The sequence below is a fragment of the Pelobates fuscus genome, chromosome 5 (genome assembly GCF_036172605.1).
Source record: "Pelobates fuscus isolate aPelFus1 chromosome 5, aPelFus1.pri, whole genome shotgun sequence".
NCBI classification, from domain to species: domain Eukaryota; kingdom Metazoa; phylum Chordata; class Amphibia; order Anura; family Pelobatidae; genus Pelobates; species Pelobates fuscus.
Window position 1 is genome coordinate 107,019,160 of NC_086321.1, and position 243,957 is coordinate 107,263,116.

General features: G+C 40.5%; 2 protein-coding genes across 4 annotated transcripts; one reads left to right on the top strand and one right to left on the bottom strand.

Moving 5' to 3' along the window:
* Nucleotides 1–26,216: 26,216 nt before the first annotated feature.
* SRFBP1 (serum response factor binding protein 1) lies at nt 26,217–100,172 on the top strand. Of its 2 annotated transcripts, none has more exons than XM_063456938.1 (8): nt 26,217–26,332; nt 53,838–53,926; nt 55,145–55,217; nt 84,359–84,430; nt 93,320–93,401; nt 95,583–96,489; nt 97,700–97,737; nt 99,263–100,172. In XM_063456938.1, exons 1-8 carry the CDS (start codon nt 26,303–26,305, stop codon nt 99,448–99,450), a joined length of 1,479 nt encoding a protein of 492 aa, XP_063313008.1. In that variant the 5' UTR covers nt 26,217–26,302; the 3' UTR covers nt 99,451–100,172. The 2 variants fall into 2 exon arrangements, with proteins under 2 accessions (XP_063313008.1, XP_063313009.1); XM_063456939.1 differs by lacking the exon at nt 26,217–26,332 and adding an exon at nt 40,866–40,942.
* A 10,030-nt stretch (nt 100,173–110,202) lies between these two features.
* On the bottom strand, nt 110,203–161,870 carry LOX (lysyl oxidase). 2 transcript variants are annotated; one of them, XM_063454120.1, is made up of 7 exons: nt 160,907–161,868; nt 144,795–144,903; nt 126,413–126,550; nt 118,933–119,089; nt 117,974–118,069; nt 117,781–117,896; nt 110,203–113,435 (listed from the first exon to the last, which is right to left on the bottom strand). In XM_063454120.1, the coding sequence occupies exons 1-7, from the start codon at nt 161,562–161,564 to the stop codon at nt 113,429–113,431; spliced, it is 1,281 nt and encodes a 426-aa protein (XP_063310190.1). In that variant the 5' UTR covers nt 161,565–161,868; the 3' UTR covers nt 110,203–113,428. The 2 variants fall into 2 exon arrangements, with proteins under 2 accessions (XP_063310190.1, XP_063310191.1); XM_063454121.1 differs by lacking the exon at nt 110,203–113,435 and having other exon boundaries at nt 117,777–117,896; nt 160,907–161,870.
* Between the last annotated feature and the right edge of the window lie 82,087 nt (nt 161,871–243,957).

Consider the following 243,957-nt stretch of genomic DNA (forward strand, 5'->3'; position numbering starts at 1 on the left):
GTTAAAACCTCAAAACTTCTAAATTAACAATATTGTATTGAAGTACAATGGTATATTGTAAGCACATGTATTTTGTCATAAAACAATCTCAAGATCACAAGTATTTGACCCTGGAATGAGAATTTTGTGTTACTGATAAATTACATGAGTGTACAATATTTCATCAACTGAAATAATCCAAAAGAAAAATGCTACTGTAAAATATAAAAGCATCATGCAGTCATGAACAATCAGTCATGCTGAAGAAAATGTTCTACTTTCTACTTATTTTTTACTTGTGTAAGACTGGAACATGTGCAGATAAGGAGATAATGTATGTTTTAGTCTTCATGCTTGTCATATGGATTTAGTATTTTCTATGCTTTTTCATAGCCTTTTCTCTTTTCTGTGTTTGGCTTCCGATTATTTTTTAATACTATTTTTTACCTCAGTTTGCTATATTCCAACCCGATTTACAAAAAAAAAATAGAAATGGAAGAAGTTAATCTACCAAGTTTTAGAATGGCCTAATCGAAATCCTGGTATTGGAGATGGAAAATATCCCCAAGGTTATTTTACTATCGTCAATTGGTGGACCATCTCGGTTATGACCATTCTTGCATTTTTCATTTAAATATATACTGTTAATAAATTGGTCTACACTATTGAAAATGGGGAAAATAGGTTTAAAAATACACCTTACGCAAGTAATAGACTTAATGTCTGTACACACAAACAAAAAGTAAATAAAAACATAGGAATATATTAATGTTTTAAAAGGAATCAAAAATGCATATGTTCAACTGCATTTTTCATGAGTTGATCAATCAGAATTTATATTCTTTGCCGAGGTTACGCTGAGAAGCTGTTAATTATTTTTAATTACTATAGGTCAACATTCCCCTATCTTCCATGTTACAGACTCAGACATGCCTTTCTTTAAAGATGTCAGATAGGTTGCTAAGTAGTTAGCTATAAAGTAAATTTTGGTATAATTAAATACAAGATTTCTTAAATACTTGCAAATGGAGGTGGTACAGAGGCACATAGTGACAAGAAATACATTGTCATTATTCCGTTACGTGTATGGTTTCAACATTGTTTATGGAAGTAAAGAGGGTGTGAGGAAAATATTAGTAGCCTATAAGGCCAACATTATCGAACAGTTAAATAATACATAACATCTGAACAAACGTAATGTATGTTTTTCATAAACACATTTTTTTTCAGTAATGGGAAAAAACAACAAATGTGGAAAAAGTGGCGCTCCTAAATATAATATTAAGTATAGCAAAGCATCTGAATACACTCTGTGGGCATGTTTTACAATATCACACTATTCTGTGTTTTTATTTCATTTTTTATTTACAATATCACACTATTCTGTGCTTTTATTTATCTTTTAACAATATCAAAATATTGTTATGTATGTTTTTCATAAACACATTTTTACAATATCACACTATTCTGTGCTTTTATTTATCTTTTAACAATATCAAAATATTGTAATGTATGTTTTTCATAAACACATTTTTTTTCAGTAATGGGAAAAAACAACAAATGTGGAAAAAGTGGCGCTCCTAAATATAATATTAAGTATAGCAAAGCATCTGAATACACTCTGTGGGCATGTTTTACAATATCACACTATTCTGTGTTTTTATTTCATTTTTTATTTACAATATCACACTATTCTGTGCTTTTATTTATCTTTTAACAATATCAAAATATTCTGTGCTTAAATTTTATGTATTTTTCAATATCACACTATTCACTATATTTATGCAATATCACACTATTCAGAATTTTTATGTCATTTTTTTGTCAATTAAGTTTTATTTAATCAACGAAGAGAAACATGACATATATGAAGGAGTTACAACAAGCTGTCACATGTATGTAATAGCTTAGCTTGGATCAGGATATGAGTATGTCAGAGGTTTTGTATTGCAGGGTATGGGCTCCTTACTAATTCTGCCTCATTTTTATGGTATAAAGTCAGGCTAGGTAGCAAAAAGAAATAACTTGCTGATTTCGAAGAGCATTAGATACAACATGAGTTACACTGTGCTAGGCTTGCAAAACAGTAAGTGTAGAAGGGTAAAGCCAATGCACAGATAATGGATTACGTAGCTCTAACTTACACATGAGAATCAGATAGCTTAGTACCACTGGGTGGTTTAATTTATTTTTTATGTACCAACCCTAATCAATATTGAGGGGTAAGTGCTTTTAGACATATTTTGCTGAGTTCTGCACAATTGGTGAATTGACATGTTCAGTAACACTGTTTTACACCCTTTCAAAAGTGCATAAAAACCTTGATTTTGTATTCATACCTCTATCTTTACAGACCCACTTCTCACATGATTACTATCAGTATATCAGTATATCTTTAAGACATCAAAGTGTTTTTTTTAACATGAAATCAAAGATTAAGCACTGGGTTTGTATGACTATATTGGTAATTGACATTTGCAACCTTCACACCTACATTGTAGGCCTAGATGGACTTGTGGTCTGAGTTCTATCTAATGAATCACTCAATAACCCTGATCCATTGTACAGCCATACGGAATTTGCTGGCAGTATATAAATAATAAAATAATAATCTGACTCGACTACAGGTTGTATTGCAAAAATAGACATCAATCTATATTCTATAAGCATATTCAGATGTCTGCTATGGGGACTGCTATTTGGAAAGACCTTGAGTACAGTTTTGTGCTAATATCTGAAATTATTTTTAACCTGCAGAGTGGGCAAATGGTATTACTATATACAGTGGTGTAGTTTAGATTTGTGCTGCCCTAGGCATAACGGAACTCGGGCATCCCTAATTTGGATTTGCCCCACCCCTTCCTGTCAAGGCCACACCTCTTCCTGTTTTAGAATTACATTCACAGACACACAATTACTTAGATACACACACATTCACTGACACACTAACTGACACACACACACTCAAACACATTCAGTGACAGACAGACACACATTCACTGACACACACTGACAGATATACACACACACTCACAGACACACACTGACAAGACTAACAACACACTGACTGACAGACACACACTTACAGATATACTGACTTACATGCACACACCAATTTGACAGACACACACAATCACTCAGACACACACTGACAGACACACACACACACTCACTCACTGACACAGTGAGTGTGTGTCTGTGAGTGAGTGAGTGACAGACACGCACTCACAGACACACACTGACAGACTAGTAGTGTATTTAGGATTTGGGCTGCCCTAGGCAGGATGGTGCTCGGGCACCCCCCATTTAAATTTTCCCCACCCCCTCCTGTCAAGGCCGCACTTTGGCAGACGATCACTCACTGACAGACGGTCACTCACTGACAGACGCACACTCACTGACAGACGCACACTCTCATATACACCGACAAACAATGACATACACACACACTATTACTTGGACATACACTGATAGACGCACACACTCACTGACCGACACATACACACTGACAGCCATACACACTGACATACACACACAATCACTCATACATACAGTGACAGACATACAAACTCTGATATACACACACTGACAGCCAGACACACACAATCACTCAGACATACACACACTGACAGACCCCCTTCTCCTCCCCTCCCCTCTCCAAACATTTACTGATTACTTTTTTTAGTTTAAATCCACCCAGCCTCCCTATCTTTGGGAGTGCTGGGTGGATTTTTTTTTTATCTGGGGTCCTTGGGTCCCTTCTGACAGGAAGGGAGGCAGGCAGGCGGCTAACTAAGAATCCATGCAGGCGGGCAGCGCTGGCGAGGGAGTACTGATTAGTGAGCTGTCTCTGCTTAGCTCCCCAGCACGCCTCAGTGTGATGCCAGGAGCCGGAATATGACATCATATTCTGGCTCCCGGCATCACTCTGTGGCGTGCGAGGGAGCTGAGCAGAGAGCTCACAAATCAGTGCTCCCTCGCCAGCGCCGCAAGCATGGATTTTTAGTTAGCCACTCGCCTGTCTGGACTGTTAGTTAGCCGCCAGGCTAACAAGGTATTTGCCTAGGCATTTGGGGGTGGCATTTTTTGCCGCCCCCTGAAAATTGCCACTCAAGGCAAATACCTTGTTTGCCTCGCAGCAAATACGTCCCTGTGACAGACATACACACACACACACACTCACAGACACACGCTGACAGACATTCACACATTCACTGACAGACACACACACTCACTTACAGACACACACAATCACTCAGATACGCACACATTCACTGACAGACACACACTGACAGATATACACACACACATACACATCATTCACTGACTGACAGACGCACACACACAATTTCCCCCAACACTCACAAATTATTTTTTAAATGTAATATAAATCCACCCAGCCTCCCTACCTTGGGGAGAGCTGGATGGATTTTTTTTACCTGGGGTCCAGTGGGGCTGCTGGGCTGGCTGTTGGCTAGGGTGTTGGGGCTGCTGGTCAGAAGGTAGGTGGTCGTGCAGGAAGGCAGGCGGGCGTGCTAAGCTAGTAGCAAATGGAGGCGTGATCTCCCTGCTCAGCTCCCTCGCGTGCCTCAGAGGGATGCTGGGAGCTGGAGTGACATCATATTCTGTCTCCTGGCATCACTGCGGGGCATGCAAGGGAGCAGAGCAGGGAGAGCTTACAGTTTAACGCTCCCTCGCCACTAGCATATGACCAAAGTGGCTGCCTTCCCCAGTGAGGCCCAAAGATAGCTAGCCGGCCAGCGCTTGGGCCCCACATAAAATAAGGCTGACAAGATATTTGCCTGGGCATTTGGGGGCAGTGTTTTTTTCCACCCCTAGGAATGTGCCGCCCAAGGCAAATGCCTTGTCAGCCTTGCGGTAAATACATCACTGGCTATATATCTCCTTCATGATCAATAACATGCATTGTATTGTGGTTAATTTTCTTTCCTCTACACACAGTCAGGAGAAAACAAAGAGGTCAATTTAAGTGGTTGATTGCAGAAAATACACTTGTGACAGGAGAGTCAATACAGATTCTGAATAAGGCTATTTCGTTCTCAGAATTTATACAACTTCTTGGTTATGTAATTTAACATATATCATGAACTGTATTAGATGAACTGAAAAAGGCAACATAACTATGGCAGAACAGATATTTCATGCACATTTATAGATTTGTTCCAGGTCATAGCATCAAACCAGCAGTACAAGTTTAAGTAATGCAAACAGGCAAAATTAAGAAATAAAGTCCACTTGAGTGCAAGACAGCTATGTTTAGAACGTTGGTATTTCAGATACCCGTTCGTTTTCGGTTCCTCACGAACTGCTAAAGGCTAAGTGATTATAGCTCGTAGTTTGGGTGTTGATTCAAACGTTCTCCAGTAGAAAATGCAGTATCCAAGTAAATTGCCCAAGCAATCAGACTTATACCCACACATCAGCCTAGACTAGATTAAGGGTACAACAAGAATGAATTTATTCAGGCCAACTTCCCAGTTTATATGCAAGTGCCCATGCAAGGGATTTTACCGTGACTTATTCCAGTGGCATTCCCCACTGGACCTGAAAGGGGACTATGGCAAAGTACACACTGTAATTACATTGGCTCTCCGGTCCAGAACACTCCCACACAAAACAGGATAATCCCTCTCCAGGCACAGGAAACAAACATTTTAACAACAGTGTCTCCAAAACACATGGTAACCCCACAAAAGTCATATCTCCTGATAGCCCCGATCTGGGGGACCAACATATCCAAAAATCACCCAGATCGGTTCAGGGGTTCGGGATTTCCATGGAAGTCATAACTTGACTGACCGCACACGAGGCTCCTGTCCAAAACAGTTCCAGAGAAACCAGGCTTGTGGTCGGTTGGTCTAGTTCGGTAATTTAAAAACTGAACAAATTACCGAACATAGTTAGTAGTCTTGCCCTGGAGCTTGTTCCCCTCATCCAGAAGAATGAGTCCACCGAACAGTGCCCTTCTAAGTTGTGTACAACTGAACGCAGGCAATGATGGAAGTCTAGTGGTGTTTGGGAGTTTCTGTGTCTGATTTTAGTTCCAGGAACTCGACGACCAAACACTGCTGCCTGTGTTCATGCGAACAAGATGGCTGCCACCTCATGGACGTTCAGACGAACAGCGCCGCACAAACAATTAGAACACTGTGGTTAGAATCGTTACCAAGTGTTTATAGGAGTTAACAAGCTCCCGGGTGGTCTCTGGTTCGTGCAGCTGTTCAGTTCCCAAACCACATAATTCCAATTGCACGAACAGAGCCTTTGTAAAGTATATTAGCCAGGGGCCATAGTCCTGAGGCAAGAGGCTGGCCAGCAGGCCCCTCCAAGAACCCGTGGCGAGGTTCAGTTCATTACAAGCTGGTATGGTCGAATGTTGAATTTTTATTTAATGTGTAATTAAAAATATCCATAAATGAATCACTAAAGTAAACTGGAATTGCATTTGATATGGACTGGTAGGACTTAAATAAGAATGTGAAATAGCAGGGTTGTGTATTTATCCTGCTAGTTGGTCCAAACATTACAAGGACTAATGAAAGTATTTGGAAAATTGGGCAGACAAGATTGGTCGAATGGTTCTTATCTGCCATCCCATTCTATGTTTCTATGTGTATGGTCAATAAAGTTAATTGCCTGTGACTTTGTAGGGACGGGAATTTGAATTTTCTGGTGCAGGTCTTTAGAGAAATGTGTTGGAACAGGAACAATTGTTATATAGTTGTTGTGGTAAATCTTGTATTTGCACTAAGGTTGTTTGAATGGATTCAGAGAAAATAAAAAGGAGGCTGTGGTGGACTTCCAGTGGACCCTAGGTAAATTCTTAAGACGTTCTTGAACAGATTGACTACTTACAATGGATGTGCAACAGGGCACATCTTAACCACTACAGCAAGCTGTATTGGTGTCACAAACCTAGAGGGGAACTTCAGCAAGATATAGGTCAACAACCCTAACAAAGGCAAAGCAGGAAGGATAGATGGGCGTATTACAGGACTTAAAGTGGCTGGGCTTAATGCTTAGGCAGAAACAGGAAACAGTACCCCAAAACTACCTTAGCTTCAGATCAGTAACAAGCTTGAGGTCTATAATGTAACCATGTCAGGGAAATTAGAATTCAGAGGGGAAAAATGACTAGTTAGGTAAAAAAATAAATAGATAAAAGCAAACAATGATTATCTGTTGAAGTACGAGGAATGTGTCCTTTTTCACTTTCCAAAAAGTCCAAATTTCAATAGTTATTATATATTATAAATTACTGTATATACTCGAGTATAAGACGAGTTTTTAAGCACATTTTTTGTGCTGAAAAACCCCAACTCTTCTTATACTCGAGTCACTGTCTGTATTATGGCAATTTACATTGTCATAATACAGACAGAGGGCTGGCAGCGAGCGCTTACCTCTCCTGCAGCTCCGGTCAGCTCCCTTCTCCTCTGCGCCGGTCCGTTCAGCACCTCTGTCAGCTCCCAGGGTAAGTCTCGCGAGAGCCGCGGGGTCATAGTGCGGCTCTCGCAAGACTTACACTGTGAGCTGACAGGGGAGAAGGGAGCTGACAGGAGCTGCAGGAGAGGTAAGTGCTCCCTGCCAGCCCCCCACTTCCCCCCACTGAACTACCAATGCCACTGGACCACCAGGGAGTGAGCGCCCCCCTCCCTGGCCAGCTAGGAAGCAGGGAGGGGGGACGAAAAACATAATATATATAAATAATAATAAAATAATTAAAAAAACAAAAAAACAAAATAATAATAAAAAAAATATTAATGAAACAAAAAAACAATATTAAAATAATAATTAAAAAATAACCCCCCACCAAGGCTCTGCATCACAATCTGCATCACACACACACACACACACTGCATTCATACACACACACACACTGCATTCTCATACACACACACACACTGCATTCTCATACACACACACTGCATTCATTATATACACACACTGTAAATAAATATTCAATTAATATAATTTTTTTAGGATCGAAGTTTAGTTAGAAATTTACCAGTAGCTGCTGCATTTCCCACCCTAGTCTTATACTCGAGTCAATAAGTTTTCCCAGTTTTTTTGGGTAAAATTAGGGGCCTCGGCTTATATTCGAGTCGGCTTATACTCGAGTATATATGGTAACCTCATCCCACATTGTCAATCAGACAACAGGTCATGTTACTTCCTGGCTTGTTTAGGTAAGTGGAGCTAAACCCATTTCCTTAGAACACCTGCCTTGCAAAGACTTCTCATTGAGCTGCATCGAGAAGTCTGTCATTGGACAGTCAAATAAAGTCTAGCAAAGACTGCAGACAAGAGATCTACAGCTTGTGTGAGCTGTCTTTAGATATATCCCCAATGAAAAAAAATTAAGTAGATGCATGCTCAAAAAGAGTAAGAGGCTAATGTGATATATGGTGAAACAACAAGGAAAGTGAGGGGTTTAACCCCCATGACTTATTTGAAAAACAAAAGAAGAACAAAGCCTAGATAATATGAAAACATTATAGGTAATATAAAATTAAGAGTCAAACATAGGACTATTAACAAACTCAGAAATAACTACGGTAATTTATTTAAACTGGTGGTATATTAGATATTTAGCATCAGGTAGGGAGCAATATAATGCAACAGTGTAGCATGTGTACCAAAGTGATAATTGTATTGTTCTTTATTAAGGTTGGGCGGCGTTAAAACAAACTGATACACCATCGCCAGTACCGTATCCACCCCTTTGGTGGAGCTAATGTCATCTCTTTGCTGCACTCTTCCCTCTTGTGATCCTCGGTCGATTTATTGGATAACCCATCTATCAACCATTCATTCAAGCCACTGATAGGTGTGTGATCAGTCCAATTTTTTTGACCAATATTTAGCATATATTTAAATGCAAATATAAATGGATTATAAATCATTTGTATAATGCATAGCTATGTGAAATAAATTAGTATTTATTTATTTTTATTTTGATGTTCTATTTTGGCTTTGTGCGTTAAGTGGCCTTATTATATTTATCACGTCAAACAGTAACGAAGGTAAATTGACCATAATCAAAAACTACAACAATAAAATAAGTACAATAGTTTTTAAAGTAGCAAATATTAATTTAATCAACATCTGGTTTGTACTTCAGCACTGTATAGGCAGATTTTTTTTTAAACACTAATAACAAATGTAATCGTTTGTTAATTACAGCAAGAAGGTTCATAATTATCAGAAATTGAAAGAATGATGCATTATGTGTGTAAAACACTCTGGACCTTTTATGTGCTATACCGTTTTTGTTTTTTTTAAGGAAGAACAGACCACATAAATTGGGGAATCATTAAATGCAGAATCCATTGTATATTTCAAATTAAATGAGGGTGAATTTACACATATTCAGGGTTATAATTCACGAAAGCATAAAACCTTATCAAACACATATTCACTTACCATGTAGTGTTCATTTGAAGTTTATGATCTGTGTTACAAAATTAAATTTAAAATGTTTTCTTTTTTAATTCTTTAAAAGTTTTATGGAAGATCACCCCTGGATGCAATGGTTCACCCAAGACAATTTAAGAACCATTCTAAAAATGTGAATGTTCTCTGTTACGGGACATTAACCTGGTGCTAAAAGAATTTATGCATTGTCTGTATTTTGTTTTTTGTAATTTTTGTTTGTGTGCGTTTTTTTTTTTTTCTTTCTGGCAGAGGACCGATTAATGAGAATCTATAGTGGTGGTGCTGTTTCATTATGTTTCTGCTCCCTAGAGGAAAGAGCCTTTGCTTTGCAGTAGAAAATATAGAAAGGCATATTAACAAAACTTACAGTGGCTGGGATTAACACTTTAAGAATAAATAGGAGGTATCAGAAACTAAAATTAACACTACAGGTCAGAACAACTACATATGTTACAACCAGACAATGGGAAGATAGACTAGTGGAATAGCGGGCTCAAAGTCAGGAACAAGCCAGGTCTGTTACATGGGAAATTAGGATAAGGACAACTAGAAGTCAGGAATGTAGCCGTGTTTGGTACACAAAGTCAGAAAAGCCTGGTTGGTAACAGGGAAATCTAGAACCACAACTTACATGCTATCAGAAATCACGAAAGGGCACTGTGCAAAGATTACAGTTCTGTTACAAGCCAGGTCTGTTACATGGGAAATTAGGATAAGGACAACTAGAAGTCAGGAATGTAGCCGTGTTTGGTACACAAAGTCAGAAAAGCCTGGTTGGTAACAGGGAAATCTAGAACCACAACTTACATGCTATCAGAAATCACGAAAGGGCACTGTGCAAAGATTACAGTTCAGGCTCTTGCATCAGGTTTGCTTAATTGCATAATTTTAGGTTAGTTCAGAACCAGAATGACATGACCGTCAAAATTGTTTATTGGTAAACCCTTTAGAAGGAGGCAGGTCAACAAAGGTGTTCTGAAACTCGTAGAGGGAAGAGTAAGCCCCATGGAAAGGTATGGAGCACTTTTATCTGAGCACAAGTGGAACAGGCTGCTACAAAAACCTTAATGTCTCTGGTAATCTCAGGTGACTAGAACAAGGAAATAGTCTTACAAAACAAGACAGGCAAGGCGGGTTGATAACAGGAACTAGGAATATGATGGTTATCAGAAATGACAAAAGGGCACTGAAACAAAGATGACAGGAGTTTATATAGGCCCAGGCTCTTGTTTCAAGTTTGCATACTTTCTATGTGAAGGCATGAAGGTTGTGGTATGTATCATTTTAGGTTAGTTTAGAGCCAAAATGGTCGTGATTGCAGCCTAGTAAAAATGACAGTGTCAAAATTGCATACATCTCGGCTGAATTGATGCAGTTGCAAGAAAGACCAACTAGCAGGAAATGTTCCTGGACTCATAAGGCTGCATTAAATTTGGTGAGTATCCTTACAACTGGCTGTTCTCACACAGGATGTCAATTGATAATAGGGGGAAATTTAAACATATGGGGAAAGAGGTTGGATAGATAAACATTTTAGGGAAGATGGAGAAAGAAATACAAATGTTAGATAGGGAGAGAGTTACACAACTGGCTGTAGAAATAGAGAGACAATAGTAGATGAATACATATGGAAAGATACAGGAGGGTATGGGATGAAGACAGAGACACAAGTGGGGAATGCCATGGGAAAAATAATGCATTTGGGAATGAGATACAAATAGAGAGATATATAATACTAAGGAAAAGCCGGGGTAGACATGGGAATGTCAAGACCAGCAAGTTGTAAATAATTTTTTTAATAAATGGAACAAAAAAGGCAACACACAAATACACACCTGAATTCACAAAAACCGCACCCAAATTTGTTTGCGCACTAGTCCTCTACACAAAAACTGACACTTACACATGCACAGGTACTCTGCACAAATGTACCTCTGCTTTCATATACACACTGTAACAACACTCAAATACAGGTATTGTTACATGCACATATACCTTTCGTACACCTGTACATAAACCCTGATTTCATACACACCATGCTTCTACAGAAAAATGTAACTTTATCTTCCCCGAGGCCAAACACATACATGTCACACCCACAAACTTGTGTCACTGACAAATAGCACTCTGCAATAAGCACATTGGCAGTGAGGTGATATCATTATTGAGATCATTATTGGCAGCAAGGGGAGTACAGGTGAGATCATCTATATAATTTACTATTTGGTTTATTCAGACATTTGCATTTAAGGGATTGTGTTTTTAGTGAATTTAGATCTGAATTCCTTACAATATGCCAGCAAGAGACACCATATTTTACCATGCTGCCAATATAACATATGTTCTTCTCTGTGCCTGTGCGTGAGTCTGGGTATTAAGTATCTAGCTGGATGTCCCCATGTATGTTTTATTGGTCAACTTATTTGATTGATTAATATGTTGACAGAAGATTGGTTTGTTTTACTGTGTCTAATGGAGGATTTGTGGATTTTATTATGGGACTTTATCTGTTTGTTGTAAGAGAATACCGACCAATTTTTCCTGTCTACCATCTGGGATGGTCCTAGTGTCCGGTCACTTCATGCATTTTAATATCTGTTGGCAGATTGCAAAATAAATACAGCATATTAAAGAGGTTTAATGCGTTAAAGTTATATTGGTGCCCATAGTGTTACTTTAAGCAATACAGACTTACCAATGAATAACAGAGAAAGAATATGTTATGTAGCTGCTGTTATTTTCAATTGCGAAGAAAAAATGATTGTAGGTCTGCATCTAATAAATTTGTCAGACTAGTTTGGGATAATATGCATGTTTCAGACATATTTTAAAGGTGCTGTGATACCGTTCATTTGTGTTTAATTAATAGCCTGATTTTGGTGATTTTTCCCAATTTACTTATTGATTCCCTTTCATGAATTTACACACAATGAGATAGATTTCTAAAGGTGGACCTAACAACATTGGAACGTGGTTCTAAAAGTAGAACAGTCAACAGAGAAATCATTGGGATATTCTTCCTGATTAACTGATTTCCACGCATTTAGAGGTTGTTTTTTTCCACATTGTTGACAAGTTTATAAATCTCCCCCACTAATTTAAATTTGCAATCTAACAATCAAAAATGTATGGCAAAAAACAAAACAAAGAAAAGATGGGATCTGTGGGTGGCAGCTGGTATAAGGAGTTAACGACTCGTTAAGACAAAAAGAAAAACAGCAGTTGCCTCTGATTAATTCAGAACATTTTTTGTTTTTCTTATTCTGAAATAAACATTATTACGTATCTATTGTAATCAGCTTTCTTATTGCTGCTATTATATTTTGCTCCGCTGTGATTCCTTTGATTACAATAATGAAATGTTATTACAGTTATGCGCTGGGTTTCTTTGTACTTCTTAATCAAAAGCATTATTAATTATAGATATTTGTTCTTTTGGAAAATGGTGGCTTTGACTTTTTTTGTCCATGTGGAACTTTATTGCTGTTTTACATGTTCTCTTCTTTAATATTTTAACTGTAAACTGAAACTTTGTACGTACCTTTACATATGTGTGTTTTGCTAAGTTCTCCCAGGCCTGGCAAAAAAAATCTCAGCACTGTTGAGTGTTGTTATCAATAAGCGGACAAAGACACAGACACGATACTTTTGAAATTTAGTTATTTGTGAATTTGTTTTATTTCCCACATGCATTTACAGATAACCAAATATTCTGTAATTCCAACTCCCAAGTCAGTTTCTTAAATCAATGAAATTGTGTTGGTTTAGGTGACTGGTATACCAGATTTTTTGTAGTTAATTTTCAGTTTATAAGTGGGTTTTTTCTTGCCTTGAATTATGTAACTTTATTCTGGTTTCTGTGACACTCTCTGTCGATGCCCATTAATTATTATTGGTAGACAAGGAGCCTTCTGAATGATCCCCTCTTTCCAGTAATAGGTTTGACTTCATAGTGCTGCTGTCAGTATGGCAGCAGACACACCATAGATAATTAAAGCAGAATGTGACATTGTTTCTCCAGTCTCACCCAGGTACAATACAAGCAATACTACATAGCATAACACGTTTAATCTGGTTCCCAATGATGACTGATGTTACCACAACAAGGTATATGCCTTGCTAAGGGAAGGGGTGGGGACAATCTCTATGACTGAGGCAAATGTGAGTTATTATAAACGGTAGATGTTTAAATATACCCGGGTAGGATTATGAGCAGTAGCCGGCATAGTTACATAGGCTGAAAAGTGACTTGTGTCTATGAAGTTCAGCCTTCCTCACATATGTTTTTGCTGTTGATCCAAAAGAAGGCAAAAAAAACACTATGTTTGTGTAGTGGATGTAGTGCTTGTGTGTATTAGATGTAGTGTGTATAGTGCATGCAGAGTGTGTGTTTGTGTAGTGGACATAGTGTGGGTGTAAAGTGAATGCAGAATGTGTGTGTTTGTGTAGTGGATGTAGTGTGTGTTTTTGTAGTGAATGCAGAGTGTGTCTGTGTAGTGAAGGCAGAGTGTGTATAATGAAGACAGAGTGTGTGTTTGTGTAGTGGATGTAGTGTGTGTATAGTGCATGCAGAGTGTGTATAGTGAAGGCTGTGTATTAGATGCAGTGTGTATAGTGAACGTGGAGTGTGTGTTTGTGTAGTGGATATAGTGTGTATATAATTAATGCAGAGTGTGTGTTTGTGTAGTGTGTCTAATGTGTGTAACATAGTGGGGGGCATTTAATTTTTTTTTTAAATATTTTTTAAAAATATAGATTGTTTTAAAATCTTATTCGCCCCTCCCTGTCTCTTACCAGGCCAGGGAGGGGGAGATCACATTCCCTGGTGGTCCGGTGGCTCAGTGCTCTGAGCCAGCCGCTGGACTCTGCAGAGGGGGCCCGCAGCACACTCTCACTTCCCTTCCCAGCAACTAGGCAACCTGGGTGCCACTCGGAGCGTTGCCATGGTAGTCCGTGGCAACGCTCTTATGGCCATGGGGCCTGCGAGATTTAGTCAGGGGAACTGCTGGGATGGAATGGAGTGTGCTGCAGGCCCCCGGCTACCTGTTTGTTGGAAAGGGGGGCCCGCAGCACACACTCACATCCAGGGCTGGTGCAAGGAATTCTGCCGTCCTAGGCAAGGATCCATTTTATCACCCTCTCATGAGATCTTTCCACAAGTTCTTTCACTAAACTCCAAATTGAAACATTTCCCTGATTTCTTTTAACCCCTTCCCGACCGCGGAAGTACCAGGTACGTCTGACAAAAAATGGTTGTTAATGACCTCGGACGTACCTGGTATGTCCGAGGCAAATAGGAGCCCTGGACTTACCTGGACAGGTGATCCACGGCGATCCCGGTCGGGGGGGGCGACTGACCAAGACCCCAGCAGTCCCCCTGCAGCAGCTCCAGGGCCATCTAGTCACCATGATCACATGGCTGCAATAGGAGTCTATGGAGCTGCCAGCAGGGGGGACTGTCTGTGCTGACACCTAAAAAGTAAAAAAATTAAATTAAAAAAATTATACATACAGTATATATGTATATTATAAAATAATTAAAGCATTTTAAAATATATTATACATATATAATGCATATATATGATTTTAGTATTAGTGTACTTTGAGATATATACACATTTGGGGTCAGAAACCATAGCCAATCATGAATAAGTATCAATATACTATAAGTCGGTGTGCCAGAAATGACGAGTGGTTAGGTCTGTAATAAAGAGGGCCAACCTGATTAGAGTGATGATATTTAAATATTAACCAAAAGAGTGAGGAGGGAGGGCAACGCTGGTACTCAAGTGCAGGTAAGGAGAGGAGGTATGGGTTTAAATAGGCCAGACAACTCCTCCCACAACTACAGGCTAACAACTTTACATTTGTGGTCAGAAACCATAGCCGATCTTAAATAAGTATCATAATACTATAAGTTGGTAGTGGTGTGCTGGAACCAACGAGTGGTTAGGCCTGATATTCTCTTGAACAAATGGCTTTATCTATAACAGCTAGGAAAGCATTATGGTTCTGCTTCTGGGATGATGACTCATCCTCCAAGTCTGCCCTCTACACCATTCTATTTGCTGTGTAGGAAAGCTTTGGATGAATCCATTAAAAAGGCAGCTGAGAGCTGCAAGGTATTTGTACCTCAGGACTGAAGATCCAAGAATCCTGGCTCCTGAGGTTCAGACAGGAGAACTCCAGAGGTAACTCGTGGCAGTTGGTAATCTGCCTTTCAAGGTTCTAACAGAGCTATGAAGCAGAACATTTTGCTCTTCAACAATGAACTTGTGTCTGTCCTCCAGTCCGAGGAGCCTTATTTTTTCTGATCAAATATACCTGGGCTCGTCACATTCTGGCGACTTGGGTGGTATCTATAGTCCAGATCAATATAGATTGGAGTTTTTTCACGGTAGTCTCTATTCCAACAAGAGAATTCAGACAGATGAATCAAAGGTTTAGCTCTGAAGGAATATGTATCAAACCTTCTGGACGAAGATGTGATTTCTTAGGTATCTTAACAAAAGTGGTTCCTGGGACAATGTTCCCCTCTCTTCTGGTGCTAAAATTAAAAGGCACATGGAAGCCTATACTGGACCTAAGAAGGGCCAACAATAGGCTGAATGACAGAGCCTTCGGGGTGGAGTCAATCAGATCCATATCCCCAGCAATTTGGAAGGACAATTTCCTTATCCCTGTATATCTCTAGGGTGCATACTATATTTCCAATAGCCCTAGATCTTCAGCATTATCTCAGAAGAGAACTTCTAATTTAGTGACCTTTCATTTGTCGTCACTGCAGCCCAAGAACCGTATGTGTGCTTATAGTGATATTGAGAGTCCAGAAGACCACCTGGTTCTCTTAATTGGATGATCTACTTCTGGTAGCCTCAGACCCACATCTCAGGATTCCTCAAAGGTCCTTCATATCTCAGTTCAACAAGAGAAATGTGAATTGGAGCCAGCCACTGACGATGTCACCATCAGTGGAGTTACACCTTACCTGGTAGCTGAAAAGAGAATATATCTCTGGTTTTCCAATGAACAGAACTTCGTTGGGCAATTATAAGCTTGGAATCCAGTTTTCAAGGATTGGATACACATTGTCTGGACCATGTTACACAAGGTCTGTGGATAAGGGAAGGAACAATATTTCCATCCAATTTTATGGAATTACGAGTCATTTCCAGGGCTCTTCTTCACTTCAGAAGGTTGCTGTAGAAACAGTGGTCTGAATTTGCTCAAATATCAAATATTGCGAAAATGTATCCTATATCAATCGTCAAGGTGGGTCTCACAGCCACTTATTGATGAGGGAATTACAGCCCATGATGATCAGGGCACAGGAGAACAACCAGGGGCTGAGAATACAATGGCTGACTACCAGAGCCGAGTAACAGTGGACAAGGTGGAATAGCAACTTTGTCCCGATGTATCCTCAGAGTTGACTTAGATTTGGCTTATACTTTATGAAGATCTGAGGGCCTTGTCTACCAGGTTCAGCAACATTTTTTCTAGTTTTTAGGACCAGAATGCTCAAGATCAGGATACTCTGACTCAAATCTGGAATCTCAGTCTGATGTACATATATTCTATGTTAAAGGAAATTCAAAAGGAGACAATGGAAGGCCACAAAGACTCTAAATTCCTTTGAGTTATAACACTCTAGAGGAGCACAGATCTGCACTTTCCACATTGATGGATACCCACTGAGCATTGGAACTCCTTGTACTTTGCTTCATGTAAGCAGCAATAAATTCAAGCCTCCACTGAGGGTGTTGAAGCCAATATGTGACCTACCTCTGGTCTTACAGGCTCTGACTAAACCACCATTATAACCTCTAGGGGGTGCTTCCATGGTGTATGCACAGAAAGTGCTGTTGCTGGTGGCTGGTACCTCAGCAAGGTGAATGTGTGAACTCCAGGCTTGATCCTGTGTACCCCCATTCACTGAATTTCAACAGGATATGGTTGTCTTGCATTTAGCACCAGAGATCCTGCCTAAGGTGAAAGCTTATCAATGTCATTCTCTACCTGTACCAATGGATTTCGGGGCACTCTCCACTCGTGAAGTTGCAGCATTGTGGGCTTCCATGTCAATGGTCAATGCTGAAACTTTGTAAGTTGGCATTTGGACTCCTTCGAACTCGTTTGTACAGCATTACATACTGAACGATAAAGCAATCAATGAGGCGCAATGTGGACGTCACGTCCTTAACTCAGTTCAATCTTCTAATCTATGTTGAATTGTTTTGATTATTTGATTGGCAGTTATGCATGTTTCTGTCTCTCCCTGGTAAGCTTGGGTATTCCCATATGTATATGCTGCCATGATTAGCCAGGAAAATGTATTCATATTTACTGTAATATTCTTTTCCTGGCTATTATTCATGGCAGCATATACTACCCACCCAGTGTTGGTTTTACTTGTTACTGACTGAGGGACCTATGCAGGGATACTCCTTTTAAAGGCATTTGTTTTATTCCTGTCCTATCGGCTGTAAGAGGAGGAGCTAACCATATGTATATGTTGCCATGAATAATAGCCAAGAAAATAAATTTACGGTAAGTATGAATCAATTTTCCTCTATAATGTAATCATATATATGCCTTATATATGTATAGTATATTATAAAATGCTTTAATTATAATATATTATACATATATAGGAAATAAAAGTGTGTGTGTGTGTATATACACACACACACACTTATTAGATACACATGTATTATGTATGTGTATATAATACGTGTGTGTGTATATAAAACACACGTATATAAAACCAAATGGTGACAAAAAAAACAAACACTCAAATATATCACACCTTTTGCGGCAATCACAGCTCCAAGTCACTTCGGATAAGTCTCTATGAGCTTGCCACATCTAACCACTGGGACTTTTGCCCATTCCTCCTTGCAAAACTGCTCCAGCTCCTTCAAGTTGGATGGTTTGCGCTTGTGAATAGCAATCTTTAAGTCTGACCACAGATTTACTATTGGATTGAGGTCTGGGCTTTGACTAGGCCATTCCAACACATTTACATGTTTCCCCTTAAACCACTCAAGTGTTGCTTTAGCAATGTATTTGGGGTCATTGTCCTGCTAGAAGGTGAACCTCCATCCTAGCCTCAAATCACTCACAGAGTGGTACAGGTTTTGCTCAAGAATATCCCTGTATTTAGCACCATCCATCTTTCCCTAGACTCTGACCAGTTTCCCAGTCCTGGCTGCTTAAAAACATCCCCACAGCATGATGCTGTGGGGATGCACATCACCCAAAGAGCACATCACCCAAAGAGCACCACCATGTTTCACTGTGGGGATGGTACTCTTTGGGTGATGTGATGTGTTGGGTTTGCGCCAGACATAGCATTTTCTTTGATGGCCGAAAAGTTCAATTCTAGTCTCATCCGACCAGAGCACCTTCCTCCATACATTTTGGGAGTCTCCCACATGCCTTTTCGCAAACTCAAAATGTGCCATTTTGTTTTTGCTGAACGTAATGGCTTTATTCCTGCCACTTTGCCATAAAGCCCAACTCTGTGGAGTGTACGGCTTATTGTCGTCCTATCTACAGTTACTACAGTCTCTGCTGTGGAACTCTGCAGCTCCTCCAGGGTAACCGTAGGTGCAGCCTCTCTGATTAATGCCCTCCTTGCCCAGTCTGTGAGTTTTGGAGGGCGGCCGTCTCTTGGCAGGTTTGCTGTTGTGCCATGTTCTTTCCATTTGGTTATGATAGATTTGATGGTGCTCCTGGGGATCATCAAAGATTTGGATATTTTTTTATAACCTAACCCTGACTTGTACTTCTCAACAACATTGTCCCTTACTTGTTTGGAGAGTTCCTTGGTATTCATGGCAGTGTTTGTTAGTGGTGCCTCTTGCTTAGGTGTTGCAGCCTCTGGGGCCTTTCGAAAAAGGTGTGTATAAGTAATGACAGATCATGTAACAATTAGATTGCACACAGGTGGACATCATTTCACTAATTATGTGACTTCTGAAGGTAATTGGTTGCACCAGAGATTTTCATGGACTTCATAACAAAGGGGGTGAATACATACGCACATGCCAATTTTCTGTTTTCTATTTCTAAAAAATAGTATATATTGTTGTCATTTCACTTCACCAACTTAGAATATTGTGTTCTGATCCATCATTTAAAATTCAGATTAATAAAACATTGAACTTAAGGCTGTAATGTAAAAAAATAGGTAAAACGTCAAGGGGGTTGAATACTTTTGCAAGGCACTGTAAAAGTCCAGGATTTAGGGATTACTCGGGTGTGTCTAAGGTGTTTAGAAAAAAAAGACCTTAGAGTCTAAGGTGTTTTTAGTTTTTTCTTTTTAAAACACTTCAGAAATACCCGGGTAATCCCTAAATCCTGGACTGTTAGGTGTGCCTTGAGGAGAGGGTTGAGGAGCACTGCTCTAATGAACACAATTTGAAAAAACGAAGATAAAGCCACTGTAGATGAAAATTCTTTACTGTTTGGTGGTTAAAATCTTCATTCTTTATTAATGAAAAATTAAAAGTTAAACATTCTAAATTGTCACATATAGCTGTGTAGCCAACAATCCCACAGTTTGGCTGCCAATTAAACCCATAGCAGCGCAGAGTCACATGCACAATATAATAACAGAAAATCAGTGTATAACCCAATGTCTACATACATATAACATTAATCAGCAACATGTCTATAAATAATTGACGTAACTGCTACCACAAATAAAAATACTGAAAATATAAACAAAATTAAAAAAAACTAAAACCACAATCCCAAATGATAGAACCTACACAGAAAAGAGCATATCAATCACACAAATCCCCAACTGACCGTCGGAGGTCTTTGCAAAGTTACCAGACCGTGACAGTGTCACTTAAAGTATGTGTTAATGGGATAGGTTTTATTGTTGCTGGTAGAGACTCTTAAATATATACCGACATGCCTGTCCGTCAACTGTAAATCGCAAGGTCAGATTGTTATTGTTGACATAATCAGAAAAGGACAAAAGAGCTCTCTCATCTCCTTTCCAAAAATAAAAAAAAAAACTAATCATCAAAAAACGTCCTTCAAAAACCAATATCGGTACGAAATGGGTTAGTATCTCCTAAGACTCTTCTCACCAACCCATATATAGGTTGGCGTACAATGGGGCAAATTTTGCACCCCTCGAAGTCCTACATTTTTGGAGAGAGCACCATTAAAGGATAAGAAATTAAGTTCCAAAAAAACTCTATTAAGCCAATCAGTGACTTACCATTCATAAAACTGGCTTGAAAAAAGCAAGTATCATTTTAGGAATGGTGAGTCACTAACGGTCTGAGACCCTCAGTATCCCGCTCTCAGACAATCAGCGGCGCTGCTGCCCAATTCTGCAAGAGCGTTTAAAGCCGTTTAAATATTTTGAGAAAACAAAAGGACAGAGAGGCAGGGAGATTTGGTGCTGGAACACATACTTTGGGGTTAAACCATTCGAGAACTGTTTAACCCCATAAGGTGAGCCAGTGCCAAAGACCTCTAGGTACCATAACAACTTAACCTAGATTAAGTGGTGCCCAAACTGTCCTTTAATTTGCTTATCATCAGTGTCTCTATAACTTAGGACAAGACTTGTTTATTAGTTGGTTTTGTGTATTTTTGTATATTTTCTTGCAATGACATATCTCTGCCCAGTTCAAGGTGAAATATAATTTTCCCTTTGTTGTTAATAGACTATACCATATTAATGATGCTGTTAAATGCCTATATACTGCAGACAATAAAATCCAGCACACAAAGTGGAAGTTTTCTAAGCACCATGTTTAAGAACCAATTATTTTTTGTGACATCCTTTTGCATAATTAGGGAATACTCTGTTGCAAAGGCTCAGATGCCTGAATTCTAGAATGTCTAGATAGATAGACAAAACACCAGAATAGGAAGTAAAGTTATGTTTTCTATGAAAAATAATGGGTTAACAAGCTGCCATGGTCTGTCAGATAATATAATTACATAGTAATTTTCCTTTATTCCATCACATCATGAAAATATTTGTTGGTTGCATAACAAATCTATACATTTTTACTCTTAACAAATTACAGACAATCAATGAGAAGGAAGCTTTTCATAATTATGTGAATCAAATTTTAATAACAAGAGTAGGAATCTATTGGAAATTAATGAAACAGTATGAAAGGATATTTATTGGACGCAGAACATTGATAACATTTGTTGACATGTCAATATAATGTCAATATTAGATTGATCCACAATCGCTCATTATACAAGCAATGGATTGCATTTGTTTTTCTATTTAAGAGCTCCACCTAATGTTCATTATGTAAACTGCATATACAGATTACTTGAACTTTCTTTATATTGTCAGAAATTGTTTGAAATGGTAATCTTCAATGTTAGAAATGTAATTGTATCATCACAGTGATAATAGACATCACATGTATACGGATTACATTCTCTGGAATCTGGATTATATTGTAGATTGCAAAATTATGAATATATGTATATGCAATATTTAATTCCTGGTATGATAATGAAAGAATGCACAAAATATAATCAATCAGTATCAATCAGGAACAGTTAAAAAAAATAAAAATGTTAAAATGGATAATTCTTTTATTTTTCTAAGTAATCTAAGTGTACTTTCCACTACACTGAATTTTTATAACTGTGTCGACATTATTGTGATATCTGCTTAATTTATTAAAATATCATATTTGCATGTCAGGTTACCAGTTATCAGAGAAGAATGGTCTGCCTGTAAAATTATTTACAATCAGAATTATCATGGCTCTCTGACTGATTTCCAGTGTAATTCAGTACTTTTGGTGTATATTTTTTCCCATATTAGTGCAAAGTTGCACAATATCGAAAGGAAACATGGCATTGCAACAAGTTAGCTAATACAGCTGCAAATAGAAAAACATTGAGCTTAGCTACACTGACCAAAACAACCAGGACATAATATGACTGGTTATCTGGTTGAAAGCTGGGAGGGGAGGGGTGTAATACAATGAATTTATAAATGTGCAATTTGTATAGAATTGCAGCCTCTGTAGGTCAGTTGCATTGAGGTAACAAAACCAGAAAGTAGCATTACCTGTTGTCTGCTCGAAAGCCAAGGGGGTATTACCAAGACCGGACTGGGAAAAAATTCAGCCACCTAGGCAGACAGTCCCACTCTCACATACCGTTACAGTTAGTCAAGCACACACTGTTACAGGCAGACAGTCACACATGAGGTTACAAACAGTCACACACACGTACAGGCAGACAGTCACATACACACAGTTACAGGCATACAGTCACACACAATTACACAGTCAAACACATACAGTTACAGGAAGACAGCCACATACACTTACAGAAAATCACACACATTTACAGGCACACACATACGCACAGTCACACACACAGTTACAGGCAGACAGACAAACACACATACGCACAGTTACAGACAGTTTCACACGACGTCAAAGACAGTCACACACATACACACTGTTATAGGCAGACAGTCACACATAGTTAAAGACAGTCACACATACACACAATTACAGGCAGACAGTCTCATGCTCTTGAACAGTTACAGTCAGTCAAGCACACACTGTTACAGGCAGACAGTCACACACACACACACACACACACACACACAGACTTACAGGCAGATGGTCACTCAAACAGAGAAACACAGTAAGTCAGCCAAACAAACACAGTTCAGGCAGACAATCATACACACACACACACAATTGCCGCTAAAATATTCATTGTAGGCCACATGTGGGCCGCATGGGCCACTAGTTTGACATGCTTGGAGTAGAGTATGTCAGATATAGACAAATGCACTAGATAAATTGGATATAAAAGAGTAAGTTAATTGACAATTGAGAGAAGTACATGTTAGCAGGTAGATGTAGGAGATGACATTGCCTTTTTATTTAAAAGTACAAAGTAAACATAGAACAAAACAAAACCAACCATAACCATATCTACCAGAGTCTGTTCCCCTCCCCACACCCCAGCCACCCAACTGACAGAGTTGAGATCTCTGAGTAAAGCAAGTATAGTCAGGGAATACCATAGACGTTACAGTGGGGGAAACAGTCAAAGTTGTACAATGGTGTGCACATCAGCACAGTGTTACCCTATTGAGGAATAAGAAGGTAAATTGAAAAATGTCAGTTTGCAGGGTACCCCTAAGTCAGGTGAGTCAGTACAGAGTTGGATGGTAAATAAACCATGGAATGTCAATTTAGGTGGTAAAGGAATATTGCATGGGATTACAGTCCGCCACCATCTCGGATGAGAATCAAGTCATGTACTGTTAGTAGGAAAAGAGTTTGGATAACAGTTTCCAAAAATATTAAAGGGACACTAGAACAACTACAGCTTAATGTTGTTGTTCTGGTGAGTATAATAGTTCCCTTCAGGCTTTTTTCATTCAAACACAGGCAGTGTTTACATTGCCTCTAGGAACACCTCCAAGTGGCTACTCCTTAGATGTTCGGCATCCCCACGCTCTGCATGGAGACACTGAATTTTCCTCATGGAGATGCATTGATTCAACCAAAGTGCTGCACTCAGAACATTTCAATTTACTGCAAATAGAGCTGTGAATAAATTGGTAGGATCCATGTTACGGCTACAATCATCATATTAAAGGGACACTATAGTCACCAACACAACTTTAGTTTGATGAAGCAGTTATAGTGTATAGGTCATGCCCCTGCAGTCTCACTGCTCAATTTGCTGCCATTTAAGGGTTAAATCGCTTTGTTAATAAAGCCTTAGTCACACCTCCTTGACTTGCACAGCCTTTCTAAACACTTCCTGTAAAGAGTCATCTAATGTTCACACTTCCTTTATCACAAATTCTGTTTAATTTACAATTTGTTATATCCTATTCTCTTGATGGTTTGCTAGACCTTGTTGGAGCCTACTATGTATGATTTAGGTTCAATTTACAGAGCAGGAGTTAAAACAATTATTTAAAGAAAGTTACATCTGATTGAAAATTAAATTATTTTGCTTTCATGAAGGCTGTATCAGTCACAGTTGGGATGTGGCTGGGGCGGCTTAAACCAAAATAAAAGTGATTTAACTCCTTAATGGCAGAGAATTGAGTAGTCAAACTTCAGAGGCATGTTCTTTACACCCAAACTGCTTGGTTGTATAGGGAGAGGTATTAGCAGTAGAAAGAGGGAAGTGCTCATGCCATTGTACAGAACACTGGTGAGACCTCACTTGGAGTACTGTACACAGTACTGGAGACCATATCTTCAGAAGGATATTGATACCTTAGAGAGAGTTCAAAGAAGGGCTACTAAACTGGTTCATGGATTGCAGGATAAAAAACTTACCAGGAAAGGTTAAAGGATCTTAACATGTATAGCTTGGTGGAAAGACGAGACAGGGGGGATATGATAGAAACATTTAAATACATAAAGGGAATCAACACAGTAAAAGAGGAGACTATATTTAAAAGAAGAAAAACTACCACAACCAGAGGACATAGTCTAAAATTAGAAGGACAAAAGGTTTAAAAATAATATCAGGAAGTATTACTTTACTGAGAGGGTAGTGGATGCATGGAATAGCCTTCCAGCTGAAGTGGTAGAGGTTAACACAGTAAAGGAGTTTAAGCATGCGTGGGATAGGCATAAGGCTATCCTAACTATAAGATAAGGCCAGGGACTAATGAAAGTATTTAGAAAACTGGGCAGACTAGATGGGCTGAATGGTTCTTATCTGCCGTCACATTCTATGTTTCTATGCTTCATTAAGCTACATTTGTTCTGGTAACTATAGTGCCACTTTAAGCAGTTTCACTCATTAGAACAGATAAGCAGGAATGCAATTGAGAGCAAAAAGGTGTCCCATAAACCCTCTGTGTGACACTAGCTTTGAAGCCTGGAGTGCATGATATGTTAAGACTGTGTCCTCTTTTTTTCATTTTACAAAAATAGAATATTTCAGTAGAAATTAGCACTTTTATAAATGAACCTTGTTACACCCCCTGGATGTCAGTCAGACAACCTTGTTACTTCCTGGTTTGCTTAACTCAGTGGAGCTAAACACAAGAGCCAGCAACTTCCCAGAGCACCTGCCTTGCAATAGTTGCATTGTGAAGTCTGTGATTGGACTGCCACAGAAAGTCAGGGCGGGGTTAGAAGATGAGGACTTGCAAATGATGCAGAAAACTGCAGCTTTTTGCAAACTGGTTTTAGATATATCCCCAGTGAAAAGTACCTTTAAACATATATATTTATTTATATTTATAAAATGTTTTACCAGGAAAGATACATTGAGATTTCTCTCGGTTTCAAGTATGTCCTGCGTCCACAAAACATTGCATTTTGAGTATATATATATATATATATATATATATATATATATATATATATATATTTTTTTTTTTTTTTTTCCTATAATTGAATGTTCTATTTGTAAAATGGATTAAAATGAATATTACGTCTTGATGGTACCACCACTGACAAAGTTTTAAGCTAATAACATTTTTCGTCCAGCTTTAAAATATGTGAAGATGTCTGGATTTTATTATTTTTAATTTGCTCAGAATCTGAAGAAAAAAAAAAGTTATTGTGCTTCCATTAATATATCATTATTTGCCCATATAAAATAGTATAGATAGTACTGTTCACACTGACCTCAAGGGGATTTCAATTGCTCATCATATGAACACATGCTGAATGCAAGCAGCAGACCAGCGACATTCCATGCAGTCTGAGCTTCGCGGCCGCCGTAGCAACGCATGCGCACTAGGTTTGCTTTCCTTTCAACCAGGAAGACACGTGGGTCCAAGTGTGCAGGCAAAGTTAGTGGTGCTGTATTACCGGTGTTTCAGCGCAGACAGCGAGCCCGAGCCATGGAACCGGTGCTGAACCTGAATAATGAGGTGAGAGCAGGGGTAATGAACACCTTTATAGGAAACACAACACATGTTTGGGCCATAGACGTTTCAGTGAATGTAGTGGCTGGTGAACAGTTTCCAGAGCACGCTTACACTGTGTGTGTGTTAGGCTACCCACTCATGGACAGGGTTATTGGATACAAAGTGTTCCCTGTCCTCATATAGGTCATGCATACTGACTTGCAGCACATACAAAGTACTGACTGTATAATGCAGAATTGAATTGCTGCAAGTCGGAAATTAAGTCATTAAGTCCATGGAAAAATTCTGCAACATATAAATTCTATTTTCTGTAAGGCAACGCTTTTCATGCAATTCCTGCCAACATGAAGTGTTGTGTCCATGAAATCTTTGGGAATGTGATAACCCTAGGCATACGAAGCTGGCACAAAAACCAATGAAAGCATGGTTTGGACATGATGTAATTCTAAAATATTGTTTGACTGGTTTTTAGCCCTCCTGTTGCTGTGCAAAACGTACCCCATGACTCTCAGCCATCCCTCCAGTAATGGGAATTTGGTGCAAAATAGTTTGGGTGCTAAAGATCTTTAGGAAAAGCACATATTATGAGGCTCTCATCTTGCCGCTGTGTATAAACTTTAAACATATTGTGTTACTGTATCCATAGTGTATTATTGTAGGCGTTTTATAGTGCCAACATATTCCATAGTTCATTACAATTTTAGTATGTATATATAGTAGTGCATGAGGCAAACTATTACATATGTTAACAGGAACAAAAGGTTAATGAGGAACCTGCTTGAATGAGCTTACAATCTATGCTGGTTACCGGTCTGTCTTGTAAAATGTCTCTGTATTTTGTATTTGTGTAAAGGGACACTCCAGGCACCCAGACCACTTCTGCCCATTGGAGTGGTCTGGGTGCCAACTCCCACTACTCTTAACCCTGCAAGTGTAATTATTGCAGTTTTATATAAACTACAATAATTACCTTGCAGGGTTAACTCCACCTCTAGTGGCTGTCTACTAGACAGCCACTAGAGGGCACTTCCTGGTTTCTAGCACAGGTAGCGTTGCTGGACGATCTCACGCTGTGTGAGGACCTCCAGCGTCGCTCATTTCCCCATAGGAAAGCATTGAAATGCATTTTCGATGCTTTCCTATGGGGAGCGCTAATGCTCATGCGTGGCATTGCCGCGCATGCGCATTAGGTCTCCCCGGCCAGTGGGCGGGATCAGTCTCGCCCACCGGCCGACGCAATCAGAGGCAGGAGCGGCGGCAGAGGAAGAAGCAGCGACGTGGGACATCGTCGCTGCCTCTGGTAAGTAACTGAAGGGGTTTTTACCCCTTCAGCAACTGGGGATTGGAGGGTGGGAGGGAGAGGGGAGCTGCAGTGCCAGGAAAACGGATTGTTTTCCTGGCATTGGAGTTTCCCTTTAAGTAGATCACCCGTGCTACTTCGGACAGGGATTCAGAAGCTCCTGCAGAGGAGTTTCTCTTAGCTTTTCTGAGTTAAAGAATACCACAGCAACTCCTGTGACATCATGTAGGAGGCATGGCCTCCTCTGCCGATGTTCAATACAATGCTCTGCAGAGTAGAATTAGGGGCCTCGTGTATGGGCCCCGAGTTCCTTGAGCATTTACTCTTCCCCATAGTACAGCATTGTATTAATGCTTTACTATGGGAGCTTTCTTGTCAATTTTACTTGGCTAGTGCAGTGGAAGCTTCTCTAAGGGCTATCAGTTTGACAGACACAAAAGGTGAACTTAAGAATGCAATGTAAACACTGCAGATTCTAAAATAAACTGCAATGTTTTACACTTCAGGGTTAACCGGTCAGGGACATGGCATTTCATTTAGATGAAGTAACCTGGGTGACTCTTGTGTCTCTTTAACCCCTTAAGGACACGTGACATGTCATGATTCCCTTTTATTCCATAAGTTTGGTCCTTAAGGGGTTAAAGGGATTCTATAGTGACAGGAAAACAAACTTGTGCTCCTGGCACTATAGGCTCCTGCAATGCCCCCCTTCCAAAGTGCTGAAGGGCTTGAAACCCTTTCCGTCACTTACATGAATCCAGTGCAGATGTCCCTCGGCGCTTGGTCAGGCTCCGCCCACGCCGATGGCCTAATGCGCATGTGCGCCAATGGCCGCGCTCGCATTTGGATTTCCCCATAGGAAAGCATTATTCAATGCTTTACTATGGGGAAAAAGCTGATGCTAGAGGTCCTCATGCAGAGCGTGAGCACGTCCATTGTCAGATAACGGACCGAAGGTCCGTTTCAATTCCGGAAGCCCCTTTAGTGGCTGTCTGGTAGGCAGCCACTAGAGGAGGAGTTACGCCTTTAGAGGTAATTATTGCAGTTTCTCAGAAACTGCAATAATTACCACTGTAGGGTTAAGGGACATGGGATATTGCACCCAGACCACTTCATTGAGCTGAAGTGATCTGGGTGCCTATAGTTTCGCTCTAAGTTATGCACTAACAGAAATTCCAGCTCTGTCGTAAGTAGTGGAGACGAAGGGGCTAGCACAAATGCATAGAGAACCTTCCTACAATTTTTTGTCTCTTATGACTGTCTTAGATATTGGAGTATCACAAAGATCTTCTTTTATATCTCTAACTAAATGTATTTTGATTGCTTTTTCCGTTGTTCTCAGGTGATTACTGTTATCATAGCGGTTAGATTATTACATATTTGAAATGGTATAAAGACCCAAAAAACAGCCTTGCTTTTTTTTTTTTACTTTAAAGGGTTATTCCAAGCACCATAACCACCGTGATTTGAAGTGCCCATGGTATCCGAAGTCTGTATGTGCAGCATTCTGCTTTGAAAGCTTGCACATGCCAATCAGCCAAGGAACATAAGACTGAGGAAAGAATTTGGGCTCTGCGTGGAAGCTCATTTTAGCTTTTATTTCTTACTTTTGGGAGAGGGGGAGGGGGTACCTGAGAAATATTATTCTAACCAAAACCAGTGTTGTATGAAAACTCTGTTTTCTGGTTTAAGTAACTGTGAAGCCTTTGCTGACAGAGATGTAACTCCACCCTTCGCTGCATCTTTGGGGTTCATTAATCTGTCTAGTACAAGAATTCTGGTCTGAAAATCTGGAAGAGAAGGGAGCTGACAGGAGCTGCAGGAAAGGTAAGTTACAGCTCTCTGCCAGCCCCCCTCCTACACAGTGCACATCACTGGACCACCAGGGAGTGAGAGCCCCCCTCCCTGGCCAGCTAACAAGCAGGGATGGGGGACGAAAAAAAAAAATATTAATAATAATAAAAAAAAAATAATCTAATATTAAAATAATAATAATTAAATAATAATAAAAAATGCCCACCCCCCACCAATGCTCTGCATCACACACACTGCACTCGTGCACACACACACTGCACTCGTGCACACACACACTGCACTCGTGCACACACACACTGCACTCGTGCACACACACACTGCACTCGTGCACACACACACTGCACTCGTGCACACACACACTGCACTCGTGCACACACACACTGCACTCGTGCACACACACACTGCACTCGTGCACACACACACTGCACTCGTGCACACACACACTGCACTCGTGCACACACACACTGCACTCGTGCACACACACACTGCACTCGTGCACACACACACTGCACTCGTGCACACACACACTGCACTCGTGCACACACACACTGCACTCGTGCACACACACACTGCACTCGTGCACACACACACTGCACTCGTGCACACACACACTGCACTCGTGCACACACACACTGCACTCGTGCACACACACACTGCACTCGTGCACACACACACTGCACTCGTGCGCACACACTGCACTCGTGCGCACACACTGCACTCGTGCGCACACACTGCACTCGTGCACACACTGCACTCGTGCACACACACTGCACTCGTGCACACACACTGCACTCGTGCACACACACTGCACTCGTGCACACACACTGCACTCGTGCACACACACTGCACTCGTGCACACACACTGCACTCGTGCACACACTGCACTCGTGCACACACTGCACTCGTGCACACACACACTGCACTCGTGCGCACACTGCACTCGTGCGCACACTGCACTCGTGCGCACACTGCACTCGTGCGCACACTGCACTCGTGCGCACACTGCACTCGTGCGCACACTGCACTCGTGCGCACACTGCACTCGTGCGCACACACACACTGCACTCGTGCGCGCACACACACACTGCACTCGTGCGCACACACACACTGCACTCGTGCGCACACACACACTGCACTCGTGCGCACACACACACTGCACTCGTGCGCACACACACACTGCACTCGTGCGCACACACACACTGCACTCGTGCGCACACACACACACTGCACTCGTGCGCACACACACACACTGCACTCGTGCGCACACACACACTGCACTCGTGCGCACACACACACTGCACTCGTGCGCACACACACACTGCACTCGTGCGCACACACACACTGCACTCGTGCGCACACACACACTGCACTCGTGCGCACACACACACTGCACTCGTGCGCACACACACACTGCACTCGTGCGCACACACACACTGCACTCGTGCGCACACACACACTGCACTCGTGCGCACACACACACTGCACTCGTGCGCACACACACACTGCACTCGTGCGCACACACACACTGCACTCGTGCGCACACACACACTGCACTCGTGCGCACACACACACTGCACTCGTGCGCACACACACACTGCACTCGTGCGCACACACACTGCACTCGTGCGCACACACACTGCACTCGTGCGCACACACACTGCACTCGTGCGCACACACACTGCACTCGTGCGCACACACACTGCACTCGTGCGCACACACACTGCACTCGTGCGCACACACACTGCACTCGTGCGCACACACACACTGCACTCGTGCGCACACACACACTGCACTCGTGCGCACACACACACTGCACTCGTGCGCACACACACACTGCACTCGTGCGCACACACACACTGCACTCGTGCGCACACACACACTGCACTCGTGCGCACACACACACTGCACTCGTGCGCACACACACACTGCACTCGTGCGCACACACACACTGCACTCGTGCGCACACACACACTGCACTCGTGCGCACACACACACTGCACTCGTGCGCACACACACACTGCACTCGTGCACACACACTGCACTCGTGCACACACACTGCACTCGTGCACACACACTGCACTCGTGCACACACACTGCACTCGTGCACACACACTGCACTCGTGCACACACACACACACTGCACTCGTGCACACACACACACACTGCACTCGTGCACACACACACACTGCACTCGTGCACACACACACACACACACTGCATTCATACACACTGCATTCATTATATATACACACTGTAAATAATTATTCAATTAATATAATTTTTTTCGGATCTAATTTTATTTAGAAATTTACCAGTAGCTGCTGCATTTCCCACCCTAGTCTTATACTTGAGTTAATAAGTTTTCCCAGTTTTTTGGGGTAAAATTAGGGGCCTCGGCTTATATTCGGGTCGGCTTATACTCGAGTATATACGGTATACACTGGTAGAATCTGCAAATCACAGAGACAAAAAGAAACACAGAAAGCATTCCTAGTGCAAAAAAGTTACAAAAAATAAAACAAATATGTATAAAACCTCTGTAGGTATTGAACTCACAAGTTGAGTGGTAATAGCCCCACTCAAAGCTATAACGCCCAGGAAGGATCAGTCCCTAGAGTACGTGGGATCCAACAGATGCTCTGGTGACCCGGTTACAGGTAAAAACAAAAAATCTCCTTTATTTCAAGCCTTAAAAACACATAGCAGCAAAATAAGTCTACCGTCTGCTCACCAGCCCTCTGGTAGTGATGGACCGTTAGGATGTAGCCACTGATCGTGACTGGTCCCACCGGTGTGCAAGCTTCAAAGACTTCATGTTCCTGGTCCCGAGATGCGATTCGCCCCTCCTCCTGGGGCTTTGCTCGTTTGAGAGTAAATTAAGTACATTAGCAAGTTCCATTACTGCTTGATTTATGACATCAATATGCTGTTGCTTGCCACACCCTTCGAGATTATTCTCAAAACATTTTAGGCATTTTTGCCATATACCTTGCATACACTTTTCTGTTACTCCTTCAAAGTAGATTCAATGTTGTTGCATTGTAAAATGTTGTACTAATTCCAATAATCACAACGAGTTACTTCATCACTTTCTGTTGCTGCTACAGCTCTGGAAAAAGTTGTGCGCAAATAGTATGTTCTGAACATAGCTAAAGCCCCCTGGTTTATTAGCTGTATGGTTGTAGTTGTCTTTTTAGACAGGTACACTACTTTTGCATCTGGGTGTAGATCATCAAGATGCTGGGGGTGGCCTGGGTCATTATCGAGCAGGAGGATTATTTTTAAGAGAATGCCCTTTTCCAGACAATAATGTTTGACCAAGGGTATGAAGCAGTTGAGTAACCAATCCTCAAATTATGCTTGTGTCACCCATGCCTTGTTATTGCACGATAGTAAACAGGCAGCGTGTGCTTATTAACCTGCTTGAATGTACATGGGTTCTCTGAGCAATCGATCAGGAAAGGCTTTAACTTGAACTCAGCATCATTTCCTCTCAATAATGTCATCCAGTCCTTAAAAGCTTTGAAACTGGACATTGTTTTAGCTTCTTTGTGTATGTGTGATCTTTCATATATTTTTTTTTTTTCCAAAATAGCCCAGTTTCGTCCAGGTGACGTCATGCTCTTCCTTTTTGCCGACATCTTGTACAGTCTCGGAATCGCAGGCATTCCTGCTCTAAAGAGGAATTCCCCTCCAAATTTGAGTCTCGCGAATTCCACTCCGAATTATTTGCGTCTTTTGCCCTTTGTATCTCTGATTTAGTTGTTGTCCGAGTAGGTTGCAATGTGAGGAGTATCTGTATTTACAAACACAAAACACTATCTACTGCAGTGAAGGTTATCTTTTATTGCTTTATTAAAATTAGGGTTCCAATTAGATCCCTTTTTCAGTGTTAAGCCATTTTTGAATGATTTAATACTGAATGAAGATCTCCAAGTGCTTGCAGCATGGCCCACACTGAAGGAATTCAGATAGAAAGGTAACAATCTGCCCTCACACTATTACAGTTCTCACTGTTGTATGGGTATGATATGTACATTGGTCCCTGCAGTCCAGTTTCAATAATAATTACAAAACTAAAGGTCAAGCACACAGTTGTAAGGAAAATGCTTAACAATGTCTCTGCTGTTAGATCGAAACATAGCTTGATGTAGGACTGAAATTTTGAGTTGTATTGTACAGTGTGCTTTACCCAGTTTGGAAATCTGCGTTAATATCCAACTGAGTGGATCAGAGTCCATGTGTCTTCAATAAAATATTATGAATTCTGACTGCTTAGTCTCATCTCCGAATGTCTGTCATCTGACACGCTCAGCCAATCACTGGTGCTCATCAATGCTTGGACTAATGTGGAAGCATTGGCCCAAACAGCACAGAGGAGTTGGGTTGCTGTTGCTTGAGGACTCTCATTTCAATGTTAAATCATTAAAAAATGTTAACCACTGAAGAAGGTGTGGTGCCAGGGGACTGTAGTCTTTTCAGAGTGGCTATAGTGCCTGTGACGGTAGTAAACCATCACTGGGAGCATAAGATGGACACTTCATGTAGGTCCTGGGTGACTCTTATGTTGTTCACCCTGTGCCCATTATAGGTGTAGAGTGTGCATTATTATTTGCTAAATGTTTGTGTGCTCTCCTGTCCTGATGCTTTCTACCAAATAGGTGGGTTTGGCTGTGGAACCTGTGCAGCACCATCTGTTGGTTGTGAAGGTCTTGCAATGGTTGTGTGCAACACCATCTGTTTATTGCAGCCACTGTGTGCACTACCTGAATGGAGGTACTCTGTGGTTTGTTTGTTCAGGTACATTAGCATATTTTAGTTTCTGCAGACAGGGGACACTTTTCTTGGTCATTTTCTTTCCCTCCCCTTTGTGGATACTTTATTATGTTGTTCTGAGTGCCTGTATAATTCCCCTTGTGATTTGATTATGTGTATTGGGTTGAATGTATAACCATAGGCTTGATGTTATGCTGATGGAGGCTGGACCTTAATGAAACTGAAGTACCGTATATACTCGAGTATAAGACGAGTTTTTCAGCACATTTTTTGTGCTGAAAAACACTCACTCGTCTTATACTCGAGTCAGTTGTCTGTATTATGGCAATTTTCATTGCCATAATACAGACATGGACCGGGGGCTGTCAGGAAGCTGTAACTTACCTTCACAGCAGCTCCTGTCAGCTCCCTTCTCTCTTCTCCGGTGCGTGCAGCTCCCAGGTCAGCTTCCTCTGCAACTCTCGCGAGAGCCGCGGGGTCAGAGCGTTGCCACGGGTTACCGTGGCAACGCTCCGCGAGAGTTGCAGAGGGAGCTGACCTGGGAGCTGCACGCACCGGAGAAGAGAGAAGGGAGCTGACAGGAGCTGCGGTGAAGGTAAGTTACAGCTTCCTGACAGCCCCCTCCTACAGCCCATCCACTGGACCACCAGGGAGTGAGAGCCCCCTTCCCTGGCCAGCTAACAAGCAGGGATGGGGGACGGAAAAATAAAAATATTAATAATAAAACAAATAATAATAATAAAAAAATATTAAAATAATAACATAAAAAAATACAATTAATAATAAAAGAAGAAAAAATAGTTACCTAAAAAAATAATAACATTAAAAAATATATTAAAATAATAATTAATTAATAAAATGCCCACCCCCCACCAATGCTCTGCACTCACACATACACACACTGCACTCACACATACACACACTGCACTCACACATACACACACTGCACTCACACATACACACACTGCACTCACACATACACACACTGCACTCACACATACACACACTGCACTCACACATACACACACTGCACTCACACACACACACACTGCACTCACACACACACACTGCACTCACACACACACACTGCACTCACACACACACACTGCACTCACACACACACACTGCACTCCATTCATTATACACACACTGCACTCATACGCACACACTGCACTCATACGCACACACTGCACTCCATTCATTATACACACACTGCATTCATATACACACTGCATTCATTATATACACACACTGTAAATAAATATTCAGTTAATATAATTTTTTTAGGATCTAATTTTATTTAGAAATGTACCAGTAGCTGCTGCATTTCCCACCCTAGTCTTATACTCGAGTCAATAAGTTTTCCCAGTTTTTTGGGCTAAAATTAGGGGCCTCGGCTTATATTCGGGTCGGCTTATACTCGAGTATATACGGTATTGTGTATGTAGTTCCAGTGGGTACAGTGTCTCCTGTTCTGGGAATAACCAGTTACAGAGTGTTCAGACTGGTCCCTGATTCCCAGGATGAGAGCCATAGGTGTCTTTGTAAAGGCAGTAGTTGGAGACCATGTAGGCAGAGGTGTCTACCTACTTGGGAGAGAAAAGAAGGGGCCTGGAAGGGGGGGCCTGGAAGTCAAGCTTCGGTGACTGGGTCTGAAGCGCTACAAAGTCCTTTGTATCAGAGAGTTGACCAGGCGGAGGTAGTCAGTGCCTAGGTTTCTAGAACCTTTGCCCTCGTTTCTAGAACGGTCTCTTTTACTCCTCAATTTGCATTTCACTCTTAAATGTGCATTACATTACAAATCTGCAAAAAGTTGCAGTTCTGGATCACCCACGTATCTAAAGTTTAATTTTGAGAAGTCCTTCTTGGGCATAGGCATAGAAACCTGTGTAATCATGTTTCCAGCATGGACAGGCATCATGTTTCAGACTTCATACTGCATTTATGTGAATACCCTTATCAATGGACACTGTTTTAAAAGCAGCCTTTTCTAAACCAAAGTATGGGCCATAATCCAGAAGGTTCAGTGTAATGAAAACGGCCATGGACGGCAGTTTTGAAATTTAGTAATCATTAGCATGGTGCCGGTTCTGATCTGGAAGTTGAATTCTCTCTGAGAGCATTTAGCTAGGTACCAAAAAGATTGTGGTGAGACCAAGCACAATAAAACTACCCACGGTGCAGGTGCAAATACAAAAATTAGTATGCATCACTTGCATTTTACTTTATGCTCACAAGATGGCAGTAGAAAGTAGAAAGAAAAAAAAAACCTCTATTGAAATACAGTATAGATATTGCACCCAATTTATATATTTGTATAAGTATACAGTGTATGTTGAGCAAATTCTCTACACTGTAGTTTTGTTTTAACCCCTTATAGACAGAGGAAATTGTACAAGTTCTGACCAGAATAAAACCTAGAATCGAAGATACATTTTTGTTCAACCATAATTTTTCTTTCATATTAAGTGCACCGACACTTGTATATCATTTTGTTCAGATCAAATATTTATATATGGTACACTATTTAATAAGAATATAATCTAATCAATAATGAGAAATTAAGAAATGTTATTTCCCGAGCTCTGCATTGCATTTTAATTGTGGATGTCATATTACTGTTTGCTTTTACTGCAATAAAACACACATTTTCTATGCTGTGATGTCCTGTGAGTACAACGATGCCCCCTATGTACCGTGGGACACCACAGCATACAAATATGTAGGTTTCATGGCGTTTTGGAAAGTTACAGGGTCAAATAAAGAGCTTGCCCATTAATGTTTTTTACACATTGGAATTTGCCAGATTGGTTTGCTGGGCCTATTTTGCATTTGAGACCGTATGGCAGCCCAGGAATAAAAATTAACCCCATCATGGCATACCATTTGCAAAAGTACACAAAATGGGGTATGTCCAGTCTTGTTTAAGTATTCACTTAGTCACAATCCCTGGCCAAAATTAGCATTCATATTTGTTTTTTACATTCTTCACACATAAACGGCACATTAACTGATTATGTCATTGTCGTATGTTTTACTGCTCTATAACACTACTTGTGTTCAGCGATCTCTCACGAGTACAACAGGAACCCCCATTTGCTGCAGGTAACTGCATTGGTTGTCAGGCAGTCTGTCCCCCCCATCCCCTCCCCCAAGATCACCGTGGTGGGTAAGTATCCACGCTCCCGGGAGGGCCTGATTGTTGGGGTGTGCTATGCTGCCCTAACAGACCTTGTTTTGTATTATGGCATTGCAGACCCTAATATTAAGGGGTACATGAGTAAATGTATTTTAATGTTATTGTGTTCAGTTGTGCAATGTCAACACCGACACGCAGCAGGCTTATACAGTTTCCAGAAACTAAAATCCGCTATCAGGGGAAATTAGTTTTTTCATGTGAACATATATATATTGCCACATAAATAACGTTATAATTACTGGCAGGTTCATTCAGAAGTTAGTTCTGTAAGATCTCATGGCCAAGTTTTGGTTACATGGTGTTAAATAGAAGGTCTCCTTTACTCTTGGTATTCCTTTAACATTTTTAAGGAGCTCCGCTTTTAAGTTATTACATATTATGACATTCATGGTCAAAACCTCCTTTTGTTTTGATTTTGGTAATCATTGTAAATAAATATAAAGTTACTTCAACCAATGCTGGACTAACTTATGCTGGCATGGCACATTAAGTAGGGAGTAAAAATATACAAAAATAATACACCTAACGAATATATCTATCTATATCCGAGGCAATTGGCAATGTTGCCTGATTCTCCTTCAGTGGCATCACCCCCTCTAGCCACAGAGAAAGGAATGTCAGGGAGGATACAATGGGTGCTTTTTATGCTCAAAACTGACATTCAGAAGCTTTAATCAGCTTGCTAATGACTCTGCCACAGGTGCAGTGTTCTGTAACGCTCTATGTGCAGCCTTTCTTACTGAAATGTTGCACATACAGACTGTACGTACCATGACCACTTCAAATCACTGACAGAATCATGGTGCTTGGCTTATCCCTTTCATTTTATTTATCTTTATTCTTCAAATGTTTATTCAAGCTTTATCCCGGAAAAAAAAAACAATACGACAAAACAATTACTTGGACGAGTCAGGCACAGTAACCGGGGGGGGAGTGGCATTATGTCAACTCGAAAAATTGGGAAAATGAGAAGCATGGGAGGTTTGAGGGGGGGGAGGGAAAGAAAACATACTGGAAGTTTGAGCATGATCAAAAGAGCTGTACTGTGGGATGATCACCCCATGTCCAGATGCATCATTAAATTCCTCTGTGTGCCGATCCATTTACTGTGATAAGATTGGTTCCTCGAAATCAGAGTAACCATGAAATGGTGTACTTGTGACTTAGTATAAAACATATAGTTGTTGACAAGAAAATTTGTTGGTTTTTTTTATTAGTTTTTTTTGTTAAGGAACATAAATTGACCTTGCTAAAGCTGCAGTCTTCTTTTTAAATGTGTGGCTGTATTTTGCACGCATGAAATTCCTTATCTGTATTATTTAATAGCTCTGCTTTTATCTGGGTTGCTGGTAATTGCTGATTTTTATTCATTAAGTATGAAATATCCTTGTCTTTCTTATCAGAAACATCTGTATAGCCTGCAACTAATTTACTTACCACATGCCATGTGCAGTCACATGGTACACGTACTGCTTGGTCTAGTATTGTATTCCTTCTCTTTAATGAACAGTCCTCAAGTGTTTTAGGTAAAGTTAAACGGGGAAATTACTGAAGTATGTACAGAGACAACTGCAGTAGCATCTCTACGGGTTGCTTCTGAACATGCAACCGCTCATCATTTACTTAGCACAATTGGAAAGAGAACTAGGAATAACCTTGATCCACGATCAATGGCAAAATATGTTTTTCTTGATTCATAAGAAAGCATCCAAATTTCTGAAAAATACTTTTCTGTGGTCTCAAATATCTGTTGGAAATGCTGCCGGGAAGAAGAGACGTACATCCATTTATGAAAGTCTTGTCTCTCACTGAAGTCTTTTTGAGAGAGAGTCTAGAGGGCGCTAACCTATTTTTTAGAATGGTAGCTTGTTAAATCCTTTAATTATTTTAATAGTTTACCCATGTGGCAAAAGTAACCTTGCCACTGGGTTTTGGAGAGGCCTGCTTGCCAGCCTCTTGCCCTGTGACTATGGCCCCTGGGGTGTATTGCCTTTTAAAAACACTATTTGTGCATATTGGGACTTGGCACAATGCCCCTTGGAGTTTTAACTGGAACAGATTCAAACGTGGCGGCGGTGGCCATCTTAAATTGTCCATTGTCGTCGAGTGTATGGAACTGTTTTGGGCATGGGACCATGTGCACAGTGGGGCAAAAATAAGACTTTCAGGAAATTCCTGAACTGATCTGGGTGATTTTTGGATACACCCAGATCGGGACTATCAGGGAATGTGACTTTTGTGGGAATATGTTGTATTTTGTTTTTTCTGCTTAGAGTTAATTCAGTTAGTCCATTGTCTTTGTTAATTGTATCACAGGCAGAGGGGAGGGTTTGTGTACATTATCTGGGAGTGTCTAACTGTACAAGAGTGTTTTGAATGGTTTTGTGACTTTGTGTCCTGTGCTCCACAAGGTCCACATGTGTGCTAACCTTGTGTGGAAAACTGTTTAAAAGACAATAAACCCTCAGATCTGCTAAGTTCCTGTTTTACCCTCAACATATAGAGCCTTGTCTCATGTGTGGGGGGGAAAAGACTGCATCTACACTGGGGGATTGCTATACTCTGTATATTCCCATGGCTATAATCACTAAGCTCTTTTAAGAGCTTGTTCCTGCTACTCTCTCTTGGAGGAGAGGTTCACCCATTGGAACCTGGAGCCTTGTCATAGGTCCAGGGTGGGTAGTGGATGGCGAGTTCCCAGCCAAGCTGCGGCGGTTTGTGGGATCTGTAGTGCTTATGGTGTCTGGTGTGGTGCTGATGGTCCTTGGTAAGCACTAGGAGCATCGATTGACGGAGGGTCCATCACAAACCATATGCCTATTAAAAGGTATACAAAAATAAATAGGATTTAAACATTTGATCAGTGTGTCAAAATCCTTATTACCTAAAGGTTATGACAGATAAGGTAAAGCTGCTATTTTGTGCCCCTGGGGTAGTTAGATTGCATCAGACAGTTTCTGTTCTTTTGAGAATAAATACTACTTAATTATCCTGGTATTTCCTAATGTACTAAGAATTACTTCTAAAGCCTTATGAAAGGATTGCCGGTGGTGTGATCTGCATTATGACTATATACAAGTCGTTCTTCATTTTTAGGCACATATACTAGCTCCATTCCTAAAGAGGCCCAAGCTTACATAAGAGGGCACTCTTAAACCCTCCTTTAAAACTTTTTTGCAGATATGTGATGCATGTTGAATCCTGTCCATACTGATTGCAAAATAGACAGCTTTCGTATTGCTATGAGTATTGCACTTTTTGTAAAACTATCTGCACGTTAACCTTAAAGGGACACTATAGTCACCAGGGCTACTACAGATTAATGTAGTTGTTCTGGTGTCGATAGCCTTTCAATGTAAACGCTGCATTTTCAGAGAAAAGTCAGTGTTTACATTACTGCCTAGTAACTCCTCTAGTGGCAGTCACTCAGGTGATCTATTCTCTATTCTGGACACCTGTTATGATGATCTCAGCCAAGGGAGCGGAGCCAGAACTGGCAGACGCACACAGCGCTTGATTAAAGGTAAGCTTTTAATATAAGGTAAGGTAAGGTAAGTTTATACATTTGTATTCCTGACCCTGTAGTGTTCATTTAATCTAAAGCCTGTATGAAAAATCTTCCAATTTCAGCATGGAGTGCACTTTTAATTGATAACATTCCGGAGTTAATTTTTAACAATACATTGCAGGTGATTTGATGTATTGTATTATACCATTCTATGTAATCTGTTTTCAAATAAACACTACAATTAACATAACCACTCCAGCCCACTGTAGTGGTTAAGGTGCCAGGTTCCATCTTGCCTGGATACCCAGGCCACCTGTACTGCATGTAGGTGCCTCTAGCCAACTAACCATGGCCAGTACACAGCTGTGTTTGTTGGCTGTCACTTTCAGCCAAAGATTGCTGTCCTGCATGGCCCAGCTTAGCTCAGTAGAGCTATTTACTTTCCTAAAGAAGAATTTAAACAGACTATGCGGCCGCTGGTGCTTGGAGAAACCCACGCAACTTGTCAAGTTGTACTAAAGCAGTTTGACTACTTACCGTGGGATGGTGCCAAGTCACTTATTGCACCATAACCACTATACTGTGCTGTAGTGGTCATGGTGCTTGGAGTGTTCCTTTTAAGATCTTGAGCTAGGCACTGTCTATAATTTGTCACTGTACTGAATATGATCAAATATAGAAAAGGTAATAGAATGAGAATAGGCTATGTTCTCTACAGAGGGATTTGAACAAATAAGGGAACTAGGCAGGAAAGTTGCAGAAATGCATTTTGGGATAAAGCACCAACAAGAAACATACTTTAAAGCGTTGTGTTCAAATTAACATTAAACAAGTTTTGGTTTTCGAAGAAATTTTAGTTATGAAGAAATGGTATAAAAATAAATTGTTTACTTAAAGGACACTATAGTCACCAGGCCAACTACAGCTTATTGTGGTTGTGCAGCACTGACGTTTAGCGTCTCCACGCTCTACATGGAGGCGCTGAATGCTTCCTATAGAGATGCATTGATTCAATGCATGTCTAAGGAGATGCTGATTTACACTGTGCAGCATTTTGACATGCGTGTGCGATGGCCTCCCAATGCTTTCCTATGCAAAAGCATTGGATGGGCTTAGATTATCAAGTTTGATGTCAGCCAAGGAGGCGGATCCAGCCACTGGGAGAACTGTGCAGTGCTGGAAACAGGGTTATTCACTAACGTGAGAATTCAAATTTAAGGTCAAAGTAGCGAAACTGGAAAAATTCAGCTATTCTGTCACTTTGACCTTAAACTTGAAATTTTTGTGGAATTCTCACTTTAGTAAATAACCCTGATAAACCAAAACTCCAGATAAATATGTAAGAAGCATGTGGGTTCTATCGAAAAAGAAGCTACACACCTATAATAAAGGTAACTACTATACCCTACTAACAGTCCAACGTTCTGATCCCCAGTGCAAAATGCAATAAACTTATGGCAAATAACAACATTAGATGTATTAAGTGCCAATACAATTAATTGCAAGCCTTGGAACCCGAAGAATGCCTTCAGAATGCATATACAACAAAGGGAGGGGGATCCAATTGATAGATATATCAACTAATCGTGTATCATTTATCATGCCTAAGTAGCCTAACTCATTGATAGAGCGTACATGAGACCATTTTCATACATATGTAACATTATGGGAGGAGAACTGTCACAACTCACCATTCAGAATGGGGTAGTGTTCCAAGTTGAAACAATCCAGTTAATACAACATTCCCATAAGGCAAAGAAGACAAAGATTAATAGAATATATTTGTTGGTTAAATCAAGATAAATGGCCACGTTCAAAACGCTGTTGATTTAATTCTAAAGTCAAAGGAGTTGATTGAGAATAGTCACACCGATATACTCTCTGACTGACACAGACACACACACACACACCCACACACACACTCTCTCTCTCTGACTGAAACACACACACACACTCTCTCTCTGACTGACTCACTCACACACACACACACACACACACTCTCTCTATCTCTCTCACTCACTCACTCACTCACACTCTCTCTCTCTCTCTCTCTCTCTCTCTGACTCACACACTCTCTCTCTCTGACTCAAGCACACTCTCTCTCTCTCTCTCTCTCTCTCTGACTCACACACACACACACTCTCTCTCTGACTCACACACACACACTCTCTCTCTCTCTCTCTGACTCACACACACACACACACACACACTCTCTCTCTGACTCACACACACACACACACACACACTCTCTCCGACTGACACACACGTTGACAGGGGCGCACAGACGGACTGACACACACTCTCTGACAAACACGCGCACTTTAACAGACACACACGTGCCCACACTGACAGAAACACGCACTCACAAATTTACATTTTTTTTTTTTTTTTATCCGCCGAGTCTGTCTACCTTTGGGAGAGCTGAGTGGATCTTTCCCAGGGGTCCAGTGGAGCTGCTTGCTCATCCTGTGTGCGAAGTAGCAGATCTACCTGCAGATCCTCTCTGCTCCCTGTAGTGATGCCTGGACCAGAGTGACGTCATATTTCGACTTCCTTCATCATTAAACGGCGCGAAGGAGCAGAGAAGAGCTGCAGGAAGATCATTGCTCCTTCGAGCATTGCATCAGCCGACAACCTTGATGCTCCTCAGTGTGGTCAGCAAGCTGTAATGCTCCCTGAGCTGACCGCCTCAATGCTCCTGGCTTATTGTTTGCCCAGTCGGCCTCTTTAAGTAAAAGGCTGACAAATCCCAGACTCCAGGGCCAAATTTCTAGTCACCATGGTGACCTGGCGCTTGGGATTTGTCGAGCAATGATGTAGTGGACTACTCCTAACTGCTTAAATATACTTTTTATTTTTTTTTGGATTCTGAAAATTACTAATTTAAAAATAAAATAAAACATTTGGTCTGTAATTTACTATTTGTCTGTTAGTGTGGTACATGCTTTTACATTTTTTATTGTAGTGTGGTACTGTCCTTCCATAAATTATAACAATATGGGTGTATATGTGTGTATGTGTATATATGATATTTTATATATATATATATATATATATATATATATATATATATATATATATATATATATATATATATACACATACATACACACACACAGAAATATTACAGGAAATTACTTTTTCGAAATATGCAAGGATGCTATAACCATAACCCGCAGATTAAAGGAAGGAAGAAAGAAAGATTGCCGTGCTGTTTGTATATATAGGATTGAATCCAGCAGCTGTTTTTCGGCTGCCACATCATCATTTGTGCTGTCATACTGCAGACATGAGCTTCAGAACACTGCAAATTCTCATTGTTAGGCATAGAAATCTTATTGGGAACATCAAGTGCTGCAACAGGACTCATTTGTATATCTAGCCAGGTGTTGTGGTGTAGATGCAGATATTTTGGTGAAGATATGATACATAACAAGATCAAATGCATAACAAAAGCATAAATCAAACTTAAATAGTTAAAGGACCACTATAGTGCCAGGAAAACATACTCGTTTTCCTGGCACTATAGTGCCCTGAGGGTGCCCCCACTCTCAGGGACCCCCTCCCACTGGGCTCTGGGGAGAGGAAAGGGGTTAAAACTTACCTTTCTCCAGCGCCGGGCGGGGAGCTCTTCTCCTCCGATCCTCCTCCTCTCCTCCCATTCGGCTGAATGCGCACGCGCGGCAAGAGCTGCGCGCGCATTCAGCCGGTCTCATAGGAAAGCATTATCAATGCTTTCCTATGGACGCTTGCGTGCTCTCACTGTGATTTTCACAGTGAGAATCACGCAAGCGGCTGTCAATGAGACAGCCACTAGAGGCTTTGAGGGCTGGATTAACCCATTTATAAACATAGCAGTTTCTCTGAAACTGCTATGTTTATAAAAAAAAATGGGTTAACCCTAGCTGGACCTGGCACCCAGACCACTTACTTAAGAACAGCGTTAAGTAATCTTTGGCAAAGAGAACCCACAACAGATGTAGTGCCAAGAAATAATCTGATCACGAGTGTAGCAGAATCTTACATATTACTTATTGTCTAAAAATATCTTGTGTGTGTGTGTGTGTGTGTGTATGTATGTGTGTATATATGTATGTATGTATGTGTGTGTGTGTATGTATATATATATATATATATATATATATATATACACACACACGAGATATTTTTAGACAATAAGTAATATGTAAGATTCTGCTACACTCGTGATCAGATTATTTCTTGGCACTACATCTGTTGTGGGTTCTCTTTGCCAAAGATTACTTAACGCTGTTATATACATATGGTGTCTTGTTCTTATAACATTTCTCAGACCTTACATTATGTGTTGTATTCTTGTACAACAGGAAATTACATTTTTCTTGTCCCCTTTTCTACTAGTGCTACCATGGGTGGTTAGTGGTCAGATCATGGTCTCTTTGATCTACAAGTTTATTTTATATCTTATCAACAATATCTTGGTGCAAAGTATATACACATCAATTATATCCTATTTATTGTATGTGTGTTTTGATATGCAGACACGCTTACACTGATGCGTGCAGATGCAAAGTGACCTTGTTGGGCACAGGTGACTGGTCCCTAGGCTGGCAGGTCTGTTGCTAGACAGGCTGGTGACTGGCCCTGGCCCCTAGCTGGAATGGAGGGTAAGGAGCAATTGCTCTTACTTGCATTGCCTTCTTTTTAGTCCCCTCTCGCTCCCTTACATGCATGGAGAAAGTTGTGTAGTAGTTATGAGAGTGATGTCATAGCCTCACCTGCTCTCCTCTGATATGTGCAGCGGTTCAGCAGCTACAGCAGTGGGCTCCCTAGGCATGAGAATGGGCTGGCCGCTGAGGAAGATTTTTGATCTTCCCATGGGCCGAGCCGCACTTTTCATGCCAGCCGCTCCGAGGCCATGGCCTTATGGGAAATGTGGCCCTGCTGTAAGTTATGGTAATCGTTTTAAGTTCACTCTACAAGGGAAGCAAGCCAAAACTAGTTCGGATCTGCTGAGTGGTCATACCCATAGGGCAATCTGTTCAGCTTTTGTATATTCTTGGTGAGGGAATATACAAAAGCTTTAAGGAACACTATAGTGTCCAAAACAACTTTAGCTTTATTAATCAGTTTTTGTGTATAGATCATGTTTTTGAAGTCTCACTATTCAATTCACTGCCATTTAGGAATTTAAATCACTTTCTTTCTGTTTATGCAGCCCTAGCCACACCTCCTAGCCTGCATGAAAACATAATGGTTTCACTTTCAATCAGATGTTACTTTAAAAGGTTGTATCTCCTTCTCTGTAACTTGAACATTAATTACATACTGGAGGATCCTGCAGGGTCTAGCAAGCTATTAACAGAGCAGGAGATAAGAAATTCTAAATTAAACAGAATTTACAATAAAGGAAGTGTAAACATTAGATGAGTCTTTACAGGAAGTGTTTAGGAAAGCTGTCAGTCACATGCAGGGAGGTGTGCCAGGGCTGCCAAAAAAGGGATTTAACTCATAAAGGGCAGATAATTGAGCAGTGAGACTAAAGAGGCATGAACTATACACCAAAACTGCTTCATTAAGCTAAAGTTATTTTGGTGACTATAGTGTCCCTTTAATAGCTTGCCCTATGGGTAAGCGATTTAGTTTTTTTTGGCACACACTGTTATTTTGGATAACTTAGGGCTGTAGTAACAACATTTTGGATTCTATATCAGTTTGGCAGCCACTTCAAACTCTGAAAATTTCATCCAGATCAGTTGACTGGTTTCCAAGTATCAAATAGGCTAAATGAAATGTGAGTGGCTTTCATTAGCCCTGCATCAAAATATACAGAATGCTCAATAAGAAAGTCTCTAAAATCGGTGAAACCCAGTAATGCAAAAATGTCTTAACATAACAGTGAAAGTATTTTAACCCCTTAAGGACACATGACATGTGTGACATGTCATGATTCCCTTTTATTCCAGAAGTTTGGTCCTTAAGGGGTTAACAAGAAGGAAACACACACGTTATGTATCACCTGCATATCTCATATTAGGCACAGGAATTCTGAGAAATCACGTTTCCACAATTCTCTCAGAATTCCAAGCTTGACGTGCTGAGCACTGAGCGGCACCGTGCTTCAAACTTAATACTGTATTTCTGCAGGTATCCTTGGCAATAGAATTAATTTAAACCCAGCTTTTTAAATCGAAGCATGGGTTTTGATTTATGGTCATTGGTCCTGTTTGACCAAATCCACTTGATGCTGGATGATTTTTGTGAGTGAAACTTTTATTTTCCCTTAAATGTGGGTTATCTACTGGGTAACACAGCAGTGGTAGCGGTTCAGCTTGTGTAAGGCCCTGTGTCTGTCCTTACAACTGAATCTGTTTGATCTTGATTGTGTAACAGTCTTTAAAAGAAGTAATTTTGAGCCTTTGATACAGCTGTGGAGAATCACACACGTGCAATTTTGGACACTGTAAACAAATTATCACAGTCCTGAATGAAAACAGAATTTCCACTCTCAATAGATATGATCTATAGATTTTAGTTTTCCCACTAATGGCTTTAATATATTTTTAGTACATCTACACTTAACAAAGTAATCTTACTTGGTGCACATGCTTGTTAATTGTCTCAAGTAAAGGAGCTTTCTAGTGACGTCGCGTCTGTGGCTCACAGTTGAGGTGGTTTTATGTGGCTGTCCCGTTGAATTGTTACACGGGACTGTTTGTTCTTTGTCTCAGATTACACAGTGCATTCAGCAGTCTGCCAGCGATTTTACATTGGGCAGATGGAATAATAATTCCGAAGGTTGTTCTCTAGCACATGAATACTGTGAGGATTGAAAAACCTTTTTTTATCAGTCTTTTGGGAAACCTGTAATTTGGGAAGGGGGATTTAATTTTTCCTCGTAGTTTTTTTTTTTTTTTAATGCATACCGTATATACTCGAGTATAAGCCGAGTTTATCAGCACATTTTTTGTGCGGATAAACCCCAACTCTGCTTATACTCGAGTCACTGTCTGTATTATGGCAATTTACATTGCCATAATACAGACTGGGGGCTGTGGGGGCTGCAGAGCGTTTACTTACCTTTCCTGCAGCTCCTGTCAGCTCCCTTCTCCTCCGCGCCGGTCCATTCAGCACCTCTGTCAGCTCCCAGTGTAAGTCTTGCGAGAGCCGCGGGGTCATAGTGCGGCCGCAAGACTTACACTGGGAGCTGCACGGACCGGCGCGGAGGAGGAGGGAGCTGACAGGAGCTGCAGGAGAGGTAAGTAAGAGCTCTGCCAGCCTCCTCCTACACAGTGCCCATCCACTGGACCACCAGGGAATGAGAGCCCCCCCCCTCCACTCATATAAGGAGTGTCCTTTTAAGATGAATATATGTATATTATGCACTGCACAGTTAATACATTTTGAGGTCCGAAGCTCACATCGAAATGAATTGATACTAAGTAGTGGCAGTATATGTATTAAGACTAGAATTTCTAGACTGCCTTAACAATTCTTTTACATCGAAAGTATTGATTTTAGCTGCAATATAGCAATTATTTACATTCAAATGAGCATAGTAGAAGATCTAAGGAAAGAACCTTCTTCTATAATAATCTTCTTTTATAATAAACTTCTTTTTTATCCTATTTTTTCCTCTGTCTAACTAGTTGAAAACGACCGTTACATTTAAAAGCGCTCAGGCGGGTGTTACCATGGTAACGGCAGTAAATACGTAATAGCAATATATTGTGCCGATTGAAATAATAAGTAGTAATTTTATCGAGTTTCTGAGTTTGATACAATATGATTGTTTAGTGACATAGAGAATAGTTTAATTTTGCAACACACAATGCTGATTCTGAATTTGCCGCGATCAAAAGAAAGCCAGCAGATACTATATAAGTGAACACTAAGAGACAGACCGCATCCATTGAGAAAGCCGCCGAAGCTGAGAAACGCGTCTGGAGGGGTCTGACTCCCATCGATACCAGCCATCATTATCACTTCAAAGATGACTATTATTTGATATTTTTCAGCATCATACATTTTTGCTGACTCGGGACGCCGAGCATTTCGAATAAGGTCTGGACATTTGTATGGCTTTTATTAGTGATTTTACTAATTTTTATTAATACATATTATTTGTAACAGATGAAATTTTCCTTTTTATATATGTCTTGATATTAATTAATAAATGGATTTTTAATTAATCTTGAGTGTGTTAGTAAGGTAGTTAAATTATGATTTATCAGAAGAGAAAACTTTACAATATAGTAGTTAATATTATATTTATGGTCCCCACCAACTCTCCATGGGGGAAGGCAGGGTGGTGGATAGTGATCTGTCCACACCCTATTTATTTAAATGTCCCGCACCCAGGTGACTCTGTTTCCGTCCCCCCTCCCCTTCGTTACTTCACGGGTACCATCACCATGGAATACGGCCTTTGCTAGTTTCTGGGCAGTTGCTAGTTGCTACACAGTTGCTAGCTTTAAAAGTTTAGCAGATATGTGGCAATGTGGAAGGTGGGAGCATTGGCAAGTAAAATACTTTATATAAATATGGTGGCTTATTGACCCCTGTAGGATTGAATGTTTATGTTGCTGCTGGTTGCTGTCAGGCTATTTATATCGGCAGACATTTTGTGCTATGATAGAAATTAAAGTGTATATTGCCTGAATCATTCTGAACAGAGCAGACTCCATTTTGTTATCTTCAAGCTAACACAAGATTTCTATCCCTTCTGTAAAACTAACCACTTTGCCAGAGCTAAAGGAATGCTTAGTATATACAAACCTGTTGATAAGAGATGAGAACGGGGGATGGACAGACTGTCTAAATGCTAATGGAATATAATCAATTCTAAACCCAGACATTTGTGACAGAAAATTTTAATAATTTAATTTTACTTTCGATATTGTATAAGATTCCCATTGTAAGAGAAAGGTGAAACTTGGTTTACGAACTGTCATATTAGAAATTAAAGCAGGAATTGGAGACACATAGTCTGAAGAAAGCCTAAAAAAAACTCTTTGAACTGACAGTAAACATAAGTTATAGACAACCATAAAGATAAGGTAAATTACCTCAAAATAGCCACCATGAAAAGTTAACTCTTTCCTGAATAGGTATGTTTAGTGGGACGAGACTGCCCTCTATAGACCAAATACTTAAATTGCTATCTGGAAGGAAACCACACCTCCAGTTTTCGATTGGTCTATCACCTAGTGGATTTTTCCCTTTAAAAGTTAAGACAAAGGGAAGAGAGGAATGCAAATTAAGCAAAGAAGCAAGAGGTGAGCAGTCGGGGGCAATGCAGACAGATATCCACTCCAGGGCACTCAGAATTTCTTACACACCAATCACACATCCATTCAGTTCCTGAGACTACCTACTCATCAAATGAGAATGTCTACTCAACTGGTAATTATACTGGTTTCATTTAATTAATCTAAATTAATTAAAATTTTCTATAGCATGATATATGACTGGATAAATCACGATCAGATTTCGATATTTAGAAATCTTAGTTACTAAAGAATATATAATTAAGCATTCTATTCTGCAGATGGAAAGTAATAATTCTATATATATTAATGTGACATATCACATGTTGGCATATCGTGATATTTATCCAGGTGTATTGATTTGCTCTAAAATAAGATATCTGTTTAGGCAAGTTAAAATTCTGGTTATATAACATGGTAGATTACTCTTATTGGATGGTTCCAGGAAATGACTAATGAGCTGGTTTAAATGTTATTTTATTTAAAATTACTTGAGAATAGATCTTAATTACCTAGGAGGTCTAACCAGCATTGAATGGGTTATTCTAACTGTCAGCTAAAGTTTTATGGCCTTAAGCTGCAAGCTCTGTGTCTGTGTGTAAGTTCCACTTTCGTTTCTCTGTAAAGTACTATCATAAATCATTGTCATTGTCAATTAAGACTGTGTTAGCCATTGGGAGATGTTTTTACATTACCATATTGTATTGCATACTATGTTATACTGAATATTCATTGATTATTATCACGCATGTTACATATTATTATTATTTAAATTGCCACAATAAATTGTATCTATTTTTATAACAAATTGTGATTATTATTTATATGGAATACATTTAACTTACACGATAACGATCTTTGGGATCTGAGAATTAAAATAGTGGGCAATTCTCAACTGTTTACTATTATTATCCCATAAATATCCCCACACTGCCAAGGTGCCACATAATTAGCTCTTGCATTGCTGGTGGTTATCTAACTGTTTGCTTGCAGGCTGCTGTGAAAGCAAGTGAACGATAATTTGAGAGTGTGCTTTGTAAATCTTATAAATCTTATACCTTGCATGGGATTTCGATACAAAAGCATGGATTTTAAGCTGGAAAAAGAATGCATCTGGGTGATTGCTGCAGGTTCACCCGGGCCAACCGAAATCCATATTTGGCTTTAAAGGAACACTATAGCACCGGGAACACAAACCTGTATTTCTGACCCTATAGTGTTAAAATCTGTATCTGTCCCCTCCCCCATTCCCCCCTTAATATAGTAAAATCATAATTTGTATTCCAGTCTGCTGCTGCTGGCTCTGCCCCTGATCATCCTCCTTGGCTGACATCATCAGAAGTGATGATCTGAGACAATCACAATTCTTTCTCATAGGAATGCATTGGAAGCACCTCTAGTAGCTTTCTGAGTAATGGCCACTGGAGGTGACCCTAGGCTGTAATGTCTACTGCAAAAAGCCTGCAGTGACTGACTATACTTACCAGAACAAATAAATTAAGCTGTAGTTGTAGTGACTATAGTGTCCCTTTAATAAATATGGGAATTGCCATTGTGGTCAATTCAATCACATTCCGTTTTTGGTCAGTTTATGGTTATTCACTAAGCCCCAGCAAACAGCGATGTCCGTTATGGCAACTTGCAAACATGGTAAACGTGCAAGTTTAGCAACTCCCTTTATTTTATTTTTTTTATTTTTTTATTGGATACGACAATACTTGTTGAGTATTTGCCACATCAGGTCAGTCAGCTTAGGGTCATTAAATCTGGTCTCTCCTTGCTGAATAAGGGGAGCTCCAGCTATCCAGACTCGGTACCTTGATCCTCTCTGGTGTGAGCAATGATTTAGCCTTGTTCATACATCAATTAAAGGATGTCCTATGCCATCTCCTAAGAAACTTTAAGGTGTTAAAGAAAAGAACTGTATGGAAAGATAGCTTTTGCATTTTGGTACTTTCTAATACTGATCGAAAGACACATTACAAATGTTCTCATACCAGTAAAAACTGTTTTCATTTACAATGGTTACAAAATCCTGATACCTTAAATTAATAATTATTTTGAAGTATACTTGTCTCCTTTTTTAATCAATATTTATGTTTTAGGAAATGCCATGTTCCGCATAATTATATGATAAATAGCAAAGAGGATTCTACATGCCGTGATAAGTGTTCAGCAGATTTTTATGACTTCCTAACCGTTTAGACTTAAGAACACACCCAGGGCCAGATTCAGTTATCAGCAGTGAAGGACCTGATAAAATGTTGCTTACTTTACTCCTCTTTTCTTTCCTTTTTTTTCCTCATAGAAATTTAAAAAGTGTCCAACATATTTGTAGTTCCAAAATAAGAACAACTTTATCTTCGTCAGGCAGCCACATGTTAAATGTTTAGCTGTCAGCCACTATGGAATGTTGCACGTTCATAGATTATATAAGTAGCTGTTTACAAATATATAAACAATTTAAGCCATCCAGTTTGGTCACTAAACTGGGAGACTGATGTATTTTTCTTGAACAAAATTTAAATAATTCAAAACTTAGAAAACCTTTAAAGGGTCACTATAATCTTCCAGACTACTTGATCTCAGTGAATTGGTCTGGTTGCAGTGGCCTGTCCTTTTAACCCTGCATTGTAAAACATAGCATTTTTTTTTTTTTAAATTTAAATAAATTTATAGTTACTTGTCTATTAGTTCACCTATTGTGCAACACTGCAGAATATGTTGGCGCGTTATAAATGATTATCTCTAGTGGCTCTCATATTGATTGCACTAGAGGAGCTTCTGCTGCACTAACCGAGTAAAACTTGGTCATGTGATGTGAAAGCCCCCATAGGAAAGCTTAAAGGACCACTATAGGCACCCAGACCACTTCAGCTCAATGAAAGTGGTCTGGGTGCCAGGTCCCTCTAGGGTTAACCCTGCCTGCTGTAAACATAGCAGTTTCAGAGAACAACGGGGCAATTGTTGGCATGATTTTCACAGTGAGAAGCGCGGAACCGCCTCTAGGGTTGACACTAGAGGGACCTGGCTTTCAGACCACTTCATTGAGCTGAAGTGGTCTGGGTGCCTATAGTGGTCCTTTAAGAAACCATGTTATTTATTTATTTTTTAAAGAATTGTGTTGTAGCTAGTAATTTTTTTTTTGTTCTTTAGTGTTTGGTGTCATTTGAGCTTTAACATATCAGCAGCTTAGCAAAGATTTTCAATGATTGTATGGGTTTTAAACTTGTCCTGAAACTGTTATTTATCTCTTTGCTCTTTTCTTAGTTTTAAAATTAAATTCCATTTTGCAGTCTTCTTCCATATGCAACTTTTTTTTTTTTTTCCCCTCCTCTTTCTTCTTTAGGTGACTAAGTCTCTGTGCTTGACGTATATGGAAAACAAACAGTGCAAGACATATTTGTGCTTCTCTGTTAAAATCTATTAAAACCTACACTTAGCCACAGATATTGCAATAGTATGAACTCTTCACCTCGTCTTGATTCATAAACCTCATTCCGAAACAATCTTCGCTCTCCCTCTACCTCCATCCTTACAGTAATTGCTTAATATAATAACTATGGACCCTGCACGAGATGTCACAATTATTTATACAAATGTCTTTTTCATTGTTATTCTCCAAATTCTTAAATGATATGCATATACTTTGTTTCCAACAGGTTGTGAAAATGAGAAAAGATGTCAAAAAGATCAAAGTTCTAACAATCCGGAAACTTACGCGGAACATTGCGAAACTGAAATCCAAGAAGTAAGTGCATCTCTATTGTTCTGGTGTAATTCATTTCTCAGAAATAGAATTTGAAAAGGGCTTTCTGTGTATGTCGCAGAAATGAGCTCCAGATCCCAAATATGTTGAATAACTTTGAGTACTTTGAAGCAAAGAAGTTCAGTCGGTCAGTGACTCATTTCTGTTTCAGTAAAGATAATGGTGTGTTAAAGTATTCCTATATAGGTCTGGTTGGATGCTTAGCAATTATTTTAAATCATATTGTAATTTTCTATCTAGTCTTTTAATAAAAACTTAACATTTTGCATTTAAAGCTAGCATTTATATGTGGGACAAGCAGCAATTTTGTGTGTAGACAGCTGTTCATGGATACCTAAAAATGTCATTATGTACCTGACTTTAAAGTTTGTTAATGCACACGTTGCAGTAGTAGTAGTATAAAGGATTATAAATAATCTTTTTCCATAAATAAAAAATAAAAGTGCAAAAACAGTTATTACAGAAGTGACAAAAATATAAATTAAAATAGTCAAAAAACCGCTGCATTGGCATTTTTAAATAATTTGTTGTCAGTCTTAAAGAAACAGCTGAGTGCACATATTTTGCCAGGTTGTGGGCATGTCTACTTATGAAAAGCACATAGGTCTCATTTAACCCCTTAAGGACCAAACTTCTGGAATAAAAGGGAATCATGACATGTCACACATGTCATGTGTCCTTAAGGGGTTTAAACTGGGTGTATGGAATATCAAAGAACATTAATAGCTCAAGCACTTCCTGGTTGCTATTAAACAGCACTCGACACCATCACACAACAAAAATAACACACAGTTTCAAGATAATTACTGTCCAATGTTACCTCCAAGTAATTTTGTCTTTTTGTCTTCCTCCAGATAATTGCCATTATATCCTATGTGGGTTTTTTATTTTTTGGAAAGGCAAAAAATACATACAGCGTAGTTATAGTACTAATAACCTCCATTCCATGCTCCGAACTGGAGTTAAGTATGTATGTTTACTTGTTTAGCCAATATCCTGCTGATGCTTTCCATGCAAGATCGTACATATCCTTTCTGCTCCATTACTCTTCCTGGTTGAAACTGCTGAAGGAGGAGCTGCCTGCTCCTTGTTTTCCAATGATTAGTTTAAATCTTTTATTGTTGCTTTATTAATATTTGTGTTTTGATTTTTTCCTACTTGGGTACATGACACACAAATAATTCAGGATTATAATTTTAGGGGGACAGAAGAGCTGCTACTTAAGAATCAAAGGAGGGCACAGAGGCTACTTGAAGAAATCCATGCTATAAAGGTAACAGTTAATAGTTTTTATTATTATTACTGGTATTCACATAGAGCCAACTTATTCTGCAGCGCTTTACAATATTATAAAGGGGTAAATTATTGAGACAGTTACAAGATGTTACAGGAGAAATAGGTTGATGAGAACTCTGCTCAAACAAGCTCACAGTTTAGAGCAGTGTTTCCCAAACCAGTCCTCAAGACTCACCAACAGTCCAGGTTACGTCAATATCCCCATTGGAAGGAAACTGGGAAATGCATAAATCCTGGACCGTTGGTGGGCCATGAGGTCTGGCTTGGGAACCACTAAGCGAGAGAAATTAGATCTGTGCACCACTGTGCGCTTATTGCTCACCTGCAGGTTTATGGTCAGTTTTCAGTCACACTTCAAATATACTATAGAAAAGTAAATGCAGAATTCAGAAATATGTGAATGGGTCTGCTTGCTGCTTCATCAAGTTTAGAGGAAAGATATTGAAGGTTTCCATACCACTCAACATGCCAAATTGGTGTGTGGTGACAGTAAAAGTGGAATTAAGTTACATGTGCAAACAGAGTGTAAGGCATACATATGTGTACTATAGCTTATCAGGCCAGGAGAAAACGGTGTGTGGTGGAGATTTTGCCTGTGGTGACAAAAGACTGCAAAGTTAGAATATTATCTTTATTCAGCTCAAAGTATCAACACAGTTAAAACTAATAAAAAATAAATAAAAACAGGTGTGAAGATTCAGTGAGTCTGTTAGGTATTTGGTAAAGCACAGTGTAGTGTGATGGGTTACTTATTGTACTATTACATACAGCCCTTCCCAGATTCAGACTTGTTTTAAAATGTCAAACATTGATAAAAGTATACTTCACAAAACTTTCTTTCTCTCATCCAAAATTTCCCGTGCAAATAGTTATTTAAACAATTACATGGCAGCGAGCACTTCACTGTCTGTCTCTCGTGGTTTCTAAAATAAACACTTTAGGTTTTATGATGTGTTCATTTTTGTAATATTTAACCCCTTCAGGACGGGTGACGGACGAGGTCCGTCATCCAGGGAATCCCCTTAACGACGGGTGACGGACCTCGTCCGTCACGCGGTAAAATTAACCCCAGATCGCGGCGATCATGGGGTTAATGGTGCTCCCGGTCTGCCTCTGTATTAGAGGCAGACCGGGAGCACCGGATCGGGCTGCCCCAGCACATGTACCCGCTCTGACAGCATGTCAGAGCGAGTACATGTGCTGTGTATACTTCCCTTCCGCCTCCCTGCACTTCCGGGTTCACTGTGAAGTGCAGGGAGACGGATCAGTGCTGATCCTGCCCCCTAGTGTAAAAAAAAAAAGTACATTTAAAATCCCACCCCCCTTTACCCATTTTAATAAAAAATTAACCCCTTCCCTGCCAATTGATCACTGACTACAGTGATCAATTGTCAGGGATTAAATTTTAATATGATCTGATTTTTTTTTTTTTTAACCCCTGAGGGTTAATTCTTTTTTTTTTTTTTTTAACCCTCAGGGGTTAAATTTATTTTATTAATTAATTTAAATATTTTAAAATTATGAATTTAGCTAGCTGGGGAGGGTGGAAGTTATTGGGGAATTGGGGGATTTAGTGTTAGGCTAACTAGGGGTTAACGTTAAAAAAAAGTTTTAAAATAAGCTTTAAAAAGTTAAAAAAAGTTTTAATAACGTTTAAGTAAAAAATTAAAAAAAAATAAACCCTTTACCCAGTCCAAATAAAAATTAACCCCTTCCCTGCCAGTCGATCACTGCCTACAGTGATCAAAATACAGATCACAGTATTATACTGTGATCTAATTTTTTTTAACCCCTGACGATTAACTTTTATTTATTTTTTAACCCTCAGGGGTTAAATTTATTTAACTAATTTAAATATTATATAATTAAATATTTTGCTAGCTGGGGTGGGTGGGAGTTATGGGAAAATGGGGAATTTACTGTTAGTGCTGCTTACTGCTAGTTAGGGGTTAACGGTAAAAAATAAAGCTTAGAAAAATGTTAAATCTGTAAAAAAAATATTTTTACGAAAGTTTAAGAAACTTAAAAAAAATTAATAAGCATAACAAAAGTTTAAAAAATAGTTTTAAAAAGTAAAAAAAGTTTTAAAAAGTTAAAAAATACATTTAATAACGCTCATTACCACTACACCTGGTACAAGCTAGCGGAAAAATGATCCCACGCTAAGGTTCAAAATATGCCTTTTGAAATACCATGGGATGTCTTCTTTAAGAAATGGTATGGCTCTATGGGGTATTTGGATTATATAGCCTGGTAAAATACTCTAAAATGGGACATGGGCACAGCGTAAAAATGTAAAGTTTGAAAAAAAAATGGAATGGCTGTGTCCCAAATGTGCCTCTCCGATGTCCACATATACCTGGCAAAGGTACATACGGGGGTATTTTTGTACTTAGCCGACATAGCTGAGCAACATATAAAGTATTATACAGTCGTAGTACACATAAGGTTTGCAAAATATACTGTGCAAACTCACTTTGTGTGTCAAAAAGGCAGAAAAAACGCTTATTACCACTACACCTGGTACAAGCTAGCGGAAAAATTAACCCCCGCTAAGGTTCAAAATATGCCTTTTGAAATACTCTGGGATGTCTTCTTTAAGAAATGGTATGCCTTTGTGGGGTAGTTTGAATTATATAGCCTGGTAAAATACTCTAAAATGGGACATGGGCACAGCTTAAAAATGTAAAGTTTGAAAAAAACTGGAATGTCTATGTCCCAAATGTGCCCCTCCGATGTCCACATATACCTGGCAGAGGTACATACGGGGGTATTTTTGTACTCAGCTGACATAGCTGAGCAACATATGAAGTATTATACAGTCGTAGCACACATAAGGTTTGCAAAATATACTGTGCAAACTCACTTTGTGTGTCAAAAAGGCAGAAAAAACGCTTATTACCACTACACCTGGTACAAGCTAGCGGAAAAATTATCCCACGCTAAGGTTCAAAATATGCCTTTTGAAATACCCTGGGGTGTCTACTTTAAGAAATGGTAGGCCTTTGTGGGGTAGTTTGAATTTAAAACCTGCAAAGATGCTTGGAAATTGCACATAGGCCCGGCGTCAAAATCCAAAGTTCTGTAAAAACTTATATGGCTTGGTCTCCAATATGGCACTGTAGCTTCACAAAATAGTGCCAAAGACATTCATTTGGGATGTCTTTTTACTCAGAAGACTTAGCTGAGCATAATTTGGAGGTTTTGAACTTAGTGGCACATATGAAATATACAAAATGCCCAGCAAAAATGCAATCCGTATGTAAAAAAAAAAAATGCCCCAAATTATTATTTACCACATACTTTGGCATATATTGGTGAAAAAATGGGGGCATGCTAAGGCACAATATGCACCTTATGATATACCCTGGAGTGTCTACTTTTACAAATGGTAGGCCTTTGTGTTTTTTTTTTTTGAACAGTCAAACTGTTATAATACCCCAAATGGAAGCATAGGCTCATTAAATCTGTCTCTCGAAATTCTACTGTGAATACTGAAAAGGACAGGTCTCCTGTATGGCACTGTAGCTTCACGAAATAGTGCCATAGACATACAATGGGGGTGTCCTTTTACTCAGAAGACTTAGCTGAGCATAATTTGGGGGGGGGTTGAACTTAGTGGCACATATGAAATATACAAAATGCCCAGCAAAAATGCAATCCGTATGTAAAAAAAATGCACAAAATTATTTTTTACCATATACTTTGGCATGTAATGGTAAAAAAATGGGGGCATGTTAAGGCACAATATGCACCTTATGATATACCCTGGAGTGTCTACTTTTACAAATGGTAGGCCTTTGTGGGGGTTTTTTGAACAGTCAAACTGTTATAATACCCCAAATGGAAGCATAGGCTCATTAAAACCGTCTTTCAAAATTCTACTGTGAATACTGACAAGGACAGGTCTCCTATATGGCACTGTAGCTTCACAAAATAGTGCCAAAGACATACAATGGGGGTACCGTTGTACTCAGCAGAAGTAACTGAACACAAAATAAAACTTTGTACAGGAATAGCACACACCAACTTTACAAAATACACATGAGAAGTTCTTTGTTATAAGTTTGTGTGCGAAAACCCCCAAAAAACACAATTTTACTCCAATATTTAGCAGAGGTTTGCGGTAAAATGGCTACGTAGAAAGTGTCAAAACAACCTTAGGTAAATAGCCTGTGGTGTCTACTTTATATAAATATATACTTTTGTGTGGCAATTTTGTTTTCTTTTATGGCTATTAAGCTTACAAGACAAACATACCAAATTCTAAAATCGCTCCACATTAAAAGTTTATTTTACTCCTTGTGCTTTGTGACCTGTAACTACCAAAAAGAACTTTAAATCCCAGACACATTATATATTCTGTAAATCAGAACAACTAAATGAATTTATTTTTAATTACTTTCCTTAACCTGCACTAATTGTGCACACATTATTATTGCAAAAACTGTTTAAAAAAATCAAGATTTTTCATTTTTTTTTTTGCATTTTTCTGTATTTTTTAATAATAAATAAGCATTTATGTAAATATATGTTACATCAAATTAAAGCCCTTTCTGTCCTTTAAAAAACGGTATATAATATGCGTTGGTGCAATAAATTAGTAAAATGCAAATTGCAGTTGAACGCAAACAGCCAAAAAATGCTTGTGTCATTAAGTGAAAGACAAGCTTCTGAAGCTCTGTCCTTAAGGGGTTAATATTCATTTTTAAGGGTTCTTCTAACATACACTACCAGGTTTTCTACCTCCATTCTCTCAATCAATTTGAATGTCAGGCTAGCTAAAATTGTAAATCATATGGAACATTTGAGCTCTTCTGATCGCTCGGTTTTCCATGTTTGTATTATATTTCGTTGGGGATCTGGATTTATTTAACGTGTGTTCTTGCCAAGCTAAATGCACATTTGTTTGAGAATGCATACAGTTCTTTAGGTCTGCCGTGTTTGCTGTAACTGCTCAGGAAAAGAAGGAAAGTTCCTGTGTTAGTACAATTGTGGATGGCAGAATTCTGTGCTGACATCATGCTCAGTCTATGGCCAGCTTTTTATGCATTTTTTAGAAGATGCTGTCACCATCCTGTTTTGTGCCCAGTTCTCGGGAAACTTTTGTAGGGATTGGAATCAAAATGCCCTGAGTTCATTGAAATCAACGTAACAAACTTGTCTGCAGATAAGGAGCACTTGTACTATTTAGTCTGACTTTTTTTTTATTCTGCTCACTGTCGTACTGTAATGCATGCATGGTGTCTGGTTTAAAGTCTCGTTCTCTTTCTTTTTTGTATATATGTTCAAGCCAGTTTATTACGTTTTGGCCAAGCAGCTTTAATATCCTAAATGAACGTTTTGTTTCTATTTACGCAAACTTGTTTCAGCCTTGCACTGTTCATGGCTGGTCTAGAGAAAGTTAATGAAAAATAATAGTAATCCATAAAACATTGCAGACACTTTAAGTAATGTTAAACAGACTGTCAGCTCTTATGAATTAAACTCTCATTTGAGTTCACATTGCCAATTATCTGTCTGTCAAACAGTCTGTCTGACTGCCCATTTTACTGTGTGGTAGAACATGTTGGGACTTTGTCAGAATATTAATTTTAGTGGTTGACATTCACAAGTTCTGTTTGTATTTTTTTATTTATATAATGCTAAAAGTTGTGCTTTGCTTTTTATGGATTTTGCTCAAGGGCAGATGTGGTTATTAAACACATATTATTAAAATAGAGTGTTATACATTAAGATAAACAGTCCCTGCTTGCTCTTTTATAGAGAGGGGCCCAGGTCGTTGTGCGATTCAGAGATAAGTGCTATGTTGAAGAAGTTGGTGCACCAATGGCTGTCACTAATGATCTTTGCCCTAATATTACAGTGTATCAAACTTGAAAAACAATATCTTATCTTATTGCATTAAAATAGAACCTGTCCTAAACTATATGTATTTTATTCTATTCCCTTTAAAATGAATAACCAAACAACACTGACTAAAAATAATTTGTAGATACCCTAAGTGAGTCCTAATAGATCTATTGAGATAATGATGCCTAGAAAGTTGTGTGTATATATCCTGGTAAACATCTGGGCTACACACAGACAAAGAAACATGGAATGTGATGGCAGATCAGAACCATCTGACCCATCTAGTTTGCCCAATTTTCTAAATACTTTCATTAATCCCTGGCCTTATCTGACTCACTGAGTTCTAGAACTCAGGAGAAAGGAGCAATTACAGAAGATGTAGTCTGTGCTTGTGTATAGCAGTGGTTTCCAACCTTTTTTTCACTTGTGTACCCCTTCCTCAGCCAATTTACAAAAATGATACCCCTCATATTAGCAAAATGTTTGTAATTGTTATTTCAAATGTTTACAACTCTCTGCCCTAGGCTTCCCTGACTTCTCGACTGCCCCAGGCATGTGTGTGTGTGTGTGTGTATGTATGTATATTTATATATTCCTTATATGCGATGCAGATACACACACTGAAAAACATGCAGTTGCACACACACTGACACACATGCAGATACATACACACCAATAGAAACACTGTCACACATGCAGTTGCACTGACACATGCAGAAACACAGATACAATGAGACTCACTGATACAGACATACAGCACCACACACTGAAACACATGCAGATGCAGAAACACATATATATGGACACAGATACACACACACTGACACACAGTCAGAAACACAGATACACACTGACATATGCAGATACCCAGGCCCACATACAAACACTGACACACATGCATATGCATTGACACACAGATACAGTTATGGTCAAAGTGATAGTTTGAAAGTGGAACGCTAAAAAAGTGTATATGTCATTTTTCTTACCCTTAGTAAAATTATCTATCCTAGATATACACCAAATACATAGAGGGGAGAAAGCAGAAACAGTATAGTGCAGATAAGTACATAAAACTTGGAGTAGATGGTAATAAAGTCCACTTACAAGGGTCAGAGCCTGTAACTACTGGCTCTGTAAACAGCGCTTCTATGCTTTTAAGGTAGGATACCACCTCCCATCGAATGGATTTTCAGTTGTGGACATTGGAAAAAGAAGAAAAGGCTCCTATTGTGCAATATATACTAGACCTCTATACATATTTGCTCAGATTGCTTAAGCCCACCTTGCTCGGAGCCCACAAATCTTGGCTCTGGGGTTTAATACCTGTTGCCAAGTTGGAGGCTGGCAAAACCTTAAAAAGATCACCTCTGGAAACTACATTGGACCATAAACCGTGCTGGGCAAGTGGTAAAAGGTGTATTAACCAAAATAAAGGTTACAAACTGCTTTTAAGGCAATTGATATAAAAGCAATTAAAAATCCGAGTTCATGTAGTGGGTGCCAAAACACGTTTTACTCAATTGAGCTTGCTCCGTTTCTCAGTCCCTCCCCCTGTCATTCCCCTTCAATAATAAGAAAATGTACCTTCTGGCGCTGGACCTGCCCACAATCTGCCTTGCTGGCTGACCTTTATCAAAATTGATTATCTCAGTCGAGGAGACAGGTTGGGGGAAGAGCCAAATGCTGCCCACACCAATCAGCAGCTCCTCATAGATAGATCTCTGTGGGGAGCATTCAGCGTCTCCATGCAGTGTGGAGAGACATTGAATGGCAGTGCTGCACACTGTACAGCACTGACCCAGGAAGGACCTCAAGTGTTTACATTAAAAAGCCTGCATTGGCATGCCATATTCAACAGAACTACAATATGCTGTCGCTGTTCTGGTGACTGTAGTGTCCCTTTAAGCAATTCCATTGAGAAGGTTTCCACAAGGTAAGAGCGCACGCAATGTTGGGGATCCTCAAATTAAAATAAAATATAACTAATGGAGTGAGGCAGAAGGGAAAGTGATATTCTCCTCACAGGCACCCTGCCTCAAGGGAGAAGGTTATGAGTGTAACTAGCACCCGACACACAAGTGTAAATATCTTTGAATATGCAGTGTTTCAAGCAGAAACACTGCACATCCAGACTCCAACCACCATGACCACTGAAGTGGTCATGGTGGTTGGAGTTACTGTAACGGATCACCTGGCACCCCGACTGGGTACCTCTGTTGAAGGATACTCCTAGCGCTTCCTGAGGGCTCCAAGCACTCTAGCAGACACCACAACCACCGAACCGGAGAAGCATACGAATGCTCTCAAACATATGAATGCTGTAAACCGCTGAACAGGAAAAGCATACAATCAGCTTACACTCCTGGCAATCAGCATACAATCCAATTCCCCCAATAACGAGACGACACTTTGTTTTGAGGGTCAAGCACTAACTGACTGTACTGGCACAGACTCTTTTATTCACAATCCACATACATAGTACTGCCCACAGGGTTTTGAAATACAACCAATCAATCCGTACAATACACACAGACACTCCCACACAAAATCCTCCCCTCTGCCTGTGATATGATTACTGAACACAATGGGTAATATAAAAAAGGGGGTAGTACTAGCGCTAATTATATAGATGTGATGAAAATGAGTCAGCAGCTATAACACCAAATTCTTATCTTTAAACAATAGTGAAATAGTGAAATGAAGGTGAAGCGCTGTATATCTTAGACCATGTGAATATAAGGAAAACAAATGGATAATACCTTGATATTATACACAAAAGTCCATACGTGGCATGTAATACCTTAAAAACAAAAACAAATAAAACCAAACATAGTGTATCCTGTGATATAAATATATTGATATAGAGTGAAATAAATTTCCCACTCACACTTTTCAGAGCTAAAATAATATAGCTCAATAAAATGGCTTGTAGGATCCGTAGAGGCGATCCTATCCCTTCTTTTGGTGGGTGTTCTTTCTCTTTCTTGATCTAAACCCAGAGCCATCCACATCGACTCTGATCAAGAGTGTATGTGGTTAAGGACCACAATCCTTCTTTATCAAAATAGCAGGAACAATGCCAGAAGTGTTAAAAATATATATACTTTATTTTACATAAGAATATATAACATTATAAAAACACTAACTAGGCATTTAAAAAGTCCAATTTCGTGAAGACAGATATTCTCCAAGTTCCCAGGACGCGTTTCGCTCTATCAGCTTCCTCAACTGGATGTGTAAAATGGAAAAGTCTTCATGTTCTTCCTAGGACATACAAAAAATACCAAAACGGCAATCTACAATACAACAATAAAAATAGACATAGGGCAATATTGTTTGCAAAAGTTATGGGTTAATGGATAAGAATGATTTGCACTCACAAACCCAATTTGATTGTAGGCATATCACTCGAATCAATGTAGCGACTTCAGGACTTTGGAACCTCAGTAGCATGCATAGGAAGAATAGAAAATAATAATAGTGCAGAGTATCTCAGTAAAAAATATACATTTTATTTAATATCACACTTACAAAATGTGCATGCATAAGGACAGCATCTGGATATTTGCCCTTGAGGAAGTTCAACCCTGAACGAAACACGTAGGGCTTTTTTAGTGTACAGAGTATCTAGCTATTTATATATTTTTTTTTTATATTGTGTATTTATTTGTTTTATTTGGCTGTTTTGCTCTTGTGGATTTCGGATCAAAGTGTTTCCACCTGATGTGCCTATTTGACACTTCGTTTTTGTAAGTGTGATATTAAATAAAATGTATATTTTTTACTGAGATACTCTGCACTATTATTATTTTCTATTCTTCCTATGCATGCTACTGAGGTTCCAAAGTCCTGAAGTCGCTACATTGATTCGAGTGATATGCCTACAATCAAATTGGGTTTGTGAGTGCAAATCATTCTTATCCATTAACCCATAACTTTTGCAAACAATATTGCCCTATGTCTATTTTTATTGTTGTATTGTAGATTGCCGTTTTGGTATTTTTTGTATTTGCTATGAGGACATGAGAGGAGTCCTTTCATCTACAATACTTTCTAATTAAGGGTAATTTTTGTGTGTTCTCCCTCACTTATTACCCACTGTGTGTGTTTTGATCTGCACACAGGTGTATTTGCATTTATCTGTTGTATATTCTTTATGTTCTTCCTAGGACCAGTTCCTGCTTTTATGTCCCTTCACAAATCAATAATGTGTATCCGGCTTGTGAATTCGCGGGCGTTCACCATGGAAACGGTGACGCCCTGCGTTTCAAGCCTCATTTTCAATGTCTTTTCTTGATTTCGCCGTCACTTCCGGTCACATGGGAATATGCCGATACGTCATGCGTTCAGACTTGCGGTTCATTCGGACCGTATCTCCGGTTGGACAAGATGTTTGAAATAGTAAAGAAGAATCAAAATATAAATAATACATATAAAAATATAAAGCCACCTTTGTTTAGGCTAAATATTAAACCTCAAACAGTAGATAAATAAACAGTATTATTCAATGTTGTCTCACTATCAAAGGGAGCATGAATATAGATAAGACATATGTACCATATATATCTTATATTTAGAGAGAACAAATCTAATCTAAATGTGTCTTTCTATTCTAATTCTATTCAGCTTCGGTGCAACAATATATTATGCTTGTAAACCTGCCTAGCCATTAACTGACCACTTAAAAACAAAATTAGCTTTGGCAAGTAATACAGATTTTATTGATTAGAAGAGAGAGCTTACTTTAAAAGTTGTGTAATTGCCTGTTTATATAATATAACTTTATATGTTCTGTTACTCGCTCAATTAACCTTTGCACCTTGTGTGCAAATTCTTTGGCGAATGGAATGTGCATAAAGTAATGAAGTACATTCTTTGCTGTTATTGCTACAGAATACTTTGCCTTTAGCTATCTCAATTTCGTGCCTTTAGCTATCTCAATTTCTGTTAAATTCTTGAGTTACAGAGGATTTGAAGAGTACAATGTTATACTCTTATACTCCTTTTTTTCACTCTGTTTCTTTGTTTTTAAAAATGAATACATCTGAAGTTGACCAATGTTTACAGAGATAACAGATATTTTGTTTTAGAAAATAGAGAAGTGATTATGGAGAGTTCTATGAAACGTAAATGATAAGTGTCATTGTTGGTGTTTTCTATAATTGCCAACACCTGTATTAATAGGCTATTATGTTTACATCACTTGTTTAGAATACATTTTATATTTCAGTGTGTATGTGATGTCTTGTAATTTCATTGTATTTTTCAAGTCACTGTTAAATTTCTTGATTGGTAATAAGGGCTGTTTTGCACAGACACTTGGAATAAGATGGTTCGGTGGCTAAAGTTCCCGTTTTAGACTTACATGTGTGACCTTCAGGTCAAAGGTTTCAGATATGGTCAGTTTCTCAGCCCGAGTACTCAAATGTTTGGTTAGTAATATTATTTGGCCTTCTTTGATACCCACCACCCAAGGGAGAAATGCCATCGATATGCAAAGCAATGGTATCTTGTGAATCTGCTGGGTCAACCTCAAACAGTGCCAAGTGCCTTTCTGTGCCCTACATCCTGTGTCCAGCCTCACTTCTAAATTCTGAATCACCTGGCTTTTTTTTATTTATTTTTTATTTATTCTTTCTTTTTACCCCAGAAACAATAACAGTTCGGACATTTTACACAGTACAGGCATCTTGGTATGCATGTTGCTATGCTGTCTGTCTTAGTGAGCAGTACTTGGGAGTAGTTTTTTTTTTGTTAAAAGCGATATGGTCTGTCGGGTGGTCGTGGTTAGAGCGAAACCTGTGAGTTACTGTCAGCTTTTAGGCGGATATATGGAATAATTTTCAGGTGGATTGTTCTGGTGAGTTCCTCTCGGTCTGAGTCATGCGTGTAACTCGCTGAGGTATGAGCCCTATGCCAGTGTTAAGGCCGCATAGGTAGCCCTGTTAAACTAGGCTCTCGGTCTGACTGTATATTTCCTGTGTCTTGTTTCGTCAGGGGATAAGCTAGGCTAGGAGGTGGGGGGGTCCCCTGCGTGTCAGTTTGTTGGGGTGTGGGTGGAGTCTCGTCCGTGGATTCGCAGTTCATGGGGCCTAAAGTACAATGGTTTGTCAACAGAAAGTGCTAATCAAGGGACAGACATTGCTCCTCCAGGCATAGGTGGAAAAGATTGGTGCGGTAAGCACAGGCTGCTGGCCAGGGACGGGAGTGCCCGAAAGCTTGCAAGGTGGGAGCTGAACAGCAGAGGCTTTCATTCTGTTGCATTACGGAATGCAACTAGAAGCCAGTTTATGTGGCCAGATACTGGAAGGTTGGCCTCTCACTAGGCAGGACAGATGCATGCACACAACAGTGGAACGCATGCCCAGGGAGACGTTGCGTTCCACTGAACTTCCGATCGAAATTTGTAAATTTGGCGCAAAATTCCAATTCTTTTGGCTTAACCCCTTAAGGACCAAACTTCTGGAATAAAAGGGAATCATGACATGTCACACATGTCATGTGTCCTTAAGGGGTTAAAAGCTGTGCAAGACCGGTCTGACCCAGGGGCAGTTGCTAGAACAGGTACTCCGTATCACCAGCCCTCCTATACAGTGTTGAGGTTTTTGAGGTGGGAATTTACTTTAAATCTCCCTTGAAAACTTAACCTTTATTGCATGCCTCCTAATTTTGGAAAATGTGTGTTTTTCTTCTCATTTGTCTACAGAATATGTCCAGTCTTGCTTCACCGGATAAAGCTGAGAAAGATAAGATGTCAGCTCCTATTCCTAAAAAGGTCACGTGCAAAACGAAACACTTGTGGTGTTCAGAATGTGAGGTCCCTCTACTTGACAGGTGTAGGTGTAATCAATGCTTGATGGAATTGCTGGGGAAAATCCAAGCAAAACTAAATTACCTCATTCCTGTGCCGGTTTTAGCAGAATTTATCCCAGACCTTAGTCTTTTAAAGATATGAATTTAAAAAGACAACATGTCTGTCAATATTCAAGACACAGGTAAAGAAACGAAGGAGAAAAAAATCCCCATCCCTGTCTAAACTCTCATCAGGTGAATGTTCATCTTCTTCCCTTTCGGAAGATTCCAGTCTGGCCTCAAGTGTGGATGAAGGATTTCCACCACAGGAATTGAAGAAATTTATCAGGGAAGTATCGGCGGTTGTTCAGGAAAATGAACCTACCAGGAGTAAGGTAAAAGGTTTTCCTATGCACCCAAGGATTGTGGAACTACTGCAGAGAGAGCGGAAAAACCCAGAAAGACGTGCTTTAATTTCTAAGCACTTTAAACTACAGACTGAGGAAAATTAGAAGAACTTAGTCGATAGTCGATATCCAGGTGGCGCAATTATCAAAAAAAAAAACACGATCCCAATTGGTGAGGTTTCTGGTTTAACCCCTGAGGACACATGACGTGTGACATGTCATGATTCCCTTTTATTCCAGAAGTTTGGTACTTAAGGGGTTAAAAAATCACATGGACAAGCAGGCGGGAACATCAAGCAGAAGAATATTTCAGGCCTCAGGTTATCAATGCAAAGCCAGAATCTCTGGTTCAGCAGTTCTAAAAGCCCATGGCACGGTTACAAGCCTTAGAAGAATCCCTTATGGGAAAATCAGAGAGAGACCCAGCTCAGCTGTTTTCTTCTGAAACTTTCTAAGGAATTTCTATTGGATGTCTCTGCTGAGATCCTTTTATTATCTGCTCTGGTAATGGGTTTATCCTCGGTGGCCAGAAGAGCCTTATGGCTCAGAACATGGACTGCGGATTCAGCTTCAAAATCTGCTTTATGTGAACTATCTTTCGAGAGGAACAAATTCTTTGGCACTCCTCTGGAAGAAGTAATTAAAAAGATGTCTGAAACCAAAAAGACATTGCCTCAGGATTCCAGATATACAGGATCTCAAGCCAATAAAAGATTGGTCCGGGTCGCGGCCGCCAATTTAGAAACTCAGAGTCTGCTGTTCGTAGAACTCGGAGTAATAACTGTTCTTTTTTTTTTTTTTTTTTATAAGGGACTGGCTCCCTTCATCTCCCCAATTCCTTTCAAATCTACCCAAGTTGTCTAAACAAATTAAATACTTTTGCCTTCACTTTAGCATTTACATTTAAGCTGGCGGCGGCCATCTTGGTGTCCTCAAGTAGCATGTCCTGGTGCCCCCCACCCCCACCCCCCTTAAAGCTATCACACTCTCTCTTTTATATTCTTTATAAAACTTGTATACCATTTAAGATTCTAGGCTCATATCTATTTTATGTTTCCATTTCTATTTTGACTTTTATTATTTCGATATACTACTGAATGTTTTGTCACATGATCAATGATGTCACTAATTATGATGTCACTAATTGAAAGGCTGTTTAAACAGGGTAGGCCCTTCATGCTGTAACACTTTTAACCCTTTAAGTCCGGAGGGCGTACTATTACGTCCTTTTAAAAGCGGCTCTAAACGCCGCCGGACGTAATAGTACGCCCTCCGGTTTTTAGTAACTTACCCGGTCGCTGGCGGTCCCACGCCGGCGATCGCGGTTCGGGGGACTCCCAGGGAGCCCCCCCGCGGCACATCTTCCTCCTCCGGTGCCTCCCGGCCATGTGAGAGTGAGGTCCTTGCGAGGACCTCACAATCACATGGCCGGTATAGCTGCCTGCTGCATTGCCAGCAGGGGGACCAACTGTAATGACAGTTGGTCCCCCTGCTGGCTGAAAATAAAATAATAAAATGTTAAAACAGTGTAAAAAAAAAAAATTATATACTTAGATCATATATATATATTATATATATATGATCTAAGTATATATATACACATATACACACATACACATACACCGTCTAGGTGTATTTTAATATTAATATATATATAATTATATATATATATTAATATCAAATTACACGTAGACTGATACTGATTAAATATATATATAATTATTGTTATATATATATTTATAAATAATATAAAAAAAATTAATATGTAAATACGTAAAAAAATTAAATAAAAAAAATAATTAAAAATAAAATATTAAAAAATATATAGATGTGTTTTATTTCGTTCTAACTGTATTCTGATATTAATATATATATATTTATATCAAAATACACTTATAACGAAATAATATATATATCTATATACATAAATATATACGTATATATCACTATATATATACCTATATATAAATAAAAATATTAAAAAAAAAATATATATATATACGTATATATACACATATGTATATATATACATATATTAATTCTACACATATATTTATGTAATAATTTTACATAATTAGGTATCCTAATTAATTACAATTAGCGGGACCTGCCTGACCACCCATGCCGAAAGTATAGGGAATTTAATTTGCTAGCACTATATTTAACCCTATAACTTTCCAAGACACCATAAAACCTGTACATGGGGGGTACTGTTTTACTCGGGAGACTTCGCTGAACACAAATATTAGTGTTTCAAAACAGTAAAATGTATTACAACCATGATATCGCCAGTAAAAGTGAAATTTTTCACGCACAAACAGCACTTACAGGGACGATATTATTGCTGCAATACTTTTTACTGTTTTGAAACACAAATATTTGTGTTCAGCGAAGTCTCCTGAGTACAACAGTACCCCTCATGTACAGGTTTTATGGTGGTTTCAAAAATTACAGCGTCAAATATAAGGCTTGTGTTTAATTTTTTTCACATTAAAATTCGCCAGATTGCTTACGTTGCCTTTATGACCCTATGGTAGCCCAAGAATGAAAATTACCCCTATGATGGCATACCATTTGCAATAGTAGACAACCAAAGGTATTGCAAATGGGGTATGTCCAGTCTTTTTTAGTAGCCACTTAGTCACAAACACTGGCCAAAATTGGCGTTTTTTGCATTTTTCACACACAAACAAATACAAACGCTAACTTTGGCCAGTGTTTGTGACCAAATGGCTACTAAAAAAGACTGGACATCGCTTATTTGCAATACCTTGGGTCGTCTACTATTGCAAATGGTATGCCATTATGGGTGTAAATTTATTTCCTGGGCTACTATACAGTCTCAAAGGCAACGTAACCAATCTGGCGAATTTCAATTTCAAATGTAACATGCTATATTTGACCCTGTAACTTCCCAAAACACCATAAAACCTGTACATAGGGGGTACTGTTTTACACGTGAGACTTTGCTGAATACAAATATGTGTATTTTATTGCAGTAAAAGCAAACAGTATTATGACATTGACAGTTAAAATGTCATGAAGAACGAAAAAAATCAAAAAAAATCTTATTTTCTCCCATTTTTTTCATATTAAATTATGTTTCATAGCTAAATATTTGATATTAAATGAAAGCCCTGTTTCCCCTGAATAAAATGATATATAATAAGGGGGGGTGCATTTAATATGAAAGAGGTGAATTACGGTTGGACAGACATATAGCGCAAATGCCAGGTTTTGTTTACGTTTTGTTTCGTTCACAACTTGTACATTTGGCTGCGGTGTTAAGGGGTTAATAAGCCTTGCTACAGGTGAAATGTGTTGGTGTTAAAAAAAAAAAGCCCTTGTGCTATATTCTATTTGTCTCCAATAAAGATAGACATGTCATGCTATTTGAAGCCTCCTAGCCTATCCTTTTAAACATTCAATAGTTTTATAATCAGAAACCTGAGGACTCGCAAGTGATATCCTTGGTGGGGATTATTCCACCTACGCCTTCTATACTGAGCAATATTCTATTTGCTCCTCACTTGTGAGTATACCTCCTTTCTCTAATTCCAGTTTTATTTTGGACCATACAGAGAGCACTATATTGTGTTTTTATCTTCCCTCCTATGCACTGAGGATACTTGATTGCTGCTATTTGGTAAAGGAACAACCTTACATACCCTGACGATGCCTTAATGAGTGCTCCAAGACCATCATCATATCCATAGGCTGGGATTGTACCGTCCAGGCGCATATATCTGTAGCTGAATTTAAGCGCCAGAAAATTGCAAGTGCAATTTTCCTTTATTTACTATCACCAGCCATCCAAAATACTACACTATATTTGTATCCCCTCTCCCCCCCCCCCCCCCCCCATATTGCCCTGAGTTTGAGAAGACTACCGTAGGTGCTGATTCCTGACACTACCTTCAATAAAATATCTCAATTCACTGGACCGCGTTCCTTCTGCTATCAAGAACAGAATAGAGACACCGGATTCAGGGATCTCAATAAACAAGACAAACAGAAACGAGAAAAAGAGTGGAAGGTCGTCTTCGGTTCTTTTCTCAGAAATGGAGTCGACATCAAACAATTGGATAATAAAGACCATATCAGAGACATACAGGATACATTTTTCAACAGTGCCAAACCCATTTTTTTTTTCTTCTTTTAAAGTATCAATCACAAAAGAAATCAGAGGCCCTCCGAGCAGAAGCCCTGCTTCTTTTACGCAAGGGGGGTCATTCAAAAAGTACCCAGATGCCAAGAGTTGCGGGGGTTTACTCTCGACTGTTTTTAGTTCAGAAGTCAGACAAGTCCTATCCTAGACCTCAAAGATGTCAACGCACATCCTGCAGAAGGGGGAATTTATGACAAAATTAGACTTGAAGGATGCCTACCTCCATGTTCCAATATCTGTATTTTCTTGGAAGTTCCTAAGGTTTCCAATACCAGCAGGAAAAAGATTCTTCACTTTCAGTTCAAGGCCCTACCGTTCAGCCTAACATCAGCCTCTCGTATCTTTACAAAGATCCTGGCTCCACTAGCAGCAAACTTACATATAAGAGGTGTGATAATAGTTCCTTACCTGGACGACTGGTTCTTAAAAACAAAATCAGAACATCTTCTGCGGTTAGACCTCAAGATCACCAGGAGGTTTTGAAGAGATCACGGTTGGCTTTTAAACCTACAAAAATCTCAGATGATTTCTTCAAGTATGGAATTCCTGAGACTTCTGGGGATTCAAGGTCCCTGTCTCTTTTTCTTCCTGTGTCAAAGCAAAAAAGAATTATAAAGGCAGTTTCAAGCTAGCAAAAGAAAGTTTGCACCATAAGACAGGCCATGAGTGTCCTGGGACTTCTCACCTCTGGTATCCCAGTGGTTGGATGGGCAAAAGCAGAGATCAGACCTCTATATGAAACATTTTTGCAGAATGGTCAAGAAAAAAGGAAGATTTGGATGCAGTTATCTGCCTGTCAAGCCCAGTAAGAATACTACTACATTGGTGGAAAAATGCAAACAACCTTTCCAGAGGCCATTCATTCGAACATGTGTGTACTCTCCTTCTAATGCAGGTTGTTTTTTTGTTCAGATCATTCAGTGCTGTCAGTGGCTGAGCTGTGTGCATACCTTTTTGATAATGAAGTCTTTTTATGGAGTGTGACTAAGGCGCAGGCTTATGGTGCAGCATTCTGAAAAACATTTATTTTATGCAAAAACTTTTAAGAATCCAAAAAAATACTGTATATTAATAAGGCCAAAACATATCAAATGTATTAAAGTAGTATTGGAGGGGCGGAGCCAAGCAGCTGAACTGAATGGCCGCATGTCGGAACAGCTCAGCACTAACAAGTCACTAAAACGCTGAAAAACGAGCTGAACACCCTTCAGACACAAGCCCAAAATTGAGCATCAGGAGGGTAAAGACACAATGGGTCGAAAGACCAAGAAATCTAAGCCAGACAAGCCCAGCATAAGCAAAAATATAGGGGACCTCTGGCGCCAGGCCCAAAGAGCGGGAGAAACAAAGATGGCCGCCTTTGCGTACTTCACCTCCGACATATCGGATGACTTCTCGGACGGGCAGCGGAGGAACAGGTACTATCAATACCGGCCCCCAAGCCACCACCTGCACCCCCAGACTCGGCCCCAGTTACAGCGGCGGTCCTGAAAGACCTGCTTGCGGGCCTACAACGCACGCTACAGTTTGACGTGGCCCAAATCCGACGACCTGAGAGGCCTTACAGGCCGTATGGCCACATTGGAACAGGACACCAACCAAAATACGATACAAATATCCCAGCTGCAACAAACAGTATGTGAGCTGACGCAACAACAAGCAAAAACTGAGCTGAGGCTCTCGGTGGCAGAGGACCACAGGCGAAGCCTGAATCTCAAGGTCAGGGGGATCCCTGAAGACACAACGGAGGCAGAGCTACTTCACTTGGTACACAGATTGCTCTAAGCGCTCCTACCGCCCAAGCGAGCGAAAGCTGTGTAGATTGAGGGGATGTTCCACTTACCCAAACCGACTAAGGCCCCGGCCGGGGCACCTCGATACCTGATCGTCCAGTTCCAGAGGAGCAGGGACAAAACTGCAGTCCTCAACGCGGTACGCAACCACTCTCCATATTCCTTCGAGAGCATGGCACGCTCTCCTTCTACGCTGACCTATCGGGGAACACACTTGCATGGCGCCGCTCTCTCCAGCCCTTCACGGCCCTCCTACGAGCGAACAACATTCCCTATAGATGGAGATCACCCCGCACACTGCAGGTACAACATGAAGACGCCCACACCCAGTCCACGACATACAAGGAGCAGAAGGTATACTGCAAGCGCTGGGGCTCCAAGGGGACTCCATGACTAACGGTGCGTGAACTGCTACCACTCACACCTGGAACCCAGCTAATGCCCCTCCATTTATTCCACGGGAACCAAGGAGGGAACTCCATGCACCAAATACCACCTGAGACACCTCAGACAGCTTGCAGAGATACACCGTCCTTCCCAACTATTATATTACCGGCCCGTTACCACTGCCGCAGACTAATCCATCCTAAATTCAATGTGTACATACCGTTGTGCACTTTTTTATCACTGCCTCCACTTACCCTTTGGATCAGCAGCAGCCGACACCAGATGGACACTGGGACTAAAATCTATCACGCTTAGCCTCACAGAGCTGAACAAAAAGGCAGGACTGCCTCTACGTTTTTGGGGATTTATACAGAGTTTTGACTATTTTATCTTTTTCCATCCGTTTACCTTTTCTTTTGCACACTCAGCGTAAAGCAAAGGGTAGCCCCACCATATGAACAACCCACTCTCAAACCGACCGACAGACCAAGTCGACCCTAACCCCCCACACTCCCTTCACGCCTCAGGTGATCATGAGAACATGGTATTTACACATACATTACTCCCTGGGCATCCCAGATGGGGGCAACATGGTGCCCAATGCAGCAGGAGCATTACCTTGCCCTGCAGCGAAGCCAGCAACCCAAACACAACATGTGAGGTTCAGGCCCCGACACAGAGCCATACACACCACCACACACAGCCAGACACACTGAGATCCTCTATCCAAATGGTGATATATAGAATCTGAATACATGTTGTGTGTCACAATGCCTGGTTAACAACCCTATATATGTAAGTATCAAATTCTTGTTGCTCCCCTCACTTTTATTCTGGGCGTTAGCCACAGTAAACCACAAATCACCGCCCATGCTATGCATAACCGACCATACTTCCCTCGGCAAACCAACTACATTTAATGTAACATTTCAGTATGAACGGTATAGAGGTACCAGCACCTTCTCCTAGTCAGCGTTGGTACGTCCATCATTCTGATCAACCTTACATATCCTACTATCTTATTGCTAGCGAGATTACACACTCACCCATTCCCTGCATGAAATTCCTCCTGTTACCAGTTAGCACCACCAAGGTCACGCAGGGATGTTATAAAATCTAATTCTTAAACGTGAACACTATGTTTATAAACAAAATGTACTTTTCTCTATCATGCAATGTCAATGTCGAAATTTGTGTTTATGCTGACCTGCTCTGTTGTCGTGACAAAGCAGACTATTCTGTAATTCCCTGCACGAGAAAATAAAGAATAAAAAAACAAAAAGTAGTATTGGAGCCTGGAGGGTCCCTTTAAGACAAAATAATTTTTTTAAAGTGGCACTATCACATGCACATCTCTGCGTTTTTACAAATCTCCCCAAGGTGATATCTAGTTGCATGGCAACCTGTGGTGAGAGTCTTAAATTGAGGGGCTTAAAGCAAGTACATCTACCTTTCTTCTCTATGTGCTCTTGTTATAGAAACATAGAATGTGACGGCAAATAAGAACCTTACGGCCCATCTAGTCTGCTCAATATTTCAAAATACTTTTAATTAGTCCCTAGCCTTATCTTATAGTTAGGGATAGCCTTATGCATATCCCACGCATGCTTAAACTCCCTCACTCTGTTAACCTCTACCACTTCAGCTGGGAGGCTGTTCCATGCATCCCCATTACCTCTCAGTAAAGTAATACTTCCTGATATTATTTTTAAACCTTTGCCCCTCTAATTTAAGACTGTCCTTAAACTTTGATCTTATATCTTCGTAGGAAGACAGTGATGGTCACTTACTGATGAATCATGAGTCACATAGTGAGTGACCCTGACATGGTACTGCTTTATTACAGGATTTTGCCATGTATGAACACAGAATATGTATTAATATGAGAACATATTCTCCATGTGCTCTGCAAAATTATCTTTGAAACTGCTCCATCACGTCACTATGTGCATCACCGTATTGCCTGACCCATGACTGGACTCTAGAAGAGCACCATTGTCATTTATACAGTACAAAGCCCTGCAAACAAATGGTTTGGCAGATGATCATACTTTCTAAACTAAACATTCTATAAACATAATTCAAACTACATTATTACCTTTGTAACACAGCTAATTATATGAAGGCATTTTTTTCCCCTTGAATAAAGCTATTTTGTGTTTTCTTTCTTTAAAACAATTGGTCTGCTGTATATATTTAATATATTTTAGAAGTTAAAATAAACTTGAGCAAAGGAGGACATTTCCATAATCCAATGCATTCCTTGTATAAATTGGGTGCTAAACTAGTATAATGTAGAAAATCTCTCTGTAAAATAGTAAAAACACATAAATGAATAATAAACAGTGTTATTAGCCTCTGAGAATGTGTGGTTGAATGCTGTTAACAATCCATCCCACATGGTTATCCCAGTGTTCAGTTAAATTATAATAAGGAATATGTGTATTGGTGCTTCTGTGTATTATCAACAGAGAGGAAATCTGCTCCACTAAAAACTGTCTTGATTCCTCTGTGGGACACTTTCTGACCATTGGTTGCTTGCCAGAAGAACATTTTGTTTACGAAAAATTATCCATGGAGAATATTACACAATTGTGGTTTGGCACACATTGTGATCTGTGAATTTCACTACGCTGAACCTAAAAAAGAGGGATTTCTATGTTCGAGCATTAACTCGTATTGAGCAGTTTTATGTTAACTGAAGGCAGACTTCCAAGTACTTAAAGGAACTGTATAGGTAAAAGAAAATGTGTATCAGTCTACCTTTTATAATGTTTACTTTTTGCAATTACAATATGGATGTGTTTTGTGTGAATCATGTGTTGCACTACAGATAAAAAGGGATACATAAATCTTTATTCAGTAAACATCAAAATGTATGCATTATATGATAGGGGTTGTTGGCTTAAAACCATGGCACATCTCTATAGACACCCAAGTGTGCGGAGATCAAGGTCAGCGTCATGATGGATATACTACTAATTTGTTTATTGCACTATATCAAAATGTGGTGGTGTTGTTGTTTGTTTTTTGTTTTTAAATGTTCATTCTTTTTCCATGGATCTTAAACCAGCAAATGAACAAATCTTTCAATTTTTGTTCCACAAGGGTTTTACGTTTTTCTAGTGTGTGTGTGCACTCACTCTCACTCCCACTCCATGGAGTAGGCTCCTTTATTACACCTTTTGAACATGGATCTCCCTTAGGCGATTTCAGCAATTGGGTGCTAGTACCAACCCGTCCTTGTATATAGATCCTTATTGTGTATTGATGCCAGTTTTTTTTCCTGTAGGCAGTAAAAGAAAATTATAATTGTACTAGTGAAAATGGCTAATATAGCTTACTTGCTAAAAAAAAGCATACATTTTGGCTTTTGTGTCCAACAGAAAACACACTGCTCTAAGCGATAGAAATTCCATGTGTAGTCGAACTTAGAGCACTTACATAAAATTCAGTGCGGTGACTTGTAGATTATGTCTCTCCCAACAACTAAAGAGGTACCACCTACAATATACTGTGCAACATAATATATATTCTATCTCTATCTCTTTGCTAGCAGGTTCTGATAGCTGTGAATAAAAGAACATTTAACTTTTCAATAACTATCGCTGCTGTTATCAAGTGTACGTTTTCTGCATCACATTTATATTCTGCGTTTTATTTTCACTGCATTCATAAAGTTTAACATTTCTAACTTGTTACCTACTACTCCGCAAATAATTTCCCACGTTGTTGTTTTACTTTATTTTGTATCTGTCTGAAAACTCCCTAAACCCCCTTTTATTCTAGAGAGTAAGTAAAAACTGTGTAGGAGCAACTTAATAAATGTATTTTAAAAGACTGTATTTAAATATATATTTTGTGTTCCTAAAGGCAAAAAGTACAGATGAGCCATCTCCAGCAGTGGAATTCCTGTACTCCAACAGCCGCTTTCTGGATAATTAAAGACAGTCATTCTATTTTTGTTTAGAACGCTAGTCATTGTGGTTTGTAATGGCAAACAGGACAGAAGTATCCTATTTGCTTTGAGGTGGAAAGGTGGCATACATTCATCTTCAGTATTATTTAAAACTTATTTTTGTGCAAGTGATTTGATATCTATTAGTACTATTTTTAAATGGAACATCCTTGCTCTGGGGCTAAATTCTTAGAATTTATATGACTTTCTGGTTCTCAACATAGTAGACATTTTTATAAAATAACATATTTCTCCTCAGGACTCGCTATGTAGGAATCATTCTTGCATTTCATGTTTTGTGGAGTGATTTATCATTTTGCAAATATTGTGACAGACACCTGCTGATCTCAAAGGTTTATCTTCCATTCAAGTCCTTTCTGTGAGGGCCTTCAACACCTAATTCTGCATGTTTTGTGAAACCATTATTTGGATTTCTTCATCAGTTGTATTGTAAATTTTACCAACTCATACAAGAACGTATACCCCTTCATCCCCCCTCGCTGGACAACACCACTGCTTTGAAGTGGAATGGAAACGATCAACGTAAAGCAAGTCTGGCTTTTTTCACATTTTTTTTTTCCTTGTTCAGTCGTGTAAACAACTATTGAGCTTGGTGCCAGCAAAAACATATCTCAATGTCAAAAACAGGTAACAAGTCCTGGCATAATGAATACGTTCTAACACAGTTTTTCTTTCTGTTTAGCAATACTGTACTATTTATCATTATTCAGTGTTGCTCTTTTGTGGGTGACTAAAACTATTAAGGAAACCATAGGATATATCAAAAATGTAAGGCCAAATTTTTTTTTTTTTTTTGCTACTTGTCTACAAAGATATGTTTGGATTTTGCTCAGTGAGAGTGGTAGATGATTAAGTCACCGAATACTGTGACAAAGTTATGCACCTTTTTTCATGGGACATAATTCCCCTGTGGTCCTGCTAACTGGCAATACTAACTTTCCAACTGGGAGAGTTGATTCAATTTGACCATTCTGGAAAACACATTGGGTCATTTCATGGCCTCTAAAGAGAAATTGAAAAGCTGCCCCTTTCTCATAAGATTGCACTCTTATTACACATTTCTGAATGTCTAACCATCATGTATCCTATTCTATGAGGAAAAACTTTAGGCAGCACTCGGTTTGAGCAGTTGCGTTCACTAGATTTGGTATTTTTCAACATGCAATTCTGTTCTATGTAACAACAGACATACTGCCAATCTCAGCCTGTAATGAAATTGACAGACTATGACTAATATAAAATATTTGAATGGTTCCCTCTCCTCCCTGGTCCAGAAATTAATGTGAGTAAAAAGTATTCAGTTGTCCATAAAGGATCCCCTTGGTGGTCAATCTGTACTCCAGATTCCAGCAGGACCGTGATTCACAAATTACCTCATAATCGATATTTGTGTATACCTTGGCTCACAGCTCCACTGCCATATACTCCCACACACCTACTCTTACACCACAATCCAAGAATGCACTTGTTGAATGCATCCAACAAGTGTGAAATAACAACTACTTTCCTACTACAGACAAACCGAAGAAGCATGTGGTTCCCATGGAAGATGTCTCTTCTCCAGAAATTCCCAGCATTCTTAGTGTTTATGGCTCCTTACTCCTACAGTACCCCACAGCTACCTAAAGATGTATCTTAATAACTCTACCACCATGGTCAAATGAATCGCACCTCCCAAAACCTCACTTGTACCCATCTTTGTACACATATTGTTACAATCGTAACATAATCCAATCACACATGTACGTTATGTTATACCGTTAAAGTTGTAAAAAAAAAAAAAAAAAAAAGACAAACGAAAGTATATAAGCTAACACCTCAGGCTTCTGCGAAGCACATCATTGATATGTCAATGCACTGATATACTGTCTGTTTGACAATAAATAAAGAATTGAGAAGAAAAAAAAAGATGTATCTTAAACCCCTGCATTCTATGTCTACTGTTTTTATTTTCCTTCCCTGGAAATCTGATTGGCAAATTCCAGATCTGCAATTTTTAATTAATTTCTGTCTGGAAACCCAAGTGAATTGCATTCTCTACCCTATGGGATCACAATGCTCATATCTAATTTCTGAAATGTTTCTTTTCCCAGAATATTTTTAACCTCTGTGATTTATTTCACATGATTCCACTTTTGTTATTTTATGTACATTCACAGAACTTTAAGCATTTCCATGCTTGCGTATTGTGTTAAACACATTTCATCAATAAATAGTATTTTTAGTATTGAAAAAATAAAGTAAATATGGGGAAGACTGCAAAATGCAAATAGGAATAGAACCTTACAATTCAGAATGAGTTCAAACAAGCACATGGGTCTAATTAAAGCAAATTAAAAGGCAGTCCCCAACATTCATGATTCTGCAGATACTGAGTGAGCTTTGGAAAATGGAGTTGAAGGTAAGTAACATTGCTTGAATAATTCCCTCTCTTGTAGTCCACTGCAGTCAACTGAAAATTAAGCAATGTGAGTCCTAATGATATAAACTTTGATGTTGATATCACTGACCCTACAAAGTCCTAAGTAAGAAGGATAATCCTTTGTGTGTCATTTATAAACTGAATCCAAAGGTTCTGGAGTCTGGTTGTGCCAAATACAACTTTGTCTGTATTGCCATAGATAGTTACATAGCTGTGACGAATGCCATGTGTTCTGGCCATGGGTGAAGGTAGCATAGGAATAAGACACTGATGTAGTTGTCAACTTAAGAGAAACTAGTATATTATATTTGGCATTGTATACATATGGTGCCAATTCCTTTAACCCAGAGAATAGTATATTTGTCAAACTTCATGTTTCTTTCAAAACCTTCTCATGAAATGTGTACTTAGGACTACGAAGCAGACTATATTCCTATGTAATTGTAAGACAAAGCTATAGTATACGGCAGCTTCCAATTAGCATCTAAATATTAGTTTACATATATTGGTTCATTGCACACACGTTTCGCCTGCAGTTTTCTTCAGATGCCACGTTTGATACCGAATTCTCCCCAAAAAAATCTTTGAATAACATATACAGACTTTGCCATAGTTAATGTTGAATAAGGATCTTTCTTTTTCAATATCTGTATCAACAAGTAACAATTTATAGACATCACACTTTACATCATATGATAGAAATTAAAACACAGTTACATTACAATGCAAATCACAACCATATCCTAACATCTATGTTAACAAAACACATCTGCCAGCACAGGAAAGTTGCATACTTTGTTTTATTTTTTTCTGTATTTTCTATTTTCTTTTCTGATGAATGTGTAATTCAAAACATGCATAGCTCAGTACGTTTTGTTTTCATTTTTTTTTTTTTTTATGCCTTCATATTTTACATATTAACTAAACCATGCATTACACAGAACTGAATACTGTATTTGCACAATAAAGGTCAAAACAGAAGTGTCTTAAAGCCGCACTGTCATGCCGAACTTACCCTTCCCTGATCGTTTCCTCTTCTCTTCCTCTTTCAAGCTCTGTTATTCATTTCTTCCTGTCTGATCTAGTTTTCTTTAAAAAATCTTAACAAAGTAGGGACTTATTTGTCTTATGCATTTTTCCCTACGCTTGGCCAGCTTTGACCCAAGGAGGAGCGTAAGTCAACTCAGTTTCCTGTGGTCAAAGAAATATTCCCACAATACTCCCCTTCTTCCGTGATCTTGCGATGCCTCCTTTCACTATTCCCACAGGGTGCCGGCAAAACTAACTCATTTCGTCCTTACAGAACTAATTTTGTCCTAGCAGTTTGTCCATTCATATAAGGACGAAATTCTGTATTTTTTTTGTTAGGATCGGAATTTCATTTGAATGAATAAAATTCCAATCCTATTCTTGCCGCAGCTACATGTTGCAGCCGCTTAGTAGATAACCCCCTTATTCACACAGTATTAGGGAGCTATCTACCAAAAGGCTAAAAAAACTAAACTGGTCTTTCAGCCAACTTTACTAAAAGTAAGTAAATATTACTTAGTATTGGTAAAAAAGGATTTTAAAATCTCCCTTCTGCCCCTCCTCGCTATGCTGCCAGTAGGGGCATGTCTACTAAATAGTGAGCAGCCTCTGGCCGCCACGACTCATAAAGTGCCCCTTGGTGGGGTACAGTTTCCCCCCCTGAATTCTCACTCGTGCACCCCGAGTGGGGGCCCGTAAAAGTGGGGCCATGTGTCTCCCCACCCATGGGGAGCAAGTGGGTGCCCACAAGTGGCAAAAGGGAGGACCTACTTTCTACCCTTCATGGCCCCACCCATTGACTGCGGGTGCATGGCCCCACCCATGGCCTGCAGAAAACAAATGTACTTACAAGCTGTATTTTGCCTTTATTTCATTTAAGATTTGTCCATGTGTCCATACCATTTGCCCTTTCCAGGGGATATTTAAAATGTGTATCTTAGAAGCTGATTTTTTAAAAGTGACTGTATGGTGGAGTAGGGTAGGGTTAAGGTTAGTGTTGTGGTAAGGTATGGTTTAAGGCTGTTAGAGTGCTTAGAGTATCCCTTTAAATGTTATTTTTAAATTGCACCACAATTGCGCAGCGTAGTAAATCAAAATTTCACTGAAATGTGGAAACCACTTTCATACAGATTTAGTTATTTCCTCCATAATTGTCCTCATTTAAAAATGTAAATGCACTGTTGTCGGGCTTTGTCATCATATGCCTCCACTATGTATTGCAGGGCACTTTACGTAGGAAGTTGCCTTTGCAATTTAGTCCATCAGCAGTTCAGGTACTCGTTTTCTATCTGTCTCTAGTTGAAAACCTGCTCTGTTCCTGACATTGCTAAATCTGATCCGAGTCTGAGTATCCATTTGCTGGCTAAACCTGTTCCTCAGTCTGCCATCTCTTGCCAAATCTTTTTTTTATGTTTGTATTGTGTTGACCATTCCAGATGAGCAGGCTCACTTGTATTCTTCACCACATACAGTAGCATACTTTCCTTGCTTTGCAGCTAGCCATAAGCAGTAGGAATATTACATTAAGTTCTTCAGTTCACATCTTAAATAAATAACACGTCATCTGCAATTGTAAACATAAACCGTGTAGAGCTTCATTAAATACATCTCAATGTCTGATATATGCTGTATTTATTGGCGTATAACACGCACTTTTTCTCCCTGAAAATAGGGGGCAAATGATGAGTGCGTGTTATACGCCGATATACATATTTTTCGCTCCATAAGACGCACTTTTTTCCCCCTCAAAAGTGAGGGGAAATGTCTGCGTCTTATGGAGCGAATGTGAAGGTTTACTTACCTGTCTTGAAGCGTGGGCCGGTGTTCAGCACGCACCGCGGTACTGGAACTTCAATTTCAGGTTCCGGTTTCCGGCGGGACTGAAAGCGCGCACTCAGTGTGCACAGTTCCTTTCAGTCCCGCCAGAAACTGGAACCTGAAATTTAAGTTCCAGTTCTGCACTGCGCGCTGTGAAGCCGGCCCATGCTTCAAGACAGGTAAGTAATTATGGGACAAGGGGAGGGAAAGTGCACTATGGGACAAGGGGAGGGGGGGGACACTATGGGATGAGGGGGGGAATACTATGGGAGGTAGGGGAGAACACTATGGGATGAGGGTGGGGGAACACTATGGGAGGGGGGGGAATTTCCTTCTTAAAATGAGGTGCGTGTTATACGCCGATAAATATAAATATATATATATATATATATATATATATATCACCTGCAGGTGTTGGTTTCCTCAAAAAAATCTTCTTTTTATTAAAATTCATATTTTTTTACCAACAGGAGTTAAAACCTGATGATGTGACAAAAACAGCTTTACAGAAAGAAATCAGCTTTGACAATGTGTGCAAAAAGGTATGTTCTAAAAATAAAGCATGTATCTGATAGGTCCAATTTGCTTATATGCAATAACCTATTTTACTGTGAGCATCATTAGCTTCCCATTGAAACTAACAGCCCACAGAGGTCCACTGCTGAATTTATTTTCAGCATAGATTATGTACTAATATTATATTACCTGTTTTTAACAATTAGTCACTGAGCTAATATTACAATCAACGAGTGAGTTGCCAAACTAATGCAGTGTACAGAATTTTGTGTGTGTATTCAGAAGGAGCTATTGAGTGGATCTGTCTAAGTTGTAGAGAAACCATGAAATGGCTCTCTCTCTTTATGCTTTTACTTTCACTCAAACTGCATTAGATTGGTCGTTCTGAAAATTAAACAAGGCAAAAGATCAATCAAAGCTTTACAGCGAGTTCTATATGAGGTGAGATAGGCTGAGTGTTTTTGACTGTCAAATGTTACATTTTTATGTTATTTAAGTACAAATAGACAGTTTTTATGCTGTAGGGATAATATGTAATTTTATTTTCCAGGTGACAGTTCCCTTTTAACCTTAAATGCACTTAGGCTTAGTTGCATGTTACAACAAGCATCCAAACCACATGTTGTGATATGGCCACGTAGAGAATACTTGCAGGCCGAGAGATTGTTGTAAGATGATAATGTGCTTCGGTGAAAGTGCACATATCACTGTTGCCTTATCTGGTCTTGGGAGAGCAAATTATAACCGCAAAGCTTAGCATAATGTGTATGTACACGATGTGTTGGTTTTCCTTAACTCTAATTTCACAGACTGCCTGCATCATTAATGAAAGAGGCGTGATGCCCTAGCAGGTGTATATTGTGCTATTTTTTTATTTTTATTTGTTATTGATGTTAAACAGACACTCGGTATGCAAATACAAACTCCTGTGTGTGTGTGTGTGTGTGTGTGTGTGTGCGCGCAAAGCAGAATATGCTCAAAATATGACCATTGACTTCAGCCATGTATACTCGCCATTAGGAATTTTTATTCTAAGGACTTCAGTCAGCTGGAGATCTTACCTGTTCACCTTACATGTCGTAGATGATCTAGATAGTTCAAAAGCAACAACAAAAAAGAAAATAATTAGTAGTTAGTAGTTACTGAAATAATTGGAAGTTATCAGATTATTACAACACTCTGCAAGTTGATTTTTTTGAAAAATATGTGGAGGAAATGCAGCTTTGTCGGGAAAGCAGCTTAGTTATTGAATTAGGCAAAACAAATGAGAATACTTTCTTCCATGTAAAAATAGTAAGGGACTTAAATATTTCAGTTTAATATAAAAAAAAGGGAGTGGTAGGAAGGGACTTTGCCTCTAATAAGTTCACTGGGTAGCTTCATTCCGATTTTGATTTTGTTTTTTTTTCATGCATGAAGCTACACCTTGTCTCACATTCCCTTAGTTCCTGTAACAAGGTATTCTCATAGGAAGCTAAGAGAGAGATACATTAGGTAGGTCTGCTGTACAAGTTCTTGTACTGTTCAGTGTAATCATATCCCTCCCCCCCACAGCTGTAACAAAAGTCTTTCAAATCTAACTTTATACAGCATGGTACTGTATGAGCAGGTTTATCTTCAGGAAAACCATACAATAGGTATGAACACCAATTCTGTGAAATCATATATTTTTTTATGAATTTGTGCTTTTGAACCTTTTCATGACCTCCAGAACATATTATTTTTTCACATAAGAATTATTCAAATAGCAGTATATTTACCTGGGATTTCTCTTGTGCTTAAATTGCTCCGCTTGCCATAAGAAAAGGAATTTTTTACTTTACCAAATACCGTCAGACAAAATATTGAAGATGGAAAGTTGAGACACATTCCCTACTTCTCAGTGTTCCAAAAGAAATGAGAAACAGATTTATTTGCAGGAAACTTCCTAGACACGGAATAAAAAAAAAATGATAAAAATTTGAACCTTAGATCAGAATTAAAATGGTCTTTAACTGCTCAGCAGAAGCATAAGTATTTTCCCTTACAGATTTATGTCTGTTGTTTTTTTTGTTTGTTTTTTTAATTCTTTATTGTTGTTGTACAAAAGTTTAACAAACAGGCTCGTTAAGCCACAACATCACATACAGGCATTTCAACAGGCTTAATATTATGGCACTAAGTAGAACTGCACATCCTTTAACTAATAAACAGGCTAATACAAGTTATGTCATGTAAGGAGAAGGCGACAAGAGTGATTGAGACATATTATGGAGGCTGACATTAACGTATTTGAAGAAAGAAAATAGTGTAACACGCAAAACTATAGTTATGACTGTAGCTTAGTAGCCGCTGGGTACTATTCTCAGTGTAGGAGCTTGTTAAAATAACAAGTTAATGGTTAAGCTTGCATGCCCATCACAAGCTAAGATATACCTGCAGCAGCAGTAGGAGTGTCTGCTAGATAGGTTGATATGGTCTGGGCCAAATGCTTCCAAGGGAAGGCTCCCACAAGGATCAGTCTGGTTATTTCAATATAGCAGATGCAATATATACTGTTGTCATTGAGTTGCATGGTGCCTGAAGTCATCCATAATGAGTTATAATCGGAGCATGGCATTTTCAATGATGGAGCACAGTTTTATAACGTAGTGTAGTAAGCATGTTTAGGCTCTCATCTCATGTTAACTAAGAAAGGCAACGCAGTCTTACACCAAAAAATGCTAGACCTGGTGTTAGATGGTATGTGCACTAAATAACCTGTTACATTAACATGACTGGCATAAATATATAATAAGAAATAGAAATTAGAGATTCTCATTGGAACTAGAGCAGTAAATCAAACATATTGGGCATTAAAACAAAACCTTTGCATTAGGGGATCTGTGGCCTTTGCATTTAACTGCTTAGCCAATGCCTACTGAAAGCAGACTGCTAACCCTGGAAAACTTGTGTCCACCTTTCTGCATTTAAGGGCATCACCAGCCCCGAACTCCTGTGTGTTCCTACTCCATGATGACTAAAAGGTAACCTGACCAGGGCCTCTAGGCCTTCTCAGTGCTTGTGAAACATCTGACGGAGAGGCTTGCAAGCATAGGTTCAACTCCCTCCAGTGGGCCGTGCAGGGAAGCAGTGGCGAGTTGATAAGGTGTTTTATGGTGGTGTTGTGCTGCAGTACACTCTGTCTGGTGAGGTAGGTCAGTCGGCGGGGTGGATGCGCCCCCTATATGGGGCCAGGACCCAGTGCTGGATCGGTGAGCTGCCACTTCAGTCACAATCTTCGGATTAGCAGGTGAATCATGGATCTATGCCTCAAGTGCCTCCAGAATTCTTGGCAGATTTCATCAAACCGAGCTTCAAAACACTATCCAGGTTTGGATCTCTGGACCCCCTCGAGACTGTGGAGGCCGTGGCTTGGCGGTCATTTTGGGCTCGGCATGCGGTCTATGTTCCAGTGGAGGATTTATATGCTGTAGATATGTGGATTTCCCCACGGGACCGGGATAACCCCCAGCGGTCCGGAGGTGGGGGGGGATGCAGGACTTCAGGTGAGTTTCTGCTCGTAGTGTTCCTCATGTCAGGATATCGGTCATTAAGCCGCCTTCCACGCTAGGCCGCATTTGTGGAGTGTGGTATATCTTGGCAGAAGTTCAGGAAACAGGTTTTCACAGGCCCCCACTCAATGCAGCAATTAGCTATTGTTGTGCAGAGCTGCAAAAATCATGATAATGACCAGTAATAGCCAAGATTAGGCTCAGTTGTACCAGAGTTCACTGAAAACACATCTGGTTAGCTCTACTGTCAGCCTCCCTCCCCCGGATTAATGTCAGTTTTTATGTAACTAGGATAATGGTTTAAAAGAAGCATACTGGTCATAAAAAGCTGTTGGGACATAAGCATATATCAGTGCATAACAATATATAAGGTTCTTGGATATACATATTGACCAAATATTGGATAATATTGTATGGATTGCCTGATGTACCTAAATGTGATGTGTTGCATATGTACGGATTACATTATGATACTGTGACAATGACTTGAGAAGAGAAGAACATTGAAATGTTTGTATCTTAATGTTTTTGAGTAAATGTTTGTGTATTTTATTGTTTGCATAATTAATGTAATGGATGTTTAAATGGACATTCCTGATGTTGACCCATTGTTATTTTGATGTACTTCACGCAAAAATACAATAACAAATTAAAATGATTACGAGGCACTGAAAGTCACATTAAAGTTCATATTAAATTGGCTGCAAACTAATTATTCATAGATTTATTCAAACATTGAGCTTTTGGAGTTCTATTGGATAATACCATGTTGGGATTCTTGAGTATCTCGAGTGCTCCTGGCTACATCTAATGTGCTCAGCATTTTCATTATTTGTAAAACTTGGCTCCTATGCTCCGGAGGCCAATGGAAATGAGTGTGCAACAACTTCATTGGGACTTCAGGAGCTTAGCTGTAGTGAAACGTGTTGCTTCCCAACCATTGAAATTTAGGTAGTTGACAGTGTATTTTACATAGACATTGGTTAGGTCATATCTTTAATGGAGATTTGAACTGAATGGATTTTAGTAAATATCACAGTGAGAATTCTTATGTGAGAAACCACCTATTGCTTTGTGACAGTAAAGTGGTGCTTTTAGAGTCTGTCTTTCCATTACAAAGTATTCTTTGCTTTTTAACGTACTTCTCATATGAAAAAAAAGGGATCTGGTGGTAACCACAGTTATCCTTGTTTAAACTTCACATTTTTATGTTTACCATAGAAGGTTCCCTGCTAGCTGCGGTTTTCGTTCTTCATAAGTTACTTCCATTTCAGACAACCACATGAAAAAGCTAACACTCATGGAGCAGTACAAACTTTTTTTTTTTCTGTCCAGCTGAGTTTGTAAAACTGGCCTCTTTAGTAGAAACAGATTGTCTACCATGCAGGCTTGAATCTGAAGTATCGGCAGAGTGAGTGGGGAAGCTAGCTTAACATAAAATATTTCCTACAGATGATCATCTGAATGGCTGAGGAAGCAATTTAACAGAATGTGGAAATATATACTACTGAAGGTCAAGGTACATCTAATTACCTGTCGCTTATGAATCATGAATAAATAGACGAATAGTGTATTGTAAATTAATAACGAATACGGTAGTTCTGGTGACAAATAAACCATAAGATCAAAGGTTTGTTGGTTTATGCATGTATTCAACAACACACTGTAGCTTTCATATTTGATGATACTGTAGGGTTAAAGGAACACTTCAGGCATAAACACAACATAAGTGCATTTGATATGCCTTGATCTCACAGTCATGCTGTTTAGTTTTTTTTCCCACTTTAAAACTCCTTTAGATGTTCTTTAAATAAACAAAAGGGGTGGAGGGGGGTATTATAGCTTTTACAGCCAATCTTTCATATTTTACAAGACATCTTCTTTATTGTAAGTAGTTATACACTCTGTGTTCAGTCAATGAGAGATCAGTGTGAGCGGAGCTTCTAGCATGTATTGGCCCAATATCTAATCATTATTGCTAGTGCACAAGTGTGGTGATTGCTGTGCTGCACCAAACAGCATCTCATCCTAGAGATGTGTTTAATCAGTGCATCTATATAAGGGAACATTCAGTGTTACCATGCTAAGCGAGGATACATTGAATGTTGGTCTGTCAAAGATCACATGACCACCACTCAAAGCCACTCTAGTGGCAGTCTGAGACACAGCCTTTAGAGGTGGTCATAAGAGGCGATGTAAACACTGCCTTTTCCCAGACAGGCTCTATACCCTAGAACCACTACATTACGCTTTAGTGTTTCTGGTGCTTAGTGTCCCTTTAAGTTGTGTTGGTGCCTTTAAGGTCCCTTCATTGAGTAAGATTGGTAGGAATTACACTCCCAGGTATCAGCAATAAATCTAATTTTTATTTATATATATATATATATATATATATATATATTTATTATTTTTTTTATGTAAAAAAAAATGGTATTCAGTCATGATATGACCTTATCATGCTTAGCCTCTCAGTAGGATACTGTACAAATGAAGTCCATCCTGCTTGTGTAATTTGTGTACTGCATCTCTCTTATTGATTGTCTCCCCAATAAGGAAGCAATGAATATATGCAATATACATGGATATGCATACATATGAGACAGAAGAGGGGTTTTTCTCTTCATAGCGTTATTCTATGGTTTCATTTTTATCAAATTAACAAAAAGCTCCCCTCTTAATATTACCTTTACATGCCATGACATGTTAGTTTCAGTATTCCATTACCACTGTGTTGATCAAAAATTGTTTATTTTTATAATTTATCAATGTACTCTCAAGCATAGCACAAAATCCTGTTATTGTGCAGCAACGTTGGAAGGCATTCCTTCATGTTTATTTACAGAGATGGAGAAATGTGTGGAATAGATTTCTAAGGCAGGGCAAGCAGGAGGCTGGACTGCAACATAAAAGCATCATTTGTGTTTTTGGAATAGAACATAGGGGTGGCATTGTCCGAGTATTTTCATATTACCAAGCTTAACTAAATAGAAAAGTATTTAGTGAAAATAAAATTATTACAGGGAGGGAACCTTGTGACATAATAAACTTGGGTATTAATGTTTCAATGTGTGTGACTTGAACCTTTATTCAGAGTAGAGGGTAACCCTTGTTTAAATGGTTGTATGCTGATTTTGTCACACAATGTGCTTGTCATACTGAACAGTTTATGAAAAGTATTAAACTGGTGAATTTTCCATTTTGTGAATTTTCTACTAACATAACGAACTGACGGAAGCTGAGGAAAATCACGCTGTTTAAAAACAATTTTGAAATATTTTAACTACACTTATTGATAAGCAATGCAATATATTGTTACATAATGTTTACTGCATAATGCACCCACTCCCACCACTCTACTTTAATGCACTTCCTGCCCTCCCCCCAATTTAATACACTGCCCCTTCCCTCCCCCAATTTAATACACTGCTCTCCTCCCAATGTAACACACTTTCCTTTAATCTAATACACTGCCCCATCCCTCCCCCAATTTAATACACTGCTCTCCCCACAATGAAACACATTTCCCCCTAATCTAATACACTGCATCTCTTCCCCCCACTCTAATTTGATACACTGCCCCCCCTCAACTCTAATACACTGCCCCTTAATCTAAGACACTGCATCCCCTCCCTCCACTCTAATTGAATACATTGCCTCCTCCTTCCCCTATTAAAAAGCACTGCCCTCTCTCCCCCAAATTAATACACTGCCCCCTACCTCAAATTAATACACTGCCCCTCCCCCCTCCCTCAAATTAATACACTGCCCTCCCCCCAATTTAACACAATGCTCCCCCTCCCACCACTCTAATACACTGCCCCACTCCTTCCCCCAAATTAATACACTGCTCCTCTCCCTCCCCCAAATTAATTCACTGCCCTCCCCCCAATTTAACACAATGCTGCCCCACTCCTTCCCCCAAATTAATACACTGCTGCCCCACTCCTTCACCCAAATTAATACACTCCTTTCCCCTCCCCAAACTCCCCTCCCCAATGAAACACAGTACACAGAAAGGTCCCCCAAGCCCCTGTCCCCCTACCTTAAGATAAGTCACCCATCCTCCAGTTCCAGCTCTTCAAGAAGAGTTGTTGGCCTGCTCTGCAGACAGACTGCCACTCTGCCCTCTTGCAGCCGTGGGAGGGAATGCAATAATCAGTCGCACCCACAGCACAAAGTAGCCACAGGGCAGGCGAGCCGCAAATATAATCATTTTGGGCCGCAAGTCTGAAATGCTTGCCTTAAATGCTCAAATTGCGCAATACTGATGAATTCCCAGGGAGGAGAAAGCATTGAGCACATACAAGGCATATTTGGAGGCTGCTTGGAAATACTTTTTTGATACAGGTGGCCTGGTTTTACCCAAGCAACTGTATCTCCTGGGCATTTCTTGCACATACTGTGTACATTCTGCTTTCATTTTCTTTGGAATCTAAAATCTCCCGAAAAGGCAGCTGATCTGTCTCATTAAGGGGTAACGGCACGCTATAACCAGTGCTTTCATAAAACACTTCTTTTGTTTAGAGTAACACTTGCTGTCCAGTGATTTCCATTAATGTAGTCACTCACTGGAGGTGGAAGGAAGAAAGACTGACGGGAGGACATAGGCATCACAGTGTGAGTTTTGGAGGACATACATGCATCAGGCACCAATTAGGCTCACATTAGCCAGCCCGGAGCTGGCTAAAAACTCCCTAATGCAGCACCCAGAGTTACAACTCCAATAGCAGAGGGAATAAACCTTGTATGTGCAGCATTTTGCTATGAAACAGCCTCCAGGTACCATGACCATTCAAATCAGTGAAGTGGTCATTGTGCATGGAGTAATCCTTTAATACACTGATTGATGCACTTGGGTTCTAAACCTGCCATCTGCATTTTGCAACAGAAATGTAGATTCAGATTGGGCAAATTTTAGTATTGTCAATTCATTCACTTTTGATGAACATGGTGTCCATTTTATCCCTAATAGGCCATGTCTGCCCATTTACATATTGAGTCAATATCTCACGGCTTACTCTATGGTTATTTTTGATCCCAATTAAATGACAAATGCATGTTCATTGTGAAGGTACAATTCCAACTGTGTGTGATATCTTGATATTGTAAATTTATAAAGACCAGGAGATTTGTAAGCCCTTGAATTTGCGATGGGTAAGTAAACGTAGCAGGCAACTTGAGAATTGAGATAGATAGAGAGATAGAGATAGATAGATATATATATATATATATATATATATATATATATATATATATATAGAGTCTATACTATAGTCTGTACTTTCATTTTTTGGGCCAATATTTTCCCAACATTGCAATCATAACCTGTAACACTGCAGATTTATTTTACCTTTTAACAATGTATTTCTCTTTCTTTGTCAGCCAAACAGCACTGCTGAAACACGAGCCATTGCCAGGCTAGCAACACACCCATTACTGAAGCATAAAATTGCAGCTTTAAAAGGTGAGAACTGCCTGTCAGTCCGGCCGGGTACAGGAAACAAAAGCTCCTGTACCGCGGTCCGCTCCGCACGGCCACTCTACACTCAGTGGTGTATACACACTGACAAACACACAGACATCACTGACAGACACAGACTCACTGATGTGACATACACATATTCCCCAACAGACACACACCGGCAGAAAAGCACTAACAGTCTCACACACACGCTCAATGAGAAACACACTCATTAATTGTCAGACACACACACACGCACACTGACACACTCATTGCCAGACACACACTGATAGTCACACACATGCACACACATACTCACAGATACACATATACTCACAGACACTCACTAATTAATAATGTTTTTATAATTAAAAATATTCCACCCAGCTTCCCTACCTGGAGAGCTGGCGTGGGTCTGTCATTGGTGGTCCAGTGGGGCTGCAGTGAGGCGTGCGGCTGTTGTAGAATAAGAGGCGGCAAGGGAGCTCTGATCTCCCTTCTCTGCTACCTCGTGGGCTGTCTACTGATGCCGGGAGCCGGAATATGACGTCATATTCCGGCTCCCGCGGCATCAGCAAACCGTGAGGGAGCAAAGCAGGGAGATCCGAGTTCCCTCGCCGCCTCTGATTCTACCACAGCTGCACCCTGGTGGGTCCATAAAGTGGCCTGGTAGGAGGGAGCGCTTCCCTTCTGCTGGTCATTGGAATTTTGTGCCCCCAGAGCCGGTGCGCCTTCTTATGGTCGTGCCGGCACTGAGCCAAGTTCATAGTTACATGCAATAGCATAATGATATTTAAAAAGATAAGAATCCAAGGGTAACATTTTTTGCCTTTTTATTCTTCTGGCACTTGAATCCAAAATATCCTACAAATTATGCAATTCCAGCTGGTTTGCCTGTCAGATATTCCTGTTGAACCTTCCATATGTAGCATTGTGGATGATCATACCCTGTAAAATATAGTTAATTTTGGGTGATGCATTTTAAGTAACATATTACCATCCACATCTGCTCATATTTCACATCCTTAATGTTTTCTTTGGTTTAATGGTTTTGTCTTCTGACTGCCATAATCTTTGCACAACTTTCCAGTCACGTACTGATCTCCACAGGAAATTTTCTACACGTGGTTAGCTCCTGCTTTTAAAGTCTCCCTTCAATACTTTGCCTTCTAAGTTTACAGTCTTACTGTCATTTTACCTTAAAATATACAAATCTGTTTTGGATTACATTAATAGATACATGTTTCTTCTCCAGTGGTTTACTGATTTTACAGAGAACAAAATAAGGTTTTCCAAGAAACCTTTAACTGGGTTTCTAATTATCTGCATTATTTTATGCATGGTCCACAATGTTATGTAATTAAATAAGTAGCACAGTACGTTATAAAAACAGTATGTGTTTTCTTGTACTGGAAAGCAGAAGAGGTAAATGATGTATCTATAACATCGACACCATAATGTATCTATAACATCGACACCATGTAATATTTTAGTGCCTAAAAAGTATTTTTGGATATATTGGTATATATAGATTTTCACTTCATTATTATTTACATAAAATAATACATATAAGGAAATCTGGTTAATGGATACAGTGAAACGTTTATATGTTCTGTATATGATGACTGATATTATATTTTTTAGGTATGTTTGAGTTTTCCTAGTTAAAGGGGCACTTTAATTACCAAAACAATTTCAGGTTAAATCTGAAGTCGTTATGGTGCATGCAGTCTGTATGTGTAGCTTTTCGCTATGAAAACACCCCTCCAGGAGCATTAGCCAGCCTGGGTTATTTTCCACATATGTGATTTCAGTTACAGCGCTCTGATTGGCTGTCTGGGTGTATGAGGGAGGTTTAAAGGGTCATATTGATCTTCATAGGCTTTTTCTTGTTTTATTTGACCTTCAACAAACTGAATGATCGGTTGTCCAAATCATGCAATCGAAATACAGATGCATCGAACGAAGGCATGGAACTAATTCGGTTTGGCCCAGTAGGCTTGTTTTTTGTTTTCTTTTTTACAAAACTATTCGGACGAACCATATTATCAGCCCGTGCACAAGTATAATGTCCATTGGAGCATTAGACTATACAAGATGAGATATTACCTATTGTTTTCTTGAGCATTGTTTGATTTAGATTTATTTACTATACAGATTTTCTATTTTCATTTATTTTATTAGAGGCTATAAAGGCTTTTAAAGATGCAAGGCGGCATCTTCCAGAAGGGGAAACTGTAAAAAAACAAGATCACAACCTGCCTGAATCTGACCAGAACGAGGGCTCTAATGTAGAAGTAAAAAGTAACCAAGGAAAAGCAAAACCAAAAAGAAAAGCAGAAGAAACAAAGCAAGTAGAAACAAAGCAAGTAGAAACAAAGCAAGTAGAAACAAAGCAAGTAGAAACAAAGCAAGTAGAAACAAAGCAAGTAGAAACAAAGCAAGTAGAAGCAAAGCAAGTAGACGCAAAGCGAGTAGAAGCAAAGCGAGTAGACGCAAAGCGAGTAGACGCAAAGAAAGTAGATGCAAACCAAGAAGAAAAAAAGACCGATACCTTAAATGAACAAGAGTGCAAAAGAATATTTGCAGAACCTGACTACACTACTGAAAATGCATTAAATAATTCAGAAAGTCTACCGGCTCAAGAGAATATGACAGTACAGACAATACAAACTAACACAGAAGTCAAGTCTGCAGCAGTTGAAAGGATACCTGAAGCAGTAAAAAGTATATCTGACAAGAAAGTTTTGGCACAGAGTTCTAGCAGGGATTCTAGTGATATTGATGACTCAGACAAAGAATATTTTGATGATAGTACAGAAGAAAGGTTTTGCAAGCATTCCTCTGGTTTTGAAGACAGCGATAGTGACAGCGAAGATGACTTTTTTATTGGCAAAGTACGACAAACAAAGAGAAAGAAGTCAGATAAAATATGCTCAGAGGGAACAGAAAAAAAGAAACCTTCATCAAAACCTGCTACAAAAGATTCAGATATGAAACACGGGATTACTGCCCCTAAACCTGTAAAAATACAATCACTCTTCTGCAAATCATTATCAGACACCAAACAGAAGACTTCCTTCAAGAAAAGGTTAGTATTTAGATCATGCATTCCTTTTAACAATGAGATAATGAAAAAAGTCCTTTACTTGGACATTCTAGGCTGCAATTACAAAAGAGGTGGGAAAGCACATGTTTTAAAATAGTGACCATGTCCCCTGTACCGAGATGACCAAACTCCAAAAAGTGATAATAAAGAAAAGGAAAAAAAAAGTCCGGGTCCAAGTCTGAAATCCAGGAAATCTGCATGGATTTAAGACCTGTACCCAGGATTTTTTTTTCTCTTTATCACTCCATGTCAGGAATTGGCACATTCTCTTTAGTGTAATACAAAAGTAACATAGCTAAAAATAAAATAAAAAAAAAGACAAAACAATAGTTTTAACTGAGATATTAGAACCTGTCATTGCGTCCTAACTATACACGGTGTTAAAGCCATTAGGAATTATTGACACATCCTAGTGTTTGGTGACAGATATCATTATATACCTGGGCCTCCTCTCTGCTGGGGCCCCAGACTGACAGTGGAGTTGTATGCAGCACTAAAAGTGAGTCCCCATCGACTCCAGTGTAATAAGAATAGGGTTAAATACCTGCTCACACCAGAAAATTCCCTAATTTTTCGTGGCCCCAGACTAAAAGATGTGCTGTATGCTCTTCTTGAAAGTTTGCTGTGAGCATAGTTAAATACCTGCTCAAATCCCCTCCAGATGGGGCTCCTTTCTGTCCGCTAGGGACACATTTAGAGACTGACCAATAACCTGTATGCAGTTCCCAAAGTGAGCACTGCATGTAGCCATTTAATTGCATGCCACAATGATTCTAGGCTGCCAGCTCTTCAAGAAAGACCCCCAGGTTCTGAACAGACCCTGACAAGGTCTCCCTGCAGGCCCATTCCACACCACCACCAATTATGATTTGTTCCTGGGCTTTGATAGCTGCCCACCACCGATCACATTATGATCAGCAGAGGCAGCATGCTTTAGTTTTTGCAGGTTTGTAAAAATGTTGAGCGTAGCTTCTAGATATAGAACTAGTCCACTTCATATGTCTATATACTTTGGTCCTTACATACGCATCATGATTGTCAGTCATAAGCTATTCTTAGTGATATATTATCAGATTTAATTGTAATGTGTGTCTAATATGGGAATCTGCTATATGTTGAGGTACAAACTGAAATTCTCTTTTCTTTCTATTTTAATGAAAGCAGCTTACAATTTTATTCTTATAATTTTCAGGGAGACAAATTTTCCACCTGCAAAGGATAGAAAAACAAGTAAGTAATGTTTGTTTTCCTTGAAAGTAAGACATATGATAACACTTTTTCGAATTATGCCTTATAGCTTTTTAGTACTTTTCTACTCTATAAGTTAAAGTTGCAAAATAGATTAAGAAGTTTACATCGAAATTATAACAAAAACATACACTTTAATTCAACCTCTTTCCTCTACTTGGGTGATTTATTCCATTGTCGATGTCCTGCACTTAGTGGATGATTGGTGCTGGGCTATGCACTCTGCCCAAAGCTTATCTGTGTGTGAACATCTTTAAGAGAGCTTTAATTTACATTGTGACAGTCTGTCACACTATAACTTAGCAGGTGAGAAGGAAGTAAAACTCTATCATGGTACACTAGAGAAATCCCTTTTCTGATTGAAACCTTTTAGCAACAAAGTTAGGTTAAGAGTTAGTGTTGGGGTTCTGGTTAAAGTATTTAAAAATTAGGGAGTGATTTAGATATGAAATGTCCTGTCCTTGAGATGCTTTGTACTGTAAGTGCCATTTATTTTAAGCCAGTCATTTCCTGGTGATGGGAGTTGACAGTACATAACCTCTTTAAAGCGGATGTTCTCTAATAATAGTTGCTCCCTAACGATTAATACGGTACATACAAGCCCTATTAACACTGGTGCCACATGCCATTACAGCTACAAAAATGACAATACTATAAAACTCATAACATCATGTGAGATATACCAGGGTATCTTCTTTTGCAAATGGTTTAGATTTATGGAGTACAATTTGTTAGATGCTAATTAATTTACATTAAAAAAGTAAACCATCACAATGGACAGGACATTAATGAATACCACAAAGTTTGACTGAAAATGGTGAAAACAAATGGCCCAATGATGACACACTGTTTGAAATACCCCAAATGGGTCTTTCAAGGCACATGTAGTCCTTCCAGTCTGGAGAGGTATTACTAAAGCGGTAGTTCACATTCTGCAGTAGCAATATCAATTTTAGCCCTGTTTGAACATCATTTGTTGACTGGGATGTTAAGTATCATAACCAGTACAGCCTCTCTACGTGGGGACATGAGGATGGGAACATTTTAATTTCAAATTATTCATCACAAATAATGTTTATACATCTGCGCAGGGTTTTGCTTTGACAAATAATCGTTAGCCCTTTCTGTGGTACCAAATTAACATAGCCTCGCTTGTGCCAGAAATCCTCTGTTATTTGGTTTTAGGTTCTCTGCTCTGTTTTGTTTAGTGCAGGCTTCCTCAAACTCCGGCCCTCCAGATGTTGCTGAACTACAACTCCCATGATTCTCAGCCTATCTATTTCATTCAAAGAATAATGGGAGTTGTAGTTCAGCAACATCTGGAGGGCCGGAGTTTAAGGAAGCCTGGTTTAGTTTTTTTGTGCAGCAAATTATTAAAATATTGACAAAACCCAAAGGGATTGCACTTAGTCTTGTCGCAAAGTAACAACTACAATAAGCTGACATGGTGTTTGTTCTTGAAGTTTCACTTTAAATACATAACTAACTTTATTTATTGTCTTGTCAGTTGTTCCTCCATCAAACAAACTAATATGGCAATCACAGCCTAGCAGAGGTCCAGCTATGAAGCCCAAGAGTAAACCTCAAGAATCACAACAATCGCTACACCCCTCCTGGGAAGCCAGTCGTAGGCGCAAAGAACAGCAGTCTCAAATTACAGCATTCCAAGGAAAAAAGATAATATTTGATGATTAGTTTAGTTTTATATGTTGAGGTCACTGTGCAGCATATTTAAGTTAAATGTCCTTTACAAGCATATGCTCATTCCAAGATCTTATAATAAAAACATTGTGTGCTCTGTTTGCATTGCGTTTGCATTTTAACATTTGTTTCGATATAGATAAGAATCAGAAATCCAAACATTATGCAGGCTGCAAGCTGCCATGTCTGTAATGCACCCATTGAAACATCAAAATAATACAGATATTCCGGATGTCTCTCAACACAGACCTCTTAGAATAAGATTGTGTTGGGACACCAGGAGATAAAGGTTTCATTTTAAAATGAAACTCCAATCGTGGAAATGTTTGAAAAGTATGTTATGTAATTTGATTTTAGAGGAGGACAAATTTTATATATTTAAATGTAATGTGATGAGTAATATTATTACAATGTTGTATGTTACATGTCAAACTTAATTCTGCATTGGAAATAAAATTCCTGAAATTTATGTCTTGGCTTTGGCCAGAAAACTTAACTAAAAGAAAAGAAAAATCTGATTAAATTAATTAAACACTGAAAGTAAGTGGCATATCTTTAGGGGAAGTTATGTACTTGGAATAACAACTGTAGAACATGTATGAGACAGAGATGGGTATTTTTCTAAACCCCTACATACTTATTAGCCCTTAATAGGGAACACATGGGCTGGGCGGCCGCATTGTAACATGGCTGTGTGATACGAAAGCAAATACACAAAAATAAGTCCTGCGCTCAGACTTCCACTACTCCTGGGGGGGCAGCATTGACTATAGTACACATCAGCCCCAATACATACAATAAAATCCAAAGAACTACCCCAAATACCAATGCATGTAGGTATTTTGTTTTACTCCAATGGCCACTAGGAGTAAGCCCACTGCGTCAAGGAAAACCTAGGTGGGTCCTACACTAACAATTCACATTACTTCCTCAGCTTCAGGCAAAACAAATCTGAGACAGAGGGGTATATTTCTAAACCCCTATATACTTATTAACCCTTCAGAGGTTTTCTTTTTTTAATATTTGTATATATATATATATATATATATATATATGTATATATGTATATGTATATATGTGTGTGTGTGTATATATGTATATATGTATATATATATATATATATATATATATATATATATATATATATATATATATATATATATATATATAGTGTGTGTATGTGTATATATACATACACACACACTTTTTAAACCATCAGCCAGGATAGTGTGGATAAAAAAAAAAAAAAAAAAAACAGTCTGAGTTGGACTCTGCTGCTATTCGATGTTCCCAGTTAACATATGCAAATAAAAAGTCTGTTTATACAGTTGTGCTCAAAGGTTTGCATACCCTGGCAGAAATTGTGAACTTTTGGCATTGATTTTGAAAATGACTGATCATGCTAATTTTTTTTATTTTATTGAAGGATAGTGTAATACCATCTCTTCTGTGAAGCATGGTAGTAGCTCAATGATGTTTTGGGGTGTCTGAGCTCTAAAGAGACGGGGAGTCTTGTGACACTTGATGGCAAGATGAATGCAGCATGTTATTAGAAAATACTGGCAGACAATTTGCATTGATCTGCATGAAAGCTGTGCACGGGACACTTTTGGACTTTCCAGCTTGACAATGACCCTAAGCACAAGACCAAGTTGACCCTCCAGTGGTTACAGCAGAAAAAGGTGACGGTTCAGGAGTGGCCATCACCGTCTCCTGACCTTAATATCATCGAGCCAGTCCAGGGTAGATCTCCCACGTGCAGTTTATGCAAGACGACCAAAGACTTTGCATGACCCGGAGGCATTTTGCCAAGTCGAATGAGCAGCTATAACACCTGCAAGAATTATCATAGACAACTGTTACGACAACTGTCATTGATGCCAAAGGGTGCAATGCACAGTATTAAGAACTTTTGAACCGGGGTCATTTCACTTTTTCTCTTTGTTGACATGTTTTTTTGATTATGCGATTCTGTTATAACCTACAATTGAATATGAATCCCATAAGAAATAAAAGAAATGTGTTTTGCATGCTTACTCATGTTAAAAATGGTACATATATTTCCATTTCTCCAAGGGTATGCAAACTTTTGAGCACAACTGTATATTCTCCATTAGTTTTCTACAAGGAAGCATGCTGAATGACATCAGTGAATACAAAGAGAAATATATGTACCAGAGAATGTATATGTACTCTGCACACACAAGAGTGGAAAATATATTAAACTAATGTCAGGGGACCACAAGAAACACAGAGGAAAATATGTAAATAAAGCCGTGGACTGTAGCAGTGACAAAGGGGCACAAACTGGACAGGTGACCACAAGAGGGGCAGACGGAAAGACATAACAAATATGGAATGGATTGGAAGAGTGACAGGATGAAGGAGTCCTAAAATAGAGCAAAAAAAAGTCCTAAGAGAAGGAGAAAATTAACAAGTCTGTTTAATTCTTTATTGGTCACTTTGAGCTCATTAAGCAGGTGACATGGAAACATAGAATGTGACGGCAGATAAGAACCATTCAGCCCAATTTTTTAAATACTTTCATTAGTCCCTGGCTTTATCTTATAGTTAGGATAGCCTTATGCCTATCCCATGTATGCTTAAACTCCTTTACTGTGTTAACCTCTACCACTTCAGCTGGAAGGTTATTCCATGCATCCACTACCCCCTCAGTAAAGTAATACTTCCTGATATTATTTTTAAACCTTTGCCCCTCTAATTTAAGACTATGTCCTCTTGTGACAATAAAATATAACTAAATGAAAATGGTAAACCTAGCAAATTTTATTATATCGGGTCACCTTTTTAAGTATTTTCATTTGTGAAAATTAACATGTCTGAATGGAAATAAAACAAATGTTTTTTATGGTTATTTAGGAAATAAAACTATAGGAACATACTCTTGTTAAATGTGTTTTGCTTGCCTAATTTTAGTAATCCTGTTTAATGCAGATTGTTCTTTTCCTTTTGAAGTTTAGCTGATGAGCTAAGTTTAGCAAATGAGCATATCAATTAATCTATACAGGTGGATGGGGGCGGATAACGCCCTTGAATTCAGAGTGATGCTAGGAAAAGGTAAGTATTCAAATTATCATTAAATAATGATACTTGTTTTCCTGGCACTATAGTGCCCTGAGGGTGCCCCCACCCTCAGGGTCCCCCTCCTGCCGGGCTCTAGGGGCTGGAAGGGGTTAAATTTACCTCTTTCTCCAGTGCCGGGCGGGGGACTCTCCGCCTCCTCGGCTGAATGCGCATGCGCGGCAAGAGCCGCGTGCGCATTCAGCCAGTCTCATAGGAGAGCATTCACCATGCTTTCCTATGGACGCTGGCGGCACACAAGCGCCTCTAGCGGCTGTCAACGAGACAGCCACTAGAGGCTGGATTAACCCTAATATAAACATAGCAGTTTCTGTGAAACTGCTATGTTTATAGAAAAAAGGGTTAACGCTAGCTGGACCTGGCACCCAGACCACTTCATTAAGCTGAAGTGGTCTGGGTGCCTATAGTGGTCCTTTAAGCAATTAAATTAGTTTTTATAAAAGTATTGTAATGATATATTCCATGCTTAAGTAGGTCTTGCTTGAGGTGAGCCGGTCATGACATGTTCAGAAAAAGAAAAAGAAAAAAATATTTAAGATAGAATAGTTCATGTGCTGCATGTATACCTTTAGTAGCTGTGCCCTGGGAAAGTTGACAACGATGAATGACTGAAAAGAATGCGATTGCTGCACTGGAAACTACGTTACTAAAATTGCCACGTAGAAAAGGGAACGAATGTTGACTGGCAAACTGCAATTAAACTGTGAAACTGCTCAGCTTTTTTTTTTTTCTCCTCTCTTTAAATTCCACTACACAGGGCATAATCAGCATAACTAAATATCCAGATTACTGTATTCTTCATGTATGTATTATAACCATCTATAAGTCACTGTTGTGATATAGCAAACCCTATTCTTTCTTTTGTCTGTTTGCTAGTAAATCAGCACATTTAATTTGTTACCACAAATAAAAATATTTGGCAATTTAGCTGTGACAACTAATGTCACTTGACAGTCCCCACATTGTCACCCAAATCAGATGGCTGCTGCTCTACTGTCTGCAGTCAGCAAAAAGCACTCATGCACTCTCCCCAGACTGTATCAGAAAGAGATAATTCTCTCATGAATCTCTTGACCTTTAGGAATAATACATCATAAATTGTTGTCTGGGACAGTGATGCTGAATGGTCTGCATCCACTTCAGTATATTAATTCACCGGGATCCTATAAATCGCCTTATAGCAAATTTCTCATTAGCAAACAAAAAAAAAAATATATATATATAAGCGTGAATAGTTCTACATTTGGCAAAATTTGAATCTTTCTACTCCTTAGGGGAAATGAGCAAAAAAGTAAAAACAATTTTTTATTAATAACATGAAAATATTTAGTTAGGAAGTCTTTATTTACCTTGCGTTACCTTCAAAGTACTTTCTGAGGTTTTGATGTTAGTCCCTACTTCTAACAAGGTGAGGCTATTTATGTAAAAGTAAAAATGAGATTTCAGCATTTGCAGAAGAGGTCTTTTTGTTTTTCCTTAAATAAGAATGTTTTATTATTAGTGTTTTAGAGTTGTAGGTTCAGTTGGGGAAAAAAACTGAAATAATCCGTTTTGGGGATTAAAAAAAAAAAGGCCAACATTAGAATTACAATTGCAAAAAAATAAGTCCTGCGCTCACTCCCATCACTACTGGGCGGCAGCAATGACTACAGTACACATCAGCCCCAATATATAGTAAAAACCAAAGAAAAGCAAGTTACCTGTGCTCTCTCCTTAATCCCTATGTATTTTTACACAAATTGAGGTGTTAGTTACCTCCAATGGCCATGAGAAGAAGCCCACCTGCCAACGTCAAGGCAGACCCCCTTAGGTGGGTCCTAACTCTAACAATTCACCTTGGCAGAAAACATCTCTAATGAGACAGAAGGTTTTTTGTTTTTTTTGTTTTTTTTTAGCAGGTGGGCTTATCCTCTCATGGCGATTGGAGGTAACTTTTTTTCTTTGGTTTTTACTATATATTGGGGCTGATGTGTACTGTAGTCATTGCTGCCGCCCATTAGTGATGGGAGTGAGCGCAGGACTTATCTTTTTTCATTTGTATCCAGTGTTTGTATCACTCAGCCTTGTTACAATGCAGCCGCCCATCCCATGTGTTCCCTATTAAGGGTTAATAATATATAGGGGTGTATATAAAGAAATACCCCCTTCTGTCTCATTAGAGATGTTTTGCCAGAAGCTCAAGGATGCAAGGTGAATGGTTACAGTTAGGACCCACCTAAGGGGGTCTGCCTTGATGTTGGCAGATGGGCTTATCCTCTCATGGCCATTGGAGGTAAATAAAAACCTCCATTTGATTAAGGAGAGAGCGCAGGTAACTTGTTTTTCTTTGTTTTTTATTAGAATTACAATGACATTGGAATTACACGGTCTATCTATAGAAATACAGGTGATACTCAAAAAATTAGAATATCATACAAAAGTTCATTTATTTCAGTAATGCAACGTAAAAGGGGAAACTAATATATGAGATAGACGCATTACATGCAAAGCAAGATAGTTCAAGCCATGATTTGTCATAAGTGCGATGATTATGGCTTACAGCTCATGAAAACCCCAAATCCTCAATCTCAGTAAATTTGAATATTACATGCAATCAATAAAACAAGGCGTGTACCTAGAACAATATCGGACCTCTGAAAAGTATAAGCATGCATATGGACTTAGTATTTGGTTTGGAACCCTTTTGCAGCAATTACTGCCTCAATACGGCGTGGCATGGAAGCTATCAGCCTGGGGCACTGTTGAGGTGTTATGGAAGACCAGGTTGCTTCAATAGCAGCCTTCAGCTCTTCTGCATTGTTCGGTCTCATGTCTCTCATCTTTCTCTTGGCAATGCCCCATAGATTTTCTATAGGGTTCCGGTCAGGCGAGTTTGCTGGCCAATCAAGCACAATAATCCCACGGTCATTGAACCAGGCTTTGGTGCTTTTGGCAGTGTGGGCAGGTGCCAAGTACTGCTGGAAAATGAAGTCAGCATCCCCATAACGCTTGTCTAAGAAAGGAAGCATGAAGTGCTCCAAAATCTCCTGGTAGATGACTGCATTGACCCTGGACATAATGAAGCACAGTGGACCAACACCAGCAGATGACATGGCTCCCCAAATCAACACAGACTGTGGAAACTTCGAACTGGACAAGCATCTTGCAGTGTGTGCCTCTCCATTCTTCCTCCAGACTCTGGGTCCTTGGTTTCCAAGTGAGATGCAAACGTTTCTCTCATCAGAAAAGAGGACTTTGGACCACTGAGCAACAGACCAAGTCTGATTTTCTTTAGCCTAGGTAAGACGCTTCTGACATTGTTTGTTGTTCAGGAGCGGCTTGACAAGAGGAATACGACATCTGAAGCCCATGTCCAGGATCCGTCTGTGTGTGGCGGCTCTTGATGCACTGACTCCAGCCTCAGTTCACTCCTTGTGAAAGTCCCCAACACTTTTGAATGGCCTTTTCCTGACAATCCTATCCAGGCTGCAGTCATCCCTGCTGCTTGTGCACCTTTTTCTTCCACATTTTTCCCTTCCACATAACTTTCTATTAATGTGCTTTGATACAGCACTTGGGAACATCCGACTTCCTTCGCAATTACTTTTTGAGGTTTTCCCTCCTTATGGAGGGTGTCAATGATGGTTTTCTGCACAACTGTCAGGTCAGCAGTCTTCCCCATCATTGTGATTCCTACTGAACCAGACTGAGAGATCATTTAAAGGCTCAGACACCCTTTGCAGGTGTTATGGCTTACTTAGCTGATTAGAGTTGGACACTGTGAGTCTAGAATATTGCACCTTTTCACAATATTCTAATTTACTGAGATTGTGGATTTGGGGTTTCCATGAGCTGTAAGCCATAATCATCACACGTATGTCAAATGATGGCTTGAACTATCTTGCTTTGCATGTAATGCGTCTATCTCATATATTAGTTTCCCCTTTTACGTTGCATTACTGAAAGAAATGAACTTTTGCACGATATTCTAATTTTTCGAGTATCACCTGTATACAGAACGTAAACAGAGTATGCACTCTATGGACTTTCACAATCTTACTCACTAAAATCAAAATGGCCCGGTCTGGAGTGGCATAATTATCCTGGGGCATTTAAACATTAAAATCCAGACACTGATCGAAATATTTATCAATGTTTAGATTTAGATAAACTACTCTCAAATAAACTTGAATGTAATGCAATGCAATGTATTTACAAATTCCATCCTAATCTACTTCTTGTGTACACCAGAAGATGGATCACAAAATTGCAATGCAAGCTCAATATTGTGCTAATGCTGAGAAAATGTGTTAGCTTGGCACTGATGCACCCTGAGATGAAGTAAATTCAATGAGTACTGCCCCTGGCATCTATATTTGCATGGTGTGTCTATGATATAAAATCAATTAATGTACATCCTAGGAAGAGTTTATACTATCGAGGACTATATTTATTGATAAATTAGGGTCCCAGGAAATCCATTTGAGATTTTATGATTGATTAGTTTTACCTTCTAAGGACTGGATTATATAATGCTTTTTAAAAAAAATGTATTATAGGTATTCTGGTTTTCAAGCGCACTCCTGTGAATTTATATATCGGTTTGCATATATGATAGGATTTTAGAGGTTTATTAAATTAATTTAATTTTTTTATTTTTTTTCAGTACTACCAATGGAGTATTTATTGTGTTGATGACATGTTGCCAACCTCAATAAACCGTTACTTCAGCCTCTGCACCTTCCCTCTTGCCCAACTCTCACCCACCCACTGCTTCACGTATCTCTGTTTCATGTGAACTAGCACTAGCCATGCATTAGAAACTTTGTGCACGTTTATGACATTTTCTATCAATGAGCAAAGTAATTTTTGTTGTGTGTATGTATGTGTGTGTATATATATATATATATATATATATATATATATATATGTTCAAAGGCCAAAGGCTTGTATTTATTGGGGGGAGTTTAGCTTTCCTATAAAAACCCACACCCCCTGCTTACCTTTGCCGTGCCGTTCAGTTTGTCTCACCCTTCTCCTTTAAACTCATTCTACCTGGGGGGCCCTCTTTTATTACAGCCCTACCCTTACCAACTTGTTCCATTAATGTTATTGCACGGCTTATATGTTACCGACCACATATATATATATATATATATAGATTGGATTAGCCGTATTAGTCCAGTAGACATGATGCCAAAATACCAGAGAATAATACATTTTTTTTTATTAAACTAACATAATATTTCAAAGACAAGCTTTCAAGAGTTTTCCTCACTTCCTTAAAACCTGAGGAAGAGAGGAAAGCTCTTGAAAGCTTGTCTTTGAAATATTATGTTAGTTTAATAAAAAAAGGTTCCATTGCATACTGCAATACTCTGGTATTTTGGCATTATATATATATATATATATATATATATATATATTATACACACAAACCTTTACACATATATACATATATGTTTACACACATACAGACCTTTACTCACATACAGTTGTAATCAGAATTATTCAAACCCCATTTAAAATCAGATTTATTTTCAAACTTTACAGACTTTCAGCTGTTTGAAATGAACAAATCTAACAAAAGCAATAAAGAAATAGCTTAACACAACAAATGCTTCAAGAGGTTTCTCAAAATTCAACTGAAAATGCAACTTATAATGACTTCTCCAGTCTCAAAATCATTCAACCCCTTCATGGCAAGCATCTTTAGTACTTAGCAGAGCAGAATATTGCTGTTATGACCTGCTGCAAACGTGATGCATATCCAGACACCAGCTTATGGTAGCGTTCTTGTGGAATCTTAGCCCATTGCTCATCAGCAATGCCCTCAAGTTCAGTAATGGAGTTGGGTTTGCGTGCTGCAACTGCCTTCTTCAAATTCCACCAGAGGTTTTCTTTAAGATTCAAGTCAGGTGACTGCAATGGCCACTGTAGAATTTCCCAGGACTACTTCTGCAAGTGTCAAAATTTACAGACTTTCATTGGTGGAATTTGAGGTATGCTTGGGATCATTGTCTTGTTGGAAGATCAAATGATGCCAAAGCTTCAGCTTCCTCACAGATGGCATGATGTTTTCTCCTAGGATTTCCTGATACTTAAATCTATCCATCTGGCCTTCCACACGTTGCAGGTTCCCAGTGCCACAGGATGTAAATCAGCCCCACAGCATCACCAAGCCACCAATATGCTTATCTGTAGGCAGAGTGTTCGTTTCAGTGTATGCAACATTCTTCTTTCTTCAGACATACTGCTGATCCATTGGCACAAAAGGTTTCAGTTTAGTTTCAATGCTCTGCAGAACAGACTCCCCAAGCTTCTGTGGCCTACTTTATATAATTTTGAGCATATTGTAGCTACCTTTTTTGTGCTTTTGGGTCAGTAGTGGTGTACGTCTCGGAGTTCTGGTATGGAAACCTTCTGTGTTCAGTACGCGTCTTACTGTGCTTACTGAAATCTCAGTGCCCGTTGCCACCAAGTCTTGTTGCAGGTCTTTAGAGGTCACTGAGGGTTTGGATTTGGACATTGCAAACAGCAGTAAATTTTGACAATAAATTTGATTACAACTGTATATATATCACATTTAGTAGTTTACTCCTGTATATTGAGAGGATTTCTATATATCCGTGTAAAGAGTAAATATTTTTATCCAGGACATTTTTTTTTTGTCTCCATACCCTTATTTCTTAGACCAACTAGTAAAGCACAGTAAATAGAATGACTTCCATTTCATCCCAAGATCCTATAATCATCTCCCCTACAGTGTTCACCAACCCACGCTTCAAGCAAACCAGCATTGTAATGTATTCCTGTCACTCAAACTCTTCCTACCTCAGGGCAGTTTTCTTCTTGCCTTTCAACCAACACAGCACTGCTTGAAGAAAGAGATTTAAAAAAATAAATATGTCAAAAGTCAATTATTGTTTCACCTGCTGACAGAGATGGATGCAAAATCTTTTAGTGTCTCCCTCTGTTGCTAAGCGGTGCTCAGATGGATGTCATTGATTTTTATACAGATTTTATACGTGGTTTGGTTTGTACAGTGCTGCAGCAGGGTGGCCAATGGTGTCTAAGCGACTCTACTTGCGCTGCAGATGTAAATTTCTTGAGCATGTAGAATGTGCATCCATGGCCGGCATGACTCTGTGTTGTCATTGGTTGAGTCGTGAATGTACATGTGCAATTCAAGTTTCCACAATTCCTATGACATTTCATCATACTTACCTGCTTTTTCTGTGTCTAATTCAAAACAAAAGCTGTTGAATGAGATAGTTGTCTTAAAGGGAAGTATTGAGGCCAATAGCTACGCATTCTTCTTGATCTACCAATCTAATGCTTCTCTGTGAGAAGCATTCTACATACACCGTGTCTGGTGTCAATATGTTTAGTCTAAGAGCCATTATTAGGCATTTGTACTATAAAATGTAATCAGGACTGGTTCTCAAAAATTGTACTGTTTTTATTTACAATGCTGCAGAGGCCTGAAGTAATTGCGGTGCTTGAACTGTCCCTTTGAAACACCTTTAACCTCTTAAGGACCAAATTTCTGGAATAAAAGGGAATCATGACATGTCACCCATGTCATGTGTCCTTAAGGGGTTAAACAATATGCGAACAACATATTAGACTTAAATATTTATATATAGAATTACTCATCAGGCATTACACACTTGAAAATGTTTTATTCAAGTAATTTTCACATGAATTTGCAAGGATAGTACAGACAAGTAAAACAAATATGAAAGTGCAAAAAAGAAATGGCTAGTGTTATAAATAGGAGATTAACTAATAAAGTTGTAAAGTTTCTATTTTTTTTTCAAGCAAAAGCACAATGAATGCAGAAGCAAGTGGTGTTTCACAGAATCGATCACAAATACAAATAAAGCTCTATCTCTTTGAGTTGCATAGACTTGTGTGGATTTCATTCAAGTTAAAATTTAGCACCAGTTTAAGACACTTCCACTACGACACATAAAGTACATTAACATGGTCACAATTGGGTCTTTCAGTATTTATTTATCCAATGTTTTGCTAGACACCACATATGTAAAAGATTCAAATATTGCTTCAAAAATTCCATGAATTTCCAGTAAATAAGAAATAAAGCATTCTTAAAGAATTAAAAGTGCATTACATTGAGATTGTCCATTAAGATACTTGCATAGTTAAAATGACTACCTGATTATCTTACAGATCTTGTGAATATAATTTAATAAAAATATATATATATATTTCCATTTAAAGCACTATAGATATTGGCTTCGACAGCCTACTGATATACTCTCGAAAATCATATTTAAAAAATGAAAAAGCATCTTTTACTTAAATGATGGTTTGATTGGTTAAAGTAAAGCAAACCTTGTTCTGTTCATTAGAGAAATCACTTTTTCGTGAAAAAACCCCAAACATGATTGGTGTGTGAACTGAAACCCATATAGCAAAATTCAGGTTAAAATAACCAGTTGGAGAATGCTTCCAAAGTGGCTGTTTTGCATGAAATTTTGCTAATTTGTCTCAACGTCTACTTTTTGTTGTTTAGTGAATAAACTCTTAAATTATGTAGAAGTGATAAACTGTATGTTTTACAGACCCATTATGAAAGTAATGCAAATTTTATTTAGTCTTAAAAACAAAATATTTGTTAGTGTGTGTAGGGTGTTTTTTTTTTTTACTGTCCTTATTGTCACTTCAGTTTAGCTTTATATCTTTATATTGAAATGCATTAATAGCAAAATGAATTATATCATGCATTTCATTATTTACAATGAAAAACTAATAAAAGCAAAATTGTATGAGCATTTTCACATCTTCAATATTATATGTAAATTAAAAATCATAGTGCCTAAATTAAAGGTGTTAATGTATCCTTAGCTAGACTGAGATTATAAAATGCAATGCCATATAAACTGACAATAAAAAACAATTTGTAATTGGACATCACATTTTTGTGATTACCTGCCACACAGTTCGATAAATCACATAAAATTGCCATAGTTTAGGAAAGTGTAAAGTACTTTTTAATATAGGAACACACATTTTATGATTGGCACTATTCACTACATATATTAAAAAAAAAAAAAAAAAAAGAATAGAGGGGAGAATGAAAATTTCAGCTAAAACTGAGCTTGTGACCTTCTAACCCGGTTGATTTAGAAATATTTTTATATTTAAGCCTACACTTCCAAGTCTCTTTCCCAAGTCAGTACGCCTAGTGAATAGACATCTTTGTTTTGTATAGCAAAACCCAATGTGTTTTAGTGTACACATATTCATTTCATATGGATTTATTACATATGTATGCTAGGCAGGTGTTTGTAGTTTAAGGGTTGAATTATAATCTTTGGAGTCTCTTTCCATCAGACCCACATTAATGTGGGTGTGCTGTTAACAGCAATATTTATTTTAATCCTCAGCACACATACAGTGTTTTTAAAGTTTTTGCCAAATCGGAAATATTTTAGCTATTTTTCATTTATGTAAATAGGAGCTTTAACACTACCTTATATGCAGCAATTTTTTTTTTAGATATAAATGATTTTATAAATAAAGTAAAAGTATCATGGGTTGTCTCTATCCTTTAATAAATATACCTGGTATCATAAGGTTAAAATCCAACCAAGCAAATGCCGGTATCTTAATTGGCATTGATATACTTGAACTGCAAAAAGACTCATAATACCAAACTCAGGTGAGCCAAGGCATTTCATAAGACATCATGGTGAAGGGCTTAATTTAAGGGCATGATGGTAAAAATAGTCCGCATAGAGAGAGGTGGAATCTGATTACAATTTAAATGAACAACACAGAATGTTAATATTATAAGTCAGATGGTCTGCATCTGGACTTGATCCTGCTTGAACAGATCTTTTTCTTTATCTATATAAATAGTGCCACCATCTAGACACAGACCAACAGACTTCTTTAAGGAAGAGTAAAGAAAGAATACCATATTGACCATATGTCCAGAACTGACTACTAGGGTGAATTTATTGGACTTCATAAGGTCAATCTGTGGAACTAGAACAAACCTGGTTGTTTTTCTAACACATCTTAGTATTATTGGATTGTTTTCTACAAATTTAGTGTATTCCTCCAGAATGTTTTATTTTTATTTTGAAACACATCTTGTACTCCTTCCAAAAGTAAGTATGGAAACTATCTCTGTTTCTTTCTTTGCCAAAAGGTCTGGTGGCTGTATCCGACAACAAAATGTGCCCTTAATTCATGGTCTCATGGAAAGATGGTCTCACTGGAGATGGGAGTATCGAGGGCTCCATTTCAGGAGATGCAATGCTGGGCTATAAAATATCACACATTGTCACAGTCACATGATTTAAAGTTCTCTGTAGTGCAGCACTGTGAACCTTTCACAGTATACACCTGAAGGATCGTAATCTTGAGGGGGTATTGCATGTTTCCCCCTGTATTCACAGCTCACCAGATAACCACTGCCAGTACCATACATGTACTCAAATTTCACAATGACACAAAGGTACTTAACACCTTCAACAAGTTTGAAAGGACAATATCATGCCGGCATATACTGAATCAAACATTGATTAAGTAAATAGCATCTTCACTTAAATGTAATGTCATGATAATAAAACATATAGACATATCTGATATCCTGATATTTGCCTGTCTAAGTACTTTAGTTGTCAAGTGTCTGTACCAAACAAATAGAACTTATTTTTACATAATTCAGATAAATGTTTCTAGTTGGAAACATTTCGTATAGTGCTAGGTTTGTCACACATGCGTAAAATCCAGTTTAGTTTTCACCAAAGTCCATATGCTTTCTTTGAAAAGTGTTTACGTCCAAATCTTATTCAATTACTTCTTTAGCTCCAGATTCAGTCGGGCCAGTAATCCATTCATGTATTGAATATTAATAACTGAAAGAAAAAAAATAGCGTTAAATGTTTGGTTCTGACAAAATGTTCACAAGAAGGAACAAAAAAAGAGTCACGTCTCAACAGGGCTTGGCGTATATGCCCTATTTTCTTAAAAAGTGGTAAAGCTGTTTTTCAGATTATGGAAAGTGTTTCGCAATACACGACTAAACTGATCAACTTAAAATCTCCTTTATCCAAATGGAAAATATGCAACTTTAGGAGAAGAATTGTCTTTATTTTGCCAGAAAACGAAGTACAAGCTATAAAGACACTGGCTTCGTTAATGGAATCAAGACTTGAAATGAAGGAACAGAAAAAGAAACAGTTTGCTCTTCCGTATTATAAAGTTTAAGTAGTGCATGGCCTCATTATTCCAATTTTGCATTGTTTGCAAAACAGGGACTGCAGCTTCACAGTTGTAGACAAAATGCAAAACGGTCAATTCAACCATGTAGACTACTGGTTCTCAGCCCAGTCCTCAAAGTGCAGTAACAGTCCAGGATTTGTGCATTTCCCAGTTCTGTTCCTATGAGAATACTGACAAAACCTGGACTGCACTAAAGAGCTGGTGTGCACTGAAGAATGGGATGGCGACCATTGACGAAGATTGTATGAATGTTCACAAAGCCAACTCAGCAGAACCACGTATGTTTTTTCTGTTTTGGGTTAAAATGTGTGCACTAGTATCTGTTTTGCTATACATTGCTTATACACATAATGAATGCCCCCCTGATATGACATGATTGTACATATCTTGTAATAGGCAAGTTTTTATATAAAATGTGATATTGTTACTTAGAGGGTTTGTCTTATCTTTGCACCAATAAAAACCACAGTACACTTAGCCTGTCAGTGAATGTTATATGTTATTGTAGTCAGCATGGACATTAAGGCAAAGGTTGCATGGTTTCTAGAAAAGTTATTTGAAAACATGCATATAACAAAACAGTTTCCTCCACGAGTCAAAGTATAAAAAATAAGGGGGTGATATTAAAGGTTTACCTCTCACTTAATTATTCACCCTAGTAAACACTATGGTAGCATGTATTGTAAATAATGCAGTGGAGGGCACTAAAAAATTCTCCTCTGCTGTACTTCCTTATTGCTGCATCTTTACCATCCACAATCCCTCAGGAGTCAACGTTTCAGCCGCTAACTGGGAAGTGTAGTTTGAGCCCGTGTGGTGTGCGCACACTATTTTCTCTGGCAGTGCAGTATGCACAGCAAAGCACATAAATGACATTGAAAGAAACTAGAAAGAATAAAAAGAAAAACAGAGCACAACAAAAGCTAGTTTTAGTTAGATAACAGGTGGAGCTATAATTAAGAAAGTGACAGTTTTTCTGCAACTTACAATAACCCCATGTACCCTCTGCCTGATAATGTGGTCTAACAGACAATAAATTGGTTTTGCCTAAAAATGTCACATCGATGTTAAAAAAATTGTGCACATTTGTACTTAAATGCTTACGTTGCTTCTAAAACTAGTCATTCATTGTTCAATTGTCAATTTCAGAAATGTAATAGGAAAATATATTTTTTTAAATTATAGTTTAGTTTTGATAGAAGACAAACTGTTTAAGTCAATCAGGTTTCTGTTTAAGGTGTATTTTTAAGCCAATTAATAACATAACATATTTTATAATTTACTTTTAAAGCTGGCTGGCAATTTACAGAATGGTTTATTTAATAAACTGTGATATGTGGTGTATTTAAATTCAAACTGCAAAGTAATAGCGTTAGAGTTGGCTGTCCAATTTCACATTACACTGTTTAGTAAATACACCACTTAGTAATGAACACCAAGAAGGCAGCTGTTAGCAGCAGTTTGAGAACTGGTTAGAGCCGCGATTGGAATGAATGAGTCAGAGCAGACAATACTATTGGAGCAGTCCACAAAGAACATTGGAGTGTTTGAAATGTATCCAGGAAAAATAAGAAAGGAATATTGAAACAGACATAATGAAACCTACTGCTTGTAGGAATTTCAAACGCATTACCTGTCTGCCTGTGGCTCATGGTTTCTGCTGTTTTAGTTCCATGCCATAATTTAGGTCATTGTCATTATAAACCAGTCTTAAAGCACACAGGATGTAAACTTTAATTGTTGATTTAAATCTACTGTAATATATGGGACTATATAAATGTAAAGGCTACTACTAAGTAAAATGTTACAATGTGTATTATAGTTGAAAATTGATTCCAATATCTGTGACACCAAGCTGAGTTTGAGATGGTTTAAAGGAACAGTATATTGTGTTTGGAATAAACCTGTATTCTTAAATGGACACGTCAGATCCCTAAAGCACTTTAGTTTGCGTAAGTGCCTTATGTGTGAAAAGTGTGTCCTCTTTTTTTCATTTTGCAAAATTCACACTTTTATAAATTAACCTGGCCACACCCCCTTTGCTCTTAAGCAGGCAACATGTCATGTTACTTCCTGGTTTGGTTAGTTCGCTGGAGCTAAACTCAAGAGGCAGCAATTGCCCATAGCACTTGACTCGAAGGACTTCTCATTGAGCTGCATTAGGAAGTGTGTGATTGGACAGCCACAGAAAGTCTGGGTGGAGTTAGAAGGGGAGGGCTAGGTTTAAAACTACAGGACCTCTGCATCTGGACAATTTCATTAAGGTGAATTAGTCAAATTGTTTTAAATGATTTGTGATAGCTAAACTTAAAAATGCATACATTATACATTATTTTGAGGGGAAAATACACCTTTTAGCATAGAAAAATACATAACTACAAAGCTGGGAGAACTTGTGCCTATGGGTCATCAATATAATATGGAATATTTTTTATAAAACACGTCCTACCAAGTGGAGTTATTTAAATTACAATAGAGACTGACATTTTTCGTAATCTGTTCTAGTTATTAAAATGATTTTCTGATTGTCGGATGTCCTCTCCAAAAACGTCTGTCTATTCAAAGTCTTCTTCTTTTTTTTTTATTTTATTATCTTTATTGGAGTTGTACCTCACATTTTTCCATAAAATAGTTTCTAATCAACTGCAAAATAATTAACCAATTATTATTATGTTGGATTTATTAATATTGCTATTAAGAATGGGTTAAATGTATTTTAATTGCTAATCTTACCTATCATAAGTAGTCACATCATTCCCATAAATGTGGGTGTTTGTGGTTGGAATCCTCCGGTGAATCACATAGAAGTGAGAGCAAAAAGCAAACATTTCCATTGACCCACATGGAAGTGAGAGCATGTGGAAAATGACCAAGGATTTGGTAATTCTCCTACTCAGAATCATCAGTGGAAAGCTAAATTGTACAACTGATGTTGTGCCACATAGATTTGGAAATTCACAATATTACCTGGTCCTTTTTTGTTGGAAGATGGAAGATGCAAATTGACCAAATGTTATGGAATCCTTCCATCCAAAGGTTGTGAGCTAGTTACTGCCTGGTATTAGCCTTTCATTACAGCACAAATGAAGTGAGGAAGCAGAGTCCTCCCTATTAGAGCAACCTTTATTTTTTTTACAAGTCAAAAAGACATGCCTAAGCAGAGGTTCCTATCACCGCTAATCACCATGGAGATCATGTGTTGTATCAGAAGGTCACCAGAATTAGTAAAATATATATGACACTTGTGGTCTCCATAGTAGCAAGTGGGAAAAGACAGCCAATCAGGTACAGAGTTTTAGTAAAACCCTTCCTATAAACTGTGGGGGGGATTCAGTCAGTAGACTGCTAAAATGCTCCAGTAACTGTCGGAAAAAAACGTCTCACCTTTGGACCCCAGAACAATCACAGAAAAACACACTGCAAATAATTGTTGAGCATCAGTGGTAAATCAGGTCCACTCACTCCATTTAAAATGATTATAAACTAAAATCAGGTTGATTGGTGGGAGGAGAGTCAAAAACATTTGGCAATATGGTCATGTCTTTGAGCTAAAAGTTGCCTATTGCTTCTGATGATTTTTAATAATTTTTACTTATTCTATATTTAGCAAATATGTATTTGCAATATATGAAAAATAAAAGTGTCCTTTTAGTTAGTTTAATTAGCTTCCCCCTGTTCTTGACAGGCCATTACCTGGCTGGTATATAATCGGTTTCAGTGGTTCAGTGGTAAATTAATCTAACTTATGGTTTGACATTTAGGATTAACTACGCACAGAAACGGAAATTATAAATAAGTAAATCAGTTTTAGAAAATCATTTCCCATCATAACTTTTTTGCTGGACTGTACATATTTATAGTTGGAAAATAGATCACTAGATGATAGATTATCTACTGTATCAAGAGTGTAATACTCAAATCTGAATATGGAAAGTAAAGCATACATTCTAAAGATTGATCTGGATAAATTATACTTACGGAGAAATTGAGCAGCTGGAAGCATACACATGATTTCCAGTCAATTGTAAATCGCAACGAACAACGTTGTTAGAATAATCAGACTCGGGGACTATGTAGCTTGGATTCACACTGACCTGTTAAGTAAATAAATAGCTTGAGTCTAGAGTGTATTGTATTGTATGTGACAAATGAAAGCATGTTGTATAAATACCTTTAATATATAGTTTCCAGGTTTTACATCTGTGATATCAATCCACTGGCAATCAATATCAGCATTGTAAGTGTCATAGCACCCAGGACTTAAGCCCTAAAAACAACAAAGATAAAATAATTTAAAAAATATAATATTTATTGTTATTGGTTTGTATTCTTCAAATGAATTTAATTTTCCATATGCATTACTGGGAGCTCCCAGCATTCACCCCTACTCTCTAGTCATTAATCTCAGGGTCTATTGAAAAATGGCAAGATGGTAGGATCACACGTTTGTTTTGGAGAGTTCAAATTATACTGGAGGACTGCCGAAGATCCAGGTTTGTATCAGAAAAATACACAGGTTGGGCAGCTCACATTTCCCATTAATCAAATGAATATCTATTGAAGGTATTATGTAATCATCTTCCAATTATGGAGAAAGTTCCTTTTCAAAAAGGATGGTAAAAAGTTAACATTAGTTATGCAAAATGGCAACGTCTATAACATTGTATGGTTGGCAAACTTGATTTTACACATCTACTTTTATTAAACCTAGAGATAGATATATAGACAGATAGATAGACACATCTGTAGTTTTAATGGGATGATATATAATATTTTTTTTATTGCAATGACATTGTCATACAGTCACAAATTAGACGATACTCATACCTCAGCACCCTATATCATGTCAATACATTATTGCGTTTTAAATAGTAAATAGGCAGCATTTGATGCATCTAAACTAAAGCATCTTATACTAATGGACCTAGCTACAGTTATGTCTTAAGACTAAGTTATATCATGCAATGTGTGCCTAGAGTATTGGACTGCTATTTAAGAAAGATATCCCTTGCCCAGCACTGTATCTTTTATGGATTATTAAGGGTATGGAAAGAGTGAGCTAACTTCGTTATCATTTCTGAATCATGGGTTAAATGTACTTTTGGGCTAAGCTCCAATCAGACAGCTTACCTGAGTATGAGCCGTACAAGCAAATCTTCTATAGTATCCATAATCACAAGAGGTATCTTCTAGACAGAAGCTTGCTTTGTGACCTTCAGCAACTCTTCTGTGGGAACTTGCATCAAGTAAATCATAATGGCTAAACTCATCCATGCTGTGATAATGCCTGTGAATAAAGACAACTATATCAGAATACCATATACAATAAGTGGCGTGTAAGCAGGCATCTCATATTCTAAACCTTTAATATAGACGTCTTTCCTTATGTTGGCAATAGTGCTGTGAAAACAAAACTATATGTAAAACCTTCTAATGAACTACTACACTACAACGATACAACTGCAAGTCAGCAACATTGTACCTACATCACATGACTTTGGGGAAGGAGCCAACAATCCAGTTCAAGTCCTTCTAGATCACTCAAAACTTTCCTGAATTACCTCCAGGTGTTCCCGAAATACAGTTCACATCATACACAGTCTAAAGTGGAAATATGAGGTAAACGTATGATCACCAGAATCTGAGGTTCCTCCTAAGGTAGGCTATAATTCTTCTTGGCTATTCGCAACTAAAACACAACCCATGCTGTGGTTACTATACAACTTGGCATAAAGACAGTGTCCACCAAAGAGTACATATGATCTTTAATTTACTGTGCCAGGCTGAAATTTTAGTATTACTTTTTTTTTTTTTTTTTTTTTACTTTTGTTCATGTTATTATGTATTATAAGAGCATAAAAAAGGTACAGAACTCATTTACTAAATACAAAATGCATCAAAATAACTTTAGCTTAATGAAGATGTTTGGGTTTAAAGACCATGCCTGTGCAGTCTCACTGCTCAATTCTCTGTAATTTAGGAGTTAAATCACTTTTGCTGCTGTTTATGCAGCTCTATCCATATCTTCCCAGCCTGCATTAAAAAAGGGATTTAATTTTCAATCGGATATTAACTTGCTTTAGAAGTTTTTATCTCCTGCACCGTAAATTGAAGTTTAATCACACACAGAAGGCTCCTGCAGGGCGCCTAGGAGGCTGTTAGAGCAAGAGATAAGAAATTCTAGATTAAACAGACTGTGCAATAAAGGAAACTAGAATATCTAGGTTCCTTTACAGAGAAAGGATGTGAAAATTACATGCATTAATGTGTGAATAGGGCTATATAAACAAAGTGATTTTACTCATAAATGGCAGAGAATTGAGCAATGCTGATCATCTGAAGTTAAAAGAAAATTAGCACAAATCTCATTATGTTTTCAGAGAACTGGCTAACCATAGTCCTAGCTATTAAAGGGCACAACATAATGCATTTTACAGTATTTCTCTCTTTTCAAATCTCTTTAGTTTTGCTTAAAATGCTGTGCCTTCATCTTCACTCCTTTTCATAAAGCAACTTCCTTATTAGATATATTCTGTGTACATACTCCACTCAGCCAATGAGAGACCAGTGTGAGCTGAACTGGTGACTTGACTCCAACTCCACCCAATCACTGTCTGTATAGTATTTCTAAGTTGGGCTATGCGGACAAATAAGAGGACAGTGACTGACTATGAGGCTGAGTGATGTCATTTTCGAGTCCTGTCCCACCGTCCTGACTTAGTTCCCTGTTGTCCCGCTTTTGGGGACACAGTACTGTCCCCAACAAATATACCGTGAGCAGTCCTCTCTGCAGGGTGTGCCTTCAGTGGGATGGCTAAAATGAATGACAGGAAGCCTGGCATGTATTTACACCCGGCTGAACTGCCAGTAATGTAGGCAGGCTCTCCCCCTTTCTGGGCAAGCCTACTCTTTCCCCCTCCCACCAGTGTCCTGATTCTGGGACTGCCAAAATTGGGAGGTATGTGAGTACATACTCAAAATACATGTAATAAGGATGTTACTTTGTGAAAAGAGGTGGCTGGAGCTGCAGAAAGTTGCAAAACATTTTTCTCTTTTTTTAAGCAAAATAATGAGATTTCAATTTGAAAAACACGGCATAAATATGAGACCAAAATCTATCAAATGCACTTAAGTTATGTTGGTGCCTGGAGTATGACTGCAGTGTCCTTTTAAGGGCCCAAAGCCATGTGAATTATGACACTCATTTGACAGTAAGTTAAAGTTGCTAACTTACTCACCAGGCACTGAATGATCATGATGATATTTGCAGTCCACATCAGTATGGGTGTCAGCAGATTGCAGACATGATCACATTTTTCCTTCCTACAGTCTTTTATACCTGCTACAATTTTTTATTTGACTTTGGTACAGTCAAAATAACATAAAGCTATGTTTTTATTACTGAACACAAATGCTGAGCAAAGATCTTTTTAAAACAATAGTTGATTTACTTATGCATTCAGAGAACATATGTACCTGTACTGCACAATATCATATTTATGAAATATTCATTGGTTAATAAAACTGAAAACGTATCAAGTTACATCTCAAAGACAGACAAGAGGTTGGGGAATGTGAAAAATTAAAACACGACCTCGATTAAATTCAATGGGAAAACTTATTTATTTAAAGATGCAGATATGAATCATCGAATACTTGAAAATTGCAAAGTGGGCAAAAAAAAAAGAATTGTTTTCTGCCATACCAGATTTGCACTTCACTAAACAAAACCAGATGCTCAGATTAGCATTTTTATAATTTCCTGTTCTAAATAGCAGTATAAAATATAACATTTTTCAATACAGAGTGACAACGCTTTGACAAAACCATCCCCTTAAGGCTCACGAAAATTGGATGGAAATTCTTTTCACGCTAGCAGTACATTCCAAACAAGTTTGGTATTGTTTAAATAAGCCTGATTTATTATATACTTTATTCTCTGATGTCATTGTTTTTCTTATTAAACACATTTGCATATTATTTTTACATTTTATGTTATCTCAAGAAGACACAAAACCATAATGTATAAATACAAGATCATAAATAATATCAACCCGCTGTGCATTATGTTCAATGCCAAGGCAATATAACATATATAATGAATTTTAGTGTATAATGAAAGGGTTACTGTGCTATGGGATTATTTTTCAGTGTTAAAGTACTAAACAGTGTTAAATCAAAATAACTTGTTTTGCATTATAACTAACCATGTGTATGGATAAATCAATAACTCAGACCAATATAGCATTTCCATTGGTAAATAAAATAAAGTGTACTCACATGAAAACCTTTTTTCAATTTATTTCATAGTTTCTTTTGTGATGAAGAATTATTTGATAAAGTTTTTTTATTTTTATTTTAACAAAAATGTTCACAGTATTATGTGACACAATAATAGGGTTGCCACCTGGCCGATATTTTCCTGGCATACATTGCAAAAATACCAGCAATGCAAAGGCAGGCATATTTTTCTCTCTCGACTCATTATCATTATGTTCGGTCTGAGGGAGCCTGATTTCTGCATGGCCCTGTTCCCCCCTTAGATTGAACACAGCAATCCAAGGCAGATGGAGAGGATGAGGGGAGAGTGCTGAGAGAAATGGATCCAGTATAGCAACATGGTGTTACACATTGCAATATGCACATAATGGCACTCATTGCCACACACAATCACATTCACACAAGTAGGGACACACTACTATATGCGCACTTAGACACAGCATACACACAATGTCACACTGCTATACACATGCTCAGACACAGTATACACACACTGCTATACACACACGCATTCAGAGAGTATACACACAATTGCAAACACTGCTACACATAATACTACACACACTAGAAACACACTGCCACAAACATACAAAGCACACACACACTCACTCAGACACATGACACACACTGCTAAACATACACACACCCACACTCTGAAGCACTATACACACACACTGCTAAACATACACAATGCTACATACACAAACATAGAACACACATTGTAATTAATTTAACGATTAATTGAATTTTCCCCTTCCAAATGTTATTTTTTTTTTATGTAAATCTCTGTGATGTTCTGTAACATCATATGATGTCATACATATAGAATTAATTATGCAAATTAGCATGGCCGGTATTTTTTTGCAAGGAAGGTGAGAACCCTAGATTCATATGGAGCAATTCCTTTACAAAGCAACAAAACAATATTTATTTTGCATGGCATTCTGTATATTTTGTTTAGTGAGTTGTCGTTTAGTAAGCAGCCCTCGAAGGTTCTGCACATATTTATAATGTTCAATGTATAATGAGGATAGATGGGAAAAATGAAAAGTGTCTCATTGTGTGCACGTCAGTCACTAGCCTATAGTTCAGTCAATCACTAGCCTATAACGGGCACTCTACATATACTAGCTAGTCAATGTCCTAATGCATGCTGGGAATAGCATGTTGAGGCCCCACTGTCTGTTGCTGGATGCCAGATGACAGAAATAACAAGTCAAAGAGGAATTCATTTCTGGAACGCAGCCAATCTTGTATTATGTTAGCAGGGCCATTATAAATGAGAAGAGGCTTTGTTTTAAATACATACAATCAGTGATCTATACTTTAATCACATTTTATACCTATTAAGAATAAGTTTATTTTCTTTAGCAATCCTAAAACATACTGTGTTATTTTACTGTAATAAAGTTTTGGGATTTTTAGTGACTCTTTAAGCATCATGTTCGGACCTGGCAACAAGCAGACAACATAAATTCTTTATCTAGAATTGTGGTCATGTCATTGAAAAGTCCATATTTCAATATGGAATATTGAATAGTGTTGGAGTAACTTCAGATGTTTGCATGCAGAGTAGATCTACAATGCCTGTGTGATGAAATATGTGATGTCTATGGGGATTTTCAACCTGTGGTGTCTATAACAGGAACATATAAAATGCCGAAACACATGTGGACACTGTATAATGAGGTTGGGAATGAAACAACCTGAAAAATGTTTATTTAGAGTAACTGGTAACTTTGGGCTGATACCTCCAGCTCTCGTTGTTTAGGCAAGAGCCACTGGCGACCCGGTATGTACGCCAGTGTGGCCAGCCTCTTCTCCTGGGGGGTCCAGGAGTTGGCCACCTCAGGGCCCCCCGAGGCTGGCCCTGATGCTGCTGGGCGGCTGGCTGACGTCATTCCGGCTCCGGCATCAGTAAACTGCGCGCGAGGGAGCTGGGCAGAGAGCGCTCAGGCGCGGTGACCGGCCACCCAGCAGCACCACTGGACCCCAGGAAATCCCCTCAGCTCTCCCAAAGGTAAGGAGGCTGGGGGATCCAATTTTAAAGAAACGTATGTGTGTGTGTGTGTGTGTGTTAGTGTTAAAGTGTGTGTTAGTGTTAGTTTTTGTGTGCCAGTGTGTGTGTTACTGTGTGTGTCTGCTAGTGCGTGTCAGTGAGTGTGTTAGTTTTTGTGTGTGTGTTACTGTGTGTTAGTTTTTGTGTGTTTGTTATTGAGTGAGTGTCTACTATTGAGTGTGTCTGCTAGTGAGTGTCATTGTGTGTGTTAGTTTGTGTGTCAGTGAGTGTGCATGTGTGTTATTGAGTGTTAGTTTGTGTGTCTGTTAGTGTGTGTCTGTTAGTGAGTCTGTTTGGTGTCTGCTAGTGAGTGTGTGTTTGTCAGTGAGAGTGTATATTTTGTAAGTGAGTTTGTATGTGTGTGTGCGTGTCTGTCTGTCAGTGAGTGTGTATGTATGTCTGTAACTGAGTATGTCTCTGTCAGTAAATGTGTGTGTCTGTTAGCTAGTGTGTATGCGTCTGTTCGTAAGAGTATGTGTGCGTGTGTTTAAAACCCCTTCAGCACTTACCTTTCTCCAGTGCCGGACTCCCTTGGCGCTGGGGATCCTTCCGCCCCGATCCGCCTCTCAGCTCCGCATGCGCGGCAAGAACCACGCGCGCATTCAAACCGCCCATAGGAAAGCATTACTCAATGCTTTCCTATGGACGTCCAGCGTCTTTAGTGAGAATAACGGAAGCGGCTCTAGCGGCTGTCAGTGAGACAGCCACTAGAAGCTGGATTAACCCTCTTTGAAACATAGCAGTTTCTCTGAATCTGCTATGTTTTCAGCTGCAGGGTTAGAACTAGAGGGAACTGGCACCCAGACCACTTCATTGAGCTGAAGTGATCTGGGTGTCTATAGTGGTCCTTTAAGTGTATGTGTATCTGCATGCACTGGCATACATACCGCGGTCGCAGGGGTCACAGCCCTGTGACACTGCTGTGACCAGGTGCCAGCCGCCATGTGTTGTGGTCCCGGCCCGTACAGAGTAAGTGTGCGGGGGACGGGGGCCCATGGATCAATTTTTGCATTGGAGCCCCATGGGTCGTGTGTACGCCACTGGCAAGAGCACACACTAAATTAAAACCAAAAGAAGACAGGAGAGCAGTGCAACTAGAAGTGCATTAGTGGAATGCATTAACCACCAACTACAGTTTTTCACCAGATTAAATAACCCAATGTATAATTTTGCAATTGGTTTATCTTGATTAAGCAGACTCCACCTCATTTCCGATATAATGCAGGATCCCTGTTGCATTGACTAACAAACAGTTTTTGAGCAGTAACCATAAACAGGCTTGCAGGGGACAATCTAGCAGTTATGTTTGGCTGCAGTTCCATATATGACCACAGAGAGGATATTAACAATTTCTCCATGCAGGAAGATATTTGTCAGTCCTATTGGCAACAATAGCACTGACTTGATTGGTTATTCCAAGGAACATGACAACTTCAGTGATTTGATGTGGTCATGGTGTCTCAAATCTGTACATGCAGCATTTTGCTATGAAACTGCACAAAGCGATGACCTCTGGCAGTGTAATTGGGGTGTCATTAGCCAGCCAGGTCGTGACCTTATTATGGGATATAAATCGCCCTCCTGGTCATCACAGGAGGGTGGATTTGGTGGATTTGGTTTAAGATATATTTATGGCTCCTGGCTTTGGGGGGGTGGAGCCTTGGAAAGTAGATATGGTTAATATGTTGGTTTGGTTTAAAGTTATGGTTTTATTATTATTATGGTTGTCGATGTTTCATTGGAATTGTGAAATCCGTAATAAAGGTTCACGGCCATTCTCCAAAGTGTATTATTGAATCTATTAAATAAACAATTTGATAAAATAAGTTGTTTGTGTTTATTTCTAATATGTATCATTAAGATTTGAACATTAAAACCTCATGTCAGTTATTAACTATTGGCTGAGAGCAGTCCACTGATGCTCTCAGCCAATGAATAACAACAACAGAAGCCATATGCAGAAGCCATATGTACATCACCAAAGCAGCCGGGAGCTTCAGAGCCCAGCAGAGATGCGGGTAAGAGGGTACGCCATTGCATGACAATTTCCCCATTACCAAGGAAATGGGGCCAGGGTGCTTCTGGTTCCATTCCCTGGTAATGGGGGATGCCGTGGTAATACGGGCTGTAGTAGTTATAAAGTTTTAAGGTATACATGTGTATTTAAGAATATAATTGGCACTTACTACCTATGGTATGATAACTTGTGAAAAAAAAGATTCCCAAAGCAACCCAAAAAAACAATGTAATAAGTGAAAAGAGATAACTTACTGATGACAGCTGTGCCATTCCCAGGAGTATCGTGGCCTGCTTGGCAAAAAGTCAGCTGTACCTTGGTTTTTTACTCTTTGGGGGAATCGGAGAAGCACTCTCTGGTCATAGTCCCTCACATCTGAGCGGTAGGCTGAGCTGGAGTAATGAAAAACATAACATTATAAAAAAAGCTTTGAAAAAAATACAAAACAAAACAATACTGTCAAGAAACAATATGTGAAGTAGGCCATGTAGTAGAAAGAGCTTCAAGGTCAAAGTTTTGTCCCAGCATGCTATTTTCATATCAATAAAACAAAAATAAGATTGAATATGTATTTACAAACAAACATCATAACACAGCTTTCTTTCCAATAGAAACACTGAATACTTTACAATGTTTTAGGTGGGTACATTTACATATGTGCATATTTTAGGAGGATTTACCAAGGTGCAGAGTGTTAAATGATGAGCGATATTCTATTGGTTTACATGATGATTGCTCCCTTTCAGCTCTTTGCCCCAAAATAGGACCTGTTTTTGATAAATCTCCCCATTATGTGTACCTTGTTAACTGTGACTATTATGTGCAGTTAAATGTTTCTAAAACTACCCAAGTCACCTTAAAAACCACAAAACAGGCACCATGTTCATTTGTGTCATTGACTGCTTTTTTTGAAAGACTGGTTGAGTAGCTATACAATATAGTCCTATATTTGCATTTGCCCATGTTTTCGACATTTTACCCATGGTCTTTCCACACCTGTTTATACCCGCCCTACAAAAAGCTTGAATTTTTTATATTTTTAGGGCGAGATGAGAACTTATAACTGGTTGGATGTGGATCTCAGAACGTGGAATTCAGGTGGTGTAACCTCCATTAGAATGCAGATGGCTATGCAACAGAGAAAATAACAGACTTTTATTTAAAAAAAAAACTTAGAATACTATTTAACAAAACTACATCCATGGAAGTAAAAGGAAGCCTAATTTGTACTATGGGCATCAAAGTTTATCAAGCCATTGTCTTGGTACTAAAAATCAGAATAAATAATAAACTTGCCAGTGAAGAATACACATAGAACATTTCTCAGAAATGATCAACAGTGCAACAGCAATGAGCAAAGTTAAATGAGGATTAAATATAAACCCTAGCCAAATAACTGTAATAAACGATACATAATGATAGCAGTGCTCTGATGCAATTATATAGATATGACTTCTTCTACCATGTGCATGTATATAAGTGATACAATATCAAGTAGAGCATCATTATTATTATTAATATTTTTATTGTAGCGCTGTACAATCATAGTAAACACTACAAAATCATATGGCTCATACTGGCACATAGACTGAGCCAGCAGCATGGTGCAGCCTGTGTACATGAGGATGGTGCAAGCCACCTTGCTACATGAACACTGTATCCTCATGAAAATGAGTATCTGGATTGTGAATCGAGCTGTGTTTCAATACCTTACGTGTTTTTTGAAATCTCACTTATATTTTAAATCTTAAGGTAAGAAACCACCTTTCCAGAACAAGCCCCATGATGCTTTGCCAACTCTTACAGGGAGTGCAGAATTATTAGGCAAATTAGTATTTTGCCCACATCATCCTCTTTATGCATGTTGTCTTACTCCAAGCTGTATAGGCTCGAAAGCCTACTACCAATTAAGCATATTAGGTGATGTGCATCGCTGTAATGAGAAGGGGTGTGGTCTAATGACATCAACACCCTATATCAGGTGTGCATAATTATTAGGCAACTTCCTTTCCTTTGGCAAAATGGGTCAAAAGAAGAACTTGACAGGCTCAGAAAAGTCAAAAATAGTGAAATATCTTGCAGAGGGATGCAGCACTCTTAAAATTGCAAAGCTTCTGAAGCGTGATCATCGAACAATCAAGCGTTTCATTCAAAATAGTCAACAGGGTCGCAAGAAGCGTGTGGAGAAACCAAGGCGCAAAATAACTGCCCATGAACTGCAACATCACTGGAGTGCCCAAGAGCACAAGGTGTGCAATACTCAGAGACATGGCCAAGTTAAGAAAGGCTGAAAGACGACCACCACTGAACAAGACACACAAGCTGAAACGTCAAGACTGGGCCAAGAAATATCTCAAGACTGATTTTTCTAAGGTTTTATGGACTGATGAAATGAAAGTGAGTCTTGATGGGCCAAATGGATGGGCCCGTGGCTGGATTGGTAAAGGGCAGAGAGCTCCAGTCCGACTCAGACGCCAGCAAGGTGGAGGTGGAGTACTAGTTTGGGCTGGTATCATCAAAGATGAGCTTGTGGGGCCTTTTCGGGTTGAGGATGGAGTCAAGCTCAACTCCCAGTCCTACTGCCAGTTTCTGGAAGACACCTTCTTCAAGCAGTGGTACAGGAAGAAGCCTGCATCCTTCAAGAAAAACATGACTTTCATGCAGGACAATGCTCCATCACACGCGTCCAAGTACTCCACAGCGTGGCTGGCAAGAAAGGGTATAAAAGAAGAAAATCTAATGACATGGCCTCCTTGTTCACCTGATCTGAACCCCATTGAGAACCTGTGGTCCATCATCAAATGTGAGATTTACAAGGAGGGAAAACAGTACACCTCTCTGAACCAGGGGCGTATTAGCCGCGAGGCAAACAAGGCATTTGCCTTGGGCGGCATTTTCCAGGGGGCGGCAAAAAAAGCCGCCCCCAAATGCCCAAGGCAAATGTCTTGTTAGCCTTGCGGCTAACAGACATGCCGGCGGGCTGCTGGGCGATCGGGCGGAACTGCCTGGCGGGCGGCCGGCGAGGGAGCACTTCCCCTGAGCTGTCTGCTCAGCTCCCTCGCACGCCGCAGAGTGAGGCTGGGAGGCGGAGCCGGAATATGACGTCATATTCCGGCTCCCAGCCTCACTCTGAGGCGCGCGAGGGAGCTGAGCAGACAGCTCAGGGGAAGTGCTCCCTCGCCGGCCACCCGCCCGCCAGGCAGTGCCGCCCGATCGCCCAGCAGCCACTGGACCACCAGGGAGGAAGAGACACCCCCCTCCCCAGCATTCCCAAAGGTAAGGAGGCTGGGGGGGGTGTTAAATAAAAAATAAAAAAAATGTGTTAAAAATAAATTTTAAAAAAAGTGTTACAAATAAATTTAAAAAAAAACGTGTTAAAAAATAAATAAAAAAAAAATGTGTTAAAAAAAAAATAAAATAATTAAAACAAATGTGTTAATGTGGGTGGGTGAGTGTGTGTCTGTTAGTGTGTGTGTGTGTGTGTGTGTGTGTCAGTGTTTGTGTCTGTTAGTGTGTGTGTGTGTGTGTGTGTCTGTTAGTGTTTGTTTCTGTGTCTGTTAGTGTGTGTGTCTGTGTCTGTTAGTGTGTGTGTCTGTTAGTGTGTGTGTGTGTGTCTGTTAGTGTGTGTGTGTCTGTTAGTGTGTGTGTGTGTGTCTGTTAGTGTGTGTGTGTGTCTGTCTGTTAGTGTGTGACTGTGTGTGTCTGTTAGTGTGTGTTTGCCTGTGAGTGTGTGTGTATGTCAGTGAGTGTGTGTGTCTGCTAGTTTGTGTCTGCTAGTGAGTGAGTGTGTGTCTGTTAGTGAGTGTGTTTGTCAGTGAGTGTGAGTGTGTCTGTTAGTGTGTGTGTGTTTCTGTTAGCGAGTGTGTGTGTGTGTGTGTATTTAGAATGCGGGGCGGGGGGAAAGGTTGGCTGGGGGTGGCGCGGGGGGAAGGGGGGGCGACTGAGTTTTGTCCTGCCTAGGGCAGCACAAAACCAGGATACACCACTGCTCTGAACAGTGCAATGTTGATGGTGAACAGATCAAAACACTGACAGAATCCATGGATGGCAGGCTTTTGAGTGTCCTTGCAAAGAAAGGTGGCTATATTGGTCACTGATTTGTTTTTGTTTTGTTTTTGAATGTCAGAAATGTATATTTGTGAATGTTGAGATGTTATATTGGTTTCACTGGTAAAAATAAATAATTGAAATGGGTATATATTTGTTTTTTGTTAAGTTGCCTAATAATTATGCACAGTAATAGTCACCTGCACACACAGATATCCCCCTAAAATAGCTAAAACCAAAAACAAACTAAAAACTACTTCCAAAAATATTCAGCTTTGATATTAATGAGTTTTTTGGGTTCATTGAGAACATGGTTGTTGTTCAATAATAAAATTAATCCTCAAAAATACAACTTGCCTAATAATTCTGCACTCCCTGTAGTTTGGCAATAAATTGTACAAGAGCTGGATAATCTTATTATAAGGTAACAGGTATTCATTATATCAAATTTAGAAAGATGAAAGGTTGATATGGCCATGCAAGGAATCAAACCTGAGATTTAATTGTTAAACAGAAAAGAAAAATATCCTAATTAACTCATTATACTGTGAATTCTGATAACTATTATTGCTGGATGTATGCTGCTTTAGGCTGGTCTACTAAAATTACATAGGAAGTGAGTTGACAGCATATTTCATACAGAGGGAGAAAAGCCAGATCAGCATATTTTAAATTAGCAATGGCAGTCTAGACATATCTGTGTATATTTCATCAACTTACACCAAGTGCTTAACTTAAATTGACACGTCTCAATACATTAACTGCCCAGCTTGCTAACAAGTTACCCTAACAGGACAAGAAAAGACTTTACCCGTATGTCTCACTTCCTCAATTCCAACTCTCTCCTTGACCCTCTTCAATCTGGCTTCTGCCGTCTACACTCTACTGCTCTTATCAAACTTACTAACAACCTAATCGCAGCTAAATCCAAAGGCTACCCCATACTAATTCTTCTTGACCTCTCTGCTGCCTTTGACATTGTTGATCATGCTCTCCTTCTTCAAACTCTTCAATCACTCGGTGTCTGTAACTCTGTCTTCTCGTGGTTTTCCTCTTATCTCTCACAACTCTCATTCAGTGTCTCCTTTTCTAATGATACCTCCTCCCCTCTTCCTGCCTCGGTTGGAGTCCCCCAAGCCTCCCCAGCTTCCTGTATCCTATAGGAGTCAATTCAAAGTGCTAACCCATACCTATAAAGCACTGAACAATTCTATCCCCTATCAGGGGGGATATGATAGAAACATTTAAATACATAAAGGGAATCAACATAGTAAAGGAGGAGACCATATTTAAAAGAAGAAAAACTACCACAACAAGAGGACATAGTCTTAAATTAGAGGGGCAAAGGTTTAAAAATAATATCCGGAAGTATTACTTTCCTGAGAGGGTAGTGGATGCATGGAATAGCCTTCCAGCTGCAGTGGTAGAGGTTAACACAGTAAAGGAGTCTAAGCATGTGTGGGATAGGCAAAAGGCTATCCTAACTATAGGATAAGGCTAGGGACTAATGAAAGTATTTAGAAAATTGGGCAGATTAGATGGGCCGAATGGTTCTTATCTGCCGTCACATTCTATGTTTCTATGTTTCTTATATCCCTTCACAGATCCATAGGCATGCCCCTTCTCGGTCTCTCCGCTCTGCCCGTGACCTTCTCCGGTCCGCTGTTCGCACCCGTACGGCCAACTCACGCTTGCAGGACTTCTCGTGGGCGGCTCCCTTCCTGTGGAATAGCCTGCCTACCGATTCTCCACTAGTTTTCAATCATTTAAGAAGTGCCTTAAAACCCATCTCTTTAGGAAAGCTTATGGCCTCCCAGAGTAACCTCTACCTCACATACCTGTTTCTTTCTCTCTCCTAAAGGGTAGCACTTTACTCTCTCCTCCAGCTCTGCTTCACTCCCACCGTATTTGATTGCTATTTTCTGTCCTAATGTGTTTTATACCCCACCTCCTACAGACTGTAAGCTCAATTGAGTAGGGTCCTCTTCAACCTATCGTTCCTGTAAGTTTTCTTGTAATTGTCCTATTTATAGTTAAATCCCCCCTCTCATAATATTGTAAAGCGCTACGGAATCTGTTGGCACTATATAAATAGCAATAATAATAATAATCTATACAGTAGGTATAAAAGACAATTAAAACGTATTGAAGTGGTTGTGGTGTTTTGAGACTGTAGCACAGTTCATCTTGTATTTGTCAAACTATTTTCTATCAGTTTGACAAAAATCTGAGGACTATTCATATCCACTACCTAGCCCACTGTTTGGGACAAGATAATTAGGAGGTTTCTGCCAAACGAGTTAACCCTTGAAATTACACAGGTCCCCACGCATCAAAAAGGTAATAGCTCCTGGCATCAAGAGGGTTAATTTGATTTGCTATGGATAAATCCAGCTTAACTATACATTTTTTTGGATGAATTATGAGTAAGTGAAAATCCCTCATTATTGAAACCCAAGAAGAGAAAAACAGATATGGGTGATGGAAACCTTCAATGTTTTACTCAACTGCTCAAAAAGTGTTTGACAAAAACTGGAGGCACAGCATTAACACCTTTGCAACATGACAACTACAAAAACCTGTAGGGTTTATCATCCTTGGGGTGTCCTTTTAATTAAGCATCGAATACATAGACCAGGCTTCCCCAAACTCCGGCCCTCCAGATGTTGCTGAACTACAGCTCCCATGATTCTATGAATGAAATAGATAGGCTGAGAATCATGGGAGTTGTAGTTCAGCAACATCTGGAGGGCCGGAGTTTGGGGAAGCCTGACATAGACTATACATTTCCAAAGTAAAAAAAAGACATATATTGGTAAAAATTACTTCTTTATCTATATTAATTGGGAACATGAAAAGATCAAAACATGCAGTGTAGTTAAAACATTTGAACTTGAAGTGTTTCAAAGTATTACATTACATCCCAGAGACACATGGGATACACATATTGCAAGATTGTGATGTATTATTAGATTCATGGATATATCAGCTGAGACTGGACAGATTCTTTTGACAGATGCACTGCCAACATAAAGAGGTTATGCAATTGTTCTTCATACATACTGGAGTCATACAAAAATAATTCAGAAATAATTAAATGTGCATTTATTCACCTGCAGACTCAATGTTTGTATAATATACATGTAAGACTTTATACCAGACTCACTCACTGTCCCGATGTAGACTAAGGTTTGTCCACCCTAACTCTGATTAGCAAGAGCCCTACACCATCTAATTTCACTTAAATATTGATCTTAAATACTACATTCCGAGATATATCTAAATTGATACGGAGTTAATCCCCCTTTTTTTGCAAGAGGATCAACTTCACCTGCAGTAGTGTTATTATTAGCCATCATAGAACTTTACATAGAACTTTATTAATATCCCCACTGCATTTATTTAAACAGTTATTTTTATATTTTCCTATGCCAAATGTTCTTCATTTTGTTTTTAGTCTTGGGATATTCAAGGTCTCTTTACTGTTGAGTAAAATCTTTAATGTATTCCTTGTGTAGCATCTAGAGGTTGTATAATAGGTGGCTGACATATGCCTAGTATATATAAACAACCAGATGTCAGAATAATACTTCTAAACACTGTGAAATATTTGAGTCCATGTACTTCCAGTGAGGAATGAGTCTCACATCCCAGCTCTAACATAACAGTCCAAGTAAGCCGCAAACTGACAGGGGGAGGGGGTATTGGAAGGACATTTAATCATTTTGGCAGCGGCAGAGGGATTCATGAGTTAATCGCCAGGTCAACTTTTAGGGAAAAATTTATATTTATATTCCAATGTACATATTACCAAGTACAATTCATAAATTGTGATCGCTTTGATCTGGCTCTGCATTGCACAGCATTGTATTGAAACAACAGGAACATCTCCAAAGTTGGCCTCACAGGTAGGTAGAAGCAGGAATATTTTCCATAGACACATTTTCTGGCAATCAACACCATCATAACCTACACTGATCCATGAATACAGGAGTGGAACACATTCTCCATTCTAATAAAATATATTCTGCTCTAATACCTTATATTCTTGACCCCTTTTATGATATTAATTAATTAATAACCTGGCTTTCTTGACCCATAATATTCCATTTGACTCTCAAAATTGATTTAAACGTTTTCAGGTTTCAGATATTATCTACACTTTTTCTGCTCATCTCAGATTCTAGTGTAGCCCAATGAGGAGGAGGGGCATTGCAGGAATTCCAGTTTTATGAGGGGCAATTCATGTATTTCAAAACCTAGCTGAAAAAGCACTCTGTAATATATTTATGTGGAGGTGTTGCTGATCTCTTTATAACCGGGTCAGATCATCTCAAACGTGAAAATTATTTCATACATAATGCCCCAAAAACAAAATAATATCTAAAATCACTTCCTTCATTGAACTTACAATGTACACCAAGTGCTACAGTGTCTTTCAAGTTTTCTATGACAGCTCATCTGATAAGGCATCAGTGATAAATGGACCAGATACTGGGTTGTAAATACCTCCAAGCTATTTGGTTCACATACCATTTTGTGATATTTTCTAGACAATATGTAACCAATTGCTTCTCAGATACAGTTAATCTCATAAGTCTATCATTGTAACTCTACTGAGTAATTATTCCTTGCATCCACTGTATACATCACTTGGTTGACAATATATTCACAGTACCCACTGGGGATGCCACCTGCCAAAAGACATCCCAACAAACACCCAGTTTATTTTAAACAGAAGAAGAATGATGCTGCAAGCCTACTAAATATACCACCGGGCCAGCGCTCCCAGCCTCATGGATGCCCAGATCAGTTTACGATCAATTCTGGGCGTAACTCAAGCCCCGCAAGGCAAAATCGACTGAACATGGAATTTAGTATATAGTATTTGTAATTTTAATATGCGGGGAACACGTATACAGTGCCCTCTTCATACCACAGGTTAGAATCAAATGGTATTTTAGAAATGAGTCTTCATACAAATGACACAAGAATGTAAAACTGCTCTGGCATCCTCCCAGACTAGTTTGTCAAATTGTTTTAGCTTGGTTTGACAACTTACTTAGACACCATAGGGTACCCATGGCTGAAAAACTGCTTGTGGATTTTCCTTAGCTCCACCTAACTAAGCAGGATCAAGCAGGAGTGCACTCCTTGGCCAAGAATGTCAGCTGGGCGCTCTAAGCAAATGATTGCAGACCTGTATTGAACTTCTTTCAGCTCTGTGAAGACAGCTGACCTAATTTCCTCTGGGATCCAGATAAGTTGTAAAAACATTCTGAAATGGATTGACATGTTCCTCTGGGAGTGCAGAAGGGCACTCCTGCCACCATATCCACTACAGCAGTGCTTGGAGCATTCCTTTAAAACATCAGCCATATATCACTCACTAAATTAATTTTGCTCTTATATACTGTCCGGATTGATTCTCATACATTCAAAGTTACAAGTTATCAGTAGATTTTCTTCAAACTTCCACTTTGAAGCCATTTTTATTCCCTATTTTTATAACTATTCTTCTTCTACCTCAGCTTTAACATCTCAGTTTTAGCAGGTAAGAGCATTAACTGAACTAACAAGCCAAATTTAACACAGACTGAGATTGTATTTCAAGATTGTATTACAGTAAATTTTCTCAAGTAACTGAAAAATATATCTTCAAAAAGAACGCATTCTTAAATACAGCCAAACTTGTCTCAAATATTTTTGGAACAGAAACTTTAATGTCAATACAAAGTCAAATTGCAACTTGACTGTAGTTAACTCCTAAAAATAACTTGCCTTGAGCAGGGCCAGATTAAATCAATTTTTTTCTTTACTACTCTTCACTTCAGTTTGGAAACTTGTGGGATGAAGGGGAACAAAACTGGTGTGGACTGGCTGTCAATGAAATTAGTTAAGGTACAGCTGACTTTACACACTATGCGAATGCTCTTGCTGCTTCAGTCTCTTTAACACTATGGCATGTTCCCTTTCTTCTACACTGAATGCATACACTTTTTCTCTGTCCCAGACTGTATAAGGAGCTTCTGCCTGCTAGTAAGAAGGTTAGGAGAGGAGTGAACCAGCGACTGTTGGGGGACAGTCCTTAGAAAGCGTAGAGCTAGCACATCATTAGACACATTTTATGCAAAGCTCAGGGTGCAGCCTGCACAGTATGCCCTTGGTTGGTCATCCTGCATGATTGGCAGGCAGCCTGATGTGCATTCACACCAGGCCGACCATTAAATTCTTTGTGCATCCCCCCACCCCCCTCTTTTTGGCATGTTTGTCTCTTTGGGTGGTTCTGGTTACGTGATTCACATCAGTGGCCCACCCTTTTACCCAATCCACCGAAATCCTGCTTCACTGGACACTGCTGTTAGGGGATATGGATTTACTTGAAATATGAATGCAAGAGATTAGCATAGGGTATGTGTTTTCTGATAGCTATATCCTGTGAGATTCCCTCCAGCACCACATCCACCAGCTACATGACACTTGGGAGGTATAACTGGTTTAGTGTTTTCTGTCGATAAGCTTCTGTAATTAGGCCCATCATAATTGTCAGCACCATGCCCACTTGGCTGTTAATCCAGCCCTGGACTTGAGTCTACACTCTGACCTCTAAATTGGACTTCAGAAACATGTACATACACTTATCAGTCACAACATTAACATCACTTGTCTAATATGATGTAGGTCCCCATTGTGCTACCAAAACAACTCTGATGCATCAAAGCATGGACTCCACAAGATCTCTATATGTGTCTTGTGGTATATGGCACAAAGACATTAGTAGCAGATTCTTTAAGTCCTGTAAGTTGCAAGGGGCTTCCATGGATCAAATTTGTTGTTCTAGCATGTCTCCCAGATGCTCAGTCGGATTGAGATCTGGAGAATTTGGAGGCAGAGACAACACCTTGAACTCTTTGTCTTGTTGAAGTCATTCCAGAATATTTTTTGCAGTGTGGAAAGGTGCATTACCATGCTGAAAGACGCCACTGCCATCAGGAACCACCATTGCCATAAAAGGGTATACATGGTCTGCAACAATCTCTAGGTGCGTGGTACGTGTCAAAGTAACTTCCACATGAATGCCAGGAGCCAAGATTTTCCAGCAGAACATTGCCAGAAGCATAACATTGACTCCGCTGGCCTGTCTTTTTTATAGTGCATCCTACTGTCATCTCTTCCTTAAGTAAATGACATACATGCAGCTGGCCATTGACCAGATCTAAACTAAAACGTCTTCTTCCATTGCTCCATGGTCCAGTTCTGACACTCACATTCTATTGAAGGTGTTTTTGGCGGACTGTTAAAGCCATGCTACCCCAGATAGCTATGCCATGGAGCCCAGCCGTATACTTAAAGACTGTATGAAAGACTTTGGCTCCATGGCAATTAAACTGTATGTATGTGATTTGAGCGCCATCCGGTAATAATGTGCGCTCAGATCTAAGCTATCTGGGGATAGGTAGAATGTGTATGTTCTATGTGATAAATGTAACAGTATGTAATTTTATGTTTTTTATTGTACTTTGTCTGCCATGTGGCTAATAGAGTTTTGACTCTGTCCTTGGAGATAATTGGATTACTTCACAATTATCTCCAGAACAGAGAGGAGGGATTGTGATGCATTGTGGGATTGTAAGCTTGTGATTGGTCAATGTCCAATATGATTCCCAGTTTCCCATCTGGTCCCCTAGGGGAGTGTCCACCAGGTGGGAGACCTGCATAAAAGCCGGGCAGGTAGCCCCAGTAAATCAGTTCTGCTTGTTCCTCAAACGAAGTGTCGTCTCGGGGGGTATTGGATTGTATGCTGTTACAGTGCGACTGCCAGGATTGTAAACTGTTCATATGGTTTTCCTGTTCGGCTGTTTACAGCATTCGTGTGTTTCCTGTTCACATATATCCCCACATACATCAGTGAGACTTGGGTGCCCATGACCCTGATGACGGTTCACAGGTTGTCCCTCCTTGATCTACTTTTGTCAGGTACTAACCAATGTATACCAGGAAAACTCCACAAGATTTGCAGATTTGGCGATGCAATGACCTAGTCATCTATCCATCACTACTTGTCCCTTGTAAGATTCATGTCTTTTTTTCAGTCTATGAAGATGTCATCGATATAATGTTGTAATATGTTGGTCTGTTTGAATATGGACATGTAACGGTCAGTGTGGGTTAGTGCCATTCCATGGAAGTCCCAGATACCTACTACAAACCTGACATTTTAAGTAAATGTGAATTCCAATATGAACTCAATAGGAGGACCTTGATAGTAGCATGATGTGACACAATTGGGTGCATGCCCTCAATACTTTCTTCATGCAGAATAATTGAATAGAGGCTCTTGACATGATAAGTGAGGAGCACTGAATCTTGCTCTGGTAGTGTGATGTACTTGAGATGTGTTAATAGTGCATTAGTGTATATTATACAGGTTGGGAGGTGTTCTAGTGGCTCAATTATACCTTAGTTGGGCGATGTTATGGATTATGGGATGTCCTGGTGGTCATTCAGCATCTTTATGTGTTTTAGGTATACAGCAGATGACTGGAGTCTGTAGGGAGTGATGTTGAAACAGTTCAGTGATAATGTACTCAAGGCCACAATGTAAAGTTTCCTTTAATACACTCATAAATGTTCTTGTCAAGCTGACATAAAACTTCTTGTGTATAGTTCGAATAATTTTGGAGAACTATTTTCCCACCTATATCAGCACTCAACCTTGCCACTTTTGTGTACAAATTCAGTAGCTAAATAACTTCTCTGTCCATTTTGGAGACATTATAGTGTATTTAATGCCTTTGTTGCAAGAGATCCTTGGATTCATAATTTCCTGAATACAGTATAGCGTTAATTCTTGTTTTTTACATACACAGTACTTTTTGGATGAAATTGGAAGTTTGTAGTATTCATAACAGAGTCTCTCTCTGTAAAATAATCTTTAAGTTGCATTGAATGTCTGAGCCTGTAGAGCACCATCCCCCATTAAAGGGAGTTTAGCTGGACTCTCAGTATAAAGGAAACGCTTTTGCTAATAAATCATTGTGGTTGACTGGAAGACAAATAAAATATTGGACTCACTCCCTCGGGTGAGGCGGATGTTCTCTTCTCCCAATAGATTCTGCCCTTTTGTCCTTACCTTGCGATGTGCCTCCAAGTACCCTCCTCATTTGGAACCTGCTCTGTGTGCCTTAATTTCTGTTTCCTGCATCCACTAAAAAAATATGTGTAACGGACCGTTTTGCTCACCAGAGGTTAAAAACCGTTTAGGCGATATTACCTTTTCCAGATACACCGACAGCTACTGTAAGCACCAATCTCCTGAACTGCAAACTCTACGAATCCTGGAAACAGCCGAACAGGAAAACCATGCAAAAGGGTTACACTCCTGGCAGTCAGCATACAATCCAATTCCCCCAATAACGAGACGACACTTCGTTTTGAGGGTTAAGCAGAATCTCACTGTCCTGGCACATACAGTCTCTTTTCCCAATTCCCAATCCACAACCACAGTACAGCCCACAGGGTATTACAGAACAACCAATCAATCCGTACAATACACACAGACACTCCCACACAAAATCCTCCCCTCTGCCTGTGATATGATTACTGAACACAATGGGTAATCTCATTATCACAGGCAGAGGAATACAGTTTTTACACAATATTCATAACTTTGAAAGTATTTCCGAATCAGCATACTCCAAATACAAACATATGTCAAAATCATCCAAATTGGTCCATTGGTTCAAAAGATAGATCGAAGTCCTTTGTGACCAAAAGGAGCATGGCTTTTCTGCCCAAAACCAGTTCCACAGAGTCTTCTAACCTGGAGATAATTGAGAAGTAATCCAATTATCTCCAAGGACAGAGGCAAAACTCCATTAAGCACATGACAGTAAAAAGACAGTAAAATACAATAAAATACACATGGTTACATTTATACATAAAATACAGACATTCTACCTATCCCCAGATAGCTTAGATCTGAGCATACGTTATTATCGGATGGAGCTCAGATCACATACATACAGTTCAATCGCCATGGAGCCAAAGTCTTTCATACAGTCTTTCAGTATACGGCTGGGCTCCATGGCATAGCTACCTGGGGTACAATGGCTTTAACAGTCTGCAGAAAAGCACAGACCAGCCTTCCTACAGGGAAAAAGAACAGGGGCCATACTCTAAAGGGAGCAGGTGAGCAACCAGGCTTCTCCAGTGCACAGTGGCGAGGTTGTTTTCGCCACAATATGTTTTTGGGCTGGTGGTCTCATGGTGCTGTAAACCTGTGACTGAGTCAGAGGTTGTTTCTCCAGATTTAACACTGATTGAACAGACATTGCGAACTTCATTCTGTTAGACAAATGCATTTTCAAACATTGCCAAGTAACCATCTTTAATGTAGGATGCACATTATGATATACACCGAGCAGAATTATAAACGCAACACTTTTGTTTATGCCCCCATTTTTCATGAGCTGAACTCAAATATCTAAGACTTTTTCTATGTGCACAAAAGGCCTATTTTTCTCAAATATTGTTCACAAATATTTGTAGTGAGAACTTCTCCTTTGCCGAGATAATCCATCCACCTCACAGGTGTGGCATATCAAGATGCTGATTGGACAGCATGATTATTGCAAAGGTGTGCCTTAGGTTGGCCACAATAAAAGGCCACTCTAAAATGTGTGGTTTTATCACACAGCACAATGTTTTGAGGGAGCGTGCAATTGGTATGCTGACTGAAGGAATTTCCACCAGAGCTGTTGCTCGTGAATTGAGTGTTAATTTCTCTACCATAAACCATCTCCAAAGGCGTATCCGAGAATTTGGTAGTACATCCAACCGGCCTCACAACCGCGGTTAACCACACCAGCCCAGGACCTCCACATCCAGCATCTTTACCTCCAAGATCGTCTGAGACCAGCCACCTGGACAGCTGCTGCAACAATCGGTTTGCATAACCAAAGAATTTCTGCACAAACTGTCAGAAACCATCTCAGGGAAGCTCATCTGCATGCTCGTCATCTTCATCGGGGTCTCGACCGGACTGCAGTTCGTCGTCGTAACCGACTTGAGTAGGCAAATGCTCACATTTCATGGCGTCTGGCACTTTGGAGAGGTGTTCTCTTCACGGATGAATCCTGGTTTTCACTGTACAGGGCAGATGGCAGACATTGTGTATGGAGTCGTGTGGGTGAGCGGTTTGCTGATGTCAACGTTGTGGATTGAGTGGCCCATGGTGGTGGTGGGGTAATTGTATGGGCAGGCGTATATTATGGATAATGAACACAGGTGCATTTTATTGATGGCATTTTGAATGCATAGAGATACCGTGATGAGGTCCTGAGGCCCATTGTTGTGCCATTCATCCACAACCATCACCTCATGTTGCAGCATGATAATGCATGGCCCCATGTTGCAAGGATCTGAACACAATTCCTGGAAGCTGAAAACATTCCAGTTTTTGCATGGCCAGCATTCACGTGTCACCCATTGGGCATGTTTGGGATGCTCTGGATCAGTGTATACGCCAGCGTGTTCCAGGTCCTGCCAATAACCAGCAACTTCGCACAGCCATTGAAGAGGAGTGGACCAACATTCCACAGGCCACAATCAACAACCTGATCAACTCTATGTGAAGGAGATGGGTTGAACTGCATGAGGAAAAAGTGTTTTAAGTTTCATTATTACCCTGTGAATTCATACTTACCTTTGTCATTTCAAACAAGCATTTGGAAAGGCTTATTTTTGTATTCTAGATAACTAGTCTTAAAGGTTAAATATTTTCTTTGAAAATAATACATGTTCTTATTAATGTGAATAGATCCACATATGGGTGAGATTAACTTATCACATGGTTAAACTATAGGCATAATGTGTATCTTAATATCATTTAAATATTTACAAAATTGATAACATTCTTTGACTATAAAATTAATGCTAGTTATTAATCTGCTGTGTATTACAGTTCACATAAATATGTAAAAAGACATATCTTTCTACTTGTTTTCCTTTCTCTTACTGAATATACAGATAAACATTCTTCCATCATCTCCCCACCTACTGCAAGGAATGTGTCTTCATTATACATGTACAATGTTTACATATTTCATGCTTCATGCCTTCTGTCTCATATTTTGTTCTTTCTCCATTTTGTCCTTATAAATTTTGTGAAAATGTTTCTTATCGTCACACACTGCTTTTCTTTTCTACTACTGGTAATGGATTTTTCCAACCAGCCCTTGGTGAAGCTACATCTACCAACTGTTCTGGGTTGGTGGGGCAGTAATAATTTTGGTCCCTCCTTTCATTTGCTCTTGTTTTTTCTAGAGACACAGACGAAAAGTCCTCATAACTTGTAGTACTTGTCCATTTTCAAATGGGTTTGTGATTTCCCTTAACTATACTAGAATATTTGTGCCCATTCTAGAGTGAACTCAGGCACCTCTGATTGCATACCTTGACAGTTGAAGATATGCTAATACTGCCAGTACTGCATTCGGATTGTCCTTGAGTGCACTGTGTATTTGTATTCTCCAATACTGCAATGAGTGTCAAAGGCAAGATTCCATGTTGGCCCAACACCTCCTCCCCTTAATGTTGGCAGGTATATTATGCTATTATATTTGCCTTTATTTCTGGTATAAGGACAGAGCCACATCCTCGGTAATGTGCAAATCATATTAGGAAAGAAATTTGTGAGCATGAAAGGCAAAGTCATGATACCTAACTACAAATAATTGACTAGAGAAATGGACAGATAGGGTCATGTTTATAATAGTAATCACCATTGCACACTTGTAGGATTTGCTCTACTTAGTGTTCCTCTGCTGGGAAATGCATGATACCAGAATTACCCTCCATATACATGTATAAGTGTTGCTGCAAGATATGCATCTTAATCAGGATATAATTACCATTTGTATTTAAATATTCAAAGATTCCGGCAGAAACAAGCATTGCAGCTTGCTCAAATATTTCGATATTTGGTTGCCAGCAATGCATTTTAAAAAAGAACAAATGTATACTATTTGTTAGATGATATAATTGAACTACAATTTCCTTACAGAATCATGCGACTAGACTTCCGCATTGCAAAAATATTTGGTTCATCAAAAAATATATATATTTTTTAAATGTTAGTTTGGACAAATTGAATTTCATTCATTCGGCACTTTAGTTTGGACAAATTTCATTTGTGCAATCGTTTTGGAAAAAAAATATTTGGACAAACCAAACTGGTGTAAAAATTAAAATGGGTTACAGTGGGTAGCCATTACTGCTTACTATAATGAAATTGAGCGACTAGGCAGCTTTTGCTGCCCAGCCACTAGCTAAATCAGGGGGAGAGGGACTTGTAACTGGTGTCTTCCGTGCCTCCACCAGGCTAGGTGTCTTGAGAGGTGAGACTTGCCTGTCAGAGAGCTATGATTGGTTGGCTAACAACCAATAAAATGCTGCTGTCAACTTTTTCCCTTTATATGCATTGCTATGTCTCCGTAGGCTGTTCTCCCTGTTGTTTAACAAATACATCTCTCATTAGACCTTAATTTCTGAACATCCACGTCATTATTATATGAAACAGTAATATGTACTTGCCTCATGCATTAAAAGATAATTTAACCAGTTGCTAAAATCTCTTGGTATCACTTTGTTTCCTGAGCACACGCAGAGTGATATGTGACTTTTATCAGTATAACTTGGGGTAATTAAATAAGTTAATCTTTGTACAATGCCTTGGGCATGGAAATACGAAGATTTGAATCAACGTGTCGAGAAAGGTGATTTCTTTGGTCAAGACCTGCAAGTGATAACATGAGCAGTACCATTCAAATACCACATACCTCTGGCTGGTTCACTCCCCAACCCCATACTCTGAAAACAGTAACAGATGAGAATACGAACACTATTTTATTCCATGCCATAATGTGTTTTAGTATTTAGACTTTTACATAAAAATTAGGAGGTTAAGGCCACCCTAAACATACTATCCCTTCTCGTGAATGCACTGTAAGATAAAATGAGCATGTATTTTGAGTATTTAACAAAAATATTTCATTGGGATTCAAAGCTAATAGACAATAAAACTTTTATCTTAATCCTCCTTTTGTTTCATACTTGCGCCTCTCTAACCTTCTGCCTCCTACTTGTGTCTCAAATACTGGAATGTAGATCCTGGATTAATTCACAGTGAGTCCCGAGAGTCTGTTTTAAATTTGGTAAAATAAATTTTATACAGGATTACTAATTGTAAATCAGACACTGGATGGTACCAAATGAGATGTGCTCTTGCGATTGAAATAACATGAATTTCAACCAGATTTACCTTTAGTAGATATGAGAATATATGATACTGTAAATTCAGTTAAAACTTGGTTATTTTAAATGGATTTTGCTGATCCGGACTACATTTAAACTTTAGTCAATAAGTTTGTATTGTTTCTACCATTCGCATATCATGGATTTGCATCATCTTGTAAAAAAAAAAAAAAAAAAAAAAGAATCTACTAAAACCATAGCGGAAAGGGCATGGCTGATCATAAACGGTAAAAGAATAGCAAAATGTTTTCTTCTACGTCTGTTGATACTGACCTTGCCAGACAGTTTTCTTCAGCAGCGCACCGCAGACTGTACATTGACATTTTTTGGACATAGATAGATGCCTGGATATAGTAAGGGTCTGGAACCAAATCTGGAAGACCTTAAATTGAGAAATAAGAAAATGCAATACAAATTAAAATATTTAAAAACAGTGCTTTAGATATACCAGAGGCATTTATTATAGAGTATGAACTGTCACGTATACCAATCTCATAATATAATAATTATAATGTAAACACACAATAACAAAATATTTATTAATGTTTATTATTTATTAAAATAAATGTCTAATCCAAATAGAGAAGTTATATTTCCAGAAAAAAATGGCAGTCTATAAGTATTCTATTAAATAAATGTATTAAGACAAATGGATTAAGAAAAACATTAAAAAATTGTATAAACATTGGAAATCATATGGCTTAAATTCTTTACAAAATCAAGGGGTTACTCCAAGGGTCCTCCCCACCCCACATTTTTTTTTTTAAATAGCTAAAACTGACTCCAGTTACATCACTAATTCAAAGTTCTCCTGCAGCCTGATCCCCTCCCCCTCCCCCCCATAGTGACATTACTCTACCTCCCTGGAGTAGGGGACTTCATATAAGGCCATATGCTTCACATCTTTAACCCCTTAAGGACCAGACTGTTTTGTCCATGTTGTACATTAAGGATCAGGGCTGTTTTAACACTTTTGTGGTGTTTGTGTTTAGCTGCAATTTTCCCCTCTCTCATTTACTGTTCCCATACAAATTATATATTGTTTTTTTTCAGGACAAGAAGGGCTTTCTTTACATACCATTATTTGTATCATGTCATATAATTTACCTTAAATTTGCGGCAACCCAAGCATTGAGAATTGACTGATAAAGAGTGGGAACAAAACGACCCCGGGATTGTGCCGTGGATGTGTGGTGACCTGATGCCTGGGAGAGGCAGCCGATATTCCGACATGGGGCTCGCTCCACATGACAAACCTCCTGCCAACCCGCAACCCCCCCCCCCTCTGGACCGGTGGGGCATTTCCCGGTCTCCACTGGGAAAGCTTCACCTACAAGAGGGGCATCTCCCGACAAACCGACTGGCAAAACCTCTCCCTGTTATTTTTCAGGACAGTTAAAAGAACTGAAGTTCCCATCCTCCCCTTTATTAATGACTGGAGATACTGCTGATAGTCTGTTTACATTATGTCTATGGTTTTGAACAGGCTATTGGGTCAAAATATGAATACAGAGTCCGATACATCTCCATCTATACTCATTGTCTTTATACTAGTCTCCACCGGCCGCACCATCTCATCTTGACTATTTAGGAATCAACTGGTTGTTTAATCTTTCCCTCTTATATTTTCCTTTTTCTTTTTAATCCGTTCTGACCTTTTTTCTCCTCCCTACATCCACTGGCTCTCTACCCACTGGCTTTCTTATAACTCCTTCTCTCCTTTCCTTATCCCTCGCCATCTCACACACTGCTTTCTTTTGTCAAAATACTCCTATTTATTACTTCAGTGAAAATATTCAGTTTCATTCCCATTCCTCACATCTGTTATAAATTTACCTACTTTCACTTGTATCTGCTGGCGAGATCTCCCTTATCCCCGGCCCTTCTATTTGTAGCTGTTCCCAACCTCAATTATCTCAAAGCTATGCAAATGCATGCAGAGTAACTAAATGTGTACTCTACAGAATGCACGCTCTACATCCAATAAAATAAATTATGTTAATAAACTTTTCACCTTTAACACTATCCGTCTACTGGCTTTTATGAAAATCTGTCTAATATCTTCAGACATCATCACTCCTAATTTAAACTCATATCTCCAAATCTAGTGGTAGATAGTGAGGTGGTGGTGTTGGTTTACACTTCTTATCTCATTGTACTTCTCAGTGTATACATCCTGTTCCATCTCTCTTATGTCGTTCTTTTGATGCATACTGTGTCGCCCTATTCACTCCATCCTTTTTATGTGTCACCATCTGCTGTTTTGCTTTTGCCACTTCATAAAAATCTGGACCAATTGTCCACCTGACATTCGTGTATTTTTCTGTTCAGGAACAGATGTGGTTATACTGAAGGGTTTGAAATACATACAGACCATTCTACAACCCACGCTGTCTCCAAACTTAATTATTTTGCCTTCTCTGACCTCTCACAGCAACATTCTTCTCCAACACAGTCTTAACTAATCACAGTCATAACTAATCACTATACTATAAACTATTGGGAATTAGTTTAGTGCAGGGCTCTTTGAACTCTGGCCCTTCAGATGTTGATGAACCACAGCTCCCATGATTCTTTGAATGAATTAGATAGCCAGATAATCATGGGAGTTGTAGTTCAGCAAAATCTAGAGGGCCATATTTATTTATTTATTTATTATTGCCATTTATATAGCGCCAACAGATTCCGTAGCGCTTTACAATATTATGAGAGGGGGATTTAACTATAAATAGGACAGTTACAAATAAACTTACAGGAACAATCGGTTGAAGAGGACCCTGCTCAAACGAGCTTACATTCTATAGGAGGTGGGGTGTAAAACACATTAGGACAGGAATTTACAATCAAATAAGGTGGGCTGCCCTTTTGGAGAGGGCAAGAGACAGGTATGTGAGGTAAGGGTTAGTCTTGGAGGCCATAAGCTTTCCTAAAGAGATGGGTTTTAAGGCACTTCTTAAAAGATGCAAGACTAGGGGAGAGTCTGATGGCGGTAGGCAGGCTATTCCATAGGAAGGGAGCCGCCCGCGAGAAGTCCTGCAAGCGCGAGTTGGCCGTACGAGTGCGGACAACGGACAGGAGGTGGTCACGGGCAGAACGGAGAGACCGAGAAGGGACATACCTATGGATCTGTGAGGAGATATAAGAGGGGCTAGAGTTGTTCAGTGCTTTATAGGTGTGAGTTAGTACCTTGAATTGACTCCTATAGCATACAGGAAGCCAATGTAAGGACTGGCAGAGGGGTGAGGTGTGAGAGAAACGACTAGAGAGGAAAATCAATCTAGCAGCAGCATTCATTACGGACTGTAAGGGTGCAGTACGGCTATTGGGGAGACCAATCAGGAGAGGGTTACAATAATCCATGCGGGAAATTACTAGAGCATGGACAAGCTCCTTGGTAGTATCTGGTGCAAGAAAGGGGCGGATGCGGGCTATGTTTTTAAGATGGAATCTACAGGATTTGGCAACATGCTGGATGTGAGGCTCAAAGGTGAGACCAGAGTCAAGTTTGGAGAACCTGAATAACCCTATCAGTGATGGTCTCAAGATTCGCTGCCATGCTCCATCATGACCACCTTGGCTATTTACCTATTTATGTCACTCTTAAACCATCATTCTATCTAGCAATCTCTGACTCCCTATCACTTTTAGTATAAAATAAAAACTCCAAAATTAATTCTGTAGATTTGTAATTAGCACTGCACCCCTATAGCTTCTCCAAATATTATTCCACCCACCTGCCCAGAACTTCCTGTTCATTGTTAGAATTATGTGGGAGTAAATACGTTATTCACACTGGAATTCTACGTAGCGGAGGACCGTATTGTCCATGAAACGGTAAGCATTTCAGTGAGCCTTATGAGACTTGGAGACCATTGTTTTACTGTTATATACATAACAAATGAGTTGACATCATTAATAGTAACTCTGGCATACAGCTGCAACTCCAGTATTGACTAATTCTGGATTTTAACAGCTGGACAATAACACATGGTAAATGCTAATCAGCGAGATAAAGCAACACAACATTTTAGTGAAATGTATCCATAGAGGGCCAATACATGACATATATGTATTCATCCATGCTTAAACTACCCAACTGGTAATCTACTGGAGCAATATTGGAATGTTGTTTATATAGAATGAGAAGGACTACTTATCTGCCAAAGCCTTTTAATTTGAGAGCTCAAGGATAAAGTTTATTACCAAGTCTGCTCAAAATATCTCAAATGTATAATATCTTCATACAAGTATCCATGTATTAATATTAAGTATGAAAGAACTCGCATCGTTGCAGGGGGCGGAGGGAGGCCTGAAGTACCATAGTCCCCCAGTATAAATGTCCGGGCCATACATGTTCGCCTTGAGTCAGGTGAGGGTCCTTGACAATTTGTACAGCTACCCGAGTGAATTGCAACCCAGGCTGTATAATGGTAATAAAGCTGCCTGCTGTCACAGCTAACTCTCAGTAGGCAGGTTTTGGCTGACTAAATCAAGTTTGGACTGGTTTAGGATTAAAGAAATATCTCCCCTGGTTGAGAATAGAAGCCCTAACACAGAGCATTATTAAACATTTTAGTTACATGAGGGCCGACTATTTTTTTTTTAACACACAATCAGTATTATTCACGCCATTGGCTGTCTGTTACCAGAATACTATGCGTGCTGATGACATATGCCAAATATGTACAGAATTGACTGTAGCCAGCCCAGAACAATACCAGGGGTGGAGTTACAGTTTCAGCAGCTGACATTCGTGTATGTCAATCTTTATGTGCAGTGTTTGAAACTGAAACGCTCCATATTTGGTCCAGGATCATTGAATGCGGCTATGGTGCTTAGAGTAACCCTTTAAGTGTGTAAGGATGTGTAATTAACTTTTCAATCTTTTAAGCACAATTATACATCTCTGAGCCAACAAGTGGTCATTGTACTTGGAATAACCCTTTACGTGTGTATATATATATAACAAGTACATTGCTATGAATGAATTGAATAACATTTAACCTAAATTGTAAGAAGAACTTTTGTAGCTCATTATAAATCTACGAGGGACTTTTGTAGTCAAGTTTTTAAGGTTGTTCATTAGCATTGGATTATTATGGTTTTGTTACTGATTATCCCGATAGTTAATGAACTAAAATATTCTGAACATATTTCTATTTAAAACATATTTTTACTGCAATTGTGTTACATACAGTATTTTATGTAACAAATACAATAAGGCAAGTGCAGAGAATTTCTTCATTTCATTAAATATGTTATTTTGCATTCAAGAACATAATTCCTATACATGTTTTCCTATGAAAGTGTTCATCATTGGACCAGCTAATGTATGCTTTTTTTTTCTTGTATCATAATTAAGTTGTGTTTTTTTAAAGTTTCTATAAGTTTCTATTTTTTTTCTTTTCTTTTACAGTTTACTAGCTTTTTTATTTATTTATTTTAGTGTTTATACTTTCTGCATAGGTTTTGGTGTTTAAATATCTCTTTAAATTGCAATTATTTTGTGGATTTCTATATTGTGTTTATTTTTTATTTTTTTAATTCATAAAAATTTGTGCACTGATTTTTAATTGGCCATTTTCCTCTTTACACATCTCTTTATGTATTTAGTGCCTCCTAGTGGTGTACCTTCAAACAATTCAATTCCATGAATATCTTATTCATATCTTCCTAGTGGTTATGTTGCTTAGAATAACCCTTTAGGGGGCGCGTTACACTTTACTATCACAACAATCTGGTTCCTTACAGTAACAGGGAATGTCCTGCTTATTTATCACAGGTAGCTCTGTGTTGCCTTTACTGGTCATCATTCCATTTGTAAATAGGATCCTTTACAGAACAGAATGCTATGGAAGCGAAGAATAGACTATTTTACTGAAAGGAGAACAGTTAGGGAATTACACCATGTAAAAAACATGTTGTTTATATTTGTCTAATGCAATGCTCTATTTTCTATACATTTATATTAAAGATTTAGCACTTTACATCACAATCCTTTCCAGTCCGGACACATCCACAGCATACATTACGCATAAGAAGGAAAACAAGAAACATTGTTTCATTTCTCATCTTCTCTGTATACTTTCTCAGTGCTGTCCTCCAGGTGAAAAGGAAAATGCTTCTAACAACGATTAACAGAAAACCATGATGGAGGCACCCAATTGCTGGATAAAGAGGTGTGGAAAAAAATGTCATATTTCATTTAATATTTCACTCCGCGCAAACACATATTTGTTAAATAAAGTGGATAGGTAAATATAATATTAAAGGACCACTATAGGCACCCAGACCACTTCAGCTCAATTAAGTGGTCTGGGTGCTAGGTCCCCCTAGTTTTAACCCTGCAGTTGAAAACATACCAGTTTCAGAGAAACTGCAATGTTTACACTGCAGGGTTAATCCAGCCTCTAATAGCGGTCCCCCTGACAGCCACTAGAGCTACTTCTGCAATTTACACGGAGTAAATCACACTTTTTAGCATAAAAAAGATCCCCATAGGAAAGCATTGAGTAACAGTTTCCTATGGGTGGGTTTGAATGCATGCTTCCATTGCCTCTGGCAGCACATGCGCATTCAGCTCCACTCGAGAGCTGACTTCGACAGGGGAAGAGAGGTCACCAGCGTCAAGGGAGCCCGGCACTGGATTAAGGACTGAAGGGGTTTTTAACCCCTTCAGCACCGAGGGAGGGGGGCACTCCAAGAGCCTATAGTGCCAGGAAAACTGGTTTGTTTTCCTGGCACTATAGGATCCCTTTAAGAACATTGTTTCCCTTTAAGATATTAACATGAATTGTAATATTGTGTATTACTAAAGCTACTCTTTAAAATACCTATAACTACTGTAAAACTAACATGAACTTGTTTCAATGTAATTCTTTTTGGCATGCATTTGAATGCACTGTACTTTTCAAAGTTCTTCCACTGTATGATTGAACTTTCACTCCATAAAGCTGCACCCACAAGACTAACTTTTTTCACCATATTTGCTTAAGTATCTGCCCAGCTTATCTGATATTACAAATTACACTTACTATGAGCTTTGCAACCCAGACATGTTAAGTCTGCAAAAATGTGGAGAATTCTAGGAAAAGCCTAGACAGTTATGTGTGCAGTTTACTCCTGGCAACCAACCATGGTTTATCTACAAATAGAGTGAAAATGTTCTCAGGCTCACAGTTACCAAAAAGGGAGTGAGTGTTCCCAGAACGTTGTACATGTTTCTAATAATGTAAACTTTGAAGAAAACATCTGTTTTTGTTTCTTTATATATGTATATATATAATGTATGTTTTTAATTAATTGTGATACAATTATTCAGAAGACTAAATGGATATTCCAAGACTAAAGAGAACTGGGCAGAAAGGAATTTTTTAAAATGAGCACTATAAGCTTCCCTCCTGTCGGTTCATTCAAATCTTGCGCCCCCTGGCCGGTGCGCCCTAGGCAACTACCTAAGTCGCCCATAGGACGCACCGGCCCTGGGTGTCATCCTCCACCCCTCCGTGATGCGCCTCCCTTGTGACACCACTGCTTATTGTAAACTAAGATTTTATTTCCACCATCAACGCCCAACAAGATTTGGGTAACTGAATAAAACTCTAATTGTGTATTAACCATTTTCAATAACATATCACATAAACTGCCCCTTTATCCAAGTCATATCCTAGGACTGTTCCATTTAAGGAAATAAACTGTTTAGATATAATTATTTAGTGTGCTACTGCACCAGCATTTTAACCCAGTAAAATTGAAGAAGTTCTGTCTTCGTTGGTGGGCACTTTGTTTCCTTTCCAGATTATCTCAATTGTAAAAAGAAGCATTTGGAAATCAAAACATGGCCAAAAATACAAGGAGAATTCCCCTGAGAGTTTCACTTGATACTCACAGAAAAATAATTAGATCATTCTAGTCAGCCGTTTATACTATAAAATAAAAATAAACATGGTACTGTCCAATACTACAGTTGTGGTTGCCAATACTAGAATTGACCTATCATGATATGTTATTATTATCCGAAGGTTACATACGTTTTTTTCTATAAAGGTATATTACCGTCTGGTAAGGTATAGTACATAAATGATCTTGAACAAGGAAAACGAGCTGGAAATAAGAAAAAATAAAAAAAACAAGAAACAGAAAGTAGGAGATATAAGTGCTAACCTCATGGATAATAATACATTTTTTTTTTTTTAAATAAATGCACTTTTATTCATCACAGTTTATGAACTACCCTTTAAAAAGGACAAAGGTAGTCCCATAAAACAGTATTGGGTATAATGTCAGTGCACATAGGAATGCTAAGGAACAAATCCGCTTAGAAAACTAACTGTAGGGCTGTGTGTAATATTGAGGGACTGATTGAAATACTTTGGAAAGAATAGAGAAAAAAACAAAAAGTCCCGAAACAGTCCTAAAATGTCAAATATCGACCACCCAATGAAAATGATAAATAAAAGATTGAAATCACTCAAAAGGAGAGAAAGCAGACTTTCCCTCAGCATGCCTTCAATTGCACCAAGCACTAAGGCTAGCTAGTATGAAACACAGGCAACTCTTCAGGAAGGATTTGACGAGCCACATAACTGGCAAAACGCATGTGACTTTGGGTTTACTTTTGTATTTTTCTCTGACCTTAATTGCGGCACTGGCTTTTAAATTTGTTGTTTCACTAGGTAATGCACATCTGGCAGCTTTTTGAGGACTTAACTTTTTAGTACTAGCTAGTCTTAGTGTTAGGTTCCCTCAAAGACAATCTGACCTATGGTTTTCTTTGTTTCCATTTGTATGACCTAATTCTTTTATTTTTCATTTTTGATGGGTTGTCAATATTTGACACTTTAGGACTGTTTAGTGTCTTTATCTTTTTTTTCTTCTATTAGTTCAAAAGTGTTTCATTATGAGCCTCAACAGTGCCCACGGCCCTGCAGTACGCGTTATAGGCAGATTAATCCTCTTACCATTCCTATGTATACTGACATTATACCTGATACTATTTTATGGGTTATCTTTGCCCTTATCGAAGGGTCGTTAGTATTAAAAGTGAAGTAGTCTTCTCAGACCAACCCTGGTTTATCCCCCTTTCTAGACCTCATTGCAAGCCCTTACTAGTCCAGCTCAGCAGACCTCTGTCCAATCACGAGACAGTCAAAACACAATAATCTAAACTTCTTACAAAGTTATTGTCTGCTACCACTTAGTATATTGCAAGTATGAGCTCAGCATTCTTTTTATAGACAGGGTCAGAGTAGTATAATAAATATGTCCAGGTGTATTTTACATTCGACCAACCTGGACATGCACCACAACATTATCAGGCTATCTGGTGGAGCCACCATGTTAAATGCCTACCAGCCACAATTTTGTCTTGCTCTGTAGTCACCTCACCATACTGTGAGGCACAGCTTGATGGCTGCCACATGGAGGAGCTACAGAGAGTACCATACTTAAGACTGTGGGCCAGAACTAACTTACAGAAAGACCATGTAGGTCCATGCAGCGAGCAGGATAGCTTACACAGTTTGCACACATCATAACCGTCAAGCAGCAGTTGAGGGAAGAAATTTTTTATTTATTGTATACCGAGTAAGACTCGCAGTATCTTGAAAGTACATATGTGCCCTTCTCTGTTTCTTTACTCTGACTGTATAAGCAATCTCTTTTCCTTTATCTGTAACTATGGCTAATCACATTATCACAAATGTTTAGAATCAGAAGTAGGCTGGCAAACAACATCCCAGGAGAGGGGATGTGGAGGGGAGGACGGGGGGAAAGAACACCAAAGTGTACCATGAGTAAACCACAAATCCTATTTGCCAGCCATAACACTTTATACAGCACAACCTTTATAACTCAGAAGCCCTGTGGTCACATTTTAAAAGAATAGGTTTGGAGGAAAGCCTGCTGTTGTTACATTTCTTCAAACTATAGCTGCATCTATTACGTTAATTAAAATTCTATTCGACTAACTACAGCTTTCATTACAAGATTCCATCATGGCACATAGAACACTTTTAAATCAGAAAAAAACTAAATGGAAATTTGTCTCAGTACAGTGGAGGTCTGGTATGGCTATTGTTATTGCAAGGACCAAGGACCAATGATAACTGTATGTTAAAAAAAACTGCAGTTCCCATCCTCCCCTTTGTTAATGCTAGAGATACTGCTGATATGCAGTTGCAGTTATGTTTAGGGTTTTGTATAACAAGGAACGAGGACCCAAATAAGCCCCAGGGTGCACTGACCATGGCACTGCCAACAGTCAATTTAATAAAGGAAAATGAGAAGATCCCCCAGTACAAGCCTTATTCAAAACAGTTATTCCTTCATTGAGGTGCCAAATAAAATGGGAGGCGTTTCTGGCCCTAAGAGCCTTGATAAAGTCCCTTAGGGGCCAACACGCCACCCGTTTTATTTTGCACCTCAATAAAGGAACACTTGTTCTGAATAAGGATTGTGCTGGGGGATCTTCTTTTCCCCCCCATGTTTATGGTTTTGAACAGGGCATGATGTCTCATTGGGTGAGGAGTTGAAGTACATGGGGATAATTTGTCAGAGCCCAAAAAGTAAGGGGCTAGTGCTCTACCAACTTTAAACTAAATTAGCCACTACTATGTCCCGCTTTGCCATGTTAAATGGTATTTTGATAATATCCTTTAAGTAAAAAATATGCAATTATTGGAATTCTTCTAAAGAAAGGTTGCAGCATGAATGGTACAATATATTTATATAGTGGGGAAAAAAAGGTTTTCTGGCAGTTTAATATAATTTCATTCACCTGGAATTAAATGTAGTGTGATACCGACATGATGAAATTATAATCATTATGAACTCTATTGTGATGTATATAGTACAGTTGTGTGCTAGTATAAGAACATATTCTGCAGCAGTGAATATAGTTTTTTTGATTATTATATTTATACTATTTTGTCTTTGGCACCACTGAAAGCCATCATTACCTGACTGCATGATCGGCTTCTATGGCCAGTTTGGTAACAGGCTCAAAGTTTCAACCATCATTATATGGAAAATGCCCGTGGACAGAATCTAACTCCTGCACAGATACACTATTATCACTTTTGTTGTGGAGCACACCTATTATCGATTGTTTGTTTTAAGTAGGGACACAGGTTTTTTTGTTGTTGTTTTTTTTTTATTCTTTTATATCTAATATCGTTTTTTATTTTATTTCATTTGTTCATATATTGCCAGTACTATGTCTATCTGGTAGACCAGGGGTGGGGAACCTTCGGACCTCCAGATGTTTTGGACTACATCTCCCTTGATGCTTTGCCAGCATTATGGCTGTAAGAGCATTATGGAAGATGTAGTCCAAAACATCTGGAGGGCCAAAGGTTCCCCACCCCCGTGGTAGACTAATACTTTTCTATCCCTTATGTGAATAGAAATCCTTACTGATATATATTATGATTAGTTCCCCATAGGGTTACACGTTCTCTTCAGCTGGAAGATTAAGACAGAATTTGTACTGAAGCTGAAGCATTACAAGTATCTATTCTGTCCCACCTGAACAGTTAAACTGGATTTTTTTCTGAACTAGATTTGAACTTTTCTTGTAACATCTCCACTATTCCCAGTAAATCCTTGTATGTATGTTTTATGGTGATATTAGGTGTTTTCAAAGCACTGATTATCCAGATCACTGGTCTTGCTTTTTGTAATTATATCCAGACAACTGATGAAGTATGGGCACCACCAGCAAGTTACCATGCCCATAAAAATAACACATAGGTCGAGTTAAAGGCCCAGGTATCAACCCTACATCTTGATGTACACCAATCAAACTCTCAAATGTCACTTCTAATTCAGTATAGGAAACCAAACACTGGCACACACAGGGTATAACTATGTTAAGATTAAAACAGCCCCTAACTACAAGACTAGAGCGAATGCCTCTTAGATATGAGGATTGTTGGTAAAAATGTGTAAACGCACTGATTGAACAGATTGCAAGTCTTTTTCAAGCAATGCCCCAGTTCTGCTAATTATTCTAATATATCTATTTGTATGAAAATGTATACTTGTTAATTAAATATAACACCCCAGCATGTTCATATAAATGAATATATTACCAGGCTGTGTATAGCTAGTGAGTCCTTTCCAACTGACCACATGGCAGTCCAGGACAGACAAGTGGAAATGATTTACACATTCAAGGGCCAATAATGAGAGTTGATCTGGTTAATCCATCTACTGCAGTACTTATTAAAACCTCTAGGTTGCTGTTTCTGTCCCTGGCAGTGTCAATCTAATTATTTCTCTCATTCACTGGGAGACTATACCTTTGTGTAAGAAAATCAAATCCAGTGCACTTTAGTTACAAGATCAGCGATTATGCCCCCAGTAGTCCAAAATTGACCATTTTGTAATATTCCTTCAAACTCTTGAGGGCACTAGATCTGGAATCGGAAACAGCCTGGGGACTTACTTGAAACTAAAAATAAATTATCAGTATATGCTCCCTGCTGACATTCCAATTCACTACATTGGTGAGAGATAAAAATGGCATTTCACATCGTTAGACAATATAGACAACCTGGAGAATTATCTGAGCTAGATATTATTTATAGTTTGGGCTAAAATGTAAAATTCACCTATACGTTAATAGATTAATTTCATTTCAATGTGAATAATATAGTTCCCATATGGTTTGTATTGCAAGACAGAATATATAAACTATACTTTTTTGGAAAGTGGATCCCACACGAATTCCTTGCATTCACTTTCTCAACTGTGTAGATAGTAGTAATGCCAACACATACAATATATACGTATTCAGCTTGTAATGTGTCTTACAGTAGATTTACTAAAAATGTTTTTGTGACTAGTAAACTGATTCCTTTTCACTGCAAATCCTTAATTTTTATCAAATGTCTGAACTTGCATGGCACCCCAAAATAACATTAATCTGGTGATTGTTGTTTATGCAAACTCACCAGTTTTATAAGCAACTTTTCTTCACTAGGACATATTGAAACACTATGTATATCTAAACCCTATGTATGTATATCTAAACACTAAGTATATCTAAACCCTATGTATGTATATCTAAACACTAAGTATATCTAAACACTAAGTATATCTAAACCCTATGTATGTATATCTAAACACTAAGTATATCTAAACCCTATGTATATCTAAACACTAAGTATATCTAAACCCTATGTATGTATATCTAAACACTAAGTATATCTAAACACTATGCATGTATATCTAAACACTAAGTATATCTAAACACTATGTATGTATATCTAAACACTAAGTATATCTAAACCCTATGTATGTATTTATATCTAAACACTAAGTATATCTAAACACTAAGTATATCTAAACCCTATGTATGTATATCTAAACACTAAGTATATCTAAACCCTATGTATGTATATCTAAACACTATGTATATCTAAACCCTATGTATGTATATCTAAACACTAAGTATATCTAAACCCTATGTATGTATGTATATCTGAACACTAAGTATATCTAAACCCTATGTATGTATTTATATCTAAACCCTATGTATATCTAAACACTAAGTATATCTAAACCCTATGTATGTATGTATATCTAAACACTAAGTATATCTAAACACTATGTATGTATTTATATCTAAACACTAAGTATATCTAAACCCTATGTATGTATATCTAAACACTAAGTATATCTAAACCCTATGTATGTATATCTAAACACTAAGTATATCTAAACACTATGTATGTATTTATATCTAAACACTAAGTATATCTAAACCCTATGTATGTATTTATATCTAAACCCTATGTATATCTAAACACTAAGTATATCTAAACCCTATGTATGTATGTATATCTAAACACTAAGTATATCTAAACCATATGTATGTATATCTAAACACTAAGTATATCTAAACCCTATGTATGTATGTATATCTAAACACCAAGTATATCTAAACCCTATGTATGTATATCTAAACACTAAGTATATCTAAACACTATGTATGTATATCTAAACACTAAGTATATCTAAACCCTATGTATGTATTTATATCTAAACACTAAGTATATCTAAACCCTATGTATGTATATCTAAACACTAAGTATATCTAAGCCCTATGTATGTATAACTAAACACTATGTATATCTAAACCCTATGTATGTATATCTAAACACTAAGTATATCTAAACACTATGTATGTATATCTAAACACTAAGTATATCTAAACCCTATGTATGTATTTATATCTAAACACTAAGTATATCTAAACCCTATGTATGTATATCTAAACACTAAGTATATCTAAACCCTATGTATGTATGTATATCTAAACACTAAGTATATCTAAACCCTATGTATGTATATCTAAACACTATGTATATCTAAACCCTATGTATGTATTTATATCTAAACACTAAGTATATCTAAACCCTATGTATGTATATCTAAACACTAAGTATATCTAAACACTATGTATGTATATCTAAACACTAAGTATATCTAAACACTATGTATGTATATCTAAACACTAAGTATATCTAAACCCTATGTATGTATTTATATCTAAACACTAAGTATATCTAAACCCTATGTATGTATATCTAAACACTATGTATATCTAAACCCTATGTATGTATATCTAAACACTAAGTATATCTAAACCCTATGTATGTATTTATATCTAAACACTAAGTATATCTAAACCCTATGTATGTATATCTAAACACTAAGTATATCTAAGCCCTATGTATGTATATCTAAACACTATGTATATCTAAACCCTATGTATGTATATCTAAACACTAAGTATATCTAAACACTATGTATGTATATCTAAACACTAAGTATATCTAAACCCTATGTATGTATTTATATCTAAACACTAAGTATATCTAAACCCTATGTATGTATATCTAAACACTAAGTATATCTAAACACTATGTATGTATATCTAAACACTAAGTATATCTAAACCCTATGTATGTATTTATATCTAAACACTAAGTATATCTAAACCCTATGTATGTATATCTAAACACTAAGTATATCTAAACCCTATGTATGTATGTATATCTAAACACTAAGTATATCTAAACCCTATGTATGTATATCTAAACACTATGTATATCTAAACACTAAGTATATCTAAACCCTATGTATGTATATCTAAACACTAAGTATATCTGAACACTATGTATATCTAAACCCTATGTATGTATATCTAAAGACTAAGTATATCTGAACACTATGTATATCTAAACACTAAGTATATCTGAACACTATGTATATCTGAACACTAAGTATATCTGAACACTAAGTATATCTGAACACTATGTATATCTGAACACTATGTATATCTGAACACTAAGTATATCTGAACACTATGTATATCTTAACACTAAGTATATCTGAACACTATGTAAACTGACAGTGATTGTTTTTTATTTGCAGACATATCCAAAACCCATACAATAAAACAAATCGATGCAATAAAATAATTTGTGTGAAATATATTCATATATATAATTGTATTAATTAAATTCTCTTCTGCTTTAAAGTGGAATATTTTCAACTTTGTAATGTTTGGAAGGAATGAAAGTAAACCCTAAAAAAGTAAATGTATCTAGATAGCATCCTGTGTATTTTTATGTGACAGCATGACAATGCCTTATAGAGCAGCTAAACATTGAGAGCTGTGTTGCAGCTTGCCACGTTACAATGAGATTCATACAATCAGTGTGAACACCAGGGAACACACATAGCAACACATAGGGTTTAATGGGGTTTAACAGCCTGTATAGCAACATATCCGTGTACAGTACTGGAGAACAGGGGTGGTCAAAAGACAGATTCCCAGCTGCTGAAGGACTACAATTCCCATGAGGCACCACTGGAATAGCAGTTCTAAAAGAGTCAGAGAGCTAAAGAGAACTTTTTTTTTGCTACTCCTGCTATACAATAATAGACTAAAAGACATGATCATATTGGATGCATTAAATATAAATAGAATAAGAGTTAGGATGTTTAATTACCTTTATTATTTCACAAAGATAAGGTAATTAGAGGAAGATTGAGTTTTTTCTAACTACAATATATTGTATAATAAAGGGAATTTTCAGGGTTTTAAAGAACAATTGCAGTGGAAGGATCAATATAATCTGATCCAGCTTTGTTCTAACATCCCTCCCTCTGCAGTGTGCAGGGAGATCATTCAAAACACTTGAAACAATGTTTCCCCCTAAAGGAACTTCAGAAAGTCTCTCGATTTAACTGCAAATGGAATGCAGGTCTATTCTCACACGAGCTCTAAAAATATGTTCGTACTTTAAAAGGATCTGGCTAACGATTTGACAAAAAACATAAATATCTATTCCTAGTTCCTTAATTCTTACCATTCTGGAAGTAGCGAGTGCCATAGCCTGGTCTCCCCCTCTCAGTCTGCCTGGACCTCTCGTACGTGTCATAATAGTTGTAGTAAGGATTGTCATCCCCGTACTTGTATGGGTTGTACGGATCGTCTCCCTGCATTACATCCAGCCTGGCTCTGGCGCCTCCTGTGCCATTGACTGCCTGGGCTTGATGGGAGTCAGCGGTCTGGCCACCTTCTCCTCGGCTCCTTTGTCTCCCAGCAGCATCAGCTGGGCTGCTCGCCCTCCCTGCTGCCTGGAACCAGAAGCGAGAGCCAGAGGAACCCTGCTGTTGGGTAGCCCTTTGCTGGAAGTCTCCATCCTGAGAGGGCTGAGGTCTGGGCTGGGGTGGTCTCTCTCCGGTAGAGATGCTGGTGCTGTTTCTGCTGCTGAGAATGAGCACTGGGCTGTTTGGTGCCCTGGATACGGGGGCCCTTCTCCTGGCAGGCTGGTACTCAGAGCCATGGCTCAGCAAGCTGAACACCCTCCCATTGTTCTGCCACTGGACCCTCTGTCTAAACAGGGCACTGGGACCATGCTGATTCCTCTGCTGCTGGCAAATGCCTTGCAATATACACTGTAGAAACACAGCAAGCTGTATTACAAACATAATGCCCCTTAATCCACAACCTAATCTAATCATCTCTCCACCCACCCCAAACAAAATAAAAACAATTAAATATTGGGGGGAAAAATAAAATAAAAATTAGATTTTTTTTTAAATGAGATGTGGATGATGCAGCTGTCTGTTAAATAAGGGTAGCAGCAAGATGGTTATTAGGCAGCAGAGGAGCAAAATGCTTCTCAACTTGGTAAGTTTTTGCTGGTGCTTGGAGTGGGGAAAGAGGAGGAGGGATGGGAGTTTTTAAAGTTTCTGGCACATTTTAAAAAGTTATACAAGATTTTCTGGCTGTCTGCCCCCTCTGTTATTTGTTCACGTAATGTGATTGGAAACGTGAGGTTTAGACATATCTTCTGAATCTGGCTAAGGCTGAGCTCACATAGACACACAGTGTGCCACCATCACCACGTATGGTCAGCTGCTGGTCTCCTGGGACTTATAGATATAGAGGGGGATGAGTTGCTTTCTGCACCCCTTATTGCTCTAAAGAGGTCATCCTAGGGCCAATGGTGAATGGATTTTATTGGAATATAGACAATTGGTATTGAAACAAAATAAACTATGCTATTAGAGTTGGGGATTTTTGGGGGAAAAAACAGGAAGAAGCAGATTTTGTTCTCTACATGTTTTCTGAGAAATAGACACCCAATCTTAAACAAATCAACAGTTCTGGATTAAGTGCAGTACTTTAGTAAAAACAACAAGCAAATGTTGTTATGGAAAAGGAGCCTAGAGTAAAAAATGTGTCTCATTTTTTTTAATATTTATTGTTGTTTTTGCTCATTGTTTTCAGCAACCTACTGACATTTCCCAGAGATTGGCCTTCAAAAAAAAAAAAAAAAAAATCTAGAGTGCAATCTATAAACGTGAGTGGACTGTTCATATGAGAAAAAGATAGGACACCAACTAATTTAGCAAGTTCTAGGGAAATGGCACCACACCTGCCCATGTATATATGCCAAGCACAAATGGAATACCAACAGACATTGTTACTATATTGTGGGTCCCATGATTCTTTGGCTCACAAACTGATCTTAGAAGGGACACTGTTGTCAAGGCCGGTGCAATACTATTTTGCTAGCAACTTGCACCCCCATCCCCCAAACAAAAATGCCAACTTTGTGTGTCTCTTTCTACCCCAACTCCTTTGTGTCTCTTTTTCCCCTTCCTCAGCCCCTCTGTGCATCTCTCTTCCCAGGCATTTCACTGTCTCCACCAGCCCCTGTGTGTCTTTGTCCACCCAGCCCTTCTGTGCTCTTCTTTGCCCCCTCTAAGCCCACTGTGTGCTTCTCCCCATCTCAGCCCTCTGTGTGCCTCTCCTCCTCTCAGCCCTATGTGTGCCTCTTCCCTATCAGTCCTCTGTGTGCCTCTCCCCCGCTCTGCGTGCGTTTTCCCCATCAACCCTCTGTGTGTCTCTTCCCCCAGCCATCTGTGTGACTCTTTCACCCTCTCAGCCGTCTATGTGTCTTTTACCCCCACTCATCCATCTGTGTGCCTCTTACCCCCAGCTCTCTGTGTGCCTCTGTCTGTATGTAGATGTCTTGTGTGTGTATGTATGTGTGTGTGAATGTATGTGTGAATGTGTCTGTCTGTATGTGTCTGTATGTATGAGATGGGGGGGTGTTGATGGGGGGGTATGGATCAGTTTCGCATGGAAGCCCCATGGGATGTGTGTACGCCACTGGCCCTTTGTGTGCCTCTCCCCCCCCCCCCCAGCCCTCTGTGTGCCTCTTCCCCACACTCAGTCCTCTGTTTGCCTCTTTACCCCACTCATCCCTCTGTGTGCCCCTGACCCTGAATGTTGGCACACATAGCGACTTCATCTTATTGAAGTGGTTATAAAATATGAGTTCCCTGGCACTGCCCTTTCATTCAGCAATGAGAGTCTCCAGCAACAAATCCCCTCTGTGTTACTTGGGCTAATGAGGAAACATTGGCATGATCAGCAAGTGGCAACTGTGATTGCCTGAGAGTGCGATTGCAGGTATGAATCAGAATGGCTACAGACTGTAAATCCCTGCCTTAGCCTTTAGTAAGTGTGACGGACCGCCTGGCACCCTGACCGGGTACCTCCGTCAATCCCTGCTTCCTTGCAATCCTTGAGTACCATAAGCACCGCACTTGAACATCATAACCCTCGTAAACCCCACAAACCGCCGCAGCTTGGTTGGGGTCTCGCTGTCCTCCACCCACCCTGGACACAAGGCCAGGATCCAGCTTCCAGTGGGTAGACCTCTCCTAGTCCAGAGATCGAAGCAGGCTGCTCTTACAAGAGATATTGTTGTGATCCAAGGGAGTATACTGATTATAGCAATCCCCAGAGTGAATATAGCTCTCCAATCCCCCAAACATGAGCCTAGACTTCATGAAGGGTAAAACAAAATCTGTTTAATGGCAGCCACAACTGGCCTTATATGCAGGTCACCATGCAAGGGGCACTCCCCCTTGGACCTGAGAGTAGACTACAGTAAAAACATATACACAATCACATTGGTTCTCAGGTCCAGGACACTCCCATACAAAATAGGTCAATCCCTCCCCTATGCCTGGGAGATAATTAAGTCAAGCACTGTATTGAACTCAATTATCTCCAGGCACATTTTTACAAAACCCCCAAAATACCTTAAAACACAAAATCCCCACAGTCTGGGTGACTAACATATCCAAAAATCACCCAGATCAGTTCAAGGGTTCAGGAATTTCCTGGAAGTCATAATTTCACCAACCGCCCGCATGGTCCCATGCCCAAAACAGTTCCAGAGAATCAGGGCTTGCGGTAGGTCTAGTTCAGTAGTTTAAAAATGAACAAACTACTGAACAGAGTCCATTGTCTTACCCTGGAGCTTGATCCCCTTGTTCGTGGGAACATTTCCACCGACCAGCACCTTTCTAAGTGTTGTATAACCAAACGCAGGCAATGTTGCAAGTCCACTGGTGTTCGGGAGTTTCTGTGTCCGTTTTCAGTTCCATGAGATCTATGCCCAAATACCGCTGCCTGATTTCATGCGAACAAGATGGCCGCCACCTCGTGGTCGTCCATAGGAATTGCGGCCACTCAGATGAACACTTAGAACACTGCGGTGGGAATTGCTACAAACAAGCTACAAACAAACAATTGCTTAACAAGCTCAAGGGTGGTCTCCGGTTCATGCGACTGTTCGGTTCCCGAACCAAATATAAAATCCCATAAACCAAGTCTGTTCACATTTTGTTTTTAAAGGGCCCATAGTCTTTTGGTAAGAGGCTGGCCAGCAGGCCCCTCCAAGCACACATGACGAGGCTCAGTTCGTCACAGTAAGGATGAGGTTGTAGGAAATCAAGGACACTCATGCCCATTGCATGGAGAATAACTTATTAGACATGCACAATAAAACACAAAGAGACTGTAAATGGATATAATTGCTGTAGCTTTTATTTAAAGGATTTGGGAGCCATTGTACATACCATTCCAATAAAAACATAATCAAAATTGAATAAATAAACATTAACATAACTTTAAAACCAAACTTAAACAATTACAATCCAACCTGACCAACAGATGGTTATCATTGCGCCTTCGTCCACCCACCAAAATTTGAGGTAGTCTTACCCCTGATTTAAAGCCAATGACAGATAATTGTAGAGTATGCTAGCGTAGTGTAGCTATAATCTTAATTTGAATAATGACTAGAGGCGAATATTTGCATAACTCTCTTTACTGCAAAACTCCAGCAGCACAGAAACATAAAAAACCAATCAGATACAAGCAGGATGTAGCACAAAAGGCAGTGTAAGACCACGCCCTTCCTCTTTCTTCATAGCGACAATAAACAGGTAACAAGATATATAAACCATGAAAACAAACGTATGGCAAAGTCAATGGAGAATTCCGTATATCCAGAAGGGGACATGCTTGAAGAAAATTGAAAAGGTATACTTGACTCCAGAAGAGAACCAATTACACTGAAAGAAAAGAAAAAAGTGAACGCCATCTGAAATGGCCGATTGTCCACATATATTGAACAATTGCATTATTCCAACCATTATTGACATTGTAACAACATATATCCGAGTACATATTATCTAATTACCATAGCGTATTGACCCCTCTATAAAATTATCATAGTACAGAAGACAGAAAATCCTGACACATCCCACACAGAAAAAAGGGAGGGAAGAGAAAAATACGGGAGGGAAATATTTGCCTCCTGTCATTACTAAAATTAAGATTATAGGTACACTACGTTAGCATAATCTACAATTTTACCACATGATAGGAGGCTTCATATTTGTATTTTTAACTCTGATGGTTAAGAAGAATGAAAGAAGCATGAGAAACTTGGCGAAAGTAGAATACTCTAAAAGTATTCTCACTTGTCCAATCCGCGCATGATGTCCGAAATAAAAGGGTAAGTTTCGCTGATAATTGTCTAAGAGATAGACCCGGACTATCTGTCCAATCTCTAATGAAACGCAACACCACTTCTACGTCCCAGAGACGAGAATACTTAGGAGACGGAGGTCTAGATACTTAGCAACAGAAGACATACAGGAGGGATATTGACCTACTGGGATGCCTTGTATGGGAACGTGTGCTGCAGAAATGGCTGAATGCACTACATTGAGGGAACGATATGATCTCAAAAAGCTAAGATAAATAGTTCAAGATGATAGGGATAGGTACAGTAAAGGGATTGGAATCCCTCTCTAGACACCCAATGACTCCAAGAGGACCATGCCGATGTCAGGGTACCTGAAGTCTCTACCTCCGAGAGAGGTAGAGACTTAGACGTCTATCCGTCCGGACGGGCTGTTTCCTCTGTTCCTCGCGGTCCACCCGGTCACGTAAACGCCGGCCGCGAGGGACTCACTTCCTTTTGTAGCAGGACGTCCGGAAACCGACGTCATGACGCCAGCCCGGAACGATCTGTCACTCAATCCTGTAGAGACTAATCAGATCTCGTCGGAGGCGTGTCTTTCCCTCCGAGCCAGGGTATTTAAACTTGCTTCTCCCATTTGCTCATTGCCCTGTCGTGGTTCTAGCCTGTCTAGTCACACAGTGCTCTGGTATTTTCTGTTATCCCTTTGGTTCCGACCCGGCTTGTTTGACTTACTCTGTTTACCTCTGTTATCCTTGACCCGGCTTGTTCCTCGCTTACCTGTCCTCTCGTTCCCTCGACCTCGGCTTGTCTCTGACCATTCTCTATACTCTCCGTACGTTAGTCCGGCCATTCTAAGGTCCGGTATACGTATCCTGTACCTGTTTGTACTCTGCGTGTTGGATCCCTGTCCCGATCCTGACATTACGACAGGGCCAATGGATCCTGCAAGTACAAACAGTCAGCTTGGTCCTTCTGATCCTAGGTTCGAAGCCATGGAGCACAGAATGGATCAGATGGCGCTAGCACTACAGGCGTTATTGTCTCGTGCTAATAACCCGCCAGAGGAGACGCGTACTACTTCTATTTCTCCTGTGAGCTCAGGCCTAGAGGTAGCCACTGTAGGTGCCTCTTCCCGTATTACACCACCAGTACGTTATGGTGGCTCACCTGAGAAGTGTCGTGGTTTCCTTAACCAGATCAGTATCCACTTTGAACTACAACCTCGCTCCTATCCTACAGATAGGGCAAAGGTTGGATTTATTATCACCTTACTCATTGAGAAAGCTCTGAGATGGGCCAACCCACTATGGGAGAACGATAACCCGTTAGTATATAACTATAATGCCTTTGTAGCTGCCTTTAGAAGAACTTTTGACCCTCCTGGTAGAAAGGTCAATGCAGCCAGATTACTGTTGCGCCTGAGACAGGAGAACCGAACTCTCGTGGATTATGCACTAGAGTTCAGGTCTCTGGCGTCAGAAGTTAAGTGGAATGAGCAGGCTTATATAGATGTATTTTTGAACGGGTTATCAGACGTAATCCTTGATGAGGTTGCTACTAGAGAACTCCCTGAAAATTTGGAGGATTTAATTTCGTTCATTTCTCGTATTGATGAGCGTTTAAGAGAGAGACAAAACACTCGAGAGAGGAACCTTAGACCTTCCTTTAAATTAGCTCCCGCATTTCAAAGTCCTGATCCCACTACCTCACTGTTTCCTGAACCTATGCAGATAGGCAATACTCGCCTCTCAGAAGAGGAGAGACAGTACAGGAGAAGAGAGGGATTATGCATGTATTGTGGAGTTAGAGGTCACTTACGCCTGAATTGTCCTAATCGTTCGGGAAATGCTCGCACCTAAGTTTCTCTAGAGGACAGGCCTTGGGTGTTTCTATTTTGTCCTCTACTCATAATTATAAAGATCACAGGCTTCTGCTACCAGTTTTTTTAACTTGGGAGAAGGGAGTACTAAAGACTATGGCTTTGATAGATTCCGGAGCTGCTGAGAATTTTATCGACCAAGCCTTTGCTACCAAACACACTGTCCCATCCCAGTTAAGGGATACACCCTTGGCCGTTGAGGCCATAGATGGTAGACCTTTACTTGAGCCTGTTATCTCCCGTGAGACTATACCCGTTAACTTAACTGTTGGTATCTTGCACGAGGAGAACTTATCACTTATGCTCATTTCCTCCCCTTCGGTCCCCATAGTCCTGGGGTACCCATGGTTAAAAAGACATAACCCTATTATCGATTGGGAGTTAGGGGAGATACTCTCATGGGGTCAGGGCTGCCAGGAGAAGTGTTTACGCAGGGTTTCCCCATTGGCTGTAATAAACACACCGGGTAGTACCACTCAGTCTACAGAGGGACAGATACCGTTCATCTACCAGGACTTAAAAGCAGTATTCGACAAGAAGAATGCCGATACCTTACCTCCACACAGGTCATTTGATTGTAAAATTAAGCTTTTACCTGGTACTATGCCTCCGAGGGGCAATGTATATCCTCTATCCACTAAAGAGAACTCAGTTCTAGAGGAATATATTCGTGAGAATCTAGAAAAAGGATTCATTAGGAGATCCTCTTCCCCCGCCGGGGCTGGGTTTTTTTTCGTTAAAAAGAAGGATGGTACTTTGAGACCTTGTATTGATTACCGGGGTTTGAATAAGATAACCATCAGAAATGCCTATCCCATTCCTTTGATTACCGAGCTGTTTGATCGTTTAAAGGGCTCTAAAATTTTCACCAAGTTGGATCTCAGAGGGGCGTATAACTTGGTGAGAATCCAGGATGGACACGAGTGGATGACAGCGTTCAATACCCGTTATGGTCACTATGAATACACGGTTATGCCATTTGGTCTTTGTATTGCTCCGGCAGTCTTTCAGGATTTGATTAATGAAGTTCTTAGGGAGTTTCAACATGATTGTGTCATTGTATACCTGGATGACATACTTATACACTCTAGGGAGATTGAGACCCACCACAGACAAGTCAGAAAGGTATTGCTCAAACTTCTGCAACATGGCCTATACTGTAAATTGGAGAAATGCAGTTTTGACCAGTCTCAGATAGACTTTCTTGGGTTCGTGATTTCTGGGGAAGGCTTTAAGATGGATCCTGACAAACTCCAATCTATTTTGGATTGGCCATTGCCTATGGGACTCAAGGCTATCCAGAGGTTTATTGGTTTCTCTAATTATTATAGGCGCTTTATTAAGGGATACTCTTCTATTATTGCGCCTATTACCAATATGACCAAACAAGGGGCTAATACTAAGACCTGGTCTACTGAGGCTCTTGTTGCTTTCAAGACGCTCAAGGAACTTTTTGCTTCTGCCCCAATTTTGGTTCATCCTGATACGACTCTGCCGTTCCTACTCGAGGTCGATGCCTCTGAGACGGGAGTAGGGGCGGTTCTGTCACAAAGGTTAGGGGTGGACAAACCGTTACACCCTTGTGGGTTTTTCTCTAAGAAACTATCTGGTCCTGAAAGCAGATATGACATCGGTGACAGGGAACTGTTAGCGGTCATTATGGCTCTTAAGGAGTGGAGGCATTTATTAAAGGGGACCTTACATCCTGTTACTATTTTAACGGACCACAAGAACTTGTCCTATATTGGGGAGGCTAAACGCCTATCCTCCAGGCAAGCTCGTTGGTCCCTATTCCTGACTCACTTCAACTATGTGCTTACTTATAGACCTGGTTCTAAGAACTCCAAAGCCGATGCTTTATCTCGCCAATATGAACCGTCCACTATAGTTGAGCCAGTTCTTTCCTCGATAGTTCCTAAATGTAATATCATCGCTAACACGAATCTCAGGATTCATTCTCCGTTGCTTACCGAGATCATGGAGTTACAACATCTAGCTCCTAAACAGACTCCTGGGGATAGACACTTCGTTCCTCCTGCTCTCCAACTGGAAGTGTTACGGTGTTTCCACAACAGCAAGGTAGCTGGGCATCCTGGCATTCGCAAGACGTATGCTTTAATCTCCAAAGATTTCTGGTGGCCTGCTTTGCGTAAGGATATTAAAGATTTCATCGATACTTGTGAGGTCTGTACTAAGACTAAGCAACCTCATACGCTCCCATGTGGATTTCTGCATCCCTTAGAGGTTCCAGAGAAACCATGGTCCTGTTTAGCTATGGACTTCATTGTCGATTTGCCTATCTCTAAAAAACAGACTGTCATCCTCACCGTGGTTGACAGATTCACCAAGATGGCTCACTTCGTTCCTCTGCCTAAACTCCCGTCTTCACCCGAATTGGCAGAGATATTCGCAAGGGAGATTTTTCGTTTACATGGGATACCCTCCCAAATTGTATCTGACAGAGGTTCCCAATTTGTTTCCCGTTTTTGGAGGTCCTTCTGCTCTCAACTGGGTATCAAATTGAATTTCTCTTCTGCCTATCATCCTCAGTCTAACGGAGCTGCTGAACGCACCAACCAAAAAATTTAACAATATTTACGTTGTTTTGTTTCTGAACACCAGGACGATTGGGTTGGTTTGATTCCTTGGGCGGAGTTTGCACACAACAATCTCGTTTGTGATTCTACTCATTCAAGCCCCTTCTTCATGAATTATGGCTTTCATCCATCTATTCTTCCCTCGGCCTCCCCTTCCCAAGGGATACCGTCGGTTGATGTTCATGTTGCCAATTTGAGGAAGTTGTGGGATCAGACTCGACAAATTCTTCTGCACAATTCTATGCTGGTTAAGAAACACGCCGATAAACGTAGAAGGGCGGCTCCGGTGTTTGTTCCAGGTGATAGAGTTTGGTTGAGTACAAGAAACATCCGTTTAAAAGTACCTTCCATGAAGTTCGCTCCTCGTTATATTGGACCTTACAGGGTGCTGACTCGGATTAACCCAGTCGCGTATCGTCTAGCTCTTCCCGCTGCCTTACGCATCCCTAACTCATTTCATGTTTCATTGCTGAAACCACTAGTCTGCAACAGATTTTCCTCCACAACGTCCTCTCCTCGCTCTGTTCAGGTGGAGGGTCAGGAGGAGTATGAGGTTAACTCTATTATCGATTCTCGAATCTCCCGGGGGAGAGTACAATATCTGGTCGATTGGAAGGGATATGGTCCTGAGGAGAGGAGTTGGGTACCTCAAGAGGATGTTCATGCTCCTCGTCTCCGCAGGGCGTTTCACTCCCGCTTCCCATCTCGTCCCGGTTCCTTCCGCCCGGTGGGCGTATCTGAGAGGGGGGGTACTGTCAGGGTACCTGAAGTCTCTACCTCCGAGAGAGGTAGAGACTTAGACGTCTATCCGTCCGGACGGGCTGTTTCCTCTGTTCCTCGCGGTCCACCCGGTCACGTAAACGCCGGCCGCGAGGGACTCACTTCCTTTTGTAGCAGGACGTCCGGAAACCGACGTCATGACGCCAGCCCGGAACGATCTGTCACTCAATCCTGTAGAGACTAATCAGATCTCGTCGGAGGCGTGTCTTTCCCTCCGAGCCAGGGTATTTAAACTTGCTTCTCCCATTTGCTCATTGCCCTGTCGTGGTTCTAGCCTGTCTAGTCACACAGTGCTCTGGTATTTTCTGTTATCCCTTTGGTTCCGACCCGGCTTGTTTGACTTACTCTGTTTACCTCTGTTATCCTTGACCCGGCTTGTTCCTCGCTTACCTGTCCTCTCGTTCCCTCGACCTCGGCTTGTCTCTGACCATTTTCTATACTCTCCATACGTTAGTCCGGCCATTCTAAGGTCCGGTATACGTATCCTGTACCTGTTTGTACTCTGCGTGTTGGATCCCTGTCCCGATCCTGACAGCCGAGTTGCAGCATTTCCTGGTGCTAGGGGTCCAAGAGTCCCATAAATGGTCCTTAGCCACTTGTGATAGGCCCAGGACCAACCAGAAATCATCCAGGCCACTAGAAAGAGCTTCTGGTCCAGGATGAGGGGATGAATTTCTTCCCTCGGTCCCATCAGAAGTATAGGGAAGGATGGGAGAAGAAGTGGGTGATCGTGGGACATCTTCAATAGGCCCGGGAATCATGCTTGACCCTGCCAGAGAGGTGCTATGAGGAGGAGTGAAGCTTTGTGGATTCGTGTGTGACTGAGTACTCTTGCCAGCATGGAGAATGGAGGGAATGCATACGCTCCGTGTGTCGACCATGGTTGAAGAAACACGTCCACTGCCGTGCAGTTCGGATCCGGGAGCTAGCTGTAGTAGTTCGGTAGTTGGCGATTGGTCAGGGAGGCAAACAAGTCCAGGTGAAGTGGGTTCCTGAGGTGATCTGGCTCCACCTAGGCGATTCATATATATTGCACTGCAGAGACATTATTCATGTGGAGTAGAATGCAGCAGTTTGACATGTCTTTGGCCAGACTGCGAATTGCGAAGGACCCAGCGACCAATTCTAGGCAGTTGATGTGAAGGTTGGCCTCCTCGTCCCGCCAAGGTCCCCCCGCAGATTAAACCATGCAGTGAGCCCCTTAACACCAGAGGCCGATTCCACTATGAAATCCGGAGAGGAGCCAAAGATCACTTTGCCATTCTAGGCTTTCATGTGTAGAAGTGACCAGTGAAGCTCTGTCCTCATGTCTGCTGAAAGTAGTATTCAATGGTCGTAGGACTGTCCGTAACGTAGGCCATTCACTTTCAGGCGTTGCCTTGCCCTGTAGTGTAGTGGTCCTGGAAATATCGCCTGAATTGAGGACGACAGAAGATCCACTATACGGGCGAGCATTAGGAGGGGAATTGTGTCTGAAATATGAAGAAACCGTCTAATCTCTTTCTGGATGGATGTAATCTTTGAGGCCAGAAGACACAGTACACAGTTCACCGTGTTGATTTTGAAACTGAGGAACTGGGCCGTCTGCAGGTGGGAGAGTGCCGACTTCTGTCTGTTCACTACGCAGCCCAAGGATTCCAGAAAGTGAAAGACAAATTTTGCTTGCAATCGTAGCCTGGACGCGGATTCGCAGAAGATTAGCAAATCGTCCAGGTACATGAGACACCGCTCGCCTTCGGATCAAATGTGAGCTATCACCGGTTTCAGTAGCTTTGTGAAACATCACAGAGCTGAACTGAGACAGAAGGGCAGACAAGTGAACTAGCATGCTCGTACTCTCCACAGGAAACGGAGAAAGTATCGACATTCCCAAGCGACCGGCAACAACAGGTACGCGTCTTTCGGATCCAGTCAGGTGAACCAGTCGTTTTCGAGGAGGAGGTCCTGAAGGAGATGTGTCCCTTCCATCTTGAAATGTCTGTAAACTACGTATTTGTTGAGGTTCTGGAGAATCATAACCGGTAGGACCCCTGTTTTCTTCTTGCCTATAAATATGTTGCTGAAGAAACAGTCCCCGTCTCTGTATTGCAATGCACTTTTGTCGAACAGTGAACGGTTCTCTTCGTCCTCAAGAAGGTTGTGCTCCCGTGATATGTGTATGGAGGTGAAGGAGAGGTTTGGATCACTTGTGAGCAGTGGTGTATCCTGGTTTTGTGCTGCCCTAGGCATGACAAAACTCAGGCTCCTCCCCCCCCCGCGCCACCCCATCCTTCCCCCCCGCCCCGCCTTCTAAATACACACACACACATTCACTAACAGACACGCATACACTCTCACTAACAGACACACACATAGTAACACACTCCCTAACAGACACACTCCCTGACATACACACACTCACTAACAGACACACACTCACACACACTAACAGACACACACACACACACACACTAACAGACAAACACACACACATTAACAGACAGACACACACTCACTAACTAACAGACACACACACACTAACAGACACACACACGCTGATAAAGGAATGTTTTAGGCAAACCAATAAGTTTGAATGACTATCTGTTCCTGACCAAATTAGAGATGTTTGAATTGCGTATACGCAGAAGTAAATTCACACTGACACACAGAGTTCAGGTTAAAAGCACTTCAGGAAATTTATTGGCATCTGTTAAAAAGCGGGCTTGCAGGCCCTTTTAAAGGTAAAATTACATCATTGTAAAAATCAAGATATGAGCAAGAAAACATTGTCAATTGGCTCAAGTGCAAAGTGGTTAGTCAAATGCCCTCCTTGTTGGGTGGTACATCTTTATGTCATAGCTGACGTCATGACAAGCTCCTACAGGTTTCGGCTCCATCTTGCTGGGCACGAGGGAGCTTACAGCTTACTCGATGGGAGGGGGGCTTTGGCAGCTATCCATAAGGAGTAGCTGGTACGTTAGTCTTTCAAGGTTAGCATCTCAAGGCCTCTTTAGCAATTATACATTCTATCAAGACTATCTGCTACAGTGTTTCATTTAATCAGAAGATTCTAGCATTTTCTGCTGACATGCTGTTTCTACGAACAAAGGAATCTTGTAAAGCTTAAACTATGAGGCCTGAGAGCTGAATATGAGAATATAGTATTAAAGAGGCCCAGTAAGGATTATATAGTTAATAAGGGGCCTAATAATTCTACAACAACACTAACAGACAAACACACACTCACTAACAGACACACTAACAGACACACACACTAACACACACACACTCACAATAACACACTCACTTTTTTTTTAATTCAACCCCCCCAGCCTCCTTACCTTTGGGAATGCTAGGGGGGGGGTTCTCCCTCTCCATGCGGTCCAGTGGCTGCTGGGCGGGCGGCGCTGGCGAGGGAGCACTGATTAGTGAGCTCTCTGCTTAGCTCCCTCGCGCGCCGCAGAGTGATGCCAGGAGGCAGAATATGATGTCATATTCCGGCTTCCGGCATCACTCTGCGGCGCGCGAGGGAGCTGAGCAGAGAGCTCAGGGGAAAGTTCTCCCTTGCCAGTTAGCCACAAGGCTAACAAGACATTTGCCCTGGGCATTTGGGGGGGGGGGGGTTGCCGCTCCCTGGAAAATGCCGCCCAAGGCAAATGCCTTGTTTGCCTCGCGGCTACTACGTCCCTGCTTGTGAGTAGAACTCAATGATGTAACCCTGTACCGTATGTAAAATCCATGCGTTTCCCGAGATTGCTCTCCAGTTCTGAAGAAGCACAGTTAGAAACAAGTAGGCCAGAAATGAGACTCACCTGTAGAGAAACTTCCACGACCTTTGCGTCTAGTTCCTCTGGCTCTGTCTGAGCATGTGTAGTATGAGGACCTCTGTGTAGTGGTCGGGTAGAAGTTGGATGAAGGAGGAAAGGATATGGAGCCTATAGACCAGAAGCAGCTGGTGGCTTGGCTCCATTGCTGATCAGCCCTCCCAAAAACACCCCTGTTCGGTGGGCGAGGAAAAACTGATTGAGTGATAATTGCCCCTTACTTAAGGTCGTAAACAGGTTGACGTGCTTTTCCAATTTGGCAATGAAAGGTTCCCTTAAGAGAAGACCTTTCGCCAGAGGGCTGAGCTCTTTCGATCCTAATTCCAGCAATTTTGTGTCAATTCTCAACAGTGCTGATTTGCGCCATGCAGCACAAAGTGCGGCATTGGCATTGCCTAGCAGGCAGATTGAACGTTGGGCCCATTCTCGGAGAGCGTTAGGGTCAAGCTATGTACCCTTGGTGAGAACCAGGTCAGCAAAGTAAAGCATTTTTGCTCTAGGAAGAGTCCATCTTCAGGCATCGTGGTCACCAGGCAGTTCAGGGTGTCCTTGAGGTGACCTTCTTCCTTCAATACTGTTTCTCCGACATACTTAGAAGATGTCTGAGGCAAATCTCTTCAGGTATAGGAAATGGGGTTCACCACAGGTGTACACCAGAGCTGTACCCCGTGAGACGATCAGTATGCAGTGCACGTAACAAGCACTGAGAGTCCTATAACATATGGGGACTTATCCCGGTTTAGGGCATTTTGGTTGCATGCATTTTGGTCGCATGCATTTTGGTCGAGGCAATCTGGTCGCCATGCATTTTGGTCGCATGGCATTGTGATTGCATGCATTTTTGTCGCCATTTTTACCATAAAAAAAAAATATATTTTTTATTGGTTTTGAACACATTTTAAGGTTGAATATAGTTAGGGAAGTAGTTTTGACCCTATAATTAATTTTGATTGTTTCAGAATTTAAATAAAAAAAAAACTACACATTTACTCCCCTTTCCCCTTATTACCTTACTTTGCAGGGGGGAAGAGGGAGCAAGCTGCTGATCATCCCTGGTGATCCAGTGGGCTAGTGATGTGGTCTGTACCTCCGCAGGGTACAGACCATGCCTTCCTCTCGCGATCTCCGATATTTTCAGAGCGTTGCCACGGCAACGCTCTGAAAATATCGGAGATCGCGAGAGGGCTGCCCTGCGTGCAGCCTGGAGGCGCTGTGCTCCGTATCCAAAATGGAACGGAGCACTTCAGAGCCTCTCTCCAGGCTAATCTGTTGTGCTTGAGCCGGCAGGGGAGATATTTTGATCTAACCCTAACCCTAACCCTATCCCTAACCCTAACCCTAACCCTATCCCTAACCCTAACCCTAACCCTAACCCTTACCCTAACGCTTACCCTAAGATATTGACACCTTATATTACCCAAATGACACCTTATATCAAAATGTGGCCAAAATGAATGGCGACCAAATTGCATGCGATCAAAATGCACAAACAGTGTAATTCGACCAATTTGTCACGACCAAAATGCATGCGACCAAATTGCATGCGATCAAAATGCTTGATATGCTTATCCCAGTAGGATCTGCATCAGCAGGACCCGTATGTGTTTAGCTGGGGGCTTACCCCAGGTGGTGTGCCTTGATAACCCAGAGGACACCCACCTCAGTAGATAATATACTTGGCCCAGTATGGGAATGAGATGATTAAGTGGGGGCTCACCCCAGGTGGTGTGCTATGAAAACCCAGAGGACACCCACATCAGTAATTGTACACTTGGTACAGTATATAATATATCTCTGTTAAAGGGTAGTAGTGATTGCTATATAATACACTCAGTCCAGAAATTCCACATACATCTTATGTCCAATACTGTTTGGGTAGTCTTGTATCAATTGAAGAAATGACAGGCAGTATAAACGATCCGACAATATGAAGTAGCTGATATACAGCACTGGAATGGGGACAGGTAGTGGTAATCCTAGTCCTGAGGTCTCCTAAAGTCCGGATCAAGTGAATCTGGAATGAAGATCTGAGGCAATCAGTAGGAGAAGTGGCAGAGGAACAAGTCCACAAGGTGCCAGACTCCTGGTACAACTGGGGCTCGCCCAGAACCCTGGTAGCGGGCAATCTGTCGTGAGTGTAGTAGGTGCCAGTGAAAGAGGGCCCACCCTCTAGTTGTAGAGAAGGGGGTTTCCCTTTGAGTGATATGGGAGACATAATAGTCTCATAAAATTTGGGTTCACCCAATAAGACCCCTCCGTGGGCCTCACCCTCTGAACAGACGCTCGGAGGCGTGTAATTATATTGAGGCTCACCCCATTGTATTCGAGAGCCGTAACCCCTTGGTCAGCAAGAGTATTCAGCCCAATCACATAGGTATTAACATTGCAAGTAAGGTTCCATATCTTTGTAAAGACTGCTCCGGCAAAGCTATACGTAATAATCTGGGTTCTCACCCCAGGTGGTGTGCCGTGAAAAACCCAGAGGACACACACATAGTAGTAATATACACGTGGCACAGTACAGAATAATCCCAGTGGATGAACAGATCTGTAATAATTCATTGGTATTTTCTTTTAGACTGCCATATGTAGAAAATCCATATATATGCTACACCCATGTGAACTCTTTAGAGGCCCTGTAATTGTAATCAGTCCACTTGAAGTCCTTTAACTTTGATCAATTGGAGGGAAGTCTGGTGCAGAGCCACTGACCCATGCGCAGGGCCAGCCTTAGGCCTTTGGGCGCCCTGTGCAAGAAATCTTCACCCTGTCATAGGGTGGCAGATATGGATTGACAAATCCCTGACAAACAGCTACCACATGCAAGGAAGGCAGCAGGGGCGCAAATGACCCACTCCCGACGCGGGAAGGTAGTGACGACAAATAACAATACAGGACTCTTTAGAGGCCCTGTAATTGTAATCAGTCCACTTGAAATCCTTTAACTTTGATCAATTGGAGGGAAGTCTGGTGCAGAGCCACTGACCCATGCGCAGGGCCAGCCTTAGGCCTTTGGGCGCCCTGTGCAAGAAATCTTCACCCTGTCACACCCATGTGCAAGAAATCTTCACCCTGTCATAGGGTCACTTGGCAGATATGGATTGACAAATCCCTGACAAACAGCTACCACATGCAAGGAAGGCAGCAGGGGCGCAAATGACCCACTCCCGACGTGGGAAGGTAGTGACGACAAATAACAATACAGGACTCTTTAGAGGCCCTGTAATTGTAATCAGTCCACTTGAAATCCTTTAACTTTGATCAATTGGAGGGAAGTCTGGTGCAGAGCCACTGACCCATGCGCAGGGCCAGCCTTAGGCCTTTGGGCGCCCTGTGCAAGAAATCTTCACCCTGTCACACCCATGTGCAAGAAATCTTCACCCTGTCATAGGGTCACTTGGCAGATATGGATTGACAAATCCCTGACAAACAGCTACCACATGCAAGGAAGGCAGCAGGGGCGCAAATGACCCACTCCCGACGCGGGAAGGTAGTGACGACAAATAACAATACAGGACTCTTTAGAGGCCCTGTAATTGTAATCAGTCCACTTGAAATCCTTTAACTTTGATCAATTGGAGGGAAGTCTGGTGCAGAGCCACTGACCCATGCGCAGGGCCAGCCTTAGGCCTTTGGGCGCCCTGTGCAAGAAATCTTCACCCTGTCACACCCATGTGCAAGAAATCTTCACCCTGTCACACACACACACACAGGCAGACAGCCATACACACGCACACACACAACTGCGACTGACTAGGTTTGTCACCTCCTCAAAAGGACGCATGAGCCTACAGGCATTGCGCATGAGCGTCCAGTAACGTGGCAAAAAAAATCCCAGCTCCCCAGAGGCTGTCCTAGCACCCCGGTCATACAAATATTCATTAACAGCTTTTTCTTGTTGGAGCAGGCGGTCGAACATTAGGAGTGTTGAATTCCAACGTGTAGGGCTGTCGCAAATCAAGCGCCTCACTGGCATGTTGTTTCGCCGCTGGATATCGGCAAAGTGAGCCATGGCCGTGTAGGAACGCCTGAAATGGCCACACACCTTCCTGGCCTGCTTCAGGACGTCCTGTAAGCCTGTGTACTTATGCACAAAACGTTGTACGATCAGATTACACACATGTGCCATGCACGGCACATGTGTCAACTTGCCCAACTTCAATGCCGCTATCAAATTTTTTCCGTTGTCACACACCACTTTGCCACGGAGTCAGCCACTTTTCCACCTGTGCGTTCAGGGCGGACAGGAGTGCTTGTCCGGTGTGACTCTCTGCTTTCAAGCAAGTCAAACCCAAGACGGCGTGACACTGCCGTATCCGGGATGTGGAATAGTACCTGGGGAGCTGGGGGGGTGCCGTTGATGTGGAGCAAGAAGCAGCGGCACAAGAGGACTCAGCCGAGGAGGTTATGGAAGAGGATGGAGTAGGAGGAGTAGAGGAGGTGGCAGCAGGACTGCCTGCAATTCGTGGCGGTGTCACCAACTCCTCTGCAATGCCACGCATTCCTTGCTTGTCAGCCGTCAGCAGGTTTACCCAATGCGCAGTGTAGGTGATATACCTGCCCTGACCATGCTTTGCAGACCAGGTATCAGTGGTCAGATGGACCCTTGCCCCAACACTGTGTGCCAGACATGCCATGACTTCCTTTTGCACAATCGAGTACAAGTTGGGGATTGCCTTTTGTGAAAAGAAATTCCGGCCGGGTACCTTCCACTGCGGTGTCCCAATAGCTACAAATTTTTTGAACGCCTCAGACTCAACCAGATTGTATGGTAAAAGCTGGCGGGCTAATAGTTCGGACAAGCCAGCTGTCAGACGCTGGGCAAGGGGGTGACTTGGTGACATTGGCTTCTTACGCTCAAACATGTCCTTGACAGAAACACATGACTGTGGGCAGATGAGGAACTGCTCAAGGCGGGAGACGGAGTGGCGGATGGTTGAGAGGGGCCAAGAAGGACAGCAGTGGTTGACGTGGCTGAAGATGCTGGACCAGGAGGAGGATGGCGGCTTAGAGTAGGCGTGCTGCTTGTACTCATGTGTTGATCCCATAGGCGTTTGTGATGTGAGATCATGTGCCTACGCAAAGCAGTTGTACCTAGGTGGGTGTTGGACCTCCCACGACTCAGTTTCCTTTGGCACAGGTTGCAAATGGCATCGCTGTTGTCAGAGGCAGACACACAAAAAAAATGCCACACTGCTGAGCTCTGCAATGACGGCATTCTGGTGGTGGACACAGCATGCGTTGATTGGCGTGCTGTCGGGCTGACCCCGGGTGCCGATGCATGCTGTCTGACTGTGCCACTAGCTCCTTGCGACGACCCCCCCCTGCTTCCAACTCGTCTCCTCCTCCTCCTCTCTGTCTCCCCATCTGAACTTTTGCCCTGTTCTTCTTCTTGCCGAGCAGGCACCCACGTGACATCCATGGACGCATCGTCATCATCAACCGCTTCGCTTGTATCTGACAACTCAGAAAAGGAAGCAGCAGCGGGTACAACATCATCATCATCACACCGTACCTCCATGTGTTTAATGCTGCCTGCCTGAGACATATCCCTGTTATCTACATCCTCTAGCAATAATGGTTGCGCATCACTCATTTCTTCAAACGGGTGTGTGAATAACTCCTCTGACATACCAAGTAAAGCGGCTGTGGTGCTAGTTTTGGTGGTGGCGGCAGGCGGGTGAGTGCTATCTTGAGAGGTGCCTGAAGCTAAGCTGGAGGAGGATGGTGCGTCAAGGTTCCGAGCGGAGGCTGTACAAGATTGGGTGTCCTGTGTTAGCCAGTCAACTAAGTCCTCAGAACTTTTCAAGTTCAGGGTACGTGGCTTCTGAAAACTGGGCATTATTCTAGGGCAAAAGGGAATCACAGCACCACGACCACGACGGCCCCTGCGGGGTGGCCTGCCTCTGCCTGTCATTTTTTTTGGGATTAGTGGTACTATGCGTGCAAGCTACTGTGAGACCAGATATGATTGGCAATGTGCACTGGAACAGTTCTGCAGAGCACACGCTGAAGGAAGGACTGACAGAGCCGCTTGAAGACAAGTAACTGCTATTCAATCTATAACAGTGAAAAACTAATTTTGGTTTTAAAAGCACGCTATAGAGACACCAGATATGATTGGCAATGTGCACTGGAACAGTTCTGCAGAGCACACACTGTAGGCCTGAGACACCCGCTTGAAGACAAGTAACTGCTATTCAATCTATAACAGTGAAAAACAAATTTTGGTTTTAAAAGCACGCTATAGAGACACCAGATATGATTGGCAATGTGCACTGGAACAGTTCTGCAGAGCACACACTGTAGGCCTGAGACACCCGCTTGAAGACAAGTAACTGCTTTTCAATCTATAACAGTGAAAAACTAATTTTGGTTTTAAAAGCACGCTATAGAGACACCAAATATGATTGGCAACTGTCAAAGCACGCTGGCACAGGTCTGCAGAGCACACGCTGAAGTAGGCCTGACACCCAGATGCTTGCAGACAACTAACTGATCTTCTATTACAGTGAAAAAAAATGATTTCTTTAAAATCTAAAGCTTAACCAATTGTTAAAACAGATATGAGTGGTGGCACTGGGCAAGTAGGCACAGTATCCAATGTGAACCTCACACAGAAGCTGGCAGGCAGGCAACTGCTCTTCTATTACAGTGGAAAAAAATTATTTATTTTAAATCTAAAGCTTAACCAATTGTTAAAACAGATATGAGTGGTGGCACTGGGCTAGTGGGCACAGTATCCAATGTGAACCTCACACAGAAGCTGGCAGGCAGGCAACTGCTCTTCTATTACAGTGGAAACAAAATTTTGGTTGTAAAAGCACGCTATAGAGACACAAGATATGAGTGGCAACTGTCAAAGCACGCTGGCAAGGTTGTGCAGGGCACACGCTGAAGGAAGGCCTGACAGAGCCGCTTGAAGGACACTGACTGTCTGCTATTAGCTTACACTGGAAACCTTTTTTCTTTGTAAAAGCACGCTAAAGAGACACCAGATATGATTGGCAACTGTCAAAGCACGCTGGCACAGGTCTGCAGAGCACACGCTGAAGTAGGCCTGACACCCAGACGCTTGCAGACAACTAACTGCTCTTCTATTACAGTGAAAAAAAAATGATTTGTTTTAAATGTAAAGCTTAACCAATTGTTAAAACAGATATGAGTGGTGGCACTGGGCAAGTAGGCACAGTATCCAATGTGAACCTCACACAGAAGCTGGCAGGCAGGCAACTGCTCTTCTATTACAGTGGAAACAAAATTTTGGTTGTAAAAGCACGCTATAGAGACACAAGATATGAGTGGCAACTGTCAAAGTACGCTGGCAGGGTTGTGCAGGGCACACGCTGAAGGAAGGCCTGACAGAGCCGCTTGAAGGACACTGACTGTCTGCTATTAGCTTACACTGGAAACCTTTTTTCTTTGTAAAAGCACGCTAAAGAGACACCAGATATGATTGGCAACTGTCAAAGCACGCTGGCACAGGTCTGCAGAGCACACGCTGAAGTAGGCCTGACACCCAGATGCTTGCAGACAACTAACTGATCTTCTATTACAGTGAAAAAAAATGATTTCTTTAAAATCTAAAGCTTAACCAATTGTTAAAACAGATATGAGTGGTGGTACTGGGCAAGTAGGCACAGTATCCAATGTGAACCTCACACAGAAGCTGGCAAGCAGGCAACTGCTCTTCTATTACAGTGGAAAAAAATTATTTTTTTTAAATCTAAAGCTTAACCAATTGTTAAAACAGATATGAGTGGTGGCACTGGGCTAGTGGGCACAGTATCCAATGTGAACCTCACACAGAAGCTGGCAGGCAGGCAACTGCTCTTCTATTACAGTGGAAACAGAATTTTGGTTGTAAAAGCACGCTATAGAGACACAAGATATGAGTGGCAACTGTCAAAGCACGCTGGCAGGGTTGTGCAGGGCACACGCTGAAGGAAGGCCTGACAGAGCCGCTTGAAGGACACTGACTGTCTGCTATTAGCTTACACTGGAAACCTTTTTTCTTTGTAAAAGCACGCTAAAGAGACACCAGATATGATTGGCAACTGTCAAAGCACGCTGGCACAGGTCTGCAGAGCACCCACTGAAGTAGGCCTGACACCCAGATGCTTGCAGACAACTAACTGATCTTCTATTACAGTGAAAAAAAATGATTTCTTTAAAATCTAAAGCTTAACCAATTGTTAAAACAGATATGAGTGGTGGCACTGGGCAAGTAGGCACAGTATCCAATGTGAACCTCACACAGAAGCTGGCAGGCAGGCAACTGCTCTTCTATTACAGTGAAAAAAAAATATTTATTTTAAATCTAAAGCTTAACCAATTGTTAAAACATATATGAGTGGTGGCACTGGGCTAGTGGGCACAGTATCCAATGTGAACCTCACACAGAAGCTGGCAGGCAGGCAACTGCTCTTCTATTACAGTGGAAACAAAATTTTGGTTGTAAAAGCACGCTATAGAGACACAAGATATGAGTGGCAACTGTCAAAGCACGCTGGCAGGGTTGTGCAGGGCACACGCTGAAGGAAGGCCTGACAGAGCCGCTTGAAGGACACTGACTGTCTGCTATTAGCTTACACTGGAAACCTTTTTTCTTTGTAAAAGCACACTAAAGAGACACCAGATATGATTGGCAACTGTCAAAGCACGCTGGCACAGGTCTGCAGAGCACACGCTGAAGTAGGGAAAAGGCTGCGCCAAGAGATACAATAAAATAAGTCCCAATAAAAATATAAAAAGGATATATATAAATATATATAAAAGTCAATATAAAAAGGAGGATAAATGTCTGTGTTGCGCTGGTGTTCTCTCTTCTTATGATGCTTTGGATCCTCCCGTGATATGTAAAATATAAAAGGGAAAAGGACCAATGGTGCAGATTGTGGGGTACGTGGAAAATGAAGAATAAAGATGTAATAAACTCACATTTGTATGAGCTATAACCAGCTCAGGTGGAATGGGCGTTCTGCAGTATAATCCCTGCTAGTAGGATATCAGGAAATTCTGATCCACTGGTGCTGTCCAATTCTCAGGAGAAGGGAGAAAAATATATAACAGATAGTGCTCTCTGAAGATAAGATGTGGTATATACAAAACAAAATAAATATACTCACAGTATACAGTGCAGATGACACTGCACTTGAGGTATGGCGTGGGTGGTATAATCCCCACCTTAGGATATATAAAATGCCAGGAAAGGATAATATAAAATTGGAGTGATAAAAATGTATATAATAAAAATATGAATGGCACAGAGATAAAGCCAAACGTAATTTATTATTAAAAGTATACAATAAAATCAATGGATTAAAAAGGGTTAATTCTGCATGCTGGTGTGTTTCCAGTACGACATAAATGTTAGCATGCAGAGATAGTCAGATTCAGACACTGGACACTCTAGAGCCAAGAATAACATTCCTTTCTCATTCTGTGGTCACCAGCTATATATTATAATCCAGAACAGTAGTGGTGGTCCATGTAATGTTTGGAAAATCAATTAAACTATAAGAAAGGAAATTGAGACACTAGACAGCTTAAGTAACCAAACTGATTTTGCAACGTATTACGGTACAAGCATAAAACAATTATACAAAACATTTTTAGATCTTATTTTTTAAATTATTATTGTTATTATGAATAATTAGCTAGTGTTATCACACAGCATCACATAAAAGATAGAGGCATCCACAACCTTAGACTCTTAAAATGGACAATAGAAATATATTTTATACCCCACCTCCTCTAGACTGTAAACTCTTTAACGCAGGGTCCCTCATCAAACTATTGTTCCTGTAAGATTTTCTAATATAGCAACAAATATTCCCTGGAGGAAATAAGTGGCGTGCTAGACAAGAAAAGGTCCATCACAAATGAATAGCTAATGTAAAAAAAAAAAAAAATCTTTGTTGTTATACATACAAACTAAAATATAAAACGTGGAAACTCTTGAAAACCACATTAAAAAGGCAAAAGGCTAGATAGGGGGTGAAAACAAGTATTTTTTACAGAGCAGAGCTCATAGAACAAGCATTGTGCAGGTTTGCTATAATGCGTTATTTCAAACAAGTAGCAATTTACCAGGGCCTTATTGTATGTAACTATCATGGCCAATAAGAGCTGAAAAAGTATTGCAAAGGTCAAATGAAATCAATAAAACTGAATTTGAGAGACAGCTCTTCTGGTAATATCCACATAGAAATAACTTGAGCTATGAGTGGCTCACTAGGTACAAAAGTAACATTATTGTGTAGTTATATTGTAACACAGAGACTCTATGTAATGATAAATAAAGTAGCAATAAAATACAAAGTAGAAGGAGTCCAATGGTTAATATTTGCTTTCTCTTTTAAGATTACAGAATCTACCTTAGTTCAATAAAAAAAATGAAAGAAAGAAAAAAGCCTTTAACCTCATGCGTAATCCAGCACTGAAGGAAGTAGTAGGGATTGACAGTGCTTGCACATCAATTGTCATACTCTACCATAGAGAACCATTACATTTCAACCTTCTCTGTTAGAAACAGTAACAGTGTTCAGTGTCATCATGCTCAGCCAAACATGAAGAATATTGACTTTTTTAAAGTCTTCATGAGGAAATGTCTCTAGTGGCAGTGAGCTTAAGGGTCACTAGAGCAAGGTACATCCACCAAGTGTTGTAGAACTACAATCCCATGATGCTTTGCATGCCTTTAGAATGACAAAGCATCACGGAAGCTGCAGTTTTAAAACTTCTGGGGATCTACCTTTTGGACACACCTGCTCTAGAGGAATTGCAAGGCATTTTCTCTGGGTGGCACTTTCTGGGGGGCCCAGGAGCTGGCGGGCTGACCGCTTCAGGGCCCCCCGAGACTGGCAGCAGCTGCACTTTCTGGGCAGGTGGCCAGGGAGCACTGATCCTCCTGTTCAGCTCCCTCGCACGCGCTGCAGTGATGTCAGAGCCGGAATATGACGTCACTCCGGCCCGGCATCATTACGTGGTGCACGAGGGAGCTGAAAAGGAGGATCAGTGCTCCCTCGCCGACTTCAGTGACCAGCCGGTTGCACACCAGCCCCACTGGACCCCAGGGAAAGCGAGAATCCATCCCAGCACTCCAAAAGGTAGGGAGGCTGGGGGGATTGAATTTAAATTAAAAAAAAAAAAAAGAATGTGAGTGTGTGTGTCTGTTAGTGAGTGTGTGTGTGTGTGTCTGTTAGTGTGTGTCTGTTAGTGTGTGTGTCTGTCAGGGAGTGTGTTACTATGTGTGTGTTTGTTAGTGTGTGTGTGTGTGTGTCTGTTAGTGAGTGTGTGTGTGTGTCTGTTAGTGTGTGTCTGTTAGTGTGTGTGTCTGTCAGGGAGTGTGTTACTATGTGTGTGTTTGTTAGTGTGTGTGTGTGTCTGTTAGTGAGTGTGTCACTATGTGTGTGTGCTAGTGTGTGTGTGTCTGTTAGTGAATGTGTTAGTATGTGTGTGTGTGTGTTAGTGAGTGTGATAGTGTGTGTATGTGTCTGTTAGAGAGTTTGTTAGTGTGTATGCATGTCTGTTAGTGAGTGTGTATGTGTGTATGTTAGTGAGATTGTATGCATGTCTGTTAGTTACTGTGTCTGTCTGTTAGTGAGAGAGAGTGTGTGAGTGTCTGTTAGTATGTGTGTCTGTTAGTGAATGTGTTATTATGTGTGTGTATGTTAGTGAGTGTGTATGTGTATTTAGAAGGTGGGGCGGGGTGGAGCGGGTGCCTGAGTTTTGTCATGCCTAGGGCAGCACAAAACCAGAATACACCACTGTGTGTCTGTTAGGGAAGTGTGTGTCTGTTAGTGTGTGTGTCTGTTAGGGAGTGTGTTAGTGTGTGTCTGTTAGTGAGTATATGCATGTCTGTTAGTGACTGTGTGTCTGTTAATGACTGTATGTGACTGTTAGTGAGTGTGTGTATGTTAGTGAGTATGTATGTTGTCTGTTAGTGAGTATGTGTGTCTGTCAGTGAGTGTGTATGTCTGTTAGCTAGTATATGTGTGTCTGTCAGTAAATGTGTGTCTGACACTGAGTGTATATGTGTCTGTCAGTGAGTGTGCATGTGTATTTAGAAGGCGGGGCAGGGTGGGGGGTACCTAAAATGTTGTCATGCCTAGGGCAGCACAAAAACAGGAGACACCTCTGATTGTGCCACTGTATGCATCTGTGTGTGTGTGAGTGTGTGTGCATCTGTGTTTATCAGTATGTGTATGATTGTGCATATATGTCTTTGAGTGTATTTGTGTTTCTGTTTGTTGCTGTGAATGTGAATGTGAGTGTTCTTGCCACCAAAGAGTTCCTGGACTTTTTTTAATGTTCACAACTATGCGAACAGTGGTGTACTTTATTTATGAATTGTAACTGTCTAAGTTACTGCACAATTAAATTCTCAGCAAACTTTATTTACTCATCTGGGAACTGAGGAGGGATGTCAAGCAAAGTGCAAATTATAAGCCAGAATAGTAAAATAAAAAAAATACTCCAACTAGACAGTGTTTACAGTTGTCATTTTGTTCTAATAGTTGAAAATTTCCTACAATTCCCAGCTGTTTATGTTGAGAGACGCAGGAAGGATAGATTGGGAGGAAGTAGGGGCAGTGCGCACGAGAAAGAAAATAGAAATTACGGTGAAAGAGAGAAGAGAAGAGGATTTTCTACACCTGATCTCTTCAGATGAAATATATAGAATCCAATGAGTCCATTTGTTTATCTAGACACACGTAGGGGATAAAGTAAGCTACTCAGGAGATCGCTACTCCTCCACATGGGACATCCAGGTACGTGAACAGATTTCTAGTGTACTGAGGTTACCATAACCATCATACAACAGGTGATTCACTGAAAGTTTTCATATACATTCTAGCCAGAAACTTACTTTAGCTTTTCCTCACTCATATTAGTAGCCAGATCCTCTGTTCCTGGTAGCCTCACAGAGCTGGTAACACTTGCTGGAATATCGGTTTCCTGGTTCGGCCGGACAGTTGGGAGAAGACATTTATGTTTGCTTTGGCTTCTAATACTGTGAGTTGCATGCATTACAAAGTATATGCTGATCAATGACTCTACTACAGCATTTCACTACTGTTGCTGTGGGTTTAAAACTGACAAAGGTTTAAGGTATCTAAAACAATTACAGCACCAGCTGGAGACCTTACTGAGACTGTACTGTTAACGGGTCAGTCTAAGCACCAAAACAAACTGTGTTCAATGTATAGATTATGGCAACACAGACTTCCATAGTCCCTGTGCCTCTGCACAACATTGCTTTCTGCCCAAATCCATGTAATGATAAAAATATTAACTTTCATTATTTGGGCTAAAATTATTTTCTCTGTATATATATATACACACACACATTATGCCATGTTCTCTTCCCTTTGCTACTACTCTAATTAAATGTAAGTAGCAAATAATTGGTTATTTTATAAAATGGTGTAAGGCATTGTTGATTTATTGTTTGTCTTTGACAGTCTTTATTTTCAGTATTTCAGGGTGTGGCAAGAGGACGAAAAGAGAAAATAAAAAGGGAGGGGAGGTGGGAGAGCGAGACATTATGACCTCTCTAAGTAGTATTGGATGTCCTGTTAGCGTCTTCTAGGTTGGAGATATAGTCACTCCAGGGAAACCATGTTGAATTACATTTTCTGTCCGATTCTGTAAAGAAGCTGTCAAAGTTTTCATTTGTCTAAACTCCTCCACCTAGCTATCCACTGCTGGAATGTTGGGGCACTCTTCTGCCATCAGAGAATAGGGATCAAGGATTTGGCTGCATTAAGTGTCTAGTGATTGTTTGTATCATGATATCGGCATCGCTGTCTGGTGGAGTGGCAACTCCATGGGTGGCAGCGGCATCGCCTCACCCACGATTTGCTTCATTGTGATGTGTATCAACAATAGGGAGCTATGTTGGGGCATTGCCACCATATGTGGAACAAGGAGCCTCTCTCCCTCCCACAAAGCCAACATGAGTTTGAGACCTCAGGTTTGAATCTTTGTAGGAGCTATATCAACGAGTTAACAATGTTGTAATTAGCTTCCTACCTTCCTAGTAGGTAGATTTTTGAACATTGCTTCTGAGAGAGGGCACAACCCATGTTGGCCTCCTACTTGGCAATGAATCCCGGAGGTGCTAGGGCAATTAATGTGAGCAGCAACTGGTATATTATTGAGATGCTCCTAGTGGTCAGTTCACACGTGTGACAATAGGATTTGAATGCCAAGTGCTTCCTGTGGAGATTAAGTCTGGGGATTAGAAGGTCAAACAGCTACGTACAATTAAATGTAATAAAGAATTAAGCAATTAAAAAAAAATTCCCTTTTTATGTTCTATGATAAAATCAATTTGCCGGGAGATGCGTATATCACCCAAGATTCAGTGTATGGGATTGTGGGTGGGGAAAACAAATATTAAATAAGGATGCTATGTGACAACCAAAGTACGCATGAGAGGTAGAGGGAAGGCGGTAACTTAGCACGTGACTCAACACAAAAAAAGGTATGGCATCACAAGATTGAAAAAGTCCTTTCACAGGACTTGGTTATAAATAGGTACCAAGGTGGGGAACGGTAAGCGGCATAAGCCTGGTGAAGAACAGTTAGAAAACCAGCTACAGAGGAACAAAAAAAGGTGCGGGACCTATGTTTTAATTCCTCATAATATAAAAGGTTAATTGAGAGGGCCAGTACATTGAATAACCCTGCATACCACCTAAGGCAGTGATGGCGAACCTCGAGCCCGAGTGCCCAAACCGCAATATATGCCAACTTTTTTTTCCTCAAAGTGCCAACATTGCTATTAAACCTGAATACTGAGGTTTAAGTTTAGAAAAAAACAACTTGTACAGTTGTCCGAACTAATTAACAACTTTTGTTTTAAAAGAAGAACACAACAGAGAGTTCAATGATACAGATTTTAAATAATGATATAAATAGATAAAATTCAGCTTATATTTATTAGTATCTCCAACAAATGCAATACATACACACAGACTGCAGAACACATTCTCACACCATCCGCTAAATACATACACACACCGTCCGCTAAACACATACACACATCGTCTGCTAAACACACACACTCACCATCCGCTAAATACATAAACACACAGTCCGATAAATACACACACACACAGTCTGCTGAATACACATACAGTCTGCTGAGTACACATACAGACAGACTGCTGAATACACACACATACTGCATTGAGGGGTGCAGTGTGTGTGTGTAAGGGTGTGGAGTGCTGTGTGTGTGTGTGGGGGGGGTGCTGTGTGTGTGTGGGCGGGTAGGGGTGCTGTGCTGTGGGTGGTACTGTGGTGGTAGGGGTCCTGTGGGGGTAAGGGGTAGTAGGGGTGCTGTGGGTGGTAGGGGTGCTGTGGGTGGTCCTGTGGGTGGTAGGGGTGTTGTGGGTGGTACTGTGGTGGTAGAGGTCCTGTGGGTGGTAGGGGTGCTGTGGGTGGTACTGTGGTGGTAGGGGTGCTGTGGGTGGTAAGGGGTGCTGTGAGTGGTAAGGGGTGCTGTGGGTGATAGGGGTGCTGTGGGGGTAAGGGTGCTGTGTTGGGGATAGGAATGCTGTGCTGGGGTAGAGGTGCTGTGTTGGGGTTAGGGGTGCTGTGTTGAGGGTAGGGGTGCTGTGTTGGGGGTAAGGGGTGCTGTGGGGGTAAGGGGTGCTGTGGGTGGTAAGGGGTGCTGTGGGTGGTAGGGGTGCTGTGGGGGTAAGGGTGCTGTGTTGGGGTAAGGGGTGCTGTGGGGGTAAGGGGTGCTGTGGGGGGTAGGGGTGCTGTGGGGGGTAAGGGGTGCTGTGGGGGGGTAAGGGGTGCTGTGGGTGGTAGGGGTGCTGTGGGGGTAATGGGTGCTGTGGGTGGTAAGGGGTGCTTAGGATGGTAGGGGTGCTGTGGGGGTAAGGGGTGATGTGGGTGGTAAGGGTTGCTGTGGGTGGTAGGGGTGCTGTGGGTGGTAGGGATGTTGTGGGGGTAAGGGGTGCTGTGGGTGGTAGGGTTGCTGTGGGTGGTAGGGGTGCTGTGGGGGTAAGGGGTGCTGTGGGTGGTAGGGGTGCTGTCGGTGGTATGGGGTGTTTACAGTAAAAAGGTTGCAGGTACTGTCATTACTCACCAGAACAACTACATTAAGCTGTAATTTGCTCTGGTGATTATAGTGTCCCTTTAAGTGTAGCACAAGCTGAGCAAAGTTGCTCTATGACACACAGAATATGTACAAAGAATATGGAATGGCTTTGTCTGGGCATGTGGTTCTATGCTGGTAAGTATGGACACTTAGTGAAAGGTTATGACCTCTATTCTTGGCCTAGTATCAGTAAGAAGGCAGTAGGTAGTCAGAATGTGGTGGGTGACTATGAATCCTCATCTCTCCATTAAAACAAAATTATAGTATGGGGAATTTTTGTTTAACCTTTAAATTGTAGGGTAAATCTTGGATTGATAGGGAGATGTGTGAATTATAAATCTTTCAGGGCCAAAATGAAATTGCAATGCACTATTTACCCCCTGTCACAAAATGTTTATTATCACTTATTTTTTAAGTATCATCCTATGTCCCATTCTCTTCTGCTTGCTAGATCGCCATGTGTTTACTTCAAGCTATTCATTTCTGCATCCTGGCAGGCGGCGTTTGAAAGTAATACTTGGGAGAATGTGGGTTTCATGTGCTCCCACTGTGAAATGAGCGAAGTAATTCCAACAGTTCTTTCGAGGTCTCAGCAGTGATGAATTCAATTATTTCACATTTCTTATGGATTCCACGTGAGGCACTTTGAATCCCCAAGCCCAACAGAAATCATCAATATCCGTTCAAAACACTGAGATATGGTAACTTTACATCTTGTGCACAGTGTGTAGTGCTCATTAGCAAATAGAATTTAAAACTCTTTTTAGTTACATATAACATGAGTGGAGGCCCTGGTAATGAGCTAATTTGGATGTTTCTGACACATGGTAAGGATGGAAAGGTAGAGAATGATAAAAAAAAATGACTGGGTTAAGTAATCAGTTAAGTAATCATTAACTTTGACATGAGGTATGCAGGATAATGTTAATGGTAGGGCAAGTTTAATGTTGTTAAAAGCCCTCGGGTGGCAATTAGAGGTGAATGATAGAAGGTTGTGAATCTTAAAATCTAACCTATTAAAACAAAAAGGTGGATTGGCGGTTAGTGTAAGAAAGGTATATTTATGTCACAATACATTTAGAAAATAATGTGTCTTTTACATCAGGAACATGTATTTAATACCATAAATCAACCATAGTAAATAATCTAACAGTCCAAAAAAATGTATCAGATGTGTACAAAAAAAAATACTAACATAAGAAACAGGATTGCTGATATGTATATGCAGGTCTGAAAATAAAGTGTAAAACATAGTTACCAGATTTACCATGTCTTTCTGCACACTTATACAAGCTGTTGGGTGGTGCATAAAAAGTACTGCCCTAGTTTTGATATATAAATGCGGAATATGGGAAATCTATGCAATAATTAAAAATATTCACGTGTATTCTAAATACAGATTAAGGAACAGCACACACAAATACAGTTTTACATTTTGCAAGGCTACTTAAAATCACCTATCTTAGCAAACAAATATGGGTGATTCAGTTACACCATATGGCCATATCATGTTAAGACCATCACTACATCATAGTATTCAAATATCGGTGGGTCCTACACTAGTTTTATCATGGGAGATAAACATGCAATACTTACTGTTTCCAGCTTCCAGCGACTCTCCTCAATATATGCTTTGCTGTGATCACCTCCAAAGGGGCACCTATAGTGAATGAATGAGATCCTCAATTCAATAGAAATATGCTCTTGATTGCAAATACACACAGACAAAAGGGGAATTGCATTCTGTCTAAATGAATTAACTGGTTTCCCTAAACACTTCAGCTTCAGGAGGTCCCACTTGTCCCAATTCATAAAATGTAGATTTCAAGAAAAAAAAATCTGCACTTTTAGGAATTAATTTAGGAGCATTCAATCACAGGTAAGCTGGAAGCCAATGAGGACTTTCTGGTTCTGATTATTCAAGCAAATAAGGAAGCACTAGCCACTGCAGGGATGCAAAGAAACTTTTTTCAATCTGCCTGTGTACAAACAGGATCCTCTAAACCGCTCACAATTCAGTGATGTGTATGGAGAGTATTTATTTTTTGTTTGTGAAAGAAAAGTAATTTTGTTTCCATTTTATGCAATACTTTCTGACAGGTCTATTGTAGAAAGATCTATCTTGGGAATATGTATTCCCGCACATGCCATTGGATTCTTCACCAGTATTTATGAGCAGGTAAAATAAACACTGTAGAATTATGAATGTATTAGTAGTGCAACAACCCTTATGGTATGTGTGAACTAGGCCCCCCACCTTAAAAAAATGAAATATTCTACTTTTCTCCAGTGCCGAGACTCCCTCAGCACTTCTGTGACAGGGTCTTCAGGCTGCGTACCTTCAGGATGATGGGTCAATCCAAAGCTCCTCATAGAGTCCATAGGTACATGCGTGGTGCTTTCCACAATGCACCTATGATTCCTCCATAGAAAATTATGGCACTGTGCATGCGCGCATGAGGTCACTGTATATCATAGTGATAGATCCTGTAAGTAAGATTCCTGGCTCTCATACCCAGAGAGCTGGATATGTATTGGCTTCTATCCTTCTATATGATGAAAAAAAGATTTTTGGATGGGTGGTTGGGGGGAAGTGTGGGGGGGGGGGGGGGGAAGGTGGGACTGCAGACCCTATAAAAACTTAAATAAGGTGTTTAATTGGCATTTCCCCCCACTATTATACCTACTGCTTGTTGATATTCTGAAGCTGGTGTAAAGGCTGCAAAATAAGGAACAGCATATAACTAAGTATTTTCAGTTCCTGAGCAACAATATATTGATATTTTTCCCTTTATTTTATTGTTATGTTACAATTTAGTACATTATCTTTTCATATTTTGTATTAATTCTTATGAAGTTTGGGCCCAGGAGTCATGAAGGTATTTGGAGCTGGCATGTACTTCACTTTTTGGATTAAAATATGTGGAATGCCTATACTTGCTTATGGTATAAACATAACAAGTAATCTCTAATTCCCCTTCTCTGCTCGTTAAATATACGGTAGTACATTTTCTACATTCATGTAATTCTTTATCTTTCTTTCATTCATGGTTCTGATCTGTTTCCAATCATGTTCTTATTTTAACCAGAAGTAACTCTGGTCCTCTGAAACAACATGTGTTTTTCCCGTTCCGCTTAAAGAAATGCTTCAGCATATGCTGTTGTCTTCAAGGTAAACAAGGTAAGGTTGCCACATCACCATTTTAATGAGACGCATACAGAAAGGCTTTACTGGGTAAATTTCACTACTAACATGTATTTGTTTATATTCCTCCCTCAACATGTAATGCTACATCAAAGGCAAACAGTATCAGCTAGGTGAGTGCCATTCAAAGTATTCCTCAAAGGAACACCCCATCACCAAAATCACTACTAGATGCTGTAGTGGGTATAATGCAAGGAGTGCCCTGACTCCCCCTCACTTGCAAGGAGTCAAACCATTTTAGAACAGTTTGAATTCTTACCTCAGGTCTGGCAGGTGTCACTCCTAATCTTTTGTGCCTCAGCCAGAGCTCCTACAACTCCTGCTTAGATTTCATTAGCTCTCCTGTGCTAAGTGCTAGCTCATTGGCTGAGTGTCAGCTAACTGTTCACAGCCAATAAACTAAATCCTGCAATTCTGGACTTAGCCCAGTCAGAGAACCTCTGGCTTTCTAGCTGAGGTGGAGGGGGAGGGGCATCCAATGGTCTCCAGGTAAGAAAGCACAGAGGGACTGCAATGAAATGTTCATTTATGTAATTGAGAGGAAAAGGGATTACATAATATTGAAAGGGAAGTGGGTACATATCAGGAAAAGTATAATTTTTTCATATATATATAAAAAAAAGAGCATAGCTTGTGATTGTACAACATAAAATATATGTGCAGGTAGTATGAATATCAAGGTATACCAATGTTACATATGGCGTTGGGTACAAAAAGGTATATTGGGTACATCAAGAGACATCATGGCTGTGATGAGTTTCTTCATATAAAGGAACAATGAAAATAAGTGAATAGGAGAAGGGATTATATAGGAAAGGGAGGGAAGAAGAGCTACATCTTCGCAGGGTAGAGGAGATTGGGATACATCGAGAGTTAAGCCTATAGTGCCGTTATTGTATGGAGGTATTGTTGGCACCCATGGTGGTGCCTCTAAGGGGTAATTAGAGCCATGGGGCTTTTTATAAACTAGTGAATCATTGGGTCAGTTGTGCTGTGTGGGTTTGTACCTTTCAGACTAAGGGAAAGATATATAGAGGTTAAGTGGGAGGAGATTGTATGGGGGAAGAAGAAGAAGAGGAAGAAAAAAAAAGAAATGGGGGTTGGGAGAGGGGGAGAGGAGACAGGATATGGATATATATATATATATATATATATATATATATATATATATATATATATATATATATATATATATATATATATATATATATATATATATATATATATATATATATATATATAAAACAGTAGTAATTTAGGCACTCACCCCTGAATAGAATACCGATATATCCTGCCTTTGGTGCATCCGTCGTCCAAATATATACCAAAAGATAAATAGGAGCACTCAGAAGGACTTTTCCATAGTGGGTTTATTGGTGCAAAAAAAGTTACATCAAAGTGTAAATCCTCTGTGAAACAGAGGATTTACACTTTGATGTAACTTTTTTTGCACCAATAAACCCACTATGGAAAAGTCCTTCTGAGTGCTCCTATTTATCTTTTGGTATATATATATATATATATATATATATATATATATATATATATATATATATATATATATATATATATATAAAAATATAAACACACACAGAGCTCCCTACCCATATCCCTAAAAGGGTAACAGCCGGAGGAGTAGAAATGGATGGGGGAGGAGCAGGTCCACATTAGGAGCCCAGTGGGCCTGGTGCTGACAATTATGATGGGCCTAATTACGAAATCATATTGACCAACAACACTAAAACAGTCCTACCTCCTAAGCGTCATGTATCTGATGGAGATGGTGCTGGAGGGAAACTCATAGGATGCAGCTATGAGAAAATACATCAAAAAATATATTTATAACACACGTGCTCCCTGATAGGTAAAAAAATATATAAAATAAGTTTACCAATAGTATGATTGTAAGAAGAACCTTCTGATCTTCTTAATATAAATATAAACAATACAATCTACAAAAGGAAAAAAAATAAAGCAGCATAGTGTAATTAATTCAAACACCAAAAGTGCTCTATTTAAATTGCACTTACAGGATTAAAGTGCAAAACAGGCGTATAATAATCTCTGAAGACTTGACGGATTCTGTAGGTATTCTTTAGACCTTATGAAGAGGGAAAGACACACAGACCATAGTGTACCAGTAAAATGTACAAATATACAATTTATTAGATTGCACTCACAAAAAGATGGTTGAAATCCAGCATATCTAACACTTCAGGATTCACAGTGTCGACATCCTCCCTCCCTGAGTTTATAGTGAAATTAGCCAGATAAAACCATATAAAACAATTAAATCAAACAAAGTAAATAAATCAAAAATGAAATAAAATTCATTAAAAGTTCAAAGGGTACTGTTGTGGTCCTTCCGCCCTACGCGTTTAGTCCGAAAACAGACTTCCTCAGGGGCAAATAAAAGTCTAGTAGTGAAAAAATAGAGCAGCATAGTGTAATAAATTCAAACACCAAAAGTGCGCTATTTAAATTGTACTTACAGGATTAAAGTGCAAAACAGGCGTATAATAATCTCTGAAGACTTGACGGATTCTGTAGGTATTCTTTAGACCCATATCTCCCAATTCTCTAAGTCGCCCAATGTCCCCATGTCTACCTGTTTCCGCCAGTGTCTCCATGTCTCTCAGTGTCCCCATGTCGCCCAGTGTCCCCTAGTTTTTGAATCCCCATGTCTCTCAGTGTCCCCATGTCACTAGGACACTAGGGGACACTTAGAGACATTGGGACACTGTGAGACTTGGGGACACTGAGGCAGTGGGAGAGACATGGGGACACTGAGATACATGGGGACACTTAGAGACTAGGGCACTTTGGGAGACTAGGGACACAGACACTAGGGACACTGAGAGACACCAGGGACACTGGGAGACATGTGGACACTGAGAGACTAGGGACCCCCAGTGTCTCCATGTCTCTCAGTGTCCCCATGTCACCCAGTGTCCCCTAGTGTTTTAATCCCCATGTCTCCCAGTGTCCCTATGTCACTAGGACACTAGGGGACACTTAGAGACACTGGGACACTGTGAGACTTGGGGACACTGAGGCACTGGGAGAGACATGGGGACCCTGAGATACATGGGAGACTAGGGACAGTGGCACACTACGAACACAGAGACATGGAGATACTGGGGTCACAGGGACACATGGATATACTGAGATACTAGGGACACATGGGGACACTGGGAGTGCCCCATATCTCCCAAGTCTCAAAGTCGCCCAGTGTCCCCATGTCTCCCTGTTTCCCCCAGTGTCTCCATGTCTCTCAGTGTCCCCATGTCGCCCAGTGTTCCCTAGTGTTTGAATCCCCATGTCTCCCAGTGTCCCGATGTCACTAGGACACTAGGGGACACTTAGAGACATTGGGACACTGTGAGATTTGGGGACACTGAGGCAGTGGGAGAGACATGGGGACACTGAGATACATGGGGACACTTAGAGACTAGGGCACTTTGGGAGACTAGGGACACAGACACTAGGGACACTGAGAGACACCAGGCACACTGGGAGACATGGGGACACTGAGATACTAGGGACCACTGGGAGACATGGGGCCATTGTGTCCCTAGTGTCTCAGGGTCCCCATGTTCCCCAGTGTCCCTATGTCTCCCAGTGTCCCAATGTCTCAGCGTCCCCAAGTCTCTCACTGTCCCCATTTCTCGCAGGCTCGAAACTGCTGTCTGGACTCACTGTGCAGAGCTGCTCCCCTGCGGATCAGTGAAAACAGCGACCCCTACTGGCCGGCGCTGGTATTGCAGAATAATCTCTGTTTATACTGAGACAGACATTTGTATTGCCGGTATTACTGCAATACTGGCACCGGCTATGCAACCTCAACTACTTGGGAAATACTTCTGAGAAATACCTGGCAACCATAAGAAATACATGAGAAATACCTGGCAACCCTAAGAGTAGTGTGGAAAAAAAAAAATAATTTTTTTTTTAAATGAATGGGCCTATTCCATGGGCCGGGGCCTGGGCCTGGAGCTGCAGCTCCATCAGCCCCTATGTTAATCCGGCCCTGGGGAGGAGTAGTGGTGGTTGGGGAATAAGGGAGAGAGAGAGGGCCCCCCCCCCGGTGTCGCGCCCCGCCCACTTAGAGAGTATTTAGATAGGGTTCTTAGGTGGGAATTGGGAATTCAAAGAGCCAAGGGTCCCATATTTTATTAAAATATGTCGTTGTATCATGTATAAGAGAGGAGAGTCTGTCCATTTTCAGTGTGTCTGTAATTTATTTGTATCGTGAGCAAAGAAGATGTGTCCGGGCTACCCCAATTCTCTGCCTCCACCCTGCGTGTGGCTTATGCAATATTGGCTATCAATTTATTTTGGGCTCACGGTGTGCTCTAATGGAGTTTAGAGAGGAGCCAGATCCATGGGTCTAGTGGAATGTCAGAGTGTAGGACCTTAGAAATTAATTATGATACTTGCAGCCATAGTTGTGCGACCTGTGGGCATTCCCACCATAGACGAATGTAAGTACCTTTGGTATTTTCCTTTCCAGCAAAGATCAGAATCTGATCTTCCCATTTGCTCAAGCCAAAGTGGGGTCAGCTACCACCTCATAAGTGTCTTATGTGCTTGTTCTTTGTGATTCACGCAAACAGAGATCATAGCGGTAGCTTCCCAGATGGTCACCCAGTCTTGTGGGTCCTCTAAGGGGCCCAAGTCCCTCACCCAAGCCGACATGTAGGACAAAGCTCTCCTGTGTGGCCTAAATGATAGAAATCTGACCTCTTCAGATAGGGGTTTGTGTGAACGCCCTCTCAAAGGGTGTCAGTGCTGCTATACCTGCTTGTTTGTTAGTAGGTGTGCTAAGGAAGCTCTTTATCTGAATGTGACGGAAGAAGTTGAAAGTTGTGAGCGAAGAGGATCTAGGAAGGTCCGCAAATGGTATAATCTGTTGGTTGGCATAAAAGTGGTGAAATCTTGTTAGGTTGTTTCCCAGTGTTTCTAATCAGCAATTGTACTTTGTGACAGCTAACAATTCTCATCCAGTGGAATTCTCCCACTATGTTCAAACCACAAACAGACAAAATAGGGCAAGTGTATGAATGGATTGGCATCATGCAGGAAAACACAAACATCATATTATATGCAGTTCAAGAATTGGAGTGTGAGAATTAAAGCAACATATCATCACCCTTTCCAAAATACAGATATCTTTCCAAGATAATTCCCCATTGACAATCTTCTACCTACATACACTGTAGACATTTAATACCAGCGTTGTTTTTGCAAGTGAGATATTTTTTGAGACTATCAATTTCCCCCGAAAATAAGACTAGGTCTTATGTAATTTTTTGCTCCAAAAAACACACTAGGGCTTATTTCAGTGGAAGTCTTATTTCTATATATTACAGGTGTTCCTCACTTACCGACTGAGTTCTGTTCTTACGACACGGTCGTAGAGCCGATTCGCTGGTAAGTGAGGATGCAAACGTGCAGGAAAACTTCCCCGAACAAAGATTACCGAACGAACGACGATCTCAACTAGGGCATATTTTCGGGGTAGGGCTTATATTACAAGCATCCCCTGAAAATATGCTAGGGCTTATTTTCGGGGAGTTTCTTATTTTTTGGGGAAAATTTGTATATTTTATCTTATTGATATTTGTTGGTTGGTTTCACCTGTATATAGCTGTAAAATAATTTCCTTATCATTAAAGCTATGGTAAAAAAAAATTAAATGTACTGCTGTGATGAATGATGTAAAGACGTCTCCCCACGCAGACATATTTTCCATCAATACCGGGAGCAGAAACAGCGGCACTGCCTGTCTGGGACAGCTTTTTTTAGAATTCTGTGATTGCTCACTCAACAGCCTATTTAGGTTTCTTTTCCACTCGTACCTATGATATTTTAATGAGGGCAAGGCTAGATGGGATCATGTTATTCCCCTGTACATGAGTTTCTGATGAACAATACAGATGGCGATATGTATATCTTTTAAACCCTGAGTAAAATACCTTTAACTGCAGTTAACTTCACTGCACAATTAAGAATTTCTACAAGTTAACATATTTTAAAAGCAGGGCTTGTGTTCTAAGTGGTTTGAGAATGAGAAATGTTAATGATTAAGGTGTGACAATATCAGAGAGAAGGTACAAAGTTAGTATTAGGCACAAATCCTTTAAACAACACCGCAACTAGACTGATAATAACAATTGCTGATATATCACTGATATAATGATCACTTGAAAGCAACAGTCCCAGCACCATAACCACTACAGCCAGTGGCCACATTCAGTCTTCTGCAGCATGGGTGATACAGGTTTGCTTTCATATTCTGATAGTGCTGAGCTGACACTTTCAGTCAATGAGCACAGCTTTGTACTGCCCTGGTTTAGGGGAGCTAGGCAGATTCTCTAGCAAGGAGAATCCAGATGTTAGGGGTGCAAGCATGAGCATTCATAACTGCTTTAAGTGCTTACCATTGGGGGCTGCCAGAGCACTCTTAGGATGGTAACCAAAATACAGTGTGCCATAATGGATATTGTGCTTGGAGTGTTCTTTTAATTTGAACAACAAAATTATAAGGTATCATTGTAAACAAGTGAACCACTGTGAGATTCCCAAAATTAAGATGATGACAAAGAATTCAAAGTATAACACCATAGGATCACTGCTTTATTTTGACAGAGGGTAAGAAAAAGATGAAAGTAAAAAGAAATGATTACTACAAACACACCATTTTGCATAAACTGTCTGTTTTCAGTTTTTAAACAATATAAAGGTAAAAAAAACCAAAAAATACTATTAATTTTGATTGAAAAGATAACATATATTTTACAGAGGCAACTTCCTAGTTTACAGTTTGAAAGCCATCTATCTAGCATGATAAAGGTCACGGATATCAAATTGTAGCTTTAAAGGATTGAGAGGATAACTGCCAGAAATCAGATTACAGAATTTATATAAGCTAAATTGGTTATTTTAAAGACAATTCATAATGTCAATCAAAGAGTACCTCCTTTTACAGAGGAATGTGTATACCAGAGTGTCTTTAAAGAGATACAATAATTATCAAGCTGCTCAATCCACTAATGTGGAGATATCCTCTATTCCACAAAATCAAAGTTTAAAATTATAAGTGCGGTGTAAGTGACAAAAGACTTATACCAGTAAGTGGAGCGCTTTAACACATATAGCTTACCAAACAGTCTCTCATTCCATGATGGTGTAAAAGGTACATGTGACGAGGTGCCCTTCGCCACTTTGTCCTGGAGAGGCCTGCTTGCCCGCCTCCTCCCCTGCGACTATGGTCCTGGACTATATTGCACTGCAAACCCTGTATTCAGGCATATGGACTTGTATTAGACTGTCTTTGTCCCTTTATCTATGCTGTAGGTTTGGACTGCTAATATAACCTAACAGCCAGGGGATTTAGGCGAATATAGTGCATGAGAATGCCATTACTGGAGAATACAGCCGTTCGCATGATTTCATGCGAATTCTTTGTGCTCTGAATAGGTGGCCGCCATTTCGGGACTTTTCCACGTGTTCGCGGCCATCTTGCGTGCGAACAGCGGTGTTTGCCTGTGAACGCATGGAACTGAAATCGGAAGCACAAACAGGCGAATACCGCTAAGACCTCCAGACATCCAGAATTACGCACGGAAACTACCGAACGACCGGCCGTTCGGTAGTTATACTTAACTTAGTATGGGGATTCTAGCGACCACAAAGATGCGAATGGATGGCAAGAATTTCGTCTATTTTACCGTGCGAACGGAGACCGACCGCAAGGCCAAAACTCATGGAACTATTTTCGGCTAGTTGGTCTGTGCGGTCGGTCAAAACTTTGGAGCCCTGTATCTCCCGAACCATCCATCCGAATGGGCTGATTTTTGGACAGACTGTTCCCCTGAACAAGGGCTATTTGGGGATACCAGATTTAAAGCTGTACCCCCTGTTTTTGGGGTACATCCAGAACTTGGGTAAAATAATGTATGTTTTAATTGGGTTATGTGTTTATCTGAGGGGAGGAGACGTGGGGGTGTTACCATGCATGTGATTGGTCAATTTCATCCTCCCCCTGGGAGTGTCCTGTATGTACCTGATCCTAATAAAAAGCAGGCTGGGTGTTCCAGTCCTCAGACCTCTTCTGACCCTCAATACGTAGCCGTGTCTCGTTATTGGAGGGAACTGCTATATCACACTGGGGATTGCTATGCGCTGCATATTCCCCTGAGCCCTTAATCACTTAGCTCTTGTAAGAGCTTGTTCCGGATACGCTCTCCTGGAGGAGAGGTCTTCCCCACACGGTCCTGGAGGACAGAAGCCGATCCAGGGTGGGAGGAAGACGGCGCGGCTCCAGTTAAGCTACGGCGGTTGTGGAGCCTGCGGTGGTTGTGGTGTCGTCTGCAGTGCTTGGAGTCCTCTGAGAGCGCTAGGAGCATCCATCAACGGAGGGTACTCGGTCGGAGTACACGGAGCTCCGTTACAGTGGTGGCAGCGGTGGGATGGCATCCTAGTGCGAGGAGAAGCAGCTCAGAGACACGGGTAACGTTTGGAGTTACAATTGAGGGCAACGCTAGCCATTGGGCAGCGCCCCTGGCTACAACAGGATGGCTTCCCTAGGGCGAGGAACAGCATCCTGGGAACACCCAGCCAAACTGGACTATTGGTATAGTCACGTACAGTTTGACGCTATGCTGAAGCGGCGGTTGGATATCTACGGGTCCCTTCTAACCGAGGAAATGGTACCAAGAATAAGGAGAGAACTGGCGGAGTATCTGCAGATGGAAGCCGAATATCGGGCAGTGAGGGCAAAGTATTCCGTCCCTGCGCCCCAACAACAGCGTGAGTTACAGGGGGCCGAAGGGGCCGTCCTTTCCCCCCAGCAGCCGTGTGTCCTACAGAGAGCAGAGACAGTTGGTCCCTCTCTACAGCAACAGGACCATGGTAAGGGAGTGGAGACAGGCAGTCTCCCTCTCCAGCGGCAGTGTGTACCCCAGGGGGCCGAAGGTGCCGTCCTTCCCCCCCAGCAGCAGTGTGTCCTACAGAGAGCAGAGACAGTTGGTCCCTCTCTACAGCAACAGGACAATGGTAAGGGAGTGGAGACAGGCGGTCTCCCTCTCCAGCGGCAGTGTGTACCCCAGGGGGCCGAAGGTGCCGTCCTTCCCCCCCAGCAGCAGTATGTCCTACAGAGAGCAGAGACAGTTGGTCCCTCTCTACAGCAACAGGACCATGGTAAGGGAGCGGAGACAGGCGGTCTCCCTCTCCAGCGGCAGTGTGTACCCCAGGGGGCCGAAGGTGCCGTTCTTCCCCCCCAGCAGCAGTGTGTCCTACAGAGAGCAGAGACAGTTGGTCCCTCTCTACAGCAACAGGACCATGGTAAGGGAGTGGAGACAGGCGGTCTCCCTCTCCAGCGGCAGCCTGTGTTTCCAGGAGAGGAGCACAGCACCCCCTCTCCCCAGCGGCAGCTTCCCCCAACAAGGGGAGACACCAATCCTCCAGACGGCGCAGATGGGACCGTGGTCTCTGTGCCTGACCTACAGGGATGCTGGACAGCCCTTCCAGATCCCCAACTACCCTCACCGGGACACCCAGAGGAGGGGGTAAGTACAAATTCCCCTCCCCAGCTAACCCCTAGCGTGGCACCAGGGTTAACGGAGGCGATGCTAACCCCTCCTGACGTCCATGTTCCCTTGACTACTGAGCCGGACTATGGTCTCAGTACCCCAGCGGAAGAGCTGGCAGCTGGACAGAGCGCAGTCGGCCTCTGCCCTACCCTTGTCCCTGGTCCAGAGCCTGATGTCCTGCAGGCTACCCCAGCGGAAGAGCTGGCAGCTGGACAGAGCGCAGTCGGCCTCTGCCCTACCTTTGTCCCTGATCCAGAGCCTGATGTCCTGCAGGCTACCCCAGTGGAAGAGCTGGCATCTGGGCAGAGTACAGTCGGCCTCTGCCCTACCTTTTTCCCTGGTCCAGAGCCTGATGTCTTGCAGGCTACCCCAGCAGAAGAGCTGGCAGCTGGGCAGAGTGCAGTCGGCCTCTGCCCTACCTTTGTCCCTGGTCCAGAGCCTGATGTCCTGCAGGCTACCCCAGCAGAAGAGCTGGCATCTGGGCAGAGTGCAGTTGGCCTCTGCCCTTCAAGTACCCTCGGCATGTGGCCTCATTACCACAGCCAAATACCCAGGTGCAGTAACTGTGTGTTGTGGGTAGGCTGTTCCTGTACTTTGATGTTGTGGGGGGGCCACTCGGACATCTGTTTATTGTGGGTTGGTGGATCGACTAACGGAGGCACTGACCGACAGAAGGTCAGGTGCCTGGTTAGTCTTCCCCCCAAAGGGGAGATGTGTGACGAGGTGCCCTTCGCCACTTTGTCCTGGAGAGGCCTGCTTGCCCGCCTCCTCCCCTGCGACTATGGTCCTGGACTATATTGCACTGCAAACCCTGTATTCAGGCATATGGACTTGTATTAGACTGTCTTTGTCCCTTTATCTATGCTGTAGGTTTGGACTGCTAATATAACCTAACAGCCAGGGGATTTAGGCGAATATAGTGCATGAGAATGCCATTACTGGAGAATACAGCCGTTCGCATGATTTCATGCGAATTCTTTGTGCTCTGAATAGGTGGCCGCCATTTCGGGACTTTTCCACGTGTTCGCGGCCATCTTGCGTGCGAACAGCGGTGTTTGCCTGTGAACGCATGGAACTGAAATCGGAAGCACAAACAGGCGAATACCGCTAAGACCTCCAGACATCCAGAATTACGCACGGAAACTACCGAACGACCGGCCGTTCGGTAGTTATACTTAACTTAGTATGGGGATTCTAGCGACCACAAAGATGCGAATGGATGGCAAGAATTTCGTCTATTTTACCGTGCGAACGGAGACCGACCGCAAGGCCAAAACTCATGGAACTATTTTCGGCTAGTTGGTCTGTGCGGTCGGTCAAAACTTTGGAGCCCTGTATCTCCCGAACCATCCATCCGAATGGGCTGATTTTTGGACAGACTGTTCCCCTGAACAAGGGCTATTTGGGGATACCAGATTTAAAGCTGTACCCCCTGTTTTTGGGGTACATCCAGAACTTGGGTAAAATAATGTATGTTTTAATTGGGTTATGTGTTTATCTGAGGGGAGGAGACGTGGGGGTGTTACCATGCATGTGATTGGTCAATTTCATCCTCCCCCTGGGAGTGTCCTGTATGTACCTGATCCTAATAAAAAGCAGGCTGGGTGTTCCAGTCCTCAGACCTCTTCTGACCCTCAATACGTAGCCGTGTCTCGTTATTGGAGGGAACTGCTATATCACACTGGGGATTGCTATGCGCTGCATATTCCCCTGAGCCCTTAATCACTTAGCTCTTGTAAGAGCTTGTTCCGGATACGCTCTCCTGGAGGAGAGGTCTTCCCCACACGGTCCTGGAGGACAGAAGCCGATCCAGGGTGGGAGGAAGACGGCGCGGCTCCAGTTAAGCTACGGCGGTTGTGGAGCCTGCGGTGGTTGTGGTGTCGTCTGCAGTGCTTGGAGTCCTCTGAGAGCGCTAGGAGCATCCATCAACGGAGGGTACTCGGTCGGAGTACACGGAGCTCCGTTACAGTACATATCAAGAAAAATTAAAATATAAAAGGTACAATATAGTGCAGATGGTTTCAGAGTAATAATGAAATATAATACAATTGATAATATCTTAAAAAAAGGAACACTCTATATGTCTATGTTTATAATAAGTTCTGGGTGGGCTTTCCCTCTGGTTATGGCGTGTATATGTGGTACGTGAGGAATAAGGAATAAGGATTATATTTCTGTTGCTCATATACACTGTGATTTGATTTATTGTTTCACCCAAAAGTTCTTACTTCATTACGTTTGTAATCGTTCTTATCTCGTATATATTTTTTATTTTTTATTTGTATAGTTTCCTGTTACACTTTATCTGTGATATGTTGACTTTTATCTGTAATTTTCTTGTATTCCGCTGCATTAGTGTGGTTTATAAGGAAATTCTGTTCTTTACTAATTTCTTTGTCTAATTTATCCAGAGTGAGTTTTCTCCTTGTTATGATTTTTTTGCATCATAGTAAAGGAGAAAGAATCTAACATGGCAGCCCAATCATCCATAAAATTTTTATCCTCCTGGCCAAATGAAGGGAATTTAAAGAATCTATGGCCCCTTGGGGTAATTTTTTCTCGAATGTATTTTTCTAGTGTAGCAATTTCCCATTTGATTCTAGTTTCTTTGCTTAATGTTTTCTCAAGTAGTTTTTGACAGTCAAATATGGATTTCTCTTCCATTCTATCAATTTGGTGGAAGACAAGTTCTTCTCCACCAAATAACCCCAGGGTTTGAATATAGATTTTGAACTATGCCACTTCATATAAAATACATAATAGGCTCCCCCCCTTCTAACCTACAGGTATAAACATGTATGTATAACTCCTTTTACTTTTATTAACATTATTTCCAATTCATATTTTTTTATTTATCCATAATCTATGAATACCACTCAAAATCTGAAAGTTAATATCACTTTAAGAAATGTCTATAGGTCATTATAACCTTCACATTAGGATCATTAAGGGTATTCTATTAAGTGCTACTGATTTTTACCACATATATGCACTTTAATTTTACAGAACTTCTACTTCACTACACTGTGTTTCACTGTCATTTATTGCATTATGTCATTTCCACACAAGGCCGTCCGGCAGGTCTATTTCCCTGCCTCTCCCTGCCTGTTTAATTGTGTTCCTGCTACACGCTCGCGGCAGACTGGGGGGAGGAGCCTAGTATCACTCCGACACTCCTCTATAGGTGGAGAATGCCGGGGTGAGTACACCTTGCCTCCTCTCCTCTATCTGCACGCAGAGGAGCGTACATAATCACAGAGAGGCCGGCAAACTTTCGGGGAATGGCGGAGTGACGATCACGTGGGTCCGTGACGTCATTTCCGCCAATCGCCCGAATACAAGCGGATTATTTCCGCCAACCACTGTTAACCAATGAAATTTTAAAGAAAAAAGGCGCCCATCATTAAACCAATTAAAGAGACACACACACTACACACCATACAAGGGATATGTAACTACCACTATGATTGGACAATATGGACTGCAGCCATTAAAGGGGAGGACCCCTAAAAACATTTAAAATGGAAGATCTTGAGGACCAAACATCACAGCTGACTGAGGAAGCTCCACAGCAAGGAGTGGAACGCGTTTTGGCTATTTTAAAGGACTTGTTATCAAGGACTTTTTACTATTATTGTTTTTTTTTTGTTTTACACTACAATAAATTCACTACTTTTCATTTAAGATCCTTCCAGTCCTTTTTTTGGAAACCTCAGGAATATCTTACCAGGGGTAGTGCCTTCCCCATTCAAATTGGCACAATACCTTTATACCTAGAGCCGGGACCCATAGGCTCAGCACCAGGTGAGCACACCATTTCTTTTTTAAATATTGTGCTTTTACATACACCTTCTACACATTGGTCTGCTTCTCTCTCTCTTTTCTTTTGAGGAATACCCCACATTGAAGGAGACGGGTGGTGCTACCCCAAATAAGCACACAAGCCAAAATACGGAGCCAGTGTTATATACAGGCTCCTTTAAATGTGAGTGTTCCTTTTTTTAAGATATTATCAATTGTATTATATTTCATTATTACTCTGAAACCATCTGCACTATATTGTACCTTTTATATTTTATTTTTTCTCGATATGTACCTTTTACACCATCATGGAATGAGAGACTATTTGGTAAGCTATATGTGTTAAAGCGCCCCACTTACTGTTATAAGTCTTTTGTCACTTACACCGCACTTATAATTTTAAAATTAATAATGTCAGTTTAACCCTAAATGAAAGTGTTCTGTAGGAATTATGCCAGCATTTTAAAACAAATTATTCTAAACATTATCTAAACAAAATCCTGCAATTTACCGATTTAATGTGAGAAATCACATTATGTGACATAACCTAGATACATATAAACAATCTTTCAGCACAAATGTATAATGATAGCATGGCTTCCTGCCTAAAGCATGTAAAGTTATTAATAAGTTACTTGATGTGAAAAACTATTGTCATATATTGCCATACAAATATTGATCATCACTACATATGAAACCAGAAAATATATTGAAAATAATTAAGTTCCTAAACAGCTGATGCTCTCAGCCAATGAGTTAATGGAATTTCCTCTTCAGAAGCTTGCAGGACTCCACCATTAATAGTGAACCCCAAGTAAGAAGTCATAGATTAAGTGGTAGTAGTTCCATTTGGAGCCTTTCACAGATTACGGTAGGAAGAGTTTTAGGACCTGCTTTCTGGTTGCACTGTTCCATGGTGCCAGGGACTTCTAAGCAAAAAGCTAGGCCTGTGAGCAATAATACCTTTGTTGTGACAATGTGACAACTTTTGGAGGCAGCACAGGCAGAGGGTTCCATGCCAGTCCGGGGAATAGGAGGACAGAGGGTTGAGGACAGGCAGAGGAGTAGATACCTGCCTGGAAAGCATTTGTGAGCCCTGGTAATGGAGTAGAAGCTTGTACCATGTACCAGCACGGGATTCAAAGTCAGAAACCAATCACCCCTGTCCCTGTTACAATGAGGTGATATAGAATTGGAGAATAATATGGAGATCTTTACAGATAAGCACTACAGATGGATGAGGCGCAAAATGGGTGGAGGTCATGTAGGTTAGCCTGGAAGCAAATTGTAAAGGGTCGGTTTGGCAATTTGGCCTAGACTGAGACCAATGAGGAAACTAATGATTATCTATCTATCTATCTATCTATCTATCTATCTATCTATCGATTTCTCTGTGCACCAGGAAATATACTGAGTTATGCAGAAAGCATCTCTTCTCACCTATTCCATAAATCATCTTTAGTCGCTGATTACATCTCTGCTGGCGGAAGTATTTACTGTGAGGCATTGCTTAAAAAAAATGTGTGATTCATCATACTCAGACACCTATGTACACACCTAACTATTTATTTTGACTATAATTCCTTGTTCATTCAAACATGCCTATAATATTACTTATTATGAAATGTTAAGACAACACCAAAGACCTAAAAACAGATATTATTTCTACCGACAACCCAGAAAATCAACAGAAAGGTTCACCCAAGTGGTCTTGTTTTTGAGTACATTTAGAACAGTTTCCTTTTCAAACCGTTTGTAAATCCAGCCAGTTTATAAATAAAAACACTGTATCCTAATATTTAGAAAGTCCGTGCTCTTTACTCATGGTAAAATATCTTCCATGCTGCAGAATCTTGTTTTTTTCTCAAAGTTTAAGATTTTAAGGGAGTTTCCACTTTTGGAATAAATACAATTATATGGTTGTGGGCACAGAACTAGAGTTTATTGCTATTTATGTTTAAGTCAGTTCTTAAAACACCAACTGGTCAGCTTAGAACTGATTGCAGTAGAAAATCTGGGGTGGGATATGACTACTTCAGAAGAGCATGGGTAGACTAATGTTTTTTGAGTTCACCCAGAGTTTAAAAGTTACCAAAATGCCAAGATGTATTTAATGCATTCATCTATCAAGTATTCCTAAAGAGAAAGATGAGATTGTTTGCAAAACCAAAGTTCTGTAATACTTGGTCAACGTCCAGTAAACACAACTTTAATTGTTCTCATAAACACAGAAGAAAATCTACATATGTTTAGTAAATTACAAAGCCAGATGATGCACTTGATCATACTGCAAAACAACTTGTCATAAAATATATCCATATGTTTGTGTGATTTAAAATTCCAGTTCCAAAAGTGACATGATTATAATTTGCAATCTAGACAATGGAATATCGTCTTATGAGAGTTTGGCGCCCTCTTCTGTATTACATTAGAATAATCCTACCTAGCCCACTCTTAATTCTTTGTAAAAATGTTCAGAAAAAAAAAGTTACTTACTGCAGTTTGGATTTAAATTTTTTTCAGTGACAGAGGGTGTCTGAAAATGTTGGTGTCCATAGATCAACAATGCATTTTTCGTTAATAGAATATTTATTCACAATTTAAGTCTAGTCAATATTTGACACCTAGTTAATTGTGAAGATTAAACAAAAAAGTGAAAATGTATTTACATCATAATGAACTGTGTATGGAAAGTTAATGCTCGGTCAAGACCAATATTACATTATTTTTCCTTAATACACGTTTCATCGCTGTGTATCTTTTAAAGTGATGGTATTTCAGATTTAGTTCTAGGATTAGGGCTAAAGTTATGACTTGTGTTATGGTTCCTTTAATCTAAGTACAGCACCAGAACACGCGTGGCCCAGTGTGCTCAAGATTGGTGGGTGTTATACTTCCAGGCAGTAGTTGTCATCTGAAGGTCCAACTTTTAAACTCTACACTACCAGCAAGGCTTAAATATACACAGTATATACAAATTGTCAGGATTACTAGTTGATCCAGCATGTAGAATTGTGTTACACAGATGACTAATAGGTAACGTATTACCGGGCCTTAGAATGGCCGGACTTAACGTACCAAAGAATACTTGCCAAGGTCAGGGGATACAGAAAGAGACACAACGATAAGAGAAAGCCAGAAATCAGGGATACCAGAATACAGGGAAGTCAAAATCAAAGCCAAAGTAAAAAAACAAGAAACTTGAATCAGGAACGCGCTCTCGGACAACCACAAGGGAAACCACGACAGGGCACTGAGCAGGATGAGAACTGGGCCTAAATACCCTCCTCTAGATCTGATAGGCTGTAACCGGCTGTAACCTTGGTTTAAGGGATTTAAAAAAAATAAAAAGGTCAGGGATAATAATGGGAAAAAAATTATTAAACCTCTATTCTTTCAAATTTCGTTTATTAATACATTTTTCAATAACAATACAGGAGAGAAAATAATTATAACCCCAAAAATGGGGGGAATACAATTAATAACTATCATGCAATAATATTTTTAAGTATATAATAAAGCAGAACTATAATAGCAATATATAACAATTAAAATTAAAATGTCATATGTGTCTTAAAAGTTTGGAATATTATAGATATATTATTACTATAATAGTAATATGTAACAATTAAAATTAAAATGGCATGTGTCTTAAAATGTTGGAATATTTATCAAAAAACTAAATCAAAATAATTATATTTTACCATTCAGTCTGGTGCAGGTCTAATGAAATACTAATAGGCCATAACGACTCCTGACGCCTTCTTACCAGAGTGTCCATTCATGTTTCAGTAAGTGCACAGCAGCAGAAGGTGTCCTAGTGGCCAACTCAAAACATTGCGCAATACCTCAGTTATAGATGGAATGGTAAAAGTATTCCAATACAGAGGGAAAACTGAAGTTGCTGAAACCAAGAGATGAGGCAAAATAATAATACAATTTCTGTAGACTTGGACAAATTGTCTGGGAGTTTCTTCAGGAGACACAATTCTGGTGTAATAGTATGAACTTTATCTGTAATGGTGTGTACTAGTGTATGAATGCTGTTCCAGAAGGTGTTCAGCTTAGGACAGGACCAAAAGATGTGGAATAGTGTACCTACCTGCCCACACTCCCTCCAACATGCATTAGTTCTAGATAAATGTTGTTTAAAGCGCCTGGAGGGAGTTAGGTACCATCTGTAGAAAAGTTTATAATGAGATTCAAAAAGTGCCACAGACTGTTATTCCCCATAGCGCCAATAGAAGCCCATGCCACTCCTCTACACTATACTCTTTGTTCAGTTCCCTTTCCACACCTGTCATATAGTATAATTTTGGACCAAGTTCCCCAGCAAAACAGGTATAGCACATAGAGAGATTCAAGATCTGAGAGATAAATCTTTTCTAGAGTAGACATGTCAATTTTGTGCTCCTCTAGGACCCAATTAGAAACTTTAAAATGTTCACTAATTAAATCAACCGTCTGAAAACCTCTATTCTCTTGGGCTTTATTGAAATTAATATAGTGTCTGAAAAGAAACAATTTATTACACTACCTTTAAAATTGTCAAAGGAAAGTAGATAGATTTAATTAAACCTCTCTTTCTTTTGTGCCACCATGTTCACGTTTTAGATCCATCTTCAGCCCTCCAGTGGTTTCATCTGCTAGGGATCCATACCACTGGTTCTAAGAGAGTTTATACATCTCACAAAGGACCCCTGGATCCTTCACATATGATTCTGCACACAGACAAGAGTCTGTGCACAAAGAGATGCCACTGGCAAAGCGTAGGCAACCTTTGGTACTCCAGATGTTGTGGACTATATCTCCATTGGTGCTTTGCCAGTATTACAGCTGTAAGAGCATTATGGGAGATGTAGGCCACAACAAATGGAGTGCAAAAGGTTGGCTACCCTGCCACAGGCTAATGGAAAATGTTAAAATGTGGCAGCAGAAGTAATTTAAAACACTGCCCTAAAACACATTTTGACAAAACTTGCATTTATCGGATGTCATGCGCGCATCATTGCGGCAGCATTCCCACATCACAAGAGTAATGCTTTGTTCTGCGTGTTGGGCATTCGTTTATCCTGACACCTGAAACAAAGTAGTACTTTCTGTTTTTCATTTTTATCGGATTCCACTGGAATTTTCAATCATTCAGTCTTCATGGAAAACTCAAAAGTGGCAATACTACTTTTATGAGTTCTGGTAAAATCTTGGAAATAACTTAAAATTATTAATTATATTCTGATGCTACTGATCTGTAGCACTGTTCAGGGAAAATAGTTACAAATGGTGTTTCCATTGTAAGGAGCTGAAGAAAATACTGGAATTTTATAAATAAATTGATATGCAATGAGATCATCTGGGACTCTTGAAAACTGCATGATCAAGCATTTGCAACATTTTTAAGTTTACTTTAAAATTCATAGCTCTGCTTCAATCTTTAGAGCATAAAACAGTATAATTGCATTTTTACCAATCTGAAGCGATGGAGATATATTTTACAATATATAAAATAAAATATTAAAACATATGCTTAATAAATGCATGCTCCATGCCAAATGCTGGCTAAGTAACATGTTGGCTTAAATCTAAAAGATCAGAGAACCTGTGTGGAGATGTAATGAATTCGTACTACTACAGTGTTTATGTAAATCGTTTATTCATTTAGGTTAGACAATAGTTTAGTGTCAGGCTTATGCAATGAATGCTCGTGTGCAATGGCTGAACCCCAGTTGTTTTTGCCTAGGTTAGGCGTTTAAAAACAAACAAAAAACTATTACATTCTCTTACGTCTTGTGACAAAGGAAGCTCAGACCTATACTACATTAAAAGATTGCTTCAACTTTGCGATAGAGGAAACTCATAACATACCAACTTGAGGAGCCTTAGTAAAAGAGGAAGCTCTATAATAAATGCCAAATTGAAACATTTATGAACCCATGAGATGGGTAGCTCCTTGAGAACTACCAATCCGATCAGCATGTGACCTCTGTGATAGAAGAAACTCTGTAGCTAAATGTGGAATTTAAAGAGAGCATGACCTATGAAAGGAGTAGACAAGCTTCAGTATTCCAGATGTTATGGACTGCATAACCCATAAAGCTCTTACATCTGAAGTGCCAAAAGTTGCCTACCATTGACCTATGGCTCATTAAAACTACCAATTCAGCGAGCATGTGAACTCAGTGATCGATGACCTCAATAACAATTATCATTTTGAAGATCTGATGGCCTCTTGTGATAGAGGAAGCTCAGTGACAATACTACATTAAAAGATCACATGACCTTTGTGATAGAGGTAACACAATCATAAATACTAACTTGAGATGTGCAATACCTCTCTGAAAGAGGAAGCTCTAAAGCAAAATACAGAATAAAAAAAAAGTGCAACCTATAAGATAGGTGGATCAGCAACAACTACCGATCCGATGAGCGTGTTGACCTCTGTGATATAGGAAACTCAGCAACAATTGCTAATTTGAATGAGTGCATGACCTCTGTGTTAGAGGAAGCTTAGTATCAAAATTGATTTTAAAGAGTGTGTGACCTCTGTGGGAGAGAATGTTCAGTAACTATTCGCAAATTTCGGAGTGCGTGACCTTTGTTACAGAGGAAGCTCAGTAATAATATCAAGTTGAATGAGTGACAGACCTCTGAAATAGAACTCAGTAACTATTTGAAATTATGATGAGTGCAAGACCTCTCAAATATGCAGTGGATACTAATTTTATGAGTACTTGGTCTTGGATAGAGGGAGCTCAGTATCAGCTACCCTTCGCATGAGCGCCAAGAGATAGGTGGTTCAGAAAAACAGTAATTTGATGGACGCATGTCCTCTGTGGCAAACCTAGCCACTTCTGAACTATATGTATTGTAGGTTGTCCATAGGCTGAATGTATACTGTAAGTCTTTACCTGTGATAATGCTATGTTACAGCCGTTCGCATAATGGCCGCCGTACCCTACCAGCATACAAAGCATTCGTTGACGGAACATGGCTATCCCGGCCGTTCGCCGTACGAATGCGGGCTCCCCAGGTAGAACACACATTCACCAGTCGTGTGGCACCAATTAACCGATTGCAACAATGTTGCAATCGGTAATTAAGGGCTCTCCTAGGTGGCCGCCGATCGGCTACCGACCATGCGGCGGTCGGCCATCTTGGATCCTTTGTCTCTGCAGCGGTGTTCAGTCGTCGAGAGCCTGGAACCGAAAACGGCTACTCAATGATCCGAACACCGCTGGACTTCCAGAGCGTTTGGGAGTGCCGCGTTTAGTACATTATGTTCCCCATAAATGTTCGGTACTTTTAGACCGAACTCAATGTTTGAATGTATTTTGTGCGGCGTTCGGTTAGTTTAGCTGGGATCGGAGCGGTATTCTCACTAAATGTGCCCGCCGACCCCAGCTATCTACCGAACGGTCATTCGTCTAAAAGCGAGTAATAATGTATAAAATATGGATTTCTGTATAAATTGTCGGTTTTGCTCCACGAGGGGATAATCCACTTAATCGTCCATTTTAGTGGGAGTATCCCTCTCGTGCAGCAATGCCTGTTGGGATAATTACAATGCCTGATGGGAGAAATCCCCTGTAATAGCTGTAAGGAAACCCCTTGCACGGGGGAACTGCATAAATACGGAAGTCTGTGAATAAAGCGAGTTAGTTGACTCCCAAACTGTTTCGTCCGGTTATTGGGAGGATGGGGAATATTGCCGTGCTTTCTGTCCTGACTGTGGATTTCCTGAAGATACCAACGGATATCGTGGACTAATATACTGCGTTCCGTTACAATTGGTGGCAAGCGACGGGATCCGAACCTTACAGCCGAAAAACGGAGTTCGTGTAACTGGAACTACCGAACGAGGAAAGCAAAGGCAATTCGTATGGAGATTGATTATACCATACTGAAACGACAGACTTTAAAGGAACTACTGGAAGCCAGAGGGAAAGTAGCCAGCAGCAAAACCAAGGCGACAATAATTGCCGAGCTGATGGAGGGAGACCAAGCCCGCAGCACTACACCCCCAGTAGTTATGGAGGAAATGCTCTATGAAAGAGAGATGAGGACCAGGCTAGCGTTTTTGCCGCAACCGATATCAGATGCCATGTTGAATATGGTAATGGCAAATGTGCAGGAATATGTTATGGCACACAGCCCGCAACACACCCTGACTCGAACCGAGTCCAACACAGGGTCCCTCTACAACCCAGTAAAGCCCAAGATCCCGTACCAGGCCTTCAGGGCTTTTTGCGAGGAAAAGGACGAGATAGATGGGTACTTGCAGGACTTTGAAAGACTGTGTGATCTGCATGAGCTAGAACGGTCCGTATGGGTGCAACTGCTAGCAAGCAAACTAGCAGGTCGGGCAGCCGAAGCGTACCGTGCTGTACCCAGTGAGGACAGCAAAGATTATGCCAAAGTAAAACGCGCAATCTTGGAGAGGTATGCCATTACCCCAGAGGCATACCGGCGCAAGTTCCGACACTTACGCAAACCAGAGCGAGATTCGCACGCAGAATGGGCACACAAATTGGATCAAGCCTCCCAAGGGTGGATCCAGGCCAGCAACGCCACCACCATGGAGGAATTGCGCCAGCTGATGTTGCTGGAACAATTTTTTAATGGATTATCCCCGGAGACGCAAGAATGGGTGCGGGACAGGAAACCCCTCACCCTAACGGAAGCGGCTAGATTGGCCGATCAACACTTTGATGCCCGGAGACCCCAGGGACCTGTAGCCAAAAGCTACTCCCGACCCCCAGGACTACCTAGCGCTACACCACCTCTAGCGCCCACCGCTGCCCCGTTCCGTCCCTCACAAGGACAGATACCGCCACCTTCCAGATACAACGGGCGGGCCAACATCCAATGCCATTCCTGTAAACAATGGGGGCATATGGCCCGGGAATGCACCCAGAATCGCAGCAGGCCCACCTGGAATCAGGGCCGTCCAAACCCCGCACCCAGGGCGGCTGCTCACCATTACCAGAGGGAACCCGCCACTCAGGATTTATGGAGTGTGCAGGCGGAGGAACCTCTGGGTATCTTACACGAAGTCATGTCGGTCCGAGCCACTGATAACCGGCAGCATCACCGACAACTGGTAACACTTGAGGGAAACGAGGTTCAGGGACTGCGGGATTCGGGAGCTACCTTAACCCTGATAGCCCCCCATTTGGTTTCGGAGGGCACGCATACCGGCGGATCTGTGGCTGTTCGGGTAGCCGGGGGAGCTGTATACCGACTACCCACGGCGAAAGTACATTTGAACTGGGGTGCGGGAGAGGGGACAGTAGAAGTGGGGCTAATGCAGAACTTACCAGCAGATGTTGTGCTAGGGAATGATTTGGGTCAGATGACCTCTGCCTTTGTTCCACAGGCCCTCTACCAGGAAGCCCATCCAGTAACCACACGGCAACAGGCTCGCACCACGGCTACACCAATACACTCTGAGGCTCAGGTAAGAGACCACGACCCCCACCCGACTTCCATATCCTGGGATACCCCGACTACCTTTATCACTGAAGTACAGACCGATCCCACTCTACAAGTCTATAGGGACCGGGCACAAGTTGACCAGGCCGGGCTAGAGGGGGAGCATTACACGTGGGAAAAAGAGTTATTGTACCGTATCACGGCCAAGGACGTGGGGGGGTCTGTCACCTTGACTAACAAACCGCTAGTGGTACCACGGAAGTATAGGCAGGAGCTGCTCAGAATTGCTCACGATATCCCCTTGTCAGGACACCTAGGGATGACCCGTACCCGATACCGCCTAACGCACGCGTTTTTCTGGCCCGGAATCTCACAGGATGTACGACAATATTGCACCTCCTGCGACGTCTGCCAGAGAGTAGGTAAACGAGGGGATCGCCACAAGGCCAAATTATGCCCCCTCTCCATTATCGCCGAACCCTTCAGCAGGGTAGCAGTAGATATAGTAGGGCCCCTGCCAAAACACAGTCCCTCTGGGAAAAAGTACATTTTAACCGTGGTGGACTACCCCACCCGATATCCCGAAGCGGTAGCCCTCTCTAACATTCACGCTGAAACCGTGGCGGAAGCTCTAATAAAAGTATTTTCCCGGGTAGGGTTTCCCCAGGAAATAATATCCGACCGGGGCACCCAATTTACTGCTGAGGTTACCCAACAGATGTGGAAGGTGTGTGGCATTAAGCCAATAGTCAATTCAGCCTACCACCCCCAGTCCAATGGACTATGTGAACGATTCAATGGGACGCTGAAGCAGATGCTTCGGACGTTCGGGGAATCCCACAAAGACTGGGAGAGGTTCCTACCTCACCTGCTCTTTGCGTATAGAGAGGTTCCCCAAGAATCGACCGGGTTCTCCCCATTCGAACTATTGTTTGGGAGAAGAGTACGGGGACCCTTAAACTTGATTAGAGAGCACTGGGAGGGGGAGAGTACCGCTAGCGAAACCCCTATCGTATCGTATGTACTGGAGTTCCGAGACCGACTGGAGGCGCTAACCCAGGCTGTGCACACCAACCTCCAGGCGGCCCAGCAACGTCAGCGGCGATGGTACGATAGGGGAGCCCGGGACCGCAGCTTTCAAGTGGGGCAGAAGGTTTTAATTTTAAAACCTGTCCGCACAGATAAGCTGCAGGCCATCTGGCAAGGCCCATACCAGGTAGTGGAGCAGCGATGCGACACTACCTATGTGATCGGCCCCTGCTCTGGGGTGGGGAAGAGACGCATGCTTCACGTCAACATGCTCAAACCCTCCCGGGGAGTTCAACTGGGGGAGCGGCTAAGCCCTCGCGAGCGTGCCCAGATACAGGCGCTGATCGTAGCTAAAGGGGCTACCTTCTCCAATTTACCTGGGTACACTCCGCTGGCCACCCACCGAGTTGAAACCCCGGGACAGCTACCTATGCGACAGGCGCCATATAGGGTTCCGGAATCAGTCCGGACCCATATGAAGGCCGAGCTGGATGAAATGCTGCAGTTAGGGGTTATCGAACCCTCAGATAGCCCCTGGGCATCGCCGGTAGTCCTGGTGCCTAAAAAGGACGGCACGACCCGATTTTGCGTTGACTACCGGAGGCTGAATGACAAGACAGTGTCTGATGCCTACCCGATGCCCCGTATAGACGAACTGCTAGATAAGATGGCACGGGGTCAGTATCTCACTACCATTGACTTATGTAAGGGATACTGGCAGATTCCTTTAGCCGATGATGCCATCCCCAAGTCGGCGTTTGTCACCCCGTTTGGCCTGTACCAGTTCAAGGTCATGCCCTTCGGAATGAAAAACGCTCCGGCTACTTTTCAGCGGATGGTAGATCGGCTACTGGACGGCATCCAGGACTATGCCTGTGCCTACCTGGACGACATAGCCATCTTCAGCCAGACCTGGGAAGATCACCTCCAACATATAGGGGCGATCCTAGACCGTATTGGGGAAGCCGGGTTAACGCTAAAACCAAGTAAGTGCCACGTAGGGATGGCCGAGGTGCAGTATCTAGGACACCGAGTAGGGTGTGGGCAGCAGAGACCCGAGCCAGCCAAAATTGAGGCCGTAGCTAAGTGGCCTACCCCCAGGACCAAAACCCAGGTGCTAGCGTTCCTAGGAACTGCAGGGTATTATAGGAAATTTGTACCCGACTACAGCACCCTGGCCAAACCCCTGACGGACCTGACCAAAAAGAACCTTCCTCGACTGGTTGTCTGGGCCCCAGAGTGTGAGCAGGCATTCCAACAGCTCAAGACCGCCCTAACTAATGCTCCTGTGTTAACGGCTCCTGATCCAACTAAAAGATTTCTTGTCCACACAGACGCTTCAATGTTTGGATTGGGGGCAGTGCTGAGCCAAGTGGGAGCCGATGGCGGAGAGCATCCCGTAGCATACTTAAGCCGCAAGTTATTACCCCGTGAAGTGAGCTACGCCGCCATTGAGAAAGAATGCCTGGCCGTGGTGTGGGCCCTTAAAAAGTTACAGCCGTATTTGTATGGACAACCTTTTTCCTTACTCACAGATCACAACCCGTTGGTGTGGCTAAACCGTGTATCTGGAGACAATGCCAGGCTGCTGCGCTGGAGTTTGGCGCTGCAGCCCTTTGACTTTACCATCCACTACCGGCCAGGAAAACAAAACGGTAACGCCGACGGGTTATCCAGACAGACTGAATTAGAAAAATGATCTGTGAGTACTCCCCCGGACATCCCCAAGCCGATCCGTTGGGATCAGACTGTGTATGCCGGCTTGGTTCTGGGGGAGCATTGTGGCAAACCTAGCCACTTCTGAACTATATGTATTGTAGGTTGTCCTTAGGCTGAATGTATACTGTAAGTCTTTACCTGTGATAATGCTATGTTACAGCCGTTCGCATAATGGCCGCCGTACCCTACCAGCATACAAAGCATTCGTTGACGGAACATGGCTATCCCGGCCGTTCGCCGTACGAATGCGGGCTCCCCAGGTAGAACACACATTCACCAGTCGTGTGGCACCAATTAACCGATTGCAACAATGTTGCAATCGGTAATTAAGGGCTCTCCTAGGTGGCCGCCGATCGGCTACCGACCATGCGGCGGTCGGCCATCTTGGATCCTTTGTCTCTGCAGCGGTGTTCGGTCGTCGAGAGCCTGGAACCGAAAACGGCTACTCAATGATCCGAACACCGCTGGACTTCCAGAGCGTTTGGGAGTGCCGCGTTTAGTACATTATGTTCCCCATAAATGTTCGGTACTTTTAGACCGAACTCAATGTTTGAATGTATTTTGTGCGGCGTTCGGTTAGTTTAGCTGGGATCGGAGCGGTATTCTCACTAAATGTGCCCGCCGACCCCAGCTATCTACCGAACGGTCATTCGTCTAAAAGCGAGTAATAATGTATAAAATATGGATTTCTGTATAAATTGTCGGTTTTGCTCCACGAGGGGATAATCCACTTAATCGTCCATTTTAGTGGGAGTATCCCTCTCGTGCAGCAATGCCTGTTGGGATAATTACAATGCCTGATGGGAGAAATCCCCTGTAATAGCTGTAAGGAAACCCCTTGCACGGGGGAACTGCATAAATACTGCATAAGTCTGTGAATAAAGCGAGTTAGTTGACTCCCAAACTGTGTTTCGCCCGGTTATTGGGAGGATGGGGAATATTGCCGTGCTTTCTGTCCTGACTGTGGATTTCCTGAAGATACCAACGGATATCGTGGACTAATATACTGCGTTCCGTTACATCCTCTGTGATAGAAGAAGCTCAAACATGGCATGAGTATAGACCTAAGAGGTAGGTGGTACAGTGAAACAGTAATTTTAAGAGTGCATGTCCTCTGTGAATAGCAAAAGCACAATAACAAAAAACAAATTTGCAGAGCGTGTGACCTCTTTGATATAAGATGCCCAGTAACAATTATCAATTTGAATGAGCAGGTATGAATTTTCTGAGCAGAGAATATTAAATTTGATGAGCACGTGATTCAGAAACAGAGGAAGATCAATAATAACTACAAATTGCATATGGGTGACCTCAGAGACGGGTGACTCAGCAAACCATTAATTTGATGAGCATGTGTTCTCAGTGATAGAGGAATCTCAATGAATACCAAAGCTGCTGAACATGTAACCTCTGAGGTAGAGGAAGCTCGGTGACCATTTATCTCTGAAATATAGGTGGTCCATTAGGGAATATTAATCTGATGTGCACAAACCTCAGAAATAAAATAAGCTATATTATGTAACAAATCTAATTGCATGAGTGTGTGCCCAGAAAAGAAGTTTAGCAAACACTAATTTTGATGAATGCATGTCCTATATTATTGAAGAATCTTAGACACAAACCAACATTCTGAGCATGACTTTTTTTTAGAGAAAATACAGTAACAAAATACAATTTAAATGAGTCCATTACTGCTGAGATAAAGGTAGCTCCATAGCGAAATTAGATTTGATGAGCACGTTCTAATGTGATAAGGGACACTCAGGGCCGGATTAAGAGCCCAGTGGGCCTTGTGCTGATAATTATGATGGGCCTAATTACAAAATCTTATTGACCAAAAACACTAAAACAGTCCTACCTCCTAAGCGTCATGTATCTGATGGAGATGGTGCTGGAGGGAAACTCATAGGATGCAACTATGAGAAAACACAAACCCTTTGCTAATCTCACGCTTTCATCTTTCAAGTAAACCCATACCCCCTAACAGCAGTGTCCAGTAAAGCAGGAAGTCTATGGATGCGGTAAAAGGGTGGGCCACTGCCACAAATCACATAACCAGAACGTCCGAAAGGGCGAACATACACAAAAAGGGTGCATGTCTGTGTCCCCATGTCTCCCAGTCCCTTAGTGTCTGTGTCCCCATGTCTCCCAGTGTCCCCATGTCACTAGGACACGAGGGGACACTGGGAGACATGGGGCACTGAGACACTGTGATATATGTAGGGGGCACTGGAGACTTGATAAAGACCTGGGTACGGGTCAAAATGTTGCAGTGTCCAATAAACCTGCCTAAAGCTATCACAGTGAGTGCCTGAGATTTTTTTATTTTATACTAGGGGACACAGACACTACGGGCACTGAGAGACATCGGGCACTGAGAGACATGGGGCACTGAGACACTCTGATACATAGGGGACACTGATACCTAGGGGACATTAGAGTCTTGATAAAGACCTGGGTAAAGGTCGAAACGTTGCGGTGTCCAATAAACCTGCCTAAATCTATTACAGTGAGTGCCTGAGATTTTTTCTTTTATACTAGGGGACACTGAGACACTAGGAGACATGGGGACATTGGGGGACTAGGGGACATTGGGAGACTAGGAAACACTAGGGACACTGGTACACTACAGACACCAGGGACACATGGGGATACTGAGATACTAGGAACACTGGCTGGGAGATGTGGGGACACTGGGAGTGCCCCATGTCTCCTAGGTCTCAAAGTCGCCCAGTGTCCCCATGTCTCCCTGTGTCCCCCAGTGTTTCCATGTCTCTCATTGTCCCCTAGTGTCTCAGTGTCCCCATGTCACCCAGTGTTCCCTAATGTTTGTATCCCCATGTCTTCCAGTGTCCCTTAGAGTCTGTGTCCCCATGTCTCCCAATGTCCCAATGTCACTAGGACACTAGGGGACACTTAGAGACATGGGGACACATGGTAACACTGGGAGACATGGGGCCACTGAGACACTAGGGACAGTGGCTGGGAGACATGGGGACACAGACTAGTGGCCACTGCGAGACATGGGGCCACTGTGTCCCTAGTGTCTCAGGGTCTCCATGTTCCCCAGTGTCCCAATGTCTCAGCATCCCCATGTCTTGGAGCTGCTGTCTGGACTCTCTGTGCAGAGCTGCTCCCCCGCGGATCAGTGAGTAGAGAGAGGCAGGGAGGGAGATGCCGTAACTTCTTATCACTGCCTCTATCCACACAAACAGCGGCCCCTACTGGCCGGCGCTGGTACTGCAGAATAATCTCTGTTTATACTGAGACAGACATTTGTATTGCCGGTATTACTGCAATACCGCCACCGGCTAGGAAGCCTCAAATACCTGAGAAATACTTCTGAGAAATACCTGGCAACCCTAAGAAATACATGAGAAATACCTGGCAACCCTAAGCGTAGTGTGTAAAAAAAAAAAAATGTAAAAAAAAAAAAATTTTTTTTTTTTAAATCAATGGGCCTATTCCATGGGCCTGGGCCTGGAGCTGCAGCTCCATCAGCCCCTATGTTAATCCGGCCCTGGGGACACTCAGTAAAAAGCACAAAAATTGACAAGCCCATAACCTCTTTAAAGGGGGAAGCATAATAACGGATCAGTTTCCTGAGCGGGTAACCTCTGTGATAGTGGGAGCTCAATAATGAATACCAACTTTAATGAGTTCATGACGTCTGAGGAAGAGGTGGCTCAGCAACAAATACTCAATTGATGAGCATAAGACTCTGTGACAGAGGATGTCCAGCAACAAAATAACAATTTGCTAGACCAAACAATGAACCAATTGGCCAAGCCATGACCTCTCTGACAGAGGGTGCACATTAAACAATTAATTTGGATGAGTGCCTATCCTTTGAGGTAGAGTTGTCTCAGTAGCGAATACTAATTTGATGAGCATACAACCTCTTCAATACATGAAGCTCAATAACAAATACCAAAATTGAAAGAGTCCGTAACCTCTGAGATAGGCACAAGTGTAATAAAAACATAATGAGCATGCAGCATTTGTGATAGAGGAAGCTTATAAAAATTACCAGTTAGATCTGTATGTTACCTTTGTGACAGATAAGGCTAACTAATGATACTAATTTGCTTACCTCAAGACCTCGTATGACAAAGGAAGCTCCGTAACAAAAATCTAATTTAAAGAGAGCTTGACCTCTGGGATAGAGATGACTCAATAGACACTATTGATTTGATGTTTACACGACCTCTGTAACAGAGGAGGTTCTATAAAGACTACCAATTTGATGAGTGCATGAACTTTGTGACAGCAAAAGACCGATATCAATTAAGTGGGAACGTGACCTTAAAAACAGGAGACCATTTGAACGAGTGTGTGACTTTATATATAAAGGTGGCTCAGTAGCGAATACTGAATTTAGATGAGCACATGACACCTGCAATAGAGGAAGCTCATTCGCCAAAACTAATTTTAGAAAGCGTGTAGCTTCAGATAACGATTTGGCAATACAGCATAATTGTGTTAACAATAAAACAAAATAAATGTGAAGTGTGTTAATATGTTAAAGCCCCCACATTAAGAGATGTGACATAATATGTTAAAGCCCCCACATACCAAAATCTAAGTAACCTTAGCGATTTCCCAAATGTAAGGGTCTGTGAAAATAGAGATATATTCACCAATATTAAAAATTGCTGGGTGAAAAGATAATAGAACATAAGTGTCCTCATATGTACATGTAAACATACCCATACATCTATACACAAATACAATATCCTGATACACAGAAACTATCCATATATACATGTGAACAGCAAACTGGCATTTAGAAGTGACCATAACACCATTATTATTGAAGGACCTAAAGACAGTACACTCATGAGGCAAATTGCTATGTAACATAAACATTAATAAAAAATTATTAATACTCTCCCAACTGGCTTTCTGCCAATTTAATATTATTGAAAGCCTGGAAAATTTTCACCAAAGAGAGCTAGTTAATAAATGTAAGCCCAAAGCCTAACAGTAAAGTATGTTTTAATTTACAAATCACACAGAGGGGTGTGTGTACCAATAAAAAGTGCAAAAATGTGAATAAAAGCAGCTCTATACACTTATCCACAGAACAATCCTTAAAATTATAATATATATAATATATATATAATTATAAGAGAGAGAACCTACACCTATAAGTGGAGCGCTAAGACAAAGTACTTCTTGTGTGCAAGTTACGTTTCGTGCGTCCCACATACTTTAAAACGCAGGGGCATTCCAATAAATATATTACGTCATATATTTATTGGAATGCCCCTGTAATATATTAATTGGAATGCCCCTGCGGTTTAAAGTATGTGGGATGCATCATGCACGAAACTTGCACACAAGAATTGAGGAACATATCGGAAATATTAGGAGAAAATTTTAAGGGCATAGTGTATCTCATCACTTAGACCAGTGTTTCCCAACCCAGTCCTCAAGGCACACCTACCAGTCCAGGATTTAAGGATTACCCAGTTTTGTCTAAGGTGTTTTTAGAAAAAAAAGAAAAAACACCTTAGACACAACTGGGTCACCCCTAAATCCTGGACTGGTAGGTGTGCCTTGAGGACTGGGTTGGGAAACACTGACTTAGACTACAACACAATAGCGAACCAAGGGACCTCAAATTCACCGGCATACAAAAAGTTAAGGGCAACTGGCGAGGAGGGGATCTCAACAAACATTTAGGACAGAGTGAGATGAGATGGATATTTAACCTCGGGAATTTAAAACCCCAGGGTTTGAACATAAATTTCGAACTATGCCACTTCATTTAATCTCAGACTTTATCTCATCTAACATCCCACTGGAGTACTCCACTTGGATTTTTATGGGGAAATTATTCATACACTCTCCTACTCAGTCTCAAACATATTCCTCCACACTCATGAATCCACACATTTTAGGTAGTACATATATTTACACCCCTAGTATGCTTTGGCACCAACATAGTTTTAACACACATCTCAACACACATTCTTAATTAATTTCACCACCCATATTTTATCATTAATACATTATTATTTATTATTCACCACCCCATCCTTTTTGTCTGGCATATATATATATATATATATATATAAATATATAAATAATACATAAGGAGACGGCGGGCCTGACAGCCAAGATGGCAGGACGTGCTTTCTGAGGGCTCCTGCAGGCACAAAAACGAGCATCCTGAGTACCCAAACTGGGCCAGCCATGCAGGTAGCCCACAAAACAAAACAGGACCACAAGGGGAACAAAATGATACCCGTCCTGCACCGAAACACAAGGCAAACACCTGTCCTGGCCACGCGGCCTACTCTAGAGCGGAGCCTGAGGCCTGGAGGAAGCGGTCACAAGCAGCAATCATACACCGCCAAGCCGTCCCCCCCCCCCTGGACCGGCGGGGGATATCCCGGTCCTCGCGGGGGTCGACCACCCCTGCAACACGACTCACACAAGCGAAAAAACAAGCAGCCAAGCGGGAAAGTGGCGGCGCGGAAGCGACCTAAGACAAACGGCACCCTCACCACGCCACCTACGAACACCCTGGAGTTTTTCAACAGGCTCTGTGCCAACCGATGCACAAGGCTCTGCACCAAGGGTCAATGTCACGTTCACAGTAAATGATGTGGAACACAACTGCAGATTTCTTAGGACTTTGATATTTTATTAAGACACTTAGATGGAACTGAGACTTCAGTTCCAGAATTACAGGTACTGTTTCTTTAAATAATAAACGGTTTGCTTAATTTAGCAATGACAAGGTTCAGAATTCATTAGAGTCCGTAATTCTTGTTAACAGTTCAAATTATAAGAGATTGTATACATTGGAATTATCAGTAGCAAGACTGGTGCAGCAATACTTTAAATAGTATCTGTTTTTAGGGGTGCTGTAGCAGGCTTGCTTGACAACTTGATTGCAGACTTTAGTATGAAGAATTAAGACTATCTGTAGCAAGACAGGTACAGCGGAACTTGAATAATACTTGATTTGAGGAAGGCTGTAGCAGGCTTGCTGGACAACTTGATAGCAGACTTTAGTATGAAGAAATAGGACTATCTGTAGCAAGACAGGTACAGCTGAACTTGAATAATACTTGATTTGAGGAAAGCTGTAACAGGCTTGGTGGACAACTTGATAGCAGACTTTAGTATAATGAAATAAAGCTTTAGCATTGTTAGCTCTTATCTCAGAGACTGTAAGTTACTTAACTTCTAGAAGTAGAGGGATTGTGTCCCCAGCTCTCCTCTGAGGCGGTTGCTTCAGTGAATGGTTGCAGTGAGTGCTGGCACTTGACGGTGATGAGGAGAGATGTTAGGGACTTGAATATTCCTCCAGTCCGGTCTAGTAGCATGTGGTCGTCTCCGCGAGGTATGTGAGCCGGTGAGTTAGATGCGGTACGCGTTTCAATAATCCAGCGTCTATCAGCTGGTGCGGTCGCATTAAATAGCAGACCGCGTCAATGGGGGTGTGGTTAAGCTCCGTCAAACCCGGAAGCATGAGGAGACATCGGGAGGCTTAAGGCCTGACAGTCAATATCTCCGCCTGATCTGGAGAGAAATGGCGGCATGGCTTCGCCCGGCCATCCGGCGCCAACTAAACAGACACCTACCCAGCGCGGCCTCCAAACAGAAAAAAAGCCAGAGACTAGAAACAGCAACATACCCCTTAAACTCCGACACTCGCCCTCGCATATACCGGAGCAAGTCCGCCAAGCCTGCCCGACACAATCGTCACTCGAGGACGCCGGATTCATCTGACCAACCATACAAGTCCTCACACGCATGGACCAGCACCGCCAGTCACATAGCTTACCGCAGACCAGCACAACTCTCTGCAAGACATCAGCGGGGAGCCCCTCCAGACCCCGCGGGAGCCATAACACGGCCGTGGCACCAACTTTACCACTGCACTTGGCCCCTCTATCAAGCCTCCAGAGTCGGTATTGGTTAAACCGCGCGGACAGCACCGGAGGCGGACTATGCCCCTTTCAGCGTGCCGCCAACCCCAGGGTCCCAAGTACTGGCCTAAGGGACTGCTACAGGACGGAACTTTCTCCTACGTGACCTGATTAGCTAATTGAGCCTCTAATTGTCATCAGTAATCACTACTTGTTTGGCTAAAGTTTATTACAATCCTGTTTCTAGATAGCAGAGGACTAATTTTTATAGCACAAGAGCAAAGTATTCTCTGATTTATCACACGTTGCATTTACTGTTTTTATATTAGTTTATTTGCTCACACACCACGCGTATAGCCAGCCCCTATATCACTCACTAACGGCCAAGATGTTGAACGTGCTCTGGGTGCTTGCACTTCGATTTAACACCCCCTCAGCATAGGGCCTTACTCTCCTCAAGCCTCTGGACCCATGTAGGGTTGTAAGTCTATTTATCGCTGGGGGGGGGGGGGGGGAGGGAGAGGGACAAGGGGGAAATAACTTTTCCTGTAGTGTATATTATTATCTGCAATGTGGTAAATAAGTATTGAATTTAAAATAAGGAGACAGCTTTACATGTAATTTTCAGTCAGAATGTAGTTTAATAATACCATGCAACACATTGCATTTTAACACATTATGGATAGAACCCCTTAGAAAAATATATATGGAGCCCAAAGATGCATCGGAAAAAAACAACAACCTGTATTATCCTCTTAATAATGCATGTATAGCAAATGGCATGTAGTCCAACATATGTACACATAGGAGGCCTTGTTACCAGATGCCCAGGCTCCCTAAAGTCCCCTCCTATTAGCAAGAAAATCAAGATAATTTAAACCATAATAGTGTTAAAGTGAAATTGTGCAAGAAGGTTCAAACAATGTGCCCAACGCATGTTTCAGCGCAGAAGATGCTGTCTGAGAGCCAAAGCTTGGCCGACATTGGATCATGCAACAGGACAATAATCCCAAGCACTCCAGTAAATCTACAACAGAACGGCTGAAAAAGAAAAGAATCAAGGTGCAATGGCCCAGTCAAAGTCCAGTCCTCAACCCGATTGAAATGTTGCAGTGGGGCCTTAAGAGAGCTGTGCTTAAATAAAATAAATGTTAGCAAGCCTCAATAAACTGAAGCAACGTTGTAAAGAAGAGTGGGCCAAAATTCCCCCACAACAATGTGAGAACAAAAAATTGAGTGATGAATAGGTAGCACAACTGAGGGTAGGGGAATCCATTTTAACCTCTAATACAACTAGACATTTAAGACAAAGGTATGGGATGTGCCAATAATAAAATCTAAACCGCAACTTTAAAAGGAAATACAAAAATCTTTAAAAATGCTTAAAAATGAAAAATTAAGTCCACAGGCAATACCATGTAGTAAGACAGTCCTTAGATGGCAATATTTATTTTTCTCAAATTTCCGTATAATGTTCCTGGATAAGTTTCACTTTATTGCAGCTTATGGAAGAGGGCAACAAAGAAAACCAATAGTGCAATATGGCAATAAAATTTAAAACATACGACACTTAAGTCCAACTGCCAACTCACATTTAATAGAGCTTTGACTAGCTCTAGATTAAACAGCATGCAGTGGTTTTTAATCCCAACTCTGGCGATAATACACAACAGAGTAGCAGTGGGGTGGACCACATAGGACAGAAACGGAAAACCAATAGTGCTCTTCATATGGGTAAATAAATATTAAATGAAAATGTACTTAGAATAAAATGAGCAGACAAACAGCTCTATGTTTCAAGCTTGGGTGGTGCAATCCCCACCTAGGATTCTTTTGACACATTTATGGTGATGAATCCAAATGCCTGGTAAAGAACGAAATACTTAGGATAAAAGACTAACAAAGTATATGGCAAAAAAAAAAATACTGAGGTAGCCAAACAATACTTTTATTTATCAAATATACAATAACTCCACAACGCATTTCATCCCTTGGGGCTTTTCAAGTAATATATATATATATATACCTGGCACATAGAAATATATAGGCATTAAAATATGTACATTTTGAATTTTGATGGTAAAATTATGTGATCGCACTAGCGATCACGCGACTATGGTCAATAAAACAAATAACTTGTTAAAAACATATATTAAGGAATTTAGAAATTATAACTACCTTTATTATAAAAGAAAAATGGCAAATTGGATTCAGGGAGGTGCAATTAAAGATGGATAATAAACGGATTATACTTATACTTATGTTAGGTATGTCTTGATTTCAACCTAAAACAAAAAGAAATCCATAGCATAATACTGTAACATTTAAAAATAAATAAAATCGGAGGTAATGGGTCACTCACGATCTGCAGAGCCTTGGAAAGCAGGCTCTAGCTATAAAAGCATATGAATAATAAGCTTATTCCAGATATCTCCACCGGTTCCTGGTGATAGGGCACTTTTTCACACCAACAGACACCACAGCGGAATATTTTAAAGTAGAAAAAGTTTTACTTGATAAAAAGTGGTATAAACAAAGGCACAACGCGTTTCGACCATAACAGGTCTTCCTCAGGTGCATAAACAATATACTACATTGGATTCTAATTTATACATACTTGTTAATTATACAATCACAAACATATGTTGATTGGAGGACCATATAAGGTCCTTCCGATCAGCCTCCGCCATATTGGGAAGGTCAAAATTTACAAAGCCTAAAAAACTTTTACAATCTCCTACAAAACATTTCAAAATAAAGTTAAAAAGTCATTCCACATCTTATACTACATGGACATTAACATTACACAGAGTAAATGTACTTAGCAGGACTCCAAATCTCCTCGAATTTTTTACTGTATCTTCCTTCCGGGATTCCAAGATGGCAGACGGATGTCTTCCGGTCTTTCTGACGTCATGACGCCAGCGTGATTGGTCCGGCGTGTCATGTGATCGAGAGTTTCCTCTTTTCACTTTGTAGTGTGGGCAAAAAGTCCTCTTTGCAGAAAATTGCCATAATGGAGGCTGGCATAAAGTCCACTTTGACAAAATATATTTGTAGAAAGCATACTATTAGATAAAATAAATATAATAAATGTCACAGTGTTATTAATCATCTCCCAACATACATATTAAAAAAAGCCTATCACAAAGAGAGGTTAAACATCAAAATAGAAATAAAAATAAAATTGGTTATTAGTGTATTTAGTTTGTATTTTGTCTTAGGGAAAAAAAGGTAATAAAACTAAATTAAAGCTGCCATTTCAAAATCCAAGTTGAGCCCACCCGGAGATAGGGTTTCCAAATTGAAGATCCATCTCATTTCGCTACGATTAAGGGTGGACTCAACTTGGCCCCCTCTCCAATGGCAATTAATTTGTTGGATGGCAAAAAAGATAAGCCCGGTGGGGTCTCCGCCATGTACCTCAAGAAAGTGGGAGGACACATTGTGTTTTAGAAAACCTCTCTTTATATTGTATATGTGCTCACGTATCCTTGTCTTAAGACTTCTAGAAGTCCTCCCTACATACTGCAACCCACAAGGACACGTGAGCACATACACCACATTTTTAGTATGACAAGTAATGAACGACTTAATTCCAAAACTCTTGACACCCCTTTTAGACTTAAATTCTTTTACTTGTTTGGGTTTATTTTTAAAGTTGTTACAACCCATACAGGCTCCACAATAGTAAAATCCCTTCTTCGATGTTTTGAAATTACTCAAAAAATTGTCTTTTTGTTTGGGCACATCTAAATAGCTGGAGGTTAATTTCTGCTTTAAGTTTTTGGCTCCCCTAAAAATTAATTTTGGTCTTTCTTCCAAATAGGGTAGGATTTCTCCATCTTGCTGGAGGATGTGCCAATTTTTTGTTAAGACTCTTTTTAATGATTTGTGTTCCTGATTATAGTTGAAAATGAAAGGTATTTTATCCTTATTTTCTGTGGGATTTTTTTGTTGGTATTCCAATAGGGGGTCTCTATCCATTGACCTAACTTTTTGAATTTCTTGATCTAAATCTTCAGTACGATAGCCTCGATTAACAAATGGTCGTTATGGACAGGGAAAAATACACACAGGAAATCTATAGACAATTGGAAGATAGGGAAACCTATCAAAGACTTAATAAAAACCCTCAAGCCGATATCCAGAAAAACTTCATTGATTTTCTGGACAAAGGTTTTACCAAAGGTATTCTAAATAAAAAAGAGTACGACTTTTTAAATATCAAATCTCCAAAAATACCTGTTGTTTATATACTTCCTAAGTTGCACAAGGATATCCTTAATCCCCCAGGGAGACCTATAGTCTCTGGGGTGGGATCTCTTCTGTCCAACTTATCAAAGTATATTGATACTCTCCTCCAACCCTTAGTAAAGGATAGCCCTTCATATCTTAAAGACTCTATGAGTCTGCTCCATGTGTTAAAAGACTTTAAATGGGAAAGTGACCTCCTCTTTGTTACCTGTGACGTCACAAGCCTTTACACATGTATTGAGCACAATATCGGATGTGTAGCCACCCGTTTCTTTCTGGAAAATTCCATGTTATATCCCATGGACCAGGTAGAATTTGTGATGGAGGGTATTTCGTTTATCCTTCGGAACAATTTTTTTTGGTTTGAGGGGGATTTCTTTTTGCAATGTAGGGGGACTGCTATGGGGACCAGGTTCGCGCCCAGCTATGCCAATCTGTTTATGGCATATTGGGAAAAAGAATATGTCTATTCCCAACATGGCTGGAGCGCGAACCTGGCCCTATACAGGCGCTACATTGATGATATTTTTATTATTTGGAGAGGAGACTCTAATTCTTTTTTAGAGTTTTTTAATTTCTTAAACTCCAATCAGTGGAATGTCCATTTGACCCAAGAGTTTAGTCAAGAGAGTATCCATTTCCTCGATTTGGAAATCTCTATTAAAAACTCTAATATTGTTACCCAGACTTACTTTAAGCCAGTGGATGTAAATGGTTACATTCACAAAGAGAGTTGCCATTTTCATCCCTGGCTCAACAATGTACCTAGAGGGCAGTTTCTCCGTATGAGACGGAACTGCACCGAACTGGAGACTTTTGATTCTCAGGCGGAATTCCTTAAAGGTCAATTTGTTAATCGAGGCTATCGTACTGAAGATTTAGATCAAGAAATTCAAAAAGTTAGGTCAATGGATAGAGACCCCCTATTGGAATACCAACAAAAAAATCCCACAGAAAATAAGGATAAAATACCTTTCATTTTCAACTATAATCAGGAACACAAATCATTAAAAAGAGTCTTAACAAAAAATTGGCACATCCTCCAGCAAGATGGAGAAATCCTACCCTATTTGGAAGAAAGACCAAAATTAATTTTTAGGGGAGCCAAAAACTTAAAGCAGAAATTAACCTCCAGCTATTTAGATGTGCCCAAACAAAAAGACAATTTTTTGAGTAATTTCAAAACATCGAAGAAGGGATTTTACTATTGTGGAGCCTGTATGGGTTGTAACAACTTTAAAAATAAACCCAAACAAGTAAAAGAATCTAAGTCTAAAAGGGGTGTCAAGAGTTTTGGAATTAAGTCGTTCATTACTTGTCATACTAAAAATGTGGTGTATGTGCTCACGTGTCCTTGTGGGTTGCAGTATGTAGGGAGGACTTCTAGAAGTCTTAAGACAAGGATACGTGAGCACATATACAATATAAAGAGAGGTTTTCTAAAACACAATGTGTCCTCCCACTTTCTTGAGGTACATGGCGGAGACCCCACCGGGCTTATCTTTTTTGCCATCCAACAAATTAATTGCCATTGGAGAGGGGGCCAAGTTGAGTCCACCCTTAATCGTAGCGAAATGAGATGGATCTTCAATTTGGAAACCCTATCTCCGGGTGGGCTCAACTTGGATTTTGAAATGGCAGCTTTAATTTAGTTTTATTACCTTTTTTTCCCTAAGACAAAATACAAACTAAATACACTAATAACCAATTTTATTTTTATTTCTATTTTGATGTTTAACCTCTCTTTGTGATAGGCTTTTTTTAATATGTATGTTGGGAGATGATTAATAACACTGTGACATTTATTATATTTATTTTATCTAATAGTATGCTTTCTACAAATATATTTTGTCAAAGTGGACTTTATGCCAGCCTCCATTATGGCAATTTTCTGCAAAGAGGACTTTTTGCCCACACTACAAAGTGAAAAGAGGAAACTCTCGATCACATGACACGCCGGACCAATCACGCTGGCGTCATGACGTCAGAAAGACCGGAAGACATCCGTCTGCCATCTTGGAATCCCGGAAGGAAGATACAGTAAAAAATTCGAGGAGATTTGGAGTCCTGCTAAGTACATTTACTCTGTGTAATGTTAATGTCCATGTAGTATAAGATGTGGAATGACTTTTTAACTTTATTTTGAAATGTTTTGTAGGAGATTGTAAAAGTTTTTTAGGCTTTGTAAATTTTGACCTTCCCAATATGGCGGAGGCTGATCGGAAGGACCTTATATGGTCCTCCAATCAACATATGTTTGTGATTGTATAATTAACAAGTATGTATAAATTAGAATCCAATGTAGTATATTGTTTATGCACCTGAGGAAGACCTGTTATGGTCGAAACGCGTTGTGCCTTTGTTTATACCACTTTTTATCAAGTAAAACTTTTTCTACTTTAAAATATTCCGCTGTGGTGTCTGTTGGTGTGAAAAAGTGCCCTATCACCAGGAACCGGTGGAGATAGCTGGAATAAGCTTATTATTCATATGCTTTTATAGCTAGAGCCTGCTTTCCAAGGCTGTGCAGATCGTGAGTGACCCATTACCTCCGATTTTATTTATTTTTAAATGTTACAGTATTATGCTATGGATTTCTTTTTGTTTTAGGTTGAAATCAAGACATACCTAACATAAGTATAAGTATAATCCGTTTATTATCCATCTTTAATTGCACCTCCCTGAATCCAATTTGCCATTTTTCTATGTATGTTTGTTGTGCTTTTCTGGTGATTATATAGCACTTGGGAGTTGTTGCATCTTTCAGTAGTAGCGCCAATCCACCCACCTATATTTTCTGGTTTTCCAGAAAATAATTGTTTTCACATTTATTATAAAAGAGTTAATGAAAACTAGTATTTTTTTTTTTTTTTTTTAATTCTTTATTTTTGTTGTGCATATATTTATCACAGGCAAGTCGGAGGTGCCCCAAGAGCAGTCCTCCAGCTATTCCCACGCTCAACATGCGGGGCACAAGATGAATAAGCACATTTTATAATAACAATAATAACTCGTAAAAACAGTCGCTTGTATAGATAGCTATATGTTAAATTTAGGCTAGTTCTATGCGTAGCTATGCTTCTAACTACTTAACAGTGTTGGCTTACAGTATATATTGTGAAAATAATCTAAAGCAGTGTGATTAGGCATTAACGATTCTGGTATACAACGTTAGGAGTAGGCAGTAATTATGCTTTGATTAGCAGTAGGTCAGAGTTAGTTACATCGCTTTAGTGCTGGTAATGCGTCGGCTATACACCATATGTCTAAACAGTTGTCTCTTTAACTAATTCTTTGGTTCGTGGGTATAACTCCTCGCTATTCTTTGGGTGTGTGTTAGGTTAATAGTTAGCATAAGTTATGGTTACAAGTAACTTCAGAGTGGTGAGAGAGAAGTGAAAACATAACTGGTATAATTACTTTAGCAAGATTGTATAATAAGTACATGTTGAACTGAGTAGTGATGTGGCTATGGGTACTTCTTGTCTGGCGAGGCATGCCTTTTGCAGTAGCATGAGTGTGTTAAGTGTCAAGGCTGGTGTCAGGGAGGCAAAGCTTGAAAACTCAACAGGACTTCGTGAGCGTTGTAGCAGTCCAGGCCGCTGCGCGAGTCAATGAGAGTCAGCCGACTCCTATGGTCGGAACCGGCCGGTCACGTACCGGAATGTCCCGTGTCCCCACGAGTGTCCCGCTGTGAAACTGAAGTCCCGGGGTACCTTTTCCGGCGGGTTGTGAGTGGAGTCCTTGTCGGCTTATTCCTCCAGTTGGCCGCCTTGCTGCGTCCTGTGTGCTGTCACTGGAGGTTTGGAGTGTTCCCCTGTTCAAGCTCATGCCCTGCCGGTTAGCTGCTGCTTGGGCCGTTGTGTGGTCGGCTGATCGGGTCTTGCTTGGCGTGCTGCGCGGCCTGGGAGCATGAATGACGCCTTTTGGAGGGCACGGTGCTGTTTCCCGCTCTGCTGGTTCGCGGCTCCGGATGAGAAAGTGCCCCGCAGGTATCGCCGGGTGGTCGGACGGATCCACGCCTCCACTTCCCTCATGGCTTGCCTGAAGAGCTGCTTCTGGGCATTCAGCTTCTTCCAGAGATGAGCGCTGAGCCGTCTGTAGAACTCCTGGATGTGTTTTGGTGGTCTGTACGCATATCGGGTCTTAATCCGATGCTGGGCCGCCATTTTAGCTGAGCGTCCAGTGTGGACCGGGATATCCCCCGCCGGTCCAAAGGGGGGGGGGAGGTTGAGGAGAAGTCGCTTAGTGTTAGCGGCTTTTGTGCCGAGGAGAGCGGCCGCCTCTCCCCGGCTTCGGCCTCAGTAGGCCGCGGCCGTGTCTCCGTGTTTCCGGCCTCCACGGGCCCCGGGGTGGCATCGTTGGGTTCAGGAGGGCACCCCCAACGTGGGTGGTGCACCCCCGAGTGGCTTTGGGTGAAGTGGTCTCTGTTTTTGCCCCGGGTCGTGCCCGCTCGGCAGGAGCCCATGTTAGATGCGTCTGCACGGCTCGGTGGTCAGGCTCCGCCCCCGAAAACTAGTATTTTATGGGAAAGGGAGAGAGGGCTAAATAAAACATTTTATTCCATTATTATTCCATTACTAATTGTTGAATTTTTTTTTATTTTTCCTATCACATCTAGTTCATTGCATAGTAACCCCAATGCCGTCTAAAACAAGAAAGCAAAACAACTAAACAAAATGACATTAGAGAAAACAAGGTCACTTTTACAAAATACTCAACGTCGGGTCATTGTTTCTCAAACTTGTTTTAAACAACAATAGACCTATCCTACTGGGTCTCAATTAAAATGAGTAATCTACTGCTTAACTTGCGTGTTGCTAATTGAGTCACATCATTCTAATCTCATGAGTAATGATTACAAGTTTTTAGAAGACAGTTCAAGCAATTGATACAACATAAAATTTCAAGACATATTTGAAATGCTCAAATTTAATTTCATTGTTGCAGAAAATGTTAAACTCTGAAACTCATCTTAACCAAAAGATATAAAGAAGAATTACCGGGGGGCGGGGCCTGGCCGCCGAGCTGGCCGGTCGCACGGCACAACAGCTCCAGAAAACCTCGCTTAATAAACACAAAATATGGACCTATTGGATCCACTTATCGACCTACCGCGTTGGACCGGCACCTATGGAGTCATTGGACCCGGGGAGAGGCTTGCAGCTGCTGTTTTAGTCCCCCGGGGAGGTATGCATCGCGTCCTCTGGGTGAGGCCTACTCGGGCGGTGAGTGAGGCGGACGGCCGCCGCCCACTATCCTGCCTGATGCTACCCAGCCAGACTCCCTCGGCTGGGCGGACCAGGCCCTGTCTCCCCCCCTCTGGGCCGGTGGGGGTGATCCCGGCCCGCACCCTATGCGCCCTGTGGCCCTGGCTGGGACCGAAACTCTCAAGGCCCCATCAGTCCCCAACACGCAGCCCAGACCACATCTAAGATGGCGGCACCGCGACCCTGCTGGCTCACATGAGCACTTCAGGCCTCCGAGGAGATGTAACCCTCCTGAATTAGGCGCAGGCACTGAACGTCTGCATGAAACAACCCAGCAACCGCCGGACAAGCGCTACCAAGGCCCACCCTCGACAAAAAGGCGGGAGCGGTTGCTTGCTGACCAGCGAGGCACAGACCCATCAACTTAGACCCAGCGATCGACCCCTCGGGCCTGCCCAGACGACTAGCGCAGAGTGCTCACCCTAACTCCGTTCCGAAGATCTGGCAGGCACTGCCTCCACAACAGCACATCGACACTTACCAGCCAGACTACGGAAAAGAGGCACCAAACAGCCAGAAGAAAGCGGCGGAAGAGTGCTCCACATCACAGGGGGACTCACAAGCCTTCAGCACCCAAGGCAGCAACGACTGAATGAAACAGCTCTGGACTCACTGGGGACACTGAACCTGCATAACATCCCACCTCGGAGTACAGGTGCCTGACGGCCTGCTACTGGGGTGTTGGGGTGCTTTTATAGCATAAGCGAGGGAACCCAGAACTCTTATTGTATTTCATGATTACATGTCTGCATCTACTGCCTGTTTAGTTTTGCACTTCACAGCTATAACACGTGATGTAGCTACCATTTACCTACTGCTAATCAATGCATAACGTTACATGCCAGAATTGTTCATGCCTAACCATAATGCTTTAGTTTATCTTCACCAGATATATTGTTTGTTGCATAGATCTAGCCTAAATTTACCAAATAGCTACCTACACAAGCGTCTGTTTCTCGAGTTATTTTTAAATATTATAAACTGTGCTTATTCATCTTATGCCCCGCATGTTGAGCGTGGGAAAAGCCGGAGGACTGCTCTTGGGGCACCTCTGACCTGTCTGTGTTATATTTTATGCACAACAAAAATAAAGAATTAAAAAAAAAAAAAAAAAGAAGAATTACCAAAGATATTGCCCATTCCAGGCCAAAATGGATGAGTAGATGAGACGAGTTTGAGAATGCTATGTCTACGCTGATGAGCTATCTTTTCAGTTCTCCAAAATTCAATGTTTAGTGAATAAATACCTTGGTTTATTATTACTGCAAATGTTGTATATAAATAATGTTACTAAATCTGAAAATAATATATTATATTTTCTATTACCAAGGATCAAACTTTCCACTGAACTACTGGAAAAAGTGAAAAAGTTGAATGTATTAGCAAAGTCAATTTAATTGTTATAAATACACGTCATATAATGACCTAGTGACTCCTTATTCCTCCTCCAGTTACTGCTGATCCTGTTTCTGTGACCGCAAAAACCTTACTGATATTTTCCAATTCCATCTACAATAATGAAATGTGTTGCCAACTACCAAACCTAATGTAAATGAAATATTCCCTACTTTATGTAACAATAGCTATAGTGATTTTCCGTGTTATGTCCTATGCATATGCATATATTGGCAATCTTTATGTGCACGTATTTTTGTACCTGGAGTCCTTTGAGTTTAATAGACTGATGATAACTTACTGTGTATGAACATCTGCTAAAGCTATCAACTAAAAAAAAAAAAAAAAAAAAAATTGAAATGCATTTCACAAAAATGTAATGCCAAGCATGTAAAAGTTCATTGTCCATAAAATATTTAAACATAGATATACTTTGGTTTCTAAAATATCTTATAAATCTTTAACATTACACCTGGGGGGAATGTGAACGGGCAGAAAATAAACAAGAACGTGTATACTGTTCAGCCATTTTTACTGTTACAGAACAGTTATATTCTTTATAATCTTGCAAGGTTACTCAATTTGTCACCAATATTTATAGAAAAAAAAGGATAGGTAATATTTCAGACCAAGACTCGGCTTTTACATATTGGCAACAGTCCACAATATTTATGCATGATAGGATAAAGATCAGATGTTTAGGTGGCAGTTATATAGATAAAATTATTATCACATGGGATAATATTTAAAATAAGATTAGATTTAAAAAAAAAAGATCTTTCGATTTTTAAAAAATATATTATAGCAGTATTAAAAAATATCTATCTATCACGGAACAGACCTCAGACGAGGGCCTGGGACCCTGAGAACACCACCCCGTTTGAACCGAGACACAGCGGATCACAACAACCGGTGCCGTGAAGGGTGTGAATTGACACCACGAGCCCTACCAACATAATAGTGGCATACCTTCCATGCTGTGACTTTAATGTTTACTTTATATTTTAGTTGGTTATTCATTTTTATTTTTTATTTTCTCTTTTTTCAACACCACAACAACCAGCACAACCTGTGCCCAAACACTTGGCGTCAAGAAACCCAACACCCCCCCTCCCCCCGCTGCCCCCTTGGTTAGGGGTAATCAATGAATGCAAAAGCACCACCTGCGACAGATTCCCCCACTCAGCACAACATGAAGAACTAGGCAAACGAACACGGTTTTACCGCAACACAGACACCATAAGCATGCCAACACACCACCGCACACACGGAGCGCTAATATCAGCAGGTCCACAACCCGCAGGTGCTGACACCAAACATAAGGGATCACCCTAAACACAAGGGTATACAAAACATACTGACACATCTAGACAGCGCATCATTTAAAGTTTAATATGTTGATGTTATTTCTGAATGTTATTGCTTGATCCAAAATTGGTGCTACACTTAAACGGAATTGTATCTAAATATTTTTGGAGCACTTACGTGCACACCTGTATGTGAAACTAAAATATCAAGCACCCAAAATGAGAAATAAAGAATTAAAAAAAAAATATATATATATATGTGTATATATATATATATATATATATATATATATATTAAGAATCTTGTGTGGAGATTGTGGTCAGACTACAGTTTAACAGAGTTATAACATTAATTATAATTGTATTCAGTGTGGCCAAAAATAAAAAAAAATGTGTTCCAGTTGTTTCTGCTGTATATAACAATAATAGCTGGGAAAAGATGTCCCATTATGTATATGACAGTACCAAAACTGTACCATTGGTGTTCTGTGAATAAGTGGTGGGCTTAACACAATATGGCAAATGGTAGAACTGAATCTCCATATTTGTTTGCTGAGAGGTGATTTTAAGTAGTCTTATAAAATTGAAAAATGTATTTTTATAATTGCGTTGTTCCTAAATCTGTATAATCTATACATTTTGGTCACTACATCAGCACCATTCCTGCAAAATGCATGTTCAGGCTATGCCCCAATTTAATTTTTTTCATTACTATGTATATTTTGGGAATCCAGACCAGATTTATTTTGGATTGAGCACCCCACCCAACCCTGAAGCCTCAGAGGCCCCTTTGAGAGGTGACCACAGTAAGGTATACATTTGAGGAGGTTTTTGGATAATTATGTTTTATTATAATTTTCATAGAGCAGATATTTGTTATGCATTTGAGTATATACAGTTTTTTTTCTTCTGCAACCAGACGTCATCGTTATTGTGTGGCCACAAAGTATCATGTTGCCTTGTTTAAACGTATCTATCCTATGTACGAGAGACTGGAGAAAGTTTTTTTGGTTAGTATGTGACGAAAAAATATTTGCCGTTTGGGTCTATTAATTATTTTGCTCTGTAAATGCCACATTTTTATGTATCAAGATTGATACCCCTTGTGTCTTATTATCACAGACCACGTGGTATTGAACCAGATACTGTTTAGTGAATATTGTGGATTCTCTATCTCGTTTGAAGTGTGTCTCTTGTATGCATGCTACATCAATGCTGTAAGAGAAGTCCCCTTTTACCGGGGGAATTCAACCCCTTTACATTGAATGAGACAATTTGCATACTAACTTATGCGGGAATCAACTATTTCCAGAGTATGGTGTATCATCCATAGTACATTAGGGTTCAGCGTTATCTGACATGTGGTGCTAATTATGTCTCTGACCATAGGCAGTAAACCTTTAAGTAGTAACAATAGCAATATGTAATGTACGTAATTACATTCTGTATACTTGCACAACAGTGTTTTGTACATACGGTAAACCCTGGCCCTGGGATTTTCACAATGCAAATGATACCACTGGGGGTGGGAGGGATGGGCGGGGGGGGAGGGGGGAGAACTAAAGGAAAAGGGGCAGAGTGTCCGAAACGGCACCGGGCCAAAAGGGCCAAAAGATACCGGGGAGGACCCAGTCACCTAAGTGGGGGTGCGTGGAGGTGAGGTGCTCCATATTAGGAGTACTCACTAGAGAAGCGGCAGGGAGCTATCATAGCTTCTGAGGAATTAGCACACATGGCTAGACAAGTGGCAGGGTTTGTAACTGAATAACTATATATATATATATATATTTTTTTGTCTGTTGTATAAATATGGCCCTCTAACTTGGCGGTATCAGACACCACTCATGCCTGTGCCCTGGTATGGAGGTTATATATCACATCCAGCCATGTTCAGACCAATGATCCCAACATATTAAATTTAACTGTATAAAGTTAACCTGAATGAAAAAATAATAGTAGCGCAGTACTTAGCAGGTACATACGGTATGGTAAGAGTCACTATGATTTGTTCAGGTGGTAGACCATTCGGGAGACATCCGAGGCAATGCCGCTGGCTTGTGTTGCTTAGCAGTGGCAGCAGGGATATTCCACTCACGAAGTTTGCAGGCATGTGCATGGGGAAAATTTTCGGTTCTGTTCGGCATTCCAAAATTCAGAATTTTCGCAATTCGGGACTTCGGCAATTCGGCACTTCAACACTTCGGAACTTCGGCACTTTGGCACTTCTGCAGTTTGACACTTCGGAAATTTGGCAACTTTGGAACTTCGGCACTTAAGCACTTCGGAACTTCGGCAACTTCGGCACTTCGACACTTCGAAACTTCGGCATTTCGGAACTTCGGAATTTCGGGACTTCGGCACTTCTATTGCAGCCGCTTAGTAGATAACTCCCTAATTCCCACGGTATTAGGGAGTTATTTACCAAAAGGCTGAAAGACCTAAATTGGTCTTTCAGACAAATTTACTAATACTAAGTAAAAATTACTTAGTATTAGTAAATATTGCCCCTACTCGCTATACCACGAGTAGGGGCATGTCTAGTAAACAGTGAGCAGCCTGTGGCACAGAGTGCTCTGTGTCATTTTACACAGCGTGGGAAAGTTCTTTGGAATTTTCCCACGCTGTGTAATTTGATTCATAACTCTCTGATTGGTGGATTATTATTTTTTTGTGCTAGTTTTTTTTGTTTTTTTTAATTGCATCGGTTATTATGGTTTTTTATTTGGCCTTTTTTGGGGCTGAAAAAAGAAGATTTTAGAAGAAAGAAAACATCGAATGGTAAGTCATTTTTATTTTACAGGTTCTTAGTTAAATGTCCCCCCTCATTATTTTTAGGGTGAGGGGGGTAGGTAGGGGGATCCTTTTTTTTGGGGGGGGGTGACTAGGGGTTTGGGGACCCCTAGTCACCTGGGGGGACATTTTTTTAGGGCCCCCACTCGCCGCTCAGGGGTGGGGGCCAGGGGGGGAGGACATTAGGTCCCGCCCCAGCGGTGGGGGCCAGGGGGAGGACATTAGGTCACCCCCCTTTATTAGTATTTAGGGCCCCCACCCGCTGCTCAGGGGTGGGGGCCAGGGGGAGGACATTAGGTCCCCCCTTTATTAGTATATAGGGCCCCCACCCACTGCTCAGGGGTGGAGGCCAGGAGGGAGCACATTAGGTCCCCCCTTTATTAGTATTTAGGGCCCCCACCCGCCGCTCAGGGGTGGGGGCCAGGGGGAGGACCTTTGGTCCTTCCCCTTTTTAGGATTTAGGGCCCCCACCCGCCGCTCAGGGGTGGTGGCCAGGGGGGAGGACATTAGGTCCCCCCCTTATTTTACTATAGGGCCCCCACCCACTGCTCCGGGGTGGGGACCAGGAGGGAGGACATTTGGTCCCCCCTTTTTAGTATTTAGGGCCCCCACCCGCCGCTCAGGGGTGGGGGCAAGGGGGTAGGACCTTTGGTACTGCCCCCTTTTTAGGATTTAGGGCCCCCACTCGCCGCTCAGGGGTGGAGACCAGGGGGAGGACATTAGGTCCCCCCTTATTTTTCTGTAGGGCTCCCACCCACTGCTCAGGGGTGGGGTCCAGGGGGAGGACATTAGGTCCCCCCCTATTACTATTTAGGGCCCCCACCCACCACTCAGGGGTCCGGGCCAGGGGGGAGGACATTAGGCCCCCCCCTTATTAGTATTTAGGGCCCCCACCCACCGCTCAGGGGTGGGGGCCAGAGGGGAGGACATTAGGTCCCCCCCATTATTATAATTTAGGGCCCCCACCCACCGCTCAGGGGTGGGGGCCAGGGGGGAGGACATTAGGTCCCCCCCTTATTATAATTTAGGGCCCCCACCCGCCGCCCAGGCTGCTCACTGTTTAATAGACATGCGGTATAGCGAGTAGGGGCATAATTTGCTAATACCAAGTAATCTTTACTTGGTATTAGTAAATTTGTCTGAAAGACCAATTTAGGTCTTTCAGCCTTTTAGTAGATAGCTCCCTA

Excerpts from the sequence above, each read along its gene's own strand:
- LOX (XM_063454120.1), bottom strand. The coding sequence starts at position 161,564 with ATGATTAGATTAGGTTGTGGATTAAGGGGCATTATGTTTGTAATACAG. Across the intron at positions 126,551-144,794 it reads GAAGAAAACTGTCTGGCAAG|CTCAGCCTACCGCTCAGATG; the intron begins GTCAGTATCAAC and ends TCATTACTCCAG. Across the intron at positions 117,897-117,973 it reads CTGGAAACTATATATTAAAG|GTCAGTGTGAATCCAAGCTA; the intron begins GTATTTATACAA and ends TTTACTTAACAG.
- SRFBP1 (XM_063456938.1), top strand. The coding sequence starts at position 26,303 with ATGGAACCGGTGCTGAACCTGAATAATGAG. Across the intron at positions 55,218-84,358 it reads AAGAAATCCATGCTATAAAG|GAGTTAAAACCTGATGATGT; the intron begins GTAACAGTTAAT and ends TTTTACCAACAG. Across the intron at positions 97,738-99,262 it reads TGCAAAGGATAGAAAAACAA|TTGTTCCTCCATCAAACAAA; the intron begins GTAAGTAATGTT and ends TTGTCTTGTCAG.